Source organism: Cyrtonyx montezumae, unplaced genomic scaffold (assembly GCF_038088225.1).
Source record: "Cyrtonyx montezumae isolate F1298 unplaced genomic scaffold, pur_monq_1.0 scaffold_3, whole genome shotgun sequence".
Taxonomy (NCBI): Eukaryota; Metazoa; Chordata; class Aves; order Galliformes; family Odontophoridae; genus Cyrtonyx; species Cyrtonyx montezumae.
In genome coordinates this window covers 29,560,945-29,849,302 of record NW_027072034.1, presented here as the reverse complement: position 1 = coordinate 29,849,302, position 288,358 = coordinate 29,560,945, and the positions used below count along the sequence as shown (strand labels likewise).

General features: G+C 41.6%; 7 protein-coding genes across 11 annotated transcripts; 4 read left to right on the top strand and 3 right to left on the bottom strand.

The window, feature by feature from the left end:
* Positions 1-26,599: 26,599 nt before the first annotated feature.
* Positions 26,600-61,867, top strand: GAS6 (growth arrest specific 6). The gene is given in 16 exon segments (XM_065741065.1): positions 26,600-26,668; positions 26,670-26,754; positions 26,889-27,055; positions 41,291-41,315; positions 42,071-42,133; positions 46,791-46,913; positions 48,542-48,661; positions 50,566-50,691; positions 51,113-51,234; positions 52,168-52,286; positions 52,674-52,863; positions 55,814-55,978; positions 57,483-57,651; positions 58,913-59,085; positions 59,485-59,713; positions 61,598-61,867. Coding segments are annotated over 16 exon segments (2,097 nt in total). The 3' UTR covers positions 61,750-61,867.
* Positions 61,868-65,471: 3,604 nt separating this feature from the next.
* TMEM255B (transmembrane protein 255B) lies at positions 65,472-119,354 on the bottom strand. Its single transcript, XM_065741088.1, is given in 10 exon segments — positions 65,472-66,155; positions 70,965-71,108; positions 75,888-76,047; positions 77,747-77,832; positions 81,199-81,279; positions 100,006-100,095; positions 108,837-108,983; positions 108,986-109,059; positions 115,375-115,415; positions 119,295-119,354. Coding segments are annotated over 10 exon segments (1,026 nt in total). The 5' UTR covers positions 119,330-119,354; the 3' UTR covers positions 65,472-65,987.
* Positions 119,355-147,422: 28,068 nt separating this feature from the next.
* Positions 147,423-152,648, top strand: ATP4B (ATPase H+/K+ transporting subunit beta). The gene is made up of 7 exons (XM_065743899.1): positions 147,423-147,534; positions 149,078-149,206; positions 149,547-149,660; positions 150,646-150,845; positions 151,814-151,867; positions 151,952-152,044; positions 152,487-152,648. The coding sequence occupies exons 1-7, from the start codon at positions 147,423-147,425 to the stop codon at positions 152,646-152,648; spliced, it is 864 nt and encodes a 287-aa protein (XP_065599971.1).
* A 4,281-nt stretch (positions 152,649-156,929) lies between these two features.
* On the bottom strand, positions 156,930-195,569 carry TFDP1 (transcription factor Dp-1). Of its 3 annotated transcripts, none has more exons than XM_065741078.1 (12): positions 195,471-195,569; positions 194,396-194,480; positions 178,954-179,020; positions 168,227-168,333; positions 164,959-165,080; positions 164,130-164,295; positions 163,711-163,857; positions 162,439-162,507; positions 160,999-161,150; positions 160,019-160,185; positions 159,368-159,449; positions 156,930-158,260 (listed from the first exon to the last, which is right to left on the bottom strand). In XM_065741078.1, exons 2-12 carry the CDS (start codon positions 194,405-194,407, stop codon positions 158,113-158,115), a joined length of 1,239 nt encoding a protein of 412 aa, XP_065597150.1. In that variant the 5' UTR covers positions 194,408-194,480; positions 195,471-195,569; the 3' UTR covers positions 156,930-158,112. The 3 variants fall into 3 exon arrangements, with proteins under 3 accessions (XP_065597150.1, XP_065597149.1, XP_065597151.1); XM_065741077.1 differs by lacking the exon at positions 195,471-195,569 and adding an exon at positions 194,936-194,989; XM_065741079.1 differs by lacking the exon at positions 195,471-195,569 and adding an exon at positions 194,936-194,989 and having other exon boundaries at positions 163,711-163,854.
* A 6,342-nt stretch (positions 195,570-201,911) lies between these two features.
* TMCO3 (transmembrane and coiled-coil domains 3) lies at positions 201,912-225,440 on the bottom strand. Of its 2 annotated transcripts, XM_065741066.1 has the most exons (13): positions 225,260-225,440; positions 223,253-223,795; positions 221,391-221,570; positions 218,331-218,522; positions 217,419-217,547; positions 216,645-216,737; positions 215,258-215,444; positions 214,305-214,422; positions 213,616-213,811; positions 207,590-207,740; positions 204,268-204,347; positions 203,624-203,773; positions 201,912-202,039 (listed from the first exon to the last, which is right to left on the bottom strand). In XM_065741066.1, exons 2-13 carry the CDS (start codon positions 223,697-223,699, stop codon positions 201,926-201,928), a joined length of 2,037 nt encoding a protein of 678 aa, XP_065597138.1. In that variant the 5' UTR covers positions 223,700-223,795; positions 225,260-225,440; the 3' UTR covers positions 201,912-201,925. The 2 variants fall into 2 exon arrangements, with proteins under 2 accessions (XP_065597138.1, XP_065597139.1); XM_065741067.1 differs by lacking the exons at positions 201,912-202,039; positions 203,624-203,773; positions 207,590-207,740.
* A 75-nt stretch (positions 225,441-225,515) lies between these two features.
* DCUN1D2 (defective in cullin neddylation 1 domain containing 2) lies at positions 225,516-248,401 on the top strand. Its single transcript, XM_065741090.1, has 7 exons — positions 225,516-225,599; positions 227,389-227,605; positions 229,277-229,445; positions 232,491-232,621; positions 244,792-244,874; positions 247,200-247,296; positions 247,840-248,401. The coding sequence occupies exons 1-7, from the start codon at positions 225,597-225,599 to the stop codon at positions 247,917-247,919; spliced, it is 780 nt and encodes a 259-aa protein (XP_065597162.1). The 5' UTR covers positions 225,516-225,596; the 3' UTR covers positions 247,920-248,401.
* Positions 248,402-254,665: 6,264 nt separating this feature from the next.
* Positions 254,666-284,109, top strand: ADPRHL1 (ADP-ribosylhydrolase like 1). Of its 2 annotated transcripts, XM_065741030.1 has the most exons (8): positions 254,666-255,147; positions 257,360-257,524; positions 262,398-262,523; positions 264,694-264,834; positions 267,868-267,995; positions 271,032-271,164; positions 272,711-272,864; positions 278,281-284,109. In XM_065741030.1, exons 1-8 carry the CDS (start codon positions 254,934-254,936, stop codon positions 283,028-283,030), a joined length of 5,811 nt encoding a protein of 1,936 aa, XP_065597102.1. In that variant the 5' UTR covers positions 254,666-254,933; the 3' UTR covers positions 283,031-284,109. The 2 variants fall into 2 exon arrangements, with proteins under 2 accessions (XP_065597102.1, XP_065597103.1); XM_065741031.1 differs by lacking the exon at positions 278,281-284,109 and having other exon boundaries at positions 254,712-255,147; positions 272,711-273,611.
* The last annotated feature ends 4,249 nt before the right edge of the window (positions 284,110-288,358 follow it).

Below are 288,358 nucleotides of genomic sequence, written 5' to 3'. Positions count from 1 at the left end.
CCATTTATCATCCACCACTGCTTTAATTTTTTATCCTTCTGCCAGATGTGCTTTGCATTACTTAAAGACACTGGCAGTACTGTGACCCACCCCTTGCTCTCCCTATGCAAATCTCCATCCTGCCTGTGCATTCTGTTTGGTTTCACGTTTCCAGAAGTTCCTCCAGTCCTGCTGGCAGAGTGCTTCGTTTAGGTCCTCAGCAACAGTCTTAGGATAGGAGGGTCCTTGGCTCTGCGTGCATTTATATGAGTTGGGGGCACTAACATTGAATAGGAGATCCAACATGTGGAGTGCACTTCACATCCTGTGTGTGTAAATCAGGGGCTTGCTTCTTGGAGCACCATCCTTGCTGGAATTTCATATGAATTCAGAAACAGACTGGGGAAAACCATGGCCAAGAAGAAACGTGTGAATAGAAAGACCTCCACCTCAGTAAATCGTTTGCCAAATGCTGCAGGGAAGTGTACTCACCTGTTCCTATGCTCTTTTCCCTCTCTTTTCCCTCATCTACCCATGGCTGAGTTGGAAATGGTATTGGTCTGAACGGACCTTGATTTGGCATGTTTCAACCATTCTGACATACCAAGAACAATGTGGATATCCGGACCCTTTCTTGTTCATGCTAATTCCATCTTCCTCAGAGCCACAGTACATGGCCTCTCCTGGTTCAGGAGTCCCTTGGGAAAGGACATGCCATTGGCAGGAGCTTTTGTCAGCTTTCACAATTGGGACAGCCTTGTAGACTGCCCATTCTTCAGCCTGATTGCTTTAAAGTCTCAAACTACTTCTCTGGGTATTTTGCATTTGAATATTTTCAAATTACTGCCAGTTTGAAAGCTATTGCTTCACTCACTCTTTGAAATACTGTGAGAGTTAAGGGAATATCAATGATGCAAAGGAGTTACTGAGCCAGAGGCAGTTCAGTCATAGACCAAGTTCGCAAAATCTTCAAGACTGAGGGCAAAAAGTGCTCCGTACAAAGCTCTCTGCTTCCTCCCTTTGCCAGGATCCTCATTGCTGTAAGGAGTTGTTTAATGTCCATCCTTGGCACATCTGGATCTGCTCTTTCTACTCAGTTCCCTGGTTCTACAGTCTTGAGAAGGTCTGTTTTTAGGAACATTTCCAATATGGCGTCCTCTGAAGAGGGCCTCCTGCAACTGTATTCAGAGCTGGTTTTTTACCACACAGATTCTTCATCAAGAATAAGGGAAAAACCGAAAATAAGGACATGTGCAACATGTGCAACATGTAAATGTATTTGTATCTTCAGCAACTGTATTGAGTACGGTCATTAATCTTCAGCAGATTTTATCAGGAGTAAGCTGTCTTCTATGAAAATTTTGTTTGCCTTTCTCCTGTTCATTTACTACACGCAATATGTGGCAAAATTCCCTCCATACCTGTGGGTTGGCAGCTCCAGTGGACTGTGTTCCCCTCCATCTGCATGACTTCTGGGTCATTTGGCAGATTTTAAGCCTTAGCCCTTACAAAGAGGAAGAAAAAAAAGAAAAAGCATTTAGGAACGGGAATTCCTGATTTTCCATTGTCAGGCTTTCACCTTTACTTTTGGCACTGTGAGCAGGACTGATCACAACCCACAGCCCAGGCTGCATTTTGCAATGTCCCTGAAGAATCAATCACTCTAAAACAGGTTTTCTTTTTTAGGTCCTGGGGCTTTTGAGGCTGAACATCAAAGCCTGGCAAAATGGAAAGAGGTTATTAAGGAATCTTTAGAAATTTAGGAATTATTTAGGTCCTGGGGGCACTCAGAACCAGTTGATGCTCAGCTGTCACCTCTAATGGGCAGTTAGGGTAAATACCCTCATCTTCACATTGTACACCTGTGCTTCTTCACAGAATCACAGAGTGGTAGGGGATGGAAGGAATCTCTGGAGATCATCTCGTCCAGTGCTCTGTTAAACCAAATTCCCTACAGGAGGTTGCAGATAGGACCTCTGTGTTGACACACATGGAGAGCCAGCTTTAAGCATACAGGGTACTTTCACACACTGCCAGAGAACAGTTTTTTGGCACCTAAAATGCATATGGGAGCTCACTACCAAAAATTAGGCAATATGGGTCCCACCCTTCTCCTGTGCTTTCTTCAGCAGATGTTTTCTTTAGAGCAGCCTCAGAGCACTGAGAAACAGTGAGGTGACTTGTGTGGTTCTCTTTGCTGGAAATCATAAGGTTAAATGCGTAAACTGTTGGCCAAAGCAGGCCAGAGTGTCCTGTGGGATTAATCCTGCCCCTGCCGAAGTCGGTGGGAACTTTGATTTTGCTGGCTGTTGTGAATTATTGTTTAAATTATTGCATCATTCATATCAAATCCATAAAAAGTTTATTATCCTGTATTGGCATGACAATGATCATATTTTCTATTCCCTTTATCATTGCACCACTAGGCTTTTAAAATTAAACCTGTCATCTCCTGTGCGTAGGAACATCTTGCCTTTCATTACAGTAAATTCATGATCTCAATCATATTTGAGCACTAAGAATTCTCAGAAAGCCTGATCTCAAATTGCAGTTCAAGCCTTGCCGTTTAAGACTCTACCAGCTTGGACCTTGTGTATACACTAAGAAAACCTGAGATGTATGTATGACCATCTCACCCCACTGGAATAATATTTCCTATTATAAAGGAAATAGAAAATATGATTGCTGGCATTAAAGTGTGACCCAAATGAGGAAGGTGCTACTTATGGAGAAGGTATCTGCCTTGTCTGACCCAACTTTGTGAGTAGTGTTTGGTAGTTTGGTGTTTATCTCATCTTCAGTGTTTTCCAGAAACCAAGTGTAGTGATTTGGAAGGGTTCATCCCTGAACTGTATGCATCTGCATGTATAAGAATGCTGTGGAAAATGAGATACAGGCACTTGGTCCTCTCATGAGCTCTTGTTGAGAAGTATCTCATCCATGCCTCTTTAAACTCTGACGTTGAATTGCCTGATCCAAAAACCTCATTGGAAGGACTCAGCGGGATTTCACTGGGCTTGGAAAAAGGCTTCTAGTAAGAGTGTAACCTTCTTGAAAGACTGAACAGAAATCCATCATTTTGTCTAAATGAGGGTTGTCCCACCAGGCACTCTGAGCTAGAAATCCACACTGGGCAGGACCCAACACCAGAACACCTCCTGAGGGTGTGGTTCTCCCATACAGTACCTCTGTTTTGTGGGTGTTTAATTTTTGTGGTATTTGCTCATATTTTGGCATTGATGCAAAAGCTTCCCTGGCCTTTGAAATGTGAAGATTTTTACCACACAAAGAATAAATCAATAATCTGAGTTGAGACTCATCACAGGCTGGGCCTGTCTGGAGTTGCCTCCTGGCAACCATTGAAATTAACTTCTTTTAGCATTTCTGTCATTGCACTTTATAGAGTCCAGAAAACCATACACAAACACAATGATGTGCAACCTTCAGCTACTTCACACCTGACACTTCCTTTGAGTGTCAAGAAAACTTATGAGCAGCAGATCCTGCTTCCCATGTGCTCAACATTGCTTGGAAGCATTTTGTGACTGCAAAGCTAAGACCTGGAAGGCTACTGGGAGAAAACCCGGGTGGGTTATTTCTAAGACTCCTACTTTGGAGGAAGGGCACACAGAAACATGGCAGCAATGGTATGGCTTATGGGAGATGTCACTTCTCACCTGTATGTCCAAGGCATCAATCTCTAATCAAGGAGGGCAACACCAGGCACTTGCCATTCGCCTCTTCTCTTGGAGATCAGTACTCGCAGTATCATGAGTGGCACATCTGGGAAGTAGCAAGCACCCATACTTAGCAAAAAGAGGATGTTTCCTGACAGAATTATAGCTTAAGCTCAGCAAATATATTCAGATTTTCAGTTTCTGTGGTTACGGACAAAGTTTCTTCACATGATCACATCAGCTCAAGCACACAAGTCCTGCCAGGAAGGGTTTTGTGCTGAAATTTTTGGCTCCCTCAAATTGAAAACTGACTGAAGTTCCCCAAGGATATGGAGCTTTTCACTCTACTTTGCCGTTCATTCTGGCAGAGATCTTCAGCACCTTGTTTCTTTAAAAGTCAAGCACATCATGGTCAAGCATATGTTCATGCAAACTGGACTTTGGTGAGTTCCAAAAGAAGAGAAGCTATGGATGGAAAACTTTGAGAACAAAGAGCACAAGATATAATTTCCAAGAGTTACCTACTGTGGTAGGTGCCTCTGGAGACTATTGCAACAGGATGAGCCAAACTGTACAACTGGGATGTAGGTTGCTATTGACTCCAACCAAAGCTCAGCACTGTTTGGGCTACAGCTTTTTGTCTTGCTCATCTTAATTTATTACTCTAGAAAAATGCAATTAAATGCTCTAAGATAGTTTTAAAATAGCGCAAGTGTGACTCCAACAAAAGCATGTCTTTTTTAGGCCTAAAGTGTTTCATCCTTAACTGGCTCTGTAATGCTCAAATCTGCAAAATGGGGTGCTATTTGCACACAAATACCATGCCCCTCCTGGGCATCAGTCAGGAGCAAATGTAGGTTTCCATAGGCAGGCTCAGAGTCCAGCAATTAATTTCTTCAGCATTCGCTCTGAGGCCAAGCCAAAGCATGGAGGAAGCAATGTGCAGCTGGACAAGATGTGCAGCCCTATCACCCCATTTCAGCAATCTGCAGTGCCATTTTTGGTCTTGTCCCTGAGTGCTAATGAAAGCCAAAGGTTATATGATACCCAAAGCTCTCAACTTGACCAGAGCTTGGCAGCAGCCATGGGCAGCTTAGCCAGACCTCTTGCCTCAAACACTTTGTTTACTACAACACTGTAACCCAGGCTCTGTGTAGGGCTTGGTCTCCTCTCCTTCTGGACCTACACATGGGCTGCCCTCAGCTGCATCAGACCAAGACCAAGCTAGCAAGTCACCGTCCCTGGAGGTGTTCAAGAAACCTGTGGATGTGGCACTGAAGGATATGGTCAGTGTGCTTGGTGGAAATGGGCTGGTGGTTGGACTAGATGATCTTAAAAGTCTTTTCCAAACTGAATGATTCTATGATTCTAAGCCATTGCAGTATAGCTGTTTGGAAATTGGATGTCTGCAGTCCACGATCAGAAGTCTAGATGAGTGTTAATTTTGGAAACAGAGGAGCAATTTAATGAATGATGGCTCTTTCCCCTCCTGAGAGGTTAACAGTGTTCAGAACAGCTTAGAGAAGACAATTTGTAAACACAGCCCAAGCAGACTGGCACAAGCTGGGCACAGGGGCATAGAGGCGATCACTGTGACACTGGTTAACAAACATGACCAATCACCATCATATGTTTCCTCTGGGCAGCCAAGAGACTTCCACGAAGAGTCTTTTACAGTCTCCCTAAAGGGTAATTAGCAGCAATAAAAATATTTTTGAAATTACTGCCTGGTTTATAGCATGCAAAACAGAAGAGCTTTGAATCCCAGCATCAGCTATGATGATGAGGCATGAAATGCCTCACAACCCATTAGTAGTCCAAAACAAGGGAGTGTTTTGCCTCAGCATCATACAGCAGCAGCAGCAGCCTGTGACATGCCATGGAGGCATTGCTGCAGGCAGGACAAAACAAAACAAAAAAACCAACAAACATTGTATTTAACCACTTTTCAAAATAAAAGAAACAGGAATCTCTCTCGTGGGAACTCAATTCAGAGCTGTGCTCCCACATGGAGATGGTTGGAGTCAGCAGAAGATAGTCATTCTGCATCTTTGCTTATCTGAAGAAACTGGAAAGGAGATGCTCATTGTGATGGTGTTTTACTGATCAGCCTTGTGTCTTCTCCTGAACCCCTCAGTTGCCTCTTCATGTTTACATTTCAAAATGTTTCTGGTCAGTTCATAGATTCCTTCCATGAGCCAGAAGGGAAAAGCTTGGAAGGGGTGTGAGCTGGTGGGCATGCAGTGGGCTCTCTGCTGAACCCTGAGGATTACAGAGTTTCCAGCCGTGTTGGAGCCCTGTGCTTGTGCTGCTGGGAACTTCAGCTCATGGGGACAGTATTTTTCCTTCCAGATGGATCAAAAAATAAAGAGCAATAGGAAATCCCAAGAACTATATTGTAACTGGAGATGCAGGGCAGACAGTAGTGAACATGCAAGAGTTAGCATAGATGTGGCAAGTGGTGATCCCAAATGAACTCCAGGTGTTCCTTTTTCCTTCCTCTTTCCATTGAGTTTTGAGCCTTGCACATAACACCTCATCTCAGACATCTTCAATCCTGCCTCCTGCATATTACAGACAGCACATTGCCGCTGTCACCTCAACAATGAAAATAAATGTAATCTGCAAGAGCGCTGTGACTGTTAGTGAAACAGTCGTTGTTTCTAAAGGATTACACCAAGATCTTTTCCTTTTACTGTAGCTTTAAACCGCACAACATTTAACAATAGGTACATGAGCAGTCTGACATAGCCAACACATCAACACTGATTAGTGGAGAGTTGGTCAGACTGCTCAGACTTAAGTCATCAGGCATCAAAGTCCATATGAGAAATCACTAGTGTGGTACAGTGATAGTCTTAACCTATAAATCAATTGGGGCACTAGAAAATACCATGCTTAAAGACTTTTTGCTCAAGATTATTCTTTACTGCATTGTTCTTCACATCAGTTAAGGCCATACATAGATAGAAAAGAAATCAGGTGCAATTTTCTGGGATCAGAAAATATTTGCCCATAAAATCATCGTCAAAATTATCCACCGTTCAATGACAAGCATCTCATAAAACTGACTACTGGTTTGGCTCAGAAGGATACAGTAAATCTTGTAATCAAGTGCATAAACATAGAGTTATGAGATCCTGCTTGTGTTATGAATGACTAAAAGACTTAATTTTTATTCCTTCAATTAGTGGCTAGAGCTAGTTTTTTAAAAAAGGGCTTTTTTGTTTTAAACATTATATTTTAATAGTAGTCAGTAATAAATTTTACACTCAAAGACTGCGAAGTTATAGAGGGGATATTTTTCAGAACACATACTATGCCTAAACAATTTTCACAAGAGCGCTGCGGATGAAAATAAATTTCTGCAAGGAAAATATTTAGACAAATGAATTGGTCCAGGTTATTTGGCTTCAACTCCAATACAATATTCAAGTTCTTTAAGAGCTGTGATGTGTTCTTGGTTGGCATTAAAAGCTAAACATCAAATGGCTTGTGAATGAAAAAGTGTGCAAGAGGTTTTGATGTTGACTGCAAAGATGTTACCTCTCTTTGGCTCATTACCAGCAAAATGTAGTTCTACAGATACTGTTAGGCTAGCAGATCAAGTCTTGCTTTACTGGAATGATGCTTTGTCATCTAGCTATAGCAATCATTTAACAGTATTTAGATTTGACGAGTTTCTAGCCCTACCTGTGCTGGCACTGGAAGGGACAGGACCTGACACCGAAGAGGAAGTGCTTTCCTCAGGACCACCAGAAGCATACCCACCACTGTCCTTTCAAGGCACATGACCACAGAAGCAGCAAGGAAATTGGGGTTGTAAGGATCTGAGGAATACTTAACATCCAGAAAGCTTTGGACAGACCTCAACTGCTTTCCAGTCAAGTGTGCATGCATAGGGCTAATGCAGTATGCAAGAGCTTCAGGGAAAGAGTACCTTCGTCAGTTTGATGAGAGATTAAGATGTGAAATAAGATGTGAATAAGTGAAAGTAGGTCAAGAAGTGTTGCCAGAAAGATCCAAAAGCATGCTGTTATTAAATACAAACCGCCACCAAAGCACTACAATGTTTGGTATGCACGAATGATGAGAAAGTCATTGCTGCTTGGCAGTATCAGAGTTTGGAAGCTATCAGATGATGCTCTCTTTTTCCAAAGGCATTTCTCATTGTGGGATGCAAGCCATGCTCATAAAGTAAATAGCTGCAGACCAGCTCAGAATTCTGGGAGCCAGATCCTGCCCATTTTCCTCATGATTATTACATGAAAAACAAAGGGACATATCCTGCCATTGATACCTTTTCCATAACTATTAATGGCCAAAGCTTTGAGCCCCTGATATAGATCAATGGCAGGATACAGCCACCACGTCCCAAACTGAGCTAAAAGAATGGTGTCTTTCAGCTTAACGTGAGGTAGCATGGAATGAGGACCAGACTGTTATTTTGAACAAGCTGTCAAAGTATCTACTGAGTCTTGATGAAGGAATTCTTGAAATAGCAAATCCCAAACTCAGCATTTCAACAAAACTATCAAATGAGTTATACTACACCACACTGAGAAGCCTCTCCAGATCCTTTTAGTTCAGCCTTTACAGGTTTAAAATCTTGATGGAGACCACAACAGGAGTTGTTACCAATAAAATAAGACAACTGAAAAGATGATCACAGAATCACAGAGTCATTAATGCTGGAAAAAACCACTAAGGCCATCTAATCTAACCAATCTAGTCCAATGATAGAGAATACTTCTCCGTAGCACTCAGCAGGAGCTTTGCCCTGTCTTTCAGTTTATGCAGACCAAAACCTGTGCAATGAAACTGTATTTTGGAGCTTTCTAGCTACCTACTGAGTGACTGAATGTCTTCTTTTTTTTATAGTGTGTACATTACCACATGGATCAGTAAAACTGTCAGCCACAGACATCTCAGATGAACAATATTTTTGGAAGTTGGCTTATTATTCAACAAGTGGTTATCAGTCCAAACTCCTCATGACAGCTACATTTCTCTTTAAACTTTTCCTGCCTCACAGTTGGAGGTAACATTTCAAAAAATCTGGAAAGGCGCTATTTGTTTTTCTTCCCCAAGTCTCCACAAAGATGTTGTGGATAACCACGAAAGCATCATCCACATTCCTTTATGGTAGTACACGGAGAGACGGTTTATTCAAAACCAGAGTGCACTTTAAACACTTTCCAAGCCAAAGTGCGCTGAGCCCCAGAGCTCCACGCCGGCTGCTGACAACCCTGGCTCTGAAAAGCAGTGTCTGCGCTGTCCAATACTAACAGGGTCTGTGATAGTGCTGCGAGAAGCTACAGAGGCTGAGGCGAAACAACAGGGCCATCTGGGGCTATTTAGCTGTGATACAGTATCTTGGCATGAGGGGCTGGAGCACCCAGCAAATCAGACATGACAAAGTTTTCTGAGTTTAGTCAGAAACAATCATTATTCTTTTCTCTGCAAAGAAGCAGAAATCACTCACTTTTGCATAGCTGAGAGCAGTTTGACATAGAGGAGCAGCTGGAGAGCAATGTCTTTTGCTGCTCATCACCTGGACAATGTGAAATGCTGAGAAAGGAAGAGCTCGTTAGGCTTTGCTGCACTGCAGATGTTTACAGCTATGATGTTAGTGCTTGCTCCTATAAATGAGGACAAATCTACATCCAGGGCCAGCTACTGGCACAGCCATCAGTCAGAATCAGGGCCTCACCTCCAGTGCCACTTGGCTTTCCTTCAGGTCCCCCCCACATAGGCCTGCCTTCTCCCAGGAGGAGCTGGCATACGTGAGCACATAATATCCCAATGATCAGACTTCTCCCTCTATGGAGGCAAACTGTGAACTGGAGAGTCAGCCAGCTGACATTTCAGAGATGCTCCTCTCATTTGCTGGGTTGAGCTTGCTCCTGGTGCTGCTGCTGATGTGATACAGACAAACAGGAGCATCAGCCCAGCTGCCATAGCCACAGCCCAGTGGTGCACACCTGGGCAGCTGCCCCACACCAACAGCATTACAGAGCCACTTCCAAGGGAGGAAATACGGGGACCAGCTGCCCTGTGTGATGCAATCTCCAGGGCATGAGATGACAGTTCCTGTAAACTAGGCCTGCTGTGATCGCCTGTGCCTGAGGGAATAGAGATGTTTGAGTTGCACAGTGGGGTCACCTGAGGTAAAGCTGAACACACGTTTTCCTGGTTCACTGAAGGATAAAGGTTTGGGGACCTCAGGAGAAAGCTGAGTGGAGTGTGTCAAAATTGGTTTGAAATGAAGTTACAGACAGATGGGCACTTGGCTGCACAGGTAACATTGCATGTGGAAATCAGGCTAATATGTACTTTAATAGTTGTGCGTGAGAGAGCTTTTGTCTTTAAATAGCTGCTGTTTTAGAATTTTATTTTCTTCAGCTGTTTTAATTATAGCACTGCAGATTTGTCTTCACCTTGTCCAAACTCTTTTGTTTACTAAGTTGGAGTCCCTCGTGTATGCAGAATAGCATGTATACTCTAGCTGCCAAAAGACTGTCCATTGAATTAACAGATATCCTTGATTTGTAAACTTACCTTATCATTAAGGACTGATCCACAGGATTTATGCAGAGCTGGACTGCTGGAAGAAAAGTTTTCCATCTCATCACCATGAAATCTGCTGAATACCTTGTAAGATCAAATCCTGTGCTCATTCTTAAAGGCCAGAAGTTAATACAAGGTGAAATACCAGTTCATGCATACAGTAGAGCTCACTGTTCTCTTTAAAAACCCATATCAAAGCATTCAAATGAAATAAGGATATTTGTATGCCTAACTGCCATGAATATGTCATGAGACATGCATGTAGATGCACAGCTTTTCCAGAGAAGTAGAACTTGCAAAGCAGCTCTTTGCAGATCAACAAAAAAGAGCCATGCCTCAACTTCAAGAAGTAATGCAAAGCTCATATTTGTGCCACTCAAGTCAGGCTCTAGCTGACTCCACAGCACTTTTCTCTTCCCTTCTTTCTTTGTTGAGCAGAATAAATATTATTCTTATAACACCTCAAGATGAAGATTCTATGAGTGACAAGATAAAATCATAAGATACTGTTAGGGAAAGAAAAAAGATGTTGATACTTGTAGTTTTTAATAGTATTGGAGTCTTTCCACTTGACAGCAGAGATATGGATAAGAAATGTATACCCTTCAAGAGTAACAGTTGGCCATGTGCTTCATTAGTGGACAAACCTTTTCGTACAAATTGAACTTGGACAATGTTTTGCACTGAGTGATTTCCAGAAAATCTTCTACACCCTGCTGGAATTTTTGAGGAGATACTTGCCCAGCTGAGTGCCTCATGTAACATTTGATCCTTTGGAGAACAATCATGGATGAAATCACACGAAATGTTGTGCAACTCTGTTCTTTTCAATTAGGAGCTTGGAAGTAACAAGTAAACTGGAATGTGATCTTGATCCATTGCTTTTTTTCTTTGACTACCCATCAAGAAGAAATAATATATTCATCTTCTGGAATACAGAAGCTTTGTCAGACAGTACATTAACACATTTGTGGAACATACAGGATTGCTTCAAAACAGCAACATCTTTCAGAAAGGAAATCACAGTGAATTTCTTCTTAAGTCATTGGACTGGAATGATGGGAGCTCATCCTGCTTTTCAACGGACCTCTGCAGCTTTTCAGCCGACTGCCCTCGTGCTGCACACCCCTTTAGTGTCTCTGTGGACACTCAGCCCGAGTGCCTGATTTCTCCTACTCCCCCCCACAGCTTTGTTGCTGCCTGACAGCCCAGACAGAAATCATGCCAGGTTCTGACAAAGCCAGACCTGACACATCTCCACCCCAGCTACTTCAAATGACCTCCCTGAGCACCGAGAGCTTGTACCTCTGCCAACCCCTGCTCTTCTGGTGGCCCTGCAAGGACCAGGATGCCCATCAGCCCTGGGACTCCTTGGAGAGCCAAATCTCTCCCAGTCTGCATCATCCCTTCAGCTGGGACCTGCTGCTGCTGCTTTGAACCCAAGAGCCCATGTGGCCAAAGAATTCTCATATGGTCTACCTGCACCCCCTCCTAGGTGGTATTCTAAACTTCCCACGAGATGTCCCTCCATATGGGAGCACTGCTTGAAGCAACGACAGGTCCCCCATTGGGTACTCAGCAAGCTCACCAGCCTGCAGCACCTCACACCATAGCCACACAGACAGCAGCCCCCTCAGCTCTGAAGAAAGTACCTCCAGCCCCACTTTCTTATATTATTACCAACAGTGCTTTATTTCAGACGTGCTCCTCCTCACTTTCCTTTTGCTGCTGTGGAAATTTGTTACCTGAGTCAAATGGCACAAAGAAATGAATAGCTGCGACATTTGGACCATCGCATGGGGATTCCTTGCTCATTTGAAAGGATGCACAGGCAGTCACTGCTGAGGCATGTCAGGAATGGAGAACTGAGGAGGAGGCAGGAGGACTGTGTCTAGACAATTGATGATGATATTTGGCTTGCTGATTTTCAGTTGTCTTTATAAAGGACCTCCGGACTCCGCACTGGGGTTTTTCAAAGCTCATGGAGGCCATATTTAGTCTATGGCTGCTTTATTTCCAGTGCTCAGTTTGCTTATAAAACAACAGTACATTAAAAACCATTTAATCTTTTGTGAGGTCTCCTCCTCCTTCCATTTAAAACACATTCTCAAAGAGCCACAGTCTGGTTCTTAATGATCACACTGGGAAAATGTTTCTGTTGCTAATATCTTACTTTGTCTGCTGAATAATGAAATAGAAATTGTGCCTGCATAAGGTAAGAATTTAAAATAAATCCAAATAGACAAGCCACATCTGTAGCCAAGATGTTTATTGACTCCTGGATTCCTGGGAAAAGGGGTTTCATCACCAGTTTGATTTTCAGCAGAAAAATATGCCTACAGCTCATTATAAGGCTATTTTGAAGCACTAGCTTTTTCAAAAGCCCATGTGCTAGCAGACAAAAATGGAGAGGAAATAACCAAGAGAAGAACCACAGCTGCCTGTGTACACAATTCATCCACCCTAATCAGCCTCTCTGCTAGATCAGTGCACAGGAGCTGATGTAATTGTCCTGTAATCTACCATGGATGTAATTGAAACCTGCTGCAAAACTGGGCTTTTCTTATGGAGTGCTTGGGGATTGTAACCATGGAGCTTCAAAAATTTATAGTACTTTCTATTACTTGTCCTGTATAGTAAATAAAATGTTGAAAAACTGGCTTTCTTCTCAGGTTTATTGTTTTTGTAATGATTCCAGTAACTACCACATCACTTTATATCTTTTAATACACTTGCACAGGCATGAAAATTTATGGTAAACAGATGAATCTGAAGGAAAAAGTACAAATGCAGTAACTCACAGCCTTGTCTTTTCATGTTCAGCTGTATCTTTTTTTCTTACTATTCTCAATATGCTTTTTTCCAGCTGCCTGACTACATGCTCCTAAAGAAACACATTTTTTCAACTTGGAACCATGGAAGTGTTGCAAGTAACCTAATAGGAACATATAGGTCACAGTATTACAGAACTCACTGTGCTCTGATTCCGTGACTTGTGCTCTTTTTTGGTTACTTCATTACCACTAGATGCTGTTGAAGGAGCCAAAATGAATATAAATTATTATGGTTTGAAATAACAAAAAAGAAAGGCATTTTTTCATTATTTAAACATCTATTTTTGATTCACTTCTTAAGATACTGTTCCCATTTATTCTTGGAAGGAAAATACATTTATTTTGGTTTTGTTAAGTGAAATAAATAAGCTACGCTCACTTGCTACAAGAGGAGTACTTCATATTTAGTTCTCTTCAAGTCAAAAATAGGCTCACAGTGACCTTACAGAAGGGAACACTTCACTGTTCAACAAAATATGGTAATTTTTCCAGCTCTGATGGATGTAGGCAAAATATGTCTATCTTCAGGGATGACCCATGCAAAATAAAGGGTTCTTGCTCTCAAGAGTTCTACTTTGAGGTCCAGAAAAGGAGCAACATTCCAGGTGGTATAACCTGGATTCCCTTCCAGTCTGAGACACTTCTACTCAAAGCAACTTCTTTAAAACAAGGGAGAACTGTTCTAAAGCTGCTCTTATCCCATTCTTGTGTTTCTCCCCTTCATCCAACTTTATAATTCAATTATCAGTGACTTAAGGTTGCTCAAAATGGAAACATACTTGATCCAAATACCTGTCACTCACTCCATCCCTCCCTAATGTGTCATTCAGGAAGGATAAAGTTATTTGTGTAGAGGTCCAATGTCATATAATAACTTATCTACTGGAAAGTGCATAGAGACCATCTTGCTGATTTTGCACAGTTTGCTCAATTCACCTGTTTTAGAGCTTTCTATTTATTTCTGAGTGGTTTTGAATTGGGAACTTCATTGGCTCATGGAAGGCTTTATAGCCAGATGCAAACCAGCCAGCTGTAAACCTCAGGGAAAAACAAACAAAACCAAAGCAAGGACAGAAGTATGACTTATCACAGATTTGGCAAGAGCAGGTCATACCGATGTCCTTCCATGAGACGGAAAAAGATTTATTCAATTTTTATAACAGATCTATAGATAGAGGAAGAGCAATGTCTCTTCAGTTTAGCAAAATATGGCTACCAGTTCACATGATGTCCTCATCCAGATCACATACAATCAAGGAAAGTAAAAAAGTGACTGGAAAACTGTAGTCAGAATATCGTTATCAGTAATTCATGACCAGAATAGAAGGATGTGTGAACTAGACATTTCAAAGGCTGGAGTCTCAGACTATTCAATGCTTTTAAGAATAACTTCAACTATGTACTGAAAAGTGTACTTAGTACTTGCTACTCTGTAGACCAGGGAATGAAAGCAAACCCTTTGCTGAACGGGATGGGCATTCAAAAAGATCTTGAGAAATGAATATTATAATCTGAAAAAAATAATTCAGCAAACAGAATGTTAAGTATCACAGTTAGGTTTGCAACTTTTAGTATCTCTTAACATGCAATGGCTCAATATTATCAAGCTGTTGTGCAAAACATAACATCAGCTTTAAAACAAGAAGCAAACACAAAACAAAACAAAACAAAACAAAAAAGTTTACGCAGCAGTTCAAATTGAAGGGCTAGATTTAATCTCTTTGACTACTCTAAGGTGTGCCAGATTTCCCTGACCTCTGCCATAGAGGCAATAGACTCGCAACATCCTGTCTGAAATGTAGAACGCCTTCAAAATTTGACTACATGACCACAGCTCTGACAAGCAACTTTCTTACTGATGTAAAGCCTCACAGTAAAGTACTCGTGTCTGTGGTGGAAGGGGGAGCTGGAAATCAGTCACTGTATATGAGTGTTCAGGAGACTCTGAAGACACAAACAGCTGTTGGAAATGTCCCAAACATTACAGTTTCCCCCAACAACAACAAATTGCGTAATCAGTAGAGAGCTTCCTGGAGGACTTAAGGATTTTCCCTTCATATCATTCTTTAGGAAAGAAAATTATCTGAATAATCCCAGACAGACACAGTTATCTTCTCTGGATATAGCTGACATAACAGTTATTGGTTTGGTTGTTGTTTTTTTAATTTCTTTTTCAAATACTCTACAGTCACAAAGACAAAACAAAAAGGATGCATGAATACAAAAGGAACAGTTTTCAACCAGACAGGAATGTATAAATATAAACAGTGCTGCTGAACAGCTCAGTCAGTCCCATTTGCAGTTGCAGGGAGCCATTAGGTCTTTTGAGTCAAGATAGCCTGCCTGTAAAAACAACCCTGGATGTGCTACTATTACTGATAACGGGAATATCTTCCCTAGATTCTGAAATCTTGGTCAGTGTATATTTGTACCCCATGGCTGTCCCATGAGCCTTTCTGCTTTAAGATATTTCTTTGCTAACTCTAATCCCAAAGTCACAGATAATGAAGAAAAAAAGAAAAAGGAGTTGCTGTAAACAAAGTTGAAGTCTTTGGAACTGATCAACTTCCCTTGGGCTTTTTTATAGTCCTCATTGTAAACCCTTTGATTCCAATTGCAAGCCTTTGTGAACTTCCCATAAATGTTGAAATGAGAGTAAAAACTGTCTCAATTTGGGTTATCTACTACCATCACTCGAAGCAACATTAAGCCAGTGGATGAGGGCAGTTATGCTGCTGGGAGCAGCGCAAGCAGGCTTGTGCTGGCACTAGTGTTCTAAAGTTTATGGTATTAACTGAACATCTACAAGCACTCTAGGAAAATGACCACGCAGCTATCCATGTACTATTTATCCTACCTTGTCCTGTTCTGATGAGCCCCAAGACAGCCTACTGCACACCAACAAATTCCTGTGGGACTTGGAGCCTTTATACTGAAAGGGTTTATTCTAACCTAAATTCTTTGCCAGCTAAAGTGGCCGAGCAGAGATTGCTTAAACTAAGATTTTATGTTGTTGAGTTCATTTCTGAATGAGATGTCAGAAATTCAGGCACGTGGGCACTTCACAGATTTCACCATACTTTCCATTTTTTGATGAAAGAAGTGTTTGCTAAGCTCACGAGACTGCATCAGTATTAACAGTTTGTTTCTTTTTTCTTTTTTTTTCTTTTTATGCTCTGGGAGTTGTCTAGAAGAAAGAGTTCTCTGAGAGGATCAATTTCAGGAAGGAATAGAAGTTCTCAGTTCTCATTTAGGATCTGGGTCCTACCTATAAATCTGGACTTCGAGCTCCATATTGTGAAAGCACGTAAGCATAAGCAACTTGACTCAAATGACAAAGGACGGTAAGTAACACACACTTGAGAGCTTTTCTGGAATGATCTTACTTCAGAAAACCTGATAAGGTGTAACTCAATACCACTGTGGGACAATGTAATGAAATACAAAGTACTGTGTCCACATAAACGCTTATATACATCTGTTATTTATAAAATTCCCTTAGATTTATATATAGGCTACCAAGATTCTGTGCACTGATTTGCAGTCTCAACACACAAATATCAGCATGTGCTTCTCTTGCTAATTCTCCATTCCAACAAAACTGGACTTGAGGAGCCACTGTTAACTCTGGATGATGTCCAGGGACTGCTGGTAGGTAATGGGGTACCTCTGTCACCCTCTGTTCAGCCTTGTGATCCCTTGGGAGCATCTGCAGAATGTCTGATTGCTATCAGCACCTGTTTGATGTGCAGATAGCTCAGAAAACATGTTTTTTGCTGCTGTGCTAGTGGTTGTGAGAGCTTATTGGCCAGTATGTGCTATCGGACAGGGCTGTGTGTCAACCTACCCAACATAAATGGAAAGGTATAGGCAGGAGTTAGGGCACATGCTGAAGTACATTTTTATGTGCAAACAAGGCCCTAGGCATAGGGAAGAAGGAACATCTCAGGTCATGGCTCAGCCTACAGGCAATACAATGGATGAGAAGGTGGTACCATGGCCTTACAAAGCCAATCCTGAGGTCAACTGAGCCTTCATTCCACTCTGCATAAACATGCCACAATCCAGATCTGGTTCTGGATATTCAGACAAAGATCTTCTTTCATAACCCCACACAATTCACCATCCACACATTGCACTAAACCATAAGGAACATACAACAGTGTCATAAGAAATCATAAATAAATGAAATCAGTCACAGCCTCTCTGGTGGGGAGGACAAGGGCCTCCTCACTTCAAAGCACACTTTCTACCTGTTGGGGTAATTCCTGTTACTCATAAGTTCATAAGTTCATAAGTTCATAAGGTTGGAAAGGACCTATAAGATCATCTAGTCCAACCATCCTCCTATCACTATCTCTACCCAACTACTAAATTAAGTCCTTTAGCACCTCATCTAAACGCTTCTTGAACAGCGCTAGGGATGGTGCCTCAACCACCTCCCTAGGCAGGCCATTCCAGTGCCTGACCACTCTTTCAGAAAAGAAATGCTTCCTCAGGTCTAATCTAAATCTTCCCCGGCGCAACTTGTGGCCATTCCCTCTCGTCCTGTCATTACTTATCAGGGACTCTTCTCGTTGCAGGACAGCTTTACACTCTTGCTTTGGAGGGTTAGGATCTTGAACATGGGAAGGAAGTCTTCTAGTTTCCAGCTCTCCCTTTGTCAAAGGGAGTTCCCAGTAGCCAAAGACAACAGCTGACAGAATTTCCATAGGGAGCTCTTGTGCTGACCTGTGGATTTTTGTGATGAAATGCTGATGTTTATATCATGGACACCTGCCATGAGCAAACTCTTTTCAGTTGATAAACGTATATTCAAGAAGTGAATACCTTCCTTCCAAAGCAGATGCGTGACATATCTCAGAGGAACTGCACGCCTAAAGATATCTACAACCCTCAATATGCTACAGAAAAAGCCAGAGTTGAGGGTTCATACACAAGCATCTGCCCCAAGCACATCAGAAGCCAGGTGAGCTGATTGCCTCCTCAGGGATGTGTCTCCCTGAACCACTCATCACAGCCTGCAGAGGGTGCCCACTTTGCAACAAACCCAGATTCTGTGCGAGCTTTGTGCTTTCTTCCTTGCTTTAGGAAATCCCGGCACAGAAAGCATTAGTTTGTCATTTTGAGGAATACTCAATTCTGCCTTTTCCTCCACCCTTGCTCCCCACCACGGTAAGCAAAAATAGTTAAATGTTTGGGTTTGGTTGCACGCATTGTTTATCCACGCTCGCTCCTGCTTCTATGTCTAGCAGAGGAAATAACTTGCTACAATAAAGCATCACCCCATGAGGTAACATCAGATAAGCGAAGCTGGACAAAAATGTTTGCTTTGGCAATTCTCCACTTTCTTTAATTTGGCTGGAGAATCGATTTGCTTTTGGAAATGTGAAGTCCCTGGTTACACTTGCCTGTAACACAAAGAGTTTCAGGGCTTTCTTGGTGGGGTCCCTGTAAGGCAAGGAGGGCAATCCTGCCATTTCTGCCCCTCATGCACAATGGGGCTGATAAGCATCGAGCCACACATAGCAAAAAATAACACAACCAATGTTTACATTCATTTTCCGCCTTTCCAGAAAAATTAGCCTTTGAAACCTGCTTATCCTTCTGCAACAGGGAGCTGCACAATGCCACAGCCATACACAATTCTGGTTTAACACAGGGAGCACATTTTGGGGCGGGGGCAGCCTCATCTCCTCCAGTGCCCTGTGCAGTCAGTGCCGGGGGGGCACAGCCAAGAGAACCGGCTGCCACACCAGTGGCACTGTCACAGCCTCTTACTTTTACCCTTTGCACCTAACAGAAAGCTTTTCTAGTTCAGACACACTTCCAGGCAGAAAGTGCACCTGGCAGAGCGCAAACATTGTCCCCACACCTCATCTATAATCTGGAAGTCATAAAAAGCCTGGGTTCAGTTGTTGGTTTCTTCTCCCACCCTCCTCTTCCTCCTTCAACAACAACATCTGCGTGGTAACAATATTTCTAGATCATAGTGTTAAAACAATGCACACCCAATGACAATAGAAATAACAGCTGGAAAACTTAAGTAAGAAACATTAAACCTAATTTTCTAAGTAAGTAATAACTGGAGGGAATTTCTCAGGTTCTGAGGTGATTTCACTTGTGTTAGATCAGCTTACTCGGGAGCTTTCTGTTTAACAATGAGAATTTGACAGGATACCTGACATTTATCCTTAGCAATAACTAGCGTGTAATCTCTGGGGCTTAAAATCTGAATTTCTGGGTAAATGACACAGAAACAAACTATAATTTCACAGAGTCATATATTTTTTGTGGTGCTGCAGGTGACAAATCAGAGATGAAAGCAAAGCGATGACAGGCAAAGGGAACCTGCTGGCTCACTGGGTGGCTGGCTTTGTCTGGAGGGGATCGGTACAAATCACGCGTCAGCAAATGGAGAGTGGAACTGCAGCAAAGTCCAATATAGGTTCTACACAAGGCTCAGGGAACATCATGTTGCACATCAGTGGGTGAACCTGCCCACACACTGCAGCATCACCGTCTCATCTCTGATAGATCCAGCTGCAAGGGATAAGGGAGGGGAAAGAATCTCTCTCAAAAGGAAAGCACAATTCCCTCTTTGTATTTTTGTGTTGTTCTACTCATCATCCCCCCTCTTCACCAGAGAATTTGGAGATGGAGTCAAACATTGGAAAGAAAAGATGGCATTGTAAACCTCAGACTTAAAGAACCACAGACTTTAAAAAAATAAAGCCAACTTTAGCTCTTCCTGCGTCTTACATCTGAACTTCCCCACCTCCAGGCTTCAGCTTTCTAGTCTGTAAACAGGAATAATCCTTTCCTGTCCCAGAGCAGTATTGTAAGAAGATAAAGTGATTCATGGTTGTAGGGTGCCATGACATGGCAATATGGAGATACACACACACGTTTGTACGTAGTTTCGGGTGGACACATGGACTTTTTACATTTTATTTTTGTGTACACCTGCTGTTTTTCTCTTTGCTTTATTACTGTCTTCCTAAACACAAAGCTTTCTGATAAGCAAGAGGAGCTTGATTTGTTTAAGTGAAGACTGGCTTGCACAGGAATTAAATACTGCACTTCCTTTATATATAAGCTTCATGCATCTTCCACATGTCAATGTCAGAAAGTTTCGATATTTGACAATAAAGACAGAACATGGGCTCAAAACAAGGTTTCATTTGCAACGTACTGTCACATTATCAGGTTTTTCAGAGCAACCTAGAACTGAAAAGTGAGTGAAGCAATGCATCATCTGGATACACCTCCCATAACTTTGCTGGTTCAAATAACATGTTACTGAACTATATATTGAATTTAAGCAAAAAAGGAATTTATCTCTGCTGCCAGCACCCTCAGACATAGGTCATACAAGCTCCATGAGAAGCTCTTTGTTCTCTTGACTCCCACATAACAAACCACATCAATAACACCTTTTGTTCCACGTTCTAGTGAACCCTTCTGTATATCCCAGACTTCAGTCTCGTTTGCCTTCGTTGTTGTTTTTTAATAGAATCATAGAATCATTTGAGTCGGAAGGGATTCTTAAAGGTCATCTGGTCCAAATCCCCAGCAATGAACAGGGACACCTACAGCTGGATCAGGTTGCTCCGAGTCTGGCTCTCCTTTCCTCTAGCTTTGATGGAGATCTTGCAGCAGTCAGACTGACAAACAACATCACATCTGGGAAAACACTTTTCTCACTGATGGCAAGCTAGCAGCATGATAGCTCTGGCCCAACCTCCACTTCCATGTCACTGTTTGAGGCACGATTCACTTTTTAGTTCCTTCCAACCTGGACAGCAAGGATTTCCCTTCCAGAAGCACAACAAAGCAAACCAAAACACAGCACACCACCAATCTATTTTAAAACTAAACTCAGAACTTCTGCTTTACTTAGCCTATACAAATCTCCATTTTGTTATTAACAACAAAAGAGAAATCCGTTTCTTGGTCACATCTATGGTTTGCCTTGCTCTGGTGCACTCCCCTCCACTGTTTCCCTTTCCCCAGTCTTCACTGAAGGGTGCAGTACCATGTGGACAAACCTTGCTGGGGCAAGTACCTCACTGATAAAATGCTACAGGAAGTCCTGTTGTCATTTTGCAACATGGATCTAATGCAACTGTGCTGCAAAGACAAAATAATAAAGATTTTGTCCAGTGGGCAAAATGCCTTCCTCGTTGTATTTAATAAATACACTTTCAGCCACTGAATGCGTGTCTGTACATACACACAAAAAGGATGGTAGCAATCTGTGCATGTACATGTAATACGGCAAGCAGCAACTTACTTTTGCTTTACATTTGTGTAATTTCATTTAGGCTACCCCTTTTGTTCACCTTTTCATTAGGGACAAATATAGAAGGGTCACATTTGGCTTCAATAAGGAGATAAGTATTTCCTGCTGCCATTAGGAAAAAGGTGAGACAAAAATAGTGTTACAGCACGGATGCCCATGGATGACCTATTGGCATTTTTACCTGCTTAAAATAAAACACAACCACAGGAGAAATATTAATTATGACAAAAGATCGAAGAGTTTTTGCTTACTTTGCCAGTAAAGAGCGGAGATCCTAATTTAGACTAGCCTTTAAAGGACTCCTATTTTGTTACGTTAAACCCAACAAATGTTAAGCTTCATTTCTGCCCTGCTGCTATTCAGCTCATTCAGAACATTCTGGCAGCTGGAGAGGGGAAAGAGGCAGCTCTGAGAGCTCAGAGCATTTGCACTGCCACATCTCAGGGAAACCACAGGCTCATTTTTCACCACCCCTTCACATCATGTCACAGCTGGGAGGTTAGCCAGTGCCTTCCAATAAGCCAATCTTGTTTCCATCTACAAGCCATTTTTGAGTTAACATCCTTATTGCTTCGTGCTGATGAGCACAATAAGGAATGTATCATGCTCTTCAGATAAGAAGCCCATTTCAAAGGCAGTCCTGGACATACCAGCACACTCCCTCTTGCCTCAGGGGCTGTTTGCATATGCATTATCTCTCAGTTCATCCATTCGCCAGCTTAGTGCTTGTATCACCCCTGCTGATGTTTTGCCGGGCATAATGCACTGTGCAGGCTTGTATTTGTTCTGACAATTTGGCTGCAGTTTTCTTTGGCACCTCATGTCACATTTGAATTTATTTATATTTATTTTAGGCTTTATTCAATCAACTTAAGTCCCCTAGAAGACAAGAGCGACCTCATATGGGACTGAACACTTTAATACTGAGCTGATGATATAATTACCGTAAAATCACTTCTACTCACAGTGTTTGTGAAATACTTTACACCACTCACAAGTTCATTCACATTCAGGGAGCCTGGTTTGGGATTCAGGCCTGCTGAGCCTGAGTCTTCGCACTAGGTCAGGAATGAGTCCATATGCGCACGCCACTATTTCTCTTCCCTCTTAGTTTTGTTCAGTTTTTGAAGAGAGATACCAACTGAGGAATCTGTTACGAAGTTTACTTTTGAGCAAATTATCTGCAGAAGATAACTCACTTTCCTCCCATATCTTTTTCCACACATCCAACTCCATTTCTTTATCACACAGTTTTTTTTTTCTCTTGAGCCTATACTTGCTTCTTTTTTCTCATCTACTTCTTCTAGTAAAACTATGTGTATTTTGAAAATCAGCATGCTATTTGCTTCAAGAGTTAAGTGGTGTAATCAGACCTTTCCTGTGTTTGTTTTTCTTAGGAAACGTTTGATTCTAGCATGGATGAGAGGTATTTTGTAACATTAACATTACTAGAGATCTCCTGAAATTTCACATCCTCCCACAAAACATTGGCTTAATGCAAACACGCATAAACGGTCCTGTGGTGTCAGGAAAGATACATATCTGGAAGAGGAAAGGTGAGAGCATTTTTTCATACCGATCCAGGGAGAGGTTCCAGCCTTCTCCACCACACGGCCTTCCCAGACAGCAGATGCATCGGCACTATGAAAGGTTCCTGTACTGTAGTCTGGGTTTAATTCATATTGGACGACAAGAAGAAATCTTCACTCCTTAGAATGGGAACCCTTACTTATTTTTTTCTCAAAAAAATAAGTGTCTGGGGAAGCTCCATGCACTGCTACAGGAATTCCTATCTTAGTGAAGCGGGAATGCAAATCTTCAGTCACTTCAGTATGGATTTTGTATGTAATTTTTCCACCTAGTTCAATATACTCTGTCGGTGTGCTAAGAAAGCGGGATATTTGAGATGCTTTTTTTAGTGCGAAGTCATTGTCTGGGACCTCCACTAACCCTTCTGCCCCCTGTGATTCCAGTTCGTGGGCACCCCTCTCTGCCTACTCACATATGGGTGAAAATCAACACGTTTCTCAACCTCTACAGAATTTTAGTGCCCAGAAGCAACAAAAGGAGATGTGACAGGAGCATGGTATGACAGACACATCATCCTCAAGCAATAAGTACTTTATGCCTTATTTCCTTAAGCGGAGAGCACACCTGTAAAAGCTGGTTTGTGGAGCATGGGGCAGGAGGTTAACTCCTTTAGCTCAGTGCTGTTCAGCACGGTGAACAGGGGTTTGCACATTTCCCCACTCCCAGCAGACAGAATGCCACTGCCTGGGTTAGCATTTAGGTTTGCTGGTGCACAAAGCCATTTTTGGACATCAGTTCATAATTCTGACCTCTAACAAAGGGAAATCCCATTGAGCTGGCACCAAGGGTGACATAGGTGGGATGACAGTGCAGAGCTTCCCGTCCTTGAAAGTTCTCATTTATTTTCTGGCATCAGGCTGCAAATTATAGTTCACACATTCAAGGAGCAACTCCCAGGACTTAATGTGCCAAGCATATTTGACACATGCCTGGCCTGAGGCACATTCTGGCCAAAGAATATGGAATCAGCTTTCTTACTCCCACAGGGATTTGCTGGTTAAGTACACTGCCTTCCACAACCATCTATTTTTTAAAAATATTCTGATGTAATCTCACATTCCTTTACTCCTCCCACCTTGCAGAAAAGCAAAGGAAAAAAAAAACAACAAAACAAAACAAAAAACCCCACAGAATATCATCTTTGTGGCACTTTTGAAGGAAAATAAAGGAAGAAATAAATGTGGAAGGCGTATGTCACACCATCACTTACCTGTAAAATTGTAGATAACTTTGTCGTTGTGAGAAAATTTACAATACATAGGTCTGACCAATTTGTCCTTGGGGTCAAGCAAGTATGTTATATGAACAAGGTGACACCAGATATAGTCAACAAGAAACACCATCCCATAATGCCCCAGGCTTAGGAAATGATATATGGGTAGATGTTTTGACGGAAAGATGGCTGGATGGATGAGTGAGTAAGTGAACAGAAGGAAGCAAGGTCACATCTGGGAGTCCCTTCCTCTTCTCCATAACTCAATATCTATAAACTCTGAAGATGTAAGGCTGCTTTTCCAGGACATTTTATCTTCATCCTACAATTCTGTATAGGCAGTTACAAATAGTTGCAGGAATTTTGCTTGTCTATACCAGATTCCACTACACTCTATGGCAGTGACTTCTGTCTATACATTATTTCTCATTCAAAAGCAAATGCTACTTTGTTGTTGAGTTTGGAGCCAGGTAAGGAAGACAAGCTTATCAACACACACAGGATTTGGAATAGCTGACCCAGGATCTGTTACCTAGCAAACCATTTTTTATTTTTTGGTCTTTAACACCTTGTGATATTTTTAATGATTTTTTTTTTCAAGCGATATATTAAATATATTACATTTTGCACATATTTCTTACATTATCAGTGTCTACTACCGTATAGAATCTACAAATACCTACCTACCCTAAAGTTCCAGATATACATCTGGAAATCTCTGCCTAGGTATTTTTTAAGTCAAAAGAGAGACATACATTTGTTTCAGTATTTTCTGCAGCATTTTTCTGTCTTGATTCTTATGTTCCCTGAGACCTCACTGTAACAGCTGAAATCAGATGGTATGAGCACATGAATTCTGAAGAAAAAGAAACTCTGTTTTATGCAACTAACTGCTTAAATCTGCCTTAAATTCTACAGTGCCTGAAGAATGGAAGGTGGAAAACGTGACTGTTAAAAGAACCTTGGGGCTCACCCAAGTCAGTGTCTGAGGTCTGTGCCAGGCAACTTACTGGAAGTTGTAATGAGGAATAGAATTAGTGGACTCAGTGACACACTGGAGAAAAATCAGCATTGCATATCAAGTAGAGATCGTATTTTTGCAAATCCGTTAGATTTTCAAGCAGTGATTTTGTTTTGATGTAGAGAAGGACGATTCTGATCATACTATTTACCCTTAGATTTGTCTTTTACCATAGGCTCCTGAAGCGTGTTCTTATGAATAAAAGGATAAAACACTGTCTGAAAGGAAACCAGCCACTAAATTACATAATATAAAGTAGTTTCCAGAGCCTGCAAAAATCTCTGCTTCTCAACATAATCAGAAATGTTATGGAGAAGCATAATGCCACGATGATAGTTGCAGATACAGAAGGGAAGTGGAGGGCAGCACTGTGGCAGCCACCTCACAGATTTGTTGGGTTGCTCTGGTTAGGTTTATGGTTGGGTTGGGTTTCTTGTGCATGCCAGCACAAGAAGCAGACGTGACTAGAGGGTGGGAACAAGAAACAGTGGGACTGCTGCTTGGAGCAATGCTGGAACCTACAGCCCAAATGGCTCAAAGCTTTGGAAAAGAGCTGGTGGTACAGGCCGGATATGGCAGGGTCTATGTGTGCAGACAAAAAGAGCATGATCGTTCACTCCTAGAAGACAGGAATTCAAGGCATTACCAGGCACTGAACGCAGGGCTCAGGAAAGACAAGAATCATAGAATCATTAGGGATGGAAAAGACCTCTCAGATCACCCAGTCCAACCACCAGCCCACCCCCACCATGCACACTGACCACGTCACTCAGTGCCACATTCATATGGCTCTTGAACGCTTCCAGGGACGGCGACTTCACCACCTCCCTGGGCAGCCTGTGCCACCGAGAATAAATGCTTCCTAATATCCAACGTGGTACACATGTAATATATATTGTTTACGTTAGTTACACTGTATATGCTGTAGATTATTGTGGAGACCTGAGTGTCTGTTAGATATCGCAACATAAACGACATCCAGTGATGTGCCACATTCACCTGTCTGAAAGCGGCAGCAATAAACCTCGGAGGACACCGGGTCTGGTGGGGAGCTCTGACTCACAGCTCTGCGTTTCACAGAATCACAGAGGTTGGAAGGGACCATGGGTCTTTCAAGGGAAGCTGAGACGAACTCCCTGCAGCAGGTTTCCTACGCAGAACGCGTGCCGCGTGGATGGAAAAAGGTACGGACGGTACCAACCTCTTTCCTCACGAGCAGAACAAACTGGAACGTGAGCGTCGGACAGCACAAGCCCCGACCGGATGAGAAACCCCCTCCCGCAGAGCTCTGCGGCCGGACGCCCCTCCCCACGCGGGGGCAGCCCCGCAGGCAGGTGGGCGGCGGGGGGCGGGCAGGGGGCGTGCGGCCGAGCCCGGTGCCCCGCCGCGAGGTGTGTCCCATCGGGTGGGATGGGCGAGCGGCTCCCCCGGCGGGCTCGGCAGGCTCCGCGCTCCCCGCCCGCCCCGCGCCGCTCCGCTCCGCTCCGCTCCGCTCCGCCGCACCATGCCGCAGCCCCTCGGGGCCGCCCTGCTGCTGGCGCTGCTGGCGGCGGACTGCTCGCAGGGTGAGTACCGAGCCGGGCCGGGAAGCGCAGCATCTCCCGGGGAGGCGGCGGCGGTGGGGGGCGGCTGGGAGCGGGGCTGCGCTGCTCATGGGTTCGGTCGCTCAGCGCTGCCCCTGCCCTTGTTCCTCCTGCAGCTGTGCTGCTGCGAGCCCCGGAGGCTGCCCAGTTCCTGCGGCAGAGGCAGCGGCGAGCCTACCAGATCTTCGAGGAGACCAAGCAAGGGCATCTGGAGAGGGAGTGCGTGGAGGAGCGCTGCAACAAGGAGGAGGCCCGGGAGGTCTTCGAGAACGACCCCGAGACGGTAAGGATCGCGCAGGTTGGCGGGTCGCCGCCCCGCGGGGATTGCGCGGATGGAGGATGAAGAGTTGGAGGAAGAGGCTGGGACCCCCGCGGCACAGCCAGCACGCAGTGCCGGGCCCGGTGGAAGTGCCTCTGTGCGGAGGATGCTGCGGGTACGCGGGCAGGGCGTGCCGGCAGGATGCTGGCTCAGGGAAGGGCCCTGCGCAGCCCTGCCGCGAGAGCGCTGCAAGGTGACGCCGTGCCTCCTGGGCACCTCGCTGCCCTGAGGTTGCGCATGAACGCGCGCTGTCTGGTCAGCTTCAGCTGGCCGAGCGTTTTGGAGCAGGCAGGTTCAGGAGCTGTCACCATGGAGGCACCTCTGTCGGCACCCACTGCTGCTATGCTACCCCAGCCTAAAGGCACCCAGTGTGAAGGGCTGGCCTTGCTGGGCTCCCTGTTGCAGGCTGTCACGTCTGCTGTCTGCTGTCTCTGCGCAGCGTGTGCATGCGGCTGTGCTGCTTCACTGAGCTTGGCTCGCCTGCCCCATTCCTTCCTCTCCATGCCGTTTGGAAGCGGCCGCTCCCGTTGCAGAGCTGATCTGGCATCGAGTAGCAGCAGGAGGTGTTTTTCTCAGCCTGGTGTTGCACAGTGTGTTCCTGCTAATAGCTCGGTGCTTCGAGGAGATAGGGAGCCTGTGTATGTGTGCATGTGTAGGTGTTTGTACACAGCACACGCACCAGAGGCGAGGGAGGGACAGAGGAGCTGTTCTATGTCTCCTTGGGACAAGCCTTGACATGTGTGCTCAGTCAGGCACTGGCTGTTGTTACAAAGCAGCATTAAGGGCAGTGGAGAGGTTGGCTCTGCTTTCCGCCAAGCTTTAATTTAGAGGTTAATGCAGAGCTGCTGCCCAGGCAGTGCTTAGTGGAGCGCCAGTTCTGTGTGTATCTCATTGTCAGCTTCTGCCTTCAGATGGGGTGCATTAAAAAGCGCATGGCCAGCAGGTTGTGGGAGGTGATCCTCTCTCTGCTGTGCCCTGGCAAAGCCACGTTTAGAACACTGTGTCCAGTTCTGGTCTCCCCAGTTCAAAAAAGACAGACATCTCGCAGAAGGAGTCCAGCAGAAGGCCACAAAGGTGGGTAAGGGCCTGGAGCATCTCCTGTATGAGGAAAAACTGAGTATAGAGTGTGGGGAGTTTGTAACAATATTTGATGCTTTGTGTACTGAAAAAAAGCATAGGATTCTCTTACTGTAATAAAAAGAGTGAAAACAGTGAAATCATTTGGGTTTCAAGTCTGTCAGTGTGCAACATAAGAGCAAGTCACAACATTCAAGCATGTTCCACAGGGCATACAATATGTTCAATAGGGCAAACAGAACTTTCTGTCCTTATAAAGGATTTTAATTTTATTTATTTATTTATTTTGCATTCCCTTCATTACTACTGCTAAGTCTAGTTTTGGAAACCTCTGAAGAAATACCACTGAGGCTGAGTGAGTTCCTAATATCTGTGCCCCCTTGCTGATTTCACACATACTTCGTCAGTGACCTGGATAAAAGGATAGAGTGCACCCTCAGCAAGGGAGGAGGGGCTAATGCACCAGAAGGCTGTGCTGCCATTCAGTGAAACCTGGAAAGGTTGCTGAGTTGGGAAAGGAACCATAAGAATTTCAGCAAGAACAAATGTGGAGTCCAACACCTGGAGAGAAATAATGGCGTGCATCAGTACAGGTTGGGGGCTGACCTGCTGGAAAAGAACTCTGGTGAAGGATACGGGTGTCCTGGTGGATGGCAGGTTGGCCATGAGCCAGAAGTGTGTCCTGGTGGACAAGAAGGGCAATGAGGTCCTTGGGTGTATTACAAAGAGTGTGGCCAGCAGGTCGAGGGAGGTGATCCTTCCCCTTTACTCGACCCTGGTGTAGCCACATCTGGAGCTCTGTGTCCAGTTCTGGGCTCCTCAGTTGAAGAAAGACAAGAAACTGCTGGAGAGAGTCCAGCACAGGGCCACGAAGATGATTAGAGGCCTGGAGCATCTTCCATATGAGGAAAGGCTGAGATGCCTAGGGATGTTCAGCCTGGGGAAGAGCTTATCAATATCTAGAGGGCAGGAGTCAAGTGGATAGGTCCAGGCTCCTTTTGTTGGTGCCTGATGATGGGACAAGGGGCAGTGCGCACAAACTGGAACACAGAAAGTTCCATCTGAACATGAGAAATAGCTTCTTTGAAGGCTACAGAGCATGGGAACAGGCTGCCCAGAGCAGCTGTGGAGTCTCCTTCTCTGGAAATACTAAGAATCCACCTGGATGCTTTCCTATGTTTCCTGTTACTGTAGGGAACCTGCTTTAGCAAGGGGTTGGACTCAATGATCTCCAGAGGTCCCTTCCAATCCCTACAAGTCTGTGATTCTGCAGCAAAACACTGTATTTTATCATGAGAAACTTTCTGGCTGCTCTTCTGACTCAGAGCTCCCAAGAGCTGTGAATTTCCTTGCTCTGGGCAGCATGTCCTTGCTCTTCTCTGCCCCACTGCTGCTCCTCTCTGCTCCATTGCTTGAATTTGACTGAGAAGCAGCCATGGCACCTCTGATTAGGTGGATTTGTGGTCTCCCCTATCTTTTCAAACTAGCAAATGACACAAGGCAGCAGTGGCTGTTCATTAGCTGGCTTCTGATGCACCAAGCCTGGAGACATATGTGTAAGCTGTTATTACTACCAATATTGGAAGCTACCTGTTCTTTCTAAGGCATAGGTGACTTCTGGCAGTGCCTAAGGATGTGATGGGCAGAGTATTTTCCTCACCTGCCCTTCCATCTGGCTTGATCTTGTCATATCTTCTTGCTATGCACCTGAGGTAGCAGAGCTATCTCTTGAACACTGGAAATCGTTGTGCTGCCATTTCCTTGATGCTGCATTTACATCCAGTCCTGTTGGCTCATAGGAGAAAGAAGCTAGCTGGGAAAGGTGCTGGCTGGGGAAAGGTGAAAACTGTTCCACAAACATTGCCTTGCAGTTTGTGAGTTGCAACAACTGCTGCTACAGTTCAGCATATTTAATAGCATGAGGACCTCTAGTTGACTGGGGAAATATACTGTTGACAGCTGATGATTTCTTTTATGTAGGAAGGCTGAAGTATTTGTCTCTGAAGGTTGAATGTGGTCACAGAGGACAGTTGCTTAGGTCATGTCAGAAAGAAAAATCCGCAGCATTTCTTTAGGTTGGATATTAGGAAAAATTTCTTCTCAGAAAGTGTGGTGATCCATGGGAATGGGCTGCCCCAGGATGGTGGTGGAGTCACTGTCCCTGGAGGTGTTCAAGAACCATATGATGTGGCACTGAGGGATGTGGTCAGTGAGCATGGTGGGGATGGACTGGTGGTTGGACTAGATGCTCTGAGAGATCTTTTTCAACCTTTATGATTCTTGCCTAAGCTCTGTGGGGATCCTCATGGTGGGCCTGCCATTGGGAACACATCTGTGCATTGCTCAGGCTGTCATGTCTGTCCACGTCTGCCCAGTTTTGCGCTGTAAAAATCCAGAAGAGCATAAATGTAGCCCCATGGGTGCTCACTGTGTTGTGGCCATGACAGTTGAAGGTTCCTTAGTGATTAGTCAGAACTTGCTCTGCATCTCACTCTTCCCTAGCCCAGTGAACAGGCTGGGGGTGTGCAGGAAACAAGGCTGGTGACCTAAAACAACCAAAGAGCCATTCCATGCTGTGTAGCACCATGCTCAGCAGTGAAAAGAGAGAAATGGGGCTTGGTTGGACATCTTTTGCTTGGCATCTGGCTGGGCACCAGTCTACCTGCAGGTGGTGAGTGGCTGCCTTTGTATCACTTGCCTTGTTTTGTTTTCTTTCTCTCTTATTCCACTTCTCTTTTGCTTATTATGAACTTTTTACCTTCTCCCATGAGGTTTCTTGCTTTTGCTCTTCCTTTTCTCTCTCCCTGTCCTATTGCAGGCAGTCCAAATGGGTGGCTGTATGGTCCTTCACTGCCTACCAGGGTCAACCCACCACAGAGACCTATGATTTAAAGCTGAGGAGTGAAATTACATTAAATAGTTCAGTTGAACTGCTCCAGATGTTTAGACAAGATGGAGCAAGGCTGTCACGTAGCTTCCTTGATGCTTCCCAGCCATCCAGGCGATGGAAACATCTAGCCAAGGATAATGATATGGAAAGATAACCATTTGCTTGACAGGGCAGTAAACAGGAATGGAATTGCATCTTCCTGTAACAGAGCACACTTGTTCTTTGTCAGCCCTTCATTATTTCAGTGATCAGCTTTTCAAAGAAACTGTGAGCAGTCGGCAGAAGATTGGCATTCCCTGAAACGTGTGTGCGGGTGTTGCCACATGTGCGATTACTTACATCAGGTGCTAATAATAGCATATTAGGTGGGGCTAAAAAGCCATTCATTAGCAGGCCAGCACAGCTTTTGTCTTTTAAATCATGGAAAATATAAATATCAGCTTGCCCAGACTGGAGGAAAGAAGATCAATTGAAACATTTTTAGATTGTGAGGTTTCTTTAGCAGGCAGAACAAAACTCGGTCTGTGAATTTTGTATGACTATACATGGTAAAAACAAGAGTGTGCCTAGGTTAATGCATCTCGCAGCCTTTTTTCATGGAGCTGGTGGTAACATCCTTAGATGTTACTGCAGAATTCTAGGAAGGATTTTGTGTTACAATTTCAGTTAGGCTAGGGATACCGAACAGGAAAATGTAAAAATGATATGGTGGGGAAAAAATAAAGGTAGAAAGCATGACCATGGGAGTTGTGAACCAAAATGCAAATGCAGTGTATGTTTGTAAATGGAATCTATTGAATAGATATGCTAACAGTGATGGATGGGTGAAGTTACAAAATATTTTGGATGTGGAGATAAGAATGTTATCTCATTTTAAATGTTGATGAGGCCTTATAAAAAAAAACTGCTGCAGAAATATTTGACCTTGGTATGCAGTCAATGTATTACAGCTTGTTAACTGACTGATAAACTGTTCTGGAATTTAGTTGACCTGTTCTAAAAATGTGACTATCCAAGCATACAAAATCAAGGGCAGAAGGTAACATGGCTGCTGGTGTTCTTGGATACATTGGAAAGTAAATACAGCAAAGCAGGTTTATTGTGCAAACTGTTCCTCTGTTTAAAAAGGCTCAACATAGTGAAGGTGTGTGAAGCCTCAACATTTCAAATCACAGTGTTTGTCACTGCTCGTTCGATTTGCTGTTGTTGCTGTGGAAGAGCTGCAGCAGGGAGGTGGTGGAGCAACTGATCCTGGACGTGTTCCAGAGATGTAAGGATGTGGCACTGAGGAACATGGTTAGTGGGCACAGTGAGGATGGGTTAGGGTTGGTCTTAGTGGTCTTTTCTGACTTGATTCTACGCATCCATGTTTCTACATAGCACAGACCTGCAGAATAACTTGGATGGAAGGCATGTGGGAAGCATCTTGTACAGTCCTCCACTCACAGTAAAGTCAGCAGTGACTGCACCAGGGTACTTGGGGCATTTTGGTTTCATGGCTTGAAAACTGCTGATCCTAACAAAACATCTAGCGATGCCAGCATTCTTCTAGGATGGGTTTAGCAAGAATCTGAAATGCAGATGAAGCAATGTGTAGGGTATGATAGCAGTTGGTTTGGTAGGTTTTCATAATGTTGCAGAGTCAGTATTTTTATTTCTTCATTTGCTCCCTTACACAACATTATCACAGTAACACAGATGTGCCTGCATGGACTAGAATCATCCACACTTCACTCTGGTCTTGTAGGAAGAATGAGTGGGAGATAATATTTCTAAGAGTATCAAAGATAGACGCGTGTTTGTAAATACTAACAGAAAAAGTATGAGGGCATGTTGGACAAGAATTAAGTGGGAAAGTTAAGCAGTGTAAAATTTATTTGAGTAATTCAGTGAATGTTGTGTATCTAGAAGTGAATAATGCTGTCATCATCTTTAAACAGATGTGTCATCATCTATGTGTAGAATATTCATCTCTAGATCCAGGCAAAAATCTGGTTTTATTTGCAGAGAAAATTCTTCTCAGTGCATCAATTTGCTATGGCATTTTGGCAGAGTGTTGAGGAAGAGCTAGATTTATAATTGGTATAAATTTTTATATGTGTTCCTATTGGTCCAGAATTCTTTCTCAGAATTTATCTGAGAAAGGGAGATAGTTTTGCCAATGCCAATGGCACTCTGGGATGCATTAAAAAGAGCCATCCAGTCAAGGGAGGTGATCTTCCCTCTCTACTCTGCCCTAGTGAGGCCTCATCTGGAGTACTGTGTCCAGTTCTGGGCTCCCCAGTATAAAAAAGACAGGGATCTCTTGGTAAGAGTCCAGCAGAGGGCCACAGAGATGGTGAAGGGCCTGGAGGATCTCCCCTATGAAGAAAGGCTAAGTGAGCTGAGTCTCTTTAGCCTTGAGAAAAGAAGACTGAGAGGGGACCTGATCCAGGTTTATAAATATCTGAGGTGTGGGGGACAAAGTGGCGAGGCCAGACTCTTTTTCAGCAGTGTGTGGAGACAGGACAAGGGGGAACGGACAGAAACTGCAGCACAGGAGGTTCTGCACAAATGTGCGCAAGAACTTCTTTACGGTGAGGGTGACGGAGCAGTGGCACAGGCTGCACGGGGGGGTTGTGGAGTCTCCTTCTCTGGAGATACTCAAGACCCGCCTGGACGCCTACCTGTGCGACCTGGTGTAGGGAACCTGCTTTGGCAGGGGGGTTGGGCTCGATGATTTCTTGAGATCCCTTCCAACCCCTGTGATTCTATGATAGTTTTGATCAGTTTGGATTAAATATGTGGAAGAATAGATTCCCAGGCACAGGTACTACCTGCTTAAAAGATTTTGAGACAGAAAATAGGCGGAGATCTAGACTTTTGTCCAGAAATATCTTGAAGGACAGAAGGAAGTTGAGAAGTTTGACTATCAAGCTTTCTGACACAGTGACATGAAGAATCCCAGTTGGAGTAATATCTAAATGTTCACCAGGTTCGCCCTTCCCTTTCTTTTTTTCTCCCTGTAGGGTGGGAGACAATCACGCCAAACTCCACTACTTGATCTGGAAAACAAACTGATAAAGACAGTGGTGCAGGATGTATCTATATACTTGGCAGAATGGATTGCCATATGCTTGAGGTAGTAGACTATAGCTGCAGGAAGGTGACAAAAATACTCTTGCCTGCCTTATAAGGCAGCTTGTACATTCGTTAGCTGAATGCTTCATTATCAGAGGTTATTGAAAAGGGTGTCAAGTTTGCCGCTGGTCAAAGCAGACAAACTTCCACCAACTCTGCCGGACTCAGGCCCACCTGGTCCTTATCTGTTTCCACTCCTGTGAATTAAGCCCAAGTTTTCAGAACATAGTTGGAAATACTGAAGCAGCCCTTCGTGGAAGCATTCCATGCTACATTCCTGTAAAGCATGAGGCAAGGAGCTAGGGAAGACAAAAGTGGCTGATATTACACCAAGGGGTTGTTTAAAGGTAGAATGGAAAAAGATGTTAAGAATGGCAAATTGAAGCAGGGGATTATGCAGATCTGGGACAAGGAGGAGGATAATGGAAGAAACAGATAACATTTAGTTGGAGAGGTTTTTTTATCAGAATATTTTAGGTTTTAATAGTTATGTGAGAGGAGAAGAAAGCCATTTAAATAAATGAAGAAAGCAGTGTTGTGGTTATGGGTGCATTTTGTTTTCTTTCTAAAATAATAATAAAAAAAAGAGCCTACTGAGAATTAATACAGACTAAGTTAGGAGAGCTGCTTGAGAATCAGGTAAGAGAAACATTGAATATGTATAAATTGATGGTTGTGGTTCATGTGCACTCTGAACTCTAGATGAACTTAATGCATTACAAGCAATTACTTTCTGATAGGTATGAAAGACAAGGATGGAGCCAGCACTGGGGGTTTAGACAAGGGACATAGCAAGGAGGGTGCAGGCAGCATGAATGGAGGCTGTGGGATGTGGGGCTGGGGTGGGAAGAGGGGAAAGCATTGTGGCAGGACAGCTACAAAAGCAGCAGCAAGAATGTTCATTATCTCATAGTTAGTCCATGGTGAAGTAATTCAGCAACCGCTAAATGACCCAAATTGCCAATTTAAAAGCAGAACCAGTGGCAAGAGTGGGAAGGGATTCTCCCAGCTCACTTATCCTCCACTCGCATTACTTTTTAGTAACTTTGGATTTACGTTTGTGAGCTCAGCTGATCCAGTTGGTTTAAGCATACCCCTTGCCTATTGTGTCTGCCTGTACAACAGCTTGTGTGCCTGCAGGGTCTGATTTAAGGAACTGAACTGAAGGAACATAATCTGGAGGGGAAAAGGATCATTTTGCGACTGGGTTGGTTCCACAGTCCCATTCACCCCACAAAGGGTTGTACCAGCACAGTGGATAAGGATAGTATGTTTTTAGGAAGGGAAGGCCAGGTGCTGAGGAGAAGCAAAAAGATGGTCATAGCACATGCTGTTGAAGAAATGAAGAACCAAGTTATGAAGAATGATGACAGGTCTGCCTTTCATATTTGTACCTTTATCACTATTTTGTTGTGACTTGCTGTTCCACAGGCTCTTTGTGCATGCACAAAGTCTGTTGGGAAGTTTCCTTATTTGTTGTGTGGGGTTTTCTTCCTGTTCCTTTGAGCAGTAGAACCAAGAGGAAGACTAAAGTTGCAAAACAAGCTGGATACCAAGGAAAAGAGAAGAGGCAAGTGTTGCCGTTGTGTTTACTCTGCATCATTTTACACTACTGGTCAGTGGGATGCATAAAGGAAGAGATAAAAGGAGAAGCTTTCATGGTTGCACTGTACAAAGTCACGTGCATCTGAAGAGCTGCTGCACTTGGCTGACTCCTGAGTCCTAGGTTCAATTCCAGAAAATGTGTGGGGCAGGAAGGAAAATGCAAAAGTGACTTAGTTATTAAAGTAATGAACAGGGAAGTGTAAGGTTGGATTCTGTCACAAGGGCATGGTGTTGTCTTAAATGTACTTCCTCATTCCTGATTGCCTGTCCACACTGTGGCAAAATGTAGTGCCTTAAAGTGACCAAACATTGCTGCTCTGAGAGCTGCACTTAAGCAAAATCCTACGAGACAACTTGCAGAATCGTTAGATTACAAGAAAAGGGAAATACAATTTTGTCTCACTTCAGTGGATAAAATATTACAGAACCTGTAGAAGAGATCATAAACATTCAAGCTGCATTTAGTGGGGTGTATTATCTATTCTATTTTAAATTTGACTTAAATAACAGGAGAGCAGTGACACAATATGGGATGTTAAGTGGAGATAGTTTTTTCTTTTTTTTTCTCATGTGCAATGTTTTGTTAGATCCAGTTTCCCTGAATTTGCCTGAAGTATTTAACTGACAATTAAACCACAATTGCCAGTGTTATTTCAGGCTTGTTTATCCGAGGCCTCACTTTTCAGACTGTGAGGAGTTTGTTCTTTGCATAGAGAGTGCATGTTGTTCCATAGTAAGATAGATAGAAAACTGACCTGGCTGAGCACAGAGCTCCTCACACAGAGGAGGAAAGATTTCACTAGCCATATGGCATTGATTGAAGATTAACTTCTATGCCTATAGTTTCTATGGAGTTTAAGCTCAGAATTGTAGCAGTGTTCAGTTACACTGTACAGGAGAGAGACTCAGTTGTTCTGCATGAGGTTTGCTGTGCAACAGAAGCCCAGTTTAAAAAGCAACACAGAGTTTCCTTCAGCATTAATGAAATTTGCATTCCCAAGTTATACAGTTAAACAACGGTTGGTGTAAATACACACCCAAGTCAAACAATAACTCGCAGCCATTTATGGTTATTAGTGCCATTGCTCTGCAGGCCTGCGGAGTGGAAACATGAAATGTGTTTATAAACAAGGAGGTCACAGCGTGCCCAAGGCAAACAGTCCTGAAAGTAGAAAAAAGGAGACACTAGGTGGAGATGAGAAAAGGGCATGATGAGGCAACAGATGAAATGCATGTCTGTTATGGGTTACTCAGCAAATACAGCCCTATAGAGTCATCAGTTGTGTTGAAGATGAGTTTTTTTGCTGACAGGCAGAGCTGTGTGTTCTGATACAGGATTTTTTTATTCTGCATTTTATTTCTGGTGGTAAATTTTGTCTCCTAAGCAGAACTGTGAAGGCAAAGTTAATTGGACTTGTGCCCTATCATGCTGCTCTACAGTGTCTGAATTTGATGTTGCTTTTGTTTGCTTTATTCTTCGTAATCTTAGCATCTTGGAAGCTGCCAGAGACAGTAGCCTGTCTGCACTAAGAAAATGCTTTTCAGAAATTCCTGCTGCTCATGCAAGTCAGTGAGGTCCCTCAGTGATGACAGTATTGCAGTCTTGCTGTAGATTTTCATCTGCTGCTGTCGCGTCTCAGACATGGGGGTGGTTGGGTTCAGTGCTGAGCAGGATTACCTGACCCTGGTACTCAAACAAGCAAACAGAAGCAGCTGGCAGGCTCTTCTGGCTGAGGTTCTCGGTGCTGCCAATTACTTTAAGCAATAGTGAGAACATTTTCCTGGTGTAGACATGGTCATTGTTATGTTTGCAGAAGGACTATTTATACACAGTGACTCATGGAAGGGCTGTTCTGATGTGGTGCTCTTCCATCATCTCTTAAAAAGCAGCAGGAAGAATGCATGCCCTGTATAATTTCAGTAACTTCTGAATCTTAGTGCTAAGCAAGAGTTTGGCTGTGGAGGTGAAAAGAAGTTGTGAGCGTAGGAACATTGTAGGTTTTCCCTGAATTGCCTAGGTCGTACACAGCTGTTGCATGTTGGAAACCAATAATTGAGTTTACTGCATCAGAAGGTGCTTCTATACCATGCATGTGTTTGTGTGGCAAAGGTAGGGGCTGTAGTGCTTAAATCTCTGCTAAAGCACAACTTGTCTCTAGGCCAGCAGAGAAAAGGCCGCTTGAGCTGAACTGCAGCCAGCCTGCAAGAACCTGTCTGAAGGACGGGCATACTGCCATGTTTTCCATGTGGCTGGAAGGGTGGAGGCCTGCAGACACGGGGCACATCTTTGTCTCTCCCCTATTTCTCCCTCTCTGTGTGAGAGCTGTGCTGAGTTGTACTGCTGAGGGCTGAGGGCAGATAGCGTGGCATGCATTAACACTGGTTGACATGTCAGAACCAGGCAGAGTGTGTGTTGGGTCATAAGAGGCAGGGCTGGGAGACATTTTGGTGGATTTCTCAGGGGCAGACCTGGTTGTGAAACCATCTGTTGTGAGGGCTGATCCCTTGTGGAGTTTGGTGCACCTCTGAGGCCTTGGCTGGAGCATCTCTGTCTTCCTTTGTATGCACTGCAATGTTATCACCCAACAGTGAGGTCAGAGAGCTGGGTGAGGTCAGCCTCTATCCAGCAGCCACAGTGGTCAGGGTTAGCTGACCTGCATTTGGATCCTGGGAATCCTGAGTGGCTTTCTGGGCGCTGAGATGTTGGTGAGCCTGAAGTGACCAGAGGTGACTAGTTGAGAAATCAGCAAGGTAGCAACATGGAATCTTCTTACTAACAAGCCTCGGAGCATTTCTCCTGACATTCTTGTTGGATCCCAAAAGTAGAACTGAAGACTTCTGGTGGAGGGATGATGAGTTTGAGGCTTCTCTTAGGGACACGATGTACATAGGGCTGAGGGATTTCATCTTCCCCAACATCTGGGGGTCATGAAGACATTGTAGCACCGAAGTCTGACAAGGCATTGTAGAACTGAGTGTTCTGTGTTTTTCTTGGACCCTCAAAATAGAACTGAAGTCTTCTGGTGGAAGGAAAATGAGTATGAGACTTCTATCAGAGATGTGATCTGTACAGGGCTGAGGGATTTCATCTTCCTCAACACTTATGGGTCATTAAAACATTACAGAAGACTGAGAAGGCATTATGGAATTGAGTGCTCACACTGGAAACAATGCATGTCTGTCTGTCCTGTGCAAGTTAGACACAAGATGAATCTTTAACTTGACAAACTTCTGAGCAATTTGGTTTTCACTTTTGTTGGTGGTGTTTTTACGCCTTTGCTTTCACTGATTTCAAACACTTAAGCTCACGGCCATGCATATGAAGGCTCCTAATTCATGTCCCATGAGTGCAGAAAATATAGTCTTGACAGTGTCTGGATTATCCTAGTAGTAGTGGTTAAATGCATCTGCACATTTTTGTGATTCATATTGAATTAAGGGAAAATAATAAATATATATGTGGCATATTTCATCACTTGCAGCTATCTTTTTCTCTTTGAGTGCAGGCTGAAGTTCAATTTGTGGCTATAGCTTAGCTGGATGCTTATCTGAATAATTGGAATATTTAGACTATATAGATGTACTTTTCTTTTGACTTTATTTCTTGATTTGTCTTTTCTAAACCTAAGCCCTAAAAAAAAAAAAAAAACATAAAAAATAAAGGGTTGGGAAATGTAGTGAGTTCTGAGCTCCTTTCTCAGTTTCTTAACCCAAAGAGATATTACAAAGCTCAGCTTCAAAAGATGCTAAGCCTATTTCCTTTGTATTGAAATTGAAAATGAGATTAAGTGTGGGCTGTTTCTTTATTGAGGCTTGAATGATTTAAACTGAATGTTTACATGGCACATTTCAGAAACTGGAACATATTTTCCAGAAATGATTGATTTTTTTCTGGAGGATGACAGCAATGAAAAGCTCTTCATTCATATGACCTTGACAACCAATTGATTCCATTAGATAGTCCAGTCAAACTGAATCACAGTGTGGGCCTGTCACTGTTCTATGTACATGTTTGCATACAGGCATGACCTTATCCAAAGATCTGTAATAAGAGGAGAAAATAAAATATGTAGTTTCTGATCTTGCACATTGTATGGTCCAAATTAATTTTGTGGAATATATGACATTTACTGTCCCAGTCTCTCTGTCAGTACAGTGTGATATGGAAATGGCTCATGCTGTGTAAAAGAGAATTATAGTATGCATACGATTTCGTGGTTAGCTGAGAAATTAAACACTATTACAATCAGTTTTCCCTCAATTACATTTCAACTTCAACAGTGCTCCAACTAGTGGCTTAAATGTACCTCACAAAATACAGTATGAAGTTGGAAAGATGCCTGTTCCAAAGTGGTAAATGTTATACATTTTTTAAGAATGCAGTTTAACTATCTGCTTAGACCAATTTCCTACCTTTCCGTGCAGCCCAGATGCATTTTCCTGCTTGTGCATCGTGTTGGTGCAAGCAGTAATGCAGTTGGGAAGGTCTCACCAAGCTGAGTATTTTCTAATGCACAAAGTCAGATCAGCAAAGTGCTGGCCTTGCCATGTGGTTGCACTTTGTTGACACAAAGTAGAGAGTGATGACATGTGGCCATGTACTGTCAGAAAAGTGGGAGAGCCTTTGGCAGTCTACTTGTACATCAGTGAAATCCTTCTTAGGCAGTTTTTGACCATATTAAATACTTCTGAGATACATTTGCACCTATCCTAAATGAGCAGCTGTGATCACAGAATCATGGAATATCCCGAGTTGAAAGGGACCCACAAGGATCATGAAGTGCATGTAGCTCCTGGCTCCACGCGGCATCATCGAGCATTCAAACCCTATGTCTGAGAGCACTGTCCAAACACTCCTTGAACTCCAGCACATGGGGCTGTGCCCTGTGCCCTGTACAGCCCATTCCATGCTCACCACCCTCTGGTGCAGGACCTTTTCTTAACCCCCAGCCTGACTCTCCCCTGACAGCTCCATGCGTTCCCTGTGTTATTCTCCATGTTCTTCTTTGTATGGATGTTGTTGGAGTTGTAGGATATTCACTGTTATAAAAGCGAGATGTACCCTTTTATTTTTGTGGCTACTATGTCATGTGCTGTGAATCAGCAGAGGACTCTGAGGAGGCACAGGGTGACTAAGTTGTTGTGTACTTGCCCTCTGATTTTCATCCCTAGATCCACTATTCTCTCTACCTTAAGGAGAGAACCTTTTCCCCTGAGATAGTGACAGAGTGGCTTAATGCTCAGTCAACTACCATTGGCACATCAGCTGTCCAACCATGCACTGAGATAGGAGCTAATGTTTCTCACTATCCTCATGAGACAGAATGCATCTATGATCATGTGTTTCTTCTGGCTTTGAATGAAAGAAATGAGGATGTTTATGTTTGTATCTTGTTTAGCAGCTGCTGTGAAAGACCACCAAACTAAGAGCAGCTATTAAACACTAGTAAAATGACAATAGAAGCAAGTATCATTCAATAAATCTTTGCTTTTTTTCCCTCCTACAGGAATATTTTTACCCGAAATACTTGGGTGAGTCGCAGCTTTTACTTTGTTACCGTGTTGTTATGTGGTGCCTAACACAGGAGTGCGTCACTGCTGAAGCTCTTCTAAGGAAAGTGATGGAAATAACTGCAATAAGCATGACTTTCCAACTGTTAAGACTGACTCTGCATTTGTATGAGATTTTAAGGGCTTTTTTTTTTTAATTTATACTTGCATAGACTGTGTGTTTTCTATGTGTTAAAGTGTTGATGTTGCATTTATTATTGGTAGCCTCCAGAACTGGTAAATTTAGTCTTCCACCTTCATCCCTTTTAATTATCTTAACTATTAATTAACCTCCATATTTTAAAATTTTACTGATAGATCTACTGACGTTTTCTACAGACTGCATCATCATACTGCTTTCTGTTTGTGTTTAACCTGTAGTACTTAAAATCACATATTCCAACAATTTGAGAAAACTCCACATGTCTTTTCAATTCAAAATTTACTAGGCCAGATTTGTGTAGTTAATAATATGCATTTAGAGTCATAGTATCATCTGGTAAAATGATCATTCTCTTCAGATGGCTTATAGCTCTACTGTGCATCAGAGCTAAAAAAATGTTTATGAACTTAAGAAGTCTAAGACGTCTGGGAGATTATACTATTACATAGGTTTTGCATCCACTCTCCTAAACCTTGCTTAATGAAATATCAGCTGGCTAGATATCATCTTACATGCTTTGAACAGCTGCCATGTAATCATTGTAATAATACCAATTTCATTTTCTCTTCTTCAGCTTGTATTGATAAATACGGATCGCCGTATACAAGAAGCCCAGACTTCCTTACATGCGTTCATAGTAAGCATTTTTGTTTTGTATATTGTAGTTAAATGCTCTCATGCTCCCTGAAATAGTGAAACCAGGTCAGTTACCTACATTTTTAACTAGTATTTTAGTACTGTTCTTCCCATTTTCTATGCTTGACCCTCCATACTGGCTGACTAAACTGAGCAACAGAACAAGGCTCTTTTAGAACCTTTTGCCTTTTCTCACTCATTACTCAGGTTTGATATTTTATGATCCAGAACATTTCTTTCCTACCAGTTTCCCGATGTCTGAATGAACTGAGAAGCAAGAGGTACAAGTAGTAGGATTTACCGTAAGGTTGTACTTGATGTTTGACCTTTAATTTTTTTTTTCTTGAATGCTAACTTCAGCTTTCCCCTTTTAAGTAGCCTTAAAAAATCTTACAGTCAAACCCAGGCTTATGTGTTACGAGTTTTGACAGCTTTGAGTAGGAGATCCTTTGCACTCATAACGTCATTATGTTTTAGGTTTTACAACCTTTAAATCTTCAAATCAATCTGGAAGTCAATCTGATCTTGGTGTAGAAGGGAGAGAGGTGTTTGCTCATTGCTAACACTGGGGGTTGGAATAACTTGTGAGATCTTTCCAGTTCCTTCTTGAGCTTAGCAGTGCTAAACTGTGTAAATATTCTCTAAAAGATTATAAATATGCTATGGGAACAGATTGGCTAAAATGGTAAGAAATCCATGAGTACATGTATTTATTTTCATTCTTGCCTCTTTGGTTTGTTCTCTTACTGTGGCCAAGTTGGATCAGTCTTGTGTTCACACCAGTGTTACTAAAGCAGGATCAGGATTTTATCGAGCTTTCATTTTTATAGCTATCTTTTCTGAAGAGTGAATTCCGAAGTTAGTAAGTGGTGTGTCTAGACTTGTCCTCATGCAGTGCCCTCACGTATCAGTCAGAGAAGTTGGAGCCATCTGAATGGAAACTCTCAGACCTAAGGAACCTCTGCACCGTGCAAACTAATTCAGTGTGGGATGTGAGGCTGGGTGCCTCCCTTTGCTCCTGAGCATAGCACACCAAGGAGGTGGGAGCTGCTGCTGCAAATGGTGCCATCAGTTGGGAACATTGGTTCTGAATAGCTGATCAGTGCTTCAGGGACAGAAGTCTGAAGAGTGAGGATGTTTTCCATGTTCTAGAAAAAATGAAAGCTGAGTAATTGTTTTTAGGGATTCAGTTCACTGGAGATGTGGTGGTTTGGCAATAAAATGACAACATTTTCCCCCATTAAAATACTAAAATATTTTTAAGTGGCTGAGTTTTGGCTAGTCATTGATAATTCACAGAAAAGGAGCCTGAAATGCACTTGGAAAAATGACAGACCTTGTGCTTAGCTGATTCCAGCGTGTCTCTTGTTTTTCCTAGATGCTGCCAAAAGGCTATGTAGCTCTCTGGGGCTGTACCTGTGGGACACATTTGAATGTGCTGTTTCTTAACAGTCTCCTCCTCTTCTCAAAACAAGGTAGTGGAAGGCTCTTTTAATCTGACATGCAAAGACCCTGCACAATCCAACAGCTGGAGGATGACTAGCTTATGGTAGAAATAAGGTACACATTTTAATTGTGGTAGCGAATAGGCAGCTTACTGGGGCATTTGAATACTCTGTCTCGTAGGATCTTTAGACTGGGGCTGCAGGTAGGGTTCAGCTCCAGATTCAAACAGGTAGATGCAGGTACTTCCTGTGCAGGTGCCCACGGTTGTGTAGGTCCCATTATAAGTCAGTGGAGAATTGGTCTGTATTCAGTGGCTGTACAGTGATGCCACTGACCAAATTGTTTCTACTCTCAGGAATGCCAGCCAAATCACCGTATGGACTCCATAGTACTGGCTAGATCTCCACTGACTGTAGTCAGGACTTAGAGGCTTGTTTCACACATAGATACTTGCTTTACGCATGGATATCTATATTTTGATCTACAGAGATGGCTTTTTTTCTAAAGGAGGTATTGTGGGTCAGCTAGGATTTAGGGATTTGATTCTGCAAGAGTTTGGAAAATGCTGCAAGATTTTTTGGAAACCAAATCACATCTGACCTTAAAAAAAAAAATAAGATTTTTGTTGTGTGTTGAGTGTCGTAATCTTCATAACCTAGCATTTTCCAAATGACATTTTAATTTGTATCATTTATTAATATCAAAATACAAGTTCAGAATGCAGAGTTATGAACTGGAAGCAGCAATGACTGTACTCAAAGTCTTGTTTCCATGTGTACTTGAGAAGTGGAAACGACATTTGTATTCTCTGTCTGCATTTATGAACTATATGTGTGTTATCAGACATAGACCAAAGCACACAAAAAGTCACTTGTTTATTACTTTTAATACTTTTACTGAAGTCTGACGTGTAAATTAATGGGAACAAGAGCTCTTTTTTTCTCTTGTAATGGTGTAAATTAACTTCAGTGAAGTTGGTGGAATTACACAGCTGTAAAGCCACAAGGAGCACATAGGACTGTCTCATGTTTTCAAATGCTCATGAGAAGAGGAGCAGGCTATCAGCATATTGTTGATGAGATAGAAAGACTTGATTATTATGCAGCATTATTTCCAGCTGGCTCTGCAAGATGCATGAGAATCCAGTTTGAGATAAAGAGTTGAAGCTCAAGATAAGCCCTGTTGACCTGTGTTGGCGACCAACACAGGTTACTTTGAAAACATTGCCATCTCTGGGAGAATTAGTTGGTGCTGCTTCAAAAAGACTTGGCTTACCATCTTAATGGTATTGTGATGCACCCAAGAAATGGATGGTTCATCCCCACCTTAACCTCTACCCCCAGTGGTATGTCTCTGGACAGGGGGTTTACTTGAGGTATTCTGATGGACATGTGCTGGAGGCAGCCCACATGACTGTTGTATTTGTGTGGCACATCTTCTGTCTCATCTGTGGCTTTGCCTGAGCTCTGCACAGCTAGAGTGGTAAGGAAGAAAGGTAATGTGGCCTTGCTTGTGGTGAGGGGATGATTGTTTCTGTGAGGCTCTTAAGAGTTGTGTTCGTATGCTTTTCCTGTAGGGCTACTCAGGCTCTAGTTTCTGAGCATAAAGAAGAAATACTGAAAATACATATATTTGGCAGGATTCTAGTCATATTCCATCTCAGATCAACCCTCTGGTTCTCTCCTCCCTTGTCCTCTAAAGCATTTTGCTGAGGTTTCAGATGAGTTCTTACCTGCTCAGTGACATTGCCTCCAGCTAGGGGCTGAAGCGGTGCTAGTTACAGAGGAGGAAAACCTGAAGGGAGGGAGTGGCTAGAGCTGAGTTTTGGTAGAGGTGGATGAAATCATGAAGCTGAGTTAAATGCCCTACAGAAAAAGGAATGGTGAACACTTATATTGTTCGTTGTGATAGATGAAGAATGGACAGTGAATAAGAAATCAATACTCCACAATAACCTGGATAAATTGCAACACTAATGTGTGGCTAACTTCAACCTTCAGGTAATTCAGTGCCTGCAGGGTTTAGAACCAGTGTAGGTTGGTGTAGTGTAGAGAGGGATGGCCACTGGGGCTTGCATTAATGAGGAATGTGCAGTGTAGCCCATGCTAAGAATCTGACGTTTTTTTCCTGGCACATATAATACAAATGCTGTCCAACCCTAGAGCTTATTCACTTAACTTATTTTTCTGCCTAGCATAGCACCAGCCTTAGCAGCTGTCCAAAACACAGCCCAAAAGTCCAAAAGGCCCATGGGCATAGTGGTGAACAGAGAACAGTAGGAAGAAGTGTGTAGGTTTGCCCATGTTGCACCTAAATAATACTTTTAAAATACTGTTTTGACTGTATATGGCGCCTCTCATGAAGTGTCTCTAATAATTTTTACATCAGAATGAGTCAGATGTCTGTACTTTGTCATTTAAATCAATGTATTTTGTCTAAGTGGCAGACAGGGTTCTTGGCCTTCTGCAGAGGGCTGCTGCTGATTAGGTGGTATCCCTTGAGTAATGGTGAATCCCATTCTTTGCTCAACTGTGTAATGATTTTATGCTTCTTCCTTTGATCCTTCCCAAAATATGGGAAGTACTTTCTTTCTGTGGCCTTGCAGAGAACATCCATTGCTGACTCTTGGAACTTGGCATAATAATCAGCGTCAGACTTAATTCTGCATTGGCCTGCTAGGAGCATAGCACTGTCTGCAAACCAGAGAATTGGTTTGCAGTTCTGATGCCATAAACACATTGCTGTTTCTTATTTATTTTCATGCTTTGTAACAGAAAAGCCTAAATTGCTCAGCTCTAGCAAAAAAAGATCAGATTATTCTATTAGACTATTCTAGATTGGTTGATCTGTCAACCTTGGTGAAATCTGTGAAGTTACCAAAAGTAAATGAAAAGAGCACCCATCTTCCTTGAGTGCTTAGTTGCTGTCTGCTTTCTATTTTCTCCAGAAGTTGGGATAGTAGAATATCAGGAGGTGCTCTTCAAATATGGGGGTAGCAGCTCATTTCCTTTTGCAATGAAATGAATTCCACCACACGTTCCCGGCACAGCTTGTTTGGCATGTCAGCAATACGGATTAGCTTCCAGTTTTCTCATGTGCAAGTTCTTCTGATAGTGATTCTCTGGTAGTATTTAAGTGTCTTGATTTTTAGTAAGGGCTTTCATTGTTGACCTCAATACATTGTTCTGTGTTTAATTCCTTTTGTAAATCAGATCTGCCAAATCAGTGTTCTCCTGATCCTTGTTACAAAGACGGGACTGTCAGATGTGAAGATCTCAAAGGGGACTTCTATTGTGAATGCAAGCGTGGCTGGCAGGGAAAAACATGTGATAAAGGTAATGCAAGTTTTCTTATCTTTCAGATTTATTGGGTTTTGCTATGTTTTAAAGTAGTCTCTGATAACTGTGATGCCCAATTCAAGAGTCATAGTACTGAACCTGCATTATGCACCACTCATACTTTTGCCCTTCTGGAAGTCATTCAACTCTGCCTGACAGTACTTTTAAAATGATTGCAATGGATTTCTGCTTGGTGTTGACAAGAAAATCTAAGAGGTTATCCCCCTACTTTCTGTTCCACTCCTCTGAAAAGGGCAGCACAGGTGAAGTGGTAGTTGCTTTACAAATGCAGCACCTTCAACTGATGCTATTAATACTGCAGCAGCAGAGGGCAAATTGCAGATGCTGAGAAACTCTCTCATCTTCCCATTTCCTTGCATTGGGAAGATATGCTTTTGACAGACTGTAGTTGTCGTCATTTCTTGCTGTTAGGCAGACTGGTGACATTATTATGATACAGCCCCTTTCAGTGGTGTGGTTTTATTCCAAGTCCACTCATAGAATGGCTTAGCTTGGAAGGGACCTCACAGCCCACACAGCCCCAACACCATGCCATGAGCAGGGCTGCCCCCTCCAGCTCAGGCTGCCCAGGGCCCCATCCAACCTGCCCTTTAGCTCCTCCAGGGATGGGGCACCACAGCTTCTAATACATCTTCTACTCATGTCCCATTGTATATTCCCAGCAACTCCGAAGAGAATATTCAAGCAGAATATTTTTTTATGCAGTATGTCCCAAGCCCAAAGAGAATTTCTGTATTCCTTAATGAACTTCAGAATAATTCCTCCTCTTGTTCTCTGATTCCTGTTTTTCTCTGCCTGTCAGGATGCTGCTGTTCTGCCTGCCAAAATTAAATAGCTGCCAGAAAGCATATCCAGCCAGTCCAGGACTGTGGCCACTAAGCAGCAGATCCAAACCCTGTGTTTCCATTGTGAATATTGTGGTGAAATTACAGGATCGCTCACAAGCAGTTTATTTAAGTATTTGAAACAGTTGACCCATTGGCTCTCAACTGCCTTGAGAGATTAGCAACTGGGCAGTCTGAAGCACATCCCTTCTTTTTCATACAAAACACCTTGAAATTGCTATTCGACTAATCAGCTAACTCTGGATTCTCTTAAGCAGATGGGACAGTGTGAGTAGGTAGGGCATACGAAAGGTTAAACCCGGGCTCTCCTGAATCAAACAGGCCTCTGCTGCTGGTGTATGTGGAGCACAGTAGCTGTGAACTTACTATTTCTTGTTCTGCAGAAGTGAAGATGTCTTTTTGTACCTTATAATACTAAACTCACTAGTCATTGTAGTAAGTGATAGAAGTTAGTTGTAATATATGTTCTGCCAGCAAACTCTTGTTCATCTCTATAGGCTGAAGATATTCTCCTGCACTGTCTGACCTATGGGGAAGGTATTCATTTACAGCTCCTGCTATGTCTTTTCTGTTACCAAATGAACTCAAGCCAATGCACTTGAAGGGCTTGAATGACTCTCTGTGCTTCTTTTAACCATAAGGTTGCAGGTGTGATAGCGTTCCTTGCTTGCTCTTTCCCCTTCCCAGCTCCTACCCTATTCTCACTCCTCAGATTGTGTCAGAGGTGAAAAGCTGACTGCAGTATTTTCTTTTGTACAGATATTGATGAGTGCAAAGATCAGAATGGTGGCTGTAACCAAATCTGCCTCAACAAGCTTGGCAGCTACCGCTGCTCATGCTACAGTGGTTATGCTCTCAAAGACAGCAAAACATGTGAAGGTAAGCCTTCCTGTCCTACCTCCCAGCCAGAAGAAGCTGGGGTCTGGGATGGTACCACGTGCTCATGCAGTCACCATATCCCAGCTTCTCTGTGGTCCCACCACACTGCTCTCCAGTGGCCCAGTACAGGCCGGGTTCTCAGAGTTCTGTAACTGAGGTTGTGCTAAATCAGTGTAACTGATCAGTCCTCGTATCCTGACACTGAGGGGAGAAAGGGCTGCCCAGGTGCATTGTTACAGTCCTTCCCAATCTCAAGACTTGTAGCATATAAGGTGGTTGTTTTTAGTTTGCATATTTACTGTTCTATTTTTCTAAATCTGGGTAAGTGCAGCAGCAAGTAATTAAATGAGATAAAGACAGACAAATGAACTGCCACTGATTGTTAGTAGCTGCAGAAATGTCCTAGTGAAGGTGTGCCACTGTTTGACATGGCAGCTGGAAGCATTATGTGGGGATCTAATTCTATAGTCAAGAGAATCACAGAATTCACAGAATCACAGAATTATAGGGGTAGGAAGAGACCTCTAGAGATCATCAAGTCCAACCCCTCAAATGAAGCAGATATCTGAAGTGGCAGAGTGAATTTACGTAACAGAACTTGAGCAACTGGGATTTTAGATGTGTGTTAAGGAACTGCGTGCTGAGGCACATAGTGATCACAGATAGCTGTTAATGTTTTTTATGTCTTGTGAAAAACAAGCAAGTCTGCATATATTATACCCATATATTATGTGTTATGAATGCAGTGACATAGTTCTCAGGAGTTTGCATACCTGACTAGATCAGTGTATTCATACTAACAGACCGAAAGATCAGGATTTTATTTCCATGTCACTTATGCTGTTTGAAGTGATGATAGATGGCATCCCTTCTAATGTGTGCAGACACTCAAATGAGCTGATGTTACCTTAATTGGAGTGTTCATTAGAACACTGTGAACGTCACTTACAAGCTATGTGTCCATGCCCAGCCGTCACATTGCTGGTGCTAGTAGCAGATGCAGTTAATGCTAACTGGGATTTTTAGTTGCAATTTAATGCTTTTGACAGTTTCCAGCTGTTAATTCCTGTCATTTTGTGCATACAATAAAAGATCAGTTTTTGCTTTTTTATTTATAGACTAGGCTATAGATAGACTACCACAGACTACTTCAAATACACAGGAAAATCACAAAGTATAGTGTGCAATTGCAGTTTTAAACTTGTTAGAAAGCAAAGGTAAATATGAAACTCTATACTTACAGAAGTTCTTCCAGCACCAGGATTTTGCTGGGTATTAGTTACCAAGTTATAAAAACATTTGTTGGTTTTTATGAGCCTCCAGTTCCAGTCCATTGCCTGCCTTTGTAGGCACAACAACCGTACAACATCTCTCAATAAAACTTGCTCTTTGTGACAGTCTGCCTTCCTCAGTTCCCCTTTACTAGTGCAGATCAGCAGATCTGGATCTCAGTTTTGTGAATGTGCTGAAGAAATAAGAACGTTTGCTTGTCTAAGGAAGGAGAACAGAAACGTTGGCTTTTCCACAGACTGAGTGCTGCTTCTACGTTGTATTAAAAATCATACTGTTTTTCCTCGTTTCTTGTTGGCTGCTTTTTATTTTTTTATGTTTCAGCCCCATGGACAGAGTAGGTTTTTTGGTTTTGCATGGGGTTGCTTTGTTTCATTTTTACAATTTTTATCCAGGCTCATTTTGCATTGTTCTTTCCAGTAGTGTTTGGTGGCTTAAAGAAAGAAGCAACAAATGGTTTTGAAAGCCTGATGTCATCTCTTATATCTAGCTGAACCCTGAAGGTAGATTCTTAAAGATACTGGTTTTTCATTTACCAGAACAGAGGGATTGCATGCAAAAATGAAGTGATTTTATTCATCTGATGTAGTGTTGTTTAAATACTTGTTTTGCAGACATAGATGAGTGTGCAGCATCTGCAGACATCTGTGGAGAGGCTCGCTGTAAAAATCTGTTAAGCTCATATGAGTGTGTTTGTGATGCAGGCTACAGGTATGATGAGCAGAGAAAGACTTGTGAAGGTAAGCTCTTGAAATAACACGTTAACATTATCATGTGCTCTAAAGTTATTAAAAAAATAACCAGAAATTGATCATCAGGGTCCAGTAAAAAATTTTTTTAGGTCTTATGCCTTTCACTGGTTGTGAGCAACACACTGAGTTTGCAGTGATTTTTAAGGAAGCATAGTACTGAGATTTCTTGAGCTTACGAGATGTATAAGATCCAGTGGAAGCTCAGAAGCATATGTGCGTGTTGCTACCTATTTTTGTATACTGTGGTATAGGGTAAATACTGGCTATGGATGTGGAGCACTTGGGCACACTCAGATGAAAGATGCTACTAAGTAACACTGCTAACTCACCAATATATATTCACCAAATAATTCATGTTCAGACAAACCCAGTGGCTGTTTTCTCCTCTCTCCTTTGCTGGTCATTGTAGATATAAATGAATGTGAAGAACAGCTCTGTGAACAGATGTGTGTCAACTTGCCGGGGAGTTACACTTGTCATTGTGATGGCAGAGGGGGAGTAAAACTTTCCCAGGACATGAATACATGTGAGGTATGTCAGACTTAATTGGTATAACTGCAGAATGGTTCTTTAATTTATATTGCAATTGAGAGTAACTGATGAAGCACCGGACCAAAGCCACTTGAACTGAGTGACCAGCAGAAGGGAGTCAGAGTGCCAAGGGCACGTGAGCTGGGGACAGTAGCTCACCTGATAAGATAGAAGGGTCTTGTTAGCCCTTTATGGGAGTCTGTTCATTCAAACTCTCTCTTCTTAGACTTCTGCTGTTAGAGTCCAAAATGAAAATGATAATGATCTTAGAATAGAATCTCACATTGATCTAGATTGGAAAAGACCTTCAAGATCACAAAATTCAGCCATCAACCTGACCTGCCAAGTCCAAACAGTAAACCGTGTCCCTTAGTTCTACAACCACACCTCTGTTAATTACTTCTAGGGACAAGGGATCCACCAGTTCCTTTCACAGCCCCTTCCAATACTTGACCAGGACAGCCCAGCCAGCTCTATGTTTGGCTGTGAGTTACCTCTAGCTGCACAAACATATCTGAATTAGGCTCAGTAGGACCGAGGCCTCAGGGTGTACGATGTAACTTGTAAAACAGCCCTGGAAGTTTACACATCCCTGATGCAGGCGTTTGAGGCTTCAGTGGCAGAGGTTCCTTCTGAAGAAATCAGCCAAGAGCTGGTAGTGTTGCAGGCACTGAGTTGCAGTAGGGAACCTTACGCTGTGCCTTGTGAGTACAATTTCATTTCACAACAGGAAAGCATTCCTTCAAGGCGAATAAGAGGAAAGATAAAATGTTCCCAGGGCTGAAACAGATATTTTGAGAATAAAACCGTTAAAGTGCCTTAGCTTGCTACATGTATAGCAACTATGTGTTTGAGAAAAGAAGGCATACTGCTTGATTGACAATTCTGTCATGTGAGAAGAGTAAGTGCTCAAAAAATGTGTTTTGATTATAGAACATAATACCATGTGTGCCTTTTGCTGTTGCAAAAAGTGTTAAATCCTTATACCTGGGGAGGATGTTCAGTGGGATTCCTGTCATCAGACTGCGCTTTAAGAGGAAACAGCTGACAAGGTGAGGACAATTTTGAAGGATAGTTGAATGTACTGGCCAGCTTGATGCATGCGGTGGAGTCACTAAAGCACTGATTATTTCTGTGATCATGTTTATTTGTTTGGTTTACGGAGTCATGTTTTGCAAAACGTTATCCAACCCAGTGACTGAGAAAGGTGGTCTTGATCACAGAACTCCTCAGATAATCACTAAAGCACAGTAATGTATTTCTTATTCTTGATGCTGTTTTAAAATCCATCTTCACAGCTTAACTGTTTCAAAAGTGCATTAAAGCTAGTATATTTTAACAGACCATAACTGCTAGAGCTGATGCTATCTGTATGGAAAGTACTCGGTGGTTTTTGAACTCTGCATAACTAATCTATTTCTTGACACCTGTGCGGTCAGACTTGTGGCTGAGTTCGACTTTAGAACCTTTGATCCTGAAGGTATCCTTTTCTTTGCTGGAGGCCATCGAGACAGCAAATGGGTAGTCTTGGCTTTGCGCAAAGGACGATTAGAGCTGCAGCTGAAATACAGTGGAATAGGCCGCGTAACCAGCAGTGGACCTCTCATCAACCATGGCACGTGGCAGACAGTGAGTATGGATCTCTCCTGGGAGCTTACCTTTCTTTGCTCCTTCCTTCTGGGCTCTGTTAAGCATGGCTAGACTCTGTACTCTTTGTGTTTTTGAGAAGATGCCTCTCCAGCCTATCCATTTGAGCTTCTGCTTGCACACACTGTCCACGCAAAGGGTGAAAATGGGATATATTTCCTAACAAGTCACTTTCTGTTATAACTTTTCTTAGCTTTAAAAAACGTAGAACTACACAAAAAATTTTGTTTCTAATGAATAAAGAAGTACATACATTGAGTATACCTTGAGTACATACATTGTCAACTATTGACATTTGATAATATTTCCAGCAGACAAGGTGGTTTTTAATGCAGTTCCTTTACTGCCATTGAAAGAATTTTAAATTCCAAATAGGAGCTGCAGAGGTTCAGCAAAGCTGTAGATAAAATGCGTGACATGCTGTATCTTGACAGGTAGGAATAACCTTGAAGCAGTTATTTCCGAGTTAAAGATTTGTCCTGCTGATTTGCAGTATTGTGAATATAATTGTCTGCACAGGGAGGATGGTGGTAGAAGATGTGAAAAGCAGAACTGATGCCACTCAGATGATTTAGGAGTTACAAAAAGCTGTTATTGCTATAGGTGGGAAGTTAACGGGACCATAACGTACTTGTTAAGTGCCAGACCTCATTATGAAGGAATGACAAACTGTCCTGTACTAGTTTTGGTGGGAGACAGCAGAAGCGTATTTTCTATCTTCAAGTAATGCAAAATGTTCAAACAGTTGGGAATTACAGAGTAAACGGTACAAAGGCTGTGTTTGCTTCCTGCAGGGAGAAAAGGGAATACGATAAAAGCAGTTATCATTTTTAGGCAGCAAGTACAATTGCTGGTCTCCTGCCAGTCTCAGTGCCAAGGCTCTTATATCCATGCACCATCATACCCAAGAAATTGGCTGAGCTGCTGCAGCAGTGTGCTTGGTTTGCATTTCTTTAGAGATCGTAGAATCATGAATATCCCAAGTTGGAAGAGGTCCATAAGGATCATTTATTCCAGCTCCTGGCCCCACACAGAACCACCCACCATTCAAACCCTGTGTCCAAAACCACTGTCCCAGCTCTCTCTGAATGCCTGCAGGTGTGGGTGCTGTGACATCTGTTAGTGACCAACAGCCACACAGTGGTGGGACAGAGCTGCCACTGCAGCCACCAGTACTGCTGTTACCTTGGGCTGAACTGGACCATTTCTCCCTTTTCTTTTGTCTGGCATGGTTTTGAATTTGGGAAATCCTGTTGAGGAAAGGTTATTACTTAAAAAAATTGTCTCCATGTAGCCACATATTTCAAGTGTGGACTCCCCTGCATATTTCAACCTCACCTTCAGTGAAGCACAACCCAGACCTCCATGGTCACAGTCCAGACTCATGTGCAATTTGAGAGCTTCGCTCCGGACTTCAGACTGCATAGATGAAGTCCTTAGAGTTGGTTTGACCTGGATTTTGGGTGTTTGTGGGAACTTTACAGATGTAGTTTGTAGAGGAATCCGTAGTTTCCCTATTTAACTTTCGGCAGATAGAAAAAAAAAAAAAGGTTGTTATCTTATTAGCTATTTCAAAGTGAATCGTATATAAGAAATAAAAAGGCTCTTTGTCTTGAACAAGTTACATCCTTTTATAGGAATATTGAGGCATTTTGAAAACTTCAGGCCAATATTTCTACTTAGGTATACTCTCTGATGTTGATCTGTCGTAATCTGTTTCTGGATGATTATTCTCAGCACTGAAAACACAAACAAGCAGCCTCAGGAAAAGCTTTTAATGCAGTGATGTATGTGTAATCCAGCTGAATGAAGTGGCATTTATGATCTGATAGGAGTAGATAATCTTTTGTTTTGATTTCCCACCCCCAAATCATCATATATTTTCCTATTTGTAGTGTTTAGTTTAGTACTAACATGCGGACAGTGTGGTTGGCACAAATAACAAGATAGCAGATAATCAATCCCAAGCAGATTCACCCTTGGCTGTCACCCTGCAGCTGTCTGTAGCCCAGTCCCTTGCCAAGCTGCCTGCTTGCTTTTGAGCAAGGAGCAGACAGTTAGCCAAGGCAGGATGCCTCATGGCTAAACCTTATGGAAACATCGAGCTATGTGCCCTGCCTGCCTGGCAGTGTCCAAGCAGGCTATCTTAGGGACTCATTGCTCCTTGCAGCAGGGTGAGCCACTACCACAGGCTGTCGGGTGTCAGCCTTGAGCTTCTCCTCCTCCTCTCCCCACAGAGTTGGCAGCTTTGTAGTGTTTCTCTATGCAGCCTGGACTCTTGCTTTGTAAGGAGGTACCTTGTCTTTGTTCCTGTGTGACATCCCACATAAAGCAGTTCCACTCAAATTGCAGCAAGATTTTGACATTTCAGTGAGGACAGACTATTCCTAAAAGCAACTTTTAGGAGGTGTGGAGATGTAACTCACACAGACCTTGTGGCAGAACAGTTCTTGTCTATTGTACTTTTTTCATGGCCCTCAAACGTGACATATTTGATTATTCTTTCTTTGGGGTCAGCACTGTACAACTACATTTAGAGTGGCTGGAAGGCTTCTGTTCTCCTTCACTGGGCCAACAGAAGACGCCCTGTTGTCTCTCTTTCCAGCTTTTCCTTTCATGAGCTGTCACAGTAGGAAGTTTCTCATTAATAACGCATTACTGCATTTAAATTTTGCTTAGAGCAACCTACAGATGTCATGTAGTTAATCTGTTCATTTATTTGTGTTGCTGTTCTGGAGTACCCGGGCTGTTTTTGCCATTATGGGAACTCCAGATTGCTTTAGAGAGAACGTAACTTAGCAGGTAAACAAAGAACCTTGGTGACAAACAATATTTCTGCATCCTGGGGATTTTGCTTGTTGTGTCTGTCCTTTAGTTGAGGCTACAGCTCATTTCATACTGACATTTTCTATTTGCGATTTTACTTCGTCAGATCTCTGTTGAAGAACTTGAGAGAAGTTTGGTTGTAAAGGTCAACAGGGATGCAGTTATGAAAATAGCTGTCTCGGAGGACCTGTTTACCCTAGACAAAGGACTGTATCAGCTCAATCTGACAGTAGGAGGCATTCCCTTCAAAACAAAGGACCTTATTGTGCCGGTAAGAAGAGCACGATTACTTCTGTTGTTTTGTAGGTCTGAAGGGCTTGATTTCATCTTCTGCTGGGGTAATCTACAGTCCTTTTGAAAGCAGTTCAGCCTGCTTTGAAACAGGCAGTATTATCACCTTCTGGATACAGATTTCTCTTCACTGACCTTAGAGAGATCTATAAGCCTGGAGCAGAGCTGAGGCTCCTAAATTTTTGCTTGGTGAGGTCGGGTGACATGTATCCCACCCTGGGCCTGCAGAATCAGGATACCACAGGACTGGAGCACATGGCAAAGCCCTGGGAATTAGCAGTGACCACGCTATCTTGGAGATGGTAGTGGCCCTGGCGTGCCAGCAGACAGACCTGAGCAAGGATAACATTGTGCCCCACACATTCTGAGTTGGCCCTGGGGGCACGTTTTGTATTGTGACCAAAGTTTGAGCTTCATGGGTACTGTATGACAGCTGCGTTGCTCCTGGCTTTTACTCATTTCATACTGTAGGACCCGAGGGAAAACAGGAGCCTGTTTTTCTTCATTTCTTCCTAATTCAAGTTGGTAGAGCCTACAAATAAAAGTTTGGGCACTCTGTAGATGAGACTGGATGATGCTGCACGTCTGCAATAGCTGCTGCTCGGGCTGTCTTGTATGTCCACCACACACAGTGCTGGCACCTTGAAACCCTAATTGGCATCTCCTTATTTTTAAATGAGGTGACAAGCCTGTGGCTTAGGGACAAGCAGTGCAGCAGCTGAGGCAGGCTTCTGTTCCTTGCAAAGAGTCATTCAGGGCCAATGCTTCTTTGAAGCACTAAGCCAGGGGTGTGGTCTATATATATGATTAGCAGCCAAAAACTCCCGAGGCTTTTATCCTGGCTCAGACTCTTAATTCTCTCAGCCTCAGTTAAATGGGGAGAATGGTACCAGTTGAGGGGCTTTGCAGGAGCTTCCTCTTTACATACTACCTCGCATTCTAATGCTAGCATTTGGTCCAGGATAGCAGCATGAGGAGCTGGAGGGAACAAAGTGTGCATGCACAGCCACATCTCCCTTACACCAGAACACAACTTCTGCCGTGATGGGGTCCAACATGATGTGTGTCATGAAGACTGTTTTGCAATGACACAAAGGATTTATTATCACTTCCATTTGGCCTCTAGAGCTCCCAATGCAGAATTATGGGAGTTACAAAGCTCTAGCTATAAAGCTATAGAATTAATTGAAGTAATGACATGCAGTGTGCAGAAGCAACAGAATCAATACAACCAAATCAGTGTCTGTCCTAGCCAATTCCCTTCGGTCCTGAAGAAACAAGCTGTGCCCAGAGCACTTTCGTGGGGAGTACTGACAACATATTTGCTTAGGGATGCAGGGTCAGAGTTGCCACCAGTTGATTTCCACATATTTGGCATGTCAAAGTGATTTATCCTATTTGACATCATAATATCCTCTGCACCTGAAATAGCCATTCTTCACTCAACAGTAGTTTAAGGTGTGAGACAGTTATTTTCTTCCTAGATAAACCCCCGTCTGGATGGCTGCTTGCGGGCATGGAACTGGCTGAATGGGGAGGACAGCACTATCCAAGAGACCATAAAGATGAATGAAAGGATGCAATGCTTTTCTGTAGCAGGACGAGGGTCTTACTATCCTGGCCGAGGTTTTGCTGTATTTAATCTTACTTACAGTAAGTATTTCTGTTTTTTATTCTGACTGTTGCCCTGCCTTTAAACATATATGTGGTTAATAAATTTGAATTTTGTAGGCGTGCCTACCTCAGTGTTGACTGATGCAGAAGAGACTGGCGGCTGAGGAAGATGAGGAAGCAGCTAAACTTGTGATTCACAGCAAAGGCAGGCCTATTAATTGTGGCTAGCCAGTAGGGACATGGCCAGCACGAGTTAGGTTCTTTCTGTATGGCTCCAGCAGTGCATTTCACACTTCGGCTGACTCCAGCTCAGGTGCAACACTGGGGCTTCACAATCCCTCTGTCAGTAGTGAAGCTGCCTCCAGCAGTGGTGTCAGCATTTGTCATAGAATTATAGAATCCTTAGTGTTGGAAGGGACCTCTGAAGGTTATCTAGTCCAGCTCCCCTGCAATGAACAGGGATGTGCACAGCTAGATCATGTTTCCCAGAGCCTGATCCAGCCGTGCCTTGAAAGTCTCCAGGGAGACTTTAATCACAGATGAATCCTTTAATTCACAGATGAATCCTCAGCACCTTCATTTTTATATCCTTTTTTTTCCCATACAAACAATAATCCCCCTATTTTCTCGTGTTTACATTTACATTTGCAAAATCTGATGACCCAGCATAGCTAATACTACCATGTGGGGAGGCTGCAGAGACAGTGGTCTTCATAGCCATCATTAGTTATTGAATTATGGAGCAGTGGGTCAATAGGGAAGGTGCCAGCAATTTTAATTCCAGGTTCAACGGGTGAGATGCAACATCCCACACTTCTGACAAGGTGATGATGAAGTAGTGGTGATTAGTTGGTGGTCAGTGTAGTGGCTTCTTTAGTTTATTACAGGCTTTTGTAGAAGCGAATGTCAGATTTGGACTTAGAAGCCTCAGTGATTTTTTGACAGTCAAGAACAATGCCAGAACACCGTGCCCCATCTTGCAGCAGTTCTCTGAATGTCATGGCTTGACAGCTGTGGGAATTTGAATCTCCCTTTGTGATAAAAAACTAAACTTTGTCTTTTACATTTGGAAAAGTAGCAGATTGCAGAAAGTAAAAAGAAGAAAACAATGACATTTTCTTCTCATTATATGTTCAGGTGCCTTGGCATTTTTTTATTGAACAAATGCAGCAGTCCATCCATGTGCTCACCCATCTGTCCTCCTGACAGACACTGCACGTTCTACCATTTCACTTGTTACTCCTATGTTTGTTTTGCTATTTTTTTTTTAATTTTTCTTTTATTTTTTAAATGTGTGTAGTGCAACCTTCCTCTGGGAATGAAACCAAGACAAGTTGGAAAATAGAAGTAAATGCTGTAATTCAGCCAGCAACGGATACCGGTGTGATGCTTGCTCTGGTTACGGAAGAAGCATCTGTCCCTCTATCACTATCTTTGATCGACTATCACTCCACAAAGAAACTGAAACAACAGGTACAGACTAAGCATTTTTCCAGAGCAGACTTGTTACTGTTTTAGGAGACATGGTAGACATTTTCATGAAACAGCTGTCAGGTTATGCCTGCTTATTTGCACTTGCCAGTTCAGAACATGGTGTGAGGCTGCAGTGCCGAAGTACCCTTAGGGATCTTGGATGGTTCTCACAAACTCTTTGCAAATGTAGTCTCAGTAAAAGATGGAACTGGTTTCTTGAATGCCAGCATTGTTTGTAAAAGTTTTCTGGCATAAAAGCTGTTCAGTGTTGTAAGCAAATGATTTCCATTCTCTGGAGCAGTAATAAAGCAGACAAATTTAGGTGTCGCTCTTGACCCTGTATAAGTGTGGCTGGGTATAATTCAACTCACTGTCTCTTTTCTTTCCCTTACTGTCTAGTTCGTCATCTTGGCAGTGGAGGACACAGTTGTGTCCAGACTGCCACTAAATCTCTGTGATAAGAAGGAACATTCTGTGGACATCCTACTCAAGAAAGACCAGTTATCCCTGAGGGTAGATGGAATGGAAGGACAGAATGAATTAAGCACTTCTGAGTTAGAGGACAGCCTGTCCATCTTGGAGAGCTCTTTGCAGTCAGCAGTGAAGACATACGTGGGAGGATTGCCAGGTGAGCAGCCAGTTTCATAGCAGGGCAGTCGGACTCTCACTTCACCTTGCTGAGCTGGCAGTCAGGAAGACTGTATCAGTTCACTGAAACAGGAGCCTCATTCTATGTTTCTGCTTGAGCAGGCTTTGCCTGCAATACAGGCATCTGCTCTCAGGAGATGTGAGAGTGTACTTGACAGTTTCTTTTTTTCCTGAATGATTGTGTCCTTTGAGAAAGAGCAGGTCTTGGTCAGCAATAGGACTGGCTTTTCTGAAGAGCAGCTGTAAGCAGAATCATTGTCTTAAACATGCTATTGCACATGGCACCTGGCTTCCTAGCTTCTAAAACATATGTGCCAAAGTTTTCTGCTGTTTTATCTGTTGGTCTGCCTCCCAGGTCTGTATGAGCTCCTGGTATAGAGGTTCTCTGATAAAATGACTCATTCCAGTGGCCTCACATTGTCTGAAGCTTGGGAAGCTCAGCGTGGTGATTCCCCCTGGCTGATGTTCTCTTTGAGCTGAGCACAGCAGTCCAACATTAGCATGTTTCCTCCCAGCAGAGGGTACTTAGGGCACAACCAAGGGGCTATCACAATCTGTGGTTTTGCTGGCTTTTCTGCAGCTAAGCTTGTTATCACAGGTCAGTTTGCTCTTCTGCCCTAAACCTGAAAGATCAAACTTTCACCTGAGTCATGAATTTTGGCAGAGCCAAGGGGTTGCCTCTTGCTCTGGATGGACTGGTTTATTGATGCTGAGTCCCCAGCCTTTTCCAGAGCACCGGCGTCCACTATGAGCCAGCCATTGTGCAAACAAGAGATGCAACCTGCTTGATTTCAGGTTGCTCTCTAATACTCAAACCCAGTCCTGTTCTGTAGCTGTTCTGAGTTCTCTGTTGTTAGCTCAGGCTAACCTGGTAAAGCAGATTTAATTACCTATAACTAAGTGGGATCTGTCATAGCTATTGCTCTCAGACCCATTTGGCTCCTGTGGATGTAGCTGCTTTCTCCTTTTGCTCAGTTCTACTCAGGAACAGGAATTCCTGCCTCTGGTCTGCTTTTGCCTTTGAGCAGAACCCAGCACTCGCACTGAGAAACCTTGTCACTTTGCCAGATGAATAAACATTTCAGCGCCGTGGTTGGATTCATCACTGTGGGTTAAATAACTGCATCATATGGTCAGACCTAAGTGAGCTTGGCTCATTCAGAGTTTGATAGCTTTATATTGTTTTTTTTTTCCTGATTCATTACCCAGCGAAAGAAAAAAAAAATCAATGAAGTTCAGTGGTTACACTTAATCTCTTTAGTCCAGTAGCAACGAATAAAGAATCTTGCGTCAAGTTATGCATCATGTCCCATGCAAAGTATGGGTAACATTGTAGATGCAAAAGAAATATTATTTAAAGAGGGAACATGCAGGCATTTATTCTCTTTTCTGTGATATTTTTCAATCCTGATAAATCCTAGATGATGTTAAGTTATACGATACATTGGTGTTTTTCTAGTCAATGATATACTGACCAGGTAAACGGGCCTTTAAACAAGACTTCTTGCTCTTTACAGGACCACATTTCAAACAGATTTTTTTCTAATCGTAACAGAAAATTTGCAACTGTAACATAAAGAAAATCTTTATTCTTGATGGCATCTTTCAAATCCATTTCAAAGGCCCTGCTGTCCTCCAGCTCTGCCACACAGGACAGCAATCTCAGTGATCCCTTTCATGAGTGTTGAAGACATTAAACATGCACTGTCAGATTCTTCTGGCTCAAAATTGAGTTTAAATTCAATACTAGACGAGTAGGAGCACAACTCTCTAAAAGAGAGAGAGGGTGATCACCTGAGCGGAGGTAGGATGGGTGTGTTTGCAGAAGCAGCCCTCAGAGATGCTTGTTTCTCCTTTGGCACAGATGTCAACGTCACCGCCACTCCGGTCACAGCGTCCTACCATGGCTGCATGACGGTGAAGCTGAGGAGCAAGGCGCTGGACTTGGACGAGGCGCTGTACAAGCACAGCGACATCACATCCCACTCTTGCCCTCCAGTTCAGGCAGGTCCGTAGGTACCACTGCAATGCCAAAGTTTTATACTCAGAAACTTCCAATGCTTTCTTTTTCTTTTTATAAGACATAAATTATTCAGACCTACCGCACTGCGTGTATAGTTTCTCTTGAACACTGAAGTTAGAGCTACTGATCGTTATGTCAGATTGATTACTGAAATACTCCCTTTGCTTTGAGGTCTAAAGGTTGTAATATATTTGTAAATAGTTCGGAAGAATAATATTAAATAAGGCAAAAGTACAGAATGCACCTAAAGTGAGCGTTATGTTTAGACTGTAAGAGACAGTTTTATCTGTAATTCGGAAAACCTGGTAATATATGAGTGTGGACTGGAAGAAAAATAATTATTCTGTATTATTTTTATTACCAACCTCGCTTTCTGATTTGCAAAATATGAAAGAATAAAATATTTACATACAAGTTCTTAATTTACCTGTGCTCCAGTTATTCTGTACTCTGCTCTTTGGCAGTGGTATCTCAGGCTATGCCCGACGTGAAGACGAAACCAGTGAGTGTTTCTGTTTCATTTTTTTGTTTGTAGACTGTGGGTTATGTGCTTACGTCAGTATTCCGTGGGCCGGAGAGTAAATGGTTGCTGCTACTACTATTGCTGCAGCTTCTGGTACCGCAGATAGAAGACTCAGTTGTGACCTTTAGAAAAATTCTGGTCAGCAGAGAAAGGGAAACAAAACTGGGTCAGCAGGAAACAGAAGAAAAGGCTCCAGAAGCTGAAAGCCATATGGCTTTTGTGTCAGTAACCACTGAAGCTAATGATGAGGTGTCAAGAACTGGGGATATTATGTGGTGATGACATTTTTTTGCTGCTTGATTTTTAGGTTGGCTCATTCACCCTGAACGTAATGGGAGCACAGAGGCTTGTGATTGTGAGAGCTCGCCAGGTCAAATTGCAGTGCAGTGAGAATATACGTGTGGGTTTGCCCAGGAGAAGCTGTAGCACCATAAAGTGCTCTGAAATTTTCAGCTGTCCTTGTGCAGCTGGGGCAGGCTTTGCCTCGCCTGCCTCAAGACACTTAAACTTGGCTTTATTTGATCCTTGTCTTCCATCACATGAGAGTAACAAACAATGACAGAGAAAGAGATGTTGCGGTGAAAATCTGAATCCTGGGAGGCTAAGGTGACCCAGAGATTGCAGATTAGTCCAATAATCTGCATGTGACAACATCTGTGACCGAGATGGGGAGATACAGCAGCCCCAGAGGAGAGGACAGAGGAGGGGGAAGACTATGCCAAACTTTTCCCAGTGTTCTGCTTTATTTAACAGAGGAAAGTATTCTCTTATTTATTAGGCAGCATGACAGCATAGCTCCATACCGTGAGCGAGTGAAGCAGCAATGATGCAGCAGGGCAGCAAAGACAAGAGCTTTACCACTTTCAGCCAACCTATACTTTTACACTCACAAAAAGGCCTGTCAGAAGGCCTTTTACACTCAGGTATGACCTAATGCCAGTCTGAAAGGGTAACTGCTAACTACACAGCAATAACAGAGGCAGACTTGCTGGCAGACTGCACATGGATAGTAAAACACAGAAGTAGTCCTTTTGCTTTTTGTTGCTAAGCAGGAGAAAGCAAGTTATTCCCAAGGGTGCTTTCTGCTATAGCCAATGATTCTGGATCAGCTGGAGATGTGATGGAGAAGCTAAGAAACATAGGTCTATGATTCCAGTGAGAGCAGGAAATCCTGAAGGTACTGTGGTAAGTAGCCCTTCCTCACTGTGGTGGTTTGTTTTCTGCTTCTTTTTCCTGGTTGTTTCAGAACTTCACCAAAATATGTCTCCTACTCTTTTAACTTGGAGGAGCTCTAATGAAACAGGACAAACTTGGAAGATACGATACCTACTGTTATTTCAAACCGAGTAGATGAAACTTACCATGTTACTTTGTTCTTTAAAGGAAGTGTGTTAGCAACGAAGTCTTAAGTCTACCAATTTTTTTATGTATATTTTGATGTGGTGGTTCCCAATAAAACAATATGTGGGACCAGTGATTCACAAATATGCCTGACCTTTGTGTTAATGTAGGTGGCAATGTTTATGAGGCCAGACACTGGAAACATGAATCCTGTGGTATACACTGTGGTAGTCTGCAGTCTTAGGCTTAATTCTATGAGAAAAAGACTACAATTCCATCTTCTGAATGCAGTATAATTCAGAGCTAAAAATATCTCCAGGACTGTGCATATCTGTGTATGTATGTGAAGATACTTTGCACTAATCACAATAGCCCCCAACCCAAAATGCTTTAGAAGAGAAAGTCCAGACAAGTACAAAAAAAAAAATGTTTTTTATAGCCCAAATAATTTAACCTCTTATATTAATACTGGTTTTTATACAAAAAAAAAAAAAAAAAAAAAAAAGCCATAGAGGTAGAGCACACAAATTCACAGAAGTTCATAAAAGGTGGAAAGTATTATGTAAAAGAACGATCATTCTTTGCTCTATTTTCAGCTGGTCTGATGGTGTCACTTCCTTTCATAGGAAACTGTCAAGTAGGCTGGTTTTGTTTATATAGTGTTTCTTTATATTTCCATAATACAAAGCAGCTGCTTCAAAATCAAGTAAGAAATACCTTCCTTTCCCCACTTTGCTCTTTGGCATTCAGGAAATTTCTGTAGTTTCATTGCTGTCTAGACAGAAGCTACAGAGCAAGCAGCAGCAGCAGCCCTTTTCAGGAGCAAAATGCAGTGGTGGGATGCAGTCATCTGATGGGTTTTCATGCTATAGTAGCTGCTTCTGCCACAAAATAAGAAACCAATGCTGAAGGGTCTCAGCTGATGTGATGCATGAGCATTGAGGGGGATACCAGAAGGCTGTGCTGCCATTCAGTAAGAACAGGACAAGTTGCATTCCCTTCATTACTACTGCTAAGTCTAGTTTTGGAAGCCTCTGAAGAAATGGTTCAGCCTGGGAAAGAGAAGGCTGAGGGGATCTTATCAACAGTGACAAATATCTGATGGGTGGGAGTCAAGAGGATGGGGTCACGCTCTTTTTGTTGCCCAGCAACAGGAGTAGGGGGAACAGGCAAAAACTGGAACATGGGAAGTTCCAATTGAACCTTAGGAAAAGCTTTTCCCTGTGATGGTGACAGAGCACTGGAACAGGCTGCCCAGAGAGGCTACTGAGTCTTCTCTGGAGATATTCAAGACAGGTGTGGACACTTGCATTTGCAACCTGCTTTAGCAGTGGGGTTGAACTCAGTGATATCTAGAAGTCCCTTCCAACCCCTACAATTCAGTGATTTTGTGACAGGGTACAAATGACTCTGTTCCTGTCCGTGACACTGTTGCAAGTATTGCCTTGTGAAAGGGTTTTTAATTTTGTACAACAGGAAGAAAAAAATTGAGGGAATTCTGACCCTTCATCAGCTCTCTTTCAGTGGTTGTAGAATTACTGGACCAGTGCTTGATAAGCTTAAAAATAAATAGCTAGGGTTAACGTAGAGTGATCTCGGTTGTGATCCTCTTTTGACTGGGAAGGAATTCCAGCACTAAAGTGTGGATTAAGTATCTGTCTGGAAACGGCATTTTCAGCACACTGATGTAGCATTTTACTGTGCAGACTAGACTGGCACAAGGTACAGATAAAAAAAAATCACCTTTCTGTTTGAAACCTGAGGGAACTATTCAGTAGAGTGTATTTCCCTCTTTCTTCGGTCTTTATAAATATAACAGCCTTAGGTACAGCATAAATATACACAGTCAATTTTATTGGAAAATAATTGACACACTTCTTTTATTGGTACAACACTTTCACCAGAAAGGGTTCTTAAATAAATACCACAAGCAAACAAACACTTAAGCTCTTCCTACCCAAACCAATTGACTCATAGGGCTCCAGAAAACTCATCCAGACAACACAGACTAAAACCCCTCTATGCTGGTTTATGAAAGCAGAGCACATATTCAGAGTGTCTTCTTCAATTCTCCTCTTGAATAAAACCACTCTGCACTATATGCAGCAGGAAAAAAAGTCATGGTAAGCAGAAAGCAATACTGCATTTGACCACAGGCAAACTGGGTGGTGACCTGTCACCCCGCTGGTGATGAGCCTGCCCTGACATTTCCAGGTTTCTGCTCTGCTTAGTGAGATGTGCCTAAAAGCAGAGTGGCTGTAACACACTCTAGTGGGTTTCTTCTAAGTCCAGTGCCTGCACAGCACAGAGTTTCTAAAGGTTCCTTAAAGACAAAGCCATTTAACTACATAAAGAAAATACTTGGTCCTATGGTGCATACGGTGGAGGCTTTTCTCCAGGCAAGAAGTAGGTCGGTGCATAGAGGGGTGGAGCATTTGGGGGAAGACCGTAGCTGGAGCTGGACTGAGATGAAGGCTGAGTTTCTTCTGATAAAGAAATGTCAGTAGATGATGTTCCTGGAAAATTGCTGGCAGGCTGTATGTAGACAAAAAAAAATACTTTCCTCAATAAAGAATTACGACCCCGTTTTGCAGCTCTGAGTTGTTTGCCATGTAAGTATTATCCTGTATGCCCCATGGTTAAATGTCTCTTGCATTGCAGCACAACACTCTGAACACCTGCTTAAGGGTAGCAAATACAGTTTATAGTGAAAGAAGACAGATTCCATCCATGACCCAAGTCATTTTTAATAGACACTGTGCATACAGCTAAGCAACAGAACAGAACAGGAATTCTTGCAGGTTTCCTGGGTGAGGCATGGCACCCAACTGGCTGAAGTTATGTATAGCTGGTAGTCTTCAGGCATCACTCTGACATTTTAATTATCTCAGAGTTGTAATACTTGCTTAAATGCGGGGTCTTATTGCTGTGACAAATGCAGATTCCTCTTATGAAAAAGTTTAGTTAGGCATGTGTCTCTGTGCAGCTCTTTCAGCTGCCTTAGTTATAATGGAGCTTTGGCTGGAAAGAGCTATAACAAATGACCTTAGGAAACAGCCCGTGTTGAGTAACAACCAGAGTTTGTTAAAACAGAAGGATGCATCCAAGGACTGAAGTTTTGGATACAATCCTACTACTACTTTATACCAAGCTTTGTCACTGATCTGAAGAGGGTCAGGATTTCACTCCTCCCCTCACATGCCAACACATGCCAGTCCATGGGCTTCATCAGAAGAGTTGTGCTCATCTCCCCTCAGGTTCAGGCCTAAAGTGCCTGGAATTTAAAAAAAATAAAAAATAGTAATCATAGATCTATGTCAAGGGAAATGAAAAAATCCAGGCAAGAAAACAGTGCTGTCTTACCATGGCAAAAAAAAATACTAATCATCATCTAGATAGCAGTACTAGGGTTGATACTTGGCTGATGGCACCTCAGAGCTACCCAGGGCTGTCTTAGCCCCTGCCACAGTGCCACTCTCAGTAGGACTTGGAGCTGCTGCCCCTGACCAAAATCCCACAGAGAGAAGTCCTCCATTTGTACCACAGTGCGACTTAGTGAGAAAAGGGATTTTGTGGCTGGAAGGATGCTTATGCACCATCACTATCTAGGAGGCAGTGGAGGTAATACCCAAAGACCTGCTGGCTAGATCAGCTCCAAACACAGTTGTTGGGCTTAATGTGGTTTGGTTTCTGTTATTTTTTTAACGTGGTTGTTGCTTCTCTCTCACCCTCAAACTGCAACTACCATTTCCACACATCTGCTTGGCAGTGCTTCTGTAATGAGTTCTTTGGCCCGCACAGCTGGCACAACCAGGCAGGCATTGGTGTCATCACCCCCGTTCCCCGCACAGATAATCATTTACCTGATGGGCTGGCAGCTCTCTAACACTGGTTGTATCTGAGCTGTTCCAGTAAGGACTGAGTGAATTTGTTATCACATGCCACAGTAAACAAAAGAACTGCTGATTATGACTTCATCAAAATGCACTTCTGTTGTTGTCCCTTTCTTTTTATTTGCATTTTCTGGTTTCTGCTTGTGGACAGAGTGTGAGGTAAACTAAGCATTTATCAACAGCTCAAGGTTTGGTTTATTAATTTATTTTTTAAGACTGTTCATCTTTTCAGCAAGCAGTTACACAGTGAGATACTAGATTCAGCTGAGGACTAGGAGCACAAAATAGCATCAATCGTCGAATCAACAAGGTTGGAAAAGACTTCCAAGATCAACTAGTCTAACCATCCACCTACCATCAGTATTTCCCCATTAGACTAACGGTATCTGATCAGGTGTGAGTCAGCATGGTCTGTAGTCAAAGGGAATGCTGAGAAAGAGAGGTGTCTCTTTGGGGCCTTCCTCACTAGTAACCTTAGGAAGGAGAAGGAATGCCAGCCTCCATCTGGGCTTCCCATGTGTGCAGTAGGCAGGGCTGAGCTCACGGTGCTCAGTGCTGAGGCCATCTGCACCACTTCTACCTGTATGGGGGCTGCATGGCAGGGCTGCCCTGACAGTGCCCCTGGGAACTGGGGCTCTGCCACCCTCCAGGTGCCCAGCCAGGGTAATGTGACTAAGCACTACCAAGGCAGAGGTGGATCCTGGAAGCAAGAATGTTACACCTTCGAGATGCTCATGGACATACATGTGCTGCTCCAAAAGCACATGCAAGGCCTGTGTAAACATGGCCATCAGCCAGTCCTTCAGGGATGTCTAGCAAACATTAAGTCACTTGAGATGTGGTATATTGTTTGGCAACTAACATCTCACAGGATGACACTCAGAGGATACAGGGTACAGCCTTGAATTTTAATGTCTCCATTCAGGGCTCAACAATGTAGCCATCTAAGTGAACAGACCTCATCAGATGGACTCTCCTACACTGCATGCATCTAGAGCTTCATTCAGTTGCCTGCACATGCCTAGTCCTTTTAGGGTACCATGCAAAACACCTGACATCCACACTGATATGATACAGGGATGTTGAGACTTGGACTTAGAACAGCAGCAAGTTCCAGGTGGCTACCTGATCTCATTATCACACAGCACTAGATCTCTATATGCCAACAGTCCCTGCATTTAGCTAGATTAATCACAGTCTCATAGTCTTCAATTGCCTTAAGGACCAGCACCAGCTAAGCAGGGCTTGTGAAGGCCTGAATGCAACAACAGGGCACTGAGAAGGATAATGAAGGCCTCCAGCCCTATCGGTTCAGCTCAGGGCTCTCAGTGCATGCTGTATGAGCATTTGGCTGTTCCAAATCAGGTCTGCTTCTTGCATTCACCCTTCTGTAACTTTGAGTAAGTTTACTGTTATTTTTAACTCTATTGCATTGTACTGAAGCAGAAATTAATTCTCCCCAAAGTACGACATAATTAGCTTGAACATGAAGTAAGACTGCTTGTTTTTTGTTGGTGGTGGTTTTTTGTTTGTTTGTTTTCCAAGAAAAGGATTAAGTGCTTTCCCTTTTGGATCCCCCTACACTTCTTAATACCCTGCCCTGACTTGGGGACAGCTGGTGGTGTTAGGAAGGGGAGAGAAGATAAATGAACACACTTCTTAGAAAAGTAAAATTCTGGGGGGGAAGGGAGAGGGAAGTGTTTAAGTGCTTAGTTTGGAATGCCATTAAGAATTTGGAATGGATATTTCTGTTTGTCAGCGGACACAAGACTGAGCAGTTGCAATTGATCCTCAGGACTACTTACATGCTTTTTTTCAGCTTCATTGCTTGCTTTCATCTGTTTATCCCCTTCTCTCTCTACTCTTGGCTATGTGCTAACTGAACTCTGGTGAACAGCACAGCTTTTCAGCTAAAAGCAAACAAAAAAAAAATCTCTGGGTGCATTCTTTTTCTTCTCTGAACCAACAGTCTGCAAAAGTCTCTCCTCATTATGTTAACAAATAAGATGTGCCAAGGACTTTTTTGGCTGCGAAGACAACTGGCACAGCGCATATCACATCCCTGCAGCTGAACTCTACTACCAAAACAGTGTGAATGTCTGTAGGCACACTTGCACCCAGGAATGGTCCACTGCCCTTGCTGTCTCCTGAGCCCTTCATAGGTGTTGATGGGAGACTGTCAGGTGATCTGGGCCAAACCCACACCAGGAGGATGCTAGCAATTCACCATGTGGTTGGTCACTGGCCCTGAACAGCTGTGACCCAGGAGGATGAAGGGAGCTGTTCCCACTCATACTCAATACATTGTGCTTTCTATTAAGAAGAATTACAGAATGTGGTACCCACTGTTCTACGACTACACAGACAAAGTACAAGTCACTGAGTGAAAACATCAGCCTTATTGCAATATAAAAATATGAAAGTGCTTACAGTTTTCCTAGTGTCTCAGCGCATTCAGCTATTTACCAACTCATCTCTGTGTTCATCTCACTTTGCTCACTCTGTGCTGCATTGTCTGAGCATGACCATGACTGACACCTGTTGTGCCAGGCCCTACACCTTGCCATGGCTGGGTGTCAGCTCTGCAAGGGAGGGACAAAAGGAAGATACATAAACTAGCTTGAATCTGCAGGGCATGTGTCAACTGCCAGAGAACAACCTAAACTCTGGTTATGTACAGACACGTTGTACAATGGAAGAAAGATCTGTCCAAAAAGATAAATTTGAATAATTCTCATGTTTAGCAGGGAGCCACTATAGCATGGGCTACCTTCTACAACAGCCTTCCGAGGATGTGAGGCTTCTGGCTCATGGGACATGCTGCCAAGACCCCCTGTGGAGGGAATTAGTTTTGCTTGTGTTCCACAAATGGTCCCTGGCAGTAGGAATGGTGCATTTTCCACTGAAGTTATTAGGTAGCCAGCTAAAACAGGAGGAGGCCATGAAGGTCCAAACTCCTCTGGTAAAGAAGGGTCAAGAGCCCTCTTGCCACCAGGCTACTATTGCAAAAATCACCCATTTTATCAGACCTCTTATTTGCTCCCCTCCCTTGGTTTCCTTCCATCTGATGAGTCCTCATCTTCTGTTTCCCATACTAAAAGAATTGTAGGCTAAGGTATGTATAACTGATGCAGATGCCTCTACTTCTGCTTTACCCAGACAAACATGAGAACTGTTTTTGCTTTTGTGACTGCAGCAATGTAGCTCTAACCCTGTGCTGGGATTCCAGGTCAACAGGCAGAGTCCATAGGATGAACAGAGAAAACATGAGAAACAGATGAGAGCTAGACCCAGCCTAAATGATCCTAAATGCAAGTCTGTGAGTTGGGATCCAACCCCCTGGCCTTGTCTCAGAGCCTTCAGTAGCCAAGATCTACCACTGCAGAGATTGCACTGCAGGGCAGCTCAAGATTTTCTGATGCAGTACGAAGGTTGCCATTTTGTACTATACCTGAAGGGGCAACGGGTAGGATGGATACGTAGAAATAGTTGCTGCAGAAGGACAAAATCCAGCGTACGTCAGGATCTGCTGGGCAGGGTTGTACAGGATCTGAGGAGGCGGTGCAGCACTGAAAGCAATTTGGGACATGGGTACCTGTTGAGCACAGAAAACAACAATTTAACCAGCACCTTGCAGAGGGGTCTGGAGCGGTAACTGGTCCCAACACCACAAATGACACTGCAATTTAACAGCTCCTGATTTTCCAACGTGAAAACAGTACTACAAAAAATTTAAAAAGTGGCAATCAGAGTGAGAGGAGGGTGTAACTGGAATAAATTTTCTGGCCAGAATTACATAGCTATTTTAATCATCTTTCCTTGGAAAGAAGACAGAGGGTGCTTCCCTAGCAGCAGTTACAGAAGCACTGGAAAAAATTCAGACCACAGACACCCTGAAAAGCATAGTGTACAGCTTGACTGTCTCCTCTTATCCACTCCAGCACCCAGTCCTTCACACTTCACTGCAGATTCTTTCCAATAACAAGATGACTCTCTCAGCTTTCCTACACAGTTCTGAAAAAAACCCTCTCTTTCCACACCACCTGTTTTTCTTTTACAGCTCCCTCTCGCTTGTGAAATGGAGTTCTCGGCTGGCTTTACAGCACCACCCCAGGTATGCTTATCTCATTCCTCAAGAAATCAAGAGAGATACTCATTTGCATCAACGTTCAATTGACTCCTTCATCATATCAATCTATTGGCATGCCCCTTAACTGCAGCATGAGACAAGGTTTGCAGGAAGAAGTAATAGCTCATTGTAAACCAACCAATAAAATTAGGGGGAAAAAATAACATCAACACAAAACCCAACAACAGTAACAAGCAAAATAAAAAGCTGAACATGACAGTGACTTGTGTTCCTAAAACCTTATGCTACATAACCATTTGCTAAGAACAACAGGGCTCTGATAAAGATCTTAATGGCCTTCTGCTTTGCAAAGTGAGACAAATCCAATGGTTTCTCTCCTCTCCTTTATTAGCAAATTCCTTTACAAGAGAGCTTGGAACCTTCTTTTTTATTGAAATAATGAAATACGGTGATTGCAAGACAAATACTGAAAGCAGCAGCCAGGAGCTTTTTGGCATTTCCTTTCAGACTTAACTATGAGAGACATGAAAAACAGCATCCTTCAGAGATAGCATACACACTGTGATTGAGACAGGAAGGGTGCACTGATTCTTATTGTAGATGAAAAACATCATCTAGTTGAGTCATGTACTGCATGAAGTTATTTGGCTCTTTAGAGAAATTTAGCACCCCAGGAGCTGGCAAAGAGAAAGGCTGTCCCCGAAAGCAGAAGACCATTTTACATGAGAAGGCAAGTCTCTCATCTTCAAGATACAAAACATATCCTTTATACAAACCCCGATGGGTGAATATGGTTCCTGCTTCCTGGAACCTCTCTAAATCCTTTTATGTTGTCTCCAACTTTAGCACCAGCATTCTCCACTTGCTAGGGGTGAAGATTACAATAGTCCTAGGGGACAGGCTTGCAGAGTCAACCATCCTTAAATCCACTGACCTTCTTACCAGGCCATCTGCTCAGAGCCATTGATGATTTACAGGTATTGAGGCTGTTTAGATGCTGATATTGAGTATTCTAGTAGCAGTGCTATGATAAATTAGTCACCTAACATACAAGATGTCTTTGTTTTAACCGAGATGGAACTGTTTTAGTGTCTGGTATGATGCTGTGCTTTGGTTTTATGAGAAAAGTGATGCTGATAACACACCAGTGTGTCTAGTTATTGCTGAGTAGTGCTGCACAAGGCCAAGGCCATTCCAATTCCTCAGATCCTACTAGCAAAGGGCTGGGGCAGGGGGGAGAGGAGCTGGGAGGGGACAGGATCAGGACAGCTGACTTAAACTGGCCAAAGGGATATTCCATACCTTATGGCATCATGTAGAAGGAGATTTTGAAGGGGGTGGGAGTGCATCCTTTCTGCTTGCTGTGGGACTAGCTGGACATCCATTCGGGGGGAAGGGGGTGTGAGCAACTGCTTGTACATCACTTATATATATATATACACATACATATAATTGTCATAGCTATTTTTTTTTCCTATCTTCTTTTTCCTCTATCTTTGTAAGCAGTTTTTATCTCAACTGAAGAGTTCTACTTTGTTTTTCTTTCCCATTCTGCCCCCCACACCCATCATTCTGGGAAGGGGGGAAGTGAGCGAATGACTGTGTGATGCTGAGCCACCTGCCAGCTAAATCACAAGACAAGGGTAGGCAGAGATGTTTTAAGCTGAAACAATTCCTTTTAACATCAAAGTGCACTTTTCATTGCAAGACATGAGTGATTAGGGGTTCATTTTGGTTTCCATTTTTGAGCAGGGTGAGGGAAGAGGAGAGGAGTGATAGGAATTATATTTCATCTGTTCAGATTCCCTTAAGGACTCCAAGGAGAATAATTAAAAAAAAAAAAGCCAACACACTCCTCCAGGACCAGAGGTCATTCAGATGAATGCAACCCTGAACTCAAAGCAGGCAGATTCCTTGGCAAGGTGTGTCAGGAAAACATCTCCAAGTCATCAGATGAATACCAGGGCAGGGAAGGGAGATGTTTTAGTTAACTCTTTATAATAGCAGGTAGTTTTCCATGTGTTTCTGTACCTCTGTCAAACATAAGAAATGATCAAAATATTTTACCATTTTGGATGCTCCTATTTACATTAACAAAAGCAAATTAAGACATAAAGACAACTTTAAAGTAACTGCCTGGCCTGAGTCCCATATGCATGCACAAGGTAGACCTAAACAGGAAGGTATTGGCACAACTGCTGTAGGTCCTCCAGCAGATCACAGAAGACAGACCCGGAGTGGCACCGAGGCTATGGGGAGTTGATAAAGTGGCTCAGGAGAGGATAAAGCGTTTCCCACTGTGCCAGCTCAGCTCTCTAGCACACAGCAAAGCCACTGGGAGCACGCCAGGGTCTGCAGAGAACATGTCACAGGAAAGAAAAGCTGCAACAACTAAAAGAATACTTCTTTTCTGTCTGAAATACGATGGGTGTAGAAGCAACTACCCTGTTTTGCAAACTCCCTCCTTGCAGTGTGTTTTGTCTGCCAGCATTCTGAACAGATAAACATGATGTTCTGTTGCAGTGGTCGGTCAGCCTTGTGTTTCCTGGAAGCCAACCTCAGAGCCATGCCCTTAGGCGCTGCAGAGGGCTGCAAGTGACATCCTGAAATACAGACAATTGTCCTCCCACATGTTTTGAAGCCTTTTCTTATTTCAGTCGCATGCTCCTTTCTCTCCCTCTTCTGTTTGATGCTTTCTTGGTCCCCCTACGAGTTACTCCTTCCATAATGAAAGCAAACAGCACATGAGTAAAGCTATTATAGTCTGTATCTCAAATGAACCCTGAAAAAGTACAGTCTGGAGCAAGGAATAGTTATTGTGTTTTTGACTGCTCCTTTAGTAACTCTTTCAGAAAAAAAGCATGCCTCTCGTGCTGGGCTAATGAACATAAATTCTCCTTAAGCTAGCGAGGTGTTTTTTTTCCTGCTACTGCTGCAGAAGAGATACTAAACAGCTTATTCAGATCAAGTTTTTACTTGGAGCCGCAATAGACCTGCTCCAGCTGAGTGCTGAGGGAAATTGCTGCGAATTCCCTTCCTGTCTTCTTGCCACCTGTCTGGAGGACTCAGGGCTAGCCCCAAGCTCTGCTTCCCAGAATAGGGAACAAACCAGACCATGGAGAACATTTCTCCCAGGAATATCTCCTCAGCTTGCTGTCCCTTAGGAGCGGTGCAGTGATACCCCTTCACCTTGCAGCACTGAGATCTGCCTGGACTGGAGCTCAGTCCTGCTACAAAGCCTCAGCCCAAATCCTATTTAGCCCATGAAATCTGCCTTGCATCAGTCCAGGACACAGACTGGCTTTCCACACCTTTCCACATCTCAGGGAAGCACTAATAGCCCTGGCTCAGACTCTTCGGCAAGAAGCACTGAGAAAACTTCTCTCTCAAGCAGCTATAGCTGTTCACATATAGCTAGCTGCACTTTGCTATTAGATCCTTGCAAGGGTCCCTTCACACAGTGGATGCATCAGTTGCACAATGCTTACATGCAAAGGTTCAGTGTGATTGCTCACCATAAGTTAGAGAAAAGTGCAAACATTTGCAAACTTGTAGCAAAGGTGAATTTCAGATAACCCAAATAGCCCTGCTCTATTGCATGTTTTTAAGGCCCTCGTAAGTGGGTCTCTTGCACTTCAGCCTTATCCTCACACCTCCACCTGCTCAATTCAGAAGCTTTTTGGGTGGGGGACCATCTATGCTTCAGAGTGCCCACCCCATTGGGAGCCACTTCACAGGTCCATCCCTCCTCACACACAGCCTCTTCTGAAAGCAGAGGCACATATCAGTGTGGCACAGAGAACAGTTAGAGAGAGGCAGTCTTCAGTGAAACAACAGAGGAAGTTAATGTGATCTGAAAATAATTATTTAAACAAAAACTCATCAGGTCCTTCAGCGTTAAACCCTATTCTTGGGAAAACAAGTATATAAATCATCACACTAAGGACCTGAGTTTTATGTTATCTAGAAACTAGCAACCCTTAACTCTTCTCTTGCTCACATGTTGAATTAGAAAGAAAAAAAGATGTCACAAATGAAGTGCCAGCATCTGTTCATGCAGACGCCTGTTTTTCCCCTTCCACTCATGTATTGACCAGATATGACCTACTTAGCTGTGAGCAGCTGGCATGCTTAGCCTAAACATGTGGCTCCAGACTCCCAGACCACACAGGAAACATGTTTAAAGTGCCTCTTCTGTGTACTTAAGGCTTGGTTTTTAACTCACTTGATAACATCAAAAAGCACAGAAGTCATTACAGAAGGCAAAAAAACTGTAAGCCTTACCATGTCTTTAAATGCTCCAAGAATGGCTGCTGTGATGATCCCCAGAAACAACCCAATGATGTTCAGGACTGTGGAGGACCACAGCAGCCTATACAGGTGAACCACGTCCTGACAGTTGCTCACACCAAGAAATTCGTAGTAGCTGGAGGACTGCTCTGAGCTGAAAGGGAATGCAGGCAGCATCACTGCCGTGTTTTGCACAAAACAAAGAGAACCAGAGGATATGAATCCCTCCTGTTTAATATCCTCTCTGGCAAAGTATTTAATCCACACTCCCACCTACGGATGTTAACACTGCTCAGATTAACTAGAGAAAGCTCTGCTTGGCTCAAATAACCATTAGACATTTAGTTTTATAAATACCAACCTTAGTTTATCTGATCAGTGTTGACATAAGCAAGGTATTCTAATTCCTTGCTAAGGGCCCCTGAACAGAGAGATAACTTGGTTATGGTTACTGCCCTTTGCCACTTTGCTACTAGCTAAAACATCTTCAGCACAGCTTTTTTTTTTTTCCCCAAGTTCACCTGGAAATCAGCTGGCATCTCTAGCAGTGGGGAAGGCAAGTTGCTCAAACATTAATTCAACCACAGGAAGGAAGACTTTGCCAGCTGGCCTCATCTGTTCATGTTCTGCAGTTCCAAATTAACAGATGCTACATAGTACAGTATAAAGATGTCCCTTCAAACTATGGACTATACTATCCAGAAATTTGTTTGTTTGTATTTCTACACTGCAATGGTGCAAAACCTGAAAACATCTCCTGCCATTCTTCTCAGACTTCTCTACTTAATGCTGGGCAAAAGCTACTCTTTCATGCAGAACTCTTGTCTACTACATATTGTGCCAGCCTCGTTGTTACGCACCAAAATTGTACGTGACTGGTGGCATGCTGGACAAAGCTGGCACAGGACTGAGGCTACTCAGGGCTGGTGATATGTGAAAAGAAATTAAAATAATACAAGACAGAACAGGAGACATGGAAAGGAAGAAATATGTGAAATATATAGAGGAAAAGAAAGAAGAGGGACTCTGCGTGAACTGTAGATGGCTACAGTGACATAATAAACACACCATAAGATGATCCTGAGCTGTAGGGAGAATAAATGAAGAAGCTGCACTCCAAGAAATTTTCTTCAGTTTCTTATACGTGGCCAGCCAGTTGTGCAAGTTCACTCCATCTATTCCACATTATAAACCCCTGGATTTGGCTATGATGTAGTTTTCCTAACCATGGCTCTACTCCTGGCAAATGACTGTATGGCAACCCTGTGATAACCTTCTGCTGATCACTGTAAGCATATCCAGATATTTCCTCCCCTCTTCTGGCTTCTCACACTTCAGTAATGATGAAGTCACACGGACAGCTTCAGGAAATGCTCACAAGACTCTCTGTATCTATCCTACGGCAACTTAGTAAAATCCCATGCATACAGAAGCTATTACTAACAAAAGAGCTCTGCATTTGCCTGCAGCATGATCTCCATATATGGCTACCTATGTTTCTGTTCATTTTGTCTTCCCCATTTTGGTAGAAGAAATGATTAATTAAATCTAGTGAGAAAACCACACTGCATGATCACCAGTAAATCCTGACAGAGCTATAACAGAGTGGCTGGATTTGATCACACAGCAAAGAGCTAATTATATAGTTAAGAAAAATGTCTACACCAGCAGATAACCCCTGAGCTCCTATCCACTGACATCTGGACACCAGTGACTGAGAAAGTGACTCACTCAGCACACAAGCCTCCTGCATTGCATCTGCAGGCCTAAGGGGAAAATTCCCCATCACTGATGTGGAAGGACAAAACAACCAGAGATTTCGCAGAGGTTCTCAACTGCACACAGGTACTCACTTCTCACAGTTGTACAGGTCACAGCAATAGCATGTGTTACTCTTTATTTTCAGCTGGCACTTGGTGTTTAAGGTATAACACGTCACCTGCCAAAAAAGAAGAGATCAACTTTTAATTTCAGGTGTTTCAGTGCAATATTCAAGTCACCATACTGACCTCCAAGAAGCAGGTATGACAGTGTCAGATGTTACTTACCGTTAAGCAGAAGGATGGTGTGTCAGGGCTTGGCTGAGTTTTCAGTCACTGTTACAGTACTCCACACTACTTTGTTAAAACCCAGAGTTTCCAGTGATCCCTACAGCACTGACACAGCAACGATGTGCACTGAAAGATACACTGTGGTAAGCCACCACAGTGGGTAAGAATACCATCCTTTATTTTGGGGAAACGGGCAAAAATGCCAGTTTCTCTGAACAGCTTCTAGTAAATGGAACTCTTGCCTGCCCACCCAAAGAAGGAAATAATTAAGATTAACAATAGCAACGATCTCCAAACCCACAAACAAAACCACTCACAGAAGTTCCAAGCTCTTCAGCAAATAACCAACATTCACAGCAGACTCCTGAACATAAAACCAAAAGGATTTATTTTGCAGGCTCCTGAACATAAAGCTGAAAAGATTTATTTCTGTGAGCAGGAATTGAATGGACTGGGCAGATGTTAGTACAATAAAGGCAGACACAAATAAAACATTCCCAAAGTAGACAAGAAATCCTTTCAATTAATCCTTAAGTACAGTAAGTATATATCTTTTATTCAGCTCCACAGACCAATTTAAATATTTTATATGCAAGGCTTTATTTTTTTTCCTGAGATCTTTATTTTGAAATCCTTGAGAACTGTTACATTCTAAAAACTAGGAGGGCAGAAAATACTTTTTCCTATAGTTCTTATAGGAAGAAAAACACTCTAACAGCTGAGAAGCATTTTGTTTACAAAATGCATATAGAATACATTATTGAACAGAAGATTCCTCATAATGATAGAGCAGAAATATCTTGCTGAGGAATACATGCCTGCTTTCAAGAAGGATGTGTCAGACAGTCTCTCATTCCTGCTTAGCCATGAGTATGTTCCTTCATGAGATAATCTTTGCAGATGTTACCCCATGTTTCTCAGCTCCTGAGTTCTGGATCAGTACATCCTTCTTAGTGTGAAAACTGTCATTGTCGATGAGTCTATAGTCTTTATGTGTTTGCTCCTGACAGAAAGGAAGGTCCTACACAGCAATCAGCACCAGAGAAAGTTCACCTTGCTGCTGATCTCAGACTTCCCAACTTGTTCTTAGCACAGTTTGAACAGTGAAGTTAGAAGGGTGATACAATGATGCCTTGGGATTGGTTTGCTGCCCAGCATGAGGCTATATGTACGATTAACCTTCAGTACAAACCAGTTGTTCTAATCCAAAATGGAAGTTAGATTATAAAAGGACGGATCCAGTTTGAGTTGCAACCCAGAAATGAAGATCACAGCCTAATACATGACCCATTTGTCACAAGAGAGTCTCACCCTGAGACATCACTTCATTTTAATAACTTTATTCTGTTGTGATCCAACTTATCAGAATTCCATACAAGCACTTTGCTGCCCTGAAGACATTATCCGCTGTAGCCCTCTGCAGCCCAAGCTGCAATTTATGGCAGGAGAATAGGGCATTAGTGTCAATGACTATCTCAGATTAACCGAGATCCACCTCAGAAGTAACTGAAATATCACATGGCTATTTCTCAAAGCGTTTTGAAAACCAGTCCTGGAGTAGACCATACCAATATATCTACTACCCAAGCCATTTTGTTGGAAGGCTCTAATACTTCTGCACTGAGTGGAACATAAGACTTTGGCTTTGAGCCCTCATCCACAGCCAAAATGGCCTTGGACTCACATAGCTAAAATACTGTTGTTCCATCACACATGTGACTGGGATCAGAGTATACTGTAGGGATGCTAAAATGTGTTTTTTTTTTTCTCTGATACATGGCTTTGGGTAAAAAAAAAAAAAAAAAGTAGTAGTTTCCCCCATTCCAGTTTGCCCCTTCTGACTGGGAAAGGCTGAAAGGACAAAAGGGAGATTGGCAAGATCTTAAGATGCATTTTAGCTACTTCTAGGCTGCAAGACATATTATATTTTTGGCCAACGGAGTTATTGTAGTTGTCTATTTTTATCACTGCATTTTTACAACATGCAAAGAGCAAGACAATCCTTTTTAGGAGATCAGTAGATAAACCAAAATAGACAAATTTCTGTGTGGTGTGAGCAGGGGTGGTGGAAACAGGCCATCTGTGAGTATCCTGCATGTCAAACCTATTTTTCCATTTCAGTGACCAGACATTTAGCTTTTTTCACATTCTGGCTGTTTTTGCATGTCTATCCCCACAGCACAACTGAAGAGATGTTCCCACCTCAGAAATTTGCGTGAAAAACTTATGATTTTCGCTTTGAGCAAATAAAATAAATGTATCCTCCAGACTTCATGAGCTGGAGACCACTCAAAAGCTAGAGATGGCGATCAAAAGGGAACTCACTCCCAGAAAACAATCTGTCTTTCTGGTTTGGTGTTCGCCTGGAATGTTAAGCATGTCTCTGGCTCACCAGCTGGCTAACTTCAGGAAAGCAAAAGCCAAGTTCAAATGCCATGAATCAGTAACTGAATTAGCACATGCTGATTCTAGCTCGGTAGACAACCAGACAAGAATGTTATTACAAACTAACCACACTCTTAAAAAGATATGTCTGGGGGGGGACTTCTTGGTAGAACAGAGGTAGGAGTTCAGGGTGGCCTAAACTGAGATATTCCCAATATCTGTGCAGCTAAGGAAATCTGTCTAGGCAGAAGCCTGGGGTCACCTGCAGGGAGTTGAGGTCAACATGACCTGAGCTACACACTTAAAGGAATCAGAAGCATTTTGTGGGACATGTCTGCCTGAATGTGCATGGATATGTTGGAAGAGGATAGAGTTTCTCTGGGTAGCTCTTGAAACAAGGAGGTCACTTAAACATGTTTGTCATAATTTTCCTGGAAAAAACAGCTGAATGCCCTAGTAGTAAAATTTAAGGAATATTAACTGCTTAGGTTAGTAATAGACTTCGCTAACCTATCTAGAATTATCAACAGTAGCATTCTGTGTACCTTTTTTTCACAACCACAGGACAAATGGTTATGAATATCTGGCATCTTGTGAGTTTCTTTTCTATCCTGCTCTGACTGATTTTCTTTTCATTCCCATCTATTTACCATTAAAATTACCTTAAAATGAGAAATAGGAAAAGAAACTAAATCCAGATTTCTCCAGAGGCTAGCCCTTTGGGTATAGGCACTTTTCATATCATTTTAATGCCCTTGAGACAATAAGAACTGCATACAAACAACGGATATCCTTGGCCCGTGCTGGATAAATACAGAGAATATAAGTCTTCAGGACAATGCAAGTCAACAAAAAGTGACTTTGTTTACCTCTGTCTGGTAGGCATCATATAGGAATCCTACTCCACTTGAATAAAACTGGCATCTTCTGTTGTATAAAGGTCTAGGTTCCTGTAAAGAGAAAAAATAAGAAAAGTATTCAGTCTGGAGGAAGTCTGAAAGCACTGCATCCCATGTCCCCATGACAAATGTTAATAGCTTAAGCTGGAACCAAAACATACAGTTGGGTAAGCAGTTCACATACCCCAGTGTTGACTTCTTTCTGGAATACATCTCCTCAGTGTTACATTTTCCTTCCTCAGTTTGCCACTAAGCTATATGAGTATTATTTACTTATTATTTACACTGTCCCAGTCAACTATCTTGAGAGGACATTACCTGAGATTAAAATATTTCCTTCCCCTATGTCAAACAGCACTACTCTGCAAGAATGGTCCAGCCACTCCTTTTTGTGGTAGTTTCTTATCCAGGACAAAGAATTACTTTGCTGTATGTCTTCAAAATATATGACTTTCTTTAAAGGGATTTCAGCAATTTCCATAGCGAAACAAAGAAGGATACCTAAAACTTTAAGTATTCCATTTACTTCATCCACTTCAAAATCTCCAAACAAAACAAAACAAAAATAACAACAATAAAGAAAAATGAAAAAAATGAAAGCATTCAGGGGAAGTAATTCACAATACATTTTCTTTTCTCTTCTTTTCCATTTATGCCTATTGTAAAAGATATATTTGCTGTTCATAATTTCTGTTTTGCCTGTGACAGCTCCCACAAGCTGATACAAGGATATTTCTTTGTGTCCCTCCTTTAGCTACGTGAAAGACATGTTTCTGAACTTGCCAAAAGGCCACTTGAAGGCTGGGGGTGCATGCCTCAGCCAGTTTCAGGACAGGAACATATTTGCCTAGGGAGCATTTGGCAGCTGAAGAGTTCTGTGTGATCAGGTATATCCCTCAAACCAAAGCATGAGAATGACTTCTGTTATCATAAAAAAAACAAACAAACAAAAAAAAAAACCTTCAACTTTTTATCACTTACCTAGTCCCAAGTCATAATCTGGACCTTCAAAGCACTCAAATGCTATCACCAATGTCAGTCAGATCACTTCCAAGAGAGAAGATGGGAACTTGCTATCTGCTTCCTCTTTCCATTCTAACTTTCAAACAAAAGACCACTTTGGTTTTTAGCAGAAATTAGTGTCAGTTAACTTTCACTGCATTGGCCTGGACTTTAAAGCTTCTTGACCCTTTCAGGACTAACCCAGGAATTGCAGTAAGAGCTTTGCTCTTCATGATCCCTTTTCTCAGTAGTCCATATTTGTTAGATATAGAAGCATGAACTGTATACATCTGCCAACCCAAAATAAGTACCAGTAAAAATGCAGAGCTAGGCAGGAATGCAGACAGGTCAATGAATAAAGCTAATCCAACAACATGCTGGCTTTTCTGATTACTTTGGCAAACCTAAGAAAGTTTGGACTCCTAAGGGTTAGGGAAAGGTTAACTTCCTGCATCAAAAATTATTTATTAATAGCACACAAGTGTAAGAAAAAATGCATTAGTAACTATTACTTTCTCAAGAGGAAATGTAAACACCACACAAACAGCATGCCATGTTTTGAACTAGGACAACATTCTTCCATAGGCCTGGAAAAGCTTCACTCTGAATTAACACCTGTTGGATTTTATGGGCCTCTTCCAACACAAAGGCAAATTGGACATATTTCAAAGCTATTACATTATTCTCGATGGACTGCTCATAAAATACTTTGGCCTTTTGTATTGTTCACTGTCCACTGTGTATGAAAATGGGAGAGCCACTACTGTTTACAGAACACTGGTAGAGACAGAGCTATTACGCACTTAAATATATAAATAAAACAATACATATATACACACACGTACATGCTATTAATAGTGGGTTTGATGTATATAGCAACAATATCCTATTGATTACATATATCCTATTATACATATATCCTATTGAAACAACATTTTCTAAACTCAGACTGATGGCAATCTAGCCATTCTGCCTGTCATACATATGAACACCCATACATGAAGTGAAAATGGTATCAGTGCATAACAAAAAGACCTCAGTATGCAGGCACAAGGCAGCAATGGTGACTAGCACTTTTTATAAATACCAGTATACAAATTCAAGCACACAGCTACAACTTTGTATGGACTTCTCCCCCTTCTGGCCAGCCTGCTGGTGTTTATCCCCTATATACTTCAGGGGGACTCTAATTAGCAGATCTTAAAATTTTCAGTGGTGTCAAAAAAAAAAAAATTGCACAGCTAGCAGTTTCATTTATCTTCAGGCAAATCAGAGTTGTTCAGAATTGAACCCTATGAATAAAAATAGCTCTCTCTGATCTTCTTATACCGTTTTTATTTTCATATTTTGCATACATGTGCACTAGAACCCATGAAAGATGAACACCTAAGAAAGATAAAAGGCTTTACACCAAGAAAGATAAGATTGGGCCCAAATACAGAGAGCTTTGTTTTGGTTGGTTGCATATACCAATTAAACAAAACAAAACAAACCAACACATTCTCTTTGACAGCAGGAGCATTGCGATAGATGATTTGTGTAAGGAGAGTACTCTTTGAATAGTATCTTTGAATTTGAGATTTTGTCTTCAGAGGATGGCTTTGTGTGGCTTTTAACTGAGGTATGGAAATTACATTTTTCTACTCCAGTTTTTGTTGCCTTGGAGAACGTATATTTTGGATAACATAGGGAAAATTCCACCTCCTGTACACTGAGGTCCACTTTCTGAAAATGCAGATGTAGCATAAACGGTATTGACTGAAATTTATGCCACGCTTTAAAGACATAAAACAATGTTGCTAATAATTTACTGAAATAATTATATTGTGAGGGCTATTTTTTTCCAATTACAGTATTTATTCAGTCTTAGCTTCCCTGGCTGCATCAGTAGAAATATAGTTTAAAGAGGGCCAGGAACTGTTCCCAGGCCTGAAACTTGATTATCCAGCCCATTAGGTTGTTAGAATTGTGCCTGTGATAGGTTTGGCCTCGGCAAGCTATTGCTCTTCCAAATTAATTTTGGTGCCTGGTTTGAAATAGTATAGACCAAAAATCATTCCCATTACGTGATCTGGACATTGCCATGCTGTTTATCACTCTTAAGAGATGTTAACAATAACAACCTGGGCATTTCCACACCAGTTGCCCTGGGGACCAAAAAACAGATGCAGGCACATCTGAAAGACTAATATAAATAAAACTGAGGAGTCTAAAATCAGACTAATGTTTTTAGTGGCTCATTAACTTGAAGTGTTTTATTTTCAATTTGTTTTCCCCTATTACATTTTTGTAGGTCTTTTTTATCTACAGCATAGATGGCAGTGAATAGCAGGTGGAGCTGCCAAGATTTTTAAAGTTTAATCCTAATAGCAAACTGAAGCACAATTCTTCAGTGCCAGCTCAGCCTTGTGCCAGCAGCTCAGCATTCCAGAGATTATCACTCCTTTCAAGATCAGTCTCTCTGTGAATGTAATGCTATAACAGCATGGAAAGTACCACGATAATAGCAGGGTGGCAAAGTCTTCAGCTACTGCAAATGAGAACAATTCCAAACGCAGCAGCCACAGATGGAGAAACAAAGAAAAGGAGCTGCTTACCTTCAGAAGGCCTCAGGTTAGCAGGGATCTCCAACAAGAGATGCCCTTGCCTCCACTTGCCAACCCATAAATGAGGTCTGGGAAGGGGTGGATCCTGGCTCCAACCCTTCCAGTTACTCAAGCACTCTTCATGCACCTGAACCCCCATAGGTTAGCCCTGCCTTCCCACCAGGTGCTTAATCACTGGTTCAAACTGTGATTTAGCATTTCTGCTACAGTGAACTTTAGCAAAGCAGGCATGGAGATAGGAACAAATACATGTTCTTAGCAGACAGCTTTTATGCTTTTCTAGAGAGACAGATGAAAGGGTGACATGGTTTGGTGGCCATGGTGGTGATGGGTTGGTGGTTGGACCAGACGGTCTTAGTGGCCTTTTCCAGCTTTAATAATTCTGTGAAGCATAGGTATCTGCCTCACGCTGACACTCTGTAGCTGGAGGCATGAGGCAGTACACAGCACATGGGAGTATACAGACCAAAGAGCCTTCAGACAAAGAATCTCATTAAACAAGGTGCCAGCATAATAGCAATCTGGGAAAGCAGACAGAGAGAATCGCAGTCTTGGGACCTGAACTGCAGTAGATAAGCTCCCACCTTGTACAAGTAATATACAGATCTTTTGTCATATCTGTATCTCTCTGGCCAAGAAATTTTTCTCAGTCCTTCAACATCCTTCCAAAAGAATTTTTGAGTATTTTTAAAATGTTATGAACAGCTTCCATACAGGCTGTGACAAGGTGGGCATTAAGGAACATTTAAGTATAACGTATGCATTAGTGTCCTCAACACCACAGTAAGAAAGTTTTGTACATGAAAAAAATAACTACCATGTGCCCCCAAGATTTGTATCTCTGGCATGAAGCACACAATTATGCCTCCTGAAATCAGAAGCAAGGTGTTGTTTTTTTTTACTGTTGCTTTCAATGTTTACTCACGCTAACCATGCATTCAGTTTTCAGTTTGCAATTTCTAGAGTAGGAGAGGTTTTCAGAAACAAATTTATCTCGAAATTTCACTATTTCAAGAAAAGAGCAGAAATAATATCCTTCTCCCTCTCTAGACTCTCCCATTCCAAATACTGAATGCACGTCAGCTGATGGAAAACAGACTAATTACGATAACCATTTAAAACCAGTTAGGTTCTTACAGACCTTGATACAGAATCTTTAATCCCCTGGTAGACCACAGAATGCCTTACCCTTAATTTGGGAGAAGTTGAACTTTGGTACACACTGTTCAAAGATAATTATTAAAATAGTATTCCTCATATGCTGCACTGGAATTTGTGTAATAATGGCATTGTATTCATAACTTCTGTACTTCAGAGAGCACTTGGGAAGGGATGGGAGCCCAACAGCAGGAGCCGTTGGGCAGGATGGAGCATCTTGTGAACGTAAGCTGGGAACTAACCTTCTCACAGAAATGCAAAGCTCCAGTCTAGGGCCTTTCCCTATCTCACCCGCTGTTCAGAAATAATTCAATGCTGAGAATAGGAAAAGCAGGAGGTATGGCTTAAATACTACTTAACTCTCACAAACCAGATTTCTTTCATGTTGTGCTTTCCAGGAGCAATTTTTAGGATTTTTATTTAATTTGAAAGACTTGATCCTACACAGTTCTCTTAATGCTTTGGAGCACGAGATATTCACATTCATTCATTTCAAACCAGCAAGAACAGACAATGCCTATATATTGTCAAGGATGAGATCCACATATGTGTGTTTTATCTCATTTTGCATTTCCTCGGTGATTTTTGTTCCCTCTTGTTTTGTAGAGGTAGCCTCTGTATCACTTTATCCAGGAAGGATTTCAGGGCTGATATTACAGCTGGAGCCAAGAAAAAGCCTCCAGACACAGGAGCTGACCCTGATGTGCCCAGACAGGCCTGTTCCATATGAATAACATTCTGTTAGGAAAGGTTAAGTCCTCTCCAAATAGTTGTTCTTTTTTCCCCAATGACTTTTGTCAATACTCTGCCTGGCACGAACGTGAGAGATAGGCCCATCAGTCTTCACAAGCACATGGAGACAAGTTAAAGAAGCAAGAGTTGCCTTCACATCTCCATGTAGGTTCAGCAAGCCAGCACCTTCAGCTGCTGCAGGCATGGGTGGTAGCAGGCAGCACAGAGGTATTGAGTGAGGCTGCTGAGAGACGCTGCTTGCCTGAGGGTTGCTGTGCTGCAAACAGGATGCCATCAGAGGTGCGTGCTTTGGCTGTGCTGGATTGCTGGGGCCACACAAGACTCCAAGGAGGAAGACTACTCCTGCTTTAATGCATCAGACACGCACTAAATCCAAGCCTGACACTAGAATAACACTTGCTTTTCTTTAATTATGTTGTGCTATCTGATATCTTTCAGAATGAGGTGTGAACCTTTCAGCAATACCTGGACTAGCTATTTTGTGTAGTGAAAAATCTGAATAAAAGCCACTGGTAAACCTAAGTTTCTAACAATGTAATTACTGATATTATTGAAGTCTGTAATTTTAGTTATTGCTTGATGCAGTTATATATTTAATTGCTTATTATAGCTGATTACTTATGTTGATTGCATTACCTCGATTATAAGGTTTGTAATCTGAACTGATTGCTGTCTTGATTAAAATGATGTTGCACCACATGTTAACTTTTTCACAAGAATACAAGAACCGTTTATCTTGTTTTTGATAATGCAGTTCAAATATATGAAACTCTTCTCCTCTTTGCCTTAAAACTCATAGAATATAAACGAATCTTCAAGAATACTACTGCATGTCATCTTGCAAAACACTAACCCCCATGCATCTGAAATACTGAATGACTTGCTGACTGAAATGTAGGTTTTTCACATTTATCATGCTCTTGTGGAATTTTTTACCTTATAGAGAAGGAAAAGAGATTGTATGAAATGCACTAGTTGAGCAGTGTATATATTGAATATGTATATATTCAAATAAGATGCCTGAGGCTTTAATGTTGCAGTGGAAATGTTGTTGCTTATCATTTTCAGGGCATGACACACCACTGATAGGGACCTCTAAATAACCCCACTATAATCTGAGTAATGCACTAACAAATTTGTGTCTCATTTTTTTTATGCTGGATATTGAACAGAAAACACATGAACTAGCTGCTTACACCCAGCAATTTGTCATCAAACTCCCTCTCATTCCTGTAAAGGAAGTCCCCCTGCCTGGCACTCATCACGGCACACAGAGGGGTCAGGTTGATAAGGTCTATCCAAATAGAAGGGATTGCCACATGAGGCCTCTGAAATGTAAGAGGGCTGAAAGACTACAGGAGAAGGCCCAGAAGGAACAGAAAAACAGAAGTTACAAAATCAAGATGATCTGAACAAATAGTGAAATGTTTCATGCATATCCTGATCCACCTTCATGTGCTCGAACTTGTTTCAGAAGGGAAGAGGTTCCTGGAAGCATTCAAGGCTGGGTTGGGGCTTTGAGCCTCCCGGTCTAGAGGGATGTGTCCCTGCCTAGAGCAGGGGGGTTGGAACTAGAGGATCTTAAAGGTCCCTTCCAACCCAAGCTATTCTAAGATTCTAGGTGTCTTCCTTTATTACACCCTATTCATTTGTTCACAGGGCAAGTCAAAGTACTGATCTTCCTTAGACAAAGGATGGGAAAAAATGTCAAATATTATTGCTCCAGTCTGAGATTGGCAGGTAGTTACTACCTCCCCCGGACCCGTATCTTTGTTTCTATTGTACAGTAAAAAATGCAAAGCTGGTACATCTGCTGAGTCATTTCTGAGAAAAGGAAACAATGAAAGGAATTCTCTTCTGCTGACAGTCCAAGAGAAGAAAGTAATGGCACTTTTCAGAGCAGACCATGCCCCAGTCACCACCTTTCTTAGGACTGAATTGTAACTAATATGCTTTGTATAAATTCCACCATAGCTAGTGTTCTGTACAGAAGGTTAAAGATGGAAGTAGACAGTAAATCTCCCTGGATCCAATCAAACAACTGACAATTACCCCCAACAATTGATTCTTGGATTTCTATGAGACACAGAGAGAACTCTACAGATGCAGACTATGCATGATCTATGGGATCTAGAACAGCAGTGTCATTTTACATATAGATTAAATCCTGCTCACACTCCCTCTATGGTTACAGTACAATTATTTGTGCAGAATACACAATCTCCCTCCTTATCTCTAGAGCTTATTTACAACATAGCCTGTGCAGTTAGCATCTAATTACACTAAAACAAAGCTAAAAGAAAATAGTATAATTTTTAAGGCCGAAGGAATTAGAAGTGCCAGATTCACTATTATCCCAGTACACTGAAAATTCTACTGTGGTATGCACTGACATTGCGCTCACTGTGAGACAGGATCATGTAATTAAACAGAAATGACACTTAATCATTTGCTTTCATGTACTCAAATGTATATCATTCTCTTAATATTTTCTCCAAATGGAAACTTCAAATTAGTAAAAGAGTAGTCTTTCTCCCTCACTATTACAATTGTACTAAGAGATTATTTATTGTACCTTCAAGTAATTCTCATGTCAATGCTGTTTTACTGCAGCTCGAACGACTAAACTCATGACATTAAAGAGGGATGAGCCCATCTCAGTGTGGGCTGTTAGATCTCAACAAGGGGAGCCAGTGGAGCAATGTCTGCGTCCCCTGGGGGCTAGACCAGCCCTTGTTTTCCCCAACTGTGAAAGCTCTGATGCTATACTGTCTTGAAGAGCCAGGAGGCCTAGGACAGCTTTCTACTGGCCCTGTCCCAGAGGCTGCAAAAATAGGGAGTATATAGTAAATCTAGAGAGATGCTACTAGGAAAGAAACCAAGAATCTCTCAATTTTCTTTGCCATTGACAAGAGATTCACTCTTTGGCATCCAAACAACAGCATGTGTGCTGCCTAATGGTTCAAATATTTGTGCTTGGTTGACACAATGCCAACCAGTTACAACAGGAAAGAAAATTTATTTTTTTTTTTTTAAGAATTTTCAACTTAGCTAAACCTGGAAGGAACTTTATGAAAAAAAATAAAAGAAAAAGGAACTGTATAACCAGAAGGCTCTGCTTGTGCTAATATGAGAGGCTCTGCAAACTCATGGGAGTCCTCCATGGAAAGTACTGCAATTATTTTTCTTACTGAAAAATATCTGGCAATCAAATTGGAGTAGTCTCACAGGTCCTCTGTAATAGCAATAAACTCAAGCTATACGTACTGTACTTAGCTGGCCAAAAATAGAGGAAGAGGAACATCAGACTACAGATTCTTTATAAAAATACCCTGAAGCCTTCCTGTACCCCCTTATACAGCATAAATTTCATTTCTTCTAGCCTAGAAAATATTAGCCAGATGACAGTTTTGCTGTCAAGCCCTTAGATGCATCCAAAAATTCATCATGGGGTTGTCTTGTGTGTTACCTGATAGCTGAGGAATGGAGTTTTTAGTAGAGAATATTTCAGTTGTGGTCATGTTAAAGATTGTATTTCCTTCACAGATTTCAAGCCCAGAAGACATGCATTAGAAATTCTAACAGTTTTCTACATTTTTAATCTGAGAACCCTGAAACAACTTCCAGTGGGGAACACATTCCAGCAATAAGATTTAACCTGACCATAAAAGCAGTTCACAGGGCTTTTCTTTAGATACCCTACTTTAGAAAGGCTCTCTGAATAACAAAGCTAAATATTTTCACCTCAAGACTTCTGCATTAAGTTCATAACTTCTGGATACATTTCATGAGATTATGTAAAAAGTAACCTGAGATTTGAAGATGTCAGTGATTGAGAACCATCCATATCCTTGACAAAGCTGATCTTATTGTTTACTGTCATCAAAGCTGTGTTCACTTCATGGTTTCAACTTGTTTAGCATTGACTTCAACTCACTGCACTTGTACTCTTCTGCAAGACTGAAGAGCCCTGTTATCAGGCAGCCTTTCATTATGCCAAGACCAACTCCTTCCCAGGCTGATAATGTTTGTTGTGAAGCAGAAAGAAACATAAGAGCTAGAGTCAGCAATCCAGCAGTAGTCATACAGGCTATATACATGCACTGCCAAATAAAATTCTGGGACTCATTTTCAGTCCTGACTCCAAACTGCCCCATCCACACTGCTAACATCCATACAGCCTGATGTTACCCCTTTACTGCAGATTTCAGGAGAGCTTGCAGGGATGGTCAGAGTGGAAGTGGCAGCTATCCACTCTTGTTAAAGGGATACAATGCTTGAGTCTATTCCATAGCAACACAGAAGACATGGATACTAATACCTTACAAAATACCCACGATTATAGGTAAACCAGCTTCTTTTTGCAAGTGGGCATTAGTGTTCACTAATTCCAGGGTTATGTTAGCCCAGTTAGCTACATCTCCCTGGTAGAGGACTTCCAATTTAGATTCTTTACTATATTTATGCTTAATTCCTCCTTAGGCCTGTTGCTTTCCACTTTTCTAGTGGTTGTAGCCTAGAGCTAGGATGTTTTTTCCTCTGTTCTTTTCACATCAGCTGGAAGTATTCACAAGATGAAAAAGGCATCCCCAAAACCCTTTTTCAGCCCAGGGAAGAGTTTCTGAGCACTGGTGTAACTGTGGTTACTGTGAGAAAGATCTCTACCTGAAAGGTTTTGCTTGTTGAGAGTGTGTCAAAGCAGACAGCAACGCAGAGCTTCATTGATCTAAAATGGCTGAAAGCACCTGATGTACTGACATCTGTAGATACCTGTAAACTCCTTCCAAGGCTCTTCAAATTAGGCTAGATGTCTATCCAAAAGGAGCTCTAACATCTGGATTATGATGTTCAAAGAAGAATATTCATCCTTTGGCTTCAAGTATATTCAATCACATTTGGACACATGAACCATCATATAAGCATGGTCATAGAATCTTGCAGTACAGTTCAAAAGGAAAATCTTGGAAGAACGACTTAGTCTGGATGCAAGAGTCTTCCTTTGCTCCAATATTTAGATAAAGTCTATAAAAAAAAAAAAGAATCAATTCCCTCCTGTAACTAACTGGCACTCAAGGAACACAGTCTGTGCTTCCCATCTCAGTGTAAGATGCGAGGTCTAATACTAGTAATGCTGTGTGATAGCTGGCTATTGACTTCAAAGTGCACAGAATACAAACTTATGCACTTTGTATTGAAGAATTTTGTCAGTAAAACCCTTTTCATCCTGGTGGACCAACAACATAGACATAATTACCAGACTACTGCTTGTTTTCAGTCAGAAATAACCAGAGGTCACTGAACTAAAGAAAAAAAAAACAAAACTTTTATAATATATGTTATACATTGTTATTATATTAACGAGTCATACAGGATGGAAATGGAATTTAAAGTAATTAGCTGTAATTTGGCTTGATGTAGAAGCATACAGAATGCAAAACACATTTTGTACTCTTCTCCAGTGAGGCTAGCTAACTTGAGAAATTAGTTATTCCTTGAGATGAGAATTCTACCACCAGTTGTCAATGTAACACTGTAGTAAAATGCAGAACTTTCCAGTGAAGCTGCTGGGCACTTGTGTTGCAATTCTTGACCAAGTTTCTGTGATCTGCACAAAATACTTTAAAGATGGGGAAAGGACAGACATTCTCAGCCAACCTAGCAGGAAGATGAACACAGATTTGCCTTCATGTAGGCTCTTAAGTCTTAGAACAAAGTGGGAGACAGAAACATGAAAGCAGGGGAAGAAGAGTGCATCTTTTTGGCAGCCACTTACTTAAATTTCATAATTTTTTAATCTTGAACAGCTGAATTGAGCAACAGTACTTGGTAATCTATAAAAGACAAAATATGCTAATATTTGTTGAAGCTGATAAACCTCAGAGTGCTAATACTGCTTCTTTGTTCTTCTCAAGAGCTTCTCTGCCTGGAAGGGAAGCTACAGCATCAAATACTCAGTATCCTACCAAGTCCATTCATTTGGCCTCTGATCTTCTGAGTTTCCAGTCTAATTCTGGATCCTACCTTTGTACATCCGAGCCTGATGTTTTCCCAAGCAGCACCAATCTTGGTCCAGAAGAGGTAGATCTGGTTGATACATTATTCCACCAGCTTTGAAACTCCCTGATCTGGCTTTCTGACCAGTGCCTGGCGAGTCTGGATCCTGATGCTTTCCTGCATGCTCTTTCTATACAGTAACACAATCACAGTGCTTCCTGTTGGGACCATTGTTCTCACAGGTCACTCCGCTTTTTAGCCTTTAGAAGAGGGTTGTGCTTACAACCCCAGACACTAAACAAGAACTAAACTAAACAAGATAGCTGGAGGCTTGACAATATACAGCCTACCTTGCTGCAACTGAAAGCTGAGCTGATCCCATCTCATTGTCACTCATTGTTCTTCATGGCCATGGTGATTCAGCCCCAAGGTGTAAAAATCCACACAACACTATTTTACACATGCTTTCTGTGAGGAAAACAACAACAAACAATGCTCATCTCCCTTATGTAGGTATGTGGCTGTAGTGCTGAAGCCAGAGGGAACATGCCAGGCATCAATACGTATGCGTCCAGACCCACAGCTGGAGCTCAGCACTTCCAGGTGGCTCATGCCAAGCCACAGAGATGTGCAGAGACAGCCAATGAATTCCAGAGAGATCAAGACTGCCTGACTCCAAAAGGACAGCCAACACACCAAGGAAGAAGGGCTGTATTTATAGTATTTCAGCCAGAAGAGGGAGTTACAATGCAAACTAACCCTGATCTACATCCTTTGGTCAAGCTGAAGGAAGTAAAATCCACAACCAGATGAACACCCCTTTTTTGCAGGGGCTGCAGTTGTACAATACAGTTTTTTTCTTCACTGGATGGGGGCTGTCATGTTACTATTACTTAGTATGGCAGCTAATTAACATTAGCATCACTCAGATGAAAGACTCCATTTTCCCATCCTGGAAAGTAAGTTAACAGAATGTCACTCTTACTAAATAGCATTTTGAGTTAACACCCATAAGGAGAAGACATATCTGAAGTTTAATTTCTAAGCCCTCAAATCTATATGTAGTTACCCTGTTGATATGCTTCAGCAGTCAACTGATTTCAGCTGCACTTAAATCACTTTACTGAAGATCTTATGTTAGGAATACATATTTTAGTCTTCACTGCTTCAACTGCAGGTTCAGGGCTTAGTGCTATCATGGTCTGCTTCAATTTGACTAACCCCTATTAAGAGGAAGAAGCCAGATCAGCAAAAAATGAAAGGGAGTAAACGAGACAGCGAAGAGAAAAGTATGATGCTTTGAAGGAGAGAGGAATCCAAGGCACATTTTAGCACTGCCTGGCCTGGTTTGATGCACATTGTAGATTTCATGGCAGAAGAGCAACTCTGCCTTTCTACAGCACTCTCCTTTATACACCTATTCCTCAAATATCTGTAAAAGTTTTGATAACTTCAGTGGAAAAGAGCGATACCTACGGTAAATGTAAAACCGGCACACAGATCAAGTCAGAAAGAGTACAAGAAGGGAGCCCAGGACTGGAGTCAGCCTCTCTCTTTTTCTGTTCGATTTCCTGCACATTTGAAGTGTTGAGAACAGCTTGTAAGAATCTGCTGTTGTAAATCAAGAATTCACGTGCTAGCTCTGTTTCTAGTCGAGATTGGAAATTAAACCTTTGCTTGAAATGAGTGATGCCATGCCTGAGCCACCTTGAAGTCCCTCTTCTGTGTAACTGCAGTCATGTCAAAATACTTCAGCCAGACAAAATTACTTATAACATGTAAATACAATATATGATTTTCAAGCTACTGCATCACACATCACATTTTTATCACACAGGCTCTACAGTGGTTAACAGAATTTCTTATCCAGCATTATGAAAAGCCTACGCATGATCTCTTATTCCTCCATCACTTCACTGCTGCATCCCAGGGAAGTCCGAAGCAAGAATAAAAAAAGGTCCCAGATCTATTAACAATGAACAAACCAAAAAAACCCTCAAAATTTTGTGCCTTACAGTGAAGTTCACAAATCCCCACTTCTCTCTGGACCAGTTTTCCCAACATTTTGTTTCCCAGAGCTTTCTCAGTTTCTTGTTTGTGGTAACTTAAGAGAATTCTTGAACTGATTATAAAAACAGAGTCCAGGAATCACAAGTTATTTTTCTCCTCAAGCTCTTACTTGGGTTCCCTATACAAACAGCCCACTTCAGACTTCATTTCTAATATGGTGTCTTATCGTAGTGTTTCCTCAAATTTCTGGTAATTAAGTAAGTTGTACTACGTTATTGACTGCCTATAAGAACTGACCTGAAGTGCATCTGATTATGGTGCCAGTTTGTCATAAGAAACTTAAAATCCTTTGAAGAGTCACTAACCATTACACTTCTTACACATTCTTTCAAAGACATGTTCCAACCCACCCAGCTAAGAAATTTAGAGGCTGATGTTAGAAGGCCTGTATGGGAATTGCTAGGTTATGGCCTGAACCAATGGTTGAGCACCAGGTGAAAAGGTGTGGCTAACCCAGGGAACTCAGGTGAGTAACAGGAAGGGGTGACCCTGGGTCCACCCCCGCTCACTCTCATTTAAAGGTTAGCAGCTGAGGGAGCAGCATCTTTATTCAGATATTGTGCTTTTCGCCAGCCTTTGGAAAGGGGGAGACTTTTTTTCTGCACTGATTTCTAAATAAAAACATTTGTCAAGATTTTAGAAGCATGCTCCAATCCCAGTAGAAGGCACTACCATCACCTTCCATTGCTGCACAAGGCCCCTGAAATAATGATTTCATAGGAACACCATGGAAGTACTTATAAGACAGCTTATCAATACAGTCAAGGTTCAAGGCTTTTACTGGACCTTACAGGTGTCTGTGGTAGAGGAACCTAACTCCAATAACAAGGAGACAGCACATGTGCAGCAGTTCTGAGTTGTCAGTTTACATCCCTTCATTGCACCACATAAAAATCAGACTCTTGAAAAAAAAAATCACACTTAAAAACGCTTCCTATTAAAGCACTTCATGCCTAACTATAAACCACATTAAACCAGAACTTCAGCTAAGAGGATGTAGCGATAATTAACTATAGGGTACATAAGGGTCATCATCAAAGACTGAAGATTTATAAACAGAGAAAGTTCATCCCAGTTCACCCTTAGAGCCAAAAACAGTAATGAAACACAAGTTAACAGAGCATCCAAACCTCTTTACTCCTTTCTGTTGGGGACAAAAATTTAGAAAAGAAATCTAATACACCTTTTAGCTTTAGGTTCTTTAGCTTTAGGTTCAGCTGTGTTTAAATTTTTGACTACATTTTGTCAGTGTAAAATCCTACATAAAAGCTGGAATAAACCCAAGCAACAAGTTCAGGCTGGCTATGTAACAGTTTGGCAAAACAACCCGAGGTGTCTGAAGACAAGTTGGACACATGTTGGCAAGGGTGACCTCACAGAATTTATGGCCAACTATGTGGCAGATAGCATTAGCAAAAACATCCCTGGTAGGCTGGAGAAAGAGGTGAATTACTTTTGGACAGATGCTCATAAGGCCACATCCAAATATGGTGTCTCTATTCCCTGCCCAATTTAAAAAAAAAAAAGACACGCAAATTGTAGTTAAAACCAATGGAGGACCACTAGACAACAAGAGAACTGCAGGACAAAATATACCAGGACAGGATGAAGATGTGTTTTAGGAGAAAACACCTGCTTACGATACTGAGAGGACTGGCTGACACACCAGAAGGCTGTGCTGCCATTCAGCAAGAGCTGGACAAGCTGGATGGCTGGGCAGAGCGGAACCAGATGTGGTTTAACAAGAGCAAGAGTCAAGTCTTGCACCTGGGGAGGAATAACCACATGCACTGGTACTGGTTGGGGGATGACCTGCTGGAGAGGAGCTCTGAGGAGAGGAACCTGGGTGTCCTGGTGGATGACAGGCTAGCCATGAGCCAGCAGTGTGCCCTGGTGGCCAAGAAGGCCAAAGGGATCCTGGGGGGCAATAAAAAGAGCATGGCCAGCAGGTTGAGGGAGGTGATCCTCCCCCTCTACTCTGTCCTGGTGAGGCCTCACCTGGAGTATTATGTCCAGTTCTGGGCTCCTCAGTACAGAAAAGACCAAGATCTCCTGGAAAGGGTCCAGCGGAGGGCTACAAAGATGATAAAGGATGTGGAACACCTCTCTTATGAGGAAAGGCTGAGAGACCTGGGTCTGTTCAGTCTTGAGAAAAGAAGACTCAGAGGGGATCTGATCCATGTCTATAAATATCTAAGGAGCGGGAGGCAAAGAGATGAGGCTGGATTCTTCTCAGCAGTGTGTGGTGATAGGATGAGGGGAAACGTCCACAAACTGATGAACTCAACGATCCCTGGAAGTCCCTTCCAACCCCTACAACTCTGCGATTCTGAGAAGAAGAAAAACCTTAGGAGGATATTTATTGCTATATTAACTACCTGAAAAATTGTCATACAAAAGATAAAACCAAACAAGTCTAGAGAACAGACAATGACAACAATCCCAAGTTGCAACATCACTAGTATATGTTTTTCTTGCTGGTGGTATCTCAAGGTCTTCATCTCTGCTGTTGTTTTTTAGTTAATTCTCTGAATACATATGCCATGTGGTCTATAAATTCCACTGAACAAGATCAGCTTTGAATAGTCAAGCAGAGAGGACTTATCCTTCCCGAGTCTCTAGTTTCTCCTAGAGCTTTTGGCCACATCAGAGTTCCTTTTTATCTCATGCTTCAAGAAAAAAGATTTGACATGTTGGTATTGATATTCCATGATTTCAAGAAGTGTGTGTAAAAAAAAAAAAAAAGATAAAAAGTATCTGTCTCTACAACTTAAGTTGTTTGCCCATGGCTTTGCTGCCCTTCATTTACCTGACCTTCTCAGGAAGCCCTTGGAGGAAGTTACCTCACTTCTTAACTGAATTTCTTGCTGTTGGCTATATTAGCGTCTGCCTGGGGGATAACTGCAAAGTTAAGGATCAGTTGTCAAGGCTTACAGTCACTGTAGGAGAGGAGCAGATACTGCAGGGAATGTACATGCAAAGTGGGAGACCAAGTCTCCTGGTGACAAGAAGTTGCTGAGTCATCCATATTAGCTACTGCACAACCAGGCTATTTTCATCTGCAGAATAACGAAGTGTCTCAATGAAATGCTAGCAAAGATAATGGAGTCCTGTGATCACCATAATTTTCTGAAATAACATCACTGCACATTAATTCTAACTTTGATTTTGTCCATTTGCTTCTGGCTTTTTTAATTATTCTTTTTTTACTTCTTAAGGGTAAAAGTGCAGCTGAAGGGTGAAATTATACAATAAATTACATCTGGGTTTAATAAATTACCACTTTAAAAGTCAAGCTACTTTTCCTTCCATTTTTTAATTTTCTGAGTACTGTGCTCCAGATCTTTCTATTAAGCAAAGTGTTTTCATCTGAGTCTTAAATAATTTAAATATCTCTTTTCTGAAATACATTCCTTTCCAGGCAGAATTTGTCAATTTTATGCCCTCTTGAAAAGAAAATAAAACAAAAAACATCTTCTTATTCCATCCTTATTGCGACAACAGCAGCAAAAAAACCAACAACCTATGCAGCAATAATAGCCTCCATTTGACAGCAGGCACACTCTGAGAAAAAATCTGTAATATCATTATTTATCTTCTTAGCATTCCTCATAACTCAAGTGAAGTTAAAAATAAAGTGATAAATGGGAGACATTTCTTATTCCAAACTGATGTGAAGGAGGATGTTATACTTGTTGATGTCTGAAGGTAACCTGTCTTCAGCTAGCACTTATTTCCTCAGGAGAAAAGGGACCTGGAGCCCTGGTATCAGCACCCTAACACTGGAGACAAAAGTGAACATTGTGGTTATGTTTTCCATGTGAATACTCCTTAGTTTTAATGTAGGACCAGGTACCTACCCTGACATGATAGTAGTTTGTCCAGCTTAATGGTAGCACTGATTATTTCTTCATGCTATAAAATGTGGAGGAGATCAGCAGAGATGGACCAAACGTAAACATTTGGAAACAAATGTAAACAGATGGAAATGAATTTCTATGAAGCATATCATGCCATGACTCCATCAGCTCCGTGTCATTGGCTTGTACATATTCAGCACACTGAGGAATGTGTGGGTGGCAAGCAGCCCCTTCCAGTCTCCCGTCCTGCACAGATGATCCAATTGTGCCCACTCACTGACTTTACCAGATGCAGAACTACTCCTAGGACGGCAAGATACCTTCTTGTTGGGCCAGTGGGATGACCTTGTGTCTTCGTGTTCTATTTTGATGACTATCTAGCCCATACTCTCTCTGGAAAGCACTGCAATGAACTGAATCACTTTCGGTCCACAATGACACATCAAGAGTGTGACAAAAAAAAATAAGAAATGCCATGCAGCTATTGATGCTCCAATAAGGAGACAAATACCATCTCTAGGTATTACATAAGAGATTCTGTTTCTTCATGTAGACGGACATGATAATGTTCTAGTATTATATTGACGCTTCATTTCATTAGGAAGTAATGCTATTTCTAGAATAGTTAAATATTTAACGTTAAAGATCGTAAACTTTCTGCCAGAGGAGTAAAAACTGAGTTTTCAGGCCATGATAACATGGGTCTGTTTAGCACAAAACGCGATTACAGAGAAGATGGATTGGGTTTGGAAGACATATTGGAAGTATTAGTCACTCTAAGTAAAGGACCCAACCTTTGATGTCAGACAGAGGTGAAGTCTGGATCATTTGTAACTCAGTAGGTGTTCCTGCACGCTATCTCTAACAAAAGCCTGCCACCTCCTCAGCTTCCTGTATTCCAACAGGATGTTCCATTTGTGCTTCCACAATCTACTTTCCTACTAAAACTTCCAATGGAACTTCTGGTTCTCATTACCATTTGGTACTTTCCAAATTCTGACCATGCTCACAAACCCTACGTGCAAAAGGAAACAGAAGCTAGTAGTGGTTGAAGTATCTTCCATTTGTAATCGGGTATGCATTTTAATCACACTTATCGTTACACCATTTTACAAAACCTCAGTGTTTGGAGCTCCCTGAGAGATGAATAAGCAGTGGGCACCATCTCTAGATATTAGCACGATAGGCTTCCCTGTTGATTTTTGCCAAAAGATCTTTCTCCAACAAATTATCAAGAAAGATCATACTGCTGGACATAAACCAAAATAAAACGTTTTCCTGCTAAAAGGACGTAAGTTATAAAAAATGAAAGATGACAAAATGACTGTACTTACTATATGCCGTGCTGCAAACACTCCATCAACTATTGCACAACAGAATGCTGCTACCACGCCAAAGCTGATAAACACGATGGAGGCTACTAACTGGGAAGAGAAAAACAGAATGAGTAATGTTTGCAATATAATTATTTAAGTAGGAAAACTTACTATTTTTTCTTTTAAAAAAGCTCTTCTTATTCCACCCTGTGTACAATACCACGACAAAACCAGAGCTGGCTTTATTACACAACTCAGACTTCTAGAACTAACACGTCCAGAAGGGCTGTACTTCTTAGTCTGTCATTTTCAGAGTTGACACAGCACAGTCCACCAAAGCTTAGCCCTATGCCACAACTACAGAACAAACACCACACCATCCATATTAATCAGCCAACTCAGTTCATTAAGCATTACTAACTCTTTACCAATGTGACTTCAGATGATTTAACACTTGACCTCTCCCTTACCAACAGCCAATAGGTTTACAGCATGTTAGTGCCTCAACAGGTGTTCTCCCATTAAAACCTTGAGGCTCTCAAGTCCATAATTCATTGCAGGTGAACACAAAGGGCTTGAAAGTACTTCAGCAGTCACAGACAGCCTTAGCACAGCTCTAGCCTGAGCGTTAAGAGCATGTACAAAACTCTTATCTGCATTACCTAAGTACTGTTTTTGCATGCCTAGGCCCTGTAACATACCACAAAACCTTGCAAAAAAAAAAAAAAAAAAGGGGGACTCTTTTGCATATGTTATGCTAAAAAAACAGTATAAATTCAGCGTCAGTAAGGGATGTGGCACTGGTTTATCCCTTAAAAAATATGCATTTTATCCTTGGTAAAATGCATGTTAGGCAAATAAGCAATTACAACTGTAGAAACCCATAACATTAGGCATACAGGTCAAAGCAATGTTAGCATTGGATGTAGGAGCTTTCAGTAAATCAGCAAAAAAGTACAACTTAAAAGCAGAAGGCTAAAAATTTCACAGCTTCTGAATGCTTTCTGATGAATTATTTTATTCTTTTGTTTGTTCAAGGCCATAGTTTGTATACAGGTAGGACAGAGTGATCACAGGTGTTGCTCTGTGATCTGAATCCACATCATGGGGAAGAAACAGGCAAGCAGAAGTGCCCGAAGCTGAAAGCATTGCCTGATGTTGAGAACCTGCTGCACGCTGCCTGCAGCCAGCTCCATCCTGCAGTAGTAAGGCTGAAGCCTGCATCACCTCTCAACCTCTGCTATCCCTAGGCTCTTTAGCGTGGTAGAACATGTGTAAAGATCTTGGCATGAAACATCTAAGATCAATAAGGGTGTGGTGCTCTCTGGCATCTGTCAGAAAGCTATTAGCACTGCAGACTCAAGGGCTCTGAGGCAGGATCATGCTACAGAACCTGACTAAAAAATCTACACTCTTTAAAGTCCAAATTAAGTTACTATTGTCTGATATTCCTATCTTGTTTTTCAAGTCACAGCAGTCAGTCAAATAATTAGTGGGCTTAGCCAGCTATTTTCACACTACCTGATTTCAGGAAAAATTTGCCAGAAATTGACCTCCAGATGGCTTTTCATTTCACACATGAGTAACTTACTGATGATTTGCCATCCCCAAACCAACATTTTGAGGTAGCTTATATCACCTAATGAGAGTATGCTGGCCTTTCAGTTTCACTATATAGCTGCAAGAGAACACATACAAAGGTGCATGTTAAATTGTAACATGTACAGAAACTACAGTTGACTTTGCCCTCCTTGATGAGCATTTCTCCATTCAAGGAGCTGCACAGAAGTCAGAGATGTTCATGTCAGATTCTTATTCATGCCTGCCAACAACCACTTCAGTGAGTGATCTCTTTGGAATTAAGAGGCTCACTTAATGCTGGAAGCAATATTTATTACAAGGCAGAAGAAGCAGAATGTGCCTGCATCTCAGCTGAGGTACTTCTGACTTACGTATGTTTCAGATAGATAAAATAAGTACAATTACAACACAATTCCTTGAAATAAAATTTATATTCTTCCTCAAGCCTTCTGTTGCTCACTGAGAGTGCAAGAAACACATAAACAAATTAAAAATTGAGTTTCTTCTCAAAACTGCAGCCAAAACAGCCAAATGGAGAGCTGTTGTAAATTCAAAAGCTAATTTTCCTGAGTAGTGGGTAATTGCTGGAGCTGTGAGTTTACCAAGCCTATCTGTGTCAAGAAAGAAAAGCAGCACACTCCACTAATATACACAGAATTTTGTTAGATAGGGTAGCACTTTTAAAAAATAAATACTGATCCATCACATCATTACATCTCCATTTTTAACAGCAGTATGCTTTGTCAGGAAAACTATTCATTATTCATAACAATATATTCTAGCAGTTGTTCAAGATACAGTTTAGCTCTTGCTGTTACTTTGCTGTGCAGTCAGGCTTCTCTATGCCTGTCAGTACCAGAACATGTCTGCTCTTGATCCTGGTACACAATTCAATAATATGGTTACTTACAAGGGAAACATGAAATCAGTTACTAAACAGTGAAAATTGTTCTTCAGCAGACATAGCGCGTTCATTCACTGTCTTGTGCAAATAAGCCTGCTGAAGAACCTGTGCCAGGGACAGCCCCTGGATGTGGCCACACTGGCTGCAGCCAGGTACCCACTTGACTCATACACTTCAAGTACCCATGCCCTTTGTATGCTGAATCAGACCTGGCTGGCATGCTGTCACCTATGTCATACAATGAGACATGCAGCAGACACAGAAAATGATGTCAACCCTCAGAACAATCTAGAGGCTGTAACCTCACCAGTTGTTTTCAATATTCCTGTGAAACATTTCCATGAGTTTCACTAGGTCCCAGGTAGCTCTGGCAGATACCTGGTATCTTGGTGGCTCTGTCAGCCCTTATTTGCTTTCAGATAACAAAGCATGACTGTTCAAATAGTGTAAATTCCTTCTACCATCAGATGCCTTCTGAGGTGCCTCATCTTCTCAATTTAGACTAAGTAGATCTGAAACTTTAGAAAATGTATGGATTTTTGTTTTCCAAATCACTCTGGTAGCAAATATAAGTTATATTAAATCTAACAGACCCGCTTTGTTCATTCTAAATAACTTTTCCATTGCACAGCCTTCAATCTCTCCAAGCATTCTGCTCTTCATCAAGTCTATCTGGGACTTTTTTCCAGACAATTATCCTCATCAATGTAAACTGAGAAGCGTTGTTACTCAATGTGTTTTTCTCTGAGAAGTGAGAGCTTTCAAAAGGCTTTGTACAGGTTATGCCATGTGCAGGTTCTAACAAACATATCAGGAAAAGACAGACACAGGCCAGTTTGTTGTAGGCTGGCAGTACATTCCCAAAAATAAAGCTTATTTCATGGAGCTTTTTACTGGTTTGATTTCCCTATGTCTCCAAACTCAGAACATAGTAGAGGCTTAATAAATGACAATGACTTCACATGCAGCGCAATCTCAGCCAGGAACTGCATCTGTTATGACACCTTAATAGGGCTGTAGATTAATATCTTGCAAAGCTAAGACAAGAAAATTCGTTGCCTTGCATTTGAGATGCTGCTAGCAACTAAATACTCCCTGTGTTGTGAGAAGCCATGAAAGTACTTTCAATTATGAATTAATTTTCTCTAATTTGGAAAATCCTCTTCTTTGTAGCTCATCCCTTCCCACAATGGGTACTTTTTCCCCTTGCCCTTAGGAAAGAAGCTTTGATTCTGTGATCAAAATTGAGCTCAAGTAAGGCTCCTACACTGGTTTTCACAACTGGTCCAATTAGATTTCTCACTACAGGAGGTGATGTGCTTCACAAATTATGGCCTGCCAACCTATTATTTCCAAAGATTGATTCCTCAATAATAGCACCGCTGTAATTCAGGATCACCTGGAGGACTGTCACACCACAGGAGATAGGACTATCATGTTCATTATTCATCAATGCCACTTCCAGTCATAGCACTAGTTACAATGACACAAATTCCTAATGATGACAGATTTTTCTGACTGTCTAAATAACAGCTGAAGAACTATTTCTCAGATTGGCTGGAAGATGAAGGAGGGGAGAAAAAGAACACAGTAAATATCTGTGGCTTAAGAGCACCGGTGCTGTTACAGTTCTGGAAGACAAGGGCTGGGGCTTGGATCTCATAAATGAACATCACTTGCTTCCAGAGGTGAGACACCTAATAACATGGTGAATGAAACTGCATGGCAATTCACTCTCTAGGCAGAAAGCTGTTCCCCAAAGTGAGTTAAATCAGGTTACTGTAAGAGGAGAAAAGCATTAGACCCAGTGCAAATGAGAGGGTGGGACTAAGTGGCCAAGGCAGAAGGGAGGAAAGCAGAAGTACTGGCAGAAACCATTAGGTTATCTCACCTCTTTTGTGTAATTTGCATTCCTGGGAATTATTGAAATAGAAGGTAGGTTTTAGCTGTAGTGAATCAATTATAAGGGCTGGATTTATTGTGCTGTTTGTGATCAAGGAGACTTTTGTTTTTCTGCCCGAGAAGAAATTCACTGTTTTCCAGTATTGTGTCAGGGATAATTAGGAAAAACAGCACTGTGAAAGGCCAGTTGGTGGAACACAGGCAAGGGAAAGGTCCCATGAGAAATTTAAGCAAATTCACATGCACAAAAGGGCAGAATTAATTAGATAAACAAATGTTGGTTCAGAACACAGAAATCACATTAGGGATATCAGTTATGCTAAGGAGAAAAAAAAACAAACAAGATCAAAACCCACTTTCAAAATAAAGCCAACACTTCAATTCAGAAAATGTCTCCTATTTTCCTTGCCCCACATCCTAAAGAGCAGAATGGTAAAAGACAGAATTCTTGGTCTTGGCATCTTCTTTTACGCCTTTGATACAGTCAATTTATGCCCTATGCGGGCACAGTTAATGCATACTGCTGTTTTTTTTTTTAATCTCCTCCAGTGATCTTGTTGCCCAGCTTGTGCAGATAATTCATTAATTACTCAAGTCACAGTCACAAAGGACTTACAGGAGTGTACAAGGAGGGAAATGTGCAAGAAAGTTATTTAATCCCAGTTCTCCTCTAGCCCATGAGAGCTTGTGTAGCACAGCTGAGTAACACCAAGGGAGCACAGACATCTGAATCTGCTTACTCCAGCTCCTCCTAGCACACAGAAAGATCTTGAGGACAGGGCAAGTTTCTTTACTGGTCAGGTAAACAAATTCCTTGAGTTACTGGGAACTTATGACATTTGCTGTGACAGTTATGGGGATGAGAGAAATTAGCATCTGATCATATTGACAACATGCGCTGCATTGTGTGACGGATGTGCCAGGTCCCATGGCAGGAGGTGTCTCACACAGCTCAGCTGCATGGAGCAATGTACCTCATGACTGAGTGTTTTGGCTGCCACAGAAATTCCTATCCCTCTGAGATCTAGGACACTTCATGCTGGACATAGCCAAACAACACAACACTACATAGTACCAGCACCTGGGCCCTTAGGGACAGGAGAAAGAGAGACATGCCATGCTGCATGATGTGGAAATTGAGATAGCAACCACACAGGGAAGCGTCCACACAATATTCTTGCTAAGTGTGTGCACACATCCTCCCTAGGTCCGCGGATATTTACAGTTACCTGAGTCACTAGGCAGCACTACTGCTGTTTTACATCTGCTTCTACTACTGACACTGGATTCTCTGCTGTACGTTCTCATGGATACCTCTGCTCATGCTCAGTGACTTCTTCCTAGCAAATCTCCCTGCACACTTTGTTTTACTAAGTGTTTAACTGGCTTTGGTTCAGTTTCCTTCAGCTACATGCTTTCTAAACAAGCATTTTATTATTATGCAACTTCTTTTTCCATCACTTTTGACATAATAGTTTTTACCATCTATCATACTGGCACCCCTGTTTGAGAAGCACCCGTTTATTATTACTTCTACATCCCTCATCATGTTCCTTGCTGTCTCCTTGTCACCACTAATCTTAAATTCTTGCTTTTATTTTGAAATAAAAGAACTCTCTTTTATGGTGTCTTCACCACTGCTTTGTCAAATAGGATTAAATGACATCACCACAAACATATCAGCCATTCCCAAGCAGCTCTCTTTGCTTGGCATTTCTCTTTAGGGCATCAAAGCCCATTGATCAAACCCACCCCTTAACACTACTGTTAAGCTTCTTCACAAAGCTTTCCCAGCCATCTGTGCACACAGCACCTCTCCCATTCTCCCATCCCCTCCCTGGCAGCCAGAGGTTGCTGTGCCACTCTCATAGTTTTTGGGAAGAGCACTTTTAACTATTTTGTAACTCCAGTCGTGTAGAAAAGCATAACAGAAACATTTTGCCTTAACACTGTATTGTCCAAATAAAAACTCTGTATGACTAACTCGGTTCCCTAGTCTAGGTCTCTCACATGGTTTCACCCTCCAGAAATGCTTTCTTGAACTAAGCCATTATTTATATTGATCCACTTTCTCCTTATCTTTCTGTAATGTATCCTGTCTTTTCTTTTAGTTTTAGTTTGAAGATACAGTTTCTGTGAAAAATGCTATACAAAGATGATTAAGAGAATAGTGGGAATTCAATAACTAGCCATTATGAAACATGAAACACGAAAAGTTATCGATGTATTTTTCCTTCTCTCAGAATCTAATGACAGCTACAAATCAGATCTAGAACAGCCAGACAACTATTTCAAATTGTTTTATGGGTGAATATTTACCAGAATGACCAAGCAAATGAATGAAATCAACCTCCATCAAAGCAATTTACATGCACTTAGACTTTAAAACTGGAGTCACTGTTACACTGCAATCAGAGAATGATTTTGATGTATGTGTAAATAAAGAGCACATAATAAATTCAAGATAATTTGTTCATAATGAATAAATGCTTGTCTTAGCTCAGTTAAAATTACCATCACTGCTGATGCAATATCTTTCATGTCTGCTGAAGACTCAGGACAGTCCCAGCTATTGGACTCCAGCAGATCTTGCTAAACCAGAGTCAGATGAAAGGCTGAACTGCACTTGTTTCACATTTCCCAAGACAAAAAACAGAAGGCAACCTAAAGTAGTATTTTTAATCTCAATGTGGGGTTAGGTTTTATTCTTGGTACTCCTTTATTCCCCCAGAGCATATGAAGATCACTGTTCACACAGGGTGTGAAGTCTCAGTACATACTTCTGAAAGATGAATGTTGCAGTGCACCATGCAAGATGAAGTGCTAGTTCTTACACAGTCAACTGGGTGGAACCAAGAGCATTGTTTATATGTGGTACAGCTTCTATGAAAATTCCCCTTAGTGATGGATTTCATCATTCCTAACTCCAGCTACTTAAAAGGTAAGTACTTATCTCAGCTGCCCATCTCTGCTTCTCTGTAGCCAACAGGGGGCCAAGCACTTCCAGAAACTTTCTACATCTTTTACAGGATGTGATTAATCACCTTTTGAAGGTATGACTTTCTTCCACAGGCTAGAGAGGAAGCCTAGATGAGGAAGTATACATGCTGCCAAAATCAATATCTTGTCAATACTTCCTCCATTCCCTCGATGTTGGTTGCTCTGATTCGTATTGTCTTTTCTCCACATCACTACTTTCCCTCAGTCATTTGCCTAGGACAGGGGAGCAAGAAGGGCAGTGTGGAAGGAGAGGAGGATGCCTTAGATTTGATGATGACAGAATAATATAATACAGAAAACAACAACATAAACACAATGGTTTGGGAAACAGCCTAAGCAAGCCTTATTCCAATAAGAGCTTCAGAGCTGTAAGAATGCAAGCATCAGCTAAAGCACTTATTTAAGTGGCTTAAAAGGGTTGCAAATTTAGGAATATCAAACACATAGATAAGGAGCAGAAATTAAATACACCATTAAAATAGATGGGGATAAAAGTGAAACAAATGTAGATCCACTGGTCAGCTGTGCTGACTTTGTAGGAATCCGTCCCATATTTCCTTACCTGGATGCTCCTCATTACTGATACTCATTAAAGAGTAACATTTCATCACTTAAACAGAGGCAGCTGTTCAGAGTCGTATGAAAACAATAAAACAGAAATAAATAGAATGCTGCATGTCATGACCTTGTGCTCCCTGGTGAAATGTGGTGGAATTCATATGGATGAAGACTACTTATACACTATTTAGCAGCATGTACTTAACACCAAAATCTGTTTATATAAATCCTCTTTCACATTACCATGACTGCATTGTTTTCTAAGACATGCATGCTGTTTATAAAAAATGCATTACAGTCAAATTACAAATTTTCATGCAGTGGTGTTTTGCCTGCTGTGTCTGGAAGATCTCATCTGGCCAACTGGGGTACTCATCTTTTTAATTCTGCAAACAGAGGATCAGAAACTGCTTTTTTTTCTGGACATAATCCCATCTCACCTTATCATCCATGCACATGTGAACATTTATCCAGTATTCCTTACGAAGATTCTTTTTATCCTGTCTCCCGCTTGCTTGGGAAATTAATCTATTTTCCTATTGTTCCACAAACACATTTAATGGGTCGTAAAGTTTACTTTTGTTCTCAGCTGCATGACTATAATGCTTTTATTACATAAACAGCATGAGAAGACAAACTAGTAAAGAAAAAAAAAAAACAAACATCCCATTATGCCCTTAATTCTCCATACTGTTTCTAAGCACAGATCTTAAAGGACTACATCCTTAAAGACTTCCATTTAACAAGATGGGAGATTTAAACTGAATTTGTTTCTTAAGTCTCAGACTCAATAAAACAGTGCAAACCTTAAAAAATTGCAGTGTTGAGAATAAACTGTGCTGGTGCATGTATATATATACATATATACACACATACAAACACACATACATGTATATGTACATACCTGTATTTGTACAATAAAAGCTTCCAGAAGCAAACTGAAGTCATTATGATTGCCAAGAAAGCTCTCAAAATGGAAATGAAAGTCTCTCTTTCCTACAGGTTCCTCCTTTGTAATAAATGTGGCATTTCCTTCTGCTAAAGACAACAGTGAAAACAGGGTGGTTTCTTTTCCAAGTCTGACCTAGCACCATGTTGTGTCACGTGGTACCAAAGGTGGGTAAGACCTGGGACTGGTACAACAAACAGACTGGCATAGAGTCAGATGAGAGGGAAATAACCACCATACTGTGCTGCAGCTAGGTGCAATTGGTGGAATATCTGTAGGTATGCTGTAACTGGTCTGGAGCAGCAATGTAATATCCTGGTCTCTTTCTCCAAGTCTGTGGTTCCTGTTATCAGAAATATGTGGTTAGCATACAAGATAGACTGCCAACAGCCACTGCATAATTGGGCAACTCAGATCAATTACCCATCTTGCCAGGGCTCTTTTTTTATAGCTGCACTGGAGCAAAAGAGATTGTGTGGGTGGAATATAAGATGGCTGGAAAGCAGCTGGGACCACAGACGGTGGTCAGTGGGTGGGCAGTCAGGTGAGATTTGTGTCCCTCAGGGTGCCTCTGTTGGTGCCAGGACTGTTGGATATCTTCATTAAGCCTGAGTAAGGTTTACCCTAATCAAGCTGAGGACATCATGGAAGGGGAGGCAATCAACCACAGCTCTGCAGATATTCAGTCCACGTGAATCAGCAAAACCTGATCTAACTTTGAAGTTGCCCCTGCCTTAAGCAATTATTTGAACCAGAAGCACCTTTGGACTTAAATTCTTACTCTGCAAAAAACACTGCACATGGGGAAAAAAATAGCAGAAAATACCACCACATACTCAACATTCAGAATGAGCAAATACTTCAAACAGTACTCATGTAAACCTTAGAGAAGACAAGAGGTGTGATAAAATGACTTTGATGTCTATACTGTAGTTGTATGTTTGCATTTATTATATATTGGAAATAATGATTTTTTTAATGCACAAGGTCAAAGAATGGCACAAAAAAAATTGAACATATTCAAACTAGATCTGTCATTCATGAAATACTTAATACTAATAGAAAAGTATCTTGTAACATACTAACTAAAATTGAATATAAATAACTTTCCAACTACCTACATTTTTATTGCCTATAAAGTTTTCTTTTTTAGTTTCACTTGCTTTCACTTTGGAAGGTGCTTCCATACACATACATACCTGTCCCCCATCTCTTCAGCTAAAGCAGCTGAGCCTTCAGAATATCTCGAGTTATTTGCCTTGGTTCTACATGTGAATCTTCCTTCATGACAGGGAATAATGCCCAGAACTACCATGGGCATTATTATGCGTTGACCACATGCAAAATTCTCCTCCAAAAGTATTAAAAAAGGGTTTCAGAACAGCCTCTTGCCAAATAAGGGAGCTAACATCCAAGTCTGCACCATGTTTATAGCATAAAAGGAGACTGGACAGTCTACACACAGGCTGCCCTGTTCTAAATCTGTGCAGTTACAGTACAATACCTCTTGTGATCTCCTCAGTATTACAGAAGATAAATATAACTGTCACTTAACATGGGATTATTTTTACCACTCTTTTGCTACCTAAAACTCAATAGTCTAGTCTACATCACCCTTAAAGGCTCCTTATAGAACCTAAGGAGAGGAGATGCCTCTACAGAGCACCTCATGACAACAGTCCAGGAGCTAAACCTAAGAGACCTGGAAGATGTTAGAGCATAGTAATGATCTATGAAAGAAGTTCTCCAAGAATAAGCTGTTTGAATTTATCAGCTAAGAAGACGCTGTTACATTTTGAAAGAAATACAGATAAGTAAAAAGAGTTATGTTTGAGCTCATACAAGTGTCATTGTCAACCTGAACTGTTTACCTGTATATAAATCTCTGAGCCTGCTTATGATATGTGCTGTTAAATCACACCACAAAATCTAGCACACATTTATGACTGAAAATATGGTAATAGGACTTTTCAGCTGTCATCATTTTAAAGGTGCTAAACAAGATAAGGTTGATTACTAATTTATTCTGTTGTTATTATTCCCTGAACAGTGTGAAATATAAGCACACAAAAAAATAATCACTGAAAAATAGAAGTGCTGTTGACTTTCTTGGCAGCTTGAATTCCAGCAAGACTTAGTAACTTAGTAATGAAAACGATTACCTTCACATGATCTGCATTTCCTCTGGTACTACAGCAAGGACTTCTTCCATGTATTTGTGATATCTACAGAATTTTAACAATATTTCTCTTTATGTAAACTTGAGGCTTTAATTAGCTTAATATGTGGTATGAAATCTGTCAATTTATATAGCAATTAGTATTTTTTATGAAAATCTGCACTAAAGCCAATTCCTTTCACTCAATTGGCAAGAAAAACAAGATGAAGTACAATTTGTCTGAATAGAGCAGAGTAGGTATCCTCACTGATCTTTTTTTTTTTTCATATACCTTTTACTAACCACCACCTTCATACAAAATGTCCAGTGGGTATTTTCTGATGAACATAACATAAGCTATTATTTGAATATGACTGAGTTTAAATAGTTGAGAAGGATATGTTCTTATGCCTCCAAAAAATGGCCCACACATATAATTCCTCAGAAAAGCTTTTATTTTACAACGAAGTCCAGTGGCAAGAAAAGATTCAGAAATAACACTGAACTACTACCTTACACACATCTCAGTACTGTCAGATAAGTGCAAACAACTAAGAAGGGAGAATTACTGCTTTGTTTCTCCAACTTCAGCTGTAGCTGCTTCTCATAACTTAATTTGAAGTCTGATTATTGTTGACAGAGAAGCAAGTATATTAAGGCACCTAAACTTAGCATCCCTTGAGAAGTCTGAAGAAATAGTATTGTCTTTTCTGTTTGTATGTAGAGATACATGTTTTAGTCTTGGTTGTGCTTTCCAGTTTTGACAGAAGCATCATGTCCTCAGCTAAAATCACTACAACTCAAGGACCTTGTTCAGTCAGCTGAGCATTACTTTTAATTTGAGTATGTCCTAGACATGTCAGCAAGAAAGCTGTATGTTAGTGTGAGGGGAAAAAAATAAGTTTCAGCAGTGTATAAATACAGGTCTCAGACCTGCTGCAGACTCTTGGAGGCACTGAAATTTCAGCATGCTCATTTTCAGCCTTGTGAACAGTATGGTTTGATGAGATTGGCATGAGAGAGAGGTGTGAGTGGAAAGTGCGAGGCAGTGCTTGATTTTTTCCATTGAGCTATCTAAAAAAATATGTGTGATGTCTCACCAACCTTGAGCATTTAAAGACTGTCTAGTTTCATGGTGATAGCTTGTGCCATCTCCACATTTATCTGACAAGGAACCTCTTACAACACTTTCAACAATCCTGTTGGAAATGCCAAGGACTGTGCTGAAAGAGGTGCCTGTTCAGCACTGCTTAGTGCTTTCAACTCTGCTCTACTGACAAACTCACAGAGTGTTTCAGCCTTCCCTATCTCTGTATCTAATTTTTGCTTCTTGTTTTCTAATCAGAAATACATTGTACTACATTGTGAGAAGATAGCAGGCAAGCAAGCAAATAAGCAAGGATAATTCATGTCATACAATCAGTTGCATTTGATTTAAGCATTGTAATATCTTCCACACACCTATCTGGACTATGTGCCTTTGGAATGTAATGACTTAAAGCTACGCTCTGTTCTTTAAACTATAGCCTATTTTGCAGGGGGCAAGGGAGGAAAAAAGGAACAGCAACACATTATGCTTCAGTTTCTGCTGTCTGCTTGTTATAAACATCCTGAATTGGTGCAAAGGCATCTTATCCTTAGATTTTATTCTGCTGGTGCCAAGGTCTGCATAACAGAGGGAAGCCATAAATGTTGAGTGCTCAAGTGAAATCATGCTAGTCAATGAGGCAGAACCTGATTCTGCAAGTAGCAGTTCCTTTAAAATAAAGGTTATACCTTGGTCAGCACATTGAAGTTCCAGTGTGGACTCTGGGATGCCAAGAACAAGGTCAAAGAAGTGCAACACTATTAATGTTGTGTTTTAAGAACAAGCCATTGTCCATTCTGCCTATGCATACTTTCATTCTTTCTCAAACTCTGTGTTTACATTTATTGAGGGCTGGACAAGCTCTGCTAATCATTAATATTTCATACTGCACTTAGCATTCCATCAACCACGAAAAAAGTCAGACATACAGAGGGCAGATCACAAATAAATACAACTTCAAGATAAAAAGTAAAATAGATCTAAGAAGAAAATATCAATTAAAAACAGGTGCACCATTTTCTTCTAATGTAACTGAACCCGCTTTAATTTTCAATTACAAAAGAAAAAAAAAAAAGAATGAAGTATTGATTCATTACCAAGGCCAAAATACTGTCAGAGATTCATTGGGTTGAATTAAAATTATACAGAAGCAACTGTTCAAAGGAATTCCAGTTAAAACAGAAATTACTGAGTAAATAATTTCTTTTCCTCCGTGCCCTCTTTGTAAAGTCTGTACAATCTTACTGATGCCTGCAAATTTTAAGTTGCTCTAAACCTTTCCAATTGTACATACTCAGCTACAGACCAGGCTGCTTCCCTCAGTTGTAGCATGATGTAAACCCTTGCCAATTCATTTCTGAAACATGTGATAGCAAGCTGCTCAGCCTTAGCATGGACAGCATTAAAGGCTTAGCCTACTGTGGATGATACTCAGAACAAGAAGCAGAATTAAACTTTCTAGTTATTTTCTTGGTCTGTTCATTAACAAAACAGTATTTCAGATCATAACTGTTATTAGTAGAAAGCAGTTTTCCTTGTTTCATGCTGGGAAATGCAAACAGGCTCTAGGACTAACAATACTGAATTTATTCACTATCCTTGTGCAAATGATACAACACATCGAGTCTTACAAGCTTTGGCAGCATCTCATCACCTTATCTCTTTTTATCAGCCATTTCATTTTCTGGTAAAGACATTAGCAATGGAAAACTAAGAGGCAGTACAGAGGAAAACTGAAAAATAAAATAACCCTAAAGTATTATGGTTGTTAGTAAACTAGCATGAATGCTGTGGAAGACAATGCTATCTACCCTCCCCCTTTAGTTTGCAACTTGGAACCTTGGAATTCATCTTTGTCTCCAATTTAGAAACAGAGACAATAGTTCTTAGAAAACAAATTACCTATTTTGTTACCAGCAAAATTAATGAGGCCTGATCTGTTGCAGATTTATGTCTCACAGATCACATCCCATTTGGAATCCTTAGTTTTCCAGGGTGGTGAGCTGACACCATAGCATTTACCATCACAGGGTAATTTACACTTTTCTCTACCCACTTGCACATTTTCATGAAATTTGAAGGATCTGTGCATCTCTGAGGTCTCTACCTCCCTGCTGAATTGGCCTGAAATTGGTCAACACATTCAAAAATGTGGAACAGAGAAAGATACAGACAAACCTCATGGCTTTATCAATTTCATTTCTTTGGGAAGCACAGCTAGAAATCTAAGTTGCAAAGTAGAGTGGTATACATGAAAGTATACAGCTTAATAAAAAAAGCAAAAAAAAAAAACCCAACTGATATTATGAAATAAATTTGCCTACAAATAATGAAATCAAGATGAGAGTTACTAAGAAGAAAACAGGAAATCACAACAGAGTACTTAAAAATTGCTTGTAAAATGTAGAAGGTACATCAATCATTTCCTTCTCTAAGCTTAACACCTCTCATCTGATTTATACCTATGAAGGCTCTGCATTATTAAATGAATTGTACTTCATAATGCTTAGCTATAATCAGTGTACTGTAAAGTACACGTTGGACATGATTTCATTCAACCAAGACAGTACTATTTTTTCACTGAGAGCAAGGAAACTCCAAGACTTTCTACAAACCCAGTCCCGTATACCTTCCTTTACCCAGGTGGTCCCAAGGACTTTATACAACTTACTCGTATTAATAAAAGCAAGGGGTTTGCAAAGCCAAGCTAAATCTAAAAATAAACCAACAGAGCAATATCAGATCCTGTCTGATTTAGCCAAGGAACCTTGAGAGCAAGATTCTCCTTTTTAACATGTAGATTTTGGGGAAAGTATTGTTGACTGAAACTTCTGTAGGATGAGATCACCTGTTATAACAGAGCTGATCCCTGGCACATTGATGCCCAAACTGGCACATTACACGCATTCTGCCTCCCTCCCCTCCCTTTTCCCTGCTACATAGTCTTGGCCAAACATCTGACTCTCCTCTGGGTCAACTCACTAAATCAGCTGAAATTAATTTAGTTAAAAAAACAAACAAACAAGATTTTATTGTCAGAAGTGATGACCCCATAAATCATCCCTTGCCCTATACAGACAGAATTGCTGGCCACTTCATACTTCTCAGGAACTTTTCAGAAAACATGAAAAAAAAAGACTAATATTTTGGAGCATGTGGAGCAGTTTTAAGTCAACTGAAAATCTCTATTTTTTGTGTTTTTAAGACATCATGATACAAAAAATTAAAACAAAAATGATGTTGCTTACCATTTGTCTTCTGTTCTCTACCAGGTGGATGCCAACAATCCCTAGGAAAGATCCAAAGCCAAGCTAAGGTAAAGAACAAAACCAACAGAAATATGTGAGGTCAGCTTATTTAGTCAACATATCAAACCACAGCAGTGATATCTGAGCAGGTCAATCATACCACTATTTGGGGTGGGTCAGGGGAAAAGATGAATATTATCACCGGCCATAAATCATATAATGCAATAGGGAGCGAACAGAATTCCAACTCTTCAATATTTCAGAGTAAAACTTGTAATCTAATAAAAGAAAGTCTATGGAAATATATGGCTGTTGTTACCATAATCATTTGTCTTACAAATTGTAAAGTAAAAATTAAGTGAAGCAAGAGGAAAGAACACTGACATTTAGTCCACACATCATTACTTTGGAAAAATGTAGAGCTTCAGGCAACTGCAAAGAGTTTTCCTCAAAAAACAGATGACCCAAGTTCATTCCTCTACAGTTGCATTTGTTTTGTTTTAATGTCCAAACACTATCACACAGAAAAAGTCCCTGCTAAAATGCCAAAAAGACAAGTACCACTAGTTTCAACAGTTGCAACCATAACAGGAGAGAGGAGGAAAGAAAGCTGGAGTAAAGTAGCATTGGTTCTTGACAGTGCTGCTTCAGAACAAGGCTGGCAGGAAAATGTTGCTCTGTATTAGCGGCCTGTGAAAGTTTGGAGAGGTGGAAACCCCTTGGATTCTTGTCCAGCAGGAGGTAAAGTGGGAAACCAATCTTTCATTCTAGCTTTCTGGCATCAGGATTCCCACCAGGCTCATGTTTATTTGAATAAAAGGAGTCTCTTTTGTGCCCCACAACCAAGAGTTAACTGCTTAGAGATTTAAAAACAGCCACAGCAGTGCTGGTGTCATCCGTCTTTCTCCAAAGTGCTCTCTCCCTGCCTTAACTGACTATATAACTCTGCCACCACCTCACTTCCACATTCCTGGCTTCCCTCTTTGCTACAACTGGCGCTCCTCTCCTAGGAGAAGCCCTCAGCCAACCCCTTAGCTCCTACACAACCCACTCCATGGATGGAGCATGACTTTTCTGTCAAGGAATCTAAACCCCTTCCTGGAGCAAGGTTCATAGTCTCTTTTACAAGCCCAATTAAGGTTTTAGGGGCTAAGTATCCCAGACAAGAGCTTGAGTGAGGCCCCTGAACTCCTTGCTCTTAAGCACAACTGCTCACATCAGAAAGTAAATCTCTTATAAGCACTGTAATTGCTCAATATCACATCAGGCACCCACAATTCCTTCTCAAAAAGGCAAACATAGGAAAAGGAATTTGCTATTGAGTGATTTGGGGAGATTTATGTGAAAGGGAGGCACAAGTATGAAAAGCAGAGACTAAAAGAGCGTGGAAGCATGTCTGTGCTGACTGCTGAACAGGAGAGAGACTTGGAACTGTGAGCAAGGACTCTGTGTTCAGGGGACAGCGACTTTGCAAATCAACACAACTGCATCAAAATGACAGCTGGCTCCAACCCCGATTTTTCATCCCAAGTACAGCAACTCATGCAGTCCCATTTAAGGATTATACAGTGGCGAGAGTGGAGCAATATTATCCACATCTAGGAAAAAGAACAAACATGACAGTAAATAAAGAACAATAGCAATTAAATCAGAAGGCACAGAACCACAGATAGAGATCATACCGCAAAACCACAGCATTACTGAGATTGGTTTAGTGTTGGATGTGCTGCTTTTCTTGTCTGTTAAGATAATAAGCTACTCGGGTTGAGAACTCTGGGAATTAGAGCCATTATGATGACTGGGATATATGGACTCTGTAGTCTCCTTGTTGTAAGATTGAAAATAGAAAATTAAAAAACGTAAGCAGTAGTCACACAAGTGATATGAAGTATTTAAGTACAAACAGTATTTATAAGGAAGTGAGGTTGAAGAAGCTCCAACTTCCAGCCTGAAAGTTGTTTTCTTATGGTTAAATTCTACGAGAACTAGATCTTATTTTTTATTGTAACTGACACTGTCTGACCTCCTAAACTTCTTTGAGCCCAAATAGGTAATGTGAATTCACTTACCAAGCTCTAGCTATTTAGAAGTTTGGGATCAGTGCTATACCAGTTTTCTAAGCTCCCTCTACTGCCCGTGGAGAAGAGGAGCACCTTTTGAGGGTTACCGGGCTCTGAAAGTTCTTCCCAGAGTCATCTGTCAGTGCTGCACTGGAGTTAGCCATCTCAAAAAACAGGGCAGGAACAGCAGAGCTTCTCTGATTGGGATAGATATCATATATGGTTTGCAAAATATTTATACCAATTAATCAGCACTCTTTCTCAGTTACTTCAATCAGACAGCGTGTGCAGAAAAAGAACTCTGTATTTTAGGAACATCAACAATCTTTTCAAAGGAAAAATTAGTAATAAAGGCTTTGTTTCCAAAGCATTCTGATATATTCTAGCTATTTTGATTATTAATGGTTAATATTGAAAAAAATATTCGAATAATTTATTTTTCAGAATGAACAGATACTGTTTCCTTCCTAAAAGAAACTAAACACTGAAATAGATTTTTCTGAGCACGAGTTTATGGCTTATTACACTGTCTCAACACAAGTTTCCAAAAGAGATTCCTTTCAAGGGAACAAATGCAGAAAATGTGGCCTTCTAAAATACTTTAATTCAATGTACAGAAGATTTTTTATCAGTATTAATATATCTATTTTAGTTTAATGAAAGGAAGAGTCATTCTTTTAAGATTTTATTCTTGGAACTACTTTTTGTTCTATTTTTAAAACACCACCCCTTATAGATCATTATCCCAAAATTATCTTTCTGAAAGACCTGTTTCTCAACATTACAGTAAGATGCAAGAGGACTCGATTAGGAGGAACAGTTCTAACTCTTAAGTTATTAACGGCAATGCAAAATGTATTTAGAGTATTAAAGGATGAAATGCCCACTTCTGTGGGCATTTCATTTCACAGAGAGCAAGAATTAACAGCATCTTACAACACATTTGATAACTCTTTGGTATCTACATCTTTTCTTTCTTATCTACCTCTTTTCTTTCTTTTACCTTTCATCCTTTACCTCCTCTTGGCTGTCTAGAGGAAACCAAATAAGGGAGCGTGACTATTTGGTGCCCTTATTTTTTCTTTTTTTCTAAAATTCAGTTCATTCATCTAAAAAAGCTTTTCATCTCCCAAAGTTTTCCACTCTTCTGGACATGTCTGACCACTTCTGAGATTGGAAAAAGCCATAGGGGCTGAACCAGCAAGGCCTCCCCAGAAGACACAGGTGCACTACAGAGTTAAACAGATGCAGCAAGAGCCTCATGTCCAGCACAGGTATATGTTTAGGTGGTCTGTTCCAAAAGTGGAAACAAGACCAAGGATTTGGAAGGGGAACTTGTACAAGAGGACAGATACCAAAACTGTACAGGAGGATGTAGAATTATTGGTAGACTCTAGGGAGAAGCTTCTATATGCCCATCAATATCATTTTCCCTGCACTGGACCCAGCAGAATTCCTGGCATGCATACAGAAGAGCAGAGTGACTCTTTGCACCACCAAAAGTGTAGTAAAAAAGCAGTAAAAAAGGTCGTTTAACTCTATCCCATGTCTGTGGTGCAGTCAATTGTATGCCCACATTTGTAACAAATGGGAATTCATGAACAGGCTCCAGCATAGGCCCATGAGTTGAACATATTGATTTTTGGTACAAACTTGGTCCCTCTGTGCCCCCTAAGAGCCCCCCTTCAGGGCAGTTCAGAGTTTACTCCCCTACATAATCACACACTACGTCTAGATCAAAACAAATGAGCATCGTTTTGTGAAATGCAACACAACTGATTTTTCTTTGTTTTGTTTTTATAAGTTAGAGCTCTTCCTGTATCCAGCTAATATAGTTATCTAGTAAGTTTCTTAACTCACAATGATTCCTGGATAGTAGCCTCCCACAGTAACATTTTCTGTTCTTGTTGTAGCTGCCAGACCTATGGTCAGTATGAAAATGGACACCACCAGTAAAGAGACTGTGAACCAAAGTGAAGTCTTCTTCCTTTTTGCAAATTGCCCTGTAAAAAGTGGAAGGGGGTTGGGGGGGGGGGAGGGAGGAGAAGATGAAGAAAAGAGTTTTGAATTGCAAAAATTGCAGGACAAAATAATCAACTGTTTTCTTTTGTTAAACTCTTCTGTTGTTAACCCACCGTTGTTCCCCCATTAATGAAAACTGCTGGCAAACAACAGAGAGATTTAGGAAACACAGAGTTAGCTGGAACCGCACACACATCAGGCACATGTACGAGCTTTTATTAAGCTGAACCGAATGTCAGTGACAACAATGATTATGCCTTATCTTCTGAAATAATCAAGTTGTTGTTAATATCTGTAAGCCAAATCCTGCAAACCTTGAACAGTGCTTACCTTTGTGAAGTTCCAGTTTAACTCTATCTTGGCAGAATATACAAATTTATATTTTAAACAAGATGAATGTGAGCTCTACGCACTATCGCAAAAAAAAAATGAATGTGGTGTTCACATTACTACTAAGACAAGCAAAACAAACTATATCACTGAAACACGTCTGTAATATAACTCATCAGATAATGATGTATGGGGACACCCTTTCAAGTAGTAGCTGCTCAATTAAGTACATTCACTGTAACTAGGATTTGGATTCAAGCACTCAGAAGTGAAAATCAGCAGGCTCATTTACTGATTTCATTATGCTTCAAGCCACTTACTTTTGTTAACTTGGTGGTATATCTGAACAGCAGGCACAGATTGTTGATATCAGAGCACCAGTCCACAGCACAGACTTAGGTAAACAGCAATCAGTATGTTACACAAATTAACAAAATGCACCTAAAGGAATAATACTGAGGGAGCCTGCAGTCCCCCTTTCAGGCTCCTTTTGCTCCAAAAGGCAAGATCATGCAGGATCACCCCTGGAGCATTGAGTCATGCAATGCTGTGCTACACCAGGCTGCAACTGGGTAGCACAGACCTGCAGCAAGACCACAGCCTGCCCACAGCACAGAAGCAATTTCTCTCCTTCTGTGGTCTCACAAAGCAGTTTGCACACTTGGGATTCACCTGAAGGTGAGGCAGAAGTTGGCACTGTGTTGAATGCTGGGGGCAACAGCACAAACCAGGGAGGGGAAGGTGTGAGAGAGGTATGCTTGTTTGTTTTGGACTCTGGGAGTGAGACAAGATAGTTCTGCTGCAAACCAAAACACAGGAAATGAAGGAAGTCAAAGAGCAAACAGAAGCCATTTCCAATTTGTCATTTTAGTTATGCATCCAATTTAAAGTTACCCAGTTTAAAAGGCAGGCTTGCAAACCAAATCAAACAATTTCAATGAATAAATAGGCACATTTATAAGAAAAATCTGTGTGTTTGCTGTCTTTTCTCCACTGGAGAAAACAGACAAATGGAGTCCAGGCCTTTAGAATGAAATCCAAGTAACTTTACTGAAAACAAATATCACCTATTGAGCATATGTGTGTCTCTTTCATCTGCATGTGTTAGGTGTTCCCAATAAAGATCAAGAAATAATTCATTGGACTCTCCAGTAATTCTCTGGCATCACTCCTCCAGCCTGTGTCCCAGCTGTTCACCTCTGGCAATTCTCCATTAATTCATGGAGGGTCTGAGAGGACATGGAAATTCTTCATTATCTATCCATTCTTCACTAGGTGTATGGGTTTAAATAATGCCAGTTCCGTTTCAACAAAGCCAGTTCAGAATGGAAAAGCCAGCTTCACATGTAACTCCATAAGTCAGCTACCCTTCTCACAAAGTAAAATTATTAATTCAGTACATCAGATAAAATACCTGATTCAATGCAATTTCAGACTTCCAGATAATATCCAAACTAGATGCTCATTGTAATTCATAGTTGCATTACTGCTGTATTCATTTGTCCAACCTACTGCCTATCTGTACAGCCTACAATAAGGGACACCTAAGATACAGTATGGCCCAAAAGATTTAGGATTTGATGTTTGGCCATCCTCACCATCTTTATGAAAAACAAGAAAAGTTATTGGAAAGAGAAGTAGGGAGAAGTTAAAAAAATAAGTATCTTTTATTATGTATATGTCTGGATGCTGCTGAGTCTCCATGACGCCTTGTCCAAGCATGCACTGGAAGCTATCACTTCAGCAGCACAGCTGTTGCATACACCAGCCCAGCCTACTGTACCAGGGAACTTCTGTTGACTATTCCATTTACACCACAGAAATGTTTTTCAGTGGAAAACCAATGGGATTTCCTATTTTTTCTCTCCACTTATATATAAAGTTTCACTATTCTGTCCAATGAGTCATTTTTCTAACCTACAGAAAAGTAGATGTAGAAAAGAGGCTGGCTTTTCCAAATCCATTCAATTCTCTTCAAATCTCCTGAGCAGTTAGGGGACTCTTTGGCAGTGATGAATTTCCTGCTAGCATAAAAGACTCAAATCATTCGTTTTCCTTATGCCTAGAATAGAAATCAAGTTATAAGATAGAGGACTGTGCTGGTAGTGGTGACAGGTTCCTGCAGTGCACCAGAGCAGAGCTCTGTTCTTCTTTAGTAATACCTGAAATGTGATTCTTCTTACACACAAACAGACACCCTTTAATCTGAGCAGTGCATTCTAGACCCGGGTTGAACCTGGGCTCCTTATTTGACAAACCAAAATTCTTCTCATTCAACCAAACACAGGGAAATAAATCTAAAATGACTTAGAGAAATAAAACAAATTTATACTTCTAAACTTAACATAAACCAGTGGTCATAAGTAAAAGGAAATGAAGGAAAATAGATGGAAATTAACTAGCTCTGTCTCCACATTTTTAGTGAAAAATGAACTCAGAAAAACTTTAAAACGTTGATCAATATTACTTACCACACCATCATACAGAAAACCCTCTACACAGATAGCAGCAACTGAGACATGGCAGAGCATGTGAGGAACAGAAGGGCTGGAACGTAGGTTTACTCCTGAACCTTTGAACTTGCTTTCCCACCTTCACAGTACATGTACCTTTGCTTCAGCCTCTGCTTATGTATGGGGATGCTCGGGGCACATGGGAGTAATGATTTACATTCGAGTATCGAAGAGATACAATTATCTCATATGTAGATAATACACATAATAACGCAGTGATGCATACAGATGTGTAATATATAAGGGAACTACAGTGACATACAGCAAAAACTGAAGATGAAAGAAGGTCTTAGATCAAGAGTGCTGCCTTTGTAGAACACTCTCTGGCAAAGCTTTCTCAGTGAATGACCCTTCTTGAGCAAATCAGATAAGTTCAAAGGGAAAAGGAGACTGCGGCATGGTTGAAGGCGAGACCAACATTCACTTGACTGACTACATCCATGGCTACCAAGAGAATTGACTGATGTCCTTGCTGCTCTTTATCATCTTTGAAAAGTCACAGACAGAAGAAACACAAATGCATTGCTTGTCTTAAAAAAGGGCCAAAACAATGATTCAGGGAATCACAAGCTGATCAGACTCATGTTGGTTCCTGGGAGTCTGGAACCAAAAATTATGAAGCACGTCCTCTTGGAAGACATTTCTGGGCACATAAGTAAAAGGAAACTGGAAACAGTCACAACTGATCAACTCAACTGCCTACCACGACAAAAAATTTATCACTGTGGAGCAGAAGATGTCACTCACCTCAAACATGGCAAAGATATTAATACTGCATCCTACAGTATTCTCAAAACCAAGTTGGGACACCGTGGTCTGCATGAATAGATAAGCCAATGTTTAAAAAACTGGCTGAATGATTGGCTTCAGAGAGAGTGGTTAACGTATAGTGCTCTACAGGGAGGTCAGTAACAAATGAAATACCATGGGGGTCTGTTTGGGAGAATGGTCCCTTTAACTGTATCCATTAATGCCCTGCAGAAAGTGGTAAGAGTGCACGCTCTTCAAGCTGGCAGATGACAACTAGGGACCAGACAATACTATGAAGGGCAGGACTGCCATTCAGGGACCATCAGAAAACTTAAAGAATCCAACTGGCAGAGATAAAGTTGAAGGCACAACAAGCTATGCCTTGCAATGATACTTGCTGAGGACTGCTAGGCTGGGGAGCAGCCCTGCTGAACAACAACTGGGGGTGCTGGCAGACAATGAGCTGAACATCAGCCAGTACTGTGCTCTGGCAGCAAAGGTGAGCAGAAGGCTGTTTTAACAAGAGCATCACCTGTAGATCAGAGAGGTAACTATGTCCTTTTATTCAGCTCCTGTTGGATCATATATTATTTTCAATTTTAGGTCCCCAGTACAGGTAAGACATCAATTGGCTGCAGCAAGTTCAGCAGGAGAGCCCTGAGAAGCTGGAAGTGGCTAGAGTACATACTGTGTAAGAAGAACCTGACAGAACAAGGCTAGTTTGATCTGGAGAAGTGAGAGCCTTTGGCAGTGCTAGCAGCAGTCTTCCAATACCTACAAGGTGGTCATCAAGAGGACAGAGGCAGGCTTTTCCTAGTGGTACACAGCAGGAGGACAGAAGTCAGTGAACCTAAACTGAAATATAAGTGTCTCAGGTGAGGTATAAGGAAAAAATAATAATAATTTGGACAGGGAAGCACTGGATCAGGTCTCTCAAAGAGGCTGTGCTGTTGACATCCTTGGAAGTTTTGAAGGTCCAATCAGAAAAAGCCCTGAGCAACCTGGTCTGACCTCACCACTGACCCTGCCTTCAGCAGGAGGCTCAACTAACAGCTTCCTAAGGTACTTTCCCACGTGAGTTACCTTGATTCTATGATTTTACAACAGTCAAGACAGCTAGATTAAAGGTGGTCTGGGTATGTGTGCTTATATTTACTGTTCCAAAACTCCAGCTTTTTGTAGTGTACTCTAAAGGGATGTAGGAAAGCAAACCTTCTGAAGGTCAGTGGATCAGATGATCCACAGCCAAGTGTTTCTGAAAACACTGAATGTCAGCTTTTGTGAGTGCCAAGGAGCAAAGCTACTGCAATTTCAAAGTAACACCTGTACTGGCAAAAGCTAATCAGATTGCATGGAGATAAAGCACATGTCCAAGCTGCCTTATGAAGTTTTGATTATACTGTATTGATGATACCAATAACGATACGCAAAGAAGAAAGACACGAGTTTGATAGCCCAGATAAAGCTTGCTGGAAAGTATTTTCAGAAAAGGCATGCTCTTATTTGTAAGTGTAGCAAATGTGGGATAAAACAGAAAAGGATCTCATTATTTATAAGGTCATTTTTTTCTGACTGAGCTACATTTTAACTTTGATATTTACAGCTGCCAAGAACCATAATCAATTTATGCATGCGATACCCTTCAATCTTCAGACTCTTTGATCTTCTACCAGCTACATCTCAAACTGGATGCTAATATCCAATCATACCTTCTTTTTTATATTCTACACTAGAAGCTCTCACAACTACCTGTAGCCAGCTACAGACTCCAGCCTTGGCAGAGATAACTTAGAGGTGTAGAGAGAGGCCCCTTCCACAGCAGACACTGGCACACAAAATCACCTGTTCTCAAGGAATTGTACAACTAGGTGGGAAGAAACTGGCTTCTAAATTGGTTTCTGCTGGTTGTCTGTGTTTCTTTAGTCACATGAAAAAAAATTTTGGTGCCCCTATCAAAAAGTGTATAAATTATACATATATACCTCACCAGCTTATTGTGAGAACTAAGTAATATTTGTAAAGCATCCTATCTTCAGATGGAAAGGGCTGCAAATGGTTCTACTTCTGCTATTTCAGTCACACTCCCTCCCAAGATTTTTCAAATCTTTATTTACTGCTGTTTGTACCAGTTGCCATGCAGTTTTTGGATCTGCTTTTACTACCTTCCCATGGGTCTATACAGCCAAAAAGCAATGCCAGTCTGTTCCCAAAGGCCTGGCACTGTCCATAGCACAGACACATGGCCTGATTCTTCCTAACAATTTCCGTGGCAAGCGCTGGACTAAAGGCTGACCATTTAAAAGAAAAGCCATTTAGAGGCAGAGGAAGAGTTGCTGTCAGTATTTCTAGGTTGTTTTTTTTCTTTTCTAGGGGAGTTTTTTTATTTTTATTTTCTTTTCCCCTAGACCCAACATTCCTGTGGTGTAGGAAACAGTTAATGAAGGCTATTGACCTTACAAGTTTTTAACACTGAAGCAACTCTCAAAATAATTTTGAGTTATCCCCTTAAACTTCTTTAACAATGATGCACTGTGTACTCTTAGTCTGAGCCTCACTCCAATTTGCTTAACACATCAAATTAATATCTCAGCATGCCAAAAATCAAGTGTGTGGAAAGAAATCTTCTCATCATATTCTCATTAGCTTGAGACCTGGTCAATAGAGAGTGTGTACATTATTATCTCATCCTCTGGAGTAGAAAGAAGTGCTCACTGACACAGCAACAAAATACAGCAAAACTTTCTTGTTCACCAGTGGCAGAAAGCAAAATTATTTACAGTGCTCTGCTTAAAATGACCAGGGGGAGAAATTCAATTTGCCAGACAATCATGGAAAATGAGTGGTTTTGTGGGGAGGGTATAGACAAGATTTCTGGTAAAATGCAAAGCATTATGTCCTTTAATGAACAGCACGCTCTGTATTAAAGAAAAGTAAGAATTTAAAAGGAGAATGAATTAATGATGAAACATGTCCATGGTATAGAAAGCAGGCAATGGCCAAGGAAGGGGAAAATAGAGTGAAACAGTATCTCCCAACTCTGGAAAATTTGCAAGTGATCTCCAAATAAACTCAAAAAAGTCTAAATTTAGACTGAGATGACTCTATTTCGCTAACTTCACAATTCCTTTTAAAATCCAGCTCCAGACATCACAAAGTCTACAAAATGAGTGAAACAATTTTTTGCAAGGAAAGAAGCACTGCAGGATGTAGCAATTTGCTCGGACCACAATCACATTTGCTGGATATTAGTACCACAAAATTTCATACATTCCTCTTTGATCTAGTTAGGGAGATCTGAATGGAAACGCTTATTTGAAATAATGCTCCAGCCAAATATGTATTAGCATCCTAATACCAGAAAAGATAAGTGAGGAAAGTTTTGGTAGCAAAAAGAAAAGGTATATCTTCATTACCTAATGAAAGAATTACAATTTAGTGCTTTGGACAGGGTAGCATTGATCATAGATAACAAGATCATTGAAGCTGAAAGTCACCACAGACAGAGTACAGTATCAAAGCAGCAATGCAAATTCTGTATCCGCTGCCTTAGCAAATACTTAAGGGAAGATCTTCGGAGCTAAATTAATAATTCTTAATTACTGCAGCGTTCTCTACAGTGCCATCTCTCTCCTGGCTATAGCTTTCATTGTGTATTTTCCAAAATGGTTTGCCAGCAAATGAATCCTACGTCGCCTCAGAAAGCTAAATGTGATAGAATGCGATGCTTAAAAGGGATACTCACACCTACCGCTGGCAGTTGCTTTCCCTTTCCTGATTAAATGCTTGACTTGTCCAGAGTGCTGAAGTAATTAAAGCAGATGCAACAGCACTCATTTCAAGCCACAAGACAGCAGCGTGTATCACGTCTGACTCTTTAATTTGTGAGGAAGAATCCATCAGTGTGATGTATACCTTCAACTCCTTCAGAAACACATAAATAGTTCTATTATTAAAAAACAAACAAACACCCACCCAAACTCACTGTGCTTTCGTTGTGTGGCGACAGTGCTACCACGCAGTACTGACGTGACCTCATGGCTTTGGCAGCAATGGCTTCGCTAATCAATAATTGAAGGAGCAGCTCGTCGTTTGTTTAAGGACAGCCTTAAGATTTCCACTGCTCGCCTGAGAACATCTGTCAAATTACGTTACGGCACATCTTCCCCTGTCATCTTTTCAGCACCGAGACCGCTCTCCTTCCACGTGCAAGGAGAAGTTTAACGTCCACGGCAGCCGGCGCTTTAGGACCCCCATGTGCCGCGGTCCCTTAGAGCTCCCACCTGCTCCAGCACAGCGGAGCTCCTCTCCTCACACAGAATAAAGCTACTCGTCTCAACGCTATCACACCGGCACCGCTCGGTGATAAGCACGCCGAGAAGACAGAAGGCTGTTTGTAAACCCCGCAGCCCCGCCGCCCACCCCGCCGCCCAGCTCCGATGGACACGGGCGGACACGCCTTCGCTCCTCCGTCCCCGCCGGCCACCACGGCAGCGAAGCGCCGCTCCCCTCGAGGCTCGGAGCCCCAAGCGGGCCCAGCGGGAGCCGGGGCTCACCTGTGGGGTCCAGCAGGGCCAGCGGGCCCGCCACCGCGGAGGAGGTCGCCGGCGCCATCATCCTCCGCGGACGGCTGCGGCCGGAGCTGGCCGCGGGGTGCGGGCGGCAGGGCGGCGGCGGGCCCGCCCCGTGGGGAGCGGGGCGGGGCGGGCGGGCATTCGGCGGTCCTTGCGGAGGTACCAACGGGCGAGGGGAGGACGGCGTGTGGCAGCCTCCGAGCCGCGGCAAGCCGTCCCTCCGGTGCCCTCGGGCTCTGCTCGGTCCTGTCCCCAGCCACCCTGCCCGGTGGAGACGGCTGGCTAGGAGCCGGCACAAACTTCTGTACGTCTTTTCCAAGTGTGTTCCAACAGCCGCTGCATCCTCTAGGTGCCCGCCGATCCTTCTGCGGGACTTCTCCCTAGCAGAGAACAGAAGAACATGTTTTTGTGGACAGTAATTTTGGTAGGGTGCCAACCAATTTGCTTATATTAAGGTGTTCTTCAGCTTGTAATAAACTTAAGCCTCTGTTTTTAATGTGTTTAATGTCTTTTTGTTTTGTTTTTGTTTTAGTGAAAGTTAGAAGCATAAGAGCTAGTTTAACTCCTCAGGTTCAAGGATGACTATAGACAGGGATTTCCTGTCCATAAACAACAGGGAAGATTGTGGAAGATTTTAATGTCTCAGACAGAATTTAGAAAACAAGTAATTGAATGTATCATGTGTTGTTGGCTGCAATGGGCAGTAAGTATTTTCTACCAGCAGTCACCAAACAGACACAGTTGAAACAACTGAATGTACAAAAATCATGGACTCTACATACAGATTGAAAAATCTCATGCAGCTCTCTCATCTCAGATGATAAGGTACCTCAGGTTCCTGGCCCTTGTCTCCTAAAAAAGGATAGCACAAATTGAGAACAATAGATATAGACCACTTTGAATTCTAAGCCTGTCTACCAGTATACTTCCTCCAACATACTGAACAGTTTCTCCCAACTTTATGCCCTCTGCAAATTTAATATGCCCTGTATCTGATCAAGGCCATCAGTGACAATAGATAGTACCAGTCAAAGGAAGGACCTCAGCACTTTCCATCTTTCAGGACATGAAACTCCAGCGACTTTTTCCATCCCTTCTATAGTGTTGTCATTTACACTGTTTCTCTGTAGGAAGGTCTGGCCTGGTACTAAGAACCCCTGTATCAGTTCTTTTAACTTGTGAGAACTATTTTCTCATTAACCCCTTTTGAAAACCCCTGTGGGCTTTTGTTGGTGGTGGCAGTGCTTTTTGGGAGAGGTTTATTCCAAATTTTTCTCCACAACGTCTACTCTCAGCAGGAGTTATCCCAATTCTCCTCATTCTTCATATTTGGTGGTGCTTTTGTACTCATCAAAAAGTTTAGGGTTTGTCTCCTCCTCCCATTGTTTGAACTCCAAACTGAAAACCAATAAACCAGTCAGTGCTGAGGTTAAACTCAGGACTCTTAATTATCCAGATCTCCCAGTGACACAGGATTTGGACAATAGGGTAAGAAGAATTCCTTTGTTCATAATTTATAAATAGTATTTATTGGCATGGTTACTGGTGCTATTCCTCAAGGAATACATTGCTCTAATTCAGCTGGACATTCTAAGGAAATCATGCAGGAAGTGAAAAAAGTAAAAGATAAGTAACCATGAGGTAGTCACCGGCTATTAAAAGACAATTGGTGGACAAATCACTTCAAAAATTCTGCTTCCTGGCTCCAGCCAGTTTCCAAGGTGCATTTTGTTTGGCTGTGTTGTAGGGTTTTTTGTTTCTTTTTTTCACTGTTTTCTTTCTATCAGAAAAGATTTGAAAGAATGTGCCAGCTAAAAGGGGGACTCAAGAATGTATAGCGATGAATAACAGTGCTTGGAGGTATCCAAGATGATAGATAAATTACACACAGCTACCTATGTGTCAGAAGTGGGTTTAATTGCCTTCAAAAAGCTTTTCACTCATTAATTTATGCAATCAGCTTTTGAACTCTGTAAACTTTTAGGATTTACAGCATCTTGTGACATGTGCGTCAAGAGAAGAAGTAGTATGTCCCCATGGAGAAGCAAACTGAAAAGAACTAGAAAAATGTTAAATGTCAGGTGTATTTAGAGCCATAGTAAAGTATACCTGAGGAAAGGCGCTGTGCAGAGAAAAACAACTGCTACACAATACCAAAAGCTGTTGGATGTGTACCTCTGCAAGACAGTTTGTTGAAGTATGTTTACAATGCAGCAACAGTGCAACACCAACAAACAGGACCAAGCAAAACAACAACAAAAAGCCACCTTAGTTTGTGTTGTGGACACATTTGCACACGGGTAAAAATGAATGTATATGGTGTATCTCTGTCAGTTCAAAAAGTAACAGATGCTCAGTTTTTGGAATGCATGTTGCAGAAACTCCTCTAGAAAATGTGACTTACATTTCCAAATTAACTACGCTATTGCAAAAAGAATAAATCAGTCAGAAATGTGAATGTGACACTGATATTGTTTTAACAGGTACAATTTCAATTACACTTCTAAGTAGCAAATTTAAATGTCTAAATATTTAATTATTTTGCCTGTCTTAAAACATTTTCAAAAATTCCTTTAACTGTACAGTGCATTATACTATCCACTTAAATTATTATTTTTTTTAAAGCCCAAAAGTAAGTGAGGCATCCTGTACCTTTCCTCATATCAGCTGCTGCCTAATTTAGCCAAGGTGCCCTTCATTTCTACTGTGGTAGACACTGTTAAAGTCACAGACAATGTATAATGCATTCTCAGTGATGAAAAAGAACTCCTTGCACCCTCTCTCTTCTCATGCAAGGTTGTTTCCTCTAGGATGTGCTCAACTTTGCTCCGTTCAGATTTAAAGTCTCAGTTATGTGGTTCTGTTCTTTAGCAGACTGTTTTACAATTGAATTGCAACCAAGGAGAGCCAGGAGGTAAACTGCAACCAAGAAGCTCCTTGAGAGTCTTAATCTACTCCAGGATTTGTCAAACTGATCTCATACTTGCTTTGTAAACTCCTTATGCTTCTATAATGCACACTATTCCTCAGAAACTCTGGACAATAAGACATGAAACTGGAGTGATATTCTGACATACATTGCAGTTTCCACTGTGTATTAAACACTTATTGGCAAGGGGAACAGCAAAGTTTGGAGAATGTGGTGGTTTGGTCAGCTGTGATAGTTTGATCAACTAGGAAGAAGATGGCAGAGGGAGAAAGTGAGCAGAGGCAAGTGGGTCAGCCCTTGATGCTCATTGTAGAGGCACTTCACCAGCCTTGGAGAGGTATTGCAAAGGTAGAAAATGGGTCTCTTTCTCCCTCCCAAAGGTTCTTATAAACCACTCAGGTAAACTGTTTAGAGCAGAGTAAGATGATGGGCACATACTGTAGTACAGTCTCAATATTTTTCTAGTGTACAGGTCCATTGAAAAATCAGAACTGCAGCATTTACTTCACACAGGAGAGGAGAATCTTGCCAATTTTTAAAATATTGTGTTTAGGATTAAATAAAAACTTGAAGATGTCGCAGAAAAAAGGACATAAAACCTGAAGTAGAAGTTGGGTCCTTATGGAGGATATGAAGCATGATCTAGCTGGAGAGATGAGGGTTGGCAAAGTTAGGGCAGTGAAGTCACATTTAGACGAAGACAGTGAGAAGTACATGAACAGCAAGTGGGCTCTGGGAACCAGAGCCAAGGTGGCTCTCTGCCAGCAACACAGTAACTTAGTGACTTGTGCCAGCACAATGACTTAGACCGACCTGCTTTAGCTAAGTTGCACCTCTCAGCCTCCTTCCACATCACCCTAGAAAGGGCCATCTTCACACCACCCCACTTGTGATGGCATACATGCTGATTAAAACAAAGCTGAAAAACTTGGCCTTTCATTTTAAAAGGAAAGATGATGCTGTATTCTCTGTTGATACCTCTGTGAGGAAGAAAGCATTCAATGAAAAATTAGAATGTCAGTTTTTTATCTTTCAGATTCCTAGCTTGCTTTATTATGGTAGTGCAAAGGAAGGGCCACAGCTTGGTTTATTCTTTCTGCTTGATTTGAAAGTACCAGAATTAATGGTGCATGTGGTGACATGGGCTGCCTGTGGAGATAAGGAGAGATGTTGAAATAAAAAATGGTGACAGGTTTTAAAACCCATTCTCTATCTTCGGGGCCAAGACACTTTCAGCAGCACTTTAGAGCTTTCCAGACACTTTGTTTTTTAAAATACTAAATTATCAATAACAGAAGGAGAGTTAAAAGTAGCTGGTGGACCATGACTTGCTACCGGGGAGGTTTAACCACTCAGAAGATAGACTACTGCTTGCTGCCGTGGAAGTTTAGACATGCAGATAGAGGACATAAGTTTCAAAGCCACTGCAGCCCAAAACATTTTACAAAGGAAAAACTGTATAGAAGAAATAAAAATAATAAAAGCTCAGAATGGATTAGAATGACCAAGAGTCAGACTCATATTTGATGTATGCAAGGCCTTCATCCCTGATGACAAATCTCTTGTGTTTCCCTAAGACACAAATACAAGGGGCTGGCAGAAATGAAGAGGATGTTCCTGAAGGGTTCTGCTGATCCCACTGAACTGAAATGGTAGAAGGAGGACAAAATCAAAGCCCTTCTGTCTCACTTGCTTTCTTTTATGCAGAACTGCCTGTTACCCTGGAAGAAAGCCCTCCCAGTTTTGGCAGTGCTGCAAAGGAGCTGAAGAGTGACGGTCCAGTGCTGCAGTTCAAAAGGTGACAAAATGACTGGAGAACTGCAGTTGCTCAGGTGGAATTTCCAACCAAGTGCAGCTACTGAAGACAGACATCTTTTATCTGCTGTATTCTTCCTCTTCAGAAAGCATGCTACAGCACTGGATAGAAAAAACATTTAATGCATTTTTTTGCCTAGCATAGCTGAAAGCAAATAAGAAAATTGGAATAAGAGCAGGAAACCAGTCCCTCTATCATGCAGGTTTTTCTTCTCTCTCCTCTTCCCTTCCTCTCCCCTCCTCTCCCCTCCTGTCCTCTTTTCTCCACTTCTATAAAATGGAATAAAGCTTTCAATGGTAGTGGTGTTGCATGTTGACATTTCAGGTCTTAAATTAGACTATTTTGGGAAAGAATACATTTCTTCAATACGAGGGTCATTGGGAAGGGTGGTGAAGGGCAGAAGGACTGGAGGGAAAGCCCTGTGGAGATGGAGTAGGTGAAAGATTCATCTTCAGAAAAGGGATGTTTGTTGAGAGTTGGTGCTGGCGGGAATGTCTCACTTATTCATTCTCTATCAGCAGAAATCTGAAAGTATTGGGGGTTTATAATGTAAAAACTGAGCCCAAAGAATACAGGGTGCAAGTGAGATGTTAAAAATACCTGTTGAATAAGTGTAATCTTGCATAGCTAACACTGTCACACTGCCATAGCCCCCAAATGTGAGCATCTTATGAGAGTATGTTTTTGGATTCCTAAAGACACAATCTGTATCATGAGTACCATTGGGGCTAATTGAAAAACAATTTGACATGCCCTTTATACTGCTGTTTACTCATCAGTGTGTGATTTTATACAGAGATCATCCATTTCTTGAACGTTCACGCTAACAAAATCTCACCCACACAAAGGTTGTGAACAACTTACAGTAAAAGTTACACAATCAGCACATCCTAGATGTTCAGTTATAAAGAATAAATGTTTGCAAATCTGGTTTAATATTGGGCTCATTCTAATAAAAAAAATCTTGAAATGAGAACTTTGCATTAGATCTGAATTGCATCAGCATTCACAAAAGAGAAAGGCTGGCTTCAGAGAGGGAAATAGTTTTGTGGCTCCATATACCTGCTGGGCTCCACAAGATAAAAAAGAGGCAGAGGACCTAGTTGGAAATAGCTGCTTGCATTTGGGTAACCAGCTTGCCATGTGCTATGTATGTGTTTCATTTTAAATAACACTTAACCAGGGTTCAAATGAATCAGTAGATGTGATCAGGCATACCACTATCTAGCATCGTATTTCAAGTGCTAATGGTGATTATTGCTTTCTCCTGTAATAACACTTTCAAAAGAGCTTTCATTTGGCTGTTAAGTTTTAATTTAGGTTCCTTCAAGTAAAGGCACTCTTCTCTCAACACAACTCCTTTAGTAATAACTAAGTTTACTGATCCAATTTATAATCCCTGGAGGGCTTTTTGAGCAGAGATTACCGATGTACATTTCCAAAGCTACATTTTAGTCACTTGGGAGTATTTATATCCTAAAACAAGTCTGCTTTTATGGACCTTGATTTTACATTTCCTCTGCATCCAAATTCCTGCTGAGCATAATGCCTGCCTGGCATGCACAAGGGACATGGCATGAGACTTAAGGGCTCTCTACTATGACAATACACAATAATTTAAGATCTAGAGTCTGGCTCTTCTTACGTCTGTAGAAAGCTTCTGTACATGATGTCAGACTCTGGCACAGCTCAGATTAGCAAAGTCAGATGAGCTACAATGAAGTCACAATCTTTGGGAAACAGAAATTCAGTTAAGAGTAAAAAAAAACCCAACACATGCACACACAAAACAAAAACAAAAACAAAACAAAAAAAAAAAAAAAAAAACAACACCAAACGAACCTACATAGAAAAAACCAAAAACCAACCAAACAATGGATGTATTCAAGGTATTCAGGGTTCAAATTAAACACAAGTTTCTCAACCACATTGGCTAACCTAGCACACAACAGAAGTCACTCATAAACTGCAGTACAAATATCAGAGTTATTTAATATCAACATGCAAGAAATAATGTGATGTTTATAAAGACCTGGGTTTGGAAAACCTGCTTTCCCATGCATTGTTTCATACCCGTATACTGACTCTCTTCACAGGTTCCTGGCAATTATTCCCTCAGATCCTGTACACATCTTTTAGAAGCAGATAGCTATGTCACAGGGCTGCCCAGGGATACCCACCACCACTGATGGGTGTACCATTAATCCAGGACCGCAGCAGCCCTTGACTATGCTAGGGTACATAATTATATATCTTCTCTCCTGTGGGTGTCTTTGCAATAAGTCTCAGGCCCTAAACTCCCTGAGCAGAAATTCAGACCCTTGGTTCATTTATTGTAGAAGGTAGAAGAAATATCACTGGGTTTGTTACCTGTCGTATCTGAGAAAGTGACTACAAAACCCAGCCTACAAATCCAAATTCTTCCTGTGCCCTAAGAAGGAGAATTGAATGGACAGAGCCATCTGCCTGTAGCCATTTGGGATGTATCAAAATATTAGAGTAGGAGGATTGCTATAAAGCACTGTTCATGGACTTCCTCAAAGTGCCTGACGTATGGGATTCCATGTGAGAAGGCCTCGTTGTATATAGTGTTACCTGCCCCCAGGCTGCCTCTGTAGCAGAGGTCTGAATTCAACTTGGGCACAAGATGTAGGATCTTCAGCTTATGGGCAAACACCCATATTAATATGGGTAGAAATAGTGTTTAAATTCGATACATATCAGCTTTCTGCTATGCTCATCTGCATGGTATTTGTCCACAATGAACACAAAGCCACTTTCCACCTCACTGGAAAAAGAATGTTAAATTTGAATAATGATAATGAAACACTAAGACATGGAAGTAAAACATGAGCTCAGACCTACAATCTTGCTAAATGAAATATAATATTTTGAAAGTGGTCAAATAAAAATGTCCATCATTCTTGTTTCTGATGTATTTAGGTTGCTCTTTCTGTATGCAAGCACAAATAATTTTAATTACTAAAGAAACCTCATCAATCTAGAGAACATTCACACAGTTGAATGAAACTGTTTTAATCAATCTGGAAAATAATGGCCACCTGTTGACAACAAAACAGTCTTACCCAGCTATCAGAGACTTTTAATTATCAGCAAGTCATTCATATGCATGTGAATGAGCTCTGAGGAGAGGGACCTGGGTGTCCTGGTGGATGTCAGGTTGGCCATGAGCCAGCAGTGTGCCCTGGGGACCAAGAAGGCCAAGGGGATCCTGGGGTGCATTAAGAAGAACATGGCCAGCAGGTCGAGGGAGGTGATCCTCCCCCTCTACTCTGCCCTGGTGAGGCCTCACCCAGAGTTTTATGTCCAGTTCTGGGCTCCCTGGTACAAAAAAGACAGGGATCTCCTGGAAAGGGTCCAGTGGAGGGCTACAAAGATGATAAAGGACATGGAACACCTCTCTTCTGAGGAAAGGCAAATCCTTTCCTGTCATAAATCCTCAAGAGAGAGCTGGGTCTGTTCTGCCTTGAGAAAAGAAGACTCAGAAGGGATGTGATCCATGTCTATAAATATCCAAGGAGCAGGAGGCAAAGGGACAGGGCCGGACTCTTCTCAGCAGTGTGTGGTGATAGGACGAGGGGAAATGGCCACAAACTGAAGCGTAGGAAGTTCCGCACAAATGTGATGGGAACTTCTTCCCAGTGCAGTGACGGAGCAGTGGCACAGCTGCACAGAGAGGTGGTGGAGTCTCCTTCTCTGGAGACGTTCCAGACCCGCCTGGACGCCTACCTGTGCAACCTGGGCTAGGGAGCTGCTCTGGCAGGGGGTTGGATGAGATGATCTCTAGAGGTCCCTTCCAACCCCTACATTTCTGTGATTATGTGAGTGTTCAGTTCTGGTGTGGAAATAATTTCTTTTGCCCTTTTAACTACAGTGCACCATAAATAAACACTAAACATTTCCTTCCTAGAGCATTTTTTTCCATTTTTTACTTCTTACTTATATATTTTTTTAACTATAAGATACTTGATTTATGAGCTACAGTTTTGTTTCTGTTTAAAATTTCCTGCTGTACAGCACCCTACAAAAGGTATCAAGTGTTTAATCTCAATATAAAGAGCTCATGTATTCATATATGAAAGTTGCTTCTGGAAACTTCTACCCTTTCCATTTTGATGAATGGCACCTTTAGGGGAATGGGCACATTCTTCAGCATATGTGCTGTTCATGCAGCACACAGCATGTCCTGGCTTCTCAGATGGAGATAGAAGAAATATGGTGCCTGCTTTTTAGAGGTCTTAAAAAAATGCAGAAGGAATGGGACATAAACACCTCAATGGGACCTCGGGTTGGGGGCAATTGCTGAGAAGTGTCATATGAGATCAAGGGCCAAGGATGGAGAATGCCAGAGGGAGGATTTAGGGAGAGCAGGGAGGGAGATAGGCAGTAAATCCTGAAGCTTTTTAACTCCTCAGACAGCAACAGTGCTTTCGGCAAGACATAAATTGACCCCAACCTTGTGGTGACTTTACAAATAAAAGATGATTTTTTAATGAATTGCGCAGTGAACAAGAGAGAAATGAAAGCTTCTTTACTATAATGATGATTTGCGTTTGGGAGTGCTCTCCTGCAGCACAAACAAATGGCAGGCAGAGTGCTGTGCTGCTCTGGCAGTGCTTCTGGAATTGGATTAGGCCCCCTCCTCCACCCTGTATTGCAGAACAGTTGCTCCTAATTGTGCATCCTATCTGATTACTGACTGCTGCTTCTGATCACGCTCCATCTTTTCCCTTTACCTGCTTTTCATCTTTTGCTTTGCTTCTCTATAATTGCATCAGACTTGCCTCAAGGTCCCAAATTATTTTCTATCAGCTTTGGGTTGCAATAGTTTGTCTGGAGGATTTGGGCAGTTCCACTTGTCCTAGCACCATTCATCTGTTGCCTGAAACTCTGGCTTAGTGAGATCTGTCAGTGGCCAAGAGCCCGAGCAGTTCCTACAGGTGCTGGTGGTCTGAGCTCTACCTCAGAGGATGAAGACCTCAAACCAGCATGGCCTATGTGTGATGACACTCTCCAAATGGCTCAGCAGGACCCCATAGCAGCCAACTCTGAGATGTGGTTTGGAATACAGCAACACTGGAAATTTCAGAAAGGGAAACTGAACACCGAGCTTGTATTGCAGCTATCGATTACTTTGCTTTCATTTATAAATAATGCGTGGTTGCTTAGGTTGCCAGTAAGGAGCCCTAAGACTGCCTGAGGTGATATCTTATTTCTTTAGAAAGAGTTGGTTTAATACATTGTACACTCTGAGTGGTGCCATTGCAGAAGGAGGTAATGCAGCCTCAAAGCAAGATTCACTCACATGAAAGAAATGTGTTCTCATTCCATATCAGGAGGAAACAGATCTTGTTTCCTTTATCCTGGGTGAAAATACGGACACCTATCTCCAAAGCAGCTAATTACAAAGAGGATGAAAGAGGTTACCTATGGAGATGCTGAAGTTTTGGGCTCTGGTTCCAGAGTCACTTTCACTAAATCGAGAAAGCAAACTCATATATCTTGATGAGGTCTGATACAGGAGCTGGTGCTTGATGCAAGTACATATTTGATGTAGGAACATACAGGACACCTGCATCTCCGTGTGCACACATATGTGCAGCGAGCTTCGACTATAGGAAGGAAATTAAGCACTCTGTGTGCTCTGACTAATTTTAAGATCCTTTTGTTTTGAAGTTACTGCTAGCAAATATGCAGATAACATCTAACATATAACAGATAACATGTATGTCCATACAGTATCAAACTGAGTCATTAGATTCAGCAGCATGTGATGACTGTATCTGCCCTGTAGGGTTATTCTTTCATTTGCTTATGAGGAAAAGTGTTGCCTAGAAAGGCCCTTCTTGATCTGTGTTTTACCCAATGAATGAATTGAGGTTTCTGAAATCAAGTGATCTCTCTCTGGAGGATTTTATCCTTGTTTTGTCCAAGCTGAGACTTGTGCCATTGTTCTGCCTATCAATCCCCTGTAATAACATTTGAATCCAGCAGCCAACTTAATGCCTTTGGCAGAGGGACAGACTTCTTCAGGACAATCCAGCTGGAGGAGGGGGCAACCATATAGTGTAGGGAGAAGGCGTGCAAGGGTTGCAAGGAGAGACACCTATGAACCTATGAACAAACCACACCAGAATTTATACAGGAGAGATGAATGCAGGAAACAGTTTGTGCTGACTCTGCTAATCGTGTAGCAGTTTGTCTAGAGTTAGCTTCAAAAACACAGATGGGCTCTTCACACTGACAAGAATTTGTCCATGTGGAGATGAACTGCCTCTCTGTCTTTCCACTTTCACAAAATTCACAAATATACAAGGTGTGTTGGTCTAGCTCAGTCCAGCTCAGTCTTATTGTAGCTATGAGACCAGAATTGTACTCCTTTTGTAGAAGACTTTAATATACAGTGTTCAGGAGGCACCACTGGCTCTCTTCCCTTCAGAAGTCAATTGCTGAGTGCTTACAGAGAACCACTTACAGAAAAGGAATGTCTAGTAAACACTGGAAAAGGTAAGTCAGCTTTCTTCCTCTCTTTCCATGGATTTGCTTCTCTAAAGAGGACAGCATTTCTTCTCCACATAGTCCATATGCTATAGGCACATAAGATAGAAGTGATGGTGTACCAGCTTGTTTCCAAACTTCAAAGCAAATCTACTGATTTTGTGTTACAATACCTTATCAATAACCTGGAAAAAAAGTGCATTGAAGGAAGTTATGAAGGACTGCAGCCACAGGGACGAGAGCCCAAGTGATGCAAACATCAGAACCCATTGAAGTGGCATGCAGCAGCTGGTAATTCCTCCCCAGGCAGGTCGTGCCGCTTGCAAGGAGCATCCTACCAGCAGGAAACAAGGCCTGACACTTCCTTATTATGAAAGGACATCTGATAGCCCAGATCGCTCTACCAGGCAATCTATCATTCATTTATTGGGCTCTAATGAAATTGGATAGCTGTTTGCCCCTGCTGGATGCATCCTGCTTTCTTCTCTGTAAGTGACTGATAAGCATCCTAAATATTGCAGTGGACAGCTACAATGATTTTAAAAGGAGAAGACAGTTCTGAAGTTGAATACTGCATGCTCCTCCCCATGTCTAGGAAGATGGAACTGGAAGAGATGCAGAGATACATCAGCAGACAGGATTATCAAAGGTACTGCTTGGCCTCTGCACCAAAACCTCTAGATCAAGGAGGGCCCTTCTGCTTGAAAGGGAGATGAACAGGGTTGGGAAGAGGCTTGCAGGGCCACCAAGGAGCTCCATGGCTTCCCACAAGCCCTGAGAGCAGGGATGCTCTTGAACCTCCATGAGAGAGGGGCTCATGTCTTGCTGGGACAGTGGTCTCAGGACACAGAGCAGCTCAACAAGTGGGTGATAAATTAAGGGCCCCCACAGGACTCAGCCCCTGAGATGACACCCACACCATAGCTTTTATTTTGTGCTGTCCTGTAAGCACTTTGTATAAACATAATAAAGCCACTTATTGTAAAGCACGTGTGCAGGGAAGAGTGTTCTCACCTCCAGCCTCCCAGTCCTTCTGCTGGGGCCTTATGCATGCATGACTGTCTTTGGCTCATGTGCCACTCCACGTGTGCCCTGATGACACCTTATATGCTCTCCTCATGTTGCTCCTCAGTCAGATTTACATTATTTAAGTATGTCATCAGTTCTGTTAGGTAGGAGACCAACCTGAAGGCCAAAAGAGACTCAATTTTAACACACGTGACTTGAAGGCAGCTGCCACATCCAGAAGCAAGGTTAGATGCCCTTCCAGAAGCATCCCACGGCCAGCAGCAGGCTCTGAACAAGATGGACAAAGCTGGAGAGAGGCAAATAGTAGTAGAAAAAGACACCAGTATCTTCACAGCAACTGGAAAAGCAATGCAAAGTGGAAAGGAACTAGAAGGTAAAATGCAGGATGGAAAGAAAGAGAGCAGCAGATAGAGAAGGCGGCTTTCTAATCATAAAGTATCTTGTTGCCTGTCATAGATATTACATCTTCTCTTATTGTGCTTGTTTCCCTCTGGTTCTGTTGTGCATCATTCCACTAATTCTTTTTTTAGATGAGCATAGTTACATGAGGCACTTCCCAAATGATATCTCATTACCAAGCTGCTTTTCAAGTGCAAAGACAGACTTTGCTTGAAATGGGATTGCAAAGAGAAGTACAAAGGGAGGGGAAAAAACACAAATTGTTAAACTCAAGTTTTAAGAAGGGCATCCTTTGCATACATGGCAGTGATTTTGAGCAGTCAGACCAAAGTCCCTATGCTGTTATTCTTCTCATGAAAACATATGGCACTGTTGAGATCAGTAATCTACATTTCCTACTCACTTTTCTTCATACAGAAATAGTATTTATTATGAGAAGCTATCATCCCATCTTTAACATCTGATTCACTATCATGTTATGCCCTGAAGTCTTCATTTCAGACTTGTATTTGCAGGATATTTTTATTTACTCTAGGTATGTCCTGGAATATAAAGTACAACTACCCATGTAAACAGAAAAGCCTGTAAAAATGTTATCTCTGCTCAGTGCCTCTCACTGAGCAAATAAATATACAAAGTAAATAAAAGATTATCTTTGAGGTCTCTTCCAATCCAATAGATTCTATGTAATATTCCCTGTAGTAGACTCATTTCAGACAGACAGTACAGTGTCCAAATGAAGCCCAAAAGTCTCTACTAATGAAAGTCCCTGTATCAGCAGGTAGAATGGGACACGGGGAGCAGATTCAGGCAGGGGAAGCAGCCTGCAGGCAATTGAAGGTAGCGTTTCTGGAGGGTAAAATGTAATGCCTTGGCACAGGCTGCCCAGGGAGGTGGTGGAGTCACCGTCCCTGGAGGTGTTCAAGAATCATGCGGATGTGGCACTGAGAGATGTGGTCAGTGGGAGTGGTGGGGAGGGCTGGTGGTTGGAATAGATGATCTTAGTGGTCTTTCCCAATCTTCATAATTGTAGGATTCCAAAGAGTAGAAAATATGGTTAAACTGGGGGAGGGCTAGGGCTGGAGAGCAGAACCTGGGAGGGAGCTAGAGTGGGACGCTGCATGTAGGAGAGGGCGAAGGGCTGATGCTTGGGCAGGGGTGGCATCACTAAGTGCTACCCAACATATGTGACGTGATGAGAGCCCACACGCCTCTGAGCTGCGCTTGCTTCTGCTTCTCTCGCAGAGCTGTCCACACACAAAAAAAACTGAGCTACGACCTGCTGGACCACAACATGGCTACTTGGCGCCTCACAAATTCCCACCCAAAAATAAATAAATAAATAAGTAGATAGATAGATAGATAGATAGATAGATAGATAGATAGATAGATAGATAGATAGATAGATAGATAAATGCATACCGGGCAAACAGACAGAAAAATAAGCACTTAAATCATTCACTTCAGGAAAGAAAACATGGCGCTGCCGCGGTACTTCAGCCGAGCTGGGGTTGGGGGGTGTGGAGCAGGCGGTCCGGGCGCGGGGCCGAGGCCGCCTTGCGTTGCGCGCTGCTGCCGCCCGCCGTGCCGCCGGGGCCGTGCAGTGGGACGGGGAGCAGCCCGCAGAGCTGCCTGGGGAGGTGGTGGAGTCACCGTCCCTGGAGGTGTTCAGGAAACATACGTGGTACTGAGGGAGATGGTTGAGAGGGGAAGCACCAGTGGTAGGTGGATGTTTGCACTAGATGATCTTAGGGGTCTTTTCCAACCTTCGTGATTCTATGATTCTGTAACGTTGGGAAAAGTTTAAAAAGTGTGTGTGCAGCTTGGACAACACCGTTAGTCTTTCTTTTCTGTAACTGATTTGAAACGATAGTGATTTCACTCCCAAGATGCCAATTATACCAAACGTATGTTCTTTGCTTTACTTGATGAGAACAATATTTTGTGTATAACAGAGGCAAGGAGCAGCACTGACTGAGTAATGTGTCTTGTTTCCTTGCAACACCACATGAACACCATAAGCTGTGCAGATGGAAAAAAAAAATCCCTTTAGCAAAAGTTGATGAGGCCAGAACTGCTGGAGATGTTTTGCAGCATGCTTAGTGTTCCCAAGGACCTCATTACTCTCTCCATCACCCAAAAGGCACAGCAAGCAGTAATATGCCACCCCACAACACCAGGCTTTAGCACTCACTTGCTGGCCATCTGAAAGGAACATGGCTGGGTTTTGGTAGTTATTTTTGCACTCAGTTTAGCAGTAGCTTCCCTTAGCTCCTCAGTAAGAGTGGAGGGAGATGGCTAGGTTCATGATGGGGCCTTGTCAGCAGCCCTCAGACAAACAAGCAGGCCAGAAAAGCAGAGGCCAGCCATGCTGCTGTGGAAAACAACACTAAGTGGTAGGTCAGCCCTGAAGAGAAACTGCTTTGCACTTTCCACAGCCCTGGTCAAGCTGCTATCATAAACCCAGCATCGCAATTTCACCTAAAACCGTGCTCTTATCAATTGCCCTGGGGCTAGAAACACTGGGAACATCAACACAGTTCAGCTCAAAGATATTTTCACTGGTTTCTTGCCCTGAGTTCCTCAGGCTGCGGATTTGATGCCTTTATTCTCAAATGCAGAATTGTTCTCCTCAAATCTTAAAAATGCCAACATGCTGTGTCTTGTCAACTTGCAATATGCAGGAGAAAAGCAAACAATAGAAATAAAAAATGCTCTTTACTCTCCCCACTAGAAAGGCACAGCAAACCTAACATATCTGATTGACTCCTGACCATTTAGTACGGAAAACAACCATGAATCAAACAGAAAGACATGAAGCTCGTTTCTGCCAGTGGATATGAACCCCAAACACCAACTCTCCCATCAGCCCTGAGGCAACCTCTACACACAGAGGGAGGGAGACAAGCAAATGCCTCCGCCCAGGACCTACCACACCAGGACAGATTTCCCTCCTTGCCTGCCCTTATCATGAGCGAATGATGTTTAATGTTTTACTAACATTGACACTGAGCTCCCATGCTGACCTACAGCAGCCCCAGCAGCTCATTGCAGTGAGCATTCAGCAGGGTGAGCCACCCCTGTGCATGCTGTGCCATCATCCATTCCTACCGAGGAGAACATATCAGAAGGATAGCATTTCAAGCTAGAGTAAACTTTTAAGGTACGGTGCTCCAGAAAGCAGCTGAATTAAATTTAAAGCTCATTACTCCAGCTTATAAACTCTACAAATCCTCTTTGCAGGTTCACATCCAGCTACTTCTGATCACAGCAGCACAGCTCTCCTGAACGTGTTCTCCCTTACTCTTTTGAAGAACATGGGCCTCCCTCAGGCCAAGCTTTGTCTTGCTCACACTGAGGTCAGCAGGAGCACACAGCATCCCCACCTGCCCTGGGCAGGGCAGCCCGAAGCAACCATTAAAACTGCAAAACAGTTGCTAGAACTGCTGCCTGCTGGAAGAGGAAACAGGGCTGTGGTCTCACCTCTGCTTCTGTGGCATAATCCTGTGTGACCCTGCTGCTTGGCTGTCCTTCAGCTGAGCAGCCAGACCAAGGTCGGAGATGCAGACATTAAATACCAGCAGGGGTAAGCAAACATTGGTCCCTGTTCGTGCAGCTGAGTACAAGAAGTATCTCGCTGCTCTCCAGATGCAGTGTGTGTGCATGCCCACCATGCCCATGGCCCTGCAACCAAAGGACAAAAGGCTGCAGGATTTGGAGAGAATAGAGCTGGCTGCAAGGCCAGGGCAGTGCACTCAGTGCTGATGGCTAGCCCTGTATGACTGGATGAAGAAAATGGGCATGGATTGAATCCTAAAGGACTACAGCAAGGAGGTGCTCATACCAGCAACCTCTCTTGGAGACAAGGAGAGGTGTCCACTGGTTGGTGACAAATGTCCTGACAAATGATCCCAGCAGTGGCTGGGAGCCCTTCAACAGAGCCCTCAGAATAGTCATATGTCCATCCTACCTTAATGAACATCTTCAGACAGGCAGTGCATATTCCCATTCCCATGCACGAATTCTCCATGAAGATTCCTTATTTGTCACAGCTCCATGTTGGTCTGTGCCACGTGGCTGTCGTGTTGTGACAGCTCTGAATTCAGCTCTGTGGGCACCAGTGCTTCCTGACTCCAGCTTTCAGCAGGTTGCTTAACCCTGTGCTCCTTTACCTCCACCCACAGGTATCAGTGCCCTCTGCACACAGCTTTCCATCTCCAGGTTTTCCTCCACTAAATTTGGCTGCACGGTTTGGAGGTATCAGCTAATTAATTAAGGTAAGGCCCCGTGTCAGCTCCCTGAAGGCAGATTTCACTCACTGCATGGAAAAACCCTCTGAGGAAAAATCTATCTTCACAAATCTTTTCATTCCAAAATTTGTCCCCCAGCCTTTCACAGGAAACACTGAATTCTGAGTCACTTTGTCTGAAGAGAGGTGGAAAACCTCCAGGCTCCTGCTGGGATATTTCTAAACTGAAGTGTGAGAGGAGGTGTGACCCTGGCTGGGCCTTCCTTGTCACGGTCTTGGCTGCAACTTGGCAAGAGGATGGGGGATGAAGGTGACGTGGCTCTGCTTGGCCAGGAGCATCCATGACACGTAGCAACAGCCCCACTGAAGATATTATTGATATTCATGCTTGCTTTGATTTTCACTGACAATTCCAAATATGGAAGAGAGAAGCCATGTTAATTTAGCCACCCGCTGTCAATGGGACTTTGATGCTTTGTTTTTTCTACTGCTGATTACTTGTGTAAACACGTGTTTGTAGTTTATTGTTCTTAATATATTTATTTTATTTATTCATGTTAAAATTAGGTACTTAGCTCATTATAAAATAAGGATATAATTAACTTATAGTAATTTTATTTATGCTGTTGTATTAGTGTGGTTAATGAGCTCATGCAATTTGTATTTCTGGAGCTTCCAGTCTGGGCTGATTTCTGCCTGTAATATTTTTCCCCTTGACTCTCGCCTTTTATTGTAGATAGTGCTGCTACTTTTTCTTGAAATGAAAAGCATATTTTCATTTGCAGTTTTCAGCAAGCTTTTCTAACTCCCACATAGAAATAAGGAAATTTAATCTGAATCCTCCACTTAAGCCACTGAGCATCCTTGCAGCACCCCAGTGTCTCAAGGCCCTTCCCTGCCATCCCAATTCTCAGCCTCTGTCATGCTGTGCACTGCACCTGTGCAACTATCCTCCTTGGATCTTGGGGCTCTCCACCCAGGAACAGAAACAGACAAACAAGATACAACACAGGAGGGAAGATGACCACATGAAATCTTTGTCCTGGGCCTCACGGAGTGCACTGCCAGCTTTCCACATGGCAGAACACAAACTCCTGAATGCAGGCAGGCGTGGCTCTGCCTTCTGCAGAGACACTTTGCCTCCAGCTCTGCGTTTTCTTTTCGAACATGATGTGGGTGTCATTTCATTACAAACAGTGAAGTAGTTTGTTGTTTAGAATAGTTGTATACTTAAGATTTATATTGCTGAATAACCTTCTTTTGCAAGCAGCATGAAGATTTAAGTTTCCTTTTTGTTTCTGTTTTTATTTTTTGGTGTTTTGTGGTTTTTTTTATTTTCAGAAAAGAGGAGGCTCTGGGGAGACCTCATTGCGGCCTTCCAGTACTTAGAGGGAGACAGAAGGGAGAGCAGGTTTTACATTGGAAGATAGAGAAAGGACAAGGGGAAATGGCTTTAAACTAAAGCAGGAGAAATTTAGGTTTGATCTTAGGCAGAAATCCTTTCTTTAGAGGGCAGTGAGGCACTGGCACAGCTGCCCAGAGAAGCTGTGGTGCCCCATACCTGGAGGCGCTCGAGGCCAGGTTGGATGGGGCCCTGGGCTGGTGGGCTTTGAAGTCCCTTCCAACTCACTCTGTCCTGTTATTCTATGATTCTATTATTGCTTTTCTTAGTAAATTTTCTAATTCTGTGTGGTTACTCCTTTCCATTTTTATGCTCTATGCAGACATTTTAAATCCCACTGAGGACCTGCTGCTTTCCTGTCTACTTTGCCTCCTTCGCATCTCCGCTATCATTTCTGGATGATATATCCCATTAACTTCTGTCTAGCTGCCTCATTTTCATCGTTTTCAGGCTGCTGCCCAGTCTCCTCATCTCCTTTTAACATCTTTGGTCAGCACGTGGTATGATGACTGCACGTACCGTTCTGTTCATCCTTCTCTTTCCATGGGGATACAAACTGGAAGAATGGTGGTAGATCATAGTTTTGTTTCACTTAGCCTCATTCCTATTTTATCATCTGAGAACAGGTAAAATCACCCCAGACCAGTGTCTGTTACAGTAAACCATCATGCTGCCTGACCTGAGGCAGAAAAGCAATATAAATCTGTATCGCTTGTCAGAAATTCACCATTATTTAGCTGGCAGAATTCCCTGCCACGTCACAGGGATCAACTACATCTGTCTCAGTGCCCAGATAACCAAAACCCTGCCCATTAATCTTGCCAGATGTTCCCATTTTAAGGATTTTGCCACCGTAACGTGTACTGTGAAGCAGGTGAATGGCAGGGCATGCTGCTGTTTAAAAGGCGATGAAATCCCATCTCTCTGAACAGAATTCGACAGGCTGTAGTGGGAGTATTGCAATCGGTATTTGCAGGTTAACTGGAAAGAAGGAAATAAAGGAGGGAGGAAATGAGGGTGGGTGGGAAGGATGGAAGGAGGGAAGGAAGGAGGGAGGGAAAAACAAAGAAAAAACAGAGAGAAAAGGTTCTCCTTCTCTTTATCTGTTTTGATAACCACTATCACACTGAGCATATCACAAGCCCTAAGCCACTCTGCGAAGTGCGTAATCCTACCAATCTCTCTGCGGCCATTTACCTGGGAAGGGCATTTGATAGAAGCTGACTTTCCTTTGCCAGCCTCGGCACTGAGTGTTATCAGCACTGCCTATAAAGCACTGCAACTTCTGTGGGTCAGTAATCAGCGTAGGGGCTTTTGTTGGTATAGGCAGTGATCTCCTTGACCTTTAGTGGAGGGGAAAGTATAAAAACCAAAGCAGTTTGCTTGAGCAACTCTTTGAGCCCCCGTTGAATTTCTCTGTTTCTGAGGAAGACGCTTTTTGGGGAAATTTTGTGGCAAAATGGCAACTTTAAACGAAAAGAAGACCTGCAGTGAACGGATGGAAGATTTCCGTCGTTTCGTCTGGAATCCAGAAACGAAGCTGTTTATGGGAAGGACCTTGATTAACTGGGGTATGTTTCTGTGCACAAGGGTCTCTTCTTCCTCCTGACGCCCTCAGAAATCTTGAAGGGTCAGGGGTTGCTCTGATCAATGGGAGGTAGTGAGAGGGTTGGAATTTTTTATAACTGTTGAGAACCTCAATTCTCAGATGTGCTCCTGATCCTCTTGCAGTTGACTCCTGTATAGAGTCAGCTAGGTCAAAACATCAATCCAAGAAACTCCTGCAAATATTCTAAAGCATTTCTGGCCCAAATGTTTGATAAGGACAACATGTGAGGTATAGAATCATAGAATCAGAATGGCTTGGATTGGAAGGGATCTTTAAGATCATATAGTTCCAACTCCCCCATTATAGGCAGGGACAACTCCCACTAGACATCTTATTAACATCTTATTAATAACATCTTATTAATAGCTAAGGGTTTTGGCTATGACACTGACAAGTGCAACCTGGTCCAGGGAGCTGCTCTGGCAGGGGGGTTGTGCTTGATGATCTCTAGTGGTCCCTTCCAGCCCATGGAGTTCTGTGATTCTGTGATTCTGTGACAGTGCTGACTATAGGGGCTTCTGCTGCAGGGGAATCCGGCCTTGCTCTGTGTTGGTGTTGCTCAGCCCTGGGGATGCCAGGCTGATGGAGCCATACAATGGCAGCACAATGCAGACCTTGTGCCGATGCTCTCCTCATTAGAGCTAGCTGGGGAAGTATGGAAAAATATTTTCTGTCCTATTCTTGGGAACCACGGTTTGCTTTCTGGATTTCCTTTTTAAATTACTGCATGTTGAATAGAGCTTCTCATTTACCATTGAACTAATGCCCGTTTCAGCTGAGGCTCCCTATTTGTAGCCAAGCTTTCGTCTGCCACAACGTGTTTGGTGATCATTATGATCTCTGTTCTGGGAACTGCAGCTCGGAACATTTGTGAGAGGGTTCCTGCACTTCCTGCAGGTTTTAATCACAGAATCACAGAACTGTAGGGCTTGGAAGGGACCTCTACAGATCATTGAGTCCAGCCCCCCTGCCAAGCATAGCTGCAAGCTTCCAGGTTTTCTTCTGATGGGAAACGTGTAACTGCAGCCTATTAGCTGTTCCTATAAACAAAAAGCAAACCAAAGTGTGAATCTTTCCCAGTTGTGTATACATTATGGACACGTGCACAAAAACCAGAGCATTATTGTGAATCTCACGCCATAATGACACAGCAAGATGGTGCGTTGTGCTGGAGGCGATTTCAGATGTAAGAGGCAGTGGAGATATGGGTCTAAAACCAGCATACCTGGAACGGTGAGCTCTGTGGTGCATGCGATACAAGCAGCAGCTTGCTTGTGTCGGTGAAATCCATTGGGTCTTTTGCTCAGTCCTTGTGTGATAAGCAGCTGAATGGCCTTCATGTGTGAAGCTGCTCCGTGAAGCCACACAAATACCCTCAAGCTTTAAACAACCCAAGTGCCAGCTACCTCTGAGCTCATTCCCTCTTTGCTGACACAATGCCATGGGCTGCAGTGCTCACGCAGCATGAGCCCAAGGACCCCTCACCTCTCCTCTTTCTCCCCCAGTGTGGATCAGCCTGTACTACGTGGCCTTCTACGTGGTGATGACCGGGATCTTCGCCCTCTCCATATACTGCCTAATGAGGACAGTGAATCCCTACGAGCCAGATTACCAAGACCAGCTCAAGTCCCCAGGTACAGCTACTACCTTAACCATCCCTTTTAACCTCAGCCTAAAAGCACTTATAAAATGTAATGTGTAATACTGAGCACGGCGTCTTCAAGAGCTGTTTCTCACCTGGCAGGACAGCCCATTTCCTTATTGTAAATGTTGTATTTAACAAGTCCTGGGGAAATCTTCCACAATCACTGGGATTATTTTGTGATCTGCTCTGATAACAGCATGGATCTGCAGCCTGGGCATCATAAACGCTCGCAATACTTAGCACAGTGCAAACAATGCAGTCAATTTAAACATTAATTGGTGCCCAGCACCTCTCTCCTACTTTGCCTTCCCCTCTCCTCCCTCTTGAAGGTGTAACCTTACGACCAGACGTGTATGGGCGCAGAGGGCTACAAATCTACTACAACGTATCTGACAACAAGACCTGGGAGGGGCTGGTCACAATACTCCAGACGTTTCTGACAGGTAAAAAAGATGATAAGGTCACCTGCAGAATACTGGAGAAATGCGCTGTCACCTCTCCCTTACTACAGCTGAGAACCTTCAGGTCTTCCTTTTTCTGCTTGTCCTTCTGAAATCAGAGATTTAGAGTGGGAAAGACATTTCCTGAAAAGCAGGAGCAAATCTTTGTGAATCTCTAAATCAAACGTCTATCAAAGTATATTAAAAGCAGAGGCCAACTTCACGGCTCTTCCTTTTCTTCTCATTTTACTTTTTTGTAACTTTAGTACAATAGGCTATTAGAGAGTGAAGAAATGGGAGGAAAAAGGTCTTCAGAACTACTGTCTAAATCTAATCATATTTGTGACAGCAAATATTGAAGTACCACAGTAAGTCCCGTGGAGCCAGCACATACTGTCATCAAAGAGCGCAGCCAAAATAGGCCATGTGCTCCATTTACACTCATACTTCAATACATTTATATTCCTAGTGAGCCTTATTTTCTGTTTCTTATACACTCACTGAGAAAATCTGTACTTGAATTTGCTTTTTTTAGAGCTTGCAACACAAACTGCTGGCCTTAACTCAATTTTCTATTCCCCCCCCCCTCGGTATTCTTGAAGTAAATAAATAAGCCTTCCTCCCTCCATCTAATCCCAATTTCACTTCAAGTGCACCCTCCAACCGTAGTACATGTGACCTTATGTTGGGATAGAATCCCAGAATCGCTTGAGTTGGAAGGGACCCATAAAGGCCATGTAGTCTAACCCCCCCACCCCCGCCATAAGCAGACACCCACAGCTCGATTAGTGCTCAGAGCCCCGTCCTGCCTCACCTTGGATATCTCCAGGGATGGGGCACCATCACCTCTCAGGGCAACCTGTGCCAGTGCCTCATCACGCTTACTATGAAGAACTTCTCCCTTACATGTAACCTAAATCTCACAGATGTATAACTTCTCTCTGAGAGGCTTCACAGAGGAATTTTCTTTCTCCTTTCACGAACCCAGCATACAGTCCGGCTGCTCAGCACCAGAACATCAACTGCACAAGCAACACATATTTCATCCAGAACACCTTTGATGGCCCTAATAACACAAAACTGTCCTGCAAGTTTACAGCAGATATGCTTCAAAACTGCTCTGGCATCACAGATCCTACTTTTGGATTTCCAGAAGGAAAACCTTGCTTTATTGTAAAGATGAACAGGGTAAGTGCAATGCCAGGCTACAGAGCAGCAAGGAATTAGTTGGGAAACACTGGGTCTCAGAATTCTCAGCTAGGGAACTCATCTCTGCTTCACAGTGGACAGACAAATCACTGCTTTCCCCAAGGGTGACTGGAGAAACACTGGGACTTTGTCACCACCCCTAGGAAAGTAACAAGAACTGAATCTCTGAAGCTTTGGGGCAAATTGTTAGCATCTCTGTAGTGCTGCTTCCAGAAAAACTAGTTTGTAAAAGCTTCTCTTTTGCAGTACTGAGAGCCTTCTGTTAAGTGTTTAGATAGGGCTCTAGGGAAGGTGAGTTCAGAGATGTGCTTCTTGCACTCTATTTCTCCAAGCTGCAAAGAAAACTCTGAATGAATGAACTTTTTTTTTAATTCCTCCCTCCCCCCCAGTAAAATGCTGAGCATTACTGTTCAATTTCAGTACAAAATGAAGCGTTTGTATTCCCCATCAGTTCCTGATGGACAAAATCCCTTCGTTTTTGATTGGTTTGCACACCAGGCTTGGGGTGTTGAACATTTTAGGGAACCCAAAAATGAGATCTAACTGCGAGGGCAGAACCACGCACCTGATTTTTACAGGCAAAGTCTGAGTTGCTTCCTGAGGAAGTCCTTTGATTTCCTCAGCAAGGCTGTGTGTAGGGTGGGAGAAAGGCAGTTAAGAGAGCCCAGGGGACTTCAGTTCCTTCCGCCTTTGCTGCTGCAGGGTTATCCTACTACTGGGTAGGACAAAAAGGGCTTCTGCCAAAGCAGAGGCTTCCTTAGTGAGATGTGCTCAGTGCTGCTTTCTGAGCACCTCCCAGGCAATATCTCCCCCACTCCCTAAGTGAGGCGTGGTCTGACTGCCAGGGCCTTATGCAGGAACACATTCAGCAGCATCCGAAGCTCAGTTCATCCTTTGCTCCCTTTTGTCTCAAAATCTGATGACTAAACGTGTGCTTTCTATTTCAGATTATCAAATTTTATCCTGGCAACGGCACCGCACCGAGAGTGGACTGCACCTACGTAGTAAGTGTGTGAGGGCCGAGCCGAAAGGTGCCGAGCACCACAGCTCTGACCGCCAACAAACCTCTCTTATGTTCCCAACAGGGTGACGAGTCCCGCCCGCTGGAGGTAGAATACTACCCGGTGAATGGCACCTTCAACCTGCACTACTTCCCCTACTACGGAAAGAAGGCACAGGTGGGTGCTCACATATTTCAGTTCTCATTTACTTCATCGGCTTCAGAGATGGGACAAAGGGCTGTGGCTTTAAGCTAAACAGCAGAAATTCAGGTCAGATACTGGGAGGAAATCCTTTCCTCAGAGGGCAGTGAGGTGCTGGCACAGCTGCCCAGAGAAGCTGTGGTGCCGCATCCCTGGAGGAGCTCAAGGCCAGGTTGGACGGGGCCCTGGGCAGCCTGAGCTGGGGGGGGGCAGCCCTGCTCATGGCAGGGAGTGGGGTTGGCTGCTCTGTGAGGTCCCTTCCAATCCAAACCATTCTGCGATTCTATAGTGATGATCTTTTGCATAAATGAAATGGCTACAGCTTTCCAGTCATTTTATGTGAATTAGAAGGGTTTGTTTTAAGATTTTGAAACTGGAAATGTTAAGTTAAATGTTTTTTTGCTTGTTTTTCTCTTAGCCCTCTTACACTAATCCTTTGGTAGCTGTGAAATTTCTCAACATTACAAAGAATGAAGAAGTCAAGATAGTGTGCAAAATCATTGGAGCCGGGATCACCTTTGATAACGTTTATGACCCATATGAAGGAAAAGTGGAATTTAAACTGAAAATAGAAGACTGAGCAGCAAGAGATGCCTCTGAAAAGCACGTGTGAAGAACGACTTACCTGTCATCACACTGACTGATATTTATTTTCTATGATAGTCATGTAAATGTACTCAAATTAGAGTATGAGTATAGAGTATTATAAATGTACTCAAATGAGAGGTGACCTGTATAACTAAAAACAAGTACATCACTCAGTGTGTGGAGGAGATGGGAATTATCTCCAATGTACAGAGATTACTGTTCCGTGGCTGCATTGTGTGTACAGCTCCGTGCCAGCCCTCGTACAAAACATGCCTCCTCTATCCCAAGTAGGCATGCCTTCCATGTATGGGATCAAAACATTGTTTCTGGTCATTTTTCAAACTCAAATAATTGATGTATAATACTAAATACTGGGTAGTGTAGAAGCCATTAGGATAGGTAGAAAAATAAGCAGTTTGAAATACTCTGAGATAACACCCGACTCCATCTGCCTTGTACAGGATGTTTAAGCTTTAAAGGGACAGCAAAATGATCCGTGCACCAATGCATCGCTTTGTGCACAAGCTAGCCAACTCCAGCTTCAGCCAACAAATCAATAATTGCAAAAGAAGAACCTGAAAGAGGCCCTGCAGCCTACAGCCTTTGTTATGCCTAGCGCCTGCAATTCCTTTCTAACAATAAAAAGGCTGTGACCATAAATACACTGCAACAGCCAGCTGGATCCAGAACTGTGCTCACTGTGCTGGAAGGGTTTGCTGCTTTCTAGGTTGGTCAGTCATGGGGGTGGGGGGGTTTATGTTTTGTTTTGCTTTTCCCCCCACAGAAGAACGGCCATATACAGCAATGAGTTCTGGGTTACCTGGAATAATCTGGAAAATTGAAGACATTAAACTAAAACTTTAAATGAACCAGAACTTTGAGGAGTCCAGCCCTCCCACAAACATGCTGTGTACATATGGTACATTCACCGCTCTCACTTACCAACCTTCTAAGCACTCCTACTGCAAGTCTCTATTTCCCTATATATATATGCATACATATACACACATAGGTATGCATACACACGTATATAAACAGATACATACAGTCACAACGTTATAGAAAACCGGTCCACCATCCAGTACAAATGATAAAACCTGTCACACTGCACCAACCTTTCTTTGACCAACACACTGAAGCAGTGCATTTCAGAACAATAACATCATATGAAAAGTGTTAATTGACTGCATTTTTAAAATCTATATCCAATACGATGATTTCTTTATATCCAATAGCTTCCAGTTTCCAGACTTTTTTCTTAAAGGTGTTAAATCTCATATTGAAGGTCAATGCAGAGCTTTGAATCACTGAGGTTGGAAAAGACCACTAAGATCACCCAGTCCAAACGCCAGCCCATCCCCACCATGCCCACTGACCACGACCCTCAGTGCCACATCCACACGGTTCTTGAACACCTCCAGGGATGGTGACTCCACCACCATACTGGGCAGCCTGTGCCACTGCCTCAACCACTTTCTCTGAGAAGTGCTTCCCCATATCCAGCCTGAATCTCCTCTGAAGATGAGATGTATCTTCCTACTGTATCCACTCACATCCAGCTGCCAATCCAGTAGTTGAAGCATAAAGTCTAATAATTAAATTCATATGGAAATATTAACAAGGAAGAAAAATACCAGTACAAACTCTTTGATGCCTAAAGGAGGTTCTTTGCTGTGACTATCAGCAAATTCAAACCATTTGCTCTCCAGCTTTCACAATTGCTAAGTACTGTACATCAAGTCTTTGCTTAATGGTCTCACGTGATGACCAGTGTCACTGCAATTACCCTTGGGAATTCCTCATCACTTTAGCTAACTTTTTCCACCTCTTTCTGGTAATAAAAGACAAGACACTGACCAATCTGCAGCAAATAAAGGTGTCTGTGTGCTACTTGCAGTAACTGGATGGCAAACAACAATCACAACTTGCATGCCTGCAAAAGACATGGCATGCTTTGCAGCACACACACATCCTCTTCATAAGCTTCATCTTTTTTAGACACAAAACGTTCCATCACGGACAAGATCCTAGAGACCCTGACCTTTGATTTCAAGTAACAAGGCAAGGGTTTTTTCACTCTCCTCCAATTGTTCCAACAACCTTTTCAAATGGTGAGGCCAACAAGGACACAGTTGCTCAACGCTGGTCGCACTGTGCATACCCAGATGTAAAATCACCTTACAATTTGTGATTGGTTCTACCTACGCATCCAAATATCAGATTAGCACAGAATCATCGAAGCCCCAAGGTTGGGAAAAACCCACAAGATCATCCAGTCCACCTATCAAATTGTTCTCCCTAAACCACGTTCCTCAACACAACGCCCAAATGTTCCTTGAACGCCTCCAGGGTCAGTGACTCCCCCACCTCCCTGGGCAGCCCATCCAGCACCTGACCACTCTAAAGCACCTACTTAAAATCAGAACACAACAACACTGAAATATATCCGTTGTTTCCTTAACCAGCTAAAAGTTGCAGCATTATATCATATTCATTTGTTCAACTCTGTAGTTAATCTTCCAAGCTTTTAGTTAAACCTTAACCAAATCCTTCAACGCTTTTTCTAGAACAATGTTCACTGCTGATCTGGCACTCTCCAGACCATATTCACAGAGGTCTTTCTCGCATCACTTCTGAAAAAAGGAATTCTGAAGTTCTTTCCTTCTTCAGGCATTTACTCACAATTTCAAGGTTCATTAAAAATCACCATCAGAAATGTAGAGATGTGCTCCACCTAGAACAAATTGCTGGGGCTGCAGTTCTTTTTAAGAGCAATGCTTTAAGTATTCGCTTGCAAGTTCTGCTTCATTTTTAGTGAATCCTCTCACATTCCCATGCTAAAAGAACGCAACCCTTGCCAAGGACTCCAACTTTGCTGTCTTCCAACATGCTGCAAAAGCAAAAACTTTACCTTCTGTTCTGTCAGGACCGGTATGATTGCAATACAGTGATGCACCACGATGCACCCACGGTGAGTATACTGACAGAACTGAATGCTTGAGCCTAGGTTTGGATTTCAACCTGCTTGAATTGTCCAAACACCAAATCAACAGAAGAGGTGATTGCAGAACACAGAAAAGCACTGGCGATTTTCAGCTAACACCACTCTCTCTTGTTTATTCTCTGCCACATCAGTGCATTCTGCCTTTATGACCACAAAGATGTTTAGCAACGATCTCGATTTTCCCTGGTTCTCGCACTGCTTGTTGGGGTTGGCATACTTTGAATGTCTCTCTGAAGACAGCAGCTCTCTTAATTTTTGCTGAGGCAGATGTGGCCAGATGAGCAGCACCCTAACATCAGATGAGGACTACCGTGGAAACAACTGTTGCAAGCAGAAAATGCCTGTGCACGTTTGCTGTCCTTCACCTTGCCCTCAGCATCACCTGTACTTCTGCTTAGAAACCCCATCCTAAGGAAGGCAGCCTTCTCCCTGCTCAACTGACCACCTTTTTTCTTCACAGAAGCCTAGCCACTTCTGAGGGCTTCTGAACGTCAGCTGAGCTTCCATTCTTTTTCTGCTGAGTCCTCATTACGCAGGCAAGCCAGGTGATCCATTTGTGAGACTGCTCAGGAGACTGATACACGGTATTTTGTAACTTCTTTTTCTTCTCCCTTAAGGGATCATTTGATAACTCAGGCCAACAGGCACCTCAGACGACCCCTAGTTCGAGTCCTGCTTAACGCAGGGTCAGCTGTCAGGGTTTAAGCGCACGGAGGAGCCCTCACCACAGAGCAGTTATCCCAGTCTTTGCAGCGACTCCCTTTGTGCAAGCAACAAACCCTGACCTCAGGCAGTGTCCTGAGGGTGACTGAGCCATTTCAGAAACCCGTGCTTCTAGGTCACAGCAGAGAATGTGACGTATCTAAAAGGTTTAAGGTGGAAGTGCACAAACGCCGTTAGGAAGACCTGCCTTGAGGATGTGGGAACGTATGACAGAAAGTGAGGACTGGGGAATATCGGATGAGAAGTTAGGAGAGTAAATGTGGGATTTTAAACCGAAGAGCTAGATTGGAGTACAAAGACTGGCCTGACATTCTGAAGAGCAACAGGACTGAAACAAGGAGACGTGAGAGAACATGGTACACAGTGTGTGATGTCACTGTTTGCATCGTATGGTATCACGACTTACGAGGAAAAGTTATCAAATTAAAACAAGAAATCTGAGCCCTCTGTAGTGCAGTTGCAGTATGCTGAGAGAGTCAGTTCTAGGCCTGGTGATGAGAAGTGACATGTTCTAGAATAACCCTAAAATTAGAAAAACCACAGAGCTTGTTAAAAATGCCCATGCGCGTTTTATTAATAAAAACTAACAGTGCCAAGGTTAAACAAGTCAAACAATTATAGTCTCTTTATATTCCATAAAATATTACAGAAAAGTTTATTTGTGTTTCAATAAAAAGACTACTGTCTTAGAATAGGCAGCTGACAGTATTTGTGCAGTTAATTGTTTGTGAATAAATTTTAAAAGACTACCACCTGCCCTGAAATTCCTTTTATAAAAATGAACTATTAAAAATGATTGACAAATTTTGAGTTAAAAAACTTAAAACATTCTCTATATTTAATTTCAACTTTATAATAGATTACAGGAAGATGCTTATGAAACAAATACAAACATTTGTTTCAGTACATGTCTTTATATGATAGACTTATAAGTATGTAAACAACTATATAATAAAAAGTTTCCAAAGTCTGCCTGTAAGAAATCAGGCAAATTTCACCATAAGCAATAAATCATTCCAAACCTTCAAGACATTTGATATAGCTGCACCAGCTGGCAGTAAACATTTGCCAAAAAGTTTGTAGTTCTTATGTCCCGACATACAGCGACAAGTATATCAGCTTGATGGAATCATGTTAGATATAATTTAAGGGAAAATAAGTTCACAACAACATTTCTGGAATTTAACATGTAAAAAAGTAGGACGTATCTTTCCTGTTTGGTTCTTTGGACACTGCATGGTTAACAAAAAACACACTACTACATTAGCTCACTATCCCTCAAAAAGTGGTATAATCAAAATACACTCCAAATAAATTGCCATTCAGTGTATTCATTTTCCACAGAAGGACAGCATTTTATTTCTCAATTATGTGTCTACATTTTTTTTTTTTTAGCAAACTTAGCAAGAACATTTGGGGGCAAAATCCATTTTCCTTCAAGTAAAAAAACCAAAAACAAATTAAAACAATAAACCAAAAACCCCTAAACCAAGAGTAAATGAAGGCTCTGCATTAACACACTGGTATCAAAAACACACATCCACACCACATTTAAAAATATCCTACATAAAACAATCCTCGCTTGCTTATCAGAGGTGCATTTCTAAACTCAGAACTGCTTACCAACATTTTCCTTGAGGGATGGGGCAAAGTAATTTGAGACTTCTCTCCCTAGAACAATTTATTCCTGAAGCTTGCTGAACGTTAACAAGTCTACAAGCAAAGGGCATCAGTCGTCATCATCGTTTTCATTAAAATCGTCGTCGTCATCATCGTCATCCCCCACGTAAGAAACTGGTGTTTCAACTCTGGAGCCACTGTACTGAGATCCATTGGAACTTGTAGCCAACATCCCATCTCCACCATTGGAAAAGTCACTAGAAAAAGAAAAGCCACGTTGACAATGCTTAATGATAGTTCCCAGCTTACGGGGCTTACCATCACACGTCTTCTCCATTCCTTTAATGCCACTGCTACTTTGCAAATTAACAGACAAAGTAAATGACTGAAACTGTTCCCACTGTGTTTCCTCCACAGGTTTTAAAATGATGATGAAATGTTTTCAGAAGTGATTTCATAAACATCCTACCAAGATTTCATTTCATTTCATTTCAATTCATATTTTCATATATAATACCAAACAGCTATCTAAGGCCCAACATTTGTGGCACCTAACACTAGCATCCTATGTGAATCGTATGTCTTCCAGAAGCACTCATCTTGATTAAAGAACTTGAAAGAGGAAGAATTCACAGCTTCTCTTGGCTAATTCTTTGTTATAACATGGTCAGCTATCACTGCTATATACATCCTATAGTTTTAATTGGAAGTTCCTTGTTCCTAGATGAATTACCTGTAACCAGAAGTATTCTACTTTAATACCAGAACATTACTTGCTATTTTTCTCAAGTTTTTCTCAAGGGAAGGAAATGGAGCACACCACAGAAGCTTGCAAAAAATATATACCCAATATGACACTTCCAAGTCATACATTTCCTTTTCTGAACATATCCCATCAGTACAGGACTTCTTTCCATTAACACAAATGGCTTAAAAACAGACATAAAACTAAGATTTCCCTAAGAATTTAAATAATACAGCAATTTCCAACAAGGCACTGCTATGAAAAGATCCTACATAATCTTTAACTTGAGCTTACCCCATTTTAAATTGCCCAGACTGGATTAGTTACATGACACATAGGACAAATTCAAGTGACCTTTCATATAAAGCTAACGTTCCATACACCATCGAATGAATATTTGTCAGAGAATGAACACTTACACAGATAATTTGCTCAGCTAATGAAAAAGGTTTCTTTACTGACATTGTTCAGAAGCACTAATAGTCAAGTAAAAGCAACATCTGAGGACAAACTCATGCACACAACATTTAATCGAATCATAACTAGTTTCACAAAGTATTTCAGTTCATTTTTCCTCGTGCTCACAGATTTAAAAGATGAATCAATAATCCCACCTTACCTGGCTGAAAATCTTGTGCCATTTGATGCAGAACCTGACGAAGATGTGACATATACACTGCTGATTGATCCCTGAGCCATTTCTGTAAAAACAAACATACGTATCTCAACGCTGCTCCGAAACGCACTCATCTAATTCAGTAAAAATGCTTTATTCTTTTTGGAGACCAGAGAACGAGTCTTGCAAGCAACACAACAAAACATATTGATGCCCTACACCCAACATTTCTTAATTAACAAGCTAGTGACTGCAACATTTCAAAATACACATGATTTTGAAGAGAACAATCCAGATGTCTTCAGTATTCCTGTAACTGGAAAATGAATACATAAAATGAAGCTGTGACTACCTTTTCCCTCTGCACATTAATCAACTACAAGTAATGTCCTCAATTAAATAATGAAAAGATGGCACAGGGCAATGCAAAATGTGGTTCTGTAAACAGCAACAGTCCATTCTCTAAGACTGTTATTTGTTCCCCAAAGTACATCAAAAAGCACAAACACTTGAAAACTTATTAAAAGCCTACAGCACAAACCAGTGGAAATTAGCTGAAACATTTTCATGAGTTTTGGCCATTAAAAAAAAAAAAAAAAGGAAAGGAAACCAAAAAGGAAGGTAAACAAAACAATTCTTCTTACACTAACTAACCTGTCACATATGGTTCCAAAGCTTTGGGAACCAAACTCCTTGCAATTTTTAGGTCCTCTGCTGAACAGCTTCCAGATTCTAGCCCACAAGCCATTCCCATTCGTTTTAGTACTTCTATATCATCATGAATTTCAAAAGTATTGTCAAAATTAAATAGATACTCAAACCTGTAGAGGAAAAATGTCTCGATTAGCTTGAATTGCTTTAACTATCTTACCAGACATTTCTAGTTTCAGGAACTGCAGAACTTTGAAAGCTTAACACAGTGTTAAGTGACACGTCTCAAGTTGTCGCAGTTTTCAAGATACACGTATTTGACAGCAAGTAATTAAAAATACACACTAACCTTAAATTAAAACTTAAGCGAAAATTAAACTTAAGCTCAACTAAAATTCAGATTATACATACTATATATGTCTTCAACACGTTTAACAGACTTTGAAAGTTTCAGTTAAACGAATGTTTTGCACACTGATTTCCTTTCAACTGCAACAGCTGAATGTCTACCATGCAATGTTTGGCATATTTCAGCTTTACAGTAAGCTAACAGTCAAGCAGAAACCACTACTACACTCACTCTTAGATGAGAAACCTAAATTTTTGAACCAAAAGCAAGGCATGGCAGTTCTAAAAACAAAATACATTTTCAAGTCTGCTGGCTCTATTTTATGTTAGGGCCAAGCTGACACTCCTTGCTAATGCAGAATTGTATACAACTTAAGCAGAGCTGCCTTACCTTGCTTTTAAAATTTCTAAGTTGTTCACAAATCATAGTAGATCTGAAAACCATTATTCTGTCTATTAAAAAGCTTTACCAAACTCTATTTAACATTATTAACTTGCACAAACTTCATGCTGGCGATCTATAAAAGGCACAGTTTATTTGTATTCTATTTATAACAAATGTAGATAAACTCTTCAGTACAGACACAGAACTCATAGCCGTACCACAAGCCAGAAAGAAAACTTTATGAACTCACTTGTCATTTGAAATACTGCAATCAATCACTGTTTTCTTGCTGGTGTTCACAATGATGAATGGCAAATGGATGACAGAATTGGAAGGTGGCGGTCGATTTGCCTGCTGTTCCGCTTGACGATTTCGCTGAACGAGGTTCTTGAAGGCAATTTGCTACAAAAAGCAATAGTGATACGCAAGTCTGAATTAAAACTTCAAAGATTCAGTTAACCTAAAAAAAATCCCTCAGTGAGTACCAACAGCACAGGAACAGAGAAGTGAAGAAAGGTTCACCACGTTCCTGAGTTTTGAGATGCAAGAAAAAAACATGTAAAAACATGATGAAGCTCAACTGAGGGGGAAAAAAGTATTTTCTGATAACTTCATCACTAAGGATCCTTGAACAGAACTTTGATAAAGAGAAAAGACAGTAACGACTGTAAAAAGCAAGTTTCATACAGCTTCATACTTCCACTCTGTTTAGTGCTCCATGCTAGCTACCACTCTCCACAACAATAGTTGAAGCATTAAGACTCTATTTTTGCTGAAATCGGATGTTTAAAACAATTAAAGTTTGGGATGTGAATGTCTGAAATTACATTTCTGAATCATTCAACTAAGATTAGTAAGCTCACTCCCAAATTTCCTACCAACACTTTTTCAGATTGGAATGTTCATATTTTAGTTTTTATATCCACTTGTCTTCAAAATTACTCCAGTTAAGTATAAAAAGTCAAGTTACATTAACATCTTACACTAAGCCATCGATCTAAAGATAGTGCGTTTCTGGCCATGGAATAAAAGGAAATTAACAGAAATTAAAAAAAAAAAATACAAAGCCAACAGAGGCTGATAAATATCAGACAGTTGTGGAAACTGCAGACCCACAACTGTCCTTTCTTTCTGCATGCTCTTCTCGAGATTCTCATTCTTACTGCATACACAACACAATTACTAAGAGATACCTTCTAGTGAACCACCAGTACAGTGACTTAGGGGATTCCTGCTTCCTACACATTACTAGGTGAAATCTGGGAAGGAGTTCAGTTGCAATTTAGCAATTGTTCCAATCCAATTAAGCCACCTCCACAGCAGTGGCAGCAACATTCAAGAAAGGCAAGACAAAAACAATTACAAGAGATGATTACAGTCAAGGAATTTTATCTGAGGATTACCACAGAAAAACATTCATTGGACAATTCCAAGGAGTACAGTATGAATTAGTGGTCCTGTCAGCATAAATTCTGTTTAAACATACAGCTGCAGGAAGAAAACCATCATAGCTCATAGAAGGTTGCTGCCTTCTCCAGAAGCATCAGTCAACACCGTGGTTCCAGCGCAACCTTTATCCCAAAATGCATCTCTAGCTTTCTCAGAGGTCTCCCATTCCCCACTGGGACAAAACAACAGGAATACAGATGTAAGTTACCTTGCCCTATAGACAAGAGTACCTTGACTGTACCTGTAGAATGAGTTCTTGTAGTTGAGATTGTTTTTGCTTTATTCTTTCAAGTCTTCTCTGTTTCTCCACCTTAGGACAGAATGTACTGATTAGCTTGTAGGTTTTAAACAGTGGTTTTTTTACAACATACTCTCCCCTTAAATAGTTTCAATAACAGAGAAATGAAGGCAACAAGTATGTCAGCCACTAATTTCTGCAGAAGATTCAGAGATCTACCAAGTCTCGCATCAGTACTACTGATGGAAACTGCAGCAAAGAGTTGAGGCACCCAGGAATAAAGAAGAATATCTAAGGGAGAGCAGAAAAACATCTTTGTAGTGTAAGTTATGCCTCAAAGAGTTACCCATATTCCATGAAAGAGGCAAAGGGCATGTGGACCAGAATGATTTACTTGGTATACTCTGCTCATATTGGAGGTATTGGAGAGAAGAAAGATGCTTAAAGAAATGAAACTGCTATGGAATCAAAGGTTACATTCCCACAGAATGAAGCACCACTTAGATCTGCTGTATTTTCTTCATCTAAATAGCAATTACACTGATAACTGAAAGAAAGATAGCAATACCGAAAAACAACATTTCGTAGTATCACCCCCCTCCGCAGACAGATTCAAAAATTCTCACTTGTCTACTTCTATATTGCTTTTAACTTCTACTGAAGAGAACTTACACTTAATAACACAAACATCTCATTCCCTTCAAGTAAAGTACACTGATTTCTTTAAATATCTTCTGTTCACTATTATGCAAATGTGGGGCTCTTAGGATGCTTATAAACACAATGGAAAAATGCAGCCAAAACTCAGGAATGGCTCTCAGTATAAAACATTTAATGCCCCTTCCAAGGACTGTAGTAAGAAAACGTTGATGTATTCATGTGAGACAAGTATCAGAAACAAAAGCTACCTACAGCACTAAACAAGGAGCAAGCACTATTTGCATCTACTGGTTGACATTCAACACCTATTGCTGCAGATGTATTATTTGTAAGGAATACTGTTTTCTCCAGATGCCAGACTCCTGATTACCACTAGTGTAATGTTGGAAATACACATTAATCATTCACTTTGATTAATTTCTAATTAGAAGCACTTGAATTACTTCAAAAAAATATTCAAGCAATCTGGAAACTTAGATGCATGTTCTGTAAACAGAAGTTAAAAAGAAAGTCAGAAGGGACCAAACCATTCTACCTTTTATCACAGAAGATCATATGCACAAGCAGGATAAAAACAAATTCAAGTTTCATTCAACAAATCCACTGTGAATTTACCTCTAAATTCTGACATTCCTGAGCCGAGTTAGTAGGTAGACCAATCCATTTGATTTCCTTCTTCTCCTTAGAGATAATGTTCATGGCCATGAGGACATTTAAGGCATCATAGACACGTCGTCTAATATTCTTCTGGTCATAAGCCTGCTGCAGACATAGCACATTAATCAAAAACATCCCTGACACATGACAAAAACATTTGAAAATAAATACATTACAGTAAATGAATAAACTTGGTTATTATCTGAACTGTTTCATTTAGCAGCAAGAAAAGAAACTAGTCCAACTATGGTTGGACTAGATGATCTTGTAGGTCCTTACCTAATGTATCTATGAATCTATGAAACAGTCTCAAGAGTCTCAAAATAAATGTATGTTCCCCATTCAGTTCACACATAACTGGCCTTCCATGTACTCACTGATTCAATTGGTGAAATGTGATCATCAGGGGTAGTGAATTCTGCAACCAACTCATCTGCGACCTCATTGTATGAGGTGGTTCCTTTCCTTTGTACCTTCTCACAAACCTTCATAGAGAAATGACGTAAACCCGTGCCACTCTTCTCTCCTTTTCTGTTCCGCTTCCTAGATATATGTATAAAACGTTAAGAAGATTTGAACTTTGGAATATTTAACATATCTTTTTCAAATACAGGCACACTGCTGTGAAAAGCCAAGGTCCTCCCTTTTACTCTACTCCTCATCCCTTCCCAACAGTTTTTCATATGATTCCACCCTCTCCCCCTTAAAATTTACAGTAACTAAAGACTATTATCTTCCTGCTCAGTCACACCAGAAGACCATGACTTTATCTTTCCCCCCCAGTCAGGGCTAAGTTCTTAATTCAAATGATAATTCAGGATATACTTATTCAATCTGAAGCATACTGTATACTTTCAGACATATTCCAGCAAAACAGAAATGAGAAACCAAAAACCGAGTCAACTCAGATTAATTCCGACATCCTTTTAGGAGCCGAATTCTTGAAATGTAAGTAATGCAAGAATACCTGTCAGTGTTCACAGAAAACATTCCAGTTGCTTTTATGACACAAGAGGGGATATTCATTCTTGTGCAACTATATATGATTTCAGTACACTACACTTTAACGTTGAAGTGCTCCTGATTTGAAGGTAAACAGACTTGTCTTTCATGCTGTCATGAGGATCATATACATTATCACAGCAAACATTCAGAACAAAAGTTCTAAGTAATTTATTGACCCTTTCTAACTTCTATTTTGCTCACCCAGCAGACCACGGCGAAGAATCTGCAGTCTGGTTTTGTGATACAAAATGTGTGTTAGGTGTATGTGGACTTCCTACCAGGATAGTATTTGGCACTGAAGGTCTCTGAGGTGTACCGATAACCTACAACAAAGATAAAATCATTTAGAAAATAACCACAACTATCCCAAGTTATGCAGATGCTATGTTATCTATGAGGCATTAATGAAGAATAAGAAATGCTTTGTTTCTACACACTTTTATCAGATGCTTTCAACTTAGACACACTAGCACAAATGCCTTCAGATCACACCTTACATGGTTAAAACACTCCTTAAGCAATAACCATTTATAATTCATCCTTCCAAAACCAGCTTTTCATGCTTGCTAGATTTCTTAACAATTGTTTGATGCTCATTTAGACAAGACCAAAGCTAAATAAAACCAAAACACACTGCCAGGCTACATCTAAAGAAGCTGCAGTAAATTACTGTTAAAATATACACGTCTAGAACAAGACTTGAAAATCAGTAAAAGCTGAGAGAAAACAGTGCAGTTGCAAGGTATTTTCTCCTACAGGCAGCCTCTCTCACTGCAGAGCTAAAAATGAGTGCATTAGAAGCAAAGAGAAAGTAAGGGGTATCTTTCTCACTCAGTGAGAAACTACAGCTATACTACAGCTATTTTAATCTCATGTTAGGCCATTTCTGAGAACATTTTTAAGAAGAGCTGAAATAAACATCTTCCAGGCATATTCTACATCTGATCCCACTTGTTTATTTTGCCTGTAGATAACTGGAGTTCCTGTAGCTATACAACTGTGATTTTGTCCACAGCCCTTTCACTGACCTCATGAAAAAACAAAAAGTCTGGTTCACCAACTTCTCAGAATGCCATGGAGACTACCAGTGTGCCATTCACATAACACAGGTAATAGACAGAACAGAGGAAAGCTAATCTTTATTTCTTAGGAAGCAGTTACAGAGGACTGGAAGAGATTACTCAACAGCTTGCTTGCAGAGGACAAAATTAGAAGGTCCCCCTTTTATGCCCAGGTTTCCCATTTCCACAAACAGTCTCACCACCACCACCCTGATGCCACATCTAGAATGCCTAAGATTGTGCAGTACAGTGAGAGGCCAAGCCAGCACACGGGAGGGAGCTCAGAGAAAAAGAAACCAGTTGGCAGCAGCAAATGCTGGAAATGTACTGTGCTCAGTACTATTGTTAAACATCCAGCAGTACAAAGTAAATGGATGGATGGATAACCCCACAGGCTAAAGCAGAAAACTGAAGTCCATTTGGTAAATTCAAAACCTGCTCAGCATTCCTGTTCTGTCTCATGGAAGTCTGCAAACTAGCCAGAATAATGTGCTTTTATTTTCAATGTTTTAAAAGCCCACACTTCCACATCAAGAGTAAGGCTCAGATCTAAGTTCATGTATTACACAAATAATATATTTAAGGGATAGAGAAACTTAGAAATACAGTAAGTATCCTTAAGAAGTGTAATATTTCTCTTGAATATTGGAAAGTCTTCATATAATGAACGATCATATGTTAAGATTATTTTATTTCTCTGCAGAATATAGAGGAACAATATGGGTAAAAATGAACTTCTTCAATGTGTGGTTACTTGCTTTTCTTTTTACATAGCTGTCTGAAATCTAACTATTCAAACAGTGACAACCAGGGAAAAAAGATTGGTGATTTTCTTTTTTTGCTGAACGCTGAATCTCTATCAGTTTCTAAACATGACTGCCACAGAGGCTTAGAATTTGTACTTCTGCATCCAAGGTCATCTATCAATACCTGTAGTACACAGCTTCCAAACATCCAAGATGTTCTTTTCAGTATTTCAAGGACATGAAATGCAGAAATACTTCAGAATTCCAGAAGATTTTGTAAGAATTTCCAGAAGAATTTGTAAGCCTGTACTTGTAACCAAGTGAAGAATCTTTAACAAGGAGGATGTTGGTATCAGTTGTCTTATTCAAAGCTGAACAAGAGTGCAGTGATAATTAAGGAAGACCCCACAGCACAGAGTTTCAGATTCTTCTGAGAATTACTTGGTATTCTTATTGTCTCCTTATAAGAAACGCTGATAACCCTAGGTTTTACTCCCAAGTTCATAGATGATCGTGACTTTGCATTAAAATAACACTAAGAGTTCAGTAGTATTAAGTCACTGGGACCATCCTAAGATGAAGGCTTATGGATGCAATCACAGAGTATAACAGAACAGATACGGATGGAATTTTAGGGAAAACAGGGAGGGGAGAGGCAAAGAATGAAGTCAAATAGAAGTTTGCTGTTTCTAGACATTTTAAAAATACTTTTAGATTCACAAAGATTAAAATTCAGTTCCTTCAGAAACTTTTTCAGAGTGTAGAGGTTTGTGGGTTTCTTGTCATTGTGCTTTTTTTGTTGTTGGCCTGTTGGTTTTGCTCCTCTCCCTCACTGTGCTCTTCCAAAATGACAGTGACACCAGAGCGACTATCTGAGCATGGTAACAATCTCCAAGTACAGGTAATAAGCAGTTATAAAGATGATGAAGGGAGACTACACCTTCCACAACAGCTGTACAGTTGAAGTAGTACAATATACAGATTTAGGCAGCCTTGCTCCTTAAAGCTTAAAAGTTGTGAAAGGGAGATAGTAAATTGCTTTTATATCAAGAAGAAATTCAAATATAAGAAATTAATTTTCAGATGTTTACACATTATAGCTGTTTTCCATAAGATAAATTGAGACTTACTCTTTTCAGACCACCACATTTCAATCTTGATCACTACAGAAGTGGCTTCTTATAACCTGTGTATTATCTATAGCATTATTCAATTCTTTGAATCCTAATTTCACACACCTCACACAAAGCAACAGTACAAGTTAAAGCAAAAGGATACCTAAATTCAGCACTAAAAAAGTAGTATTTCTTTCAGTTTTGTTCTACTTGACTTCAATCTCAGCAAAGTGCTAGAAGAATTTATTTACGTGTCTCTACAACAGATTTCAAACCAGCATGTGAAAGAGCCACTGATTAGAAGCAGTAACACTAACAAAAAAGAAAGCAACCCAAATATTCAGGTGTCTGCCTGCTGATTCGACTGTCATCTTCTCATTTCCTTCTGCAAAAGCACATTTGTTCTAATTTAGAGAGTCTATTAAAACTAGAAACGTTTAGACAATCCGAACATGATAAGCAATACCAAGTATCAATCAACAACTCAGATTTACAGCATGTAAGTAAAAAACAAAACAAAACAAAACAACCCAATTCATCTCCTTACCACTTGTTGTGCAATGTTGACATTAGACCGTCCAAATGTTTTTGGCAGGAGCTGTTTTCCAAGTGTATTTACTGTAGAGGGATGAACAGCCAATAGAGAAACAACTCCTAAAAATAAATAGAAGTAGAAATCTTCGTGTCAGCCATACTGCATTATTTTTAATAATTTCAGTTTTGTAAGCATTACTAAAGCCTACTAACAGGAACTAGTTCTGAGCTCCACAGAGGGACAAAGTGAATGCAGCATTCATGCACTTGAAGCAAAAAGAAATTAATATTCCCAATACATTTTTCTCACCTTCTTTCTGTGTAATCAGCTCAGTGATCTAGTATGTATGCATTTTAACTCCTTATGGTCCACTTATTCTCTCAAAGCACAGGAGTAGAGCTAACAGGCATATGATAAAAGACATATTCCCCTCCTCTTCAATCCCCTTTCCTTAGTGGCTACTGAAGTCTTCTCCCTAACCTCTCAAAAACCATGCTCAATTACCCAGCATGTGACATACCATTCTGAAGCATGCTGGTCTATAAGAGATTTCATTTGGCTAGCAAGGGCCTTCCCAACACAGTAATTCCAACTTTCCTCCTTCTCCTACGTGATCCCTCTAAGCTGAAGAAAAATCAAAGAACAGAAGTCTGCAAGAAGCCAGGAAGGCTGTTATTTTCCAGAGTTTCCATTCCTCTTCCTTTCTTTTTCCCCATTATCTAATGCAGACAGTAATTAAGTATTTTTACCACAGCTGTATTGATAAAGTCTCTGTTCAGCCCATGGTACCCTCTCCACTCTCTAATGAATGCCAGTAAATCAATAGAAGGCTTGAGAGAACTCAAATCTGAAGGACCTGCTTTCCCAAAGGCTTGTACTTCTGAGCTGCCATTACTTCACCGTGACAAACGGACAGCTTTGCACCAGAGTCTACTGTCAGCCCCACACAACCCCACAGGATGCTGCCGTCCAGGCACATCCAACCCGCAGCACAGAGGCCGTCCTCTGCCCCATGGAGCACCCCTGACTTAGGGCAGCTGGCCTGCAACAACTGCCACTCAGCACCACCCCAACATCGGTGTGCTAATAACTCCATTTGGGCTGAATCCGGGGCATGGGATGCAGTGTAGTGCCAGCACAAGTTATGGCAAATAAGTTTGTGGGCTTTGATACACTTGCTGAACACAGTTCTGTGAACAGAGGAAAATACTCAGCTGTGCTTTCCATTGTGATAAATGAATTTGAGAACAGACTTCAAGGTTGCCAAAAAGAGCATCCATTCTTTGGTTTATTTGCAACTCCATTTTTGGTTGATGTAAATATAATGAACGGTGAATTTTCAAATGGAACATACAAAATTACATACAATACAAAATCTGATCATGTCTCTCTACTGGACTTCCATAAGCCCTCTCTTAGCAGAGAGAAATATTCCTCGCTTCAGTCACACCTTATTCATGTCATCCCTTTTGGCAGTACGTATATTTGTGAACAACTGTTCACAAGGATGATGTACAGAAGATTAAATTTTCATCAACAATCTCTGATGATCAGCATTTCCCCTCATCCTTTTGCCACACACTGCTGAGAAGAGTCTGGCCTCGTCCCTTTGCCTCTTGCTCCTTAGATATTTATAGATGTGGATCAGATCCCCTTCAAGTCTTCTTTTCCCAAGGCTGAAGAGATCCAGGTCTCTCCGCTTTTCCCTGTAAGAGAGCTGCTCCAGGCTCTTTATCATCTTTCTGGTGCTGCGCTGGACTCTTTCTAGGAGATCCCAGTCTATTTTGTACCAGGGAGCCCCAAACTGGTCACAGTACTCCAGGTGAGTATACTCTTCACCTAATGCTACCCAGACAAGTCAAAAGTTTGGATACTCATGCTGTAGTCTGTCATTCTCTTATACATTAACCAACTTTCAAATGCTCTTACAAAGTCAGCAGCTATCTAGCTTGTAACAGTCTGTGATGCCCTCCTGTTCCTTCAATGTTCCTATGACTACAGCCACCACTATATCTCTGCCTTTTTTTTTTGCCTTCCTCCTTGCAGAATGTTTGAAAATGATAATTACTCCAGCTACAAGTGCTTGTGTATCTTCTACTCAGCTTCCTGTCAGCATGCCTTTTTTTAAACCTCATTGCCTGAAAAACAAGAGAGCTAAATGGAGATCCCATTTCCAGTGTAACAGCTGTACCGTCTTTCTCAAGTTAAGACTTCTTGTCACCTGGATCTCTAACTACACAGAGCCCTTTCTTTTCCTTTGACAATTCTTGCTGCATGTAAACCTTGAAGCTCTCCTGCATTTTGAGACGTGTTTTCACAGGGGACAGGGACACATTACTTATGAAAAAGGGATGCCATATATTACTATACAGCTCTGCAGCACATTTTCCATTTTATTCTGTGGATTTCTAAACCTTGAAATACAGTTTGCTTGTTCCTCAACAGACACTAATTTCATGTTTCCATAATGTAACTTACTACGACTTTAATAACTTTTCTGGGTGGTAATAGCTCACTTGGGGTCCTCATTGTATCTGGTTTGGTTTTCATCAATTATTAACCCATGGGAGGACCGTCCCATTCTCTGACACCTTAGGTTCTTTAACAGGCTGATTAAAGCACTTGATAACTTTTTTTTTTTTTGGCCACTGCTTTCAACAAATCCAAGGGCATCACACTGATTAGATAATCCTTATCTACATGCTTGTTGATTCTTTAAAAGCATGACTTTGAACAAAGACATAACTTCCTAACTACCCTTTTCCCCTCCTTCTGCAAAAGCATTAGCTCCTGCTCATTATCACATTTATCTGTATGTGTACTAATTACTTTTACATGTTATAATCACACGGGGCTAACATAACAGAAATACCTTCACTAAGTCTTTGTAGAATTCACAGGTGAATATTGTCTGTCAATCTGCTGTGGTTAGAGTACTAGAGTGCATGACATATAAAGAGGAGATGCTGAGGGAGCTTGATGTGTTCAGCCTGAAGATGGTAAAAGTGGGAGAGGATGTGTGTTTGTGGCAATCTAATTGTCACCTTCAAATATCAAATGAGTTACAGAGATGACATAGTAAAAGAAAGAGAGGCAGGTGTCCCCAGAATCTGCACAGGAAATTCAGACTAGATAGTAGGAGAAAAAAAAAAACACAATGAAAATGGCAAGCACAAGACCGGGTTGCCTAGGAAGTTCCCTGGAGTTATTTAAAAATTTCAGTTACTCAAGGCCCCATTCTTTGAAGTTGCCCCTGCTTTGATCATTAGGCTAGATTAGATGGCCTCCAGCTTCCTTATATTATTCATAAAATTCCATGAATACAAATAGTTATCTTGCAACTACAACACCAGCATCAAGGGAAGAGTATACACAATGCTTTTTTAAAAGTTTTTAAGTACATTAACATTTCTGTGGCACTGTGCTATGGAACCAGCCCAGCCCCATACAGGAACTGCAGAGTACATCTGTCTATATGTACAAACTGATTGGCAAGGACATGCAAATACAACTGGAAGAACAGTAAGGCATTCTTCAGCTCTAAGCAAATTCAGAGTCAATCCATTAAAAGGCAGCACATCTAATGCTAAATCATAATTGCCCAATTTTTTATAAAGGATTTTTAGAAAAGGATTACTTTCCATGTGTCTGCTTAGTGTATCCTACTACTTCCTGATTTACCTGATGTGTACTTTTCTAAAACCCAACTGCATTTTTTTCCAAAGGCTCATAATACTCTGGGAGGCCTGGGGAAAGTAAATATACAAGCAGAAATGTTTTTATTAACTTAGCTTTGAAAATGACTGACAGCTCAGTTTCTCAAAGCAATTTTATTAATCACTTGTTAATTACTGTTATATCAATTGCTGCGGTCCAAGTACTCTTGTATTTTATGGCCAAGAGACAGCAATCCATAGCAGCATGTAAAAACTAGAACAGCATGTTAGCAAACAATTTGCCTGGCACTAGCTCTTCTCACATTTCGAATCATATTATTAATACAGCTAGGTCCTCATTGTTTTTATTTTTAAGGAGATAAAGACTTCAAAAACCACAGTAAAGGGCCAGCTAAAGCATAAGAGAAATAATATTGAAAGACAAAACTGTACTACTTAAACTCAGTCTCTCAAACATTGTTGGTATGGAAGAAAACTCTAAGCAACTTACAAGCAAACATTAAGCCCAAATGGAAGTAGAACTTCAGTACTGTAAGTTATCTTACATATAGGAGCATTCTATAATGACACAGATGGGATCAAGGAGTAACATCATATAAAACTTGAACAGCAAAAGCAGCAGCACGCTTCAACAAAACATTTTATTCATCTGTCTACAAATATTTCTAGCTAAGTGCTTTCCACGTAAAGAGGATGTGTTTAATTCTCTGCTTTGATTACTGGTTTTATTTAGGGGAGAACTCTTGAATGGGATCTTTTCTGGCATGCAAAAAAAACCCCAAGAATTCTACCAACTACAGAAATCAACTGAAAAAAAACAGTTTTCTGATAATGCAGTCCTTACCACGTTAAGTCTTTCAAGCCTGTCTTCTAGCAGAGAAGCAGTAATGTGTATGATTTTTTTTTTTAAGACTGTAACTTTGAATGCAATTTCTCAATTAACACATCCCAAGAAATAAAAGATACAGAGTGAGAAAACAGAATGGTTTTTTCCCTACCACTTCCTTCCACAGTCTCAAACGCTGCAGCAGTTTGTAAGTAAACACTCTACATGACTGAAGGTTAGGAGTTGTGCAAAGGGTTATTTAAAGAAAGGTCTAAAGAAAATTAACCTCACAGATGAGGTTTAACCTGCAGATGACATTTTGCAGCACAACTGCTTCAACTGCTCTTAAGAACTTCATAAACTTTTGATTAGATTCCATAAGCTTCGAAATCGATGGCTTTTAACAGCAGATGAATGTAGCTAAGGACAGCTACACAGATTGGAAGATGGCAGTGTCACTAAGCCAATCTCAATTAAAGTCACACAAGCTATTTTTTCAAAAAGCCAGCATTAGTATCAATAACCTGATAAAACTCGAAGCAAAGACAGCATGAGTTAAGAGACTAAAAAAGGCCAGTGAGACCTTCCATGAACCAGCTGGTTCAAAGAAATGACACTGATGACAGTGACTGCCACTTCTGAGAAAGCCATGTGTCATTCAGAGTGTAACACTCCATATTTTTGGAATTACAAATGAATTTATAAGGTGGCAGAGGTACTTCTTAAGATTCAAATTACTGATGCAAGATTGCATGAAAACTGCAAGAGTTAGCTGGAAAATGTTGTAGAACTAGTTTTAGCACCCTTCTTCTGTTCGTGAATTTTTCTTGGTTAGAAGAAAGAGGAGGAAAAAGAGGGAATTCCACAAAATCACTACCAAAATTCCTTATTGGCACCATTTTGCAAAGCAAACACAGACAAAGCTAACTTGAGCTTCAAAGCTGGTCATCAAAATTACAGCTTAGAATAAATGAACAAAAATAAAAAACTTAAAAAGCAAACCAGTCATTAACTGCACATCCTGTTCTTCTCTTTCCAGCACGTCACCCCCCCACTCCCAAGTTGGTCTCTGTTAGAAAACTGTCAGAAAAATTATTAAGTTTGGAAACAAAAAGTGATCAGAGTCTCTTATATGGATGTAAAGTAGCTTAACTCCATTTTCACTCTTTTGCAAAGGTTCTTTTTCCATTTGCAATGCTCTGGGTTATCAGATTACAGATTTTTCTCATGGCCTCTTCAAGTCATGGGACTTACAGCGAATGTTGCTATACTTTTCTGAAAGATTTGATGTTAAAGTCCCTGCTGTGGACTCTACTTGTCTTCATACCTTCAAATAGGTCTCACTTGATGCTTTCCTACTCAGCAAAAGTTGCATCTGGACACTACTGACATGCAGCTGACTGCTCAGTATGTGGTTAGTGGGATCTCCTGCTAATTTCAGTCACAGAAAGCTGGTGACATAAGGCAGTAAGAATACAACCAGGTAACTTCAAGTCCTCTGCTTATTTATATAGTATTACTGCACAGGCAGCAACAAAAAAATAGTCTAAAACAACATCCTGGAGCAACAAGATAGCTCATCAGCAGTGTAAGTTTTTTATATGAATTATAGGGCAGACTTGTTCCTTCTCTCTCCTCCTCGAAGTATCATCAAAGTATCATCATATGGGAAAGCATACTCAAGCCTCAAATCCATAAAGCTGTCTCAATACAATGCAATGTATATAGTGCTTGACAATCTCCTTCAAACTCAATGCCAGATAGAGATAAAGGGGAAATCAAATGCCAGGCAGTTCTCATAAGGACTATTTGCAGTCTTTTCTGCACATTTTGCTTTACAAAAGCAACCCCAAATCACTGGGTCTGAACTGCTACTTTCATAAATGTGAGATTATTGAAAACACAGCTAGGTTAAAAACATGAAAATGTCATGTAAAGAACCATTCATCCAGTCCACATCACTTCAGAAAATCATTCTGTACCACAAAAGCATCAACTTCACTAGGTTTAGGTGATTACAGATCATACTTAAACACAGAGAATAAGCATAAAGGATGTCCTTAGAAGGTCTGGTAATGGAGGCAGGTGACAAGCAGATCCTGGGAGCTGACTCCTCGGGCCTCATTCCTTAGAAGCTGCAGCCTGTAACTTCTCTCTTGCCACCAGATACAACACGATTAATAATATGCTAATTTTCAAGAAACATCAAACTACTTCTGAAGGTTTCAACCTACGCGAAGTTCTGAGAACGCACGCAGATGACTGTCTCTAGTTGTGTACCAACAGTGAGTTTTTTTACTGAGCAAACTGCATTGCCTAAGACAATGTGCTCAAACAGCAGTTCTGAGATCTTTCACAAAGATATCAAATCTTCCCTTATATAATACAAATTATTACTAAGTGCTTCGCAAACTTCTGAGGTCAATTTATGCTATTAGCTCGTTCTTGCCATTCTTAGATATAAGTAATACTCTACTACTTGTCCAACCAACCAGTCTTTCAAAGTCTGCTCAAATAAATGGCATGATCTACTCCTAGACTTCCTTAGGAGTTTCAGGGAGAGTTTGATCTCTCTGTATAAATGAGAAAAGCTTCTTGTCATTTAACAAGACAATGTTTCAGTTAAACAGTGCTGAATAGTAAGAGCTTAACATACACTTTAATAATTGATGTATTTGATTTCAAGATTTAAATTACTAAATTTGAAGTGAAAACCAAACACGAGTTCCTTATGCTGATCTAGCATGAAACCTTATTTTAAAGCATAGGAAACGAAAAGGAGCTAAAGACATCTTTAAGAACACTTGCAGGTTATGTACCAATAATGCCACCTACTGGCACGACAGATTATGCAAATTTTATTTTTCATTAATTTTACAAGTAATTGAAGAGCTTTAACTTCAACATAGGATTAAATACCTACCATTAGTTCTCTTTTTACTTCCACTCACCTGAACCAAATTTTTTCTTTCACCACATATCCTCACAAGTAAGGCGTGGGATTAGCACTGAAATGTGTTCTTTAATACTGACTTTTAATTTGACCCTAACAAGGATCAGAATGCAGTAGTTTTCTTCAAAATACAATCTTATTGAACAGCAACATTTATAGACTTAGAAAGTTAACTGCCAAATAGTTTTTAGAAGGCAGACATGTGATGAAATTTTATTGGTTCAGCTCCTATTAAAAATTCTTTCAATTCCTCCAACACATACATAATTTCTAACTCTCAAAATGAATTCTAATAATCAGTTGAAGCCCATGTACAGGGTGAATTTGAGCAATGAGCCAGGCTGATATTTCAAAACAAACCGAGTAGATGACACAACCATGCATTTTTTTTTATTATTATTATTTTTAATCCCAGAATGGAAACTAATCAGATTATCCTTGCTTCATAACTTGAGAGGTGACGGCCTCAAATTGCACCAGGGGAGGATCACGTTGGGTGTTTGGGAACATTCCTTCTCAGGAGCAGTGAGGCAGTGGCACAGGCTGCCCAGGGAAGGGCTGCAGTCACCACCCCTTCAAGAACCGTGTGGATGAGGCACTGAGGGATGAGGTCTGTGGGCATGGGCTGGCGATTGGACTGCATGATCTCAGAAGTCTTTTCCAGCCTTAATGACCCTGTGACTCTCTAAGCAAGCAATTATTACCAAGTCACTTCAGAACCTAACTCCACAATTAAACTGTTCTCTTATTCTGCTTTGGATAAAGGAATATCTCCCTTTTGATTACCAGCAAAAAAAGGCGGCATAGCTGTAAATTTAGGAGATAAATATAGGAACAATTTATGCAAAACCCACTCCCAAATACAGGATAATAAGCATCTGAGTCTTTAGAGAAAACAAACAAAAAAAGCAACTGGCTATTTTGATATGAGGCAAGGACACTTACATCTCATTTCAAGGAGATTTAGCATTCCTCGTCCCTGTCACAAGCTGACAGGATGTAATACAGCACAGATATAAGATCATCTAGCTTTACAAGCTTATCAACGGAGGATGGCTGGATAACCACTACTTTTTCTGTGTGTTAACTCGCTATCTATCAGAGACACTAAGCAAAGCTGCATTTTAAGGTGCCTAGCACTGTCAGGATTTCCTCAAACGAACACACTTACATCATGTCTTCTTCCCATTAGATTGCTGCTTCTCTTGGGAGCAGGTCTTTAACAGAAAATCATCTTCCTGGCTACCAAGCACACACATCAAAACCTTTCACAGTGACACGTGCCAAATCAAATGCTGCAGACCGGTGTCTGTGGATTTGTGCCATGTAAAACCCTATCAGACTACAAGCTCAACAGACCTGGCACTTAGCAAGAAAGCTGCACTAAGATATAAATTTCATGCCTGGTCTCCCTAAAAACAAGGCTTCCAGGAGAACTTGCACCTTTTCATCAGGACTTCCCAAGAACGACACACTGAAAACATGCATTAACTCTATCTTTTCATCCAGGGACTGGTAGCTTCCTGAATACCAAAGATACTCCACAAAGTGCTGGGTTTTTTTGTGTTTTTTTTTTTTAAGGGCTAATGGGGTGTTACATTTCCTTAATGGAAATACACAAGAGCATCAGCAAACAGAATTGAATTTACAACCATTTTTTAAATAGATAACCTTCCAGCTCATTTCTACCACATACAAAGACCAATACCTCTTTCTGCACAAAGAACATCAACTCCAGAGCATCTTCCAGGATGGTACTTAAAAATCACACGCATCATGAAAAACAGATGTTGTAAAACTAACACTTATTTATCTGGACTATTTTCTTAAAAGAAATAAAGTCAGATGTTGCTTTAAAAACAAAACTTGTTTGTTAAATCAGTGCTGATTGAAATCAGTAGTTTTTCAAGTTGTAAAAAGAAATCTCTAAACGAGTTTGCTGAAATGGGATCCAGAAGTCTAGACCAGAGATCCCTTGAATTGGACTACAGGACAGTATGAGTGTGAAAGCAACCCACCAATGCATGAAGTCAATGGGCTTGTTAACATGAAGGTTTATGAGAACACAGATAAGAAGCAGCCAGTGAGTCAATCCAAATCAATTTCGCCCTACTTAGTACAACTTACTGATGCACTCCATCTGTTGCACACAAATAAACCAGGCTATCAGCATTTGGGTGCAATGAAGGAAAACAGCCATTCCACCAAAATCTACTGTGAGATGACTGTGAAGCACAGGCACAATGTTGCACTAGGAAATACTGAAACCTCCATAAAAATACAGCCAATGCTTCCCTTGGAATTCTATATCCAATTTTGGTCACTTGCATTGAGGAAGGTTGATGAATGCAATAAGAAGCAGTTAGAAGACTGACCATACAGAAAATTCAGAGGACAAAGAGTCCATCTGATGATAAATCTAGAGAACAATTGCTAGCCAGCCCATCAAACCAGAATCTTAAGATACACCACTGCTCTTTATAAAGAAAATGTAAACACATCAGAGAAAAGTATGAAACTGGAAAATACCACCAGCAAAATGCATGAACTGGCAAGAATACACTTAACTGGAAATCTCACTACGGAAACATTCTTATTCCATACAAACACAGTGAAGAAAAATCTGATTTTCTTATATAGCATCATTAGTTTACAAAAGATTATATGACACACTATCTAGAACTGCAGGCAACTGGAACTCAGTGTATTGTTTTTTTCCCCCCAATTACACTAAACGTAATGGACAGCACATAACTCTTTCAAATGTTTATCTATGTTTTTTAAGCCTACATGTCAAACTGAAGTTTATAGCCTGTTTTATAAAACTGCTTGATTACATTACACTATCATACAAGCACAACCACTATGAGCGAGTCCAAAACAGTTGTTCAAAATAATACTTCAGACAGAACTGTGTAAGTGTGAATGCACAGTATCATAAAAATCATCATAACCCCTCTCAATCTACTGCACTCCTATATTTTTCCCAGTTGTTAGAACATACTGCCCCAAAAGATGTGTAAGCCATCACAGCTTGCATGCTTACAAAAAACGCTATTCTAACGTGAAGATCACATACAGAAAGGCAGTAAAACCACAACTGAAACTGCACTTAGTTTAGAGACACTTATAAACTGCAGCAAGATCTATAACTTGTTTGCTGAATATATAAGACATAACTTAAGAAAGGCTTTACTAAAGCTAAGTTTAAAGCCAGTAATAAGCATATATATATACATTAAAAGAAAACAATAAATAGTCTTACTAAAAATTGTACTCTTACCTTTTCCAGGACTTAGGTTTTGGTCTATAAACACCTTAAGCTCTCCATTGGCTTCAATTAGTCCAGCCTATTAAAGAAAGTAACTTTTATTAAATTGGCAAACACTGACAGTACTTTATCATTTATTGGGAAGAAATCACACCAGGAGACTCTGTTGCCACCACTCACATTTCCTCACTGATCTGCCACTATGTAACTGCTCTGCTTGTAGCATAGTATTAGCCAAACTTTAAAATCAGCTCTTTTTTTTATAAATACCATGCTCCTGAAAAGCAAGCAGAAAATCAGTTTACACATACCTTGCTATTTTGTGTTCTAAGTTTACTAGCAGTGTCTTAATAAGTAGCTGAACACCTTGCTAAGTAGAATCAGTAACATCTGAATTTTGCTGTATAGCAACTATTAACTTGCCACCGAAGGTGGTAACATTATGGCAAAACCGACAGAGGTGCTAAGAAGTGCCTTACACCATGCTAAGCAGAAAAACTGCATTAAAAACAAACTTCTTTAAGGATAAGAATGCAGAGCTTTTAAGTGAAGGATTTCATCCAAGTCTACCAAGTAATCAGCATCCTTTGAAAAAGCTCATAGAAGCTATTAAAATATATATATACTATTAATTCTGAATAGAAAATGCATGATGCAGTAATTCCTTGTTATCTCCAGACAAAGTAGTCTGGAAGGAATAACGAATGCAGGAGACACAGCCTGTTCCCATTTAGAAAGAACAGTAAGAAATTCAACATTCGTACTCACCACAGTACAGCAAGTAGCATTACAGAAGCTCAAAAGTCCCTAAACTGTATTTTGTGCATTGTCAGTACTAGAGAGCTACTGCAGATGTTTAAGAGACAAGTGCTCTGCTGTCAGCCAGCAGCAAAATTTCCCCCTCAGAGGCTACCTGAAGAACCCTGCTGGCAATTACAAGTTCAGCAAACCAAGCGGACCACTAGAGGATGCTGTGGTGCTTCACAGGTGTTCAACAGCTATCAATTTAGAAGACAACTTCACAAGGTGGAAAACCATTGAAGATTTTCTCTCCTCACTGAAATGGAATAGGGAAAACGAAGATGACAGAGCAGCGAGGGCAGGCTGGGAGGTGAGCAGAAGAGAACGTTTGCTAAGGAAGCATTAAGAGCACAGTTCTGTGATAGTGTAGCTGAGACGAGGACCCAGTGGCATAGAGGAAACCTGAGTAGATACAGAAGCAAAGGGTAACATGAAGAATCTGTAGTATTTGTCCATCCTTTCTTCCCACAATTTCCCCCCACAAAATAATGAAATAACCTGGTTTAATGAGACTGCAACAACTTACCAAGACACAAACAATGCCTGCTCTCCGCCTTGCCCACAGCAGGGATTCAAAGGTCAGCTTTGAATGACAACAAATGATACCTCTCCTGCCCTATTTCCAGGCACCAGACCTTCACAACCCTGCAGGCCAACAGACTATAGCTGACCCTTCCAAAGAAAGACGTTATCTGCTACACAAAATTGCTAACGTATACAAAAGCATTAAAAAACAGGCTCTATGACAATATAGTCTTCTAGAACACTGAAACTCAATGTACTAAAGCAAATTGGATATGAAGACAAATGTGGAAGTATTACATTATACTCCCAACCCTACCTCAGTTACACAACAGAAGTGTTAAACCACAAAGGAAGTGCAGTATCACTGTCCCAATTCTTCTAAATGCAATCCTTCAGTTTCTATTCAACAGCAGAAGAGAAGGTTTGTGCTCCTAGGGTACCCAATGGCTTTCTCTTCACAAGAATTAGAAATACACCAGTGAGAATGGAAAGATTTTTAATATGCAAAAGAAAGGCAAAACTCACATCAAGTTTGCCTATCAGTCACAGCGATAAGCCATATACAAATATTTACACTGTGAGCTTACTCAGGAATTCAAGTAAAAAAGGAAAGTCACTACTGAATACTATTTCAATAACTAGAAATTCAGTAATTCAGTAATCAATTATCCTTCCCCTCATCTTCTTTTTTTTTTATTATTATTTTATTTGGAATAATCGCCAATATAACCTCTTCTATTACTTCATTTTATCCTTAAGTATGCAATCAACCCATACATTTCATCATCTAATAAGTCTTGTATTTCCTTCTACATAATTGAGCTACATCGTGATAAACTACCAAACCCAATGGTCAACTCTAGGAACACAACCCAGCATTACAACAGGTGAGGTTAGTGCCACATGCCCTGGATCACATTTCTGAGTGACTGAAAGCATGCAAACCAAAGGCAAACTGGAAAACATTCAGGAAAAACACTGCATTTCAGTCAACAGCAGAACACCATTTTGGAAAACTCAGAGAACGACAGTCACCAAATAACAAGAACCCTCAGGAGCCAGCAAACTGATGAAGACTACAGCAGATACAGTTCCACCACCCTGCACACCAGTGTCTCGTCAAAGGTTCAGTTCTGGCAGTTACAGGGCTGGTAAATATTCAACTCGAAAGCATCTGTCTAGGAAAGGCTCCAAGAAACCAGACTGGGAAGAACATTACCAAATTCAATAGCAAACAGCACCCTCAGCTGCTATGATTCGTTATGAAAGTTCATTTCATTTCTAGTGAAAATCTTCCTTCTCCAGGCTCAGCATGCATACAACATCTGACTATAAGATCATCAAAATTGTCACTATCTTTCAGCTTCCTCAAAGTCACTTGTTTTTAGTGACACAGAACTGAAAAAGCAAAACTTCCATCCCATATAAAAATTCATCATCTTTGTTCCACAACAGAACTACTAAGGAAAACACTCTCAGTGGATACTACAAAGAAATTCCCACTGTTTCACAGGGAAGTTATTGTGGAGGAGTCCAGGATTACTCTTTCATAACCTACCCAGCACAGAGCAGTGCCCGAAAGAAAGAATTAAAGTTGAACTCAGAAATGGGACCATAGCTCCCATTTGGTATATCCCAGTCACAGATCCATTATGAATGTAAGTACTTGTTTTTTGTTTTCCCCAACAGAAAAGTAACTTTCTACCAAGATACAAACCTTTTCTGGTGCAAAATATTTTCAGGCCTTATCGAGCTACTTATATCAAGGTATTTTGAATTTTTTTCTATCTGATAACAGAATAAAAAGAAAACGTTTTCTTCTCATGATTCTCAGCTTCACAATGCATAACTTCCTTTGATGATAATGTCAGCACTGCCTGGAGCAATATCACCATCTTAATATTTGATTCTGAAGGCTTTATTAACTGTCTGCAACTTCACGGTTTAGTGTTGCTTTCCTCTTCAAAGAGGCATGTTAGGTACACAAACTCTGCAAAGATATGCAAAGGAACTTTTTCTGTTGGAAACAGGTAGCGGATATATTACCCTATATGCTTTTCACATTTTAACAACATCAACAATGATGTAAAAAGAAAAAAAGCAAATAGCTCTTGACACTCAACATCTAACTCTAGCAACTGTTCTCCACAAAGACTTTGATCTCCTTTCTGCTAAACACAAGTAGAAGATTAAAGACCAACGGACACATCAGTACATCTGCTCACTTTAATTGTGGAAGCTATGCTTGAGCAGAGAACTCAACCACAACCTATGATCCACCTCAACTCATTGTTCGGAACTTCCAAGGAAAAGAAAACAACTGATGGGCTTAACATATCAAAGGTTCATATGAAGTTAGCCTGCTGGAAGATCATCAGCTGCCAAAAGGACTAGGAAGCCAGTTTTTGCTTTGTTTAGAAGGAAAAGCTGAAAAACTGTACGTGGTCTCCATCTGAAAGACAGTAAATAGAGAAATAATATTTTTTCTTGGACTGAAGTAAATCTGAAATGAAATTTGCTAAAAATGCCAAGAATTTAACTTATTTAAAAAAATAAAAATCCCATACTGCAGACTGAGCAAACTCTCAGATACCAGCTGGCTAGTATTTGTAATCTCTGAAGTTACGCAGTAGAAATTCAACCCTTACAAACAATGAAAGTACCATTTCCACAGCTTTCCAGACTTGCAACTCTCTCAATAAAAAGCGGCATACAATTATTCATCAAAGCTTTAAACAGAAGTGTTTCATGTTGAATTTGGACTGAAGAATAACTGGAGAGGTGCATGTTCAATGTCTGTCATGCTTAACCTGAGAGGAAGATCCACCCACTACAGTGAGATAAGCAAATACAAAGAGAAAGCTGCTTCTGTGCCATATAAATACCTTTTCTATCTTGCTTCTACATAATGAGCCCAACTTTATGTAAGCTCCATGAGAAAGAGATGAAAAAAGAGGGAAAAAAAAAAAGATGGAGATAACTGGAAACAAAGGCATTTGCCAAAAGGAGTTTCTCAGAATTTTTTCAGTTGCTAACAGCAGAAGACCACTAAAATAAGAACTGGACTTGACAACAAAACAAGAGAGGTAGGTCAAAATTCTCAATTTTGCTTGAAGAATGGGAGTCAGAATGGAACAGAGAAACAAGCAGACAACGTCAGCACTGGCTGAGAAAGAAAGAAAAAGAACTAGAAAAATCAAATGTAAGATGACAGATGATGAGTGTAGGTTAGAGTAATGGGAGTCTCTTAAAAAGTGCAGGAAACAAGTAATGGGAATCAAAAAGAATTTTACAAGACCAAGGAGACTGGATACTGAGCAGAGAGGAAGAACATAGGAATTGGGAGAGTGAACACATTCTATGCTAAATTAAGCCATGATTGAGAGAGTATATAAACTGGGAGTCACACTGAGAAGTAGTGAAGACACAAGTAGGAAATGGAGAAATGGCAAAGTATTCCAACTAGAGCAGATTTCCTCCTGGAGCTCGTCAAAGGCAACAGGAGGATGCTTCTACTGTCTACAGGCACTTGCAAAGTCAACTGGCAAAAACCCACACATCTGGAGCAAACTACTTAATCTGATCAGTACAGAGTACCAATTTCTAGAATTTCACACTTTAAAGGTAAGCAATAAACGTAGGGTCACCATGCCATGCAATTTTACTGTGCGCCTCCTTAATGACAACGTAGGGGTCTGGGATTTATTTCATCATCATGAGGCAACAAACACAATGGAACATGAGCACAGCTACAAAATGGAGAAAAGCTAACAATCAGACATAATTCTGCCTAAACAATCTTAGTTTTACTTTCACTCCTAGTGACATGCAGATGTCATTTGTAACAAGATGACCACACTACTTTTCCCCATTGGACTCTCATCTCATTCAGGAACCAGAGCAAACATGCCTTTGAAATGAATCATCACATAAATACAGGAGGCTCTCCCATAAAGATAGCCTATTCATTTTTCATAGAAATTAAAAGGCAATTAAGGAATACAGTAGAGACCTACAGGAAAGGAAAGGAGGTTCTTAAGTTTAAAACATTTATAAGTTCATAAGTTCATAAGTTCATAAGGTTGGAAAGGACCTATAAGATCATCTAGTCCAACCATCCTCCTATCACTATCTCTACCCAACTACTAAATTAAGTCCTTTAGCACCTCATCTAAACGCTTCTTGAACAGCGCTAGGGATGGTGCCTCAACCACCTCCCTAGGCAGGCCATTCCAGTGCCTGACCACTCTTTCAGAAAAGAAATGCTTCCTGAGGTCTAATCTAAATCTTCCCTGGCGCAACTTGTGGCCATTCCCTCTCGTCCTGTCATTACTTATCAGGGAGAAGAGGCCTATCCCCTCCTCACCACAACCCCCCTTCAGGAAGTGGTAGAGTGCAATAAGGTCTCCTCTGAGCCTCCTCTTCTCCAGACTGAACAATCCCAGCTCCCTCAGCCGCTCCTCATAAGACTTGTGCTCCAGACCCCTCACCAGTTTTGTTGCCCTTCTCTGAACACGCTCCAGGGCCTCAATGTCCTTCTTGAAGTGAGGGGCCCAAAACTGAACACAGTACTCGAGGTGCGGCCGTACCAGAGCTGAGTACAGGGGGATGATCACCTCCCTGCTCCTGCTGGCTACACTATTTCTAATACAGGCCAGGATGCTGTTGGCCTTCTTAGCCACCTGGGCACACTGCCAGCTCATGTTGAGCCGAGCATCAACCAACACCCCCAGGTCCTTTTCCTCTTTACATTCTTCAAGCCATTCTGCCCCAAGCCTATAGCATTGCATGGGGTTATTGTGGCCAAAGTGCAGGACCCGGCACTTGGTCTTATTGAACCTCATCCCATTTTGCTCAGCCCAGCTGTTCAGCCTATCCAAATCCCTCTGAAGGGCCTCCCTACCCTCAGGCAGTTTGACACATCCTCCCAACTTTGTGTCATCTGCAAACTTACTGAGCATACACTCAATTCCCTCGTCTAGGTCATCAATAAAGATATTAAACAAGATGGGCCCCAAAACTGACCCTTGGGGGACACCACTCGTTACAGGACGCCAGCTGGACTTAACTCCATTAACCACTACCCTCTGGGCACGGCCCTCCAGCCAGTTCTCCACCCAGAGAAGAGTGAACCTGTCCACACCACGGGCTGCCAGTTTCCTTAGGAGAATACTGTGGGAGACCGTGTCAAAGGCCTTGCTGAAGTCCAGGTAGACTACATCAACAGCCTTTCCCTCATCTACCTGTCTGGTCACCCAGTCATAGAAGGAGATGAGGTTGGACAAGCACGACCTGCCCCTGGTGAACCCGTGCTGGCTGGGTCTGATCCCTTTATTGCCATGCACGTGTCGTGTGATCTCCCTCAATATCATCTGTTCCATAACTTTCCCTGATACCGAGGTCAGGCTGACAGGCCTGTAGTTCCCCGGGTCTTCCTTACGGCCTTTCTTGAAGATGGGAGTCACATCGGCAAGCCTCCAATCTTGTGGGACCTCTCCAGATAACCAGGAATGCTGATAGATGGCAGAAAGTGGCTCGGCAATCACCTCTGCTAGCTCCCTCAGCACCCTTGGGTGGATCCCATCTGGCCCCATGGACTTGTGGCAGTTCAGATGGAGGAGAAGATCTCTGACCGTCTCTGCTTGAATCACAGGGGGTGCATTATGCACCCCGTCCCGGACTTCCAGGTCAGGGCAAGTACCATGTGGATAACTGTCCTGTCTATTAAAGACAGATGTGAAGAAGGCATTGAGAACCTCAGCCTTTTCCTTATCGTCTGTGGTTATATTGCCTGCCTCGTTGAGTAAAGGAGGGAAATTTTCCTTAGTTTTTCTCCTGCTGTTAATATATTTGTAAAAGGGTTTCCTGTTCTCCTTTACAGCAGTAGCCAGCCTAATTTCAAGCTGGGCTTTAGCATTTCTAATTTTCTGCCTGCAGATCTTGGCCAGTTCTCTGTAGTCACCCCAAGTAGCCTGACCCATCTTCCAGAGGACATAGACTCTCTTTTTCTCTCGGAGTCTCAACAAAAGATCCCGGTTCATCCACACTGGTCTTTTGCTCCTCTGGCTTGACTTACAGGACTCCGGGACTGCCTGCTCCTGTGCCTTTAAGATTTCCATCTTGAGGAGCATCCAGGCTTCCTGGACCCCTTTACCTTTCAGGAGCAAGTCCCAAGGGACCCTTGCAACAAGCGTCCTGAACAGGTCAAAGTCTGCCCTCTGGAAGTCCAAGGTAATAGTTTTGCTAGTCACCCTCTTGACGGCACCCAGAATAGCAAACTCCACCATTTCATGGTCACTCCGGCCAAGACAATCTCCAACCTTCACATCCCCTACTAGTCCTTCCCTGTTAGTGAAAAGTAGGTCAAGCAAGGCATCTCCCCTGGTAGGCTCTTGCACCAGCTGAGTCAGGAAGCAATCATCCACACATTCTAGAAATCTCAAGGACTGCTTCCTCTGCGCAGTATTGTATTTCCAGCATATATCAGGGAAGTTGAAGTCCCCCATGAGAACGAGTGCTGGCCATTGTGCAACATCTACGAGTTGTTTATAGAACATCTCATCTATTTCTTCATCCTGACTGGGTGGTCTATAACAGACCCCCACCACGATGTCACTCCTAAAGACTATCCCCCTGATCCTTATCCATAGACACTCTACTTTGTCATTTCCAACCACTAGTTCTTCAACATCAAAACATTCTTTGATATAGAGAGCTATGCCACCACCCTTTCTTCCCTGTCTATCCCTTCTGAAGAGCTTGTAGCCATCAATCCCAGTATTCCAGTCATGGGAGAGGTCCCACCATGTTTCTGTAATAGCTTCAAGGTCATTTGAATTTCATTTTGTGAATGAAGTGACAGCTATGCCTCACTGTATAAAGTAAGGCAAAAGATCTTCTAAAGTCAGGCTACAGGACACTGATCCTACACAATTCTGAGACGTGTTACTTTACTGTGTCCCAGTAACCTTCGTCTAAAGCAGACACACCACATCCTCAGTTCATAGCACCAAGATTAACGTGCTTGATTATCACTGGGCAATGACCTAAACCAAAGTAAAAAGCTTCCCAAAGAGTAAACCAAACTATTAGCCCCTTAACCTAAGCAAGGTGCAATCAAAACACTAGACATTAAAAGATCTGAACCACACAGAAGCCTGTGAAGATTAAAAAAAACCAATAACCACAGGTTAGCAGCTTAGTCAAGCATGGTCAATCTCTTCTCTGAATATATGCTCCACTGGTACTGCATATACACTGGACACTCATACACAGAACAGCATTTAAGGTGTTCTCTTCACTGTGGAATATTTCAAGGCCATTAACTTTGCTGGTTCTTTTTCTAAATAGAGTAACACATCTGGAATTCAGCAAAGATTACAAGAACTTACTTTGGAGACAAGTCAAACAGCGATCCAGCCTAAGAGGTCACACTGATCAAAAATATGAGTTAAAATTAATATACTGGATTGTTTCTTACAGTGACCGAACTGCCCAAGCGACACAGTCTCTGCAAATGTTAATGTTGGTGCCCCCAAAACTCCCAACCTGTAGGAAGCAATGCAAATATGACCAAAGCACTAGTTCACCATCTCTACCACAAACCAATTGGGAAAGGAAATCCTGAGTTCACAGAATCACAGAGGTTGGAAGGGATCCCAAGATACTGTCAAGTCCAACCCTCCTGCTAAAGCAGGTACCCAACAGTAGGTTGCAGAGGTAGGCATCTAAATGGGTCTTGAGTATCTCCATAGAAGATGACTCCACAACCTCTCTGGGCAGCCTGTTTCTGTACTCTGTGACCCTTACTGTGAAGGTCTTCTACACATTTGAATGGAACTTCCTGAGTTCAAGTCTTAGGCCACTGCTCCTTGCCCTATTGTTACACACCACCAAGGAGACCCTGGCCTCATCATTTGCCTCCCACCTCTCTTTAGGTATTCATAAACATTTATCAGATTCCCCCCTCAGTCTTCTTTTCCGCAGGCTGAACAGAGTGAGGTTACTCAGTCTTTTGAGTTGTGTCCTCCAGACCTCAACGCTACCACGCAGAGCGGCAGCAGCAGCTGCTGTTCCCACAACTAGCTCCCAGTGCTGTTCTAGGTTTGATTTTACTAGACTTTTCTTCTTCCAATCAAACCAAATCTTTAGAAGAAATGTGTCCAACAGCATTGGAATTCAACAGGTTCTGTTAAGATTCACATGCCTCAGCAAGTTCTTTATTGGTGTATTATAAGGCCACAGCAGCTCACAACATTATTTCCTCCCAAGTCTGTGTAACCATGTGCACAGTATCAGAGGGCTGTAACATAATGCAACATAAGACACATAGCCAGCAGCATTCCTTGGGATATGGACAACTGACCACGTTTAAAATCAAGCTGTTCATCCTCTGAGAACCACTCTGACATTGAGAATGTTTAGATAACACTGGCCCATTTTTTCCTCCCACTTTCAATTAGACACAATAAATCTCTGCTAAGTGATATTCAAGCAAGCAAACAGAAGGATTGAAATAAGTAATCCCTAGTGTAATCTAACTTCTGAAACCTGGCATTTTTGTTGAGTGTGTTAAGTTGTCAGCACACACTGTATTTACTTAGTAATGCTACAAATAAACATACGCAGCCGCTACCGTTAACTACACATAAAATTAATTAAGAAGTAAAGCTCAAGAGAAAACAAATCAGCAAGGTGACAGGTAATTTCTGATTGCTGTTCTCTATTTAAAAAATAAAAACTAACACAGAAAACAAGTATTATGTACGTGCAACGCAAAAAGGAGAGCTTAAATTTCTTTTCCCTTCTGCACTCTTCTAAAAGGCGTATTTAAAAATGTTCTAACAGCATTTGAAAACCTAGACTGAGATGTGTTTTCATAAGACCCGATTTCATAATACTATTTCACCTCCAGTTTACAAAGTTCTGAACGTGTTAGAACTGACGAAAGGCAGATAGAAATAAGTTGAGCTACTGAGTAGTCACTGGGCTAAAACGATATCAAAAAAGGTGTGCAAACCTCTTGAGATCCACTGACTGATTCTCCAAGCTGCCTCACTGAAAGTCCCAGGACATAATCAAAAATAAACGTACTAAGGGAAATACTTTAAAAGGAATGTGCAAAATGTTTTGTAGTCTCTTCAATACTTCCTAGATACTCATAGTACTTCATGTAAAAGTCTTCTCCCTATTTCCAATAGCATCTTGTTTTAAGTCTACTCCAAACATGACCTTACCTTGCCATGAAGACTTGCTCATGTTTGATGTAAAAGTATCACACAAAAGCAATTAAAAAGTTCAATTTTGGGGATGTTCCAGCAAAATAACCTGTATAGAAGCACAGATCTACTTCCTTCCCCCAAAACTAGCACACCTATTGACCTATTAAGTGACACTGTTGTAAGCAAGGAGCTTGCTGGTTTCTATTCTTTTGTTGCTTCTTAATATAAGTATTCTTGTAGCAAAATGTAAGTATTATCATGAGAGGAATTCATTGGATGAAACTACATACACAAACATCTTCTCAATATGCAATTAAAATAAGCCATCTATCTGTGTCTGTAAGGGCTCTGAAATGGTGCTCACAGACCACGTGCTGAACTTTGCAGCAGCAGAACTTCTACCACAGCATCTTCGGGATTTACACATACGCAGAGGGCTTCCTTTGCCAACTTAGATACATGGGCTGTATCTGGTATTCGGTGACATTAACAAAAGCACCATGAAATACTAAGGTCAGACAATATGTTTTAAGCAAGATAAAAATCCTCCAAAGTAACTCAACAAAAAGATGGCAGTAGAATACACCATAAAGGTAAATATCCATATAATCTTAGAACCAGTGATCCTCAAATCAATGCCGTCAAGTGCAATTCATGAAACTGTAAAATGTATGAGCATTCCAGATGAACAGCTCTCCAGAAAGGTATTTCAACCCATGAGAAGTTCTGAGAGCTAACAGTGGTGTGACAGTTTAAGAAGTATGAAACACCAAAGTAGCTTTCAACTGCCCATTCTTACCCATTTTTTTGCCCAGGGAGGTGTTTGAGAACCGTGCAGATGTGGCACTGAGGGATGTGGGTTAGTGGCATGGTAAGGTTGGGTTGGTGGTTGGACTGGATGATCTTAGTGGTCTTTTCCAATCCTTATGATTCTATACACAACTTTCAAGATCTGAAATTTGATTCATGACTTTTGTCTACCTCTCACCCTCCTGCAATATCATGCACAGGGCTACCCTCCCTAATGGCTCCAGCACCTAGAAGTGAGTCCTGCTGCTTATTCTTAACAATGGGTCTTACAAAAGAGAACCACAAGCTTCTCTTAATAGCTGCTTGAGTGGCTCAACAGCTCATCTGCAACAGAAGTAATTGAAAGAAGAACTTGGGTCACACCTTAACTTGGATCTTCTGCCACAGGGTAGAAACTGTTAATTGAGAGATGGGGAGAATACTGACACTAAGAAATATTTATCACCTTGTTAATTTTAATAGATAAGTAAATATAAATAAGGCCAGCAAGTGGCCTTCACTTACACTGGAAGAAAAAAATTAAGGTACCAAATGTACTTTAAGTCTCCTACTGACACTGTGTGCTACCTAGTTTTAAGCGTGCCATGGGTGACAGGAAAGGTCAGCATTTCACTCAGGAAACCTCTACCTAACTACTCCACAAATCCCATGAGCAGCACAAGTCAGCTGAGGACCTTTGCTCCTCCAGGTCCTGCCTGCAAGCTACATCTGTAAAAGCAGTTGAAGAGTTTAGAGTAGACTCAGTAGTCTTAGAGAATGATGGTTACTAACCAGAAAGGGGTTGTTGCTAAGCTGGAGTTTCTGGAGATGCTACTTTTGTTTCAGCAAAGAGATTTCCGACACGTTGTTGTTCACTGCTCTCAAAGATGAACAGCGTGCAAACACTATCAGACTACACCCAATTCTACTGCCCTCAACTGAACGCAGTCTGTCATTCTGCCTCTGAAACTCAGTAGACTGATCCTGCTTACACAGTGCATGCGTTCTGAAGACACTGCAGTTGGCATTCCTTCACCATGCATCTTTTTTTTTTCCTGTTGTTTCTTTAAATTTCAAAAAAGTTAAGACTTTTTAGTAACTCAGCTCTTCGGAACTGAATGCAATACTTCATGGCCTGTCTGGTTCTATTAGAACTGATTTCAGCTCCATACAGTGCTCACATGCCTAAAGCAAAAAATGGCTATGCTCATTACTACGACTAGATCATGCTGGAAAATGAGTTTCTTCTTTCTTTTTCCTTCTACATTTATAGCATTCCTGATCTCTAACCTTTATATAACCATTCCAAAACATAAAACTTGGAATGCCCGCAGATACTTTAACCTTCACAAGTTGCTACCTTTTTTTACATCATATTTCAGTTTAACCTAGCTACAGGATTAGTTGTGATTTTGCTCTTAGACTCAACCTACAGGCTTTTAATTAAAGTGCATCTTTGTTTTTCTCCCCTCATAGCTTACTGAACACAGCAAAGGAGATGAAAGTATTCTGCCCCAAAACAATGCTTTGTTGCTTATTTTCTCTTTACTGTACACTATGAAAAGCATTAGAGGGATACATTTTAATGTAATATTTAACAGAATTTAGACTTTGGTCAAATATCTTGCAAGCATTATCTTGCCAGCTTACCTGATCAGGTACTTTTGTCATTACTTAGTCCTTTTTAAAAGCATTTTCTTGGACTTGCCAGCATTCCCCATCATGCACCCCATTTCCTCAATTCCCCTATAAAGTCTTAATCTGCACACTTCCACAGGCATTTAACTTTCCAAGCAGGTATTTTCAAATGTTAGTTTTAATGAAGATGCATCAGCTGAAAAGCTAGAAGTGAGCAACACGAGGAAAAGTATTTTCCTTCAGCAGGAGGGAGGAGGGGTTAAGCAGGAGTGTGTTATCTAGTGCAGCCCTGGCTCCACACCTTCCCCTTCTGCAGGGCTGACTGTTCCAGCAGCTGCCAGCATGGGACCCAGCAGCATGTGCCCTGAGCAGCACGCTGACACAGGCTTGGCCATGGGAATGCCACCTCAAGACTCAGGGGAGAGCAGCACAGACTGTCCTCACCACAGTTGTGCCACTTCAGCCCTACTGAAAAACAAAAAAAAAAGGGAAGGAAGGGGTGGGGGCATTCATCAACTATGCCATCTTCTTCACCACATCTTGCAGTCCGTTTAGAGCACTTGATAGGTGACACAGCAGAACCGCAGGCCGTTAATTGCAGCAGCATTTTCATGTCAGATTGTTTACATATACAGGTCTTTGCAGACCCAGTGCCTGGGAATGCAGTGCTACTCTCTCTACTAGGACTAATTCCACTGTTTCACTAGGGAAAGAACTGAGGTTTTGAATTAAAAAATTGAGAACTGCTATTCTTTTCCCTTTTCAAAGTCAAAAAGATGCGATACCCATTAGCTTCTCTAACATCAGACCTAATAGGTTTGACTCAGAAATTTAAATGTTCCTAGGATTCATTACACGTTTTAGCCAACATGCAATGGTGGGCATGCAACAGCCCGCAAAAAGGCGAGCAGCTCATCCTTCTTCCCTGAAACAGGATTACACTCACAGGTTTCTGAAAACACATTAGGCAGCTCTTCAATTAAGACTTCACATTCTCTCTTCCTACCCTTCCAGTGTTCAAGCGCACTTACAACATCACCTACAACCTGAGATGGATTATGCTCCTCCAAATTCAGCTTATTGCTACTTCATCTACTCTTAGAAGACACTGAAAACACCTATTTATTCCTACCTGTAATGCCTTTTTCCATTTCTGAAGTTTGTTATTGTGTATATTACTCCTTTCAACTACTCCCTTCCTATAGTAAGATAGATCTCTCAAAAATTAGGTTTGCTCTTAAATGCCTTACCCTCATTACGTTCCCACTTTCTGTGACACTGATCTGCACTTCCAGGTGAGTCCTTCACTCAGCCCATCTCCTTCCAAACAGCATTATTAAACAAATGTACCCTAATGTCTGAATTACTCTGAACTGCTGCTATTTCATCTCCTCTTCCACCCCTCCTCTTTCTTTTTTTCCCCTGCTCGTACAGCCAGCCCTTCATTCCCTGAACTCTGCTATCTGTAGTACACTTGAACACCCTTATCTTTTACAGGCAAGCTTGCAGTGACTACGTATTTCTGGTTGCATTTCTGCACATTGAGATACTTTTCATTTGCTTCTGAACCGCTAAAATTCCCTACAAGATTAATTTGTTGAACCAATCACTATTTCACAGCAATTCTTGCTCTTTGAAAGCTGCAACATTTCACGTAGTAGCATAACCCTCTGTTTAGAATTTGAATTATATCACTTTGCAACTTTTTTGCTGTTCTGTTATTTATTTTTTTGTAAGTGGAGATACATTCAAGTTTGAATACATACTGCTCTATTTTCTCATTTTCAATAAAGAAATGTGAAAGTCCAATTACATTAACTATGAACAATGAAAAAGATGTGAAAGGCAGAACCTGTTTCAGTGGTTTTTAAAAGAATGTTGGAACGGATAATAGCAAAGGTGGCTCTGAGGCCTGCCTCAAGGCCACCAGCCTCAGTGCGGATGGCAGCGGAAGTCAATGCTGCATGTTGCCAACATCTGCTTTTACAGACAGTGATCAGCATCTTTGAGTGGATGGGGAAGAAAGAGCGAGGAGATGAGGAGGCTTTGCTACCCGGACCACACCAAATAGCAGAGGCAGCACCAGGCAGCAGTGACGCTCACCTGGTGACTTCTGTCACAGCAGGCGACAATGGGATGGAGCCACCAACCACCCCAGCACCAGAACAGTGTACCCTGGGGCTTTCTGAACCCAACCTAGGATGGTGTCACATCTAATGCCAACGACCCAAGCACTTTTATGAGGATGGTAGATTCTCAGGACTACTCTGAGGAAACTGCTGCAGAGACAAAGCTGGTTTGGGGTTGGACCATCCGTACGGAAGCATAGCCTAGGCTTGGGGTGCAGCAGTGTCAGGTTCATACATTTGCACTGCCAGCTATAGCAGAGCCTGACCTGCTTTGCTTCCGTTAGCAAAAACAAAAGCAAAAATATGCTATTAGCTATGCCCCTGCATGTGATGTGCTATAAATATACTTACATCTTTTGCCATGTTACCCCAGCCTAGCAGGCAATCCTCTTACAATCCTGCTGCCTGCGGGACGCTGGGACGACGATGCTATTTTCTAGAAAGCAAACACAGCCAATGTCAGTCAGTCAGCTCCCCACAACAAGAGCAGGCAAACTTTGCACAGCCCGGATTCCCGACTGCCCCCCGTTTCAGAGGGAAACCCTTTGGGAGAGCATGAACTCTCTCCCCCCACCTCCGTCGAAGCGACAGCCCCCGCTCAGGGGCAGCACGTGGGAGCGGCGCCCCGCCACCCCTCCTCCCCGCACCCGTCCAGCTGCATGGGGAGAGGGGGGGGGGGGCAGCGCGTTCGGGCCTCCTCCCGCCGCCCCCGTGGCGGCGGCGGGCACACGTAGGCCTCGGGGCCGCCCGCACACGGAGGCTGCGGCCGCCGCCCGCCCCGCGCCCCTCCGCCGGGGCCTCCGCTCACAGCGCCGAGGGGCCACGCCGATCGCGGCGCCGGGGGCGCCTCCCATCCTTCCCCCCGCATCCTCGGGCCGCGGCCGCCCGCACCTGAGCGGCCCAAGGCGGAGAGCGCCGGCTCCATCCCCCGCCGCCGCTGCCCCCCAGCCCGGGTCCCGGCGAGCAGCACCCCCCGCCCGGCGCCGCGCTGCCGCTGCGGAGGCGCCCGACTGCACATGTGCGGCGGCGCGCGCGGGCCCGCGAGCTCGGCGGGAGGGGGCAGGGGCGGAGGGAGGGAGCGAGGAAAGGAGGGAGGGAACGGGCGCCGGGCGGGAGGAGGGGGGCAGCGGGCAACCAACGGCCGCTCGGTGGGAAGGGGGGGGAGAAGGGGGAGGGGGGCGGCGGAGTACGCTCCCTGCCGGCGCGGCGGAGCGGGGGGGCCGCCGTGGGCGGGCTGTCACTGCGCGGCCCCCGCGGCACACCTGCCCCGGGAGGGAAAGGGGGGGGGGAGTGGAGTGAGGAGGGGGGGTGGCGGCGGAGCCCCGGGTCCCCGTCGCCTGCCTCCTTTCTTTTAATTTTTATTTTCCCCCCCCGTTGGCAGCGGAGGGAGCGGAGGGTGAGGGGGGGGCAAAAAATTGAAACTTACACTTTTGTGCGTCCCACCGGCGTGACGCTGCGCGCTGACGTCACGGGGTGCAGCGTGCCTTGCACGGGCACACGCGGAGCGGCTAAGCCAACCGTCCGCCCCTCCGTGGGCGGAGGGAGCATGCGCGGGATTTTCGCGCTTTCCGACTCCCCGCCCTGCGGCGCTGCTCGGCGGGCGCGCGGGAAGCTCCGGCGCGAGATTGCTCTTCGGCCGGGCACGTGGCCGCCATGGCGCCGCCAGGGGGCGGGAACGCGCCGCAATGCCCCGCGCCCGCGCCGCCGCCTCACCCGCCCTCCCGCCCCGCTGCGGGGACAGAGGGAGCGGAGGGGCGCGGGGCCGTGCGGTTGGTGCCGCAGCATCCTGCCGCAGCTTGAGGTGGTAGCGGAGCTCCGTGAGGCGGCTGCAGCTTGCCCTACAGCAGCAGAGCTTGGTAACAAGCGGTAACCCCTCTCTGCGCCTGTCCCGCTCGCTGCTGCGGGTACCGCGGCCACCCAGTGCCCCGTGCTGACAGCTGCCATGGGCCCGTCTCCCCATTCTTCCTTCCTGGTGGGGCGCGATGGCGGGGAACAGCTGAGAAAGAAGATAATAGCGAATGCACAAGTTTGTGTAACTTCACAGGAAGAGACTGAGAACCTTCACGCTCAATAAACACCAGGCACCTTAAGCCACGTGCTATACAGAGATACTGTGTGTGTATTTAAACTGTTTGCATGGCTCAAGTCCCTGCCTATAAACCCAGCACCCCATTTACATTAATTTTTCAGAAAAACGTGCTCCCATATCCTAATGACCTGTACTTCTCAGGAGTGCATCCTCAACAGGCACTGGGTGTGTCTGTCCCAGGGAAAAGGGACTACAAAGAAAACAAACAGCTGCTTTTAGAAAATTGGAATTAAATGACTACACTGAGCTACCAGGCAGTTCCTCTTATCCTTTTTTACCTCACAGACCACCGGTGGTGCCCCATCCCTGCAGGTGCACAGGGCCAGCTTGGATGGGGCCCTGGGCACCCTGAGCTGGTAGGGGCAGCCCTGCCCACAGCTATGAGGTCCCTTCCAACCCAAACCAAAGTTCTTCTATTTACTTTTATTTACTATTTATTTTTTATAATCTTGCTGTGTTGCACTGACAGGAAAATCTTCAGCTCTGTGCTCTCTCTTTCTCTTTTCTGCTCCATCAGGCGTTTTGGAGCTATAGGACTTGTGTTTGTATTGCTGGAAGGCTGCTGTGCATTACTGTCTGTGGCCTGCTTCTCCATCTGAAGTATGCTTCAGAATGACAACAGATTACAACTCCAAACATCAGTTTGGAGTCGCATTTGCTGTGCCTCCACAGCAGACACAGAAATGAGGAAAACATGTTTTGAATTAACCGATTTGTAGTCAGAAATCTGCAACATGCCAGAGGACATGCATGGGGACACATTTTGATCTTTGGAAATGGAAGCCAAGCCATCTTAAGCGAGGGACCTGTGAGAGCTCCTTAAATACAGACCTCGTACCAGCTGATAAGCTTGTCAGCATTTGGCCTCCTCAGGAGGTACTATCTCCCAATTCTCAAATTTCTGCTCTATTTTAGGAAATAAAAATACAGTTTGGCACTGCAACTTTGAGAGTTTTGCCATTCTCTGATCTAGGTTTTATTCCCCAAGGCAAGATCAGCTGTCTCTAGGCACTCTGGTCACAGGATTGTCCAGTCTGTCCTTTCTCTACAGAAATGGGGATTCCTTAGTCTCCCTTGGTGGCTTACTGTCTCTACTGTCAAGAAACCTCTCTCAACTGGCAGCGTAGTTACTCACTGGAGTCTGTGGGAAAGCCAAAGGAGCATGCTTCATGAAGCTGGTAGACCCGTATCTTTCTCTTCTGCCTGTTGTTTCCTTCAGGGAAGGGTGAACCAAACAATTCTTAGCCCTTAGAATAACTTGCTGCTTTTCCTTCTCCTTTCACTGGCTTCATTGCCTCCTTGTCTGTCAGATCAGCTCATGGTGGCTGGCTAGTGCTTGCTGCTGTTAATAAGCTATTGCCATTTCCAGCCAAGCTACTAATGCTGCGAGCACAGCTTACCCTTGTCGCTTTGGGGTCCAGTTTCCTCCACATTCCACACTGCCCATGTGCTGGAGCACTGCTAGGATTGCTTACAGAGCAGAGGTACATTCCTTCCCCAGACAAAACCCAGGAGTGCTTTTGTGGTTAATTGTTTTGGGTTCACTCCAGCAGGCAGCAAGACCACACAAGGTTTCTCACATCCTCCATCAAGCATCATCCTATAGCACTGTTCTCTCATGAGAGGCACTCCCATGTGCCTCTCTGCCCACAAAGCAAAGGACGTCCAACTGTAAAACCAGATAACAGGTACCGACGCTGCTTTCTCCTCATCTTTGAAGATGAAAATAGGAATTCTTAAAGCTTTCATAAAGTTCTGTCTAGGCACCTACAGCAGCACTCCTTGAGCTGTCTATGCTAGGACCATATCTGTCACATTGGTAAGTAGTTACCTTGCAGCTCCCATAGATAACTTTCAAATGAGAAACTGAAGCACAGGCTTTATATAGGATGAGCTGTAGATAAGTGATTGCCAGTCAAGATAATGCCAATCTGGGCCTGGGAACAGGGAAATGAATCACAAAGTATAACCGTAGTCCACACCACTAGCTTGCATATTATTCCTGAAGAGCTGTGGTTATTAATTTCTAAGTGAGCCAACTGTCAAACATTCTGTCCCATGACAGATCATTCAGGGAGGGATAAGACCTATTGCTTCTATCACACAACCCAGTTTTGACATGGAATTATGGATGAAGACATTACTTGTACTGCAGCTTTCTATGGGAGAGCCTCAATCATGTAATTGTAAACCAACTTATGCATTTAATTGTTAATTTGGACTTGCATCTACTATACAATCAGGTAATCCAAGGCTGTGTCAATGAAGAGACACAGAATATTAATATTACTACTTCTCTTTCCTCAATCATGACCAAATCAGAACTTATTCAGGAAAGAAATAAAAAAAGATGAGACAGCCCATAGTTCACCTAGATACTCACTCTCTGCTTTGGACAGTGGTACCAAAGGGACTTCTCACTCAAATCCTTTAAAAGGTAACCATGAAAATAATATATATATATTTTTTCTCTTAAGAGATGTAAGCAATCAATATTTCCCACTCTCCTAGCAGGAGTTTTCCAGAGAAGTACAACTAACCACAGTAGTTTATTTAGACAAAAGGTTTACTAAACCACAGATAATACTTTGTATTATAGTTTGAAGGGGCCCACTGGCTAAGAGAAATACTAGAACATGGATAGAGGCCTCTCTCATGGTTTATCATGTTTTTTTTCTTGTTTTTTTTCTGAACAGGTAATATGCTGTGTGTGAGATGAGCATCTTTCAAAACCAAGGCATTGAGAAGTTTATATTTCCAGAGGAAACTACCAACTAGAATGATGGACAGAGTAAGAACTCTTTTCCTAATATAGGTAAGAAACATAGTCAAAGAGTTTAACATAGTAGACTGTTAAAGTATATTGTAAAATTTCTGAGGGATCTCTTTAAGTAGACCAAGTCTCAGAATGCCTCATGAGGCTGAGAGCCAGGTCCTGAAAGAACAGGCTGATGCAGTTGCCAAGCCACTCCATATTTGGGGAGTTGTGGCTGTTGGGCAAAGTTCCTGGTGACTGGAGCTTCAGAGCTTCACTCACCTCTGTGCCTTTAAAAATCATGGAGCAGATCCTCCTGGAAAAGATGTTAAGGAGATGAGGAGGTGATCCAAAACAGTCAGCATGGCTTCACTAAGAGTAGATTGTGCCTGACCAGTCTGGTGGCCTTATATGGAGGAGGGACAAGAGCAGTGAACAAAGGATGGGCAGCTGATGTTATCTACCTAGACTTGTGCAAGGCCTTTGACGCAGTCTCATGTCACATCCTTATCTCTATATTAAAGAGGTATAGATTTGAATGGTGGACCATTCACTAAAGAATTGGCTGGATAGTGGTAGCCAGAGGGTCATTGTAAATGGCTCCATGTCCAGTTGGAGACCAGTGACAAGTGGGGTCCATTGTAGATCTGGTGCTCTTGAACCTCTTTATCAGTAGCATGCAGTGAGATTGAGTGCATGCTTAGCAAGTTTCCAGATTACACCAAGCTGAGCAGTGCAGTTGACAAAACAGAAGGAAGGGATGCTGCCCAAAGGGACTAGACAGGCTTGAAAAGTAGGTCCATGTGAACCTAATGAAGTTCAAAAAGGATGAATGCGAAGTGTTGCACTTAGGTCATACAAGTCCCAGATACGCGTACAGACTGGGAGAAGAACCCATTGAGAGCAGCCCTGCAGAGAAGAACTTGACAGTTCTGGTAGACTAGAAGCTGAATGTGAGCCAGCAGTGTGTGGTTGCAGCTGGGAAGGCCAACAGCATCCCAGGTTGCATCAAAAGAGGGGTAGCCAGCAGGGAGGTGACTGTCTCTCTCTACTTGTCCCCATGAAGTCCCACCTGGAGTACTGTATCTTGGTCTGGGGCCTCCAGCAAGAGAATATCATAGAGCTATAAAGAGCAGGTCCAGAGGAGGGCCACAAAGATCATGTGAGGGCTGCAGCACCTCTCCTATGAAGAAATACACGGGGAGATTGGCTTGTACAACCTGGAGAAGGCTGCTCCAGGGAGACCCCATTACAACCTTCCAGTACTTGAAGTGAGCTTAAAAACAGAAGGAAGACCAACTTCTTATACAGGCAGATGCTGACAGGACAAGGGAAAATGGCTTTAAACTAAAAAAGGGGAGATTTATAGATGTTATGGGCAGTCTTTTCCTTTGCTGGTGAGGCACTGGCACAGCTGCACAGAGGAGTTGTGGTGCCCCATCCCTGGAGGTGCTCAATGCCAGGTTGGATGGGGCCCTGGGCAGCCTGAGCTGGTGGGGCAGCCCTGCCTGCAGCACAGGGGATGCAACTAGCTGGCCTTTAAATCCCTTCTAACCAAAACCATTCTATGAGTCTTCTTTTGACAAACCCAGCACGCGTCAGAGAAAACAGGAGGAAGCTGAGGCTACTACAGTAAAGGAAAGAAGTATAAAACACACAAGTCAATCCAAAGCTTTGTTCAGCTAGTGGAAGGATGACTTTCATTTTAATTGTCAATTTAAACCTATGTAACACACATTTTTCTAGCTATGTGGGGGGTATAGAATTTGTTTCAAATGACAGTATAATACTGACCTAAAGCATTAATATATTTTAATAGCATTATTTTAAACAGATAAACCTCAAGATGACTTTTGAATTGTCAGAGTAGACTACAGTCTATGAATTAAACCCACTCTACGATTTTTGAAGAATAGGCTTTTACAAGGCTCATCCTGTTTGTCTATAATGTTTTAAAGAACAAAGCACATTGAAGATCACATTCAAAACAATGCTTCTTTAAATATCACGATATTTAGACTAACAATTTATTCAATGTAAATGCAAAGTATAAAGTTGTGGAGTTCCAAATACATATTCAAGCTGCCATTTCCAGATCTGTGCAAATTAATTTACTCAAAATAATTTCAAATGCACAGTATTATAAATAACATCCAACCTCTTGATTTTTTTGTTGTTTTGTTTTTTGCTTGAAATTAGACTACCCATATCTGCTAAGTTCATTTCTGATTTAAATCAAACAAAACTGTAAACAATTACTGTAACAGTAGCTAGGAACAGGAATGGATGACCACTGACAGTCTTCAAATATAACTTAAGTTACGCCCTTTCTCACCATCAAATTTTAATCGTGTGTAAATAAATGCAAGAACTAACACAAACAGAAGTTACCACTGTAAAAAAACCCACACATTATATGCTGTAACTTGGAACAAAATGTCATACAATGTTGGCTGCATCATTTGGAATATGTATTTGACTGCTTAAAACAGTTTGATCCTAACAACTTTTTCTTTGTATAGAGGACTAGACTTTTACTCACCATTACAGATTTGTTTTGTGATTGAATTTACACTGGTATACTGAACTCGTTCCTAAATGCGAAAATGTCTCAAGTCATTTAATAGAAGAAGATACCCCAGGCACCATAATACACCCTTTTTTAAACAAAACCTGGTGGTGAACTAACAGTACCAAAAGGAGGGTGAGAATTAAAAGGCACATTCAGGAAAAAACAAACAAACAAACAAAACACACAGTTGCATGATGCTATAGTTAAAAAAATAATTTAGACTCTGCATAATTGATCAGATAAAAAAAAATACTCTGTCAGATTCTGATCTGTCAGAGAAAGCCAGTTTTGTAAGAGGCGTGCAATTAAAACCAAATCATTCTTTAGTGTTGAATTTTGTTTTAAGGTCAGTGTAAGGCTTATTACCAAGTGCATGTTAAGAGGACTACTGAAAACCTCTTGTTTTCCAAGTGCATAGAAATACAATGAGCAATGAGGAAATTCTTTGTTCATGTGCAAGTCTTATCAAGTACTCGAGCGTCTTTCAGGCCTTGGAACACACTTCATAATTGCAGCTCTCCACAGGGCAGGGGCAAGTAAAAGGCTTAGAGTAGTCACACTCAGAATAAGAAGATAGACCTGGAAATCAGAAATAAAAGCTCTCCACAGTTACACGGCAAACTTAGAAACTATTGGAAGTTTGATGAGATCAGACATTTCTCAACAGTATTTTCAGGAGACTTCACCCGTCTCCTTATCCAACTATGCAGGCTGTTAGAAAAACAAACATATTATCTGCTTACCTGGTTTGAACATTCAGTCACTAAAACAACTTATATTAAAATAATTATTTAGATCCTCAGCTAAAAGGTCATCTTTGAAAGCAGAGCCAACAAGTCAAAGGCTAAATGCCACTTTATGAAATAACAAAACCAATTCAGGTTTGCATATATAATTGCAAAATGCCTTACTATTTTAAACACTAAAAAAAATAAAATAAAAAGAAGCCACCAGTAACAATTCCTAATTCCTCTAAGTCATACTTTACATCTTCTGAAATGAGGCCTTGGTTACATATTCTGAAAGAGTCTTACAAAATGGCAGTAGGAAATAGTTTTGAGGTCTCAAACAGAAGACTTTGGGAAATTTCAGTGCTACATAAACCTATGGAGTAGATAATGGCACGAAGGTGGAACGGGAAAAATGAAAGCCAGAAGGCCTCCCTCCAAACACACTGGGTGGGCCCCCTTGGACTGATTCTGTAATCACGTATGGATCTCTTGAAACCCTATACAAACATACAGTATTTATAACTCCTAATTATATGCAGCAGTAAACATGAAAATGAATCACCTTTACATATGCAAGCGAACAGCATTGTGTAAATTTTTCACACTTGCTTAATTTGGAGTTGGTTCCAGCGTTATACAGCCTACTGCTCACACAATGCAAAGCTCAGAGAGCCAGCCAGCAGAGTATTTTTGTGAGCAGAGACATAAAGGAGAACACAGATAGCTATACACAGATAACTATAAAATATATCTTGGTAGCTGTAGTTTACTGAAGTTTGCAAAACAGATCTCATCCAGAGAGAATAATGTTCTTGTAACTTGAATATAAAAGTAAGTTAAAGTTTTCCTTCATAAGAAATATTTTTCAGAATTACTTTAAAAGCTCATTTCTTCTGCAGAGGATTTAAAATTAACAAGCTTCACAGGCAGCGACTACAAGCTTGTTTGCTCCTTTGTTTGTTTAAATATTAAGTCAACTTGCACTTTACCAGACCTTCTCTCTACTTCTAATTTACTGAAGTTTCAATTCCCATGCTCTCAGTTACCTCTTCCTATAGCTCTATCAAAGATTTCAGAAGCATAGGCTTCTAGGCCTTAGCGACTTAGGCCATAGCTACAATTCACTGCTCAGTAACTAAGGAAGCTGTAAGGAGGAACAAAGGAACAATTAAGGAAAAACATTTGTGACAACGCTGTTTTAAATGTTAAATTGCAACTTAAAAGTCCAAGAAGTTTAATGAGTAAAAAACCAAAAAGATCAAACTAAGAATCTTGTCAAGGACAGGCATGTTCCCATTTGTATGGGCTGATTATTTGCTGACAACTTAGAGACGCCACAGAACTGGTGCGTGTTTTAAATACACTGCAAAATAAAATCCCAGTAAGATGTTGAGATGCAAAAAGCAAAGTTAATAACTATAAAATAGCTTACCTCCCGAGATATGATCCCTGCTCTGCGTGCTCTGCTTCCCAGAACAAAAGAGAATTCACTGACTTGTGCCAGTCCTGCTGAGACAATCCACTTGATGTACTGGCTGGTCTTTGGGAGAATCAGAGAAAGGACAAGCACTGCCAAGACAAACTTTGAAAACATTTTTCTTTTTGAGTTGTTGCTGTGCTGTTGTTTCCTTGATTTTTTTTTTAAACAAAGGACATACAATAAATAAAATAGTAATAAAGTGGAAGATACATTGCATCAAATACAATATTGGACTAGAGGACTTCTAAATGTTATCTGTATTAACCTCAGAAGAGTCAAAAGGTACACAGTAGAGTAAAAAGTACCACTTATTTACTATAATAAAACATCTGATAACTTTGTCACAAATCCTAAAATTAGACAAATAAGCATTTCTCCACATATTGGCTTTTACATGAAGAAAGATCCTTCTTTAGGAATACATACATGCATTCTAAGAATGTCATGTCAAACTATTCTATCAGTTAGATTCCTCCAACTGCAGTAAAGATGTAGTATCTATTGCAGTATTGGATGTGCGGTTTCTGTACAGTGTTCCTAGTGGCATGCAGCACTAAGATTATTCAGACTATTTAAAGATAAATAAATATATATACCTTCATTATGACCACAGACAGCGTAAGGAAGAGTAACACTGTGAGTTCATATATTACAAATGTGGGAAAAACATGAAGTCCTAGGAGGAAAAAAAAACCCACCATTATTTCAGTATTTCTTTTAAAACTAACTTTTGCCAAGCATTAAACTCACATCTAAGCCAAGTCTTAATGTCTTATGTTTATTGGAACAGACAAGTAAACAGAAAAACATGTAATGTTTCCAAATGCCAAAACAATATATTTTTATTGTACGCTATTCACAGATTAGTATACTGTGGAGTTGCATTTCATTTACCAGTACTAAACAGGTTTTTGTATTCTATTTCCCCTTTAAAGGTATCTGCTACACTATGGTATGTTTCATTGCTCTTATTTAAAGCATATGCAGTTCGTTGCTGATCACTACTGATGTTTCACAAGAAGTATTTGGAATGGTATTTACAAATAGCATTTCACATTTTCTGGATTTTTGTAACCACTGCTTCGATAAACTTTTAACTTCCAGAATAAAGCTAAGATAAGGAAGTTGTGATCTCACCGAATATATTAACAGCTGATTTGTTATTCTAGATATCCCCGTAGAGAAGTGTTTCAAAGTTTAATGCTGATAGGTAATTGTTATCATTCTCAGAGTGAACAGATTTAATTGCAAGACTGTATTCTAAAAAATAAACAAAATCCCTAGCGTGCCTACCAACACTACCTACTTAATGACTATAACGCTCCTTGCCAGATCTTTGGTTCATCCCTAACAACATTCAAGTTAACATACAAGTTAAATTGTATATGATTGACTCACGAGCACTTTCATTTGTAATGATTACAGCTACAACAGAAAATGGTTTCTATCCCATGACCCTCATACATAATCACTGAAAGTCACCTGACCAAGAAAAATCACTCTGACTGGAATGAGGGAAAGTCATAAACCCCTGAGTATGGTCTACAAGCTAAGGAACTACATGAAGTCACACTGCTACATTTTGTTGTTGCTGTTTTTTTGGGGTTTTTTTGGAAAAGGAATATAAAGAAAGGTGTCAGAACCTTGTGTCTCAGACATCCAAATTTTATTCCCAATAAGCACACATACATTTTCATTAAGCTTATCTGCAGAATCAGTAAAAGGTGAGATCTTGCTCTAGTTTCAGAAAAGCAAGAAGCAAGGTAATGAGAACTGTGAAGAGCACAAAGCTCATAACTACACCTGAGTAGTATTAAAAATCCTAGAAAAACAAATACTTGTTGGGGAAGTCGGTCTTTGAAATCGCTCGGGAAGAATCTTCCAGCTGACTAAGTCCATCACCAACAGTATGAGGAACTTATTTACCTGTACATCTTCAAAGCTCCTTTTTCACAAAAGCCCTTGAAACGGGAACTAAAATAAGGGTGGCATTCTTGGCCCTTCAACCCTTCAGCAGGAGGCAAAGGGCCAAGGCCAGACTCTTCTCAGCAGTGTGTGGCGACAGGATGAGGGGAAATAGTCACAAACTGAAGCATAGGAAGCTCTGCACAAACGTGCATGGGAACTTCTTCCCAGTGCAGTGACGGAGCAGTGGCACAGCTGCACAGAGAGGTGGTGGAGTCTCCTTCTCTGGAGACGTTCCAGACCCACCTGGACGCCTACCTGTGCAACCTGGGCTAGGGAGCTGCTTTGGCAGGGGGTTGGATGAGATGATCTCTAGAGGTCCCTTCCAGCCCCTACAATTCTGTGATTCTAACTGTCTCTGCTGAAGGCTAGGAGACCTGTAAATCAATGCTGTAACTTCTTATTGTCCTGCACGGCACATTTTCACTAATTTTCCCTGCTCTGTAGCATCGCAGAGCCAAAGAAACACATAGAACTAAGATTTGTCTTCTCCTCTTCCTAAATGCAGAAGAGAATATACTTACAGCAACTTCAGTATGTTTTGTCCATATGCGTACTTCACTGTGAGCTCAGAGATTTTTATACAAGTACTACTCTGTCAGCATGCATACACCCTGTTTTATTTCTTAATTTCTGTCTAAGCGCAGAAACACAGATTATCAGAATAAGGAGAGAGATTGCAAAACAAAAGAGATGAACAACACAAAAAATAAATCTCGATGTGTGTGCACACGGAGTGGCAAGTAGCTTCTGTCTCTCTGGTGTTTATCACATGCACGTTGCTTGTTCACTTTTGTCTGGTCTCAGAGATGATGTACATGAAAAGCAGCTAGAGAAACACAGCCTGTAACAACGTCTTGTTTGACAAGAGGGCCAACCAGCATATCTGGAACTGAAGATTTCAAAGGAAGCTGTAAGTATAGCCTAGGGCTCTCATCACTACTGATGGATCAGCTTCCTCAGTTCTGGAGCAGACAGGCAGCCTGAAGTTCATTTGGACTGCCTCCCAACACAGATTATTGCCTTATTCAAAAGAGCTGAAGTACAAACTACCACAGATCTCTACACTAATCCTGTGGAGGTAAGCATCTATAGGTGATAAGTGTCTCTAAGCTAAAGGAAGCCTAAGCCTGTTATGTACACAATTCTGAGAAAATAAATACACAGACCTACATGCACACACATTTTGGAGAAAATAAAGCTCACCATAACAGATTTCATACTTGTTACAGATCTTGGTCCCATGCAAAAACTTCAGATAAGTCCATAAATAAAACCAGGCTGTTCTACAGGCACATCAAGCCTTGCTGACAACACGAAGGCCATCAGAGATTAACTTCACAGACAAGATGCATGACTATGAGCACAGGTTTAATTAGACTATGTGACTAGGCTCAGGAGTCAGTAAGTACTTGTTCTCTAAGATGGAAGAAACACTTCAGTCAACAACTCAAAAACTTCAGCACCATCACCAGGTAGTGTTGGCCTGTCACTAACAGCCAGCATACCAGTTAGGTTTTTAGAGCTGAAAGCAGTCCAGGAGACCTCAGCTCTAAGAAGTGTTGGGTAAATAAATAGGTATAAATTATAAGTATATCCAATGCCAAGACAGGAGGATAGTTTCCCAAAAACAAATAGAAAATTTAACTTCTTTTTCCTTTAAAATTTTAGTTAGCTTTTTAAAATTAACAGTGAAAAAGTTATTAAAACAAAAATATTAAAACAAAATTTAATATCAAAACAAAAATTGCTAGTACAATATGGGAATTCCTTATGAATGCTAATATTTTAAATGCAGTATTAGTTAAGTCAAACCAATCACATCATTTAACGCTTCAGCATACTGAGAAATAAAATCTACCTCCTCCTCCCAGTTTGTAGACACCGATTCTTTTCTTCTTCCCCTGCATTTGTAGGGCAGCACTATTTTTAGTAAGCTTTGTTAGAAATTACCTATGGATGCGAAGAAAATGATGGCAAGAAAGTCACGTATTGGTTCAATACAGGCCATAATCTCCTCAGTAACCATGTGGCCCTGAGAAGAGATCAGAGCTCCAGCTAAGAAGCAGCCCAGCTCCATTGAAACATCCAACAGCTCTGTGATCTGTCAAGGAATAACAGGGAAATCTGTTACTGTTCTCTTGCCCAAAGTGGCCTTATATACCATTTCACTGTGAAATTATAAAACTATACATTGCATTGGATGCAGTAAATACCTATGCAAATTCAACAACAAATAGAATTTTGCTGAATTATTTCTGTTTTCTGCAGCACTGTACTTATCCAAAAGACTCAAAAAAGCAGTTTCCCTCCGTGGTGTTACCTCCTTCCCCACAAAAACAAAAATGATCTTTTTAATCTGGATCATAATGCTCTATGTCACTCTTACGGATGGCATCTGATTTCACAGACTGGAGAGAGTAACAGCTTCAGAGTCAGAATTGCACAATACACCAAGGCTGTAAAAATAAGCCATAAGAACTGCATAATTTCTAACTGTCAAACAAGGGGGAAAAAAAAGAAAAAGCGTATAGTTTGGGAGAATATAGCAGACATAGTAGACATTTTATTACTGTAAATAGGACCTGAATGTGCTTGCATGTTTTACTGAATAGTGATGAATGTGAAGTAAGCTGCTGAAATGAAGCACCTATTCCAAAGAACTCAGACTGCTCTTCATTGTTTTTTCTTTTCTTATTATTATTTGAATAAGGCACTTCAAGGGAGAGATTAAACATGCAAAGAGACTGAACTAAAAACCAAAAAAACTGCTTAAGGCAATGCCTGTAACATTAAAAAAGGAAGCAGCGCTTTTCATAGGAATAAATTACCCTAAAGCCACGCTGCTGAGGACAGTCACCTCACTCAGAAAGGACAATTCTATTAATATTAATGGAATATTTCAACTGAAGACTTATTCCCATAATAATTTAGCTTAAGCAACGATACACCGTGGTACATTAATGGACAGCATTGATCCTATGTCAAATGGCACTACACCCAAGCACGAAGCTAACACTCAAGTGACTCAAAACTGACGGAGGAGAACAAAAGACACGATAAACAAGCAACACATAAAAACCCACTGAAAATTAAATCCAGTCTTCTGTGTATTTCAGTGTTAATGTCTGAATGCACATCACATAATGCCACTTGTGCTACTCGTCTTTAACTTACTGCAAGGTATTTAAGAAAACAAATTGCTTCTGTCAGTGCAAATGGTTGCTGATTGTGCAAAAACAATAAAATAATCAATTCCAGCTACTATGTAAAATATACCACTTTCAGTACACTTGTATCTTAAAACAAAAGGGATTTTTCAGTATGGTTTCAAAGATGCATAGTGATTTTCACAACTACTTGGAAGAGAGAAGAAGAAATGTATGAAATTCATTTAAAGTAACATTCTGAGAAGCATTTTTGAAAGACATAATTCCTGAATATGATAGATGCAGTATAGCTTCCTGAAGTAAAGTTAGAATTATTTCTACTACTCAGCTATAAACTTACACACATTTCAGTTGAAACCTTTTTAGCTAATCTTGTGAGTATTCACTTGCACACGGTTAGGTTACCACTTAAGAAGGGATTTGCCACCTCTTGTACTAGAATTATGTAATCCTATGCTGTTTTAACAATAACTATTCAAACAAGGAACATTTTAAGTGGGAAGCAAACGTACCGAGGCATCAGGTACAACTAGAGCAAACTACATCTGAGTTTGCTCCCACTGCAAAAGAACCAAAAACTGTTTCTTTACTCTAAATCAAGCTAAGTATGAATTCAAGGAGGAAGGAATAGCATAACTGTATTTTTACCTACTAGGTACTACACAACCTCAGGTCTACATTATCTATGTAAGAACTACACATAGAAAAAGGTGGATGAGAAGGCAAGAAAGCATAAACAAGCATGCACAACAAAAGCAAAATGAAGGTATTTTCCTAACCACACCCAACTTCCTCCAGTCTGTTCTTTGGATTTACAGCTAGATTTACACCAACACTACTTTTTTATTCCCATCCTCGTTTCTGGTTGTGCAATAACATTATCAGTATGTGGATAATTTTCCTCAACTAAATATGTAGTGTCAAGGTTTATTATAAATAATGCACACACACAACGAAGAGTGTTTCATCAGCAAAAAGTAGTCTCAACAAAATTTCCAATACAAGCAAAACTTGAAAAGTATTTTGCATTTAGTGTTCCCTCACTGCCTGTGCCATTTTTAATGCTTTGCTTTGCTGAATAGGGCTCTACTGACTACTATTCCCCAAGATGTGTTCTATCCTCTTCTAGACTCCTACATCACAGAAAGCTTTTCCACTCAAAATTAAATGAAAACTTTTGTTAATTTGCATCTTTCTATGTCTGCATAATTTAGCTTTCATTTGTTTTCAAAGGTCCCATTTTACTCCTAATTCAGAGAGGACTGCTTTGCTCTCACGGGAATATAGGATTTTTATGTTCAAATGTTCTACCACAGCAATAAGTGAAGAAATAAACATTACTGCTGTGCCATGTTCCAGTTAAATTTCAGTCATTTGTTCAGCAGTTGCTTTGCCTACGCTCTCTAATATTGCATATCTTATTGCTACTCCTTAATCATCATAGAAGCCTGATGAATGGGGTAAGTTCGTAAAACTAAAGAAATCCCTCAGGGAAATAAATGAATTAATATTTGGGGCATTCATAACTTAAATGTATCCAAGATAAAGAGATGAATACTAAACTTGCACTTTAAAGAAGAAAAGCCTTAATGAGAACTGAAATATTTTTTTGAGTCTTTTAAAATTCCATCTCAGATGTATTTTATGAAATAATTAATTTGAATGTAAGATTACAGTTCTTTCTTAATGTTCCCCCCTTACTTGATAGAAAAGAGTTCAAAAGCAGGTTATGAACTGTTGGGAAGTACTCCAGCACCTAAGGAATTACCTCCCTGGTAGACTGCAGGAAAAAGTACACATTTTCTTATACAAAGCACTACAATAACACAGCTATGTTTTCCACTTCTTGAGATGTAAAGATAGCTGGCCAATTTCTCTCTCCTTGCTGTTGTCATCACAGATGATGTTTTTACACCCCCAGCTAGCCAACACCCTGGTTGACACATGGCACGTTCTTCAGGTCACTGTAGTGCATGTACATCTTGACATAAAAGCACCAGCTTAGCCATCCATCCACTATGACTGTATTTAAAACCAGAAGCAAGCTTCGCTTTCTTTGAAAGCGGAACTGGCATAAATCAAAGCTTAAATATTGAACTTTCAACTTCTCATGTACTGAACTTCTGTTACTGATGATAAGGTATATGATTTAAAGATGCGTATCAAAATTCAGCTAGACTTGTATAGGATTGGCACCTGACACTCTGAGCCCACATGCCCAACTAGTTGAGGAAAAAAGGAGGAAATTTCACTTAGTTCTTTGGAAAGAAAGGAAGAAATAGGTATCTTAATCTATAAAATTTAGTAAAATAGTTCATAATTGAGATGTATTGTATCTCTTTTACTCTAAGTTGGTTTACAAAGATGAGATGTATTTAAGATCTAGTTTCAAACTGTACGAGTTGTAATGTTATCCAAGCGAACCAAGCAGATCAGAAATCAAAAGGAATGCTCAAAGGTCATTTCCCTACAGAAAGTTCTTCAATTGACACGATAATAATATTTTCACTGCAATTGCTTACAAACACTGCCATGCAATAACCTTCTTTGCCCTATCCTCCTTGCTTTCCCATACAGTTGCACAGAATTTGCCCTTACTGGTACAGAAACTACAATTCTCGTTTAATTTGTCATTTGAGATTTCAAAGGATAGGAAATAAGTAAAATGAACTAAATTGTTATATATACATAAAATGTGAATTACACGTGCTAGGGTTACGTGTGAATCCCAACATGAGATAAACTCAGGTGAACTCCAGACACGGTCTTCAATGCAGAAGCACAGAAGTATTTGGATGCATGAAGTACCACCATATAACTACTGTCTCTGCAGTTATGTATTGGGAAGGATGTGGCCTGCAGAATCTCTCATATGTTAGAAAGAAAGCTAAAATACTCTGTTTAAAAACATCCCTCAATTTTTCCTAAATGGAACCACAGAGCTTTCTTTGGTTAAAGCTGCAAAAATATACATTCTCTTACTCTGCCTTTCAAAAGCTTTTTCATAACTATACAGATGTGCAAAATTCCATGTACAGATAATTATACAAATTCTGTCAATATTTCAGTTTGTTTTTTTTTTTTAAGGAGAAAGATCTTTGCAAGCACTATTTCAGTTTAATTGTTTTCCTGCCTGACACCCAAAAACTGAAAAGTTGATACTTTTCAAATTCATGCAACCTTTTCAAATTAGATTGCCCCCCATGCTTTTATTCCTGAAATAATAGGGTGTCTACAACAATTTAGATTTGTTTTCCGGATCTTTTTGGCGAATTTTTCCATAGCACAACCATGTAGTTGGTGGAGGTTTCTTCTTTTTTTCATATTTTTCCCCTTTAAGCTCAAACCACAGCTTGTACTATAAACTGTAATAAATACAACTGTACCAGAGAACATAAAGTGTCTGAAACTGGTCTACCAAGGTTACATGCAGTACCTTTTGTACTAATCCTTTTAATACATTATTTATCAAGTTTAAAAGGAAAGCTGCTTTTGCTTGAAAGCACTGTTTCTTTTTAAACACTTTTCACACTGAAGAAGCATTCAATTTTTTGTGATATGCATCCAATATGCTCAAAAGTATTCTCCCTCAGGTTTGTTTACATACATTACAGCAAGTCACATATACCAACTCCTTCCACATTCAATGTCAGTTTGGGCACAATATACCCAATTCTATCAGATTGATCTACACAGACCGTTTTTTCATCAAAGCAAGATGATGTGCTTCTAGATACCACAGTGTTTAATGTGACTTACATGGAGTTTTGGTTTTATTAAAGCTGTTCTACAAATGTTATGTCTGCTTGTTAGAAAGCAAAAAGGAGAAAATAGTTTTGTTTCTTATTAAACAGCACTTGTGTTTGGAATATGATCAGCTGTTTAAAGGGATGCTGTTTTTAACACACTTAAAAATTAACAAATTGTAAAGGTATGTTCTCACTAACTTCTTTCTCTATTGGCCCCGCAATAACTGAGTAAGCACAACTAGCAAAAAAGGCTCCAAACACTGGAACATTTTTGATACTTTTTCTCAGAAGTTCTCAAGGAAGACATAAAAATCTGCACAAGCAGGATAAAGGAGTTTCAAACCCACAGCATTATCATTGGCTGTCACAGTCTGTTCTCCAACAGAAGAGTTTGTTGAAGGACTGAAATGTGAGACAGAAGCCAGTGTATGGAAGATCCAGACCCAAATAATCCAAACCCAAAAGAGATATCAAAATCAATGGATGTGACCTGTATCCTGGAGAATTACAACTTCTGAAGTTCTAGTTTTCTAGTACAACCCACTTCACGCATAAAAATCTCATACACCTTAGTTCAGGCAAAGTATCTGAACCTTTGGGCATTTCCATACTTTCTCAACTTCAACTATTACCCACAGGAAAAAAAAAGCTATTTTATATTAAAACCTATGTCAAGAATTTGCCATTGAAAATGAACTATTAAGAGTCACCATGAGCCACTATCAGTATCTCAAAACCCATCCTAATTTATTTTCAAATAAATAGCAAGTATCCCCAAATTGAAATTGTAATCATGTTCCTTACAGTAGCTATTTTCTCACAGCATATGAGAAATTACCAGAAGTTCAATCTATTGACATACAAGTTGAAGTAGTTAAGTATTAACTGTGTTGTGACAAATGAATCATCTGTGCATTTGTCTTAAAACATTTTAAAGCCAAATAATTAAACTGCAAAGGTACGTGGAGATGCAATACCAGCAACTGTGATGGCTTTTGTGACACTGATACAGTACACTCTACCACAGGTATCAAAACATTTTATTAATTGAAAAAATTACCGTTAACATTAGGAAGATGAATGCAGATATTCCTAGAATGAGGATTTCCTTATTCCCTTTGCTTTCTGCATGCAACTTGCGATAATATGGTCCTATGAGATAAGTCTTTATAACAAGACACATAAGAAAAACAGCAGCCAGAGAAAAGAGAATTTGGCCAATCAGTATCAGTATTCTCAGTATTTCCTTGAAAATGCTGGAAGAGAAGAACAAACAGAACATTTCTTTCAACTGCTCTCTTGCCTGATCTTTTCCTTGACTGAAAAGATCTCATTCCACAGGTGCTCAAAATTGGCTGCCTACAGTAAGAGTTTACTTCCGTGTTGATTTGAAAAGACTTCTGTTGACTGCTCTTCAGAGTAAACCATCAGGACAAATAATTCTATCCCACAGTCTTTGTAAAAAATGCCTTTACAGAATAAAATCTGAAGAAATCAGTAATATAACTAAGAAATTAGCAACAAAATAACACAGTTTTCTCTACAAATTTCAGGTTACAAGTTAGAGAGGACTAAGGCAGCTAGAGCAGAAAGAATATCCTCATACAACATGACAAACACAGTGAAGGGAACTGAGAGAACAAAGTCCTGTTTTTTAGTGGACTGACACTAAAGGTAACGCTGTTGCATTTGCATTTGCAAACTATATAATAAATTGTAAAGGCCAGGGGGAGGAAAGATTGTTTTTACCTGGAATGCGTGCTCACTCCTGCTTGAATAAGTGTAGGCATAACAGCTATAAATAAACCGAGCTGCACATCCTGCATCACCAACATGCCAAGCAGTACGCTACTGTAGTCAATATCCCCTGCACACCAAACACAGCAGTCATGGAAACATTTATCAGAATCTATTAATGCTTGCAGAAATCTACCGTGCCTTAATCAGGCTACATATAGCTCTCAATGAGGTGAGGTCAAAGTATCATACAAAGCTTGAATCTGTTTTGCAGTTAAGCACTAGTTATGCATTTACTGGTATTTCTTTACAGAAGCTTACAGTCTGCAGAATAACAGGCATAACTAATTTAACATGAGCCAGCATATGGAAAATAAACACTGAATTTTTGGCATTGGAATAGGAGTATTCTGGAAAGAAGGAAAACAATAAAACCTTACAGCACTGCGGATGAGAGAAGTTTAAGGGGAAGAAAGCAGGTTGGCCATACAGTTGAGAGGAAACATTTAGGAGCTTTTTGAGATGCTAGCAATACAACACTTGAAAGTACTTATTTGAAGAGCTGCTATCTTTGAAAGACTAGCAGAGCTGGTCTTAGCCTGCAGGAAAAGAATGTGAATTACTTCAGTTAGCCTTTCTGCCTCAATGTCTGTTAGTATTGGTCTTATCTGGTAGCCTCTTAAAAAGCAGCAGGACCCCAGGAAAGCCAATTCTTTTAACAGATTGTGCTGATTTTAACCCCATTCTTTATCCAAAAAGGCCTGGCTACATAAGAAACAGGAGCACCCCATAACAAGAATACACATAACACTGACTAGTGCTAAAGGAGTACAATCCCTTGCAAACCAGATAATGTCCTGTTTTTGTTTCATTTTTAAACTAGTTTCTCTTATGATATTAAAAAGTCCACTTTGATCAAATTTTAATGTAGATACTATGGTAGCCCATACTTAAATCATACTTACCTTCTTTATCTCCTCGAACAGTACCTGCAAGAAATCTTGACACCAATGGTGTGCTTGATAAAGACAAACAAGTGGAAATGAAGACACTTTGTGTTGGTCTGATTTGGAGCAAGTGCCCCCACAATAAACCAAAGGCAATCATCAGAACAGTCATGTAGCAGGGTCCTTGCAAAGATATTTTCCACACCTCAGGAAGAAAACAAGTTCTTATTACAAAGTTTGACACATTACAGAGATTTTCAGTGCAAATAAGCAGTTAAAATTGCACTATCAGGGGCTGCAGTGCTAGGCTGCAGGCATAACCAGCTCTCATCATACACATCCCAAAACTCTAAAGATATTATGCCTAGGAGATAATTTTCTAGGCCAGGAGGCTCATTACCTCATGAAGGCTCATTAAGTATACTTCCCAGAGCTCATAAAGCAATAAATCAAGGGTCAAAGATCCACCATGGGCTACATTACATTAAAATCAAATGAGAGACAAGTTATTTGGTGTGATTCTAAGGATTAAAAAAAAAAACAAATATAGGGAGTGGTGTAAAGCATTATAAATACCATCAGCCCAATTCAAAACAGTCCATGCATGATTCTGAAGTTGCTTGTAGTCTAGTAACAGTTTGCATAGTACTTATTTAAGAAACTCTGACTTGGTGAGTTTCATTTTTTACTTTGGATGGACTAAAGAGAATAATCTGAATGCTCAGACTTCAACACATTTCAAAGAAAGCTTTTATAGTCTCATGAACTCACAACCATCAATTTAGGAACGAAAGAACTCTTTAAAAACATACAGGCTTCACACCTTCTGTAGTATTTTCCACTATTAACACTATCTTAGATTAACATTATCTATCTATTAGATTAACATTAACTATCTTAGATTAACTTAGATTATTAACACTATTTTTAGATTCTTTTTTCTAATTAAGATCAAAACCAACCTGTACCTTTAACACTGATGATTGTGCTAACATACTTGCAGAATCAGCTTACTAGTCAGTACAACACGTATCATCAATTCAGTATGTAGTATTTAAACAGATTTTTTTAAATTACAGTACTGACAAACATCACTGGTCACTTCATAACAGCAACTGCATGTTAAAATAAAGCAGAGATGGATTGCCATAAGTCATGGGAGATTTTTCTAGCCACTAAGGTATTCCACTAAAACGAAAAGGAATAGTAAAGTTTGTAGGAGACACCAAATAATTAATGCATTCTATTCTTTCCAGAAAGTTAAGACAAGTGTCATATTTGTCTTTTCAGAACTGTACAATAATGAAGTAGTATATCATAGGGAGCACGTAAAATCTGAAATACAACTGGTAACTTAAACATTAGTAGTTAAAACTTGTAATAGAGAAGTATTATAAAGAAATACCTTTCTTAATCTTTCAGGAGAAAATTCCAGGCCAACTAGAAAGAGAGTGAAGAATACACCAAACTCTCCTAATGTCTCCACCTGCACAATAGACTTTTAAAAGATAAAATAAACATCAGTACATAGCAATCTACTTATAAAACAAATCATAAGTATACTTACAAAACAAATATTTTCTCATTATGTTCCCATAGGTAATTCAGTTGCTAGTAATATAAGAACAGAAGTTCCCTCAGCAGTGTAGTTCCCACTTCCTCATATTAAGTCTCTGAAAATCCACGGCTGAATCTTTCTAATGTCAACCACATAAACTTGTTTCTCAATCTAACTGGTCAACCTTCTAATGCAAAAGACATGTACTACATAAAGGTTATTATTTATTTTCAATTTCAGAACATGGAAGTTCGAAAGAGTATATTTTTAGTCTTTTTTTCCTCTAATCTGAGATTGAGGGAAAAAAAAAACCAACAATTTCTACACATTTTACTTTTGAGCCCAAAGTCAATTTCAGTAAGAGTCCATGTAAGAGTTGAGATCATGAAGACAGTAATTTCTAGACAGCTATGAGGATACTTATTTAATACAGATATTTAGCATCTATTTATCTATTTACATTTAATCTGTTGTGCCTGTTGGCTGAACAATTTGTTAATTCACACAAGACCACTACTTGAAACACATGCATTCGAAGTTGGACATACCACTTTTTAAAATTGCTGTAAAGAAATAAACTTCAATAAATGCAACTAGTCAATAAACAACATGCACACTTACCTTAATGCTATTTAACCCTGATGGTCCTAGCAGTACGCCACAGATGATATATCCAAACATAGTTGGCAATCCTATCATTGTGCACAGCCAGCCACATGGCAAAGACAACATTCCTATTGTCACAATATCCTAATATGTAAAATTTACAAGCATGTTAGTATAAAACATACAGAAATTAGTGGTGAAATTAGGGACTATTACTCTTCAAAAGGTAAGTGGTACTGTAAAATTAAATGTAGAATACTGCCTGAGAAAACAAAACACAACTTGAGTAAACTTATCTGAACACAGCTGTAGGTGTAAGCACTACAGTTTGCAGATAAAGCATTCGAGGTACTAACCCTTAAGCAGTAAGTAGTTGGGGGGGAATTCTGATCAACTTCAGTATACAGTTATCTAAGGGCTGCTGGAGAGACTGACAATTTGCATTAAAACAAAACAGTGAAACAGATCCATTTTGTTTAAAAAAAACTCTCAATTCAGTTATTCACCATAAAGAACAAATACAATAACATACTGATGCATTTTGCAGCCTCCATTCATTTACCACAGTATGTGAATATATAAATTCTCTGTAGTGACAACGTGCAAGTGGCTTACCAGTAAACTGGTAGCTTGCTTCAACACTGTGCAGTCAGAGAGAAGGGATGCTGCCCCAAAGGAGCAACAAGTTAAGTCAAATACAGAGAGCATCTATGTGGTATGATCATCAGTCTTGTGAAGACTGTGCTAGGATTAGGAGCATGCTGGCCAGTTCAGAAGGAAAAAGGGAAAATAATGAATGTAAGGGTAGCTTTATAGGGGGAAAAAAAACAAACCTGAAATTGTATTCAGCCCAATAAAACACTATTAGCATACAAACTGATGGGAGTCTTATAAAAAAAATCACAAGAGCATCTCTACAATTATTACCTTTATGAAGTGATGATCAGCACGAGGAATGGTTGAATCTCTGGGCTTGGTAAGGATATACTGATTGTTCTGGGAATCAATAAGCATACTAAGACCCAAGTCATCCTCAACTTCTCTTTTTGAAGCATTTCTTTTGGAGTTGGCTTCATCTTCTTCCACCCTTAAAACTGCTTCAAAGTTAACACCTCTTACCTGTAAGAAAAAAACAAAAACAGACGTGCATCTGTGAAGTCTACACTAACAATGACGAGTATTAGCTGTGCTTGAAGTTGCTCCAGGTGTTCATGTTGACTAAAAATACTGCAGCTTCTTTTTATAGAAATCTTTTCAGCCTTTTTATCAAAACTTGACGTTCATAACTGCGAATGCTGTTTGCTTTTCATTGTAATCAATGAGAGACTTTCCAGACCAATTTTCTATGCCTCTTTCGCCAAGCTGTCTAATAAAAAGAAAAATCTGTATGTATATAAAGATGGGGTTTCAAAGCTGTAGAATTCCAATGTGGGAAATTGAAACAAGTTCTAAAGTCTGCAGAGCTACTCAGAAGTACAATACCTAACCAAGACATCAGCATTTTTCAGTGTTGGAATGAGAGGCTGGTGGCCATTTTCTTTTAATAAGTTATGGAAGTTGTATTTTGCCCGCTTTTCTCCTATGACCTGCCTCTTAATGTCTATTCCACTTTCACCTCCCTAAGCTCCTTACTTACCAGGCTATTTTGCATTGCAGAACCAAGTATCCACTGCCCAGTCTAAAAGACCAAATGAGGTTTTCAGCTGATGAGAGAAAGCAAGAGCAGCTGCATGTCACATACATGCAAACTGTTCTCACAGTATCAGAACAAAGAAGAAAGGCTTCCCTACAGGCAGCATTCACGAAGAACTGTTTCTAATTGGAATACACAACAGGTTCCCAATCCTGTTGCTTTTCTGTTATCTACACTCCCAACCCCTTCCTCCACAACCTCGTTGCCACCACAGTGAAAACAGAGCTCAGAGCACAGTGTTAAATGCTGATTCCACAATTTAAAATACACTGATTTTCACTTAAGAAAATAACTGTTAAGTGCAGTCTCCCGAGATAACTGTGACTCTGCCTGAAAACTGGAACATCAATAAGGCAACATCTGTTCAAGTATCATCTTGAGAATCTGAAGTTATCAGTGATAACATTCACAAAACAAAATTACATTATGAAGTACATCAGCACCAAAGCATCCACTTTGAAGACATGGAATTCTAAATTCATAAAGAGTTTGTTAAATGTTCTTTTGTATCTGGTAGGCATGTAAACAGGACCTAAAACTTTTCTGTATCAAAATTTAAATTATATCAAGGACCTTATAAAAGGTGATGTGATTGGATAAATATATTCATCCACTAGAGAAGTTCAGTCTAGTTCAGAAACAATATTAGGAATACAGAGAAAATGCTGCAAGATTAAGAAAACTACAAAAATCAGCCTTTGTTTCCTGTGTAATGTATTTATAAATCATATATTGTGAAGATATCATGGTGGATTTTTGCTTTCACAAAAGACAGACTCCACAGTGAGAACAAGAAGAGTAGATGGCATAGGTTCACAATGCTTTGAAAAAATACTAACAAATTTGAAGACATGATGTCAAAACAATTACTTTCAGGATTTTATTTCTTAAAACAACTATTCTTGAAGGGGTGTTCTATGCAACAGTGCACAAAAATTGCTGTCTTCTATTAAGTACATTAGCTCATATTCTTTTATTTCCTCCATTTTTATCAGTTATACATCTCTATTAGAATATATTTTTAATAATAATAGTAATCTGTAACAGATTTCTGATGATTCTATTAAAGCTTTTTTTTCATCTTTTAGCTTAAGAGAAAATATGCTACACAGTCCTTACAAAGATAGAGATGTAAACAGCTCTCTAGTTTGAACTTCATTATTCCTTTTATTTATTTCATGACTAGTAATATAAGACAAAAAAACAAAAGAGACACACTGGACAAGAAGAACAAGCTGGTTTTTTTCCCCCCAAATGACCAGCTATTGCAGATGAAACAGTACTCTTTTTATCTCTAAAATCGGCTGCTATATCCCAGCGTTACAGAAGAGGGCACTCTAGCAAAAGCTCTCCCCTAACCCTCTGGCAATCCTGCTAGGTAGGATTACCTGGAGGTATAATTGTGGCTGTCTGTGTAGACAAAAAGCTACTTCCACTTTTCCTTAAGAAAGTACAGTCATAAAGCCCACCTGATTCTCCTGTAGCACAATAGTTTTTCCTCCTCAGCAGATTCATAAGCTACGTTTGTTTTATAAGACAACCTGCAAATCAACAAAAATCTTTAAAATGAAGAAGCCAAATAAAACTGCAACCCATGATTATTTAATAAGGACCAACTGAGGGTCTGCCTCTAGAAAAGCACAGTGGGACACTGGAATAAACTGATGTATCCCCAGCTCAAACTACACACAGCCTTACCTGAGGGACACTGTCCACTGTGCAACACAGAAAACAAAGAAAATGAAAATGGTGGTAAAAACAGAGGAAGTCAGAAGTGGAAGTCCTTACCTTGAACAATACACCTTTTTGCAGGTTGTGAAAACTAACTGCAAGGATTCTTGCTCACCTATAACTTCCTCAACAAAGTGAAAAATAAAAATGGAGACTGCACTTCACACTGCAACTCTATATCCCGTGAAGTCTAAATATTATACCACCATCCCAGAGTTGTAACTCCCATAAGCTGTCTCAGTGAGATGGAATACACTTGTCACTCTAAGTGGTAGCTACAGGGAGTACTTCCAAATCAAAGCAGAGAAATCTATAAGAAAAAGAATAATTATTCCTGTGCACTCGTTCTTAACAAGCAATTATTCTACTACTAAATGCTTTCTCTTCTTGGCAAGTGAAAACAAATGTAGAGCCAAAAGGTGTTTTTTTCTTCCTGTTTGTTTTGTCAAAGTAGTGACTAAAATCCTAACAACTACCTAAGACAAGACAAATACCCCTACAATGCAAATATCAACATAAATCCAAATGCTCATGAATGAAAACAGTCCAAAAATCTCACTTACAGATTTGTTGTCATCAAAAGCATGCTCTTCTATTTCTTCCTCCAGTCTATCAGCTGCCTTCCTGACGTCTTCAAGAATTTCATCGAGCATCGACAGGCTTTTGTTTTGATGCTGCATGTTCTTAAGGGCTTCAACCTGATGCTTTTCTGCTGCTAAGAGTTCAACGTATTCCATTTCTTCCTGTTGAATTTTAAAACACAGATAAAATGCTAGCCAGGCCTTTAAGTAGCAAAACACTGACATTAATGTGTGCTTCTTTTGATGTAAAACATCATACTAGAGATTAAAAAAGTAAATTTAGAGGAGGATGCATCCATGCAGAGCTTGTCTTTTCCATCAATGAACAAGTAGTGGGTAACCAAGAAATCTGAAGCAGATAGAAGGCATGTATGATTTTGCTGCTGCTTCCAGAACCTCCATGCAGTTCCTTGAGCAAAGTCAGGCAGCAGGAGTCTTCAACACTCCCCTGCCACGAATGACTCTGCTGTATTCTTTCCCAGCAGCAGAAGCAGCATGAAATGTATCATATACATACTCACTGATACTAACAATTCTCAAATACCTCAGCTCTACAGAAATAAAGTGAATGAGCAAGACCTGTATCCTCTACGGTCATCTGTGTTTTCCATTTAATTGCTCCTTAGAAAAATATCTTATGAGTAAATCAGAAAAACGTGACAGCAACAAAAACATACATTAGATCCAGTTTTGTTCCAGTGTGTCTTTTGAAAGCAAAAATTAATCCATGTATGTAATTTTCATCTTTGGCATGCACTTGCCCATCATCTCCCCCTTTATTTCACATTCTAAAGCAAACTAGAGCAACAAATACTGCTTAAACAATCATGTAAGTGGCATAAGGAGTGGCATAAAAGACTGCTTGCTTGAGTAAAAATCTCTTTATATACAAAAAAAAAAAGCCTACACAACTCATCTCAACAAAAGTTGAGCTCTGACAGGACACACCTCTAAAACAGCACTATGCACAGAAGCCTCTTTATGCGGGCAACGAAGAAGCAACATTCAAGCTCTACTACAGATCTCTCTCTCTCTGTTTTACACTTTTATTGTTGCCAAGAATTAGGTAAGTGAAACAAAAGATTATGGATGGCTCCACTGCTGCTATGTGAAGAACTCAGAGCAAAAATTTTAAAAGTTGAAAAAAAGAAACGGAGCAATGTCTACTATTTCTACGTACCAGAAGCCGACACTGCTGTTAACTGCCAATATCAAAGTCATCCTGAGTCACTGGAACATACACGAAGCCAAGCTAGTCATTAGCAGATTTATCATAATCCAGTCTTTGTTTGTACAGACTGCTCCAGTTTCCTCAGTCTGCATGCTAAGGTCTACTCTCATCAGCCTTTCCTCTCACTGTTCACTGCACTCTCCTGTATGCAGCAGCCTCTTGCCACCACCTGATAAGGTCTGCATGCATCTCAGACAGCTGCCCTGCCTAGGTTCTTCTCTCTGCTCTCTACGCTGCCTAACTACACTTCCTCCTTTAGCTCCCTTTCACAAGAACAGCCTCTTCTTTAAAAAAATCCCAGTCGTTTATGCAGTACAACTCTGCTGTGTACAACTCACCTCTTGTCTTCTTTCAACACAGCATTTGATGTAGGTTTCACAATTATGCTTTGCTTTGTTTTGAACTATGGGCTGCTACTAAGTTCTTACATTTATTCCAGAACTCTGATTTCACGAACGGGAACAAACACACCTGATTTCATTCATAAACTATTTTAAAATGTAAACCTGCAATTTCATGTAGATCTACTTATCTGTGTAGAATAAAGTATCACAATGAAATTAAAATATTACTATTCTAGTAATAGCCACAGTGGGGGTGGAGAGTAACTAACCTTAATTGCAGCTTCTCTCAAGGCTTCCAGTCTCTGCCTGCTGCTTTCTTTCATATTTACAACGTCTTTGTAATCACCCTGTAGAGCTCTCTGGAGGCCGTGGATTGCTTGAAAGACTGAGTTTTCACTTTCGTTTAGCTCCTTCTGGAAAATTTCAAAGGTATGCACCTGAAAAAGTTTCTCTTCATCTGACAGCCCAGCATCCTTCTCAACCGCTCTTATAGCGTTTTTTAATTTGTTGAGAACAACATTCTTCTGGCGGAGAAGACCAGACAGTTTTCTGCAGCTCTCCATCACCCATTGCTTTCGCTGAGCAATGACAGCTCCTTTCCCACGGTGCAGCTTGATTGCGTGCTTTACTACATCTTCGTGCTCCGCGCCATTTCCTAACTGGCCACAAAGCAGTGAAGCCATCGTCCATAGGGAAATAAATCCAGGCACCTTCATTCTTATCTTCTCACTGCTGTTGGGAGGAACTGATAACACGCAACTGCTCAGAGCTTTCTGCTACATGGTTTCTGCATCTCCAGTACATACACCGTGCTGCAAGACAGTACCAATCATTTATCAAACTTGGTCATGTTGGGCCAGCAGATAAACAAATTATAAAGCAAACCAAAGACCGCATTCTACACTACAATTTTTTATAGAAAATGGAAGGGCTCCTTCAGTCAATGCCAGCAAGTCTGAGGAACAGCCCAAGGTCATTGATGAGATTTTGTTTATTCCTTGCCTCTTTCCTTCTTTTAGAAACACTGAACAGAACGTTTAGCTGTCTCACATGCTATTAATTTGTGCTTCTTCTTAGATTAAATAAAAGTCATTAAAAATATAACACTGTGATGGCACTGGTTGTTGTGCTTCAACCTGGCACCAGAACGCATTCCTCATTTGTGTTAGGTTTCAAAAACCATGAGAGATTCATTATCTAAAAAAACTGTATCTCACTCAATTATTGTTTATGCAGTCTCCCTAGCATCAGCACATTCAATTACACAAAACATAACAAATCTTAACTGGAAGAGATTAAGTTATACTTATACATGTGAAAAAAAAACACTTTTACAGTGAAAAAGGACAAGCTTCAAACTAAAAGGGGAAATTCGGACTGAATATAAAGAAGAAGCTGTTTACAATAAGGATGGTGAGGCACTGGCACAGGTTGCCCTGAGAAGTGTTGGGTGCCCCGTCCCTGGAGATGCTCAAGGTCAGGCTGGATGGGGCTCTGAGCACCCTGACAGAGCTGTAGATGTCCCTGTTCATTGCCAGGGGATTGGATTAGAGGCCCTTTAAAGGTCCCATTCAGCTCAAACCATTCTAGGAGTCTATGAAAAAACACAAGCGGAGCTTCCTGGACTTCTGTACACTGTCAGTTTAGATCACAGACCTCAGTGTGAAAGGCCGAGTGGTCTGCAGGCATTATTTCAACACTAATTGGTCCTCATGATTTTAAAACAGACTTATAAGAACACTTACAGTAAAATCAGTATCATTCATAGGCTTATTTCCCAGAAACGACTTCAACGTCCACATTTAAACTACATAGTTTACCCAAGCAGGGCAGAACACAAGAAGAATCAATTTCCACCTCCCAGCGCCCACAAGACCACTGATGTTACTGCAAAACATCTCACAACATCGAAATATAAGCCAGCTCCCCCTACGCAAAGCCACACGTAACAAAACGCGCATCTGCCACTGAAGCACCGCATTCTAAAAGCGCACAGCAGACGCCGCGCTCAGAACGGAGCGGATAAGATCCACAGAGCTGGAAGGGACCCACAAGGCCCACGGAGCCCAGCTCCCAGCTCCACGCAGCACCACCTAAAATCTGAACCCTGTGCGTGAGAGCGCTGCCCTGCGCGCCCACCGCCCTGCGGTGCAGAACCGCTCCCGGACACCCACGCAGATGAAGCCCCGGAGCCGTCTCGAGGCGGTCTGCTTCCCACTCCACACACGCGGCGGCCCCGTCCCCCGCTCTCCCTCGCACCCCGCGCCCGCACCCACCTGAGCGCGGTTCGGGGCCGCGCAGAGGAAGGGGCCGGCGAGGAGGAGCCGGGCGCGAGGCCGCGCGGGAGATGTAGTCCGTGCGCGGCGGGAGGCGCGGCACAGAGCCGTTACCTCCCCGTGGCGGCAGCTCCCGGCGCGGTGCACGACTGGAGTCGTAGTCCCCGCTCCGGCCGTACCGCTGCCGGTAGGGCCCCGAGCCCCGAGCTCCTCTCCCCGCAGCGCGGCCGCTGATAGGCGGCGCCGGCCTGGCCGCTGCGCGCCTGCGCGGGAGGAGGAGGTGGCGGCGGTGGTGGTGGCGGCGGGCGGTGAAGTTGGTGAAAACGCCGGTGGTAAAATGGTAGGCGGCGGGGGGAGCGGGCGACGGGCAGCACCCCACGCGGCACCCCCTGCTCCCTTCCCGGCTTCTCGAGCGCGTTCCTCTGCTCCCTTCCCCCTTGTGCCTGTTTGGGGTGCTGGGTGCTGCGCCATGCCCGGGCAGCCCAGGCTCGGGGCGGCGGCGATGGGCGAGCGGCCGTCAGCGGGAAGGTCACCCGGGGCGGGCGCTCGGGGCCGCGGCTCCGTGCTGCGTACCTTTACCTTTTTTGGGCTGCGCTGCCCGCTGCCTCCGGGTCCCTCCGCCGCGTCCCCGGGGCCGGGCCGCCCTCGGGCCCCAACGGGAGCAGCGGGCGGACGGCCGCGCGTTCCCCTCGAGTGACCCCGCGTCTCCCCCTGAGACCCCGCTGCGTGGGTTCTGGCCACGGAGCTCTGGCGGCACTGCCCACGCTCGTGTGCACGAGGAGTTCTCTCCGGGTTCACTGGGCTGCCGAGCTCTTAATGAGAACTTAAAGCCAGGTGGAGCCGAGCAAAGGGCTGCTGGGGGTTCTCTTCCCTGCTCTGTAGTTATTTTCCCACTGGGGTTGTTTTTCTTTCCTCCCTGGAAAGCTGCTTTCCATCTTTCTGCTTTGATGAAATTGAGAAGCGATAAGAAGGACCGAAGTCCGTGCCTTGTTCACGTGACACGTTCCTTGTCTCGGGGACCATCTGCAGTGGAGATGTCCCCATCCGTGTGTGTGGCAGAGATAAGAAGGGCGCTGAGAGCTGCCCCAGCCGCTGCTGCTGTGCTCTTCCTCCGATCCTTGCAGTGTCGGGATGCTGATCTTTTCTGCTACATCCCATGGTTTCAGCAGCAGAGCACCTGCAGACAGGTTTCCCTACTTCCTTGTTGCACATGATTGTGTGCGGCTTAACAAAATCAGGAAGTGCCGGAGCGCACTGATTTAAGCTGTCAGAACACACTGATTTATTTCCTCCTCTTTCTGTGTTGACACGTGGTAATAGCAGACTTGCTCCCTATAAAATCCCTGCTCCCATCTCATGGTTTCTCCTGAGGTGTAGGGATGTTGTGTAGATATGGCTTATGGGCTCTTGTATGCTGCTGCAGCAGGCTGCTTTGTTCATTCACATGTTAATTGCATAAATATCATTTTTCAGAGTACATTAAAGGTCTTGTTTTTGAGAAGCTATTAGTCTGACTGTAGCAGTCTTTAAGTCTCTGTCACGTGTGCTTTACTTTCTTTTTGGCCTTCTGTTGCCAGAAGTATTTCTCACATTTTTATGTAACTTCTGGCTTCTCAACTGATCATTTAAAAGGATGAAAGTTTCCATTAGTGCTAGGAAAGTGTCAGGAAAACCACTGAGCAGATTTCTGTTTTCTTCTGTTTACAAAGGACTTGTACAGGGTCTGAGCATCTGTACGTTGGCCCTCAGTGGTTCCTTGTTTATGTAACCAGTGGGCATATTTTCTGAAGATAGCTGTGCTGTTTTATGATGAAATGTGTTTGCTTATGTTACAGAACAGAAAAACACTCTTGCATATGTGAGCAGTAAAGCAGAAATACAAATTGATTACTGCCCGATATTTTGTCGTTAAAAATGTCCATATAGATTCCATCATTTCAATTTGCAGAAGAAAATGCTGTCTTTTTAACTGCAGGAGAGCAAAGCTTTTGTCTTCCTGTAGTTCTGGAGTGAAGGTTGTCATCAATAAGGAAACTAAAACCTTTTAAGTGTAGGCATTAGCAGTAGAATGCTGAAACAAACCTCTGGATTAGCTTCATTGGCTTTCCTGCTTCTTTTGCATCCCAAAGCATAAGCTTAAATCATCTCAGAAGGACAAGGTCCGCCAGTTTATGGCATTTACCCAGGCTGGGGAAAGGACTGCTATATACTGCTTGATGCAGAATGAATGGAAACTAGAAGTGGCAACAGACAACTACTTCCAGAATCCAGACTTGTACTACAAAGAATCCATGAAGAATTCCGTAGACAGGAAGAAATTAGAACAATTGTATAATCGATACAAAGGTAAGGCTTGCTTTTCTTGCAGTGGATTTTGTTGCTCTAATTGTGTCATTTGTCTGCTATTTCTTCAGCTTGTCCCTCTGCCGCTCTGAAGGAGTTCTCAGGAGAGACTGTAAACTTCTGCTTCTCACTTTGTGTGTGGGGCAGTGAGATAAGACTGCAAAAAGTGTAATTCTCCAGTGAGAATTTATTTTGAACTCTCCAGGAATACCTACCAAAGTTGTGTATTGAACACTGAGAGCATTTAATAAACCTACCGTGAGGAAACAGTGTCAGCTGCATATGTGGAAAGGAGAGTAGAGCTTATTATGGAACTTACTTGATTTATTGCTGCTGGCTGCTATAAGATACATGGATGATGTACTTTGTGTGGCAGAATAACATGCACGATCCTGTACTAATATTTGGAGGAGTTTAGTACAAGTACAGTAGTATTTCTACACTTAGAAATCAAAAGCATTTTGGGTAAGTTTACAGCTAGAAATCTTCTGAACAGTAAAATAAAAACTCAGAAACTAGTCTTGAAGCTCCATCCTTGATTTACTCTTTGTGATTGCCTCTTACTGCAAAAATGCTGTGTCTGTTTGAATAGGCTTGGTAGGAAAACAGAGAAGTGGTTTAAAGGCAGAGTCGTTTCTTTGACATTTTACTTCTTTAAAAGAACAGAAAAATAAAAGACAGTCACATAAGAACATATATGATCCAGGTAATGATGCTTTTGGGAATGTGGCCATCTGACATGAACGCGCACACTGTTCTTTACATGTTAGTGCAGAACATGCTGGAAGCATCGTTACAAATGCTGCAAAGAATACAGAAATTCAGTCAAAAAATACAAATAGTATTTATAGGCAATATCCTAGCAGTGGCAATCTGTCCCATTTGTTTCTGTGACAGAAAGCTCAGTCAGTTATCTGTCCCTGTTACAGATAGCAGCATGCCTTTGCAGTTCTAACACACATCACCATAAAATCGTAACCATAAAACTTTCAGAATATTGGAAAGTATGCAATTAAAGGTTTGATTCTTTGATTTCAGCACACACGTTTTGCTTTCAGGTCTTCACAGAATATATAGAAATAGCATTTTACCTGTCTTAGAACTACATCAGGTTTACTTTGAGGCCCTGTTAACACCCAGGCATTGTTTGAGCCATGGTGTGGTGATTTTCCTAACAGACAAAAGCCAGAAATGCTTCAGTTAACTGTTGTCTTTAAACAGTTGCGGTGTGTTTTCATCTACCACTATCAGGAAAAATCTGTGGACTTACTGGGTAGGTTTTTGTTTGTCTGGTTTGTAAGTATAGAACATGCTAGCCAATAAATGCATTGCTTGTTAATGTATTTACCAGCTTTACTGTGTTGTAGATTCAGTCAGGCATTTCCTTGTGTTAATTCGTATCTTGTGCAGAGCATTATGGAGAGAAGACACGTTACCTGAGTAATTTAGGAAAATATCACAAGCCAGTTCTTAGGGAAGCTTGCAGAACACTTGTTTCACCTACTGATGTTCTTCAAGGTACTTAGAAATGAATTTCAAGTGAAGACATTTGCAAAGCCTATATAAAACCAAAATCTTGAGTTTTACAGCATATCAGAACTGTGCTGTTGATGGCTATTTGTAAATACTGTGATGAATAATTATGATAACCCTTCTTATATTTTTGAACTGCAGACCCACAAGATGAAAATAAAATTGGCATTGACGGAATCCAACAGTTCTGTGATGATTTAAGCCTGGACCCTGCCAGTATCAGTGTTCTGGTTGTAGCGTGGAAATTCAGAGCGGCTACTCAGTGTGAATTCAGTAAAAAGGAGTTCGTAGATGGCATGACAGAGCTGGGGTAAGTATCCATTTCTGTTACGTTCAAAATGCAAGGTCTGAGCTCAGTTTCTCATTAGAATATCTGTAGTTGAACCATAGCTGAAGCTTTGAAAAGCTGGTAGTAATGGCACCGAGCAGCTGCTAAAGGCCTGTAGTATCCTGTCGTCCTCACAGTGGTGCTTTAGTGCAAAACCTTAACAATGGGCTCAGGAAGGTAGAAGCAGAATGATTCTTACCAGTACAGCAAGGAGGACAGATCTCATAGAATCATGGAATATCCCACATTGAAAGAGAGCTATAAGTCCACTTCCTGGTTTTACACGGGACCACCCAAAAACCAGTCCATATGTCTGAGAGCATCATCCAGATGCTCCTTGAACTCGGCAGCTTGTGGCTGTGATCACTGCCCTGGAAAACCTGTTCCAGAGCCACACTCCAGCAATGAACTTTTTCCTGATATCCAACATCATATGCTGATCAGGGGGGTTGTGGAATCTCCTTCTCTGGAGATATTCAAGACCCACCCGGATGCCTTCCTGTGCGACCTGGTGTAGGGAACTGCTTTGGCAGGGGGGTTGGACTCGATCATCTCTAGAGGTCCCTTCCAACCCCTATGATTCTGTTATGTTTTCATGTAGTTTATATAAATATATGCATGATTGTGTTATAGTTTTGTTGGATTCTGTGCTGTTAAAAACTGAATATCACTAGAGGAGTTTTCTTTGTTGTGTATAACTCTTCAGAAGAAATACTATATTATGTACATAAAGTATAATTTTGACTCTTCAGTATATATTTCTTTTTCGTAATGCAGTAATTAATAGGTAAGAGGGGAATTAGTTGTGCATACTTCTTCCTAACTAATTTTATTTTATTCAGAACAGTGCCTTATTAATACTTTTCTATGCTACATCAACCTCTAGCAAATGTAGTAGTTTTTTGAGCAGGTATTCTAGCAGACCATTGTTACTGACCTAAGCAGTTACTGACTTCTTTCTAAGCTTTCCTTTCTAAGTAAGGATATTCAATAACTGATAACGTTTTTTAATATCATCTGAACTCCACTGCTTTATTTTGTCACTTTAAGTCTGGCGTTTGGATAGAGATTGTGAGAATAATTATGGCTGTCTAGCCATGGAGAACAATCAAGCACTCATGCTGTTATATTAAAGGCTGCCGGTATCATTAGATATAACCAATTAAAAAACAGTAACAAAAAATATATATGTTTTTAATAGTGTTTTTTAACTTTATTGTCTTGCTGATCATGTGTCCTCATAACGTTCTGTGGTAGGGTTCATGGAGATATGTAGATTTTTATCTTGTTCTGTTCAATGTGCATTCCAGAATTCTTGGAAGCATAAACTGATCGTACGCACTTAACACTGGTATGATGCTTATTAATCACTTGATATATTTTTTGTTATCTATGCGTGGTGCAATGTCAGTGGATTTTAGCACTGAACGTAGATAAAGGTTTGAACATAAGTAAAGGTATACGTAATGAAAAGACATTTCTTGAGACATAATCCACATAGCACTTCCAGAGTTCAGAGGGAAGACAGGTTAAGTGTTTCCTATTGTTAGGTAGATTGTGTCCCCAGGAAGCTGAAGATCTCATTTGAAAACTTAGCTAAATTTCTTATCTTTTTCCTACCAGGTATGGTTGGAAGCAAGAAAGCTATTTCTATCTGTACCTTGCAAGACAGCTAAAACCACATCAACTTTGTATGGATTTTGCTATAATTATCCATTCTTTAATAAAATTATTGTTGAAGCTTTAAAATAAATGCAGTCATTCAGATACTGAGGGGATTTTATCTGCAAGATTTCCATCTCTTTGAGTTTTGAGGTGTAATTCAGAGTATTGGTAATATATCACAGATCACAGAACTGTAGGGGTTGGAAGGGACCTCTAGAGATCATGGAGTCCAACCCCCTGCCAAAGCAGCTCCCTAGCCCAGGTTGCGCAGGTAGGCGTCTAGGTGGATCTTGAATGTCTCCATGGAAGGAGACTCCACCACCTCTCTGTGCAGCTGTGCCACTGCTCCGTCACTGCACTGGGAAGAAGTTCCCATGCACGTTTGTGCAGAGCTTCCTATCTTTCAATTTGTGACTATTTCCCCTCATCCTGTCGCCACACATTGCTGAGAAGAGTCTGGCCTTGTCCCTTTGCCTCCCACATCTTTGATGTTTATAAATGTGGACCAGATCTTCCCTAAGTCTTCTTTTTTCAAGGCTGAACAGACCCAGGTCTCTCAGCTTTTCCTCATTAGTGTGGTGTTCCATACCCTTTATTCTCTTAGTGTCCCTCGGCTGGACTCTTTTGAGGAGATCTCTGTCTTTTTTGTACCAGGGAACTTTTATTGTAAACTTGAAAACCCATTTGATTCCTTGGTGTGAGGAAACCTCTTTTTTCTTTTAAAATTGCATCTTGTCAGCTCACATGCTCTTACAGTAAATATTTCAGTCATGTTAAGGGATGTGTTTCTGTTAGAATCTCGGTGACTTCATTTTATGTTAGTTAGTCTTCAGAGTGTTTTAAAAGGCTTTTTCCTAGGTTTTATCCATGGATGTACAGTAGTAGGAAGAGGATGAAGAAAGTACAGTAGTAAGAAGAGGGTGATTGCAAGTGGTAGTACATTTTGTTGGAAAGTCTACTAATCTTGAGGTTATTTGTAAACGTAATATGCTGGTCTTCGTTTGTGTAGAACAGGTTATAAGTGAAGTGTAACTAGATAAAAACAAAAGGAAAGGATAGTAGATTTCAGTCAGGCTTATAAAGTCAACTTTAAGAACAGAGTAACATCTGTTGTTGAATTCATAAACTCCTGAAGCAGCTGAGAAAGGAATCCTGTTTGAGTTGTATACTTAAAGATCTATATATAGTGTTCCACCTCAGTTTAGTAAAGGTTTGTTTGTTCATTTTTTAAAAAAGTCTTTCCAAAAAGACCTCCTGTTTTTAAGGTAACCGTTACTTTATTTTGTTCTGAAACTAATCCTAACCACCACCACCAACAAAAAACAACCTTTAAGCATTTACATATAATCTCTTTTGCAACAGGTGTGACTCCACAGAAAAACTAAAAGCTCTATTGCCACGACTGGAACAAGAATTGAAGGATCCAACAAAGTTCAAAGATTTTTATCAGTTTACTTTTAACTTTGCAAAAAATCCTGGACAAAAAGGTCTAGGTAAGTAGAAAAAAATGGGGAACAGTCTCCAGGCAGTGAACTGATTTCCTAATGCATTCAGTTATGTAGTTGTGTCATTGATGATACTACACTAAATTTGTTATAGATTGTTTTTCCTGAGTTCTCCTCTCTTCCCTGTTCTCTCAGTTAATCTCTTATTTAATATTCACATGATACAGATAATTTTACAGGGTTTTCTGCTACTTTTGATATTCTCTCCTGTTGTCAAAGCAGGTCTTAGACCCCTGTCATTTTTTTTTTTGTTTGTTAAAAACAACAAAACAAAACTGAGCTAATGAATTTGTCTTTTCTGTTTTGTTCAGGATAAAGCTGAAAGAAAATTTCAATATTAGCTTGAAAAGGAGGAGAAAACTCTGGGCAGAAGTTGTTGTTCTCTTTAAAATTTTTAGCCTACAGCTTTTAAGTGAAGTTTAAAAAAATAAATTAAAAGTTATGGATTTGGTTCAAAGCTAGTGCCTAGAAATAGACATACAGTACAGGAAGTGTCACTTGAATATTTCCTATGTATCCAGATCCATGTCTTGTATTGCTGTAGTAAAATGAATGCGTTATTTAATCTTAAATATTTCATTCTCAAATCAAAAATTCAATATTCATGTTCAAGTGAAAAGTATCTGTAGTTTGTGAATAGACAGATGTGGAAAGGGAATGTAAGATGAAATTTCAAATTGGTATCTACTTCCAAAGGGCGCTGTCTAGAAAGGAATAAAAGCTTTATGTGTAGAATGCAGCATTTCGTCATCACTGTTCTGTGTGTTTAGTGGTTCAGAGGAAGTGGTTGGTTTCTTTTTAGCCTAGCTGCTTTAGTTTTGTGTCTACATCACTTGATATACATGTCGTTAAGTAGTCTTTCTCCAAAATCAATGCAGGAGAAGTGGAGTGGAGGAGCAGAATGCTGATCTAGGCTTTCTCAACCAGTAATGTCTGTTCCACGTGCTTTAATGGGAATCATTTTGAGTAATATTCTTCTGTGTATTTCCTATATCTTTTTTAACTGTGGACAGCTTTTAGTCAGTTTTCAGTCTCCCTTTATCTTGTGCTGCACTTTTTCACATAACACAAAAAGGAGCCGGTCACGCAGTGGTTCTGAGTAGCTGGTTGGAAGTCAGGCTCATCAACTAGTTGTTTGTTTTCTTGCCTGTCTTCGTGGTGTATCAGACTGCAGAGAAAAGTTATGGCGGAGGTTGGAGTTTCTGGAACACCTAAAGAAATATTACAAATAGTTTCCTGTTTTAATTGGCTCTATTCCAGCTTCAAAGTCGTACTTAGGTGAAAAGCTTTTTGGTCTTATTTCCCAAGTCTGTACAAAGAGAGGGGGAGGGAAGGCAGCCCAACCCAGACTATGGAACTGAATGTACTGTTTATTTGACATGAGGAGGAAAAAGGAAATTTACTTGTGTTCCATTACCTCTCTTTATTTGGTACAGAGGCCCTTTTGTTTGTAAGTGTCTTCTCTGTTCTGGAAGAATGATACTTTTCAGCAATAAAACACCAAAATGCCTTCTTGCACTAAAGCTTTAGTGCAATAAACTAAGCAGTTCAGAAAGAAAGTATAAAATACACTGTAGAGAAAGTTGTATATTACTAGTTTCAAGTTTGAGGAATTATTATAAATTCTGGCAATACCTAAAATGTCTTAATTTCACGTGATGCTTTATTCACAGTATTTTGAGGATATTTTTTGTCAGATTGGTGATTGTAGATACTAAATCTAAAAGCTATTTCTCTTATTTCTGCGGAGATGCACTTTTCTGTCCGATGTGAACTCAGGCTGCTGTAGGCTGAGCAGAAAAAAAGAATGCTGAGCAAACATGTTGTATAATATGGCATTTTTGGGTTCTTCAGGTCACAGATAGCTTAGCCAAACAAAAATTGACCCTACATCAGTTTGGAATTGGACTCTTCTGAAAGAATGCCATTACATTCTATGGAGAAGTGGAGGGGAAAAAAAATGAATTGGTGTATACTTGGTACTGCTTTCTCCTATGATTATTCTGATACTGATTCTTGTTCTTTCAGCAAAAAGCTTTTCAGCAAGGAAAATAAGTTCAGTCAGTTGTCTTCTAAGAGCATTTCCATGCGCTAAGAGCTCTAGTTACTTCAGCTGTCTCCAATATAGGATTAGGTACTTTTTTACAGCATGGGATACAGTCTGTACATTGTGCATTTTCTGTTTATCTTTTCTCTTTGCAACAGTATGGAAGCATGCAGTATTTGAGACCCTGTGACTGCAGGGCCTATTGTGAAGGATATGCAGGACCATGTCACATTCATGTGCAAAACCTGCTTCTCTCTTAATCCAGTTTGGAGCAGGTATAAACCTCTAACTAACTCTGTGTAGATCCTTTTGAAGTGCAGATCTCTTCTTCCTTTCTGTATGCAGATGAGATGACATTAAGTCCTAGGTAGGTATAGGATGCTCCTAAGCTATTGTCCTAGCTGCTTGCCTTAATTTTTTCTTCTGATGATGTGCTCCTGTGGTAGTGTTTGCCTACTCATTTTCACGTTTGTTATGCCTTGAAGACTGTAGGCTCAGTAAGCTTACAGAACAAGTAAAAGTGAATAGAATTAGTAAAATGGAAATGACGAAATAAATTATTTCCTGCCTTTCAATTGGGAAATATTTTGATGTGATTTTTCTGAGGCTTGAAGTATCCAGTGCCTCCTTTTACTACACAGGGAACTTAACAGCTACCAGACTTCGTGCTTTGGCACTCATTGCTTTGGGCAGTGATCTGCACATGGAAAGAATTTCTTGATTCTCAGGTGTACACATGACTTGGGAATACTCCTATTTGAAAACTAGTGTCAGCAACGAACTCTAGTAGTGAATCAAGTTCATTGCTTGATTTCTAATGTTCTTTATTATTGTAATAAATAAATAAATACATCAGTTGTTCACTGCGCTCAGTGGTATGCTAGCAAGATAATCCTGCCTTGCCTCTTCAGTTTCAGTAGTTATCTGCAAAATTTGGGGCCTAATTGACGTTGGTCCTCTGGCTGAAAAAGTTTAGCAGCCACTGCCTTTTCTTAATACATTCTTAAATTTCTGACAGCAGGTCTTGTACATGTATAGCAATGGTTTTCTATGGTTAGATTTTTTTTCTATTTTTTCCTATAAATTAAATCTATGTTCCTGAGTTCTGAGGCTCAGTACTTACACACTCAGAATAAATATGTAGAAAAGCATTACCCTACAGTTAGTAAAGCTTCTTAGTGTCTGACATATGTATGTCTTCCCTTTATCTCTAGACTGAGTTAAAACAGATATGCTGATCAGTCATCTTCCAAATCGTCTGTTCTTTCCTTTACAGTCCAATTGATCTAACCTTCTCATCTTGTAGTTAAAAAAAGTGTCAGAATTCTCTGTGCCTTAGATATTTTGCTCCTTGTTCTACAACTGTATTGTATTTTATATTTTAACACTGACAATATTTGCACTTTGTGATGTTATTTTACTTGTTTTCTACAAAACTGCAGTGCACTCTCTTGATCCCAATCTTCAGTTTTTGCCAGTGATTATTCCTGCTAGGTGTATAACTTTGCACTTGCCCTTAATGGGGCACTCCGTATTTCAAGTGTTCTGGGGGGAGATTGTTTTGGTGGTATTTTTTTATATTTTTTCTTTTTTTCATTTTGTTCAGATAACTTTGAATTCTAATCCTGCTTTCTCCTGTGCTACACTTTCTCTAGACTTTGCATGAGTTGCAGGTTTAACAAAGATTTTCTTTGTTTTATCATCTGAGTTACTTACATGTTGGACAGAGTTAGATATAGAACTGGCTCCTGTGTTCCAGTCATGTTTTCCTAGTTTGGTAGAGAACAGCTGATAATCAACACTTCATTGTGGTCTCTAGAAGCTCCTTTGACCTATGTGGAGTCTAAAGTATGGCAGGTAGAATTTTGATGCCACTTCAGTGTGCTGTGATGAATTTTGCCATCTCCAACTTTGTTTTTATCATAAGTGCTTTCAAAACTGAAGTTCTAGAAGTTCTTTGGAAGATTACTGCCAGTTTTCAGTGGAACTTTACCTGGAGCATATCCCTGGGGGAAGAAGAAAACAAGGAAAAATGTTTATATGTCCCCAACGTTTCTTTTTTAAGAGACAGCATCTTTTATTTATTTGTGTTATTTGTAAGAAATTGAGTAGGAAGGAACAGAAGGATTTTTTGGTGATGAATAAAAAGAAGAATTTTAGTGATACCTGACGTGGTTATTTTCATGGTACAGTGAGTTTCAGTGGAGGAAAGCAGTCCTGGCTTTTCCCAGAATAGTTTTGTGTTTGTTTTATTTCTTTTTTAGAACAACCTGTCTTCTACTGCTTTGTCAATTTCTTTTTATTCTATAGTTCCACTCTGAACCAGTGCAAGAAATTCTGCCTCAGCTTTATTAGGTGGGAGGAATCCTCTCTAATAAATTCAGTTACATTGATGCCATCCTGCCCCAAACTAGGTGCAGAGTTCAGCATTCATTCCTAGAGGTAGGACTGCCTTTTATGTAGGTTTTTTTTTCCATTGTTAGTTTGGTGATAACAGGGAATTTTGTTTCTCTTTTTATCTGTAGTGCTTCTGTCTCTGTAGCCTCATCCAACTTGAATTCCATTTATTTTTATTAGCTTAATATTGTCAAGTAGTATGCTTCGGTCTGAACATAAGCTCTTTAAAGAAGTAGAAGTAGTACCAGTCCCCTTAGGTGACAGCTTGTGTAAGTAGTAAGATGCAGGAAGCAGAACAGAAAAACAGTGTTCTGATTACAATGCTTAGAATCCAAATGTCAAGTCTCTTTCAAATCCATCTGAATAGATTTGATTATTGTCTAAGAAAAAGATGGCTGTTTGTGATCATTAAATCTATTGCCCTCTGAGTGGTGGACAGAATTCAGGAAAAGGGAAGCTTCACACAGTAGTGCCATCTCACTGGCTGCATATTGAACCAGCAGACGTAATATTTGGATACATTAAGGTTCATCTGAGTGCTTTGTATTTTTGAGGTAATGTGAGAGACACACTTAATTAAGGTCCAGTTTTCCAGGAGACTTTGACAAAGAGTTACTATGGATAACTGGTTCTGCCTGTTTAGTCTGCTTTCTCATAAGCTTGTTCCTGTATATATTATAATGACACTTGAGCTTTGCCAGGCATAGTTGGAGCTGTTTATCTCACCTTTTGCTCTGAGTTTTAGCTTTTTCTACTACAGTCAATGAAATTTTGCATCCTAGCTCTTGCCTGATAACTGTATTAAAGGATAAGATTACAGATCTTCAGTCATGTATACAGAGCAGTCGAGATTTCCAAGGACATTGTTCAAGCTCAAAACAAGGCCTTAGCTCCATCTTTCTTTTTATTGGTTTGTTTTGTTTTTAAGTTTGGTACTTATTGTGAGTCTCTTAATGGATCTCCCTTTTGAACCTCAACAAGATTTGTTCAAGACATTCCTCATGCTCAGGACTTTAACTACAGTTTGTTTCAGCACAGTGGAGGAACTTAACCCGTTCCTTCATGGTCTTCGACTTTCAACATGGAAACAAAGATTTGGTCCTTCATCGCTCCTTTGTGGTCCCTTCACCTACTTACTGGCTCAAAAGGTTGTGCTTCCTTCTCTCTGCCAGTTTCCTGGGATCAAGCAAGACATGATACATGAAGAGGGCATTCAGACTTGAATCAAATGTTACCTCAAGACCAGAAGAATGACTATCTTTGCATCCGGTATGTGGACTTCAAGGAGGTTGCATCTTCTATGAGCAGATGAGTATAATGTGCTCTTTTTAATTGAAGCAACATCATCTTTAGCTTTCATCATAGCAGTATCTCAAGTTTGAGAGTCTTTAGAGATGCTTAGACATTAGATAAGGATATCATTTTCTTTCTTGCTAGTTATCAACATTTCCTCTTGCTTTCTATGAAGAATTAGATTGATCCATTTGTAGAGTGCTTGTAAGAGTGAGTAGATGAAGAAATTGAGGGAATTCAACAAATTGATTTCATGTTTATTTTGAAAGAGTCTATGAACACTGCATTTTAGGTGTTTGAATAACCTTGGTCTGTCCATGTATTTTATTTTTGTCCTTTTTTTTTCCCCACTCTGAAATCACCAGCGGTTTAAGAGAAGCTTAGTACAGAGCAGGGTGCTCTGATGGAAAAAAGGCTTGTAGCAACACCAAAGATGTGGTATTACTTCCAGTCCTAGTAATGCCTTGTTGATTCTTTTACTCAAATTTGGCTCTTATTTAGGATACGTATATCCAGACAATTTTTAAGTCATCGGTTATTGTTTATTTGAACTGCACGTGGAGATATTTGGAGAGACAGGAAGTTGTTAAGACTGGCTGTAATCAGATTCATTATCCTGCATTCAAACTGACATTCAGATAGTTATCTCCTTCTAAGTGTAGCTCACGTTTAGAAGCAGCTTATCTGCTTTTTTACAGTGATGCTCGAGATGAGCATGAAAGGTTCTGTGTGGAATCAGTCTGCTTCAGCATGGTTGATACTGAGATTGACTTAATAAGCAGTCAGACCCTGACTGATTCCTGCAGAGATCTCCTGAAATCCACATACTGTGATTCACCATGCCTCCCTATCCACCAGAATTAATTCTGATGCTGTGCATTATGTAGGTAATGGTGGTTTTGCTCAAAGTATTCGACCATTTGCTGAAGGGTGTCCATGTTGAATCTTGATGGCGTTTTCTTGCTATTCGATGTGGATTTTATTTGTATGTAGAAGAAAAATGCTATGATTAGGAAATAAACTATTTTTTTGTGTCCATATCCTCAGTAATTTGGAGGCCCAAGAAGACTGTTAAAATCATTCAGAGATGAGGAATCAAGGAATCAAGTAACTCACTGAATCTTGCAAGTATTCATCTGATGTGCTTTGGTGAGGATAGTTTAATAGCCCAGTTCTTTAGATTCACGCTAGAGTTTCCATCATTTCTACATCTGCACTGATTGTTGTTGGTTTGGGTTGGGTTTTTTTTGGCACAGTGCTCAGGAATTTTAAAAGTAAGTAATTATTTGTGCAATGTAGATTTTGTTTTAGCTTTATAGATGTATGATTTTTTTTTTTTTTTGCCTGTGACTACAGTAAGGAAACATGAGGAAAGAAATCAAAGATATTAACCCGATGATCCTTTAGGGCAAATTACATGACTATAAAGAAAACATCTGAAGTTCAGTCTCTTCACAAAGGTTTAATATACTATTAAAAGTCAGCTTAATGATAAATTTGTCTTGCATTCATCCAGATTAATTTTTTATGCCAAGTTGGGTATAGTAGAATTTCATGGCTAGTCTTGTTTTCAAAGCTGTAGATTAAGATTTGGTTAAAGTTGTGAGGAGAGAAAATCACCAAATGAAGGGACTCTTGGCTCTGAAATTTTCATTTCAGATTCTTCTTTGCTTTTTGTTTGTTGGTTTGTTTGTTTTTAAATCTTTATTAACTTATCTAATAGAAGCAACTCTTTCCTCCCACAAGCTTTATGTTATGTTCTTGGCTAATTTTCTGTTTTGTGTCTGTAAATGGGGTAACGCAGCCAGATACTTCCTATTACAAAAAAGTCATGCCCATACAGTGCCCATAGAGTACATTTGGAATAACTGAGCACTGTGGCTTTTTACAAGCTGCTCAGAGTCTTTCACAAAGATGACTAGTACAATGTATGAAAGCTTTATAACATTGATAAGAAGGTAATGATTTGTTTCCAAGCTCTAAGGTATGGTAGACTATACTGTCATAATGTGCAGAAAATAGCATGCCAATTGCAGGTTTTATGAGCAACCGTGCCTAATATTGAAGTATTCCTATAAATTCCTTAATTGTTTTTATACTGGCCTGTAAATTAACTATTATGTTTTTTGCCTGTATTTTCTTCTTATGTCAGTAATTTAAATGAATTGGTTATTGTATTCTGACAGCTTCAAACATAACTGCATAAACAGCTCTGCTGGTAGTACTGTCTGAGAGAGCTGGGAAGCTGTTTGGCAGAGGGATGACAAGTGAGTGCTGCAATCCCAGAGTGCTGTTTTGGCACAGCAGGTCTAAATGAACTTAATTCCATGTCCCTCATAAATCCTACTCTGCAGTCATTTCCTTGCAATCTGATGATTTATCTGTTTTCTTGCTTCCTTGATTGCTTGTGTGCGCAGTGACTTCACTCCCCATGTACAAAATCAGAGCAAAAGAATAAAGAACTGGATCTAATTTCTAGGGTTTGGGGTTTTTTTGCTTTGTATTTTTGTAATTTAAGAATCTAATCATGAACATTCCTGTTAACAAAATATGCATTTGATCAAATCTTGAAAGTAGATAGAATCTAACTGCCAATGTTCTCTCATCTCTGTAAGTTGTACAGTTCGTTATCTCTGGACCTTGCCTAGACATTAGTTTCCAAAGGCTCATAGGTTCATGCAGCTATCCTTTCAATTCCAGTTCTAAAACTTGCGTGCGTTGTTTTTTCTACAAAATGAGCATCCTGTTGCAATTTGATTTTGTCTTTTATAATTGATGCTTTCATAACTGTGCAGCATTGAGATGCATGCTCATAAGACTGCAAAAGAAATTCCCATCTTGCAGAAGCATCTTCCTGTTCAATGCAGAACTCACGGCATGAGGCCCCATGTAGGGTCCCCTCCAGGGGGATCTCCAGCAGCTGCCTGGCCATGGCCCTGGGCACCCTGCTCTGGCTGGCCTTCTGGAGAGGGGGTGGGCCTGATGGACACACAGAGGGTACTGCCATCCTCAGCCATCCTGTGGTTCTGTGAAGGCTTCTTTCCCTTTTGTATTTATGTTTTTGCTTTAATCTTATGGCACTGTGCTCACTGTAGCAGGTAAAGGAACTCCACGGCATTACAGTTAGTTCATTGATACTGCTGTCAGCAGCCTGATGAGGAACTGAGTCTTGTAGCAGAATCTGAAGGCCTGATTTACTCCAGCTACTTTTAAAGATTGGTGCCTAAGCTAGCACCATTACCAAAAGGGATAGTCCATTTGTTCCAGTATCTCTTTGCATTTGTTCATGTGTTTACTTGATTAATATTAGCCAGATAAGGAAGACTGACCTCTCCTTTCCCCCCTTTTTTTTTCATACCTCTGACCATCTTTGCTTCTTTGTCTGCATCTTCTTCCATTTTCCAAGGAGTATTTCATCAGAATATATAAACTCTTGTGCTGTAAAACTGTTTTTTCATCAAAGTGCGTTTTGCTTAATGCTTGCCAGTGCTTGCAAGATCAACTTGGAAAAGCTGAGTCTTCATAATGAAGCCCTAGTGAATGGAATCAAAGTCTGACACTTCACAGTGAAGTTTAGAAACGCATAAGATTGAGTTCTCTCTTCACATTTCATTTGGAATAACAGATATGAATAATTACTTTGTATTTCTAAGCAGAAAGTAAAATAGCCTTTTCTACTTTGTGTGAAAAGTGAGCATGGTAACAAAGACACTTAGGACTGAAACAAGTTTATTAGTGGTTAAAGCTCTGTACTGAAAAGTGCACCCACAGCGCTGTCCATGTGTTGTAGCTTGGTATAGGCATATAGCAGTCCTCTATGTCATCTTAGTCTGGGCCCCACTCTCTGTTGTACAGGCTGTAGGAAACTGGCTTTGTTGAAATCTGGAACTTCCCTTTCAGATGTGAAGCCAGGTGATACTGACTTTTGCTTTGTTTTTAGGATATGCACAGTTCTAAATACCATGCTCCCCTCTTGTAGGTAGGCCAGGATTACTACCGTAATCCTTTCTGTGAAGTTCCATCTTTGGTTTACGTTTAACGTACACTGAAAGCACCAACTGAAATAACTGTGTGGTTTAGGAAAGGATGTGCCTTTATTTTGTTGTTACCTACCGCGGGTGCCACCGTACCTTGAGTCTTCAGTAGTGCGCAGTGCTTGGTGAAAATGGGTGGATGGACAAAACCTGAATCGTTGTACTGAGTGGCAGTATCCCCTGATGTTTCCAAAGTGCACGGTGTTGATTTGTAACGTGAAGCTTGGTAAATTTCAGTGATTCACGATATTCTTCTTGTTTAAGTGAAATAAGGGATAATGAATCATATAGTTTTATTTATCTCTTGGCATTACACAAAGGAAATGTTGGAGGTGCCTACTAGTTCACATGGACTGAAGTGTTGAAGCTCTCTGAAGACACCCTTACCGCGTGTGGGTGTGTCTGGCAGCTTTCTTTTGAGAGAGGCCATTTAGAGCCCCAGAGTGTTCTGTCCAGAGCCTAGATGAGGCCCTCAAGCTAAATCTATCCATGTTCTACAAAGGCAAATTTTTCTTTGTTGGAAGCATGCTAAAAATGAAACTAAATAAAAATGGGCAGTTCCATGTAATCACGTTCTGCTGAGTGCAGCATGTATCTGTGTTGCAGCATAAGCTCCTTGGCATTTCAAATAATACACAAGACTGTAAGTAGTGCAGGAAAGCATTTTATTTTTAAACTTTGGACCTTCTGAAACCGGCCTGCCTTGGCTGGCTGGCATTGTGGCCCCTGCCTTTGTTGGTTGGCTGGCTTGGATCACAATTGCTGTTCTCTTGTTAGGATCCCCGAGTTTGTAGCAGTCGGCAGGGAGGTGGCTTGTGAAATCATATGGCCATGGTGACGTGACACTAAGATTGTCCTGGACAATCTTAAACTTGACTGTGTCAGGTGAGGGGAGGCTATGGCCAGAGAGTTGTCCTACTTATCACCTGTGGGATTCTGTGGGGCTCCATTTTAAGGTCATTTCTCTTTAACATTTTCCCTGTTTATTCCAATAAAGATCTAGCATTTGTGTTAAGTAAATTTGTGGATGATGCTAAGCTGGGAGGAGTGTTGACTCCATTGAGGGTAGAGAGGCCTTGCACGAAGATCTGGACAAACTTGTGGGTAGTCCACATCTATATGAAGAAGAGCAAGTGCTGCGTTCTGCACCTGGGATGGGGTAGAGTGGGGTGCGAGGGGTGGAGAGCAGCCCTGCAAAAAGGGGATCGTATCATTTGGACAAGATGATCTGCAGAGGTCCCTTCCAACCCCTGCAATTCTGTGATTCTGTGTGACTGAGGTTCCTGGTTTTGCTCAGCACAGGGCTGAGGGGAGGCCTGGTGGCGGCTGCAGCTCTCCCAGGGAGCGGAGGGGCAGCGCTGAGCTCTGCTCTGTGTGACAGCGACAGGGCCCGAGGGAACGGCATGGAGCTGTCAGGGGAGGGGCGGCTGGGGGTTAGGGACCGTGCTGCACCACAGCGCGGTGGGCGCGGAACGGGCTGCACAGGGCAGCAGGCACAGCCCCAAGCTGACACAGCACGGGGTCCATTTGAATTTGGTTGGTCCTTTGTGGAGCCAGGGGTTGGATTTGATGATCCTTGCTGGTTCCTTCCTTCTCAGGATATTCTGTGATCTGTGAGACTGGGGCAGAAGCAGTTAGGTATCGTGTTGCTGAGAATGAAACAGACGTTCAAGAAATTATTTTTCTACCCTCATTCCACATCTGACATTGCTCCTCCTTTTCCACTTGAACATGTGGCAGTGCTGCATCCTCCTGTTGGTGTGTGTGAGCTGAGCTCTGCTTTTGGGCTGTCATGTAGAATAGGATCTACTTTATGGACTAACGTTTTCAGCTTTTGTTCTAGGTGTTCTTCTGGTAAAAGATTCTGGAATAAGAAAATTGCATTGTTGTAAGGGCTGATGTAGAATTATTATGCCCAGAGAAATAGTTTTTCCATTCCCTCTTGTCTTTAAAATCCCACTTTAGCCATGTGCGTCTAAAATGTGAGAAACTTATAGTAATTGGCACCTGCAAACTTCAGTGTTTGGGTTTCTGTCAATATGTGCTGCTTTTTTGCTTTGTTTGTGGGCTGGCTTATTGATAACTATTGGGTTTGTTGTTGGTCTTTTTTTTTTTAATGGAGAGATATTGTATCTTTAACCTAGAACTACTGGGTGATAACGATATGACTTTAATCTTTAGGACTGTAATGTTCAGTGTGCAGTGTTTTTCCATTACCAGTCATCTTCTGTCTTTCTGGTCATTGAGTGCCTTTTTTTCTGTCTGCTGTAACAATTGTACAAGAATGTAACTCATTTCTATCATAATGCATTGGGTGTAGCATTGTTTAACAGGTCTGTTGCTTATAATGTAATATAACATTTAATGTTTCTCTTTCTGTCTTACAGATCTAGAAATGGCAATTGCATACTGGAATTTAGTCTTGTCAGGAAGGTTTAAATTTCTAGATCTTTGGAATAAATTCTTGTTGGTAAGTACACAGCTTATTCATCCCTGACTGTTGTAGTCCACAGTAGTCTGGCTTGTATGGATGGTACTGTGCTTATAATAAATAAAAAAACAAGACAGACTGAATGCCTCCTTTGAAGTTCTTCCTTTTTGAAAGGAGATATAAGGGTCTTAGACTAAGCCAAAGTAGATCTTCATCTAATTTTCTAGTGAAGAAGAAAGCCAAAAAGTTGTGGCAAAGTAGTAGTGCATTCTGCTTGCTTGTTCTTGTATCCTCCTACCTACTCTACCTTCTGTGTGAAATGAGGCCATAACTTTAGATTGATCCTATGCTGTTTTTACTCTCAAGACTGCTGTGATTGCTGTTAGCCACATATGCTACCATACTCCACCTTTAGTGGTATTAATGCATAAACTGTGTTTTGTTTCTAACATTTTTGGAGCAGTATATTTTCTTCATTGACTGTATGTATCAGTTTCATTGAGAGAATCTGTGAAAATATTTTATATTTTAACTGCCTTAATACACTTGGCACTTCAAACATCTAAATGCAGGTATGTATCTGCAAAGTGTTCCATTCAATGTGATCAAGTTTGTTACAGCAAACAATTCCAGAGATCTAGCAATACTAGTGAAATGTTATAGAGTATCATATTTTGCTGCAATCCTCTAACCTGAACCTAAACTAGAAGGAATGTATAGATGGAAAAAAACAAAGGACCTAAAAAAGCAGGGAGCTGGGGACTCTATGGTGTTATATTTTTGTTTGCCTGTTTATTTTTAAGGAGCCTAATGTGTTTGCTTGTCATAACTTGACTGAAAAAAAGAATGACATTTGGTTTGATTGAGAGTGCATGTTTGCTGTTGTGTTGGATGTCAACTTCATTTTGATCAAGTTCCAGATTTCTAGAAATGCAATTTGTTAGTGCTTCTGATTATTAATGCTTAAAAGGATAAATACAGGAAAACCCACTCCACTGAGCCTGTTTTTACATGCAGCTACAATTTCCAACTGCAGACCAGATCTAGGCTTCAGGAGTCAATCTGAATTTCCAGTTCATCACCCCTGGTGACTTCAAGTTACATAGCAGTATCAACAGATGAAATGACCCTACAGCTCACAACTGCTTAGATGTTGTGGTTCTCCACAGACTCTTTCATACCATGCATTTCTGCTGCTTTACTTCAGAGTAATTGTGGCACTTCATTGGCCATCCTTTATGAGTTGTTTCTGTTCACTAAGCTGGCAGAAAAGAAATCCAGCTAAAACTATGTTTTTCTTTCTCCAGGCTTATCAGGTGGTTTCTCATGGGGTCAGACAAGTGCCAGAGCTTGTTCTCACTGCTCTGCAGAGCTGTGTGGCTGGCTATGGTGTGGAAGAGAATGGATAGAAAGAGGGTTGCTTATGACCAGATCCTTGATCCAGCTGATTAAGCTGTAGTTGGTATAGGGAAGTGGAGCAAGGTGTTAAGACTCTGAATGGGGTTGAGAGGGAGAAAGAAAGGGCTGAGAGAACGCTGACTAGAACTGAAGCTTTTTGGCAAACTGCTCAAACTGGTCAGGCTGGAAACTGTACATGTGGATGAGGCAGGAACATACCAGAAATTAGTCAAAGAGGTGGTAATGGAGAATAGTACAAGTGGAGCAAATGCAAATGTGTGCTACAGTGAAGGATAGAATATCATAGAGTCATCACAGAGTGGTTTGGGTTGGAAGGTACCTTTAAGATCACCTAGTTCCAACACTCCTGCTTTAGGAAGGGACACCTCCCTCTAGACCAGGTTGCTCAAAGCCACATCCATCCTGGCATTGGATGCTTCCAGGGAGAGGGCATCCACAACTTCACTGAGCAAACTGTTCCAGTGTCTCACCACCCTCACAGTAAAGAACATCTTCCTAATATCTAGTCTAAATCTGCCCTCTTCCAGTTTAAAGCCTTTTCCCCTCATCCTGTCACTACCTGCCCTTCTAAAAAGACCCTCCTCAGCTTTCCTGTAGGCCCCCTTCAGGTACTGGAAGGGCCACTAGGAGGAAGGCTGAAATGATGGATCCAGATGGTAGACTGGGAGTGAAAGGAGAAAGGCAGTTGCAACCATAACTGGTGAATTAAACAACAGACTCGGTATAGGTAGGTTAAAAGGACTCAAGTTGAAATGGTTGAACAACAAGATCCATAACTGGAAGTGTTTTCTTTTCTGCCTTCTTTAGTAGCAGTTTATTTTGTAGTTTCAGCTTTTTAAAATAAATAATTGTAAAACACCTGTTTCTGTGCATCTCAAAATGGAATACTTCTGTGGAATTTGCTAATAGGCTGTATTGAACAGGACCCTTTTTCTTCTTTTATAGGAACATCATAAAAGATCAATTCCAAAAGATACTTGGAATCTTCTGTTAGACTTTGGAAATATGATTGCAGATGATATGTCCAACTATGATGAAGAAGGTAAATAGTACCTGAATGTCCTCAAAAATTGATATAGCATTGTTGAAATATTGCTGTAAATGAACAACAGGATATAGAATGATAGAACGGTTTGGGTTGGAAGGGGCCTTAAAGATCACCTAGATCCATCTCCCTGCCATAGGAAGGGATACTTCCCATTACACCAGGTTGCTCAAAGCCCCATCCAGCCTGGCATTGAATGCTTCCAGGGAGGGGGCATCCACAACCTCGATGTGCTTGTATGTGCTGATATCTTCTGTTTTAATTTATTTAGCTACAAGTTTAGAGCATTTTAGACTATCCTATACCTGTTGCCAAAACATTAATGATGAAAAACTTGCTGTGGTAGGTGGATGAAAGTAAAGATATTGTCACCTCTTGATATAGCAGGCAATATTTGAAGCTTGTGGTGCAACTGTCACAGTGTTGCAGTACAAAAATATTGTGAACTGTGAGACTATGCATCACTTTCTTTTTTAGAGACTATGCAACTTACTGCCAGTAACGATATATTAATTTCTGCCCTGCATGCCTTCTCTTTAGGAGCATGGCCTGTTCTTATAGATGATTTTGTGGAGTACGCACGACCAGTAGTCACAGGAGGGAAGCGTAAAGCTTCCTAACCCCAGACACATCAGTGCGGACTAAACGTGCAGTCTGAACTGCATTAGGTAACGAAGATTTGTTGGCTGATAGCTGTGCACACTGTTGCTGGTTTCAGTGGTCATGGTGAGATTCCAGAGACAAAACAGAAATTCTTCCTTTCTGCCTAACGAAAATGGTGGTTGAGTTGTGGATGCTTCGTGAACAAGCTCAGAAGACGGTCCGGGCTGATCGTAGGCTATTGGCTTCAATTATTGTACTGGTTGTATCATATAGGATGTAGATTTTGCATGATTTTATACTTTGGAGAAGTTTAACTAGAGGCCATTTTATTATTAAAGTTTTGACAGCACAGCATGCCGTTGAGTTCATGATCCAAAGTGAACACCAGCAGTTAAATGAATAAAACTGTATTATATTGTACTTATATTAAAAGCAGTATTTGTGGTATATAAATTAAATCCCTAAATAAAACTTATGCAGTGCGTTGTGTTTTTGTAAAGGTTAGCTCTGTGGGTCTGTCCTAATGCAGAATTGTAAAAAACATGCTTTTTTAATATGCTGCCAGATTTTTTAATTTCTATTTGTGAGCCTTAGATACACAGAGTGACCACAGCCTTTTATTTTCTCCTGTTGAGCTTGACTTCCTCATCTCTGCATTCTTGAACTGCTTGCACATGCATTGCTGAGGAACAGTTGTTCCTCTATACTACGTCACAAGTCCAGCTTTTTATTAACCAATTTAAAGTAGACTTTGTGCAACAGAAGATGCTTTTATAGTTCATGTTGATAGTTATTCAGCTAGTCTTCCAGTATGTGTTTTTTCACTTTATTTTAAATAATGGATTGGTAGACTATAACTTTTATTTGTAGCCTGAAACATATCACCAATTCTAGCAAGACTCAGCCACTTACGAGTGCAACTCCTGCCACAACTCCTAGAAAGTAACCATGAGTAAGCCCAGAGACTTTGATAGTTGGCTTCTACTTTGGAAATAGTTAGAAGTAAGGAAACTTCACAGTAATGATGATAGGCTCTGGATGTTTTGTATATTCAGTAATATTTATGTGAGGAGAACAAAAAAATACAGCGTCACTGATCTCAAGACTATTCAAATTCGATCTGTTTTCACCAAATCTGAATTTATTTTTCTCCCCTCTCACTATGTATCTGTTATAAAGTGCATAAATCTTAATATCCTTTTTCCCAGTGTCTTCCAGTGCTCAAGCACAAGACTTTTTTTTACCAGAAATTGTTGGACGTGTTTTCACATGGGGCTCTTCTAAACACTACCTCATCAAAAAGAGGGGGTCATAGCTTCTGTGAAAGTCTGTTAAAATGAAGACTTGCTAAAGAATACCTAAAGGTATGATTAATTGTGTGCTGTAATGAGAGATGCAAGAATTTGAGAAGGCTGTGCATTACATTATATAATATATCTGTTTGGATCGCCTCAGATAATTTCAGTATTGTGTGATGGCAATTTTATTCCATAGTTGTGAGGATATAAAAACTTATATTATCTTCTTAAAAAAAAAACAACCTCTAAATATTAGTTTCACATAAGCAGTCAGCTTTCATTGATGGCAGTGAATTGTACAAGAATAGATGTACATAACTACGTGCAGAAAGTTTACCTTCGTTCAGCGACTTGAGAGAACTTCAGTTGTGCATGATCTTCCAAACACAGGGCTAAAAAACTAGCAAATTGTCTACATATAGGAAGCTAGCAAGCAAGTCACAAATGCCCAACTAGTTCTTGCCCAAAGCAGTGCTTTTGAACGTTGGATCTTGCATGACAGCCACTAGATGTCAGTGTCTCAGTCTTCAGGTGCTTATCTGCTATGCGCAGGAAATCAGGGCATAATGTTAACTATTACTTTCTGACTGTATCTTCTTAGAAGGGGATTTGTGTACATAACTCCACTATTCTACGGAAGTCAACAGAGATTTGAAAACAGTGTGATGCTCTCTGTAGTGCATTTGATTTTTCTAATTATCCTACTCAAAACTAGTAATTTCTGTGTCTGTCCTGTAGGCTTTGAGCAGTAAATGTTGCATCCCATGGCATCAACTGCTTCTATGCAGCCAACAGCAGTGGAGTGCTTGCTATTCACACTGTGTCACTTAAAACGTATAGGTATAATATAACAGAGCAGAAATAATTAGATCAGTTGGTGTATGATGTAGTCAGTCCGATAGCACTGGAACTTGAGAAATATTTCTATGTGCTGAGAACTCCCTTAAATCAACTGATGACCCTTTTACGTTTTAGAATAAGTAGAGCATAACAAATGCATGTGGCCTGAGGCTTTCTGGCTTATTAATCCAAGGAAGGTGCTTAGCACAGCGTTCCATTGCCATATAGCCAGTATTGTTTGCCTCTCTTAAGCCTTCCAACAGAAGATGACTGGATAATCAGTGGAGCAGTATTTTGTTGGTTTTTCTTTTGCTCTTCCTAGGCCTGTACCCACTTAAAACCACCTATTAGTTCCTAGATAAGCTGTTTGTATTTGTTAAAGTTGATGCCAAGTTGTTTGGTTTTACATCCTAGAGTATTTGAAGCTGAGCCATAGGATTTGTACTTGCCGATTCTAAATTTAAATGTAATTTATCATGTGTGTCGTTCCAAGAAGAACACACCCGCAGGCATCCGTTTGTGCCGTGCACCTGGGAGCTTTGCTGCTGAGTAAGCTGTACGTGTGTGAATTTTGTGGCCATGGAAAAAGGAATAAAGGGACTTGGAGCATAAAGGACTGAAGTTGCTCATGTGGGATCTCTGTTTGGTTTTGTCAGCTTTCTGCTTTGGAAGCCTTGCAAAGGCTAGTGGGATTTTTTGTTTGTTTCAGTTGATTTATTGGATTCCTGCATTTTTATTCCATCAGGAAGAAGAGAGTAAGAGTATATAACTCAACTTTTGTTTAGCAGTTATACTGGAAACAAACGTCTGCCTGTTTTGTTCATCTGTGCCATCCTTAAGCTTTTAAGCAGCTTGCTGTGTTTAGCTGCAGTGCTGGATCTGCTACGCCTACCTGATAGCAACTGAACTCTCCCATTTGCATCCTCAGTTTGTACTAACAACGAGAGATGTAACTGCAAGGAAAGTCTTGCTCAAGTCCTAGGTTCTGAGCTCTGTAGGCAAGGCAGCGAATGCAGAAGTCTGCAAAGACCTTCAGAGGTATGTATCCAACTGTCCTAGATTCTCTTCTGAAACTTTGGAGTAAAATAGGTGTCCTCTGTGCTTTCCTCGTGGCATCTCTCTCCAGCCTCTGTGGTGTTACAAGCATCTTCCTTCTCCTCTAACAGCAAAACTGCTGATGAGCCATGGGATGATGCCTCTTCCAACCCATATCTTCCCTCAGCTTCCACCAACCCAGCACGTGGCACATCAAGAGGCACAGCCCTTCTGAAAGGGAAGAAGGTCATGTTTTGTTGCAGTAATGAGACTTTTTTTTTTTTTCTTTTTAGAAAGTATTCACCAAAACTTGCTTTCATATGTTGTAAAGACTGGGGGGGGGAGGGGCAGAACTAGATTTGAAGGACACCTGTGATGCTCAGCTTTTTGTTAGAGCTGTTGACAGAAGGGTCTGTGACTGCAACCACCTCTACCCACACGCAAAAAATGCCAAATTTCAGATCAGTGGGTTCACCTCTTAACAAGAAAAGGCGGGCAGGTCAAGGGAGATGATCCTCCCCCTCTACTCTGCCCTGATGAGGCCTCATCTGGAGTACTGTGTTCAGTTCTGGGCGCCCTGGTACAAAAAGACAGGGATCTCTTGGAAAGAATTCAACAGCGGGAAACAAAGATGATAAAGGACGTGGAACACCTCTCTTATGAGGAAAGACTGAGGCACCTGGGTCTGTTCCGCCTTGAGAAAAGAAGACTCAGAGGGGATCTGATCCACGTCTATAAATATCTAAAGAACAGGAGGCAAAGGGATGAGGCCGGATTCTTCTCAGCAGTGTGTGTTGATAGGACAAGGGGAAATGGCCACAAACTGAAGCAATAGGAGGTTCTGCACAAATGTGTGTGGGAACTTCTTCCCAGTGCAGTGACGGAGCAGTGGCACAGCTGCACAGAGAGGTGGTGGAGTCTCCTTCTCTGGAGACGTTCCAGACCCGCCTGGACGCCTACCTGTGCAACCTGGGCTAGGGAGCTGCTTTGGCAGGGGGTTGGATGAGATGATCTCTAGAGGTCCCTTCCAACCCCTACGACTCTGTGATTCTGTGAAACTTAAGGACATTCATATTTTTATTAAGTGATTGGGATGCTTCCTCCTACTGGCTTGGATAGGTGCTTGGCGTCCCACAGTGTTTCCTCTTGTGCTTCCTAGAAGCAGTGAGGTGCTCTGTGCTTCGCCATTTGTTGTTAGACAAAGCCTAGAGGCTTCATGTTATGTTGTAGGCTTTCTGTCAAGAGGGTAGAGAAGAATTGAGTCCATGCTGTAGCATTAATGGAACATTTTTTTCTCAAGGCAGTGATGTGAAGCAGCATAAAAATAAAAACCCAAGTAATTAAACAAGTAAAGGCTTTGCTTGTTTGTTTATTTGTTTTTTCCCTGGTTCTCAATGCATGTGTTCTGTAATTAGTACCATTCCTAAAGATGTGATCGTAGTGCCGGTGTGAAACTCTTCCCTTCCGTAGTCACAACATTGCAGCTCTGAGGCATCTGACGAGGGTTAGTGAGTAGGTTCAAGCCTGACCGGGAGCTGGAGCAGAAAACAGAACAGTTGAGAAGCTCTGTCTGGGATCAACTGTACTTCTCTGGGGTACGGCTCTGTGTCCTTGGAATGGGTCAAGTATGAATCCTGGGCACTTCCTACTGCGTGTATTGACTGGCAGACTCACAATTCAGGCACCCGTGAGTCGTCTTTCACTCAGGACGCTGAAGGGCTGTTGGTGACAGCCATCTCAGCTCATGCTCTGTTGACTGGAAGTAGCGCATAGAAAGGACATCACGTGCAGTTTACAAATCAAACAAAAGCTCAGCTCTTTGCTATGTTTTCGACCTAGCCTCATTTCCATTAGCAAAGGGCTTTGATCCTAATTTGGGCTACACTATGAGCAGTCGAGTGTGCATGCAGCAGTGTGAAGTCCTGGCGAAAGGGGAGGCGAAAGGGCAGTACAACTGCCAGCCACGTTTAAGAGGAAGAGATAAATGGAAAACTAAGAATAGCTTTGCCCATTTCCAGAAGGGAACCTTTCATCTGATAAGGCCCCTCCTTGCAGTGCCTCAGAAGGTGGTTTGCAAGTAGGACTTTCCATGTTCCTTCAAATGACAATATTCTGTGGGAGTGCCAAAGGCGTGCCGCAGCAGGCTGCAGGGACCTGTAACTGAGATGTCAGATTGAAAGCTACTGTGCTTCCATCCAATGGTTTTTTTGTAAGACGTGTTTGCCTGAGTTTTCCATTCAACTGTGCCTTTTCATACCGCCATGCCCATGGTTGGCCATCTCTGGAACTGGCTGCCCAGCCACGTTGCACAGCTCATGGTGCTCAGCCCCATGCAGTGCCCCTGGGACCTAAGGCATAACTGCACTTTGCTTTGTGCTTCCTGTGTTCAGAGTTGTTCTTTCCTACCAAAGAAATACATTCTCAGTGTCCTCAAAACTCAGTGCTTCTGTTCCCTGTGTCCTAATCTTTAAAACACAAGTGTACCAACAACAGAGGCTGCTTCCTCTGCTTCTGCTTATCTCTTAGAATGTAGAGTGGGGATGGCAAAGCATATCTTCCGTCTTGCTTGGAAGCTGTGTTACGGTTTCTTGTGAAGTACAGCAGTATTCATACTCATGTCAAACATTTGGGCTGTGATTAACTGCTTACCACTCTGGCAGGTAGCAGGATGCATCCTCTGCACCGCTGCCCTTTTCCATCTGAACAGCAATCGGGGTTGCCTTCCATAAAAGATCAAAAGAAAACAAAGCTCTTTCTCCAGGTATTCTTTATTCAAGCCAATTGCATTCAAGTCAAAGTTTTCTGCATTCTGCTTGTATTTAAATCTGTAGTAATTTGTATTTCTTGAGGGCAGCAAGAATGGTGCCTTGAAACCACAGTTGGAGTTGGTCTCCTGAAGGACCCCTGAAGGAAGATGTTGACCCTACACAGACATATCTGTGGTTCAATATGCATTCAGAAGGCAAGGTGCAAGGTTGCAGAGCCCTTTCTTACAGTGCCTGGCAGCAGCACAGAAAAAACTGCAACAACAGAATGAAGTGCTGATAAAAGCGTGATTGCTTCATATGTAAACTTCCTGAGATGCACAGGATGCCATTTAAATGCAACTTTCAAAATAGTTTCCTTTCTGAGTGCAAATGTTTGCTGCACATAAGCTCTGCCTTAGGAAAAAGTCGCTCTTCGCCAGGCAGCAGCAGAGTGGGACTGAAGCTGGCACTCTGCTCAGTGTCCAGGAGCACAGTAAATAAGCTAAACGCTCCTGGTGGAACAGCAAGGAAGTTGCTGACAGACTATTGCCACGCAGCATAATTGGAAATGTGCATTTTGCTTTAGGTGGGCTTTCTTGCCACCTAAGCCATCATTCTTGTGGTTCCTGATTACGGGAACCTCTTTCAGCTTCTTGTTCAGCCCCTGAAAGCGAGACTGACTGCAGCCTGTCAGAAAAGTGCAGGAAAATGTATTAATTTGCAAGCTATTAAATAAATAAACACCCTTGTGAAGCCATCTGTTTTTCTGGGTGTAGAGTTACTTGCACGGGGTAGGGCTCAGCATTTCCTGGCTTGCTTCGTGCAGGGTGGCAGAAACGATGTTTTTGCACTTCACTTCGTGGGCACGCTCCTGCAGTTCCATTGAACAAAGCCTCTGCAAAGTCCCTGGCTTATGAAATATTTCCTCTCCATTGGGTCCCAGACAGGAGATGGCATCTGCAGAGCCAGAAAAGGAAGCTCTTGCCTTATAGAGTGCACTCGTGGGGTGACACAATGGCTGATATAAAGTGTCGGCGGAGCTGAGCTGGAGGCAAAGGAACAAAGGAAGATCCAGATCCAGTGGCTGTGGAGAGCGAGAAGTGTCTCGGAGATGGATAAATTTAAGGCTGCACTTGTACTGGCTGGGGTAGGGGATGCTCTCGGTTACAGAAATTTCTCCCGACAGGACAATGCTTTAGGTGCAAAAATCCAGCAGGAGCTGAAGGAAATTGGAGGGCTGGAGAACCTGGTGCTCTCCCCAGACAAATGGCCAGTAAGTGACAACACGCTCATGCACATGGCTACAGCAGAGGCTGTCATTACAGGTAGGTAAGATGGACTTGGAACTGCAGTCTGGAATGAAGCAAAGCTGTAGAGTTGCTCCTTTTTTTTACTTAAAATATGCCCAAGTTGGGAAAAAGTGTGTCAGAAATGCTGCTGACGTGAATGATGATGTGCTTTAGCTCATCTCTTCCATGAGCACGGTCCTGTGGCTGCTGCTCCAGCTGAGAAGCTGTGATGTCTGGTGTGTGGAGGGGCTCTCTCTGTGCTTCTCCTCAGTTTATATAGCTTAATGACTTGAAATGTTGCAAGTCCAGAGCAACAAAAGAAACCCTGTTAAGTAGATATCCGTATGCTGTATACATGGGGGAACGGTATAGCCACTAGAAAGAAACCTGTCTGAAATTCTTCCATAAAAAATCAGAGCTTTCCCGAATGCATTTCTAACACATTTGTGCTCTGTGCTCCAGGCAGGGGTGGAGTACCCTTGATATCTTGTCCTGGCTAAAATCATTACTACCTCCACTTCTGCCTGCGATGCCAGCAGAGGAGCAAACTGCTTTGTAGAGAGAGCTCTGCACCTTTAATCCAAGTAATATTCTAAAACGTGATGTTCATAATAAAGCATATCACAATGGTGAAGGTTATTAATATGTGTTCTAAAAGCACAGCGGTTTGAGAGAAAACCTTTTTTCTCAAGTCTGTCAGAGATATTTTTATCAACACTTGATCCACTGAACCAAGGCTTTCTGAGACCATCTGGGTGTTCACCAGGAATTCTTCAGAAGGCAGCTGCCTTTCGGCAGCGTTTTGTCTCCTCCAAATGAAACAGATCTTTAGAAGTGATTTCCCTTATCAAGTGTAGCATTGGATAACTAAGAGCAGCACAACCCAGCAGCGCAGCTGAGTATTGTTACAGTCAATGAATGTGCTTCTGCTTCCTTGCTTTATCTCTGCTTGCTTCTAACGTGCTCTAAATTTAGTGTGCAGAGATAGCTGAAGAGTGTGGCAGACACTTCATGCCTGGCAGTTAGCTGGCCAATGGTTTAAGGGGTAGCTAATACACTAAAGATAAGGGCAAGATGTCAGCCTATCAAGAACAAAGATGACTAACGTATTTCTGAATATAGGCTATGATTAAATACGTATCATATGTTTCCTGCTTGTTGAGCTGTCCAAAACCATAACTTCTGAACAGTCGAACCGGTTGGACTGTAAGTATAGTCATAAATCTTGCTCGCAGCAGGAGCACTGCCCTCTCTGAAGAATCCAAGCTCTCACTAATTTTCACCACTTACGCTTATCTCATGCTCTTATTTCTTTGTCCTGATCAGATGGGCTTTAAAAAAGATGCTGCTGTGGGCTGATGAGAAAACAAAAAGCAGAAGGGAATTTTAGTGAGAAACCTTCATTTCAGGGCAACATTCATGAAAGCAAGTCCTTTCCTCTGCTTCCCAGAAGGGAGGCTGGGCCACTCCTGCAGGCATCCTCTCCTTGCAGAGGGGATGCAGCAATCTGCTGGGCCGGTCGGGCTCACCCCCTGTGGGAGCAGAAGGCCCCATGCAACCTGGCCTTGAGCACCTCGAGGGATGGGGCACCCACAGCTTCTCTGGGCAGCTGTGTCAGCACCTCACTGCTTTCTGAATGACGAATTTTCTCCCAACATCTAACCTGAATCTCCCCTTTTAGTTTAAAGCCATTGTGCGTTCCCACCTAAAGAAGGAGCCTATCCTATTGGCCTGCTGGCTGAGGCCCCAGGTGTAGCCCCATGGTGGACTCCAGACCCCAGCTTTGGGGTCAGGGCTCCTGCAGGATGTGCTGGGTGGTAAATCCCACTCTTGGCTCACGTCCCCATAAGCTGACATCTGATTCCTAAATCTGGAAAGAGCTGGCAGTTTGAAAGCATCCTGCTCCTCCAGGACTGTATGTGAGATGGCCAGTGTAATTAATAGTGCTTTTTTTCTTCTTGTAAAAGGAAGGGAAATTTCAATTTAATCTGAATCTTTTTTGTCCGCCTGCAAAAATGTCACTTCAGAGGATTTGTGGGCGATAGGGTTCAAAGGCAAGAGTGTTTTCTCCCCAGCCTGCTCTCACAGTTTGCAAAACTGTTCGTAGTAGCACCAGCACTGTGACTTAGTGTACTGGGAGTGGAAATAGGAACACATATGAACTGCACAACTAGCCTTCTGTGTTTGTTGTCAGCACTCTCTGGCTGTTCTGCATTCACGTGACAGCATTCACTCCTGTTCTGAGCAGATTACTGGTGTTTGGAGGACCTGTACCGCGAGCTGGTGAAGCGCTACGTGGATGCTGTGGAAAAGCTCTCGGGGAGGCGGCCAGACCCCGCAACCATCGAGGGCTGCCGGGAGCTCAAGCCGGATAACCACCTCCTGGCATGGCACACTCCGTTCAATGAAAAGGGTACAGTACCACTTCACATTTGTAGACACTGGCTTGGGTAACGTGCCCTCACAATTTGGGACTAGGGGGAAATTGCTTCATTTCTCTCCCAGACATCAGAAGTTTCTACTGCTGAAGCGTTTCCATGCTTGCCTGGGGATGGCAAGAGGTTTGCCAGGAATTCCTGCTCTAGGGCACTGTGTCCTCTCGTAAATGCACCCTTCCCCATTTAACATCTATTTAAAGAGACTTTGTCCTTGGCTCTGTGCCTCTGGGTCCAGGTCTTTGTCCTTGAGTTTAATGGTTATTTTAAGAAATATTTTCTGGGTTTTTTTGGTTTTTTTTTTCTTACTTAAACATTTGTAGATGCAAAACTTTTCAGTCATACATATCCTTTCTTCAAGAGGATGCAATGCCAGAAACGACAGCTGTTTAACCAATAATCCCAAATATTCCCAGCACCATTTCCCTTCCTTAATTTCTCTTTGCAATAATTTCATTTTACGATGAATAGAATTTCTACTTCCAGCTATTTAGCACACATGCAGCTGTGTGCACTTGTAGACCCAAGCAGGGCTATTAATCTTGACTGACTGCAGTGGCCATGGCTGCCCAGATAGGCATTGTGCTGTGTCCGCGTGACGCAGTACTGCCATGGTACGTATGGACACCGCTCAACAGCATTGTATGTTGATGCAACACTGACAAAAACACGGTGGCCACAGCTACTTGTGGATCTCTGCAGGAAGTTTTATTTGACACAGAAAGGGTCTCTCACCCAGCCTCTGCCACTACCACATCCACTGTGTGGGGAAGGCTCACCTCTGCATTACTCCGCCCACCAGCTGTAAGCTGGGTAGATGCGTGATAGCACGCCTTTGGCAGTTGTCCTGTGAGTAAAATTCAGACAAAATAATAGTGGGAGCTGCTGCTGGCCCTGAGCAGCTCTTGACACCTCCAGCAGCACGACACAGCTATTCCCCAGCCCACTGTTGTTTCGCTTTCAGCCTTCTTCCTCCCCAGCTTTCCATGGCTGAAGATCTGCTCTTGGGATGCTCTGGGCTAGGACTGCCTAAAATGAATTCCTTCAGATCCAGCAACTATAACACACTGCCTCCATCTGGTTCCACAGATACCACTCTGAATATCTCATAAATTATTTACATTTACATTGACTTTCCACAGACTTTCACTCGAGGCACAAAATTTCTATGTCGATCAATGTCAGATGATATCTTGAATGGGCTGGTACCAAAAGGCTCTTTTCTGGTGGTCATTCTATGTCATCCAACTTCGTGCAAAGTTCATGTGCCAGCCTTCCTGGAACCTAACTGGAACCTAGATAATTACAAACTGCTCTCATAACAGTCTTCTGCTCAGCTTTGTGTGAGCACAGTCAGCACATCGACTTACATTAGATTGCCCTATGTCTCTTTGCCACCTACTGTCACACTCGTTGGCAAGCTCACTGAAGAGGTACTCAAATTATGTTAAAGGGTGATGAGATTCCTGTGAACATCAAAAGGACTGTCCAAGTCAGTCCAACACCTCTTCTTTTAAGAGCTTATATCCACATAATGTCATTGATGCGCATTGATAAGGAAAAGGCTTAAATTAAATGCAGAAAGTTGAGGAACAAAAATGAAGAGAAAGATAAGCTGCAGGAGGACAGGAGGTAAAAAGAGTTGAGCTCTGAGTTTTCATGAAGGACAAACTGTAGTCACAAAGGATGTGTCCTCTTCAGAGCTTAGCAGCCATTAAACTGATCTTCACTATTTTACATATACAGAAATGAGGAAAAACCACCGAGGTCTTACTAACAAAGAGTAACACACTGCATGAATGAAGATGATATAATCAGCTCCTGCAGAGACAGAATTGTCATAGAGAAAAGACACTTTTCATAAATCTGTTGGAAAGTCCATGAAATAGCCAAGAAACAAGAGGACAAAGGAGATGTTCTAAACAAAGTCTGTTAGGATTTCCAGTGTGCTCAACAGCTTTTGTAGCCACTGTTGTCTGAGGTAGATCTGTAAATGCCATAAATAGGATGGAGAACGTTAATATGGGTAGGGAAAACTCACTGTCTCCTCCAGAACTGAACTAAGCATTTTAAATGAAACCAACCAGTCATGACTTGCAAGCAGGTAAAAGGGAGGACTTAACATAGCAGCAGCTGCATCCTGAACCAGGGAACCAAATTGTGAGCGGCCTAGTTTGTACAAAGGGTTCATGTTGTTATAGTTTTCTTTTACTCTTTCTTAAGTATCCTCTCTATTGCCCCATGTCAGAGTTAGACTGGTTTTCATTCTGACCATGGAGGACAGCCCTTATGTTCTAACAGTCGTATCACACCCCAGGTAGGAACTAGTTTTGCTGCTCCTTGCTTCATTGATTTGAATGGCAGTAATTGACACATTGGAGCTAATAGCAACTGATAATCTGAAGCCCTTCCTAGGCTTAATGTTATTCCATGTGGTGCAATTTTTTTAATTAATGAGTTTGCTTGTTTAATTCTGCAGTAGGTTTCAATATAGATTTATAAACACAATGAAGTTGCAAAGGCAAGAACCTTCAGATACGCAGTCTGTAGAGTATCCTCCTCTTTGAATACACCAACAAGCTCTCATACCCCAGTCTGTACATGGATCTAGTTGCACCATCCCAGGTGCAGAATGCAGCACTTGCTCTTGCTCAACTTCAGCTGGTAGTTGCTCAGCCCTCCAATTTCTCACAATCTCTGCAAGGCCTCTCTTCCTCGAGGGAGCCAACAGCTCCCTCCAGTTTTGTGTCATCTGAACTTAGAATTCACTGAAGACCTTTCATTTATAGAATCACTGAAGGGTTTTCAAACTGCCTTTGAAAGGGAGCCCTGATACTGAGATCTTTTAATGAAGAATTTGTACTTGCAAGCAGAAGATACATTTTCCCAGTTAAGCTGACTGGTGCTCTGGAAGACAGGATTTGTTTCCTTCTTTTCTGTGGTGTCTCTGACTTGTGGAATGGGTAGGCACTTTTATCTGCAGCCAGGCACTGCCCTTGAAGCATATTTACAAAGTAAATGTGTCATTTGCAAGACAAGTGTCCATTAAGAGGAGTAGCCACGGGTGCCTGGAGAGGATCATTTTTACTGTTGTGAGGACAGCTCGTGAGAGATGAGGTAGAAAGCTCTGAGCCTGCAGAGAACAAAATAGTATTTGGCAAAGTCCTTTCATGCCACATTTGTTTGATATTTGACCATTAGATTACCTTTGGTGTTAAATCAAGGTTAAAGAGGTGGAAGTTACTGTGCACAAAATTTACGCATTGAATTCGCAGAAGGAAGGGAAGAAATGTCTTCATTTAACCTTGTCAGATCACTTAACTTGGGTGCCTATTCAGGAGAATTGCTGCCTGGGAAGAAAACAAGCCCTCTCTAGAGAATAATTCAGATCCTAGTTGGTTTGTATTACATCTGGAGATGCCAATGGGTGTCTTGAGTTAATGTTTTAGTTTGGGTTGGGCAGGTAACTTTACATAAAATCTGTTCACTCCCTCTACTATCATTCATACTTTGATTATGCTCATGATCTTAAAGAACACAAGCAGCAGTTGTTTGGGTTTAGAATGAAAGGAAAGCACTGGCCTTGGCTCCTTGCCATCTGCTGTTCCACTGCGGCCTATGGATTGCTCCTCTTGTGCCACTGTACTTGCTAACAGGGACAATGTTTTTCCTTGCTGCCAGTCTGGGAAAGACAGGAAGAATGTGCTCCTAACGTAGGTCCCACACGTGCTAAAATTAGGTGGCATAAATATTTCCCCTTATCTACCAGGGGCCAAGCAGGGAAACACTAATTGCTCTCAGCTCTACCCAAGGTTGCTGAGAAGTGTAAGTGACTGAAGGCAGTGCTGAAAACATGCTAAATACTTTGAAAAGTCAAACCCTATCCAACTCAGAATGAGTGCCTGCAATGAGTCAATGCTTTTCTGGGCACTGGCTCACCAGCTGTGAAGAGGAGATAATCACCTCACTGGTATCTTGTGAAGATAAGCTCATTAAAACTTCAGTGGGATCCTGATATTGCTGGGATAAGTACTACAGAGAAAATAATTAGTAAATTTATCTCTGCATTCAGTGAACTGTTTAAAAGATGAACTCATGGAATCACATACTCAGTGCTGAGGATTAAAAGACTGGATTATCCACACACAACCTCTGTGCTCCGTGAGGCAGAAATTCCTGATGAAAAGCTCAGTAAATTCAAGCAGTACCATAATGAGTACGTGCAAAAGCACTGATACCAGTTTGCACAGGAAACCTCAGTTCTGACTTCTAACTTGGATTTGGCTCTGTACTCTTCTGTTTGTTTTTGTGAAACATAATTTTCTCTAGAAATAGAAGCTACCTTGCAAACTACCTGTGAGCTCAGCATGATGACAACTAAAACAAGGACATAGTAAAAGTGTACCTGTTTGTCAGAGTGCTGTTTTCATTGCTGGCATCTGGAGCAAGAAAAGAGAGGTGTCAGCCAAGGATCTGTGAGAATGACGTGAGAGTTTGAATGAAACACAGGTAACAGGAGAGCATGCTGCTTTTTGATACCTGCTATGCTCTTCAGAGCATTCAAGAATACTGGAATATACTTATAGAATATACTGGAATCCACTGATATTAGAATAAATTGGCAAAATCCAAATAACTGTGTGGAGGCAAAATTACACGTGTGAAACATTCAAAATATTCAAACTTGTTCCTTTCAGACCACGTAACTTGCTTTGCATGCTGTTTTCCTGCTTCCTGGAGGGCTCTCATACAGGTGCTGAATTAATAGAACACACTTGTTTCTGAATGTATCAACATATTTATGTGTCACCAACCTCCTTTTAAGTGCTTAGCATTGTTGTTTTACTTTAGGTTCGGGTTTTGGAGCATCTACAAAAGCAATGTGCTTAGGGATGCGGTACTGGAAGCCAGAGAGGCTGGAGTCACTTATTGAAGTGAGCATTGAGTGTGGACGAATGACTCACAACCACCCTACAGGTAATGTCTGCGGATGTATTGTTTCTGTGAAGTACCCACAGCTGCCTCTCGCTTCTGAGAGGACTAACACAGCTCCTGTAAAACCACTTGGTTAAGCAGCTTTTGGTTTCCAGGCTCCCAGGCCTTGGTTTGAATTTTGCTCAGATAGTCTATGTATGAATATACATATGAGCTTACATATGAGCTTGTCCATTATACAAACAGCAATCTCAAGCACAGGGGTACACCTTCCTAAAATCCCAATAACTAAACACACCCTATCACATCCAAAGCATATCTGTGCCACTACCTCTGATCAAATCTCAGGATTCGTGTACCTCTAGATGACTCGCTGTTACACTGTGAGTTTATGGCTCAGAGGATAATAACATCTTTCTGTTGACAGGTCTTGTCACATCCGATCGATTGCAGGTAAGGGTAGAAAGCCAAAAAACTCAAACTCCACACATTTTAGGACACAATCTGAATTATAATCTAAACAAAACATAAATAATTAGATGTAACGTTGCTCTGAATATCCAGGTCTGTCAATCTGATAGTTTCATGCTGCTTAAGCATGTATTCATTCAGTTTGCTTTAAAGAGCAACAAATAAAACTATAATGAAGAGCGACATGTTCAACATGCTCAGTGCTCTGAAGCAGTCAGAAAAGCCATCAGGATGGCATAAAATTAAAGGAAAAGTATGTAAATCAAAGTGGAGAATACTGTTGAGGCAACACAAAATCTATGGCTAATTAGCAACAAGTTTGCTTGCAGGTCTGGGTATCCCACCTCAAAAAAGGACTTAACTTGAGCCAGAAAATGGCAGCAAGGAGTATCAAATGCCTTCTGTGTGAGGAGAAATTAGGTCCAGAAGGATTTTTTCTGGTGGAAAGGAGGCAAATGGCACAGTGGGGGACAATGAGAAGAGGGGTGGAAAGGGCATGAGGGACATCACTAACATCCTAAAAGGTACCAAGGAAAGTGTAGCTGTGAATTTCTTAAGTCAGAGACTGGAAAAACCCAACAGAAATGTTAGTTAGGACTGACACAGGACTGACTCCCAGTCCCGGTCCCTGGCTTCGCCCTCAAAACTCTCTGCAGCCACCTCATGCTGAGTGAGACACATCTACGGATCATTGTGGCAGCTGAGTTAGATGTCTGTCCAAGTGAGACCATTTTTGCTGTCTCTGCCTGTTTTTTGTTTTGTTTTGTTTTTTTTTCCAGATTTTGACAAGAACTATTAGATGTGTCTTTGACCTGACCTGGTATTGAAGGTTTTATGGTAGAGAGAAATAGTAATCGTCTGCTCTGGAGCTGTAACCTCCTAAAATAATTTATGTTTGCCTTCAGAAAAATCACACACCAACTTTGTGCTTACCTCTCTGTATAAGAAAATGCTTTTTGAACCATGCACCCAGAGAAGCACACACAACAATACTCCACTCACCCAGGGCTTACCTGAGTGATAGAGTTGTTTTTGTTAACCTTCTTTTGACTGTTGCTCTGGGTTGGTTTTGTTGCATTTGACAAAATGCCAAGATTACAAGCAAATATGAGAAACAAGCTTCTCTGTTTCTGTCATCACAGAAGGTTTAAATCTTTAATGGTACCCATTAATAGAAAGTTCACTTCAAATATATTTGTATCCAAAGAGAAATACCTACCTGGGCATGCAGACAACATGTATTACTTAGACATCTGCTTCTTCAAGACTAATCCAGCCCAGAGAAAATAGTGGATCTAACTAGATGAAATGGATTTGCACCCCTAGAGTAAAATGAGCCAGAAATAGTGTCAGATCCACTGAGCTGAATGACTCCATATGGAAAGTGACATAGTTTTTAAGTGACTTTTGTGAAAGTCCCTTATTCCATGTGACCTCAATTAGAAGATCTCCAGTATCACATTAGTAAATGATGTTTATTTTCGAGCCCTACAATTTCTGTCAAGTTACACCACCTCTCCCTTCTGTACAAAATAAGTCATAAACCACTGGGAACCACATGTTAGCCAAGAATCTCAACATGCCAAGAGCCAGCCAGTAAACAGACAGTGGTAGGTTATATGCATTTGTTAATCTACCCGGCAGACAAGAGGCATCCTACTAATGATTTTACTAGGGACACGACAAGGACAGCACAAGCACAGATCACACGGTAGCAATTATATTTATATATTATTTTCAGGCTTTCTAGGCTCCCTGTGCACAGCTCTCTTTGTGGCATATGCAATACAAGGGAAGCCCCTGGTGCAGTGGGGAAGAGAAATGATGAAGGTTGTGCCGATGGCAGAGGAGTACTGCAAGAAGACCATTCGTCACATGGCAGGTAATGTCTGAACCAAGAGTTGTTTTCTTCATAGTGGGGTGTCCAGCTAGAAAGACTTGAAAGAAATGCCCAGTTTCAGCATTCTTGCTGTTCTCCTCTCACTTTATGACCCTTCAGACCGTCCTCCTGCATCATCTGCTATAAGTTCTTTGCAGTTGGTGCCTTCCTCTAGTACCGTCCGTTAGATGCCCGATTTATTGGTGGCAAAAATACAAAAAAAAAAAAACAGCAATGATAAGATCACGCTGTACAATTTTATGTTTAGGAAGTATTCAAAGACTGCTCAGAGGGAAAGGAGGAAGAATTATTAATTAGCAGGTTGTTAGGCAAAGGTATTGCTGAAATATCAGTTATTTAGCTCTTTCCATCCATTAACATAGTCCAATATCATCCATAAGAAAATCACACAGAACCACAGAACTGTAGGGGTTGGAAGGGACCTCTAAAGATCACTGAGTCCAACCCCTCTGCCAAAACAGGGTCCCTAGACACGTTGCACAGATAGATCCACTGCCTTTTTACTCGTTTTGCCAGGAAAAGCCCATTTGCAGACACCTGTTGACAAGAGTTAGCTTTTGTCCACAGATGCAGATATGACTTGTTGCTGTTCTGGACAAGCATTTAAAACACAACCCCTTATATCTTTGTTTTAAAACAACTGAGTGGGCCACAGCTGCCAAACTTGATATTATTAGGTCACTGAGGTAAGTAATCTTCAGGACAGAAGTACTTTAGTTCCCTCTTACCTGAAAGCGATGCATTTGCAACAGTGAGGCCTGCTGTAGACAGATGAGTATAATTACCTTGAAACACTGAGGAAAGATTATCCTGTTAATCTCTAGGGGCAGCTGTTGAGAAAGAATGAATCCTATGGAAAAAATCACTCAAGAGCACTCAGAAATGCAGATTTTTTCATGGGAAAGAATGCTGCTTCTTTAAAACCTGAAAGAAGCAGGGAGCCTTCCTGAAAGACACTGTGTTTTCACCCGCGTCTCATTGCACGCTAAGATTTTTTTAGACCAGACCTATGAGGAGCAGGTGCAGGATTAGTGTGAGTGAGATCCTCTTTGAATGACTTTCCAGCAGGTTCCTGTCACTCCACCAGAGCAGGACCCCACTGCATGGAGGTATGTGTGTTGGACTCCTGAGGCATGCTGTGCAACAGTGTCTGTATTGTTGAGCTTCATCCTATTTTGGTAGCAAGATAAGTCTTCTGCATTAGATTTAAGCTCCTTGCCTGGTGAGATGCACCGCAAAGACATCCTGCCAAACAGAGTCCTCCTGTTTTAGAAAACACTTCTTGGCTGCTTTACCCCCCCTTGGATAACAAACACCATGTTCTGACTGGCAGGGTTGGATTCAACGCCTCTCTCTGTTACTCAGTTCCATTTACTCTCCAGACAGTCCATGGATCCGCATGTGACTGTAGCCTCCTGCTGGGTACAAGAAATGGGGAAGAGCCTCAGTACGGCTGGTGGCTGGGGTATCCGACCATGCTACAGGCTGTCCATGCAACAAGAATCTCCTCTTTCTCCTTTCCTCTCTTGTTTCTGAGCCTGTGCATTGGAACAATCACTCTTCCTTGTTTATTGAGATACTATACAGAAGATAGTCATCTATGAGGTTTTGATGTTTTACGTCCATGGGGGAAACAGGAAATGTCTGCTTTAAAATACAAAGCAACCTGTCGGCTCATTTGTATATTTAAAAGCTGCCCAGGGCCCCATCCAGCCTGGCTTTGAGCACCTCCAGGGATGGAACACCACAGCTTCACTGAGCAGCTGTGCCAGTGCCACACTGCCCTCATAGTGAAGAATTTTCTTCCTCATATCTATCCAAAACCAGTTTAAATTCTGTTTTAAAACTATCACCCCTTATCCTGTCACTAAATTTGCATTTAAAGGTCTCTATCTTTCTTACAGGTCCTTTATACAAAATACAAAAGGTCACAGTAAGGTCTCCCTGGAGCTTTCTCTTCTCGAGGCTGAACAACCCCAAGTCACAGTCTTTCTTTGTAGGTTGCGTCCTTCAGAAAATTGCTTTGATAGTGCATATGCTCCTCAGTTACAGCACTGAGTGACCAGAAAGGACAGAACCAGGAGAAAGCAGCAAGAATTGATTGTATTTTAAGCAATACACACGTAGTCCCATACTGGATCACCACCTTGCCATACTTAGAAGCAGTGTCCACTTCACTGATTTGTAATTCCTAACTCCCATCTGCCTTTTCACGCAGGCATAAATTCTGCAGAGATGTGTATTCACTGTGACTTCTGCACCCTTTCAAGCCCTTTTTTGAAAGGTCAAGCATTGGTTTGAAAACATGCCGAGTTTAGTAAGAGTATTGACACACACAAAGTTAAATTTTGTTAGAGATCATCTTCCCAAAGTTACATTTAAAAAGGAGAAAGACCTGTGATTATCACAATTGGCTCAATTGTATAGACACAGATTCGTGTGTTATTCTTCCTTTTTCATTACATTTAATAAGGATTATAATATACACAAATGGAAATTTTGGTCTTTTCCACCTGCCCTTTCCTGAAAGATCAGAGTTATGAATGGAAATCCTGGAGAAAATGTATGAATAAAAAACTGAGGTGGGAGGTTATTGCATTTCAGGCATGTAAGTATTTTTAGATATCCTGTAAGCAATTCTAAATGAATACAAAAATTGGCACAGAATTGACATTTTCTCTCTTATTTGTTGACTTTCACCTTTTTCTTAGACTGTTTTTCAGTAAGTTCTCAAAATCTCACCTTGATATCTCTTAATGTCATTTTAATATGCTGTAAAAATAGCACAAGATTCTGAAAATACTTTCTTCCCTTTCATATCTGCTGTCTCCAGTTGGATGTACCACCTCATATTAAAATGCATACTCAGTACGTATGCCCATTTAATGCATGTTACTGGAAAACACCCAGATTTTCAGATGAGTCAATACAGTCATTTTCTTGAAAAGCTATTGAAGTAGAAATGAAAATGTTGCCAAGATGAAATACTAAATTGTTCATTTCTTTTACATTCAGAATATCAGGAGCACTGGTTTTACTTTGAAGCCAAGTGGCAGTTTTACTTGGAGGAGAGAGAAATCAATGAGGAAAACCAGAACAAAGCCGTCTTTCCGGACAACTATGATGCAGAGGAGAGAGAAAAGGTAACTGTGACTTCAGATAGCATCCAGAAAAGCTCTGTCATGAGCCTGTTGTTCAGTAAGGCACACCAAATGCTTCCAGTGCCAGAGCAGAGAAAAAGTCTTTATTTTCTTTAAAATTTTCAGGAAGTGTAAAGAACTCCCATCCTTGGCGCGAGTACATATTAGAGAAAAAAGCAGCAGTAGTCAGTCCTGAGGTGCTGAAGGTTCCTACAGTGGGAGAGGAAGTCCTGATGACACATGTAGTGATACTCAACATGGGTATAAGGCTTGTAGGTGAACCCCAGTCAGCCCTGGCAATTTGAAGTGGAAAAGACAGACACCTGACTGGAGGCTCTTGCTAAAGCCCAATGGAGCTGTGCCCAAGACCCACAGAAATGCCTCCTCATGGAGCTGGGTTAATGGAGGTAAGGTCCTTTGAATAGAAGACAACCCTCCTAAGCAGTGATCTGCAAACAGCAGCAGTGCCCCAGCTAGTTTTAAACGCCTCAAGGTTTTTTACCGTGTCTTATGTAGTGCTGTTTTATAGCATCTATGATCTTTCTTTTGCCTCATTAGCTCGGGTTATAACTCCTTAACTCAATATAAATAATGACTCCTCTTCCCTGGTGTTTACAGCTCTCTGATACTTGCTGGCACCTCTCAATGTTCTTCACTTAGCAGCTGAGAACTAAGTATGTGGTTCTTGTCACCCTTCCCCATAAATCAATCCCTTTTTCCAGAGTATTAAAACACAGCTCTATTCTGAGAAGACACTTTGTATATTTTTAGCTGTTCATTTCTGCTGTGAAAAGTGACAGTGGAAGCTAGATTGATTCTAGGTAGTAAAAAAAATTGCTTTAAATACAAATACTAGATCTTCCAGGTTTATTTTATCGGTTCAGTGCCACAAACTTGTTACAGTTTCTTTCTTCCTTTGAGTTCTGCTGGAATCTTAGCAGAGTTTTATGAGAGATTAAACCAATCAATATTTCCCCATGATCGCTTTCAAGAAAGAACTGAATCAATTCCTAATGCAGAAACAAAACTTACCTTCATGGGCCTAACCCAACTAGTTTGACCTACTATGCTATTCGTTTTGATGCATAGGAGAGGAAATGTTGCTTGACCCTCAGACTGCACCATCATGTAGCAATCGTGGTCTGGCAGAAATGCCATTTTGCTCATAAACTGAGCATGTTTATAGCTGTTTTGTGTCTAGAGATGTAGTGGATGGCCTCTCTGCAGGCAGTGAATAGACCACAAATACCCGGTAGCCCTCTTGGCAGCAGGTCTCCTGGGCTTGTTCCTGCCAGAGCAGAGGCCCCCTTCTGAGGGCACACATCAGCTGCAGGAGATGTCAAAGTGATACGCTCAAATGTAGTGTGGACCAATCTGAGTATATTGCAAAGACCGTTTTCCTTTAGAAAAAAAAATGCACTTTGATTGCTAAGCAGCAAAGATCACATTCTGCATAGACAGGTACAGATTAAATTTGGAGATAACTAGAAATGTAGGGAAAAAAAAGCAAAAAAAAAAAAAAGGCCAAATTACTCCTCCTTGAATGTATAAGTATGAGGTGGGCAATCAGATGCCGATAGGAGGTGGTTGTAATGACCGACCACAGGAATGGCAGCAAGGAGGGAATGTGGGAATTGCCTCTAGGGCTTGGCAGGAGCCCAGCTCCCTCAGCATGAGGGACAGCATGGTTACACCTGCACCCATCCACTCCCCACTGCTGGTCTTCACCTGCCCTCACCGATGGAAGATGGGCTGTTGCCAAGTCACAGAGCTGCACTGAGGTGCAAGGTATGCCCTTTCAAAAAGCTTGAGTGACTCTGCCTTGGAGCAGATTAGTCCCAAGGACTGCTTTCCCCCAAGTAAGGAATTCCCAGCAAAGCGAGGTGACATCAGATGTGTGCAGAACATCAGTGAGGGCTAAATGGGGTGAAACTTGAGATGCTGGCTTGCTGGCCCAGAATAGCACTTCCACAGTCAGTGCTCTTGCATTGGGAGTACTGCACCTGTGTGTATGCTGCTCCGCCAGAATGGAAACTGCAGGAATAAGGCTATAAAGTTTGCTCGTGTCAGAGAGCAGAGTAAACAGCTGCTGTCTTAGTGTGAAAAAAAAGCAATGAAGTGAAGCTGATTACCCAGCTCTGCTTTGTGTAAAGCCTATGCAATAAACCATCACAAAGTATATAGTGGCTGAGGTGGGAGTGAGTAGATATATGTGCTGTGGTCTTTTTAATTTTTTCCCTTCTTTCTTCTCCTGGGGAAGAAATGTTTCTGATGTTTGCAAGGTTATTTTCATTGTTGTTCAATGAAAGGTGAGAGAATGGCTCAACAAGAAAACATTAGAGGAAGTGACCTGAGTTAACACAGTCTGAAATGGAGTACCTAAATAAATTACTGAATCAGAGCTTCTTCAACCTTCACATAAAACTTGGCAAATAGAAACATTTGCATACGTGTGACAAGAGAAGTTGAGAACATTTCCCAAAGGCAGAAAGAGACTGATAATGTAAACCCTCTCCAATGCTAAGTTTTAGAGAATAAGGGTGTGAAATTAGAATCAATCTTGATCTTCTTCTTAGCATTCTTGGCTCACCATGTACCTGGCCTGCCGAGTTTGTTCACATCCTTCCTAGTGCCTTGTTTTTGCTGAGGAAATGGTGGCCTCTGTCCTTAGAAGAGATGAGCTGCTTCCAGAAAGGTCCAGCCAGGGGGGACTGGGAGTGTAGCAGAGCCTGCTCCTGGAAAATTAAATATGAAAGAAGTCATTTTGTACTCAGTCATCAGAAGAAAATGCAGACGCCCATTTCCTATATACACCCATGCAAAATTGTCAGCAGTTGGTGGGTCACTTCCACTCATTGATGAGACCAGCAATCTTCCCACTGAGAAACAGGCACAGAGAAGAAAAGCTTTGCAGTAGTAAATGCCTCCCTGTGACTCCTAGGACTCAGGGACAGGGTAGGCAAGCGAGATGCAAGGTGGTAACTTCAGCGCACATCCTGCTTTCCACTGATCGCCCTGTTGCCTCCATCTGTCCTGCAGACGTACCGCAGATGGAGCTCCGAAGGCCGGGGGGGGAGACGGGGCCACGATGCCCCAATGATCGCCTACGATGCCCTGCTGGGGTGCGGCGGGGACTGGACAGAGCTCTGCAACCGCTCCATGTTCCACGGAGGTGAGGGCACTGCCGCGGCTCCCAGCCCCCACTCCCCTTTGTGTTTCGGGACCTGAAAGACCGCTGTTGACCGCTCTGCTGTGCCACTGATTATTTCTACATCCCCTGATTTTACACCATCACAGAACCACAGGATGGCTCAGGTGGGCAGGGATCTCTGGGTCCATCTGTGCCAAGCCCTCTCCAGCAAGGCCAGGCAGAGCAGAGTGCCCAGGAACATGGCCAGGCAGCTGCTGGAGATTTCCAAGGAGCCTTTCTGGACCATCAAACATTTTTCAAAAATTCTTTTAGCAGCAGATGCCGTGTGAGTTGTTTATGGTCCTTGTCAAACATTACTTCATCTGAGTCCCATGGTTTTGCCAGAGTTGAATGAAAAGTAAATCCACTACAATCCACATCCACTACTGGCATCTTCCCCTGCCAAAACACTAGCGCCTTTGGCAAAGCCACATTTTAACTGCATATAGTGAAGCCAAATAAGGGAGAAAAATGGTACAGTGCCCAATCAGGTGCTAGACAGATAAATCTTAGAGGCGCACTGTAAGTTATTTTTATGGCTGTTCACGGAGTAATTCTCTCACTGGCACCTGTGTACTGCTGGGCTAGGGGAGATAGCCGACAGTATCTCACTGTAGATCCCAGTGAAGAACCTGCAGGCACAGCAATGAGTGTAGCTGCTGCTTAACATGGCTGGATGATTTAAATCATATGCAGTGCTTCGCTGTGTTCTACACACTATCCAATCCAGAGTGTAGATGTTACCAGCCAATGAAGATGATGAGACACTGGCACAGCTGCCCAGAGAAGCTGTGGTGGCCCCATCCCTGGAGGTGCTCAAGGCCAAGTTGGATGAGGCCCTGGGCAGCCTGAGCTGATGGGGGCAGCCCTGCCTACAGCATGGGGTTGTGACTGGATGATCTTTGAGGTCCCCTTCCAACCCAAACCATTCTGTGATTCTGTGGTGTTCGCCATATGGCACAGACTTGCTGCAGTTACTCTTCATTTCCTTTTTCTTAATAATTGCTATCTGCTTGCAAGAGCTGTTGGGTTGCAGCGGTTTTTCCCCAGCCCAAATAAGCAATCGATCTAAACAGTCAGTGATCATGTCCACACTGCTGGCCATGCCTCTGCTTCTGGTAACCTTATGTAGTCTCTTTCACTACTAGAGCTAGGGGATATCAAGTATAAAGAGTGGGTGAAAACACTGAAACAGACCAAAGGAGATGCTCCTTCCAAACACTGAGAAAGAATGCTGTGAACACTAAAAGACAAAATATACAAAAAAGGGAAAAGGGGGCACGAGATGTAGAGACCAGCTCTAGCTCTAAGGCATGCATCACAGAGGTATTGCTGTATGTGGGCTTGGTGTTACTTCCCTAGGTACAGGAGAAGACATGGGGTTTTACAAGCCTTTGGGACTAACACAGCGTGGCCATCATGTCCTTTCCGTCAGTGGCTTTGTACTTCCACCCCTGTGCTTACAGGCTGTGGTTGTGTACCTTAAGGTGACCCTAAGATAAATTTGCATCTGTGCTTGAACCCGCAGGAGAAAGTGCAGCGACGGGATCTATCGCGGGCTGCCTCTATGGGCTGGTGTACGGCCTGAGCAAGGTTCCTAAGGGCATGTACCAGGATCTTGAGCAAAGAGAGAGGCTAGAGTACTTGGGCGAGAACCTTTACCGACTGTCCACGGAGGAAAAGTAAAAGTGTTTCTGCCATTTTCTCTTTCTATAAAGACTATATCAAATCCTGTAGATAACTGTCCGACTTTAATGATGAAGGAATTAGCTGAGAGTTAGTCTGAAAGGATGTATGTAGATTGTGTGCAAGTGAAGATAGTTGAATAATTGAAGAACAACTAGGTATTTACAGTGTTTGTGGGTTTGGGTTTTTTTTACAGATGTAGGGATTTTTGAATATAAATATTGCTGCTTAAACTCGTGAGATAATCTCAAATGGAAAAAAATAAATAAAAACTTTTGACTGATTTCAGTCTAACTTGCTATAATGCCACTTTCTAAACAGCTGTGAGCAGTAATTACACATACAAAATTAATTTTCAGAACTAATGCTTTCTTGCAAAACTAATGATAGCACCCACTTATGGGAATATTCTTTGTATGTTGGACAATCCTTTCACTGCTGCTGTTTCACCATGTTCTCAAATCTAATGTGTCTGTGACACTTGTAAATCTACCATCTCGCAGATTATCCTTAATGAACTGCTGATCCTTGCATCAGCACAGTGGTGTAAGGTATTGTTACATTACAAGCTTCCAGAAAAGGAAAAGCCAACACTAAAAATAACCTCAAGGATAAGCAAATCGTCTGTGTCCAAAAATTCTGAATTGTAGTTTTGTCATTTCTCAGTCCTCAGAACAAACTTTTTCAATGATGCAGCTGGCTGAAATATTTGTAAATAAATTAATCTGACACTATTTCCTAAACATCGTAATTTATTTTTGGACTGAACAGATTATGTGCTGCTGTATCAGTATCCAAATTTTTGGCTGGGATCTTCAAGCAGCTTTAATAGGTCAACAGTCAGGCTGTGATACATTTCACAGGTCTGAGAAACAGAACCCCTGGAAATAAAACCATTACAATTACTCTTTTTCTTTCTTCTTTTTTCTTTTTTCCTTTCCTTTTCCTTTTCTTATCCTTTTCCTTTTTCTCTCCTCTCTACACCTCTCCCCTTCCCTTTCCTTCCTTCTCCTTCCCTTTCCCCTTCCCCTCCCATCACTATTTTTTTCCTTTCTGTTTTAATTTGTTTTCCTTTTTCTCTCTTCTTATTTCTCTTATCTTTTCATTTTCTCTTTGTCTTTCTTAATAAAGCCTGAAAACCATGATTCATTTAAAGCTACATGCAGCTGTAAACAGTAGGACTGGATGAAGGAGATTCTGATATACCAGAAGCATGGGCACAAATCTGGAATCCTTAGTGAAATGATGTGGAAGAATTAAGCACGGAATCAGTACCTGGTGTTTAAACTCATATTTGACCTCAGAAGTTCAGAAACTGTGGTCCACATAACCCTTTCTAATCTTCACAGTTAGTGATTGACTACATGGTGTTGGTTTCTCTTATCTTTCTCCAGCTGATGAACTGTGTTTTAAAAAGATAGCTAAAAATACATAAGCACTTTCCAATTCCTTTTTCCATGTAAGCGATTGCTGGGATTGTCACTGGGATGTTATGTGGCAGAAACAGGAGCAGGTGGTCTGTGTATGAATAGCACCATGCATGACAATATTCATATGAAAAGTATTTTCTTAGTACAAGCCACTTCAAACACTGTTTTAGCATGTTTTCTCTTTTCGGCTTTGCAAGGTGCTTTCTTGTTTGCTTTTGAGATACGTTAAACAAAAAGAGACATTTTTGCTAGTAGCATTTGATTTAAGAGAATACCAAGACTTCCTGAAAACATTCCTTTTAGTTTATGATGTTGTAATAAATTCAGCAGTAGAGAAGAACATATCCTGCATCAGGTAGAGTCTTCTCCAGTGCTTTGACCTTTCCTCTTCCTTTAAAAAAAAAAGAAGAATCACAAAAAGATGAAGTGTGCTAACAACTATTTTGTTCCCACTTCACCATGTGTCCAGACTGATGAGGACCAAGCTTTGTTTTAGAGACAAATAAGAGAATCTAATGTAAAAGGTGGTTTACATGGGCTGAACTCACAAAACACCATCTCTTCATTTGCTGGGACGAGCCGTGTGTTGGCTGCAATTTCATAGAGAACATTAAGAAGGCCTATGCCTTACTGCAACTCGTATGTTTTTAGTAAGCACTACAGGACACCACTGCCTTATTTTCTGCAGCCTCCAGGGCCCTAACACAGTGAGAAAGGTGGTCTGGGGAACTGGGGTGTGGGCAGGGACAGAGGAGGGTGCTGGCAGTCCCTTGTTCACCATATGGCGTTGTTCACTGTAGTTTTCCTCAGGACGGGCCAGCCTCTGGGATAGGGTTGCACTGCAGCCCGTTAACATTTCAGGCTGTTGCCACTCCAGCACTGCTGTGCTAAGTGTCACCAAAGAACCTATAAATAAATAAGTAAATTGCCTGTCTTATGTATCTTAATTATCGTTGGGCCAAGAAAGCAGGACGCTTTTGAAGATGGCCTTGCCGCCTATAGAGGCCCAAGTGATCTGTCAGATCACCAGACCAGACACTGAAAACCAACTCCCTATAGCAGTGCTTCCAGGAGCTGGCAGTATGTCAAAGCAGCACCACGTGCTTTAAGAACAATGAAAGTCTCCGGGAGAGGAGGCTGAAGTCTTCCTCAAACCATTTCCCAGCCTCAGAGAGCAGCCTGTGCAGCCAGCTTGTCCTGTGACATAATTCACTCAGAGGTGGCTTTTTCAGAGGCTCTGCTGGTTTGGAGTTCCCCCTGCATACAGTGGGGATTGCCCCATTCCTTCCAGATGTAGGTGAGACGAGAGCTGACAATACGCAGCTGATCTAGAGGAGATTATATTTCATTGATAGGTCACTTAGTAAAAGAAAAGTAGGATGCAAATAAGAAAAGGTGATGAAGAAATGCTAGGGATGGTGTCTTGGCCCATTGAAAATGATGGTCACACTCCCAACCTGGTATACATGAGAAATCCTTCATCATCGTGCTCCCTCTCTGAGGGGGAAGCATGCTGCTCTCCAAACAATGAAGCAGTGTAGTTGTATCATTTCTCCACATTTTCTGTGGCAGTCTCAGCATACTTTCATTGTACCACCATCTGTGCACAGAATGCATTTCAGATTTATACGATTGTAACGTTGCTTTGTAGGTAAGGTCACCATGGAAGAAATGCAGGTGCCCTAAATAGGTACCATAGCTGTCTGTTCAGCTTCTGCTGCTTGCTCAACCCATGCAACATGTCTTGGTACTTAAAGCAATGCGGTATGCCCATAAACTCTACATTTCTGAAGGCATCATGAAAGAACAGGCTAATTTTTATCTTACCACCAGCATCAAAGGAAAAGCCTGAACAGAGCTCACAAGGGATACACTATAATGAAGTTGTGTGGATTTTATAGCTCCTAAGTCATAAATTACTCTTAATACATATATTAAAGAGAATCTGATCTTCCCTTCACAATCAATTGTAGTTTGGCTATACAGACCTCACTGAAAACAGAACCACCCCATGTTTTACTGTGAACATTTATTGTATCTGAAGTAGTATGGAAGGGAGAGGCAAGCAGTGCATCTGTTCTGCTGCTGTTCTGAGACATCAGAGACCCTAAATCACAATGACTGATGGCCCTGTGTGTGTTTCTGAACATACCAGGCACTTTTTAGGGAAGAGAGAAGCAATCTTCTACCATGGCAAGCTCTCAGTGAAAATCCTGACAGACCAGCTCAAGTAGCAAGAGTGAACTAGGATATTTTTAGCCTGAGTTATACCCCAATTTGTTATATATTTATTATTTTTTAATTTTGAAAATGTCCATAGTTGTGATAAATGGGGATCTTGGTGTAACATGGCAGCTTCGCTTCTTCAGCCTCTGGCTAATTCAGTAAGGGAAAGGGTAGATGTTACCACATTGTGCACATGGGAGAGAGCACCTGTGCTATGTTGAAATGCAGTTCTTCCCAATCAGAACCAGAGCAGTATTGTTTGTTACATTAGACATATGCCAGTTGTCATGCTTTTTTCTTCTCTTGGCCCCTAAAAATATCTACAAAGTCATTATAAATAGACCTTCTTCCATTCAAGATGGCAACTTCATCCCATTGCTGAGGGATGTAATTTTCAATATGTGCATGCACTTGAAACTCAGCCAAGTGGAATCCAAATGTCATCAGCTGAATCACCCGAACAGTTGAGAAGGAGCCCCTCACTCTGCAAATAGCCCCTGCAATGTCGCAGTGTGGGGGCAGGTTCCAGTTTCTTCTGGAGTTTGTGGGGTGCCAGGAGCTGGGGCACAGCTCCACTTTCACAGCCTCTTGGGGAAGACACACCCCAGTTGATCAGCCTCCAAAGCCTCTCTCCATTTTCTGCACGCGGGTTTAATTTGAAGAATTTCTTATTCCGCTTCTGCTAATAAAAATTAATACCCTCCTGGTATGCAGGCTGCATTCTGTGCGTGAAGCTATTTCACTGCACGATGGAGTAACCTTCCAGATTTTTCTGGTGTTAGAAAGCTGACACCTCTTGCTTTCTCCCCTCCCAGCCCAATCTATTGTTATTGACTTCACACTCCAGCTTTTGTGCTGAGTTCAGTATTTTATTTAGTAACTGATCCATACCAATTAAAGCGTTGCCTAAATCCCCAGCTGTCCAAGAGCCTGATTCTTCAATATCTCAAGTATAGGTCCAACATACCAGCCTTCTTCCTCCAGATTAAGGGGGTTTGCAGTCAAGTGACATTGCCAGGATTATTGTTATGTCAGGTCGTGCTGACCTGCGTGCCCATACCTTTCAAGAAAGCAGATTTAAGAGCATAATGCTGAACTACTTGTACATTTGAAGTCAATCAGAAAGCAAATAATGAAAATCACGTGTTGTTTTCACTTTTATTCATTTTGTTTTGGAAGCTTACTTCCTTACTTCTAACCACTACCAGTAGCAAAAACTATCAGTAGAACGTTCACACTCCCCAGCCTTGAGATTTTGTTTTAATTGAGTCCTTTGAGAGTCTGTTTTTATAACCCAGTGGCAGAACCGTGATCTCTTGCCAACTGTGTCTTTAACGTATTTATCCTTACCTACACTTAGTAAAGCAGGAGTGGAAAATCTTTGATTTTGCCCTTGCACTTGGACACAGCGGTACCAAATTAGAAGAAGGTTGGGCACAGAGGAGATGTGGTCAAACCCAGCTATTGTTGCTCATTCCCTTGAGTGCTCCCACTTGTCACTAAGTGCAGAAGAAACAGTCAGTGGTGCCATAGGGGCTGTGAAGCTCTGCATGCTCCTGCTACATGATGCCTCACTAAATGTGCAGAGCACTCTGCATGCTTTTTAAAAGGCCACTAACAATGACTCTCTCAAGAATTTATAAGTTTAAGCATTTTTTTTCTATTTTATGCACAGTAGCATGCCACTAAAGCAAAATGAAGAGGTAACAGCAATGTTGATGACGTGAAAAGAATATGCGTGTTTTCTCTTGTGCAGCACCAAAAGCACTAACTCTTGTGGAGATACGATGCTGATAGACCCTTTGGTGCTGAAGAAGAAGCTCAATAAGATGGCGACAGAGCAAGGGGCCTTTGCTGTCCTCAGCAGCCTGCTGCTGTACGTCACCGAGCTTGCTGCCTGTGACCCGCAGCTCAGAAGCAAGAGGACAAAATGGGCAGAAGGTAAAGAAAACCAGGTGAGTTGCAAACAGTCGTCTCCAGACTCAAACAGGGGCCGCTACCCTACCCGATTCCAGCTCCTGAGGTCCAGATTTCTGAACAACAATCGCGAGCCTTATGTCAAAAAAAGAAGAGAGGTTGGTAAATTAGTCATTAAAGAGAGGCTGTGGGTGAACCGGGCTGGCAAGAAGTTAGAGAGAAGAGGAGATGGAAAGGCAACAGAAGAAGGTGAAGATGCGACGCCCAGTGAGAGGGTCAGGTGGGGCAGCATGAGTGGGAAAAACACAGTGAAGAACATTCTGAAGAAGTTTTTGGCTGCTGAAGAAAAAGAAGACAAGGAAAAGATTCCCAGCTGGAAAAAGAAAGGGCCAAACAGCAGCTTGCCAAAAATAGTAAACAGGAGCTCGGTCCTGTCCAGGCTGAAGGAGCAGTTTGAGCAAAGTTCCCTCTGTTCAGCCACAGAGGTGAAAGCACCACTCTTGCGCAAAGGTGGGAAGAAGACAAAAACCTTCCCAAGCAGAAAAGCTATCCGTAAGCCTGAGGTCAGAGTACTGCGCACAGCAGCACTGGCAGCCACAGACATAAACAATCCAGAGTCCCAATACTTAGTGTGCTCCATGGTGCCAGTGCCCAGACTCAGCATGGCTACAGAAATTAATCATCCGTGGAGCTGGTCAAAAAGTAATGCCACGATGCAGCCTTGTGATCACAACACAAGGCTGAAGGAAAAGGGGAATTCTGAGAGAAAGCATGGTGAGAACAAAACACCACATGCAGCACAGGACACGAAGGGCAAAGAAAAGCCAGTGGCACCCGAAGAGGTGCCTGATGCAAAGGACAGTGCTGAGATTAATACAGATTCCACAAAGCAAAGACCACATTTCAAACCTAGTCTAGATAGCTCTTTTTCCATCTGTAAAAATAAAGCCCTTGGAGAGAGCATTTCTCTCTCATCTGAACATCATCTAGACTGCAATAGGAACAGCTTGTCAGCTGGGCCTGATACGTCTTCACTAATGAGAACTACCAAGGCTGTGCAACATGCCAAGGATGACAGCCCACCTTCTAACGTACCTTACTCTAGCACAGCTGAAGGATTCAGTGAACCAAGTCCTCAGGACATTAAAGCGGATGAGATTCCCAAAATAATTATGCACGTATACAGTTTGGAGGAAGTTGACCCAGAGCTCACAGAGCCAGAAAAGGATCCTTCCTTTTCAGGCCAAAAATATTTCTCAGAGCAGAAAGGACTGGAAGACACCCTGCCATTTCACTCTCTGGGAGTTCAAGCACTATGTGAAGTCGAGCCTCCAAGGCAGGATCCACACCTAAGTCACATAACACAAGCTGCTGGCAAAAGGCCAGCAGCAGTTCAAAAAGAGGCACCAGGTTTAAGAGGCAGAGGTTCCAAGGAAGACAAAGAAGGGGAGAAATATCACAGTGAAGACAAAATGTACTCGGCTTATAGCAAAAATTATAGCGATATCCCAGCTACAAAGGATCAGGAGAATGAAACACCCAACTGCCAAACGCAAAACGAACCCCAAACCAGACAGTCTCAGCCACGCCAAATGCCCAGCCCACAAAATCACTTCGGTAATTCCAGTGCTGAGATATCAAATCCAGATGCAAATCAGACCAAACCCACACTCTCTTCAAGTGATCTCCAGGAGCAGAAACCTGGTGCTGCAGAAGAGCATGTCCCTTCTGACTCTGACTGGGATAAAAAAGAAGGCCCTTTGCCAGAAGAGTTTGTGAGGTACAAATTTTACTTTGTAGATGAGGATTTTGGAAAGGACCAGTTACTTTCATCAAATGAAATGATGAGTCCTTCAGACAATGGAGTCCTGGACAAGAGTACCTTCACTGACCTGGAGACACATCACAAACAGTCCAACAATTTCATTGAGTGTGAAGAGAGCACTGCAGATGAGGTGCCATGGCCTGACTCTGAAGTACAACTGTCACCTTCATCAAACCCTGTAACGACACCAACGAGTGGGATTTTAGGACAAAGAATCCATTACACTTTTGGAAGTCACCCAGCCCTTCCACCTACTGGTCATGTAAAACCAGGAGCAGTCGATGTAGATGATGAGTATGCCAGTCATGGCTCTGAGAAGCATCCTCCACCCTCTTCAGATGAGTCAGCAGTCCATGAAAATAGTGCTGCAGCGGAGAAGAAAACTGCCTGTGATTTTAATAACCAACCATTGTCCCCAAATCAGCCAACAGAAAACGAATACAGTACAGCTGAAGAGACAATTACTTGTCAGAGCCTTGAGAACTGTCTTCCATTTTCAACAAAGAAAATAGGAAAACATGCAAATAAAACTGTGCTGGCAAGAAAGCCCCTGTTACCCATGGAGAAGAATCAAACACGGATTTCAGATGATAGCCTGAAGCAAGGAAGTGATGTGCTGGAAGAGAGCCTGTTTCCTTCATCTGAATTGCTGTCAGGCCAAAAGAAGTGTGCAAAAGGTACCGATAATGTCTCCAAACATGAAAAACATAAGCCCTTGTCCTCAGATGATGACATGAATCATGGCAATGATAGGATGGAGACAGAGGAGAGAGAAGAGATAGATGTCTTGTATGAATCTGAGCAGGAACAAGTATCAACATCAAGTAATGTGATGGATCATGATAACAACCCTTCAAATGAGAAGAATACTTGTAGTCCTCAAACATCCTGGTTACTTCCCTCAAAGCATGACACCAACATTCAAGGAGTGAAAAGTACTGGGGATGGTTTGAAGTGCCTGACACCTTCGAGAGATTTCATTAAACATGAACACGATATGACAGGAGATGGAAACATCTGCTGCAATAATAAGGAACACCAGCTGTCCTCATCAAATGAATCAACAAGACAGGCAAATGACACTGCGGAAAGAAGAAACATAAAGCTGAACTTCAAGGATTATTCACTGCCACCAAGAAATACAGCAAGGCATGATGATAAGACCACTGATGAGGATAACACCTTTCGAGATATGAAAGATGATACAGTGCAGCATGAAAAGAATTATGAGGGAGAGAGAAATACTTCGTACAATTCTAAAAATCAAACACCATCATCAAGTCCTCTGGCGAAGCGAGACAAGAAATTCTCCCCTCTAGACATTCAGCAACAAACATCATCAGGTGACTTTGTAAAGCCTGAAACTAAGTCTGCTGAAAAAAAGACAAACCACACCTCTGAGAAGCCCCAGTCACCTTCTTCAAACACAGTGGAGAAACCTCAGGAAAGAAGTTTTTCAGCAGAGAAGAAGCAAAGGGCACTGGAAGTAGAGGATGTCCAGTCACCTGAAACAAAGGCTGTAACAGGGGACGATGAACACCAGTGCTGGGGGCGGAACCAGTTACCTCTAAAAAGTAAATCAGCAAAGCCTGGGAAAAACACTCCAGGAGGAGAAAAACAGCAAACAAGATCTGAGGATTTTGCAATGCCTAATAGCAATGCAAAAGAGAAGAAGAAATTTCTTCATCCCAGGAAGTACCGATCAGTATCTTCAGAGACAGCGGTTTTGCCCCAAGAAAAGCACTCTCCGGATCAAAAGCAACAAGCATCAGCTACTGCAGGCTTTAAGAAACCTGAAACTAATGTTGTCAGAGAAAAAGATGAAGATCCAAATTGTGAGAAGCTCCCGACACCTTCTTCAAACAAAGGGATGAATTTCAAAGAAAAAAACTTATCAGGAGAGAGGAAGCAAAAGACTTCAGTAGCAGGGGATGTCAGGCCAGCCAGAACAAAGGCTGCAAAAGAGGACGATGAACACCAGCACTCCAGGAACCAGCAGTTACCTCCCTCAAGTAAATCGGCAACGCCTGGGAAAAAGACTCCAGGGGAAGAGAAACAAGAAACCGTAACGGAAGTTCTTAGAAAGCCTGATACAAATGCTGTAAAAGATAAAAGCAAAGGTCCGGGTTCTGGGATGTGTAGGTCCTCATCCCCAGATTTGCTGTGGAAGCTCCAAGAGAAGAATGTCACAGCCAAGAAGAAAACATCATCACCACCATCTGACAAAAAAATGATGGATAGAACTGGTAGTACAGAGAAGTGGAGTGGGCATTGGGGAGGAGAGAAATACCAGCAACGGCCTTCAGATCAGATAGGGAAGCACAGCATGGATAGATCAGGAAAAGAAGACTCTGAGAGCTATAAAGCAGCACTGTCAAGTGGTGGCGTAGAATCTAAAAACAATTCTGTCCCTGAGGAGTCCAATTTGTCTAAAACAGAGAAGCCCTCCAAATCATCCCCATCATGTGACGCATCAAAATATGATAAAAGTACCACTGAAAACAGGAAAAAGCAGCCTGTATTCAAGAAGTACCGAGCACTGTCATCAAAGGGTTTGGTGAAGGACGCAAGAGGCACTGCTGGAAGGGAGGCTGGCTGGGAGGCAGCTGGCACACAGAGTGACAGAAAAGTGGGGCTGGGGGACTGCTCCAAAACAGCACCATTCTCCAAATACACAGCAGAAAGCTACAGTGAAGGACCATTAGATTCGTCTTTTAAACCATTGATCATTAGAGTAAGTGACACATTTAAACATCACAGCTAAAAATATACTGCTGCAGCTTAAGTGAGACCTTACAACTAATTGTGCCGCTGATTTTCTCAATCTTTCCTTTTTTCCATTAATCTCTGGGGCATTACGTTATCATTTTTTAATCACAAGGACATTGATGTGCATCTGTCTGAGCTGGGCTTTTCTCTTTCCTAACATTAGCCTGAAGACATGAATTAAATTAATCACTGCAAGCGAATTAGCTAATCACTGAATTAATCATCAGTTTATAAATTAAATATGAGAAGGGCTTTGAGATCGGTGTGAATTCAGTCCTGCTCCAGACTCCCTGTACTAACTAGTGGGTTTTGTTTGTAACAAAGACAACTCTTCAGAGTGAACTCTATCTGTATTTACGTATTCTAATGAAGCCCAGCTTGTACTTTTTCCAGGAATGGTGGTAGGGGGTGTCAGCTTTAATTATGTCAAAAAGCGCTTGTTCCCAGCTCTGCCTTTTCCCCCATTAATGGGGGTGTTGATCTATGGCTGCATTGAGTGGCACTGCTAGCAGAAGTAGGGAGCGAAGGAATGGAGTGCTTCATTTATCCACAGAATAATCCTCAAAGGACATTGATGTTACAACAGGATTTACTGTGAATGCAAACGTTCAGCCCTGCGAATATTGGGAAGATAGTGATTTAGCCTTCTCTGAAGTTATCTGTACTTCAGCCTTATACTGCATGTGCTGTTGTTGGTAGGGATGAACCATTCCAAGTTATTCTTAATAACTATGGACAAACATGCAACAAGTGTTAAGAGTGTGGAAAGCTCAATGCTGAAAGGCTCTGAGAGTCCCTCTAGAGGGCCATGTCAGCAGGAGGGGCTGAAAGCCCCAAAGGGGTAGCTCAGCTTCAGCCAGGGCTCTGTCCTGGCCTGGGTCCTCAGGTGTGAGGGCATTACCAGCACTGCAGCTGGCATCAGAAGTCTTAGCAAGCACTGATTTTACATGTTGATGTGATGTGAAGCAACAGGAAGCAGCTGGTATAGCTGGACAGTGCTGATGGGCTGTGGCTTTCCATGTTTAACATCTATCAGTGGATTCTGTAAAGTGTTCATGGGACAGACTGTATTATGGAGAAATGAGGATGGAACAGTTCACTGCCCCTCTGCATCCGGTGAACAGTGTTGTAGCGAAGCACTGGCAGTGGCTGCCAGGGAGGGGGTGGAGTCACTGTCCTTGGGGGTGTTCAAGGACTGTGTGGATGTGGCAATGAGGGATAAGGTCAGTCGGCATGGTGGGGATGGGTTGGTGGTTGGACTACATTATCTTAGTGGTATTTTCCAACCTTAAAGATTCAGTGTGTCTGTGATTCTGTGATTCTGTGAAAGCTATGACAAACAGAACAAAACTCCCTCATGTACCCCATTTTAGCTTAGCGCAGTGACAACATGCAGTATTGAAAGGAATGACCTGAAGAGACGATTAATTTTTTCCCCAGTCACCTGTGTTCAAAAAGCCAATTAAAACCCCAGTCTTGTAGGTGGCACCAAGCTTCGGGCTGGTCAGGAAGAGAACTCTCATATTCAGGGCCCCTCTCCCCATGCTTGTGCCTCCCCTTGACTTTTTCAGACGCTCTCCCACAGCACATTGCCCCAGCAGCACAGCTGCTGCTCTGTCCCTGGCTGGCAGGGTGCCCTGACCCGCAGCTCCAAGGCAGTGAGGGCGCAGGTGGGCTGGCAGCATACAGGGAGCAAATCCGTTTGCTGGCGTAATGCACTCAAGTCCTGTAGGTGACAACTGGGCTGTCCAGGGGACACTACCAGGAGGAACTGTGAACATGCACACAATGTCCCCTGGCTACCGGAGTGGATTAGGATATGATTTCTTGCCCACAGCACACCACAAATTAGGCTTGCTGGAACCTCCAGGCTCATAAAATGAGAATCACATTTGTTTAAGACTGGACCTCAAAACAGAGGCTGCAGGGAATTTATCACTTGTACAACACTGCCCTTCTGCATGGAAGTGTACGTCATCCTCACAGTTTTTGTAGGCTGGCACGTGTAAAGGACACTTTGTGCTAAGCCTAAACTGTGATTTATGTTTTGTTGTCCATGATTTCATTTCCCACTGGAGAAAAGCCCTTGCAACATAAAGCACTGCACCAGCAGTGAATAGTAAATTCTATAAGCTGGCCTTCTGCAACAGCAGACAGACCTGCTTGCTGGCATGAGAGAAGCCATTTTTATTATTCTCGTTTTAATCTTTCAAAAGAAATCTAAAGGCTTTTTTCTTGTTGTTGCCCCTTATTCCCACCTGAGAGATGGCTGCCTTGTGACAAATCAGAGGCTTCTGTCCAGCAGAAAGTTACCCATGTGAGTAACAGGTGCCACCTGCACTTCAGACATGACAGGGACTGGCACTGAATGCATCCTAAAGTGCAGAAGTATTGAAGAAAGAGCTAGATGGTCAGACTGGGCATTGGGAAACATTTATTTACTATAAGGGAGGTCGAACCCTGGGACGGGCTTCTTAAAGGTGGCTGATGCCCTGTGCCTCTCAGTTTTCTAGAGGGAGGGTTTGTGGTCAGTGGGGGGGCAGAGATCAGGGCAGGCAAAGAAACCATGCAGGCTCCCACTAGCAGCAGAGTTCAGTAATGCTTTTCATATTATTATGTCCTCTCTAACTAGACCATAGTGAAAAGCTCCCCCAGCATTTCAGCAAGATACCCTCCAGATGGGCTCAGTAGTGTGGAAATCACAAAGGATTGGCTTGGGGTGTTTCGATATTGAACTATTTGGATAGCCAAGTCTGGATCCAAAACACCTGCACATTGAAGTGGCCATACAGTCAGCGTGCTTCCTACTGATGTGGCCAGTGGCCCCACTCATCCTCTCACATTTCTGACTGAAGAACAAACAACCCTCTTTGGTCCACAAAACGAGCAGCATGTCAAGTGCCCTCTGGATATGTCCCTTGCTCTCCCTCTATCTCTCTTTCTCCCTCTCTCTCTCTCTCTCTTTTTTTTTTTTTTTTAATAGAGAGCATACAAAATACTGCCACTCTCACCAGAAAGAGTCTAAGCCCTGAGGAGAGTTATGCAGTCAAAGCACTCAGACCAATGCTGTAGCACAGTGCACAACCAAGCCCCCTCAGCGTTAGGAAATGTGTCCTTAATTTCCTCCAGACCTCCAAAAAGAGAAGAAATGAATGTCCCAGTGATTCTCCTTCATTCCAGGTTGTCCAAAGGCAACAAACTTTTGACAAAAGCACACTTGAGGCTCTGAGCTGTGAAGCAGCTTAGTAATTTAGCAGCTTCTTCTACAGTTCTGCCTCAATCTTTAAAGCATCGTGCAGAACAAAAATGATAGAGGCTGAGAACTAAAGTTGCAATTGTACTTTTGGTATTGACAGTGGAGCTGGAAATAGAAGTACTGAAAAGCATATCGAAGTTCTCATATTAAAAAGCAACTTCACCTATCATTTTAGCTTTTTGTTTCCATCCAGCTGCAGCCAGCAGGTAATAACACAGTGGAGTCACTCAGTACCTCTGGACAACATCCCTCCCAACCCTGAGATGCCGCAGATGCATCTCTCAGCTGTGCAAATGCTCCATCTAGTGGCTGAATTTGCACAGCAAGTGACGAGAGAGCAATGCAGGAGCGTGGAGTGAAAGTCACTGGGTAGTGGAAAGAGTAGGGAAATGGGTGGAAGCATTTATTCCCTTCTTCCCTTTACTTTAAGGACTGCACACTATCCGAAAGGATTGCATCTCCTGTCACTGCTTCTCATTTGCCCCTAACTGCCTCCGTTGCTTGTATTCTGCCAAGATCCAAGTTCTACAAAGAGCAACTTGGTGGAACAGTGTGATCCTCACTTGGCAAGCAGCACGACAGCAGGCTTTGGGGTGTGTGCGAAGCAGAAGCAGAATACTGCTGAGATAAAAAAAAATCTAGTGGTTATCTTCAAAAAGCCCCAGTTAGCTGTCAAGGATGATGTTCTCAATGGTGGCAGGTGACTATGGATGCCTCAAGTGGGACACATCATCAAAGGGTCTGATTTTTTGGGAAGTGCTCAGCACTTGCTCTCTTAAAATCAAGCTTCATTCATAATGTCTCATGTTAAGTAACAAAGCCTTGAAACTTGACCCAGGTTTCTGAAATACAAAGGAGTTTCACAGTCATCTATACCTACATGAAAAGGTTGTAAACTACAGGACTGGTGTGCAGGAACTGGCCTGTGGGTGAATGCAGCCAAAGCAGGCTGCTTTTACCATAAAGGATTACCATTATATCCCACAGACCTCATAGCATCCTGGCCTGCCTCCCCCCCTTCAGTAATCCCTCTGGCCCCTGCAGAGCAATGAGAGAGTTTTCACACAGCTGAGATGCAAACCAAAAAGATGAGTGCTTCGCATCGCAGTGCTCCCCAGGGCTTCTGGAAATGAAGAAATAAAACGGTTGGATGCTGCAGATCCTGTCCATCTTTAACAGGAAGCAACCATGTTTAGTCAAGCTACAGCATCAAAGTGAACTACAAATAGGATTTGTGCAGACACAGTGGGATGTGAGCACACAGTTCTGGGTTGCTAGCTGTGGTTACTGTCATCTTTAATTCTTTTAAAGACTGGGAACAGTGTGGGCAGCAGTGATCCAAGAGTCCAAACAGGGTCCCATTGAATGTGTCTCAACTCTGAATATCTCCAGACTAAAGGAAATTATCGCAGAAGAACAGAAAATCCCAAAAGGCATGTTCTTCATTAACACATTCAAATTACACCCCTCATGTAACAAGAAAGCTTGTACCATTGTCATGTCATACAGATTTCTTAATAAAACTGTTTTCCTTTGTATGTGGGATGTTTGTTTGTATCACTGAGTCTTAATTGTGTGTCAAGAAGATGAAAATAATAAAAAAAACCACCACATACCAACTACCAATCTTGTTGGCATTCTGTCACTATAAAGGAAGGGGCAGGAGAAACAAAGACAAAGAGTGCCTGTGCGTTCCTCATCAGTATGCAAACCTTTCTCCTTTTGCCCAAGAGAGCTGCCACAGGCTGAGCTTCATATGGGGCAGCTGGGAATAGGTATAAAGCTCAGAGCATTGGTTATGCAAATGCTTTGAAAAGAGGTTTTGAAAAGATCATGGTACACTTCATTTCCTGTTTCCCGCCAGTTCCTCAGATCTGAACCATGAAAATGCAGTGTGGTACAGCCACTTCTGCCCTCCAGGGTGACCTGAAAGCACTCCTTGCATTTAGGCAAGTCTGAGGCTGCCCTGTGAGGAGCAAACCCTGGAGCTACACCAGCTCCTGCCCAAGCTGAGCCCTTCCTCTGCTCCCGCAGAGAGAAGGGAGGGCTCTAGCTGAGGGATCACTT

Bases quoted from the DNA above. Each gene is read 5' to 3' on its own strand.
- ATP4B (XM_065743899.1), top strand. From the start codon at position 147,423: ATGGCAACTTTAAACGAAAAGAAGACCTGCAGTGAACGGATGGAAGAT. The intron at 149,207-149,546 runs GTACAGCTACTA...TCCCTCTTGAAG, and splicing joins AGACCAGCTCAAGTCCCCAG to GTGTAACCTTACGACCAGAC. The intron at 152,045-152,486 runs GTGGGTGCTCAC...TTTTTCTCTTAG, and splicing joins ACTACGGAAAGAAGGCACAG to CCCTCTTACACTAATCCTTT.
- TFDP1 (XM_065741078.1), bottom strand. The intron at 165,081-168,226 runs GTAAGGAGATGA...TCTTTGTTGTAG, and splicing joins TCAACATTGCACAACAAGTG to GTTATCGGTACACCTCAGAG. The intron at 161,151-162,438 runs GTACAGTCAAGG...TGCTTTTTGTAG, and splicing joins TACAAGAACTCATTCTACAG to CAAATTGCCTTCAAGAACCT.
- TMCO3 (XM_065741066.1), bottom strand. From the start codon at position 223,699: ATGAAGGTGCCTGGATTTATTTCCCTATGGACGATGGCTTCACTGCTT. The intron at 215,445-216,644 runs GTATTTCTTTAT...TTTCTTCCTGAG, and splicing joins CTCCTGAAAGATTAAGAAAG to GTGTGGAAAATATCTTTGCA. The intron at 204,348-207,589 runs GTAATTTCTAAC...TTTTCCTCCTAG, and splicing joins CATTTTCTTCGCATCCATAG to GACTTCATGTTTTTCCCACA.
- DCUN1D2 (XM_065741090.1), top strand. The intron at 227,606-229,276 runs GTAAGGCTTGCT...TTTGAACTGCAG, and splicing joins ATTGTATAATCGATACAAAG to ACCCACAAGATGAAAATAAA. The intron at 244,875-247,199 runs GTAAGTACACAG...CTTCTTTTATAG, and splicing joins TTTGGAATAAATTCTTGTTG to GAACATCATAAAAGATCAAT.
- ADPRHL1 (XM_065741030.1), top strand. From the start codon at position 254,934: ATGGATAAATTTAAGGCTGCACTTGTACTGGCTGGGGTAGGGGATGCT. The intron at 262,524-264,693 runs GTAATGTCTGCG...TATTATTTTCAG, and splicing joins GACTCACAACCACCCTACAG to GCTTTCTAGGCTCCCTGTGC. The intron at 264,835-267,867 runs GTAATGTCTGAA...TTTTACATTCAG, and splicing joins GACCATTCGTCACATGGCAG to AATATCAGGAGCACTGGTTT.